Source organism: Eptesicus fuscus, chromosome 20 (assembly GCF_027574615.1).
Source record: "Eptesicus fuscus isolate TK198812 chromosome 20, DD_ASM_mEF_20220401, whole genome shotgun sequence".
Classification (NCBI taxonomy): domain Eukaryota; kingdom Metazoa; phylum Chordata; class Mammalia; order Chiroptera; family Vespertilionidae; genus Eptesicus; species Eptesicus fuscus.
This window is the reverse complement of record NC_072492.1, coordinates 36642796-36913359: the sequence shown is the minus strand read 5'-3', so window position 1 is coordinate 36913359 and position 270564 is coordinate 36642796. Positions and strand designations below refer to the sequence as shown.

General features: G+C 52.2%; 14 protein-coding genes and 1 pseudogene across 26 annotated transcripts; 8 read left to right on the top strand and 7 right to left on the bottom strand.

Annotated features, from left to right (window-relative positions):
• Window positions 1-1315: 1315 nt before the first annotated feature.
• On the bottom strand, window positions 1316-6277 carry G6PC3 (glucose-6-phosphatase catalytic subunit 3). 2 transcript variants are annotated; one of them, XM_008149281.3, is made up of 6 exons: window positions 5934-6277; window positions 3528-3634; window positions 3048-3138; window positions 2470-2588; window positions 2190-2331; window positions 1316-1961 (listed from the first exon to the last, which is right to left on the bottom strand). In XM_008149281.3, the coding sequence occupies exons 1-6, from the start codon at window positions 6149-6151 to the stop codon at window positions 1598-1600; spliced, it is 1041 nt and encodes a 346-aa protein (XP_008147503.2). In that variant the 5' UTR covers window positions 6152-6277; the 3' UTR covers window positions 1316-1597. The 2 variants fall into 2 exon arrangements, with proteins under 2 accessions (XP_008147503.2, XP_028012951.2); XM_028157150.2 differs by lacking the exon at window positions 2470-2588 and having other exon boundaries at window positions 1932-1961.
• Window positions 6278-7937: 1660 nt separating this feature from the next.
• LSM12 (LSM12 homolog) lies at window positions 7938-28427 on the top strand. 3 transcript variants are annotated; one of them, XM_054708957.1, is made up of 5 exons: window positions 7938-8136; window positions 10176-10300; window positions 24390-24499; window positions 25873-25999; window positions 26773-28427. In XM_054708957.1, the coding sequence occupies exons 1-5, from the start codon at window positions 8013-8015 to the stop codon at window positions 26863-26865; spliced, it is 579 nt and encodes a 192-aa protein (XP_054564932.1). In that variant the 5' UTR covers window positions 7938-8012; the 3' UTR covers window positions 26866-28427. The 3 variants fall into 3 exon arrangements, with proteins under 3 accessions (XP_054564932.1, XP_008147504.2, XP_054564933.1); XM_008149282.3 differs by having other exon boundaries at window positions 10176-10309; XM_054708958.1 differs by lacking the exon at window positions 10176-10300 and having other exon boundaries at window positions 7938-8096.
• On the top strand, window positions 10249-44127 carry TMEM101 (transmembrane protein 101). Of its 5 annotated transcripts, none has more exons than XM_054708954.1 (5): window positions 10249-10309; window positions 40488-40597; window positions 41117-41297; window positions 42025-42171; window positions 43102-44127. In XM_054708954.1, the coding sequence occupies exons 3-5, from the start codon at window positions 41154-41156 to the stop codon at window positions 43408-43410; spliced, it is 600 nt and encodes a 199-aa protein (XP_054564929.1). In that variant the 5' UTR covers window positions 10249-10309; window positions 40488-40597; window positions 41117-41153; the 3' UTR covers window positions 43411-44127. The 5 variants fall into 5 exon arrangements, with proteins under 5 accessions (XP_054564929.1, XP_054564930.1, XP_028012953.1 ...); XM_054708955.1 differs by lacking the exon at window positions 10249-10309 and adding an exon at window positions 28506-29745; XM_028157152.2 differs by lacking the exons at window positions 10249-10309; window positions 40488-40597 and adding an exon at window positions 40604-40706.
• A 1167-nt stretch (window positions 44128-45294) lies between these two features.
• NAGS (N-acetylglutamate synthase) lies at window positions 45295-49374 on the bottom strand. Its single transcript, XM_008149285.3, has 7 exons — window positions 48949-49374; window positions 48140-48414; window positions 47814-48027; window positions 47406-47586; window positions 46678-46849; window positions 46400-46582; window positions 45295-45689 (listed from the first exon to the last, which is right to left on the bottom strand). The coding sequence occupies exons 1-7, from the start codon at window positions 49372-49374 to the stop codon at window positions 45536-45538; spliced, it is 1605 nt and encodes a 534-aa protein (XP_008147507.1). The 3' UTR covers window positions 45295-45535.
• Window positions 49375-66376: 17002 nt separating this feature from the next.
• On the top strand, window positions 66377-69758 carry PPY (pancreatic polypeptide). The gene is made up of 4 exons (XM_008149542.3): window positions 66377-66391; window positions 69000-69190; window positions 69382-69456; window positions 69621-69758. Exons 2-4 carry the CDS (start codon window positions 69000-69002, stop codon window positions 69643-69645), a joined length of 291 nt encoding a protein of 96 aa, XP_008147764.1. The 5' UTR covers window positions 66377-66391; the 3' UTR covers window positions 69646-69758.
• Window positions 69759-72556: 2798 nt separating this feature from the next.
• LOC114234372 (circumsporozoite protein-like) lies at window positions 72557-75080 on the bottom strand. The gene is made up of 3 exons (XM_028157157.2): window positions 75061-75080; window positions 73119-73297; window positions 72557-72999 (listed from the first exon to the last, which is right to left on the bottom strand). The coding sequence occupies exons 1-3, from the start codon at window positions 75061-75063 to the stop codon at window positions 72780-72782; spliced, it is 402 nt and encodes a 133-aa protein (XP_028012958.2). The 5' UTR covers window positions 75064-75080; the 3' UTR covers window positions 72557-72779.
• An 11604-nt stretch (window positions 75081-86684) lies between these two features.
• MPP2 (MAGUK p55 scaffold protein 2) lies at window positions 86685-102399 on the top strand. 3 transcript variants are annotated; one of them, XM_008149287.3, is made up of 12 exons: window positions 86685-86716; window positions 92177-92295; window positions 96598-96750; window positions 96880-97029; window positions 97439-97666; window positions 98507-98638; window positions 98746-98851; window positions 98944-99012; window positions 99223-99384; window positions 100040-100242; window positions 100553-100681; window positions 101862-102399. In XM_008149287.3, the coding sequence occupies exons 1-12, from the start codon at window positions 86686-86688 to the stop codon at window positions 102036-102038; spliced, it is 1659 nt and encodes a 552-aa protein (XP_008147509.1). In that variant the 5' UTR covers window position 86685; the 3' UTR covers window positions 102039-102399. The 3 variants fall into 3 exon arrangements, with proteins under 3 accessions (XP_008147509.1, XP_028012960.2, XP_008147508.1); XM_008149286.3 differs by lacking the exon at window positions 86685-86716 and adding an exon at window positions 90162-90243; XM_028157159.2 differs by having other exon boundaries at window positions 96598-97029.
• A 4347-nt stretch (window positions 102400-106746) lies between these two features.
• LOC103293226 (60S ribosomal protein L36-like) lies at window positions 106747-107194 on the bottom strand (annotated as a pseudogene).
• Window positions 107195-108919: 1725 nt separating this feature from the next.
• On the bottom strand, window positions 108920-122394 carry CD300LG (CD300 molecule like family member g). Its single transcript, XM_028157162.2, has 8 exons — window positions 122339-122394; window positions 119625-119960; window positions 116873-116971; window positions 115873-116113; window positions 114732-114844; window positions 112672-112724; window positions 110141-110260; window positions 108920-109589 (listed from the first exon to the last, which is right to left on the bottom strand). The coding sequence occupies exons 1-8, from the start codon at window positions 122379-122381 to the stop codon at window positions 109476-109478; spliced, it is 1119 nt and encodes a 372-aa protein (XP_028012963.2). The 5' UTR covers window positions 122382-122394; the 3' UTR covers window positions 108920-109475.
• Window positions 122395-134826: 12432 nt separating this feature from the next.
• MPP3 (MAGUK p55 scaffold protein 3) lies at window positions 134827-160509 on the top strand. Its single transcript, XM_008149291.3, has 18 exons — window positions 134827-134866; window positions 135103-135221; window positions 135476-135553; window positions 136767-136847; window positions 137072-137209; window positions 140596-140677; window positions 141764-141849; window positions 143960-144034; window positions 147032-147228; window positions 149340-149404; window positions 150826-150846; window positions 151434-151475; window positions 152596-152760; window positions 152863-152943; window positions 155595-155688; window positions 155882-155990; window positions 157629-157751; window positions 160213-160509. Exons 1-18 carry the CDS (start codon window positions 134842-134844, stop codon window positions 160387-160389), a joined length of 1758 nt encoding a protein of 585 aa, XP_008147513.3. The 5' UTR covers window positions 134827-134841; the 3' UTR covers window positions 160390-160509.
• CFAP97D1 (CFAP97 domain containing 1) lies at window positions 158270-171289 on the bottom strand. 3 transcript variants are annotated; one of them, XR_008554732.1, is made up of 7 exons: window positions 171135-171289; window positions 170305-170375; window positions 169900-170018; window positions 168305-168428; window positions 167708-167764; window positions 167086-167215; window positions 158270-158459 (listed from the first exon to the last, which is right to left on the bottom strand). XR_008554732.1 is itself a non-coding variant. In XM_028157166.2 (6 exons), exons 1-5 carry the CDS (start codon window positions 171256-171258, stop codon window positions 167708-167710), a joined length of 495 nt encoding a protein of 164 aa, XP_028012967.1. In that variant the 5' UTR covers window positions 171259-171289; the 3' UTR covers window positions 158270-158459. The 3 variants fall into 3 exon arrangements, 2 of the variants coding, with proteins under 2 accessions (XP_028012967.1, XP_028012968.1); XM_028157166.2 differs by lacking the exon at window positions 167086-167215; XM_028157167.2 differs by lacking the exons at window positions 158270-158459; window positions 168305-168428 and having other exon boundaries at window positions 166670-167215.
• Window positions 171290-171384: 95 nt separating this feature from the next.
• Window positions 171385-181301, top strand: DUSP3 (dual specificity phosphatase 3). Its single transcript, XM_008149294.3, has 4 exons — window positions 171385-171510; window positions 172834-172973; window positions 176219-176445; window positions 180904-181301. Exons 1-4 carry the CDS (start codon window positions 171454-171456, stop codon window positions 181107-181109), a joined length of 630 nt encoding a protein of 209 aa, XP_008147516.2. The 5' UTR covers window positions 171385-171453; the 3' UTR covers window positions 181110-181301.
• A 6879-nt stretch (window positions 181302-188180) lies between these two features.
• SOST (sclerostin) lies at window positions 188181-191455 on the top strand. The gene is made up of 2 exons (XM_008149295.3): window positions 188181-188400; window positions 191034-191455. The coding sequence occupies exons 1-2, from the start codon at window positions 188181-188183 to the stop codon at window positions 191453-191455; spliced, it is 642 nt and encodes a 213-aa protein (XP_008147517.1).
• A 59904-nt stretch (window positions 191456-251359) lies between these two features.
• Window positions 251360-269175, top strand: MEOX1 (mesenchyme homeobox 1). Of its 2 annotated transcripts, XM_008149296.3 has the most exons (3): window positions 251360-251828; window positions 267556-267728; window positions 268869-269037. In XM_008149296.3, exons 1-3 carry the CDS (start codon window positions 251360-251362, stop codon window positions 268989-268991), a joined length of 765 nt encoding a protein of 254 aa, XP_008147518.2. In that variant the 3' UTR covers window positions 268992-269037. The 2 variants fall into 2 exon arrangements, with proteins under 2 accessions (XP_008147518.2, XP_028012970.2); XM_028157169.2 differs by lacking the exon at window positions 267556-267728 and having other exon boundaries at window positions 268869-269175.
• LOC103293052 (NADH dehydrogenase [ubiquinone] 1 beta subcomplex subunit 4-like) lies at window positions 256541-256930 on the bottom strand. Its single transcript, XM_054709459.1, has one exon. The coding sequence runs from the start codon at window positions 256928-256930 to the stop codon at window positions 256541-256543; it is 390 nt and encodes a 129-aa protein (XP_054565434.1).
• Window positions 269176-270564: the final 1389 nt, after the last annotated feature.

Sequence of the window (270564 nt, the reverse complement as noted above, 5' to 3'; positions counted from 1 at the left end):
GAGGGATGGGGCTGGACTCCTGGGTTATGAGGGGCCTGGGGGAGCCTCAGCTCCAGGCCTGCTTTCCAACTTACTCTGTTGGCCTTCCTGCCTCTCTGCTGACACAGACTGGGGAGGGGAAGGAGAAGATGGTCCCTGCAGGGGCGCTGTAAGCTGGTGAGAGTGCCCTTGAGTTCAGGACCAGATTTCCCGTCATCCAGCATGCTGCAAGCAGAGTGGCCCACCTCTCTCCTGGGACCTTTTGCTTTGAAGCCTGGGGATGGTGAGAATGGGGGCTCTAGAAGGGTCGAGGCCAGAACCCAGAAACATAGAAGTCTGCCCTCAGCTGGAGCTTCCATTCCTCCTGGGCTTCCTTTGCTGGCCACCAGCCCAAGGAAGCTAAGATCAGGATGGGGTGCCGCCCTCTCTCTTTCCCAGAAGCCCAGCCTAGTCCCATTTCTGGGGCTGGGGGCCCACAAGGCTTCTCGGGAATGCTGTCCAGCCTGTAGGAAACCAAAGATGGGAAGTGGCTCCCAGGGGGCTGAGTCTTCCTCTCTCCTTCCCAATACCACACACACTTTTTTCTTCCCATCCTTGGGCCCCACCAATCTGTTTACATATTCCCCTGATGGGGCCTGAGCAGGGTGAGGGAGCCAGGGGAGGGGCAGGAGTCCCACCACCATCAGTTCATTGTGCACTTGTCTTACGTGTTGTTAGTGTGTCCTAGATCCTCCTGGGGGCTGGGCTGGGCTCAGTGTGTCAGGCCTCCCCGTGCTGAGCCCCAGCTCTGGACCCCTTACCTCCCATCTTCCAGTGGCTGGTCTGGTTCTCATGTAAACCCACTCCTTGCTTTGTCTCCTGGATATGGTTTTCAGTTAAGTATTTTGTAACCCATAACATTGTGTGTCCTTGTATAAATAAATTGGTTTCTGGCAGTGCCTTCTGGAGCCAGTGTCTCTGTCCTCCGGGCTCCCAAATGGAGTAGAGGTTCTTATTTCCCCTCTTGGCCAAAAAAACTGCTCTTCTCTCCAGCTCCTGGACTAACCAGTTTAGGGAACAGGAGGCTGGGTGCATCTCTGTCCAGTAGGTTAAAGACAAGGTTTCACTGAAGGTAGCCACAGCGCCACAGAAGACCTCTCGGATGGCCGAGGTGGGGATGGTGCCCAGGGCCGAAGGTCTCAACTGAATATTTACAGCCCTCCCCTCTCCTTTTGACTCTCTGCCTCTGTGGAAACAGGGTTGGAGGCGGGTGGAGAACAGGCGGCCCAGGCAGGATCCCACTCGTGTGCACACGGACAAGTGTAGTGGATATGCACACATAGGTAAGAGAGTCCAGAAGTGTTTAAGGGCTTTATTGGGGCCACTCTGAGCCCCTCACAGTGCTGCAGGAACCCACTGGTCTTGCTGTTGCCTTTGCTGTTTGGGGACTTGGAAAGAGGGCAGGAGGGCCAGCCTTTCTGGGAAAGGGAAGGCCTTCTTTGGAGCTAAGCCCGGTGGTGGGAGAAGTGGGAAATTCCAGATGAGTAGGGCCTTTTGGGGGGCTGGAAGAGGATGGGGCTGCCTCCTGGAGTGTGGAGGTCACGGAGTGTTGGCTTTGTAGGAGTGGAGGCACCTGAAGTCAGGAAGAGTGGATGGGTGGTGCTTCCTGGGCACTGAATGTGAGCACCACCCAGGGCACAAGGGCCAGGACCAAGCATGGCCAGAGGGTATATTTGAGGAAATTGAAGATGTAGAAAAGGCTGATCTGAGGTGGGTAGCCCAGCCAATTCAGGGGGCCCAGCAGCCCCATGGCCAACACAAGGCAGGCTATCTTCTGTCCATTTCCCAGGTATGCTCGCCGTACTGGGGCATAGCAGGGGGAGTGGAGGGCGATGCCCAGACCCAGGGCGGCCCCTGAATCGCGGCTCAGAGAGGCAAAGGGCCGGCTGTCCAAGTGCACCCACTCAGGCCGCTCACACCACTTGGAGGCCAGGCTGATGGACCTGTTGGGAAGAAAAGTCTTTGCCAGGAGAGAGATCCCCTAGAACCTAGAGAGCCAATGGCTCTCATCCCCATTGGGGCCTACCCCTATGTTCTTCTGAGACCCCAGGACAGACTATGTTTGTGAACAGGTAGTGTGTCCTTCAGTATAGTGAACCAGAGACCCACCAGGCTGGGTACAGGTAAGGCAGGACAGGCCCAGCCTGCCCAAGCTTTAAAGCAGGACTTACCATGAAAGATCCAGGCCCAGTGTAAAGAGGATCCAATAGATGAGGCTGGCACCCAGCAAGAGGGCCAGAGAGGTCAACCCGTAGAAGCTTAGCTCCCGCTGTGCGGGCACCCGGGGGGTCATCAGCCAGCCCAGGGCAGCACCTGAAGGAGTGGGGTGACAGCAGCTTCAAGGAGTTTGGGGACATGACCCACCCTGAGCTACAATGCAGTTTGGCAAAATAGACTGGTCTTCCCACTGCCGACAACACCCTCTGGGCCCATCCTGTTCTAGTTGCTCACCAGTTATCAGGCCAGCCAACACCTGGTGAGGGAAATGTGCTAAGAGGAAGATTCGGGACAGACCGACAGCCAGTAGGAAGGTGCAGTAAGCCAGGATCGGCATCACCCTCACCCAGCGGCTAGAAAAAAGAGAGGCAAATGGTCTAGGGCAACGGTCGCCAATCGGCGGTCCGCGGACCACTGGTGGTCTGTGAGGTGTGAAAGGTTGGTCTAGGGCAGTGGTCGGCAAACTCATTAGTCAACAGAGCCAAATATCAACAGTACAACGATTGAAACTTCTTTTGAGAGCCAAATTTTTTAAATGTAAACTTCTAACGCCACTTCTTCAAAATAGACTCGCCCAGGCCGTGGTATTTTGTGAAAGAGCCACACTCAAGGGGCCAAAGAGCCGCACGTGGCTCGCGAGCCGCAGTTTGCCGACCACGGGTCTAGGGGATGTCTAGACACAGTTCAGTTTTCCACAGCACAAATGCCCAGGGTCCCCAGAACTCCAGCTCCCAAGCTGCCCTATTGCTGGGCCTTCTGGGTCCAGGGTACCATTGCCTCTGACCCCACTGGTGGGCAATGCCCAGGTGTACCTGTGTGCCCGAGTGGCCACCTGGGAAGAGATGGCTGTCATTATGGGCCAGAGGGCTGCTCCTGTGGTCATGCAGTGTCCAGAAGGGCTGCCTGTGGGGGAAACAGAAGCTTGTGATGAGAGGATGGGGGTGGAACCCAGGTGCCCCTGGTGATGGTTCAACAGAGCTACCTCCCTGTGGCTGAGAAGAGAACCTTTCCCCAGCACAGCCCATAGCTCCCTCCACCCTGAAGCTTTCTTCACCCCTCCCTGAGGCCACTGCTCTCAGGTTTGGCTCTACTCTAAACAAGGTGGGCAGCTGGCGCACTGGCATAGGTGCTCTCCTCCTAGAATTCACCGTGGTCCTCCTAGAGCTTCTTTATTCTCCGGCCCAGTAATTGTGAGGTGGGCCTGTTGGTTGGGCCACCCTGGCTGAAAAGGACTCTGAAACACTCCCCCACATCCAAACGACACAGGAAAAGGGAGGTTTGAGGCTTCTTACCTGGACCAGTTTCACAAGTAGAGGGGAACTGGTGAACCTGGGCTGGGGCCTGGCTGTAGTACCCAGACTCATGGACCCACCAAAATGGCCTGTCTCCAAAGAGGAGCCTAGAAGAGAACAGATGCAAGATGATACTGTGCTCACACAGAGCCAGGGGGACAAGAGAGGGGCAGAACACCTGGGAGTACTCTAGAGGTAGAGTCAGAACGAGAGTCCAGGCCTAGCTGGTTTGCTCAGTGGATAGAGTGTCAGCCTGCGGCCTGAAGGGTCCCGGGTTTGATTCCGGCAAAGGGCACATGCCTGCTTTGTGGGCTTGATCCCCAGTGTGGGGCGTGCAGGAGGCAGCTGATCAATGATTCTCTTTCATCATTGATGTTTCTATCTTGCTCTTTCTCTTCCTTCCTCTCTGAAATCAATAAAATATATATATTTTAAAAAGGAAAAAAAAGAAAAGGATTCCTATTCTGTGCTGTTACATTGCCATGGATTTTTACCTTGGAACAAGAGAAAGCACGCTATTTTTAAAAAAGTGATAAGGAGCCTGGCTGGCATGGCTCAGTGGTTGAGCATCAACCTATGAACCAGGAGATCACGGTTCGATTCCTGGTCAGGGCACATGCCTGGGTGTGGGCTCAATCCCCAGTGTGGGGCCTGCAGGAGGCAGCCAATCAGTGATTCTCTCTCAGCATTGATGTTTCTATCTCCCTCTCCCTCTAACACCATTAAAACATGTATATTTTTTTATGTGATAAGGAGGTAAGAGATTGTGAGGGGCGGGTGTATGCTCTGAGATGCTCAGAAGTCCTACTTTTACCCCTCCCACTACAGGACCAGCCCTGCTCTTCTAATCCATAGTGAGCCCAGGACCTCTCACTGGGCTCCTCCCAGAGCCTCCTGCTTCTCCCTCTCTCTCCATTTCCCAAATTCCAACCTGAATTACCTCCGCCTGAATTACTTAGGTAAGTTTCTGATGTCTGGAAATGGGAGTGGGGAATGGGCAGAGGAGACAGAATAAGGAAGACAAAATATTCACAATCCCCTGGCTTAGGAGATGCTTGGCCGGAGCCTGTGAAATCACACAGTGAGAAGGCTGCTGTGGCCGGAAAGAGAAGAGGTGGGAGAGCAGGAGAGAGGCCGGCGGAAAATCAAGAGCTGGGGAGGGACGTACAGGAGGGACTGCTGCTCTCCACCAAAAACAGCCTTGTTCTCACACCAACCAGGTGCTCAGTACATACTTAGCAAGTGAATGGGGGTTTTGTCAAGTGGGGAGGGGGGGCTTACGAGTGTCTACCTAAGGAGGTGGTCTGATTCTTAGGGGAACAGGACTAGAGGGGGATGCTTATACAGACTCTGAAGAGGAGAAAACACAAAGCAAAGGGCAATTAGGTTAGAAGAGAAGTATCAGACACGGCTTTTCCGTTTCCAGTAGGGGTGAGAGCCTTGCAGAGCAGAGTACAAGGGAAGGTAACTCCAATTCCGTTATTTAGCAAGACATTCCAGCCCAGTCACGTGTCTCCTATGAGCCTCCCTTCCCTCTGCCAGGCTGGGGATCTGGCATCAGGGGCTGAGGTGAAGGGAGGTGCAGCTACACGCCCAGTAAGAGAAGTATAACTACCTTCGACACCCAAGATAGAACAGGTGGCACAGAGGTAAGCCCCCAAAGCCCCACCCGCTTGCCTGGGATTCCTGGCATATAAGTCTGTGTGAAGAGCCTCCTAGTGAACGAACGGAAAAAGAAGAGAAAGTGCTCCCTGGATGGCAGTGCTTGAGTTCAGGGCTTTTCAGACTTGACTGTCCACAGGAGTCAACGGGGGTCCTTGTGAAAATGCAGATTCTGATACAGCAGCTCTGGCCCCAGGCCCGAGGTTCTACATTTCTATCACGTTTCCAAGTGCTCCCTATGCTGCTGGTCCTGTTCTGGGGACTACACCTCAACTGGCAAGCCCTCCCTGACCTCAGCAGTTACTGCGCAGCCTGTCACAAAGCATTGCTTCTTAAAAACGATGGCAAACGAATGAGTGACTAGATGAATGAAAGGGAGTTGAGAAGCAGGGCTACAGGCGACTTAAGGCACCATAGATATTTGTTAAAATACAGACTCCCGGCCCTTGCGCTGGAGTTTCCGAATCAGTGCGTCTTAGGTGGGATGCGGTATTTGCATTTTTAAACATTGCCTTCAGAGGGTTTCTGATAAGGGCCTTTTGAGAAACACTGGTCTACTCTAAAGAGGATGTTGGGGATTCGGAGGTCTGAGTCCAAGATGGGAGGTTTTTAAGGCCACGGAGTTCACTGGTGAGGGTGGGAGGTGGGGACCTTTGAGGCACCTGCTGAATGATCGGGGCTAGCGCAGGACTCGGGGCCCCTGGGGATGGGAGAGCAGGTCGCCGGAGGGCTTCGCTCGCTCACCACTTGAAGACGAGGTTGAGCCACTCGGTGATGAGGCTGATCCAGAGCACTGCGATGCCCACGCGGCGAGAGGCATAGTAGGCCGCGGGGAAGTAGAACAGGAAGAGGCTCTTGGGATCGCCCAGAAAGGTAACCCACAGCCACACTTTCTCCAGCCAGGGCAGCTGGTTCTGCAGCGCCTCCGCCATCGCGATGCCAGCGGTCAGCATGGACTCCATGGCGGCCTAAGGAGCCGGCCGGGCTGGGGTTCGCTCTGGCGCAGAAGCTGAGGAATCCTCCCGGCGGCAGGGAAGTGCCTACCAACCGCCGTCCAAAGCCCACCCTGGGAGGCCCAGGCCCCGCCTTTTTCGCCGGTGGCCGGCACAAGCCCCGCCCCCGCCCCGCCCCGCCTTCGGCCGTCCCCGGCTCCCGCGAGCCCGGCCCTTGCCTGGAGCGTTTCCTCCTGCCGTCTTCTTGGGCTTTCCTTTCTACCGGGCAGCGCAGAGGACAAATCTCTGCGAAGGCGTTTCCGCAGAGCCCCACGTGGCCGCTGCTGCCCGCACGTGGGTTTCGGGAGCAGAGGTGGCTATCGCTGCTGTTCTGGGTGGAGGGATGGGCTAACCGGCGTGCTCAGGGTTTTGCTTTGCTGCTGCGAAGATGGATGTGTAATCTCCAGGGCCGGATTCCTTCCAGATCGGACCTCCCTTCTCCAGTACCGCTACCCCCCAAAGATATTCTGAGATCTCTTGAAGAGAGTGCTACGAGCACCCTCTCCTCCGGGGAGCCAGGCATATTCCCTAGGCGCTGAAGTGGGACCTCAAATTTACATACACCGCTATTCAGTCCGTGACTTCCTCCGCAAGCTTGATACGCTCGGGTCCGAATTAACTCACTGCTGATTTGGTGGCTGACAGATGAGCCTTCTGATTTTGCGGAGTCTTTCCTAAAGACTTGTGAATTCTTACACACAGTACTGTCTAAGTCATAATTCCAGTTCTAAGTTTGTCTTGCCCCCCCTCCTTGCATCCTCTTGCTTTCCAAAACCATGTTGGAAGAAGAGGGGACACACACCCTCGACAAAATTTGGAATAATCTTTTGGAGGAACACATACAGAAAATTAGAAATCTCCGCTATTGTAGGTAATGCCCTGCATATAGAGGCACAAGGGGGTGAGGGAGGAGGCTGTTGAAGTGACTCCTCCGTTCCTTCCTACCTCAAGCAACTTTGTTCTTGGAGAGTTTTCTAATGAGTGGGTGAAAACGAGAGTGCAAATCTGGGTTCGTCTTGGAAAGACATTAATTTCATGAATTAAAAAGTTGTGGGAGCCCTGGCCGGTGTGTTCGTTCAGTGGTTAGAGCATCAGCTCACACACCTGAATGGTCTCAGGTTCCATTCCGGATCAAGGGCACGTACCCGGTCGGGCGTATGAGGGAGGCAACCAATCCATGTCTCTCTCACATTGATGTTTCTCTCTGTTCCTGTCTCTCTCTTCCTCTCCCTTCTCCCCGCTTTGTCCCTTCCTTCTTTCCACTCTCTCTAAAAAGCAATGGGAAAAATATCCTCCAGTGAGGATTTAAAAAGTAGCATCAGTAATTTGCTCAAGGTCATGTAATTTAGCAAGTGAAAGACCTAGGATTTTGATTCCGGTTTAGCTAATTCTATAGCGAATATTCTTGACACTACCACTTTGTAACTAGGTATATTCTAATCATTTGGGCAAGTTTCCTGTTACGTCGTTGGGGCCTCGGATTCCTCACGTGTAAAATACGGAGTTCATTCATCAAACTCTTGCGTCGAGGTGTACATATAATGAAGACTGCAGCTCCCTCCTCCTTCCCCTTTTCATTCCACATAGGTCATTTATCTTTAACTCCTAAAACGGACCCTGCAACCATTGCACCACGGCTGTACAAAATTACTCAGTCTCTTTTATTGCTCCCTTCCTCTTCCACCTAGGCTCCCGCCCCACCCAGCACCAGGCCACGCCCCGGCGTGTGATGTCAGCACGTCCCGTGCGTCGCGTCGCGGCGCTCACTGGGCGCCCGGCTTTCGCCGCTGCTGCCGCCGCCGCCGCCGCCGGCCGCGGCTGCTCTCCCAAGATGGCGGCTCCTCCGGGCGAGTACTTCAGTGTTGGGAGCCAGGTGTCGTGCCGGACGTGCCAGGAGCAGCGGCTGCAGGGCGAGGTGGTAGCTTTCGACTACCAGTCCAAAATGCTGGCTTTAAGTATCCTTCCCTGCGCGGAGCCCGAGGCCGGGCCGGCGTGTATGTGTGGTGGTGGTGGGGGTGGGGGACGACGGCGGAGGCTGGGGCCCTCTCCGGGCCTAGGGGCGACCGGCCACGGCGGAGCCCGTAGCGCATGCGCACGGCCCTGAGCTCCCCTCCCCCTCTCGGGGCTCCCTCGGTCCTCTTTGGGGACTCTGTCTCCCACCCCGTGTGGGAACTGGGCCCCGTGCGAGGGTCGGTGGGTGGAGGGGGGGCTTGACACGCGGATGGCTTTTCGGTGGGAGCGCTCTGAGAAGGGGACACAGTGATCAGGAAGAGGAGGTGGTCGTGGGAGGGGGTTGTCGTGGGAGGGGGTTCCCGGATGGAAGGAGGGCTGATAAAATCAAGTGGGGAGGCGGGGTGTAGAGTAAGGAACTGCTTAGGACAAGGGAAGAATATGGAGTTTAGGAGGGGGTGTCTACTGATGGGTTTGGTCCAAGGAAAGGCGGTGGGGTGTTGACTAAATGGGCCTCACCTGTTTGGAGGTAAAGTGACCTTAAGGCAGAGTTGGTATCTAAATTGGGGATAGGGGCTTGCTTTGCTGGTTTGTGTGTGTATGCGTGGTGTCCTGGTCGGGGGAGGGAGTGCTGAACTTTAGGTTTCTCAGTCATTTGGAAATGGCTGTTTGGGGGATGTTTGCATTGGAAAACTGGTCCAGATAGAGGAACACGTTTTTCAGGGACTTATGTAGGGATGTGTGGGTTACAGGTGAAAGAGTAAGTTGTGTTCTCTTGCTCAGCCGAGCACACATGGAGTCCTGGCTTTTCCATAGAAATCGCCTCCCCTTTTGAAAGGAGCAGTAGTTTTAAACAGAATGGAGAAGGTGGCCTGCTTTCTTGGGGTGGAAATGATTTCTGAATTACTCCAGGAAATGCAGTCTTGGAAACAAAATGCTTCCTGGTTGTAATAAATGTGCCACCCTTTTGTCTTTTATTTGAGCCACAGGTGGGTTTATTTGGATTTTTTTATTTTATTTTTTTAGGAGCAATCCTTTATACTAGCATCTTTCAAAAGGAAGTTTTCTACTGAGTCTGCTACATTTGAGTGGCAAGTATTTTAATTAGTTTACCACTAGTCGTAGATTTCTAGCTTAGGAAGATGGCCTCTGACACTAATACAGCAAAAATAGTTGCATTTAAAAAAAATTTGTTACCGATTTTAGAGGGAGAGAGGAGGGGTGAGGGAGAGAGAAACATCGATTTGTTGTTCCACTTATTTATGCATTCATTGGCTGATTCTTATATGTGTCCTGATTGGGGATTGAACCAGCAACTTTGGTGTATCCAGTTGAGGCTCTAACCAAATGAGCTATCTGGCCAGGACGTTTTTTGTTTGTTTGTTTTGTTTGTTTAAATACAAGAATTCATACCTGGAACAGATAAAACCTTTTTACTTTTTACATTAGTGGTTTAGTTGGAAGGGTTTGGGAATGAGGAATTACTCTGCTTTTAATTGGCATACAGTGTGCCAATACATGGTTGGAGAACGAATGAATGAATGAATGAATGAATGGTTTAACTTGCTGGGTCACCTTGAGTCAGCTTCTTTTCTAATGCTATCGTTTTCTCCTCAGCAAAATGGGAAATGTCAAATCTGAAAAGTGATGAGTAGTGTACAGATAAAAGCAGTATTACACCAAGAGCAGAAAGCACTGCCTCTTCTGGTTCATTCGGTTCAAAACAAACAGTATTCATGGGCATTAAAACTGCATTACACGTCTCCATAAAACTGGTAGCCAGAAGGTGACAGCAATCCTTTTGAGGCTTCCAGTTTTGAATTGTATATGGCTTCGAAAAGCTTGTGATCTTATGAGGTAGAACAGGAGGAAGGGGGCAGGCAGATTTCCTGAGCAGAGTTGTGATTCTTGTAAGGCTCCCCCCTCTTGCTTGAGGCGCACCTTTTACACAGGCCTTGTGAGAATTGTGTTTTTTTATGCTCCTTGTGGTATGTTGTCAGTGCTCTGCTTGCCCCTGTTTTCCTTAACTTTGTTTTTTCACCAGAATGTCCCTCTTCCAGTGGAAAGCCCAACCATGCAGACATCTTGCTCATAAACTTACAGTATGTTTCAGAAGTGGAAATAATTAATGACCGAACAGAAACCCCACCTCCCCTAGCTTCACTCAATGTTAGTAAGGTAAGGACTTGAGGGTAGTTCTGGTTCTCCAAAACGGTGGGAAAATTGGGTCTCATTGACTCTTGGAAATACATACATTGTCCATTGTTTTTTATTTTGTCATTGACTTACAATTGCATGTTCTGATACCCTTTTAAAAAAATACGTTCAGTTTTATTCCTGGATGTCTTCAGAAGACTTTAAAAAACATATTAATGCCCAAATAGAGAAATAGAGTTGAGAGCTTGCTTTAGTCTTTTGTGGAAGAGGGCTTTTAAAAAAACCCTGGAGTCTATGAGTGAACTTCTGGAATTGGTGGGGTTGGGTAGGGGTGTGGCCTGTGCAACCTGAAATTGCATATGTGTGCACACATGAATATGTATATGTTTGTCCTGGGTGAAGATATGAATATTCTTCAGATTCTCAGGGATTCATGATCTATAAAAATTTGAAAACCACTGCTTTAGAGCTTCATTTTGGTCTTTATGTTTGAATTTTGAGGTCTAAACAAAACAAAATTAGAGGTTTAGGATATTTTAATTTTAGATGTACAAATTGATCTCTGGGAACCCCAAATTACTTTTTTTTTTTTTTAAAATATATTTTATTGATTTTCTACAGAGAGGAAGGGAGAGGGATAGAGAGCCAGAAACATCGATGAGAGAGAAACATCGATCAGCTGCCCCTGCACACCCCCTACTGGGGATGTGCCCACAACCAAGGTACATGCCCTTGACCGGAATCGAACCTGGGACCTTTCAGTCCGAAGGCCGACGCTCTATCCACTGAGCCAAACCGGTTTCGGCCAAATTACTTTTTTGACTCTTCAATTCTATCAGTCAAAGTTCATGTTGATTAATAATATTATCCCAAGACTTGTTGTAGCCTTTGCTGTCCCCTATACTTGGAACACTCCTTCCAAAGCGTCTGGAGCCTTATCCATCAGGACTTAAATGGCACCTCTTCTAGGAAGTCTTTGGTTACCCAGGCTAAAGTAATTTGCTCCCATTATTCTCTCTTAGAGTACCTTATCCTTCAAGCTAAGGTGACATATATTTAGAGTCCAACCTGTGGCATTTCTTAGAGTAAAGGGGATTGCTTTTGTTTCACACTGGGACAAGTATAGATAGTGTGCCCTGAGCACACTGGGACTGATGTAGCCTATTCATAGCCTTTTTGTAATTATAATTGTATACCATTTGTTTACTTTTCTATCTCACCAAACTTTCTTTTGTCAGGATGGGAACTATACCTGTTTTGTTCATCACTGAATATACAGAGCCTTGCACAGAGTAGGTGTTTAATAAATATTTGTTGAATGAATAAGTTAGGCTTTTGATTTTAGTAGCAGCTGCCTTAAGTCTCTTGAATTAGTGTGGTGGAAGTTTTTCCCTCTAGAGGAGTCTTGTAATAATGTATGTTCTCTTGCCTGTCTTGGGAATATGGTGTGTTTGCTAAGAATTGAACAAAGCAAGGGAATACTCGGGCAGTTGAAACAATAGAGGGTAACTGAGGCTAGCAGAATGTAGTTACCGCAGATACAGAGCTCCCTTTCCAAATTCCAGGGAAGTACCACATGTTTTTTAGTGATGGCTGAGGACAGATTCGAAAGGGTCTTAGGTTTCATATTAAAGGTTGTTGTATATGTAACATCCCATTCTTAGAAATAGAACGATTTTTGAAACCCTGGCTTAGTCAGGTACCTCCTACTAGAGTATAGGAACTCTTTGGGTGTTTTTCTATTAGCTGAAGAGATTTTAAAAGATTCAAGTGAAATAGTTTATTCCTAGTATGTTGAGAGAAATAGGCTCTAAGTTATTCTTTAGTATTTATTTATATGGTATATGAAGACTGTCACTAAATAAATGGACCTTTAGTGAGTAGTAGAGGAAAGATTACCTGAGAGATGATTTTTTCCCATTTACAAGATACTATTTTCTGCTCTGTGACCTGTAAGTGCCACCAATTATCTGAGAGGGCTTGGAGTGGTATGGGTAGGATTGTTAAGAAGTTCTCGTATATTTTACCTCAAATATCAATACAGGGTGGAGCAGAAGTAGTTTTACAGTTGTTCTTATGGAAAATAATACAGTAGTTAATAAATAATAATATGCCTGGTTGGCATGGCTCAGTGGTTGAGCATTGAACTATGAACCAGGAGGCCACAGTTTTGATTCCTGGTCAGGGCACATGCCCGGGTTGCTGGCTCCATCCCCAATGTGGGGTGTGCAGGAGGCAGCAGATCAATATTTCTCTCTCATCATTGATGTTTCAATCTCTCCCTCTCCCTTCATCTCTGAAATCAATCTTAAAAAATATTTATTTACTTATTTGTTTATAAGTAAATAAATAAACTGTCCAATCTCCCGATTAAAAAAATAATAATAATACAAGAATAAACGCTGTTTCGCATACTTATAACTGTAAACTTACTTTTGCCCCACTCGATAGTTTGTGGTTATTGAGTTTGTGGATTATCTTTGCTTTTATGATTTTGCTTTCTGCTGGTCAGTTTTAGTTGTTTGCTATCGTTGTAAACTAAAAGTTTAGCTACTCATTCAAGAAAGAAATAGGAAGTAATAGATTAGGAATACCATAAATCTTTACTTTCCTTACATTGTAGCCTGCTTGTCAAGTCTTGAGAATAGTTTGCTGGGAAGAAAAGTCAGAAACTAAAAACTAAAATTAGGTTGGAGGGTTGTCTTTGGATTTCTTTCTAATTCTTCCATTTGTAGAAATGTTTATGAGTAAGCTATATTGGCTTTCCCTTGAAACCAACCTTTGAAGCTGTTTTGTGATTCCTTCTTGAATTTAGTTAGGGTTAGAAGAGCCTGCTGGGCTGTTACTGAAAACAGCTAATCTGGGCAGCTGTTAACATGTTGCTTAGATGACATGAAAAGTCCATCTCATTTAAGAGCATGGACTTTGGGTTTTTTAAAATGGAGGATTGTTTAAGCCTGTTAGACGAGAACTAAAGTGCCCTGAGACCCCCTGAAAGAAAACTGTTGATGCTCATAGTCTAGGGGAGCACTACCTGTGACTTCCACTTCCAGTGGAAGATCCATCACATGTTGGCTCATCTTGCTGACGTAGTAATTGCTCTGTTTAATTAAACCTGTTGATATAAACTGTATATTTGTTTACTCCGACCCAGCAGGAAATGGAAGAGAAGGCCTTTTAAAGGAAATACTAAATTCCAGCCCAACTAGAGAAGGTATGAACTAGCAATTGGAGATGAGCCTGTTTTGCTTTCTGTTGGCAGTTCACTGCAGGCTAAGAAGTCCTATGTCTATCCACAACAGTGGGATGTAAGAGGAAGCTTGGAAGAGGACAGTGGAGTTGCAGAAGGTGGAAGTTTTGAATATCATTTTCTCCACAGTAACGGAAGTTTTGAATATCACTTTTATCTTCTCCACAGTAACATTGTACCTCTTAAAATGTTCCAAATTTTCTGACTATAAGACAAAAGCATTTAAATAAAAGTACAAAAGCACACCAAAGCCAATCATAAGTGAGGTTCAGTTTATTTGCCATATAGCTTATTAGTTTACTCTGTCATGAGGAAAGCTTAAATATTGCTTGAGGATGAGAGCCCTAGGGTCCTCATGGTTGGGTGAATTAAGGTGATTCTTAAGGTCTTTTGAATTGACTTTGCTTCTTGTTCTCTGGGGATAGATTGCGCATGGGTTGATAGTGCTCTCAAAAGATGATTTAGGGGCATGCCAACATGAACAGAGTTCTCTTTCATGTAGCATTTATCAAATATTTACTGCAATCTCTTATGCAAGGCATTGTGGTAAGCTCTGCTGAGGACCATACCTTATGTTTTTCAGTGCTAAAGTTTACAGAGAACTTTGACATCTCATTTCTTTCCATATTTATTTCTTTTATTAAAATTTTTTTTTATGATATTTCATCCTCACAACCACACTGTGCGAGCTTTAGAGTGTGTTTTCCTTTTAACAGATGAAAAAATAGTCTTACCCATTTAAGTGACTTGTTCGAAGTGATATGGGTAATAAGTAGTATTTTCACATGCCACCCTCTGAACTAGCAATCTTTAGACATCTCATTTAATCCTAACAACAGAGGATGAGTTACTGGCTTAAGGGAATACAACTAGTAAGTAATAGAGCTGGGATTTGAACTCTGGTTTGATATTTTAATGGCAAAGTCCCATTGTTTTTTCTACTTACGTGGTTTTAGCCTAGGGAGCTTATAGAGTAGTTTAGTAAAATGAAATGAGTAACTAAATATCTGTAATCCTAAATAATGTTTCTGAGTAAAGAGAAACATCTGTGTTGTGTGGTCAGGAGTAGTGTGGTCTAGTAGAAGGAACGTTGGGACCAAGCAGAGTTTTTAAAGTCACTTCTCTGCCATTTAATCTTAGCATAAGTTTGCCCACTGTAAAAATGGGATGTTAGAACCTATCTCATAGAGTTGTTTTGAGGATTAGGTCAAGTTGACTAGCCTTGACAGATGTTAGTTTTATTCTCCCTCATCTGCTCTGTGTATCCAGCTGATGTTCCTTTAATTATGGGAAAAGGGGCGAGATGGGGGAGGGGAGCAGAGCGGTATGTTAAAGGGAAGACAGCCAAGAACATTGGTGCTATTACCATGTCAGTCTTTCCTGGCATTGGATATACATTTGTTCAGATATTGGAACTTGCCAACCCCAAATTGGGAAAAGTCAAAGTTGTATTAGATACCATTAATATGTAATATCTAATAATTAAAAGATGTTTTTAAGAGACCTCTTGGTGGTGTCCAGAATTAACTTGAATTTCCAGTGCAATGTTATGAGGTGGCATAGTTAAGTGAACACTTGCCTGAGTACTGGAGGTTAGAGTGAGCAGTCATAGAACCTAGGAGGCTATGCTTTCAACCTCTGAGACTCGTAGGAAGGAACTCATTGACACAGCCACGACAAGTGGATGAATTCATTTGTTTTGATAAATGGGTCCAGTGCATTGAACGAGGTGTAAGTCTTCTTATCACTCTGCTGAGTTGGAGAAGACTTTGTGGAGGAGATATTAGTGTGTTGGGAGAGGCAGGAAAAGGGACAAAGCATAGAAAATTGAAATCCACAGATAAACTGTCAGCCTCTTACAAACATAAAGTGAATGATCAATTGGAACCAGGAAGAGATTCAAAGAGCTTATCGTGAGTTCCTGGTAATGAAGAATGAGTTGGCTACTTTTGGCTAAAAATGTATTTGGAGATTGGTCAGTGAGTGGAGGGATTTGGTAAGGCTGAGAAAGTGGAAGAGACAGAGTTCACTTTTAAAAGAAATGGACACCCTGGACAGTGTGCCTCAGTGGTTGAACATCAACCCATGAATCAGAAGGTTATGATTCGATTCCCCTTCAGGGCACATGCCTGGGTTGTGGGCTCAATCCCCGGTAGGGGGCATTCAGGAGGCAGCTGATGGATCTCCCTTCTTCCCTCTGAAATCAATAAAAACATTTAAAAAAGAAAGACGATACACGAAGTTCATTTTGAAAAGAAATGATGCCCTGGCCAGTGTGGCCCAATGGTTTAGAGCATTAGCCTGTGCACTGAAGTTTGATTCCTGGTCAAGGGTGTGTACCTGGGTTGCAGGTTCAATCCCTGCCCTGGTTGGGCCCATGTGGGAGGCAGCCAATCCATGTGTGTCGCTCACAATGTTTCTTTCTTTCCTCCCTCCCTTCCACTCTCTAAAAAGCAGTGGAAAAAATATCCTCAGGTGAGGATTAACAGCAACAGCAAAATAATAAAAGAAATGGACATGAGTGCCTTACCTTTAGGTAAGATGTCACACTGAGGGAAGTATGAGTTCCACCATTTTCAAAGCTAAGATTTAGCATAATCTTCTGACTTTCTGGTTATTTGAGGATTAATCCTCAAGCATGAGTAAATTCCTGGGGTAGTTGATAAACACTGCATTGTGGCCTATATTCATGGATCTGTATATCTTGACCCTTATGTGTTGAGATATGGAATTATCCCCAAGGAAAATCAGATGACTTAGCCACCTTATGTTTAGGTATGTGTATATTGGTAGGAGGTAGAAGGTGTTTATATTATGTGTAAATGTGGGAAGGGAAATAACTACTGTCTAACGAAAGCAAGACTTTTTTTTAGATAAAATGTTTCTGGCTTCTAGAAGCTATACTATATAACCTTTTGGTTCACTTAATTAGAATATGTTGTCAGGGCCACAGTTCCAGGTTAGAGTCCACCAGTAAGTTTTGCACCAGGCTTTGAGCAGACGGCTCTTTCCTTAACAGAAGTATTATGAATATACAAGTCAGGGGTGAAGAGGAAGAGTTCATCGCTGCTGAGTGATGGGGCATGATAAGTAGTGTTTGTGTCAGATGAAGTCAGAGAGGTAGAATGGTTGCCATTTAAAAAAAGCATTAGCCTTTTGAAGCAGGTCACACTCGGTGGCATTCCAACTTTGGGGTCAACCTGACAGCCATAGTTGGGGGTACAGTGCTTTAGGACTCATGACTAAGTTCAGGCTATAGTGCATGGCAGCCAGCTGACTCAGTACTAGGGCTCTCCCTCATTAGGTCAAGGATTTGGTTCTGAAGGGAGCTTTCTTGATATTATGGGGATCTGGGAAGAGCAACTGTCTGCCTGAAAAGACAAATTGCTGAGTCCAAGTACACTGGGTGCCGTAGGTGTGCTGTTGCAGCCACCTCTGCACTCTACCTCTTTGACCACAGAGATGAATCAAAATAAGGACTTTACTGTTGGGTCAGTAGTGGCGTCTCTTCCAGTGTTAAGAAGGGGGCATTTAACTGGTTTAATTTCCCTGGCAGAGAATAGGCATGGAGGTTGGAATTTTGAGACTAACTTAGGTAAGTACCAGAAACTATCCTGGAGAGCGAACAAATTTCACTTCAACTAAAAAATTAAAGGACCTACCTAGTACGCCAGGAGCTAACAGTGGTGTGATAGAATGTGGGGAGTATGAAGAACTGGGTTCTTTTTACAACTGGGCTGCTAATGAATTGTGTGACCTGTGTTAGTCACTTAACTTCTGAGAACTCTTCTATGAATCACTAACAGTCAAGGTTTCTCTACCTTTTATCCACCTTCCCTCTCGCTTCCCCTCCCTTCCAGGTGCTAGGAATATAGAATGAATAAGTCACTGCCTTTGCCCTTAAGAATCTCATGTTGGGAGTAGTGAGGGACAGCAACACTTATCTTAATGGTAACAATATGGCAGTGTTAGTGGAGGTGTGAGCAAGGTGTTATGATAAGGGAAGCAAACTTTTTCTATAAAGATCCTGATAGTAAATATTTTAGGCTTTGTGGACTACACATTATCTGTCAAACTACTCAACTTTGCTTTTGTAGCAAAAGCAGCCATAGATAATCTATATATATATATAAAAGCCTAAGTGACTGTTACTACCAGTCATCCACTCGACTGGTCGCTATGACGTGCACTGACCACCAGGGGCAGACACTCAATGCAGGCGCTGCCCCTTGGTGGTCAGTGCGCGCCCACAGCCAACCTCTAGCGGTCCCTCCTCCTCCCTTCTCTTCCCCCCCTCCCCCGCCGACCCTGATCAGATTGGGACTGGGTGAGAGGGCCCCGATCTGCCCTAATGCCGGCCTGGCTGAGGGACCCCACAAATGCATGAATTTGTGCACCGGGCCTCTAGTATGTAAATAAATAGGCATGCCATTCCAATAAAATTTAACTAAAACAGGTGGTTGGCTCAAGATGACTCACAGGCTGTGGGCAAACTACCTGAAAGTTAAAACTGCCTATAGCATATGCAGACTGACTAGAGGCTGGTCGGTATTGTACAGCAGCAATATGCTGGTTTGACAAGTATCGTGTTAAAGTCTGGAGATTGAGGTGGTGCTGTAGCCCCTGGATTTGAGCTATTCATCATACCTCAAAGCACTCAACATATCTTAACATTCTAGTTTAGGAGAGTTGTTTGACTTCTCTTCTCTAGTCTTGGCACATCAGAAAATGATGGATCCAATAATTTAGGCTTGTTTAGGGAATGCCTATCAGTATTGACTAAAAATGCGTTCTTACACAGGATCTGTTCTTGAAAGCATTCCTGTGAATTAACCTTTAACAAAATAAATAAAGGATGTCCTTGAGGTTTAGGGTGAGATTGGGGCCGTTTTCAGAAAAGAGAGGCCCTTCACTGAGAGGCAGACAATTGTGTTCTGTACTGGGGACATTGATGGAAATGCCAGAATTCACTGATAAAAAAAGATGATGGCAGCTGAGTCTTAAGATATTTATTCTCGCTGAAACCAGTTTGGCTCAGTGGATAGAGCGTCGGCCTGCGGACTCAAGGGTCCCAGGTTCGATTCCGGTCAAGGGCATGTACCTTGGTTGCGGGCACATCCCCAGTAGGGGGTGTGCAAGAGGCAGCTGATCGATGTTTCTCTCTCATTGATGTTTCTAACTCTATCCCTCTCTCTCCCTCTCTGTAAAAAATCAATAAAATATATTTTTAAAAAAAGATATTTATTCTCGCCCTAGCCGGTTTGGCTCAATGGATAGAGTGTCAGCCTGTGGACAGAAGGGTCCCAGGTTTGATTCCAGTCAAGGGCACATACTTCGGTTGCAGGCTTGATCCCTGGCCCTGGTTGGGGCGCATACAGGAAGCAACCAATCGATGTGTCTCTCTCACATCGATGTTTCTGTCTTTCCTCCTCCCTTCCACTCTCTCTAAAAGTCAATGGAAGAGTATCCTCGGGTGAGGATTAACAACAACAACAAAAAGATATTTATTCTCTTAAAAATATTTTCTTTTGATTCAAATTTATAACTGTTTTCAACAATAATTTAGGCTTGTTTCTCTTAGGTGGAACTGTTTGAGTATAGTGCAGGGTTAAGAACACAGCCTCCAGAATCAGACTGGGTTCAAATCCATTCTCCCACTGGTAGCTTGGTAAACTTGGGCAAGTTCTTAACAGCTGTGCCTACTTTCTCCATCTATTTGGTAGGAGAAATTTTAGTCCATATTTCATAGGATTGTTGTGCAGATAAAACGCTTACTACATGCCAAGTGTGTAGCTTGGTGCCTACCATGGAGTAAACTCTTGTTCAACAAGTTGAGCTCTTAGAATTTTAGTGTTCACTACCAGGCCTTTTTTGCTCCACCATTCCAGTGTTTGATTCAATGTTTTGATTAATTTTTATGTGTTCTAGAACTTAAGGTGGGGTACTCGATCTTTTAGTTCCCAGCTATCCGAGGTTGTAAAGAATAGTTTTATTAGAAACTTTCAGACAGGAGCTTTCAGTTAGGGAATAAGAAGACTTGGAGATATTGGTAGTTGGAAGAAATACATTTTAAAAAAAATGTTTACCTGAGGATATGTTTATTGATTTTGAGAGAGAAGCAAACAAACATGGATCCATTGCCTCCCATTCACACCCTGACCAGGGATGGAAACCACAACCTAGATGAGGGCACTCTAACCAACTGAACCACCCAGCTGGGTTGGAAGAAATACTTTGTAAGAGACTGCTTGTTGCTAAGAATGAGGGCTTTCCAGGAGTGCACCTCAGAATTGAAACAGTAGGAGCAGGCATGGGCCCTTAGGATGACAGTTGTTGTTGGCTGCTCTGGGCCGCCGTCCTTCAGCCTCCACCAGCCTTGCAGGCAGCACCGGCAGTTCCAGGGCAGCAGCTGCAGTGCTTCCTAACCCTTCTGTGAGGGCAGCTGGTCGGAAGGCCTGGATGCACATAGAAGACAAACTGAGTGGCTCATTGGAGTCAGTAGGTCACATCGGGCAGGTTCCTCTCTGGGCTCTCCTTCCCATGTTGTATCAGCTGTCACAGCCTGCTAAATATTTGCAGGAAGAATCCCTCTGGATTTCCCACAGCACCTGTGCTCTCCTGGACTGGGTGTGTGGAAACAAAATGGCCTGGCTGGTTACTAAGTAACAAGATGGAGTGTATATTGTTTGGATTTTGTTGTGTCTGCTTCTCTTCATGTCACTGAGTGCAGGAAGAGATGTGTTCCGTTGGTGTTCATTAATTCATTGACTCAAGGGGTAGCCAACAGCAGGCATCACTAGAAGCCTTTTAATATTAATGTGCTTTGATATCAAGTTCATGCACTTATCTCCATTGCCCACATGAAGGTGCTATATGTAAAGTGGCCACAGGAAGAAGCACAGGTTAGTAGACTAGGAATAACTGTTTTTACTGGGAAACACAACATAAAAAGAGAGGCAGGTAAGTACAAGCTGTCTTGTGCAGTCGTTTCAGTTAATCTACATGCACATTAGTAACAGATATTGGTAGGTTTGTGTTTCTCGGTTGCCTGAACCCAGTGTACTCTTAAAGTTGGTGCTTTAATACTCTTTGAGATTCTAACCACATAGTGCTTCAGTTTTGGGAGATGCCAGCAGCCTACATATTCGCATTGAAACTGAATGTAGTGTGGTGCTAGCCACTGAATTTAAAAATTGTCATCTTGCCCTGTCTAGTGTGTCTCGGTTGGAACGTCGTCCCGTACGCCAAACTGTGATGGGTTCAATTCCCAGTCAGGGCACATATCCAGGTTTGGGGGGTGGTTGACCCCCTCCCCGGGGCATGTACCAGAAGCAACCAATCAATGTTTTCTCTCTCTCTCTCTCCCTCCCTCCCTCCCTCTCTCCCACTCCCTTCCTTCCTCCCTCCCTTTATAAGTAATAAAACATATCCTCGGGTGAGGGGGGAAAATTGTACTCCTCATGATTGACCCACCCTTCCAAGCTAAGGTGGGTCCTGATGACCCTTCCACCTTCTCTACTAAGTGCAGCTTATTGGTTCCCTCTAGCAGTTTGACAATGACCATAAACTTATTAACTTAGAATAAGTGAACCATATAAGATATGTGTTAATTTACAAAAATATGATGTGGGGGAAATTTAGATCTGTATAACAGCTAATGAGTGTAGAGTGATAGCCACTTGCTTTACCAAAGGAAGCTTATCCACACTTTTCATCAGTTTTTAGGAACATGTTATAAAAGAACAAAGTAATGTCCCTCTTACTCCCAATTTTGAGAAGAAAGAAACACTTTAGATTCTTTTTGTGAGGATAATTTTCCTTGTGCCTAGCCGATGGGGTCCTCTGTGGAAGAAATTTACCCCGTACAACTTCCTGGTGAAAGCTGATGTGTTGAATCTCAGATACAAGCATTTTTCAGATTGCCATGAAAATATAGTCTGTAAACTGACAACTGGAGTTTTCAGGGTTTGCTGTGAGTCCAGTCCGCCCAGAGCACAAATGTAGGTACAGGTAGAGGATATTGGAGCAAATTTAAATACAGTCAACTTACACTGATTTCTGCTGACTTTTCCAAGGCTCTCCCTTATATCATTTAACATTTGGGATCTGTTTGCACTATGAGTTGACATGGAGAATCATCTATTCTCCTTTGCTTTCAGAGCCTTTAGAAGAGATTGTGCAACTGGTATTTGGTGGAGGGGGGAGTGGTGTGTTTTGAAATAATGGTTCTGTAACCATTGTGTTGCTGCTATTCAGGCTGTCCAAACTAATCATTTCTGGCTGAAATTTATATCCATTTTATTCTGCCTCTACCAAAAAATGGCTCCCCTCCCTGAAATTCTTTTGGCTTGATTTATGAGTTCTATTCTTTTATATATATATATATTTATATATATTATTTTATTGATTTTTAGAGTAGAAGGGAGAGGGAGAGAGAGAGATAGAAACATCAGTTATGAGAGAGAATCATTGATCTGCTGCCTCCTGCACATCCCTTACTGGGGATGGAGCCTGCAACACAGGCATGTGCCCTTGACCAGAATCGAACCTGGGACCCTTCAGTCCGCAGGCCGACGCTCTATCCACTGAGCCAAACCAGCTAGGGCTATGAATTCTATTCTGAAACATTCTGCATAAATGCCTGGTTTCTCTGAGCCAACTCTTCTCTCTTACTGAATGGGTGATGTTATGTTTTTAACCTACTATGGAGGTGGCAAGGATATTTTACTTTGAGTACCCAGACTATGTAATTATCACAAGCTTTATAGGAGCGGCTTTGTCTGACCCAACATTGGGAGATGCTTTGGTTTTCAGGGATAAACATTTTTAAAAAGACCTCAAAGTGAGATCCTCCTGCATGCTCATGGGGTAAACATCTGCCTGACCACCAAGCGCTTCCCAGGAGCTCTGCAGGAGCTTGGTTAATCCAGGGAAGCTCTGCTGCCCTTCTGATTTTCCTTCTTTCCTTGGAGACTTCAGATTTTCTGGGAAAGTGAGGCTCAAGAAAACCGTTACCAGGGTTTTCTTGGTGACTGAGTAAGCTTTGCTTGTTGTCACTTAAAATATACCACCAACAGTTCTTTTCCATAGAAACTGGGTGCTTTCTTGCTATAGGTGGGATTGTCACTACTCAGAGAATTGCTGTCAGCCTGTGCATTTACTTCTTTGTGAAGTTGTAGCTTGGTGGGGCCAAATGGCAGGACTGGGCTTGAAAGATTATTTACTGCTGCTCGCTCCCTCTCCATGTCCTGGGACCATGTGAAATGGCGCTCTGGCTTCAAATCACTGCAGCGTCTTGGCTTTTCTTCCCTCTTTCACTTAGGGAGACGGACATGATAGTGTTTGAGTTCGCTCTTCTGTGCTCACTTCCCTCCTTCCTCAGCCAGTCTCTGAAACTCAGGTGCAGGGATGAGGCTCCCCAGTTCCTCATAATCCAGTTGAAGGCCTCCTTTTCTCACCCTCCGTCAAACCCATGCCTCAATAAAGTGCTTCATTTGACCAGCAAACAGATACTTTGCTTACTTTTCCGCCAGGAGAACAATATTTGGTTTATGGTTTGAAGGGTCACTGTTAAAACAGAATACAGATGTTTAAGAATTCCAAGCATCTAGGTACTTTGCGAATGTGCTGGAGGTATGATTACCTCTCTTTGTATTTAAGGAGCTAGTGTTTCAGGACAAATTGTGTGTTTGCACATGTCTTTTTTTTTTTTTAATTTCTTTATTGATTAAGGTGTCACATATCTGTCCTCATCCCCCCATTCCCATCCCACACCCCTCCCCACAGATGCCCCCACCCCCCTGTTGTCCTTAACTATTGGTTAGGCTCGTATGTGCACATGTCTTTAATGTGCTGCAGCATCAATATACTAAGCTGTTCATGTGTCTGAAAATCTCAATCATTTGACTTTCTGATGCATTATCTGTCTTTTGTTTGTTTTAACCATCTTGTCCAGCCTATTTGTTTTGTCTTATGCTCAAACAGATTTGTACTCCAAGTCTCTAACAACCAATAGTGGTGGGGTGGGGGTAAAAATGTATTAGAGGACCACCAGGATCAATGGGCGTCCCACCCCTGTTCGGAGGGATTTCCTATATTTTAGTAGAATTTTGTTTGATCAGTTTGTGATTGTTTCACTAGATGGCAGGTAAGGAACTGACATGAAGTAAAATGCTGGCCCTTTTTCTAAAGAACAGGACCGCTCTTCAGCTCAAGCTGAAGATGGACAATATCCAGGTTTAGGTTTATTTGAGTCTTGGTTCCCTGTATGAGCACAGATAATGGTGCTGGGAAGGTAGAGTCTTTTGTGCTCAGTTCCCCTCCTCCCTCAGAGAGTCTCTGAAACTCAGAGGCAGGGCTGAGACATTAATTTCTAAACCCGACACTCTAGCTCAGTAGCTGGTAAATATTCTAAATTCTCTCCTTTCATAAAAATGTTTGTATTACCTTTTAACTCTGACTACCACTTTCCCATCAGGTAGCTCCACAATCATCTATCACATTACCCTGCTCTGTTTCCTTCCAGCACTTAGCACTGTGTAAAGTTAACCTTGTTTATATTTTTGTTTATAGTCCTATCTCCACTCCCTCCCTTCAGTGCTGTATCTCTAGCTTAACATAGTAAATGTCTGGCACATGGTAGACATTCAAAACGTTGGGGAAGGAATATTTGCCAGGAAAAGCAGTAATTATTCAGGTGTATTGTGTGTATTTGTTTCACTTTTGATCTCTGAGAAAACTGAATCTACCCAAACCTGTCTTTTCCGGCCTCCTTTCCTCAATTTTGGCTTGACTGTTGGGAAGAATGGAGGTGAATGCTTTTCTGAGTCTCTTTCCTCTCCCCCACTTTAGCTTGCCAGCAAAGCACGGACAGAGAAGGAGGAGAAGCTGAGCCAGGCCTATGCAATCAGCGCTGGTGTCTCCCTAGAGGGCCAGCAGCTCTTCCAGACCATTCACAAGACGTGAGTTGGGGGAGCATAGAGATCCCTTATCCCGGGGGGTGATGCTGCCTGGTTGTGCTGTCTGGTGGCTGACTTTCGCGTAGTTGTGTTCCTGAAAGTCACCAGGGAAGCTGGGTAGTGGTTAGCAATACCTCGACATCCAGGGATATGAGTACTTGTGCCTTTCCATACAGAAAAGTGGGGTAATTGTGGACAAATTGTCTTCTCTGGGCTTCAGTTTCTTCATCTGCAAGACTTAGTTTTCAATTAGGTTATCCCTAAGGGTCCCTTCCATACCTAGTATTCCATAATTTAGAACTAGTGATCTATTTGTCTTTTATTATTTTATCTTGTACCTTTCTCTAAAAGCTTATGCAGTTTTATTAAGGAAAAATTATATCTCTTTTGCTCGTCCCAATGGTACATTGGGGTGAATATAGGGAATTAGGGAGAGCAGAAGGCCACTTTATTACCACCTTCTAAAAGACATTTTGTCACAGCAGAAGTCATTTGAATCCACTAGCTTCCCTAGTTGCTGAAAAACTGAACATTTGACACTCCTCCTCCCCCCTGCTGCCTTCTGTTACCCTATTTAACCACCTGGGTCTGGTGCACAGATGGCAGCTGGCATCAGAGCTGTTTGAGTCCATGGTGTGAGTCTCTGAACATTTACAGGTATGTGAAGGAATTCTCTTAGTAGTATCAGCTGTCCTGCGTTTCCCAAAGTGTGAACTGGAATGGATTTTCCCAGGCTAGCAAGTGCCCTGCTGTCTGATAATTGAGAGGGACCATTTTGAGGAGCAGCTTCCATTTTAGGTGGCGGGCAGAATACAGATCACAATAAGACGGGGCATTTGTTCTTTCTTTCTAAAGGTGCCATTTCCCCGTAGGCCAAAGGTTGTCAAACTACAGCCAGCAGGCCACATCTGCTTATTTGTTTATATGTCATTTGTGGCTGCTTTTATGGTACAGTGACAGAGTTTAGAAGTTGTGACAGAGATTGTGTGGCCTGCAAAGCTTAGAAATTTGCTATCTGACCTTTTATATAAAAAATTTACCAATCCCTGCTCTGGCTGCTACTCAGGTTGAATCTAGTGGCCTGAGCCTCGCTGAACTCAATTTTGTTTGGACTTCTGGAGCTGCCACTAAGTCTTCTATGTGTTTCCAGGTCCCTAATGCTTCAGAGCAACTTTTCTGGGTCCTCCTCAGAGTAAAAGGGCATCAGTTTCATTGCTTTTCCTAGCCAGCGATACCCAGAAATGTTTCTTGGCTCCTCCTCCTCATGGGCTGCTGGCAGCTAGTGTTGCCTGAGTGGTGAGCTGGGAACTTGGGGTCAGCAGGAGGTGCGGGATGCCTGCAAGAGGTAACTTTCACCTGTTCTCTTCTCCTTCCAGCATTAAAGATTGTAAATGGCAAGAAAAAAACATCATAGTCATGGAAGAAGTTGTTATTACACCCCCATATCAAGTGGAAAACTGTAAAGGCAAAGAGGGCAGTGCACTGAGCCATGTACGCAAAATAGTAAGTATAAAGGAGCCATGAAACTTTAAGTAGAGAATGATTCCTTGGCCTTCACCCTCCAGCATCAGGGCGGGACAGTGTGCTGCAATTCCTGCCTCCTCTGATACAGCCACCTTGTGAATAGCCCTGCTTTGCCACCTTGCCTCCACGCAGTGTGCTGCCTGCAGCTGTGGCTTAGACACTCCTGCAGGGGTGGAACCACTGGGTAGTGTGGAATAACTCGAGTGGTCATTTGCATTATGGTCCTTTGTAATGTGTGGCTTTTTGAAATTGCATGATATTGGCCTGAGCAGTTCCTCTCATCTCAGGCAGGGTTCTTCTCAGGAAGGGCTGGTTGGTATAAATCAGTTGCCATTGGCGTCTCTGACCCTGCATATGTCACCTGACTTTTTAGATTGAGTTGTAGCATTTATAAAAACAAACAGCATTGGAAGACCAACATCGTGAATGTGAAAAGTTTAAGACTAATTCCCCACCAGCTTTCTGTTCTGTACTTGTCTGAAGAGAGGAGAGGGATTTTTGGATCATGATAATCTCTTTTCAGTTTCCATTTTAGTTTATAGATTCATCTTATTTTAGCCAATCTTAGCTGAAGCTGCAAAAATTGTGGCTGAAACAAGTGAACTCCCCCCAACAGACAGCAAAAGCAAAGGTGCCTGAATAATCTGTGGGCTGGTCAGCCAGGAGGGGGCTGTCGAAACCTGGCGTGGACTGTTTGAGAGGCCTTGTGTGCCTAACTCCTTTTCTGACCTAGGCTGACTGGTCTCTTTCAGGTTGAAAAACATTTTAGAGATGTGGAAAGCCAAAAGATACTGCAGCGTTCACAAGCCCAACAACCACAGAAGGAGGCTGCCCTGTCATCCTGAGTCCACATACATGGAGGACTCTTCCAGCATCCAGCCAAGGAGGCGATGGTGGTGGCTTCGGCGGAGGCAGGCCGGGGGAGGGAAGGGATCCTATATTTCCTGTTGGCTCTTGTTAACAAAGGGTCAGCGTTTCTAAATCTTAGACTTGAACAAACAAAACACCCAACAAAAAGAACAAGAGAATAATTTAAAAGTTGAATCATTACTTGACTAACAGACTTTGGTCCACCATGTCCTTTTCACAGCTCCCTTCTGGAACAGTCACCTTGTTAATTTTATTTTTGAAAATTTCTTTCTGGCTCTACCCTTTCACCTCTGACTTTTCATTTCCTAGTCTGTCCATGTCATTCTGTTGTTACAAGTGGCTACACTTACCTTGTGAATGATTGAAAGAAACTTTTACATCTTCCAAAATAAAAGTAACAAGCTGACTGTGATACTTAAGTTGAGAACAGCAGACAGAGGTCTCACTTTAAATTCCGCGCCCCCCCCCCCCTTTTTTTTTCTTTTTCTTTTTTTGCACAGGGCATGGCTTGAATTAGTTTTATTTTTCTTAACTTTAAATATATATATGAAAATATATATTAAAATGTTCTCTAAATATTTTCTGCTTCTTGCAGGTCTCTTTTTACTAGATCATGGCCACTCTTCCCACCTCATCCCTCTGAAAATAAAAATGTATTGCCCTCCCCACCACCCATAGCCAGGCAACTAACTTGACTTAGTTCACAGCAAGAATCTCCGGCAGCGCTTTGTAGAGCCAGTGTGTGCAGGTGGGAGTTGGCTTTGAGGGTTCCTGATGGCTTTTAGTCTTTGTGTGTGTACCAGTCTCACATTTGGCTGAAACCTCAGGATTCTCCTTCTGCCTTTTGTCTTACTTCACGGTACTAGAAGAACCTCCTCACTACTCTCCTGTCTCCTACATGAGAGCGTCAGCTGCCCTTTTCTCCAGTGTCCTCTGCAGAACTGTTTTGCATGGCACATTCGGCTCCTCCTTGAGGGATGATATTCTTTTATCAGAAACCTGGAGTCCACCGATCTCCACCTCTCTTTCAGTGTGTATCCAGAGTCAACAGCCCAGGAGAAAGCTTGGGTTGCCTATAGTTTCTCTTCTGACAACCTCCTACTCTTATGCCCATGCCCACTCCCTTTAAATTTTACAAGCTTATGACAGTTTGTATGTGCTCAGCCATTGGGCAAAAAACCTGAAAAGAATTCTGGACTTTAGCCCACCAGTTTGTCTGGTTTGATAACCTGCTGAGAGCCAAAACTGGCACCTGTTGTCCCATGCCTTTAGGCCCGTCCAGTGGGGCAGAGTGTGCCATCATCTGAGTATCGGGCACTGAGTGGGATGTGGGTGATGCTCATGTGACTGGCTAGAGCTTTGGGGGTGGGGTGGGGGTTAACTACTATTTTTTTGGCCATGATCTTTTTCCCCTTCCTTTTTTTTTAATTAAATAAATGGATCAAAATTAAATAATTCAAGCCCTGCCTTCAAAATGAAATTTTTTTTAGTATTGTTTAGCAAAAAACAATAAAAACCCAAATTTTTTTAACCATCACTCACGTCTCGGGTTTGTGTATCTTCAGAGGCCCCAGAGGAAGAGGATATGAGAGTATGTGTGTTTGGTTTGACTTTTCCATTTAGTTTCTTTGCTTTCTACTCTTAACCCTTTCTCCTCCACTCCTTGAGAATTCATCCAAAAATATGGTACAAAGTGTGTAATTTAAGAAGGGCATCCAGGGTTGAGAGTTGTGGGTAAATGGAGTAGCAGAATAAAGAGGCTGGGTACATGCATAAAACCATTTGAAGTACCATGCCTTTGATTTAGAATGCACAGAAATGTAGACTTCTGGAAAAGGGAAAAGAGAAGAGACCTTGCAAGATCTAGAGAACCTAAGAGGTATGATTAAAGGAGTGAAAGTGCTGAGGGAGAAATAGCAAGCCCAGAGGGACGCTCTCTGTCTCATGCCTGTGTTATCATTTCCTCCCTATTAGTCTCTAGGTCTGTGAGTGGGAGACAGTACTGTTACTCTTGTGTTAGTTTGTGAAGTCGTGTGTGGGGACTTGAAGCAGTTCAAGCGATAGAGTTAGTATGGTGGGAAAAACAGGCAGTGAGGTGTAGGAGAACAAGGGCTTTGGAGACAAATAGTTTGGTTCACATCCTTACATCTTTTAAAAAAAAAAACACATTAAAATAGATTTTTAGAGAGAAGAAAGGAGAGAAAGAAACATTGACGTGAGAAACATAAGCCGGCTGCCTCTCACATGTACCCAGATCAGAAATAGATCCCACAACCTTTTGATGACAGGATGACACCCCATTCAACTGAGCCACACTGGCCAGGGCTTACATCTTTATTTCCTCACTTTGACTGTAGATAAGTCATTTCACCTGTCTGAACCTTAAATATGGAACTAATACCCATCTCCTAGAATTGGTGTTCAGGGTTAAATAAGATATTTAAAATGCCTAATTCTTAGAAGATTTTGTGTAAATATTAATATAAATGTTAGGTTGGTCCTGGGATAGTTAAATCTGGAGATGAGATTGGATTAGATGATTTCCAGAGGCTTCAACTTTGTTTTAGAAGTCTGTTTAGATGGCATTTTAAGTAAGGCTAATATGTAAAAACACAACATTTGGGCAGGGGTAGGGGCATCAGAGCCCTACCCTCTCGTTTCTCACAGATCTCATCCCTACCTCTTCCCTGAGTCCGTGAGGAATTTCTTCGATTATAATTTGAAAACCACTCATTTTATAGGAAGAGTTCCACCTGGTGAGGGACCTCTCGAGAGTACCACTGCTCCCTGTGGTGGCAGAGCTGGAACAAAATCCGTGGGCTCTTACTATTGCTTTGGGAGTTTCCAAACTATTGGTATGTGTACTGCTCACATTTGTTTGCCAGGTTCAGGGTAGAACACAGAGGGGAGAGGAGAGTGGCAGAAATTGCCCCCTAGTTGGAAAGAACATTGGGCTGTTGAAGAGTGTGGTGCCAGAAGTCTTCCATTTATGAGGAAACACACAGGCAGTTTTGCACTGTCTTCTTGGCTTTGAGACATTCTCCCTCCAAATACACACACAGCTCTATACCCCAGCACCCAATCACCTCCTCATTGCCACAAAAGCCTTTACTGCTGTTAGAGCATCCAATTCGTTTGGTATAAACAGCCTTACCACACTGAGTTGATACAGAATCTGCCAAGTAAGTTGAGTAGCTCATTACTGATTAGTGTTGAAAATATGAAGATTGTTCAAGCACTTCAATATTAGTTCAGGGGCTCTAGCCTGGGAACCACTGATAAAAGGTAAAGGTTCCTTGACATTTTTGAAGCTAAGAATGTGTGTGTCAAAATACGTTCTTCTACCTGGCCTGTGTGCTTAGTGGTTAGAGCACCGATTCACACAGCCAGGGTCTCGAGTTTGATTCCTGGTCAAGGGCACATACCTGAGTTGCAGGTTTGATCCTTGGCCCCCGCCCCGGCCCCAGTTGAGGCGTGTGTGGAAGGCAACCAATCAATGTGTCTGTCAAATCCATGTTTCTCTCCCCCTCCCCTTCCCTTCCATTATTCTCTTCCACTCTCTCTAAAAAAATTCAATGGAAAAAATATTGGGTGAGGATTAACCAAAAAAAAAAAAAATAAATCTGTTCTTCCTTAAGATGTGCTGGTTAAGGAAGGAGTATAGAGAGTTTTCAGTCATATACATAAATAGAATCTACTGTCCTGTTGACAGGATACTGTGGTGAGAATGTGTTAGAAGCTACAATGTACAAGATGAGGGTTGGGACAAGGTCAGCTCCTTTGGAAGATGATCATTGTTTACGTGGTGGATTTGTTTTCCCATCATTGCTGCAGTCTGTGGGTGCCAGAGAATTCCCTTTTAAGAAACTTGAAATCATCGGCCCGTACCACCTAAACTTCAGGGGTTTACACCATGAAGTACCTTACAGTGAAAAAGGGGTGCTATTGGGCTGCTATCCACTGGTGGTGGACTGCTGCTGGGTTATAAAGTTTCAAAACAAGTTCTTATGTGGCTTATTACAGGAAAATTAGAAAATAAGGCAAAAAGTTTCATCTATCACCTAAGACATGGTTAACATCTTTCATATCGTCTAAGTTCTAAGATGCTTCTTCCTATCTCTTGCATTGCTGAAAATGCAGTGCACTTCACAATGTCAGGAGAAACTTGTCAACTCATTCCTTAATTTCTAGCCCACAAGGTGCACTCTATAATGTGTTGGCATGTCAGATGTTATAAATAAAAGGTATAAGGCTGGGTGATCTCTGAGATTACTTCCAACCTCAATAATCACTTCTGTCTTCTTTGTCTTAACTTGTAATGCCTTGGTCCAGAGTCACCTCTGAAGTCATCTTTTGACAATTAAAATGGAAAGTGATTCCTGTAATTTGATATCATACTAGAGGCCTGATGCATGAAATTCGTGCAAGAGTAGGCTTTCCTTACCCTGGCTGCTGGCACTGGCACCCGGAACCCAGGCTTCCCTCGCAGCCCCGGCTTCATCCAGAAGGTCGTCCGGAAGGACATCTGGTCTAATTAACATATTACACTTTTATTATTATATAGTGACATGTATGACTTGTAATATAGTTACTTGTTTAGGTTTATCTTTAGTGGCCTAATGGGGATTTTGAGACTCTTAAGACAAGGATTATGGCTTACACATTTTTGTATTATTTCCTACTAGTAGCCCTGCGTACAAATCCATGCACCAGTAGCTCTCTGCAGGCCCCAGAGGCCCATCTGTGCCCTGGCCTGGCCAGCGGCCCATCTGCGGCTGGGCGCAGGACACTTGCCTCGTCGCCGTGGCAACGAAGCAAGCATTCCACCAGGCTACTCATGCTGCCCGCTCTCAGTGGCCGCCTCCCTGGGACTGGGGGACTCTGGCTGGGCTGAGAGGACTGGGAGCTGCCATCTTGTGGCTATGGGTGCTGCCATCTTTGTGATGAAGTGACGATTAATTTGTATATTACCCTTTTATTAGATAGGATAACCCAGCCATGGAGATAAGACTGAAGGTAGAATTTTGAAAGTCATCAGTTTAATAACTTGAGTTGCCTGAGCCACAGTAAAAGGTGGTCCAGGACTGACTGGGTTTTGAAGAAAGCTTGCAATCAGGTTTGGGAAGAGAACAGGAGACCAGTCAAAGACATGGGAGGGGATGGGAAGGAAAGCATCTCATTCCAGCTTGAGAAGCAGGGGGGCTTTCCCCAGGTTTCTCCAGAGCAGATTTGGGCAACTGGGACCAAGGCTGGTCAGACTGTAGACTCTCTCCCAATTTTTATTGATTTCAGAGAGGGAGGGAGGGAGAGAAACATCAATGATGAGAGAGAATCATGGATGGGCTGCCTCCTGCATGCCCCTACTGGGGATCGAGTCCACAACCTGGGCATATGTCCTTGACCAGAATCGAACCTGGGACCCTTTAGTCCACAGGCCTACACTCTATCCACTGAGCCAAACTGGCGAGGGCTCTCTTTTTTATTTTTATTTTTATAAATATTGAATATTACATATGTTCCCCCTTTTCTTCCCCCATTGACCCCCTCCAGTTCACCCTTGACCCCGTTCCTTTAATTTTCAATTTTGTTGAAAAGTCTAAAGTGGAACAAAGTTTCTTTCTGAACTGGTGAGATGAAGGTAAGGCATATTTCTAGTGACTTAAGTAACCTCTTCTCCCTTTTCCCCAACTAATCATTCTGATGCTAATTCCAGCAAGTAGTCTTCAGTGGAGGGACTAACAAGTGGTTTCTTTTTCTAATCTGGTCCCCTTTATTCTGATCTCTGGCTTGAAGTAGTTGCTTATGCTTTAAGAAAGTGTGTGTACTGCTTTAAATAATATTCTGGGATGGCCTCTTAAGATGTGATTTAAGCTGAAATTTGAAGAACAGGTGCCTGCAAAGTGCTCGAAGTTGAGGTTGGCAAGAGCTTCGGATGTTTGGGAACTGCTAGAAGGAAGGTGGCTAAAGCATAGTCAGCAGGACGGAGCAGTGGGCAGGAGCCACTTCATGCAGGGCCTTGTGGCCATTGTAGGGCCTGGAATCTGCTCTTGGCACAGTGGGGAAGCTGTTGGAGGGTGTTAAGCTGTGAAGGGATTTAATCTGATGTTAGGCAGCAACAGTGGAAGCAGGAAGACGGTTGTGTTAGATGGTTGCAAATCTAGGCAGGAGATGGTAGTGACTAGTGATTTCAGGACTGAAAGATCTTGCTGATGTATTGGATGTGAAGGAAAGAGAAACTAAGAATGACTTCTAGGTGGATGATGACAAACAATGGGAGAGGAATAGCTTTGTGGGAAAACCAAGAGTTCTGTTTTGTTATTTTGTCTAGCTAATGAAACACGGAAGAGCAGATGGCAGCTGGGCAGCTGGATAATGAGCCTGGAATTCAGAGGAGAGGACTGGGCTAGAGCTAGACATTTAGTTGTTACCTTGTTATGAACTCCACAAAGGTGGGGGATGAGATCTATGGCCACAGTAGATATTTTGGCCTCTGATACAGGAGGCCCTTCATTGTAAATAGGAAGGAAAAAGATAGTAGTACAGTTGAAGGTGAGTTTGCACATTTAGCAGGGAAGTGAGGTTGAGGGAGGATGTGTCCTAGACACACAAGGAAGTACGTAAAATTGCTGAGTTCCCTTTAGAGGTTTGTGCTCATGCATGTAAGGTGCAGCCAGCCAGGTGCCCATTGTGTCTTGTGTCCAGTGACTTGGCTGAAGACACAGAAGGTGGATTGTTGGGTACAACCAGGGTGTTAATCAGATCTATATAGAGGGAGAAGGGATTTCAGCTGATGGTATTTGCAAGGGCGTTACAGTGATAGACCCTTTATCCCTACAGATGGATACTGTTGTCAAACACTTCGTTTTTGTTCAGATTAGCCATTCTGAAAGTGTCTTGCTGTCATCCCCCCTGTACTGGCTACAGGAAAGATATGCAGCCATGTAAATCCAAGAGTCAGTATGTGAAAGTGTGCAAAAATAGAGGATGCTTCTAGTGCCAGGGCTGGTGCAGGTGTGGTATGGGAAGCTCAGCACAAACATCCCAGCACTTAGAGATGCCCGGGATCTTGGAGCTCATGTGAAACAGTCCAGCCTCCCAGTTCAGGTATCTCTGTAGCTTCAGCCACAGACTGCCCCTGCTTGAGCACTTTGGTTGAGGAGGAGCTTACTGTTTTGAGAAACAGCATATGATGGCTGTATTGTGCCCATTTGTCCTCCAAGCAGCTGCTCATTTCTAGAACTGCATGCAAGTACTTGCCCTTTAGGATGATTCCTTTTGCCTCGCAGCTCTTGGGTGAGGGTCAGAGGAATTGCTACACTGGCAGATATGACTGGGAACTGTCTTGTCTTCAGTTAAATGGCTTATTTTTAGCCAACTATCCCAACATATTAAGAGCTTTTTACAAATCTTGATCTGTAATATACTAGTTATCCTTCCCAATGTTGTGTTAGTTCGAATTTTTATAAACTGTCTTCCAAAGGGGTATCATGAAAGACTTTAATAAGATCCAGATGTTTGTCTATGATAACCATCCAGTAATCCTGTTAAAAAAGGAAATCAAGTTGTTTGAGAATCACTTATTTTTAATGAAGGCATGTGGCACCTAGTGGTCATCATGTTTAGCTCACTAGTCAACATGTTTAGTGAGCCCTTTTTGAATTTTGTTAATTGTTACACTTACTTGTCTGACTTGAAAATTGGAATTTTGGCTGAGCTCAAGTCTGGCAACCTTCTGTTTGTAATGTTTTCTCAAAGAATATTGGCAGTGATTCCTCAAGCTTTTTCCAGTATAATTTGCTGAACCAGATTACTTGAATTAATTCAGAGCAGCTCAGTTTGATCAACCAAAGGCTCAGATTCATATCCTAGGTTGGTGGTGGCTCAGCTGCTCTTGCCATTCAGGGGACAATCTGTGGACACTAGAGGGCCAATGCACGAAATTCATGCAAGGGCCTTGGCCCTGGCCCCAACTGCCGCCCTGCAGCTGGGGGTCCTCTGCTGCCTCTGCCTCAGCCCCCGCCTGCTGCAGCTTTGTCCAGAAGGAAGGACGTCTGGTCTGATGAGCATATTACGCTTTTATTACAGACCAGAGACCCAGTGCATGAAATTTGCGTGGGGGGAGAGAGTGGGATACGGGTCCCTCAGCCTGGCCTGCACCCTCTCACAATCCAGGATCCCTCGGGGGATGTCCAACTCACAATCTGGGACCACTGGCTCCTAACCGCTGGCCTGCCTGCCTGCCTGATCATCCCTAACTGCACGCCTGCCTGCCTCATCGCCCCTAACCACTCTGCCTGCCTCATCGCCCCAACCACTACTTGCCTGCCTAATCACCCCTAACTGCTCGCCTGCCTGCCTGATCGATCACCCCTAACCACTCTGCCTGCCTTTCTGATTGCCACTAATCACTCGCCTGCCTTTCTGATTGCCCCTAACCACTCGCCTGCCTGCCTGATCCACCCTAACGGCCTCTGCCTCGGCCCCTGCCACCTCGGCTTCGTCCGGAGGTCATCCGGAAGGACGTCTGGAATGATGTCCAGAAGGTTGTTTGGCTGCCGGTCTAATTAGCATATTATACTTTTATTATTATAGATGGTTTCTTAGAGGGGTGTTTGGCTGGCATGAGGGACATTGGCCCTATCTTTGGAGCACTGTAGCTTAGTGGTTAGGAGCATGGCTGGATTCAGATAGGTCTGAGTTGTGTCAGATTTCATCTCTGCCACTAATTAGCAGTATGACTTTGCATCTTAGCTAACTGCCTAGCATCAGTTTCCTCATCTGTAAAATGAGCGTCTCAGTTGAGGATTAAATGAAGCCTTTAATGAGATGCTTGGCTTTGAGTAACCATCTCCAAATGTTATTCTTTGAAGAATTTGCTGGATGGAGCTAATGAGCACACAGGGGAACATAGAAAGTAATTTGTGTGGTCTCCTGGGCCCAGGCAGAAGCACTGGGTACAGACCTGGCCCCAGAGCTCTCTTTGTTTCAGAAGGAGATGATGGGCTCTTTGAAAACCAGAGTATTTTGACCTTTGAACTAGTGAGAACAAGAGAGCATGCCCTTCCTTAGTGTCTAGACAAGACTTAGGTGAATTTTATAGATGATGGCAGATTTATGAGAGAGGCAATATAGAATGAAAGACACCTGGCTCCTTCCTGATTTGAGAATGGGCTCCAAGGAGCCTCAAGTTGCTACTCTGATATGAAATAGAGCAGGGTGTAGGGTTCCAGAAGGGAAAAAGGGGCGGGGGGTGGATCTGTTCTTAGAACAACAGGGCAGGATATAAGAACACCAGGCCTTGCGATTTCTTCAACCTGTATTTCATCCCCACTCTCAGGGCTATGGCTCCCTGAAAGCTGACCTCTCTACTGCTTTTGGGGGTGAGGCTCCGGCCTGAGGCCAAGAGGGCAGGTAACTAGAGCTGAGATTCTTTCCATTGCAATTCTTGGGCTGGGACTGCATTCAGCAGGTGGTGGCAGGAATACAGGTGAATGCACTGGGTTTCTGAGGCCTGACGCCTTGACCTCAGTGGCTAGATTAGGCCAGGATCTAGCCAGGGCTCTATCCTGCAGGCAGGAGAAGGCATTTCTACTGGGACTATATGAGAAATAAGTGAGGTGAAGTGTGAAATTGGAGTGAAAAAGGGATCCAAAGCATTAAAAAATCCATCTTTCCTGATCGCTTTTCATTCTAGTAGGAATAAGGGAATGAGAAGTGGCTGGGAGTGGGGTATCAGGATGCTGGGGTTTCCAGCTGAGATGACTCTTGCCAGAACCTAGGTAGGAGGTAAAATCAGAGGGGATGGAAGGAAGATTCCTCCGGTGGTGGTGGTGGTGGGGGGGGGGGGCGGAAAGTGAAAAGACACCTAATGGTGTCTGCTTTTATTTTTCTCTCCTAGCTTCCATGCTTGCCCAGGGTTCTGGGTGGAGGAGTGAAGCATAAAGGTCTCAGCATCCATGAGCACCTGAGGCCATTCTCACCCCAGCCCCTCATGGGGCAAGGACAGGGCAGGTGTGGGCATTCCTTCCATGGCTACAATAGTAGCATCAGCCTTGCTTGGGAATCTGGTGGCAGCATACCCAGTACCATGCACCTGGCTAGCCACTGAGTGGTGGACTGTGGAGGCCTCCACCTGCTCAGTCTCCCTCCCAGGCATCCTGACAGTCTGGCTTTTGGAATTGAGCCAGAGTAATCCTGCCACCTGCCAGGTGGCTCCTTCCAGGGTCGGTGGGGACTGCAAGTGCTGCTGCTTTCTCACAAGGTCCTATGGGATCTGGCTGGTAGAGCACTGGGTGGCCTGGGTTTTTTCTGGAGCAGCTGGATGTCAGCTACAACCAGCTGGTGCACCTGTCCATGGACTTCTCAGCCACCCTGGGCTCTGCTCCGCCTACACCTCTCACAACCTGCTTGCCAACCTGAACTCCTGCAGCCTGTGGGGCCTGGGAAACCTGGAACAGCTTGATCTGAGCCACAGCCTGGCCACAGTTTGGGGGCCACTTCTGCCTACACTGACTCTTGCTTGCTGGGAACCAGCTGCAGCAAATTGGGGATGTAGCCCTGGCCATCACGCCAGGCCTGGAGGTCCTCGCTGGGAATGACATCAGCTGAAGCCTTTGCAGCTCTGTGGGTGCTGGGCCTCCTCTCTAGTAGGCAACAGCACCTCGAATTTAAGGTGATGGCGGGCATCCAGACAGCATACACACAGCTGCTGCTGGCCAGTAATCTCTGCAGCAGGCCTTCCGGAAGCTGGACCATCTGTGGCACTTGTATGTGGCCAGCCTGGGCAGTCTGACTTGTGCTGGACCTGGGAGGCTGGTAGGGGGCATAGCTGAGCAGTGTGGAGGAGGCCTGGCTTTGCTTGTCTGAGACAGCTACTGTGCTGGGTATCATGGGCACCATGCTAGTTCCCATGGTGCTGTGGTCATGGCCGAGGGCAAGTGCAGGTGGGGGTGCCTCAGAAGAACAGGGAAGCCCTCTGGAGAGGTAGGGTGTGCTGTAGAGAAGCTGAGGCAGTTGGATTGGGGAGGGCAGATGGAACAAGGAAAAGGAATGTTCCTCAGAAATCTTATGGGCTGTTGTCTGTCCAGGCAGGGGTGGAGGGAGGAGGGACAAATAGCTATGTTCATCTCAGGTCTCAGAACCCCACTACTCACTTATTTACCACTTGTGATCTAGCACAATGCCAGCATCTTTCCTAGCCCTATAAAGAGGGATTTGGCCCCTAGTCCTCAGTACCCCTCTGGGGAGAAAGCAATAAAAGATAAGAGACAACACCAGAGGGAATTGGGATGGGATGGGATGGAATGGATACCAAGGGAAAAAAATTCATTAATCCTATTCTCCTTCATACATGTCCCTGTCGTCTGTTTTGGGGGACTTAATCGGAAGGTGTGGTCTGGGGTAAGGGTTTGTTCCAGGTGCAGGCTCCTAAAACTATTTTATGGACATGTATGATCCCATTTCCAGTCCTCAATACCTTAGCTCCTTCCCAAGGTTGTGTATCTTGTCCCATTTGAATCAGGGATGGGTGAGGAGATTAGGAAAATAAAGTCAATTGGAAAGTTTGTACTATGTGCTTGTGTTATGGTGATGAAAACTTACCTCATGTAGTTGTCACTGGTGGGCAGGGAAGGTAGGCAAAATGACTTTTTTGTTGTTAATTCTCACCTGAGGATATTTTTTCCATTGATTTTTAGACAGAGTGAAAGCGGGGTGGAGACAGAGAGAGAGAGACACCCATTGGCTGCCTCCCGCTCTTGCCCCAAATAAAGTTTGCAACTGAAGTACATGTCCTTGACCAGAATCTAACCTGCTGCCACTCTAACCACTGAGCAAAACCAGCTAGAGCCAAAATGACCTTTAATCCAGACTTTTTCTCATTCCTCTTACCTGGAGACCCTACCTTCCCACCCTGTGTCCCACCATACACCTATATGATTCCATTCCCTAGGGTTTCTTGTTTTTGTTTTTGTTTGTTTGTTTTTTTTGCATGGATATATCCCTCTCTCACATTCTTTCTAACATACCTAGACTTGATCCTAGTGACTTTGTAAAAAGTTAAGTATGAAAAAGTGTTTTGTAGTCTAGCTTTTACTGGCTGATCAGAAGTTTTTATTTTTTTAATAGAATTTTATTGATTTCAGAGAGGAAGGGAGAGGGAGAGAGAGATAGAAACATCAATGATGAGAGAATAATTGATCGGCGACCTCCTGCACGCCCTGCACTGGGAAAAAACTGAGCCCACAACTTGGGCATGTGCCCTGATCAGAACCGAACTGTGACCTCCTGGTTCATAGGTTGACCCTCAACCACTGAGCCATGCCTGCCGGGCTGATGGGAAATTTTTAATTCACATGGTCAGAATGCTGTTTGGACATGAGGCCCCTTTTCCCCCAAGGGAACTAGAAACACCTGAATTAAATGGCCTAGTGGGAGTGCTTATAGAATCTTAACTTCAGTATTAAAAGATAAATTTGTATTGTAGGATGGTGGGATGGGTGCAGGAAGATATGTGTGTGGGGGGGGGGAAGCTTTGTGGTGGCAATCCCAAAATGCTCAGAACGTTTGTGTATTTATTCAACAAATAATTACTAAGTACCTACGATGAATAAGATAGTGGCAACATCTTTTGTTCACTTTATTCAGCACATATGTCCTGAATGCATCTTGTATACTAGGGCCTGAGAATATAGTAATAAACAGAAACCAGACACTGTCCTTGGCCTGGGCCTCACAAACTACTATTAATATAATCATTAACAGAAGAATTACAAATATATAATTGCCTGTGTGCCCAGTGATTCAAAGGAAGGCTACCTGATGGTTATGAAAATAAAATAGGGCCAAAACCGGTTTGGCTCAGTGGCTAGAGCGTCGGTCTGCGGACTGAGGGGTCCCAGGTTCAATTCTGGTCAAGGGCATGTACATTGGTTGCGGGCACATCCCCAGTAAGGGGTGTGCAGGAGGCGGCTGGTCGATGTTTCTCTCTCATCGATGTTTCTAGCTCTCTATCCCTCTCCCTTCCTCTCTGTAAAAAAAAGAAGAAAAAAAGAAAAAACAAAATAAAATAGGAAGCTGAGAACAAATGAGACCAAAGGAGAAGTGGGAGAGACCAGTTGGAAACCTGCTGCAGTTAAACCTACAAGAGATGGTAGTTTGGGCTAGATTGGGAGTATGGCAACTGAAGAAAATGGACTGATTTGAGATGTCCCATGTATACACCTCAGATCTCTCTCTTAGGGGACATAGGAAAGGCAGACCAAGACCATACTTCTCTACAGGTGACTTAGGAGAACCCATTACTTTGAATTTAAACCAAAGCAGAGGATTTCCTCAGGCTTGAGTATGTACACCATTTACTGAACCCCTACTATGTGCTAGCACCAGCATTGTCACATTTAAACCTCACAGCAACCCTAAAGTAGAAGTCATTTCTATTTCACAGATGAATCTTGGAAGGTATAGCCAATATGCCCAAAGTAACAGGGTTGGAGTTAGGATCTAGCTGCATTCCAAGACTAGTTCGCTTCATTAAGTTATGACTCAAGGCTTCCCACTGTGCCTTCCTTTAGTCTAGTTTTCAATTTTGCATCTACAGAGAGGGGGCCGTAAGCCTCCATGGGCAGAGGGAAAGGCTGAACTCTGTTGCTAGAACATCTCCTTCGGTCCAGAACTACAGGACGTGAGCCTTGTTTCCCAACGGAAGAGGTAAAAACAAACCCCGCGAGACCGGAAGTTGCGTGTCGCACCTCCGCGCCGGCCTCCCAGACCCGGTTGAGGCCGTGGCGGACTGCCCTTCCCCAAGATGGCGTCGAAGGTGGGTTCGCGACGGTGGCTACTGCAGCTGCTCATGCAGTTGGGCTCGGTGTTGCTCACACGCTGCCCTTTCTGGGGCTGCTTCAGCCAGCTCATGCTGTACGCCGAGAGGGCCGAGGCGCGCCGGTGAGCGGGCCCCCGCGGTGGGAGGCGGTACAGCGCATCCCAGGAACGGGGATGCGGTGAGGTGGGGAAAAAGTTGGGCCCTTGGGCTGGGAGGACCTGGGATCTCAGACTTGTTAGGGGCTCCGGTCCCGAGCACGGTGGACATGGAGCATAGTGCGGGGGTCATGGCCAGGAGAGGGGGCTCCGGTTTGGAGGAGCAGTGGGGCTGGCGGGAAGTCAAGGGGTCTCAAGGCTCTTCTCCCCTCTTCATTCTGACCTCTTTGCTTACCCCCTCCCGGCTCGCAGGAAGCCCGACATACCAGTGCCCTACCTGTACTTCGACATGGGGGCGGCCGTGCTGTGCGCGAGCTTCATGTCCTTCGGAGTGAAGCGGCGCTGGTTTGCACTGGGGGCCGCACTCCAGCTGGCCATTAGCACCTATGCCGCCTACATCGGGGGCTACGTCCATTACGGGGACTGGCTGAAGGTGAGCAACCCGGCCCCGAGGAGGACTTTGCTAGAGTGATGGGGAGCCTTGGGCGTGTGGAGATTTTACAGACTGCAAGAATGGAAGGACCTTAGAGACCACACAAATCTTCCTTTCAGAGTGTGGAAACTGAGGTCCACAGATGGGAAACAGACTTACCCTAAGTCACGCCACAGTTATCATCACAGGTGGAGGAGCAAGGATCTAGGTCACCTGGTTTCCAGAACCCTTAAAACTGTTAGTTTAGTAATCTCAGACTCATAGGGCTAAAGGAACCTTGGAGGTGTCTGGCCCAAAGATCTAATTTTGTGAAATTTAAGTAATCCTAGTGCAGCACATAGCCTGTAAATGACAGACCCCTGCCAGCAGAGGCCCGCCAAGATGTGTGAACAGCTACAGGAAAGTGAGATCAATGGGTTTTACGGAACAGACTATACTCTATAGCAGAAAGAACATTGGGATTCTAGTCTGCAGGCCTGGGGGTGGGAAGGAGACACTTGGTAACTGGGTTCTGCCACTTTCTGTAGGATCTTGAACAATTTAATTAACCCCTTTGGGCCACTTCTGATAAAAAGAATTCTCTATTTCTGCTGTACCTGTCCACCACACTTGGAAATGGTAAGAGGGTTCATCAAATGGACGGGAATGTATAGAGAGGAAGTTCTGTGCAGTCAGGAAATATGTGGCAATTGCAGTTCCTGACGGGGGTCCCCTTGCCTTGGCCTAGGTCCGTATGTACTCACGCACAGTTGCCATCATTGGTGGATTTCTTGTGCTGGCCAGCGGTGCTGGGGAGCTCTACCGTCGGAAACCCCGCAGCCGTTCCCTCCAGTCCACGGGCCAGGTCTTCCTGGGCATCTACCTCATCTGTGTGGTAGGTTGAGGGACTGTTGGCTGGGGGTGCTTGACTGGGAGTAAAATGTGAGCCCATGCTTGGCAGAACTCAGGGAGGTGGGCATGTAGATCCTGATGGCCATGCTCTGGGAATTGCCCCTGCCAGTTTCTGGGCCTCAGAGGCCCGCCAAGAGCCTGAGACCTGGCCAATATTCTTCCAACATTATTGCCACCAGGGGGAGAAAAGGTTGAATTGGCCATTTACTCCCAAGCCTGAGAGGCAGGAGAACAAGATGGATTGTTCCTCTCATAGCTCCAGCTCCTAGAGGACTGGGAGAGGAGACAAAGGAGAGGTTTGGTGGGTTTAGGCAGCAGCTGGGACTCTGCCACTTAGAACTGATGGGGATGGGGAAAAAAAAGCCTGGGCCAGTTGGCTCGGTTGGAGTGCTGTCCTGTGCACCAAAAAGGTGCGGGTTCAATTCCCAGTCAGGGCACTTACTTAGGTTGTGGGTTTGATCCCCTGTCGAGGCACGTACGGGAGGCAACCGATTGACTTTTTTCTCTCATATCAATGTTTCTCTCCCTCCCTTCCTCTCTCTCAAATCAGTAAATATATCCTCAGGTGAGGATTTAAAAAAGAACTGATGGGGGATGCCTAGTTAGCCAATTGTGGTCGTCCCTAGGACCCTTAGTTACTGGGCACCATATTCCATGTGCAGAGCTCTGGATTCAGCGGTGAGAGCCCCCGTCTATCTTCTGAGCTCCCAGAGAGAGGAAAGACATAGACCTTAATTTCATGTAGCTCCCTAGTCTGACGGGGAGATGTATATAGGTCCTACTTTCAGAGAGCCCCGGTCTGAGAGAGGAGTCAGAAGCCCACCTTGCGGAGGCTGACTTGCAGGTGCCATCTCGGGTGGGCTTCCGACAGGCTCCGCAGCTTGGACAGTCTTAAGAGATGGTTTGTCTCTAGGCCTACTCACTGCAGCACAGCAAGGAGGACCGGCTGGCATATCTGAACCATCTACCAGGAGGGGAGCTCATGATCCAGCTCTTCTTTCTACTGTATGGCATCCTGGCCCTCGCCTTCCTGTCTGGCTACTACGTGACCCTGGCTGCCCAGATCCTGGCTGTACTGCTACCCCCGGTCATGCTGCTCATAGACGGCAATGTTGCCTACTGGCACGACACACGACGTGTTGAGTTCTGGAACCAGATGAAGCTCCTTGGAGAGAGTGTGGGCATCTTTGGGGCCGCTGTCATCCTAGCCACCGATGGCTGAGTTGCATTGGGAGAAGCTGAAATGGGTGCAGGGAGCCACTGAGTGCCACCCTACCTTTCTTGCTGGCCCAGTTACGTTTATTTATGCTTTTTTGGTCTGTTTGTTGGATCCTTTGCTCTGTGTGTATGTGTGTGTGTGTTGGTAAGAGACAGGTCTGTTCCCCAATTCCTGGGCTCAGCCCTTGATGGGGAAGCCCTGATGATGATGCCTTACAGGGTTTTTCCCCCTGGTTGTTAGGAGGAGAGCTGAGGCCAGCTGCTCCCCTGGGTCTTATGTCCCAGAGAAGAGAGTAAGGCGGCACTAGGGTAGGGGTACTGAGAGTGGGAGACAGAGAAAGGAAGACCTAAGAACTGGAAGTGAGCAGAAGTGAAAAATTGCTTTTGAACTGGCAGATGCAGCTAGGCTCTGCAGTGCTCTTGGACACTGAGAATGAGTATGCGTGCTGATCGGTGGATCAGGCCCTGGAGGAGCAGAGGGGCTGGTCTCCACAGAAGTCACAGGGTTCTCAGGATATGCCAGGGGCAGAAATAACACTAGTTGTCTACCTTGAGAGCAGAGCAGGCCACAGCCTACTCGGGTGTGAAGGGGTGGGGCAGGCAGCGGCCAGCTTTCGGCTTCCTGCCTTCCGTTTCCAGCTCTGGATAGCCTGGTGGGGGTGAGTACCCTCCCAAACACCAGACCACACAGTCCTCCAAAAATAAACATTTTATATAGACATTTGGCTTTGCTTCTCTGTTCTCCCCATGGGACACTTTGCCATTGGCTGGGATTGATCTGGGGTTTCTTGAAAGAACGTATCTGGTTAAGCTCCATCAAGGCCCTCCCGTAATCTTTCCCCTATTCCGAGAGTTCCCACAGTCCTTGGGCTCTTTTCAAGGATCTCCTTATCCTCCCTGTAGTATATTCTTCTGACCTCTCACCTCATTCCATCTTGTAGCTTATTTTTCCTCCCCATTTGATGTCAGCTGTTTTTGAATAAATCCTTGGTGAGAGCAACCTTGAGGGAGAGAACTAACATTAAGTGTCCACTATGAGGCCAAGGGGTTTACATTTTACAGATAAGAAAATGGAGACTCAGAAAAGGTAAGCAGCTTGCCTCAAGTCACAGGGCACACCCAGCCACAGAGCTGGATTGCAGGCCAGGCTGTGTAATGCCATCGCCCAGATGGATACTGAACATCACCCTCTGAGGGAAGACAGGCTGCTCTTGGGGTTGGGTTCTCACGTCCCTGCTGTGCTATGGTGGCCTCTTAATGGACCCTCTTCCTACTCACCCATGCACCTGGCAGAAGGTAGTCCCAGCAACCAGTGTGGTACCTGGAACATCATGGGCTCAAAAATATTCAGTGAAACCTCCGGCTTTGGGCTACTGCCTGTCTGCTCCCACAAAGATGGGGACACAACCTGTAGGGGGAATGTGGGGGGCAGCGGGGGGGGGGGGGCTGTGCCCTGCCTGAAAGGGAGCTGGGACTGCTGGCGGTCTGGTCTGTGGAATGGAGGGAGCCCCTCTGGGGGTTGCATTGAGGGACATGGTGGCAGCATTCATCGTGGGGGCCCTCCATCTCATTTAGCTCCTCTGGTCTCTCTAGAAGTCCCCTGGGTCCCCAGCCCACAAGACTTGCTCCCAGAGAGCCACTGCTCCTTTCAAGTGTGAGCTGACTCTCAGACAAGTATTTTCATTTTAATCAAGGCCTCCTGAAAAGTTGCAACACCCAAAGGAATGAAAATGAGTGGTAGAAGATCAGGCAGATAGGGCCTCTGTGCTGTGTTTTGGACAAGGGAGCCTCAAAACAGCACAGAAGCCACAGAAACTGACCTACCCTAAGTTTAGCCCTGAGTAGAGCCTGGGAAGGCAAGCCCTCCCCTCCCCCCCAGATCCCTAGACTGAAAACCGAAGGCCATCTGGTGGTGGCTTTGGAGCAAGTGGAGGTCTTGGATGGACTCTGCCTGTGCTTGTCCCACTTCGCCTCCCACCTCAGGCAGAGTAGAGTAGGAGCTGCTTCCTCCTCCAGATCCTTCCGCCAACAAACCTGGTCCAGCCTGTAGCTGCCTGGAGTCACCTCCAGCAGACGTGGCTTTTGGTCCACCCTGGCCGTCCCAGGGCTTGCAGGGCTGGTGGTGAGGGTCAGCTGCCTGGGTCAGACGCTGGCTTGCAAAAGGAGTCCGGCAGCCCCTTGGCGTGGTTGACCAGCTCATAGGAGTCTCGGATATCAGCCAGGCCAAACCAGAAGAAGATCCACTGCTTGTTGGAAAAGCTGCCATCACTGTGCTTGAAGTACCTGGTGGTGGTGGGAGCTTTTAGTGCAAGGCCAGAGCTCATTTCTCACTGGTTCATTCATTGAGGACCTGCTACATACCAGACCCCTGCTAGGACTTGCTGTCTGTTACCTGATTTTATCCTCAGCAGCGAAGAGCCTGGCGCTGGCATGCTTTCACAGGGAAGCAGCCAAGGCTCAGAGAAGTGAGGTAGCTTGCCCGTCCCACAGCTCGGGTGGGAGGGAGGACATCCCCTGCTCCCGCCACACTGCCTTGGCTGTGCAGCCAGGGAAGAGGTCCTTGTTCACCACTGGGTGCCCACGGAGCAGAGGAATGGGGAGAGAGGGGTAGTTGCTGAAGGAAAGAGAGGAGTGGGGGTTCTGCTGGGCCTGAGGTCCGAGTGGGCAATTGGGCCTGGAATAGAGCCTGAATGATCAGAATTTCTTAGGACCCTGGGAGAGATGGGGTGGGGGAGGGGCTGTCACGTGCTTCCAGGAATCCACTGTTGCAGGGCGGGGGTGGGAGGGGGTCGTTCTGTGTAGTCTGCCTGTGAGGAAATCTCAGGCTCCCTGTGTGGTCCTGGGAAATGGGCCACAGTGGGCGGGGCCTTTCCCGGGGAAGGACAGCCGGTGCAGGAAGGGGACGCCTAGCCTTCCCGGCTGGTGGGCCCGAGGTGTGGCTGGTGAGAGAGGGGTCTGGTGCCCAGCTCAGGGCTGGGCGGGGCAGAACCTACCAGGGATTGATGGGGTTAGTGACTCTGGAGCGCCAGAAAAGCGTCTGCAGGTCCCGCCGCAGGCACTCCCACAGCATCTGGCCGGAGCCTTGGCCCTGGCGGCTGGAGTTCACCACAAACTTGTCCAGATACGGGGTGCCCCCCAGTACGGGCTCCGTGGTCAGAATGGCGGCAGCGTTGTACCTGGCGCAGCGGGGCAAGTCAGGCTGGGGCTTCTCCTTGGTCCGAAGGGCCGGGCTCTGTCCCCGGCCTCTGCCCTCTGGGGCCCGCAGGCTCACCCCTCAGAGACGTAGACGGAGTGCAGCCGCGGGCGCAGCGAGGCCAAGTAGTCCTCGCGGAGCTTCTTGCCGAAGCTGGTGTTGACCAGGTTCACCAGGCGGCGCTGGTCCAGGCTGTCCAGGCTGCGCACTCGCAGCATCCGCTCCACATTCTTGAAGAGGGTCCCGGACCCTGGGGTGGGGCGAAGGAGGCGGGGTTAGTTCAGCCTGAGAGCGAGGTCTCCTCCACTCCTCCGTTTGGGCAGCCTGGTGTGTGGGGGGGGGGGTTCCAGATAGGGCGGGGCTGATGGAACAATCACCCTCTCGGGGAGATCTCCCCAGGGAAATGCTGTCAGTGGTCTGCATAGGTTTGAAGGTGATTTTCACTCAGGGAAATGCATTTCCCAGGCAGATTGTCCCTGAAGTTCAGCCCACCGCCTGGAGTCCCCCCTTCTTCACCCAGTCCGCCCCCACCTCTCCTAGTTCGGTCCATTCCACCCGGGGTTGCCCGCCAAGCTCCGCCCTCCGCGGTGCTGCCACACACGCCCAAGCCACGCCCAGCTCTCCAGTTCCACTCAACTTCCAGCTCAGGCTGGTGCACGCGGCTGACCTCCACCAGGTCCCGCAAGAGCTGAGAGCCGGTGCTGTGGAGGCCCCCTGCCCTGCTTCCCCCACCCCAGGGCCCGGTACTCACTCCCTGGACCCAGCCCTCTCTTGCCCCCCCCCCCCCCCCTTGCCGCTGCCTTCACCCTTGTTGCTGAAGAGCTCGGTGAGCAGCGTGCTGGCGGCAGTGATGGCGGCCGAGGAGTGGTGGGGCAGGCGGCTGAGCACTTCCACGATGAGCCGAATCTGCTGCCGCTCCTTGGTGCTCACCCACTCCGCGCTGGTCACCAGGTCCAGATCAGCGGGCAGATTCACGTTACTCAGGACCTGCGTCGGGGCTGGGAGTTGAGCCTCCGACCCGCAGCCGGCCGTGGGTCCCCCTGCCCCGGGGACCTCTGCTTGCTGACCCCTTGACCCTCACCACCTCCCAGAACCCTTGGCCAGAGAGGGCGCCCATCTGGGCACCGCGACGGGCCGAGCCCCTCCCCGACCCTCCATTCTCAGCTCCCTCGGCTCGAGGGGGCTCCGCGAGGCCAGCAGCGGCGGTGACGCACCTTGTGACTGCGGTCGCGCAGGCCGCCCGTGGTGTTGAGGAAGATGATCTTGGTGGGCTGCAGCTCCTTGGCCAGCGCGGCTGTCACCTCCAGCGAGTCCAGGAGCACGGAGCGGCGCGCCGCCGTCTCCCCGATGGGGCACAGGATGGGGATGCTGCCCGACTCCAGGCACCACTGCAGCAGGTCCGTCTCCACCGAGATGGTGCCCCCGTAGCTGTGGGCCAGACGTGGGGTTCAAGAGGGCCTCCTCCAGGCCCGCCGGGCGGGGGCAGCGCCGCCGGGTCATGCGATCTGCGTACCGAGGGGCAGGCAGGGCTGGCACTGACCTAGCGTGAGGGGCCGGCTCGGCGGCGCTCAGCACCGACCCGCCGCCGAAGAAAGGCACGGCCGCCGCGGCGTTCTGCCGGAGCGCGTCCACCAGCACCTTGCAGCTCTGAGCAAGCTGTGCCTTGGCCTCCCAGAAGGACAGACAGCCAGAGGGCGCCGTGGGCGCCGGCAGCCCCAGCACCACCAGCGGCTTCATGTCCATGCGCTGCAGGAAGGCCAGTGCGAAGGCCAGGCTGGACACGCCCTCCGGACACTTGAGCACCTCCTCGTCCACCTGCGGAGGGGGGGGCGGTCAGAGAGCGCGGCCCTGGCCCAGGCTCCTGCTGCACCCGCCGGCTCCTGCAGCCTGGCCTGCAGGGCCCCCCGGGTGTCCCCACCCTGCCCGGGAGCTGCCAGGCCCCACGGCTGGCTACCGGGGCCCACCTGCTCCGCCCTTTGCCCCGTCGGGTCTCGCCATCCCCTTATCTCACATTAGTGTTCCTCTCTCGCTCCTCCCTGCGACCTTGGACTCTGGGACACTGGGGGGAGGGGTGACGGAAGTGACTCCTGCCCAGGTTCCCCACTTGCCATCTGAACCCCTAACGGTGCCCATGGTGGGGGGCCTTCTCCAGCGCATCCCACTTGGCGGTTCCGCACTCGGACTGGGCGACAGACTTTGGGAAGAGCTCAAAGCCTCGCCCAGTCCTGGGACCCCCGTCCCGGTTCCGCTGTGCAGAGTCTGCTGCCGGTCCTGCCTGCCCGGCGGCGACACGTCGCCACACAACCCCATGCCCTGGCGGTGGCTCGGCCCGCGGCCGGCGCCTCTCACCTCGATGACGGCAAAGGGCTTGTCGGCGGAGTGGTGGCAGGTCTGGAACTGAGAGAGCCAGTGGCGCGCCTCGCCGGGGCTGGCCCCGCACTGGTTCAGGAAGGCGTGGATGTCCCGCTGCACCAGGGAGCGGCCACCTGGGGGCCCGGGGGGTTCCGGGGGCTCCGGGGGTGCTGGCGGTGGCCTCCACGACGGCTCTTCGGCTGCGGGGGATTGCGCATCGTCCTCGGCGCCCACGGCCTCCTCTAGAGCTGGCTGGGCGGGTGCCCAGGCGGTGCTGAGCAGGCGCCCCGGGCTGGCGCCCCTCGCCGCCCCCCGCCGCGTGCTGCCGCTCAGCCTTCGGGCTCCCCCAGGGCCGCGGGGACTGCGCAGCCTCCCGGCCGCGGCGGTGGCCCGCACGGCCCAAGCCCACCGCATCATCGCCATGGCATCCAGGCCAGCTCGCCCCCCCGCGAGTGGCCGTCTGCCCCGAGCTTTGTGCTAACCCGCTGCGGGGCGGGACGGGGCGGGACGGGGCGGGACGGGACTGGACCGGACCGGCCCCGGCGGCTGGCGGCAGTGGGCTCGGTGTCGCCTCTGGGTGCGTTTGAAGAGGGTCAGACCTGGGGTCAGGGGGCGGGCCCACAGGATCCCCCGCCCCTGGGGGGGGGAGGGCTGATGGAACCCATTGGCAAGGGTCACGTGACCGAGATACAGGGTGGCGGCGTCTTTAATCTGCGGCCAAGGCGGGTTTCAAGAAGGGCTCAGCGGACCCAGGGGTGACTTGGGGGGCCTGCGGGGTCTTGGATGATGAAAGGGGAGTCTGGCCCTAACCGGTTCGGCTCAGTGGATAGAGCCTCGGCCTGCGGACTCAAGGGTCCCGGGTTCGATTCCGGTCAAGGGCATGTACCTTGGTTGCGGGCACATCCCCAGTAGGGGGGTGTGCAGGAGGCAGCTGATCCATGTTTCTCTCATGGATGTTTCTAACTCTCTATCCCTCTCCCTTCCTCTCTGTAAAAAAATCAATAAAATGTATTTAAAAAATAAATAAATAAGGGGGAGTCTGACTGAGGCAAGAGGGGAGAGCAGGTGGCAGTTACTCCTCCCCCCGCCTGAGGGAGGGGACTGAGGTGGGGGAGAGCCGGTGCTGCTGGGGGTCGGAGGCTCCGTCCTGTTGTCTCAGCTCAAAGAAGTCTGGAATCATGACGTTACCAGGGTTATTCCACACCAGCCGCTGAGCACTGCCTTGAATCTTTTTGTCATATCCTCAAATGACTCCTTAAAAGCATGAAATCTTTTCTTTAAACTTTAAACTTTATTCATATCAAAACTGTAACTAAAAGGCCAGAATCACTGACCATATACAGAATAGTCTTTTTAAAATATATATTTTTTATTGACTTTAGAGAGAAGAGAGAGGTGGAAACATCTCAAACCCTGACCTCCCGCTTCACAGGTCGATGCTCAACCACTGAGCCACACCTGCCGGGCCAGAAGAAAGTCTTTAGAATAAGAACAAAACAATGTTATTAAATTCCAGCTCGAACGTGTTACCTACTCTCTTGGTAACACAGGGCGGGTATTATTATCCTCATCCCCGTTTTACAGATGAGGGATCTGAGGCACAGAAGTATGTGAGGGCCAAGGTCACTCCGCTCATAAGCGGTGGAGCTGGTCTTTGCAGCAATCAGTTCTGCTCCCGATCCACGCTCTGAGCGAGAGTTAAAGAGGATTTACAGACTCTCACAGGACGTGATCCATGGTTACCTATTACTGTCTCCTTGTGCCGCTCAGAGCCCCTGGTGTACTTCCCGTTGTGCACATCCTGCGCTAGGTACACTCTGATCCATGAGACCCACCCTCTGTGTTATAGAGGAGGAAAAGCTCCTGTAGAGGGTGCTGCTTGGCCAAGGTCACCCAGCTGGAGTGCCACGGCCAGATCCTAGGCATCCTCCGTTCCCACCCCCGGCTCGCCCCTTCCCTGGGCCAGGACCCAGGCCTCCTGCGGCTCTGCCTGAATGGGGAGCGATAGCCTGGGCTGTTGTCTCTCCTGAGTATCCCAGAGGATGCTGGGAGAGTACACCGACCCCTTCTGGGGATTCCCCACCCACACGCACGTGCATGCATGCGTGCACATGCACTCACAGGCAGACCTTTGGCGGGGGGCTGACCTTTGCCGCCTCCTCCATTAATTTCTTTATTTTTTAAATACATATTTTATTGATTTTTACAGAGAGGAAGGGAGAGGGATAGAGAGCTAGAAACATCAATGAGAGAGAAACATTGATCATCTGCCTCTTGCACATCCCCTGCTGGGGATGTGCCCGCAACCAAGGTACATGCCCTTGACCGGAATCGAACCTGGGACCCTTGAGTCCGCAGACCGACGCTCTATCCACTGAGCCATTAATTTCTTTATTTTCCTACTTAGAAATCCTCGGTCCCATAAGGAATGAGGCAATGGTATGGAGGGTCTGTACCCTTACCCTGTGGGGTCACCTCCAGGGCCTTCTTCTTCTTCCCACTTCACTGCTGCTCCCCACTCCACCCCACCCCACACACACACACACACACACACACACACACACTTCCCAGAATCCACCAGATGAGGTGGTCCTAGCCCCGGGGACACAATCATTTTCCTCCCTGCTGCCCTCGGAGCCTCCAACCTCAGATGTGCCCCCTCCTGGGCTTTCTATTAGAGCCCCCAACCAGAATGCCCATCCTTCCAGCCCCCGCCCCGCCCCCTAGATTCCTCCTCAGTCCCTCCCCTTTGCTTCTCTGGCTCTCTTGCCCTGCATGGCTTTTCTCTGCTCCTTCCCACCTAAAAGTACGCCCCTTCCAGTCCTTCTCCCCAGCTGTGGCTGAGTCCTGCCTCCTGCCAACTCGGGGGTCCCAGTGAGGGCAAGGATGGTCTCTCCCTTCAACCTGGGGCTCCCTGAGGGCAGGGTTGATGTCGCCCTTCTCAGACTGGGGGCTTCCCGAAGGCCCACCCATTTCACTAGCCCAGTGGTCAGCAAACTGCGGCTCGCGAGCCACATGCGGCTCTTTGGCCCCTTGAGTGTGGCTCTTCCACAAAATACCATGTGCGGGCACGCACGTACAGTGCGATTGAAACTTTGTGGCCCATGCGCAGAAGTTGGTTTTCGGCTCTCAAAAGAAATTTCAATCGTTGTACTGTTGATATTTGGCTCTGCTGACTAATGAGTTTGCTGACCACTGCCCTAGCCAGGACATGGGGCGGACCCTGGCTGGAGAGCTCCTTCCCACTCTGGGCTTCAGCCAGAGGGCTGTGGCCCTCGGCAGCCAATGGGGCACAGGGATCCCCCAAGTAGATGATTAACTGAGGCCCAGCAGTGACCCTGGGTCCACTGTGTCCCCACTGCCTCTCCCTGGAGAAGCCAGGACCCTGGCTGGGGTCCCGGCCCGCTTTCTGGAGGAGATGAGCGTAGGTATATGAGGTCAACACCCAGCCCTGACCACGCCCCTCTGAACTGACGGCCTGGAGGATCCTTGTTGGGCTGTAGTTCCCTCTAATTGTTTCCCTCTCTGATGCTGGCGGTGGTTCTGTTTTTCAGAGCAAAGCCTGTTGTCAATGTGCCCCACATCGGGTTTCTGGCTTTTCACCAGGCTGCCCCCAGGCCGTGGGCTTTGGAGATGCTGGGAGCAGACACGGCCTTCCAACGCCTCCGGACACCTCCCCTCAGAGGGACCTCGGCCCTGGCACAGGAGCTGCTGGCAGGGCCCGGGCTCCCCTTTATTAGAGCCTCCTTGCTGCCACGCAGTCCAGGTGGGCATGGAGGTGACAGCATCTGGGCGGGTGAGGGGCCAGGTTGACCACTGAGAGTCCCGATCACAGCACCTGAGGGGAGGCACAGCCACAGGTACAGAGCACACAAGCGTAGAGACCCACACCAACTACTGAGACGCACACAGCTACACAGGTGTGTGGACACACAGGTGTACAGAGACACACAGACTGCATACCATCTACAGTCACACAGACACTCGTCACATAGAGATGTGTGCGTACAGGCACAAGTTCTCTCAGACACAAGTGTGCATACAGACTTGTGCACGTCTACAGAGGCTTTCTCAGCCACTGTGTCATACGTAGGAACACACACACATACATGGAAAGATACTGAGAACACACACATGTACACCCAGCTATAGTCATTGACAGCTACAGGAACACTTAGATCTGGGGACATGAATGTATACTTTGTAAACACACACACACACACACACACACACACACACTCACACACCATACAGCGTTAGAAGCAAACACATCCCCCCTGAGACCATACCCATCTGTCCACGTACAGAGGTACTCAGCCACACGCATGCACATGCCAGATACTCTCTGGCATGTGAGCGGCGTTCAGTAAATACTATTGAATGAATGAATGAATGAATGAATGAGGAGAGGACAGAGAAAGACGTGGAGCCTGTGGGCAGGGGAGCTTGGCTCTGGTTTGCAGGGTCTGAGAATCTGTGTTTGTGGGGTTGGCCCTGGGACTGGCCAGGCAGCCCTTCCCAACTGTGTCAGAGCTGCACCTGGACGGTGTGAGAGGGGCGTGTACGAAGGTCTTTTCGCTCAGCCACAGCTGTTTGAGCACACGCCGTGTGCCGGTGAGTGCCGGGTGCTCTGAGGATGCAGCCTATTTTTCCTGGCGGGAAGTCAGAAGCCTGGGTGCTGCCACTTCCCAGGCTGCCACGGTTTGGGCAAGGCACTTGGCTTCTCTGAGCATTTAACTCCTCAGTTTTCTCACCTGTGAAATGGGGGAAAGAGAATAAAACTTACTCTCGTTGCATTGCGGTGGGAAGGAGAAGTTCTCCGTGGGCATGCAGTCAGCAAGTCCGGACTGTGGGAAATTTATAGGACAAATGATCTGGTTTCTTCAACAAACATATTACAAAAAAAATAATAGGAGTGGGAAAGATGAATATGTATATATTTAAAAATGTGTTTTTAGTGTGGCTCAGTGGTTGAGCATCGACCTGTGAACCAGGAGGTCAGGGTTCAATTCCTGGTCAGGGCACATGCCCGGGTTGTGGGCTCAATCCCCTGTGTGGGGCAGGAGGCAGCCGATCAATGATCCTCTCTCATCATTGATGTTTCTATCTCTCTTTTCCTTTCCCTTCCTCTCTAAAAATCAATAATAAAAATAGATTTTTAAAAAATCCTCACTGGAGAATATTTTTCCATTGGTTTTTAGAGAGAGTGGAAGAGAGAGGGAAAGTCGGAGAAACACATTGATTGATTGCCTCCTACACGAGCCCTGACCAGGGCCTGGCCAGGGAGGAGCCTGCAACCAAGGTATGTACCCTTAACCAGAATCAAACCCAGAACCCTTCAGTCCCCAGGTCCACGCTCCATCCACTGAGCCAAACTGGCTAGGGCCCTCTGCACTTGTATATATGCTTCAACATCTCCAAAATAAAAATGATTCAGCCCTAGCCGGTTTGGCTCAGTGGATAGAGCGTCGGCCTGCAGACTGAAGGATTCCAGGTTCGATTTCGGCCAAGGGCACATGCCCTGGTTGTGGGCTCGATCCCCAATAGGTGGTGTGCAGGAGGCAGCTGATCAATGATTCTCTCTCATCATTGATGTTTCTCTCTCTCTATCCTTCTCCCTTCCTCTCTGAAATCAATAAAGAAATATAAAAATAAAAATGATTCAAAGAATTGCTGTGTGTGGAAGTTCCCAGTCTGACATAATGCAAAGTTAGCTTGCTTCTTCGAGGTATAGTTTTCCCCCGAGTCATAAACCTGTGAAATACTAGATACTGCACAAATACAGAGTGCAAGGTAGAGGAGGGAGCCCGCTGATTCACCGATTTAAGATGTTCAGTTCCAAGTGTGCTATGAGCCTCTTGTCCAGCAGGCGGCTCCCTACTCTCTGCTCCTCTACCTGGCTACTGCCCTGGGGGTTGTTAAAAGGAAGAGATTTTCAGAAGTGTAAGAGAGCCCTAGCCGGTTTGGCTCAGTGGATAAAGTCAATGGGCCCCAGGTTTGATTCCCATCAAGGGCACATGCCTGGGATGCGGGCTTAATCCCCAACAGGAGGTGTGCACGAGGCAGCTGATCAATGATTCTCTCTCATCGTTGATGTTTCTATCTCTCTCTCCCTCACCCTTCCTCTCTGAAATAAATTAAAAAATATATTTAAAAAAAAGAAGTGTAAGAGAGATATTGCGGACAGATTAGCATCTCAATAGAGACCTCTCAGAGATATTTAGGAGAAAAGAGACATAAATAGGTAGGTAGGTAGGTAGGTAGGTAGGTAAAAGAATTTGTCCAGCCCTGGCCAGTGGCTCAGTTGGTTGGAGCCTCATCCCATACACCAAAAGGTTGTGGGTTTGATCCCCGGTCAGAGTGCATACCTAAGTTTTGAGATCAACCCCCAGGCGGGGCAGGTATGAGAGGCAACCGACCAATGTGTCTATCACATCGATATTTCTCTCTCTCCCTTCCTCTCTCTTTAAAAACCAATAAACATATCTTTGGGTGAGGATTAAAAAAAAAAAAAATAAGAATTTGTCCACAACCCTAGGGTAGGAAGGTCTTCCTTCAGGTCACAATCTCTGGAGATTTGGGGTACTTAGCAAAGGCTACTATCTTGAAGATAAGAATAGCAAACTCTTCCTCGAGGACTGTTCCAAGCACATGTGAGATGTATTAACTTATTTAATCCTCTCAATCATGCCATGGAATAGGCGTTGCCATTATTACAGCGATCCTAGGAGGCTGGTCTTAGACAAGTGGAGGTAAGGAGCTGTTAGGGCACAGGCCGAGCTTCCTAGCAGGCCCTGCGTGTGGGCCTGAGCTGCCACAGAGCCCACAATGGGCGTCAGAGGGATGCAGAAAAGGAGGCCCACCCGGAATCACCCAGAATCTGCAGGTGGAGATGTTTCAGGCAGGAAGGGGCAGCCCAAATGTAGACACCTCAAAGCCTGAGGAGAGGCCACTGGCTTCACGCATCAGTGACTCTTTTGACAGATTAGCATCTCAATAGAGACCTCTCAGAGACATTTAGGAGAAAAGAGACACAAATAGGTAGGTAGGTAGGTAGGTAGGTAGGTAGGTAAAAGAATTTGTCCAGCCCTGGCCCAGTGACTCAGTTGGTTGGAGCCTCATCCAGTGGGCTGGTGGGGCGCTGGGGTGGGGAAGCCAGGTGGCAGAGGGTGGGGAGGGGCCTGGGATGAGACCATCGCATGGAACTCCTGGGGGAACTGTGGCCAGAGAAAGAAGCAAAGCCTGGTGACTCAGCGTGTGGTCCATGGCACCACCTAAGACCTGCTTAGAAATTCAGAATCTGGGGCCCACTCTCGGCCTACTGAATGAGAACCTGCATTTTAACTAGACCCCGGGGGGTTCTATGTGTATTAAGTACAAAAAACAGTGAAGCAGAGATGTGGGCTGGTCCCTAGAGATTAAAGAGGCGGTGTTCAATATGGGGATGTCCCTAGTGAGTGTGAGGCCACGGAGGAGGTGGAAGGGGAGAGGTGAAGGTGCTGCAGTGGAGCTGGACGGAGGGGTGCTGAGTGTGGATGAGGTGGTGGTGAGGGAGTGTAGAGCTAGGTGGTAGTTCCTGTCCCATGGCTGAGAGCTCTCTGAGGGCTATCCATCTGTGTGCTCCCCAGAGGGGAGGAGTGTGCTGAGGTGCTGCGTGTCTGTGTAGGTATCAGGGTGAGGTCTGAGGCAATGTTTGTGTGTGTCTCTTGTATGTTTTTACATGTTAAAAACGAACGGTCAGCTACTGGAAAGTTCATGTGGTTAATCCTATTATGTGCATATCCCAAGGTCAGGTTAATGTGTAGGTAGGGGGTTGTGGGGTATCAGGGCTCAGGAAACTGTCATAGTTTGATGAACAGCCTCTTGGACGAAGGGAACTCAGGTCCAGATCCTAAACTACCTGTTCTGTCTTCAGTGGGTAGAAGACGGAGATTCCATCCGGCATCCGGCAGGTTGTAGTTTCACACTATGGCCACAAGGGGGCAATGTCGGCCTGGCCACGCGGTACCAGGCCCGGGTGAGTCCCCAGCGCAGGAGTGGTCAGTCAGCAGTGCTGAGATCCACACCAGCCCGGCTCTTTATCTTTTTATCTTTACAATCTTACCAGGTAAAACATGGTAATATGTTTTGTCCTTTTTGATTACATGTGATGCTGACTATTTGTTCTTATGCTGTTTTTTCTCTTTTGTAGTTGTCTGTTCATGTCCATTTATCTTTTGGGGATCCTAATGTTTTACTTAGAGATTTGTGTAATCATTTTATATCTAAAAGATATTAACCCTTCATCATTGCTGCCATATGGATTTTTTTTTTTTTTTTTTTTTTTTTTTTAGCCTGCTGACTCTTTCATTAAAAAACAACAACCAATCTGGCTGGTGTGGCTCAGTGGTTGAGCGTCGACCTATGAACCAAGGTCACGGTTTGATTCCCATCAGGGCACATGCCCAGGTTGTGGGCTCCATCCCCAGTGTGGGTCGTGCAGGAGGTAGCCAATCAATGATTCTCTCTCATCATTGATGTTTCTATCTCTCCCTCTCCCTTCCTCTCTGAAATCAATAAAAATATATTAAAAATACTTATTGGGAAATGCAAATCAAAACAACAGTGAAACGCCACCTCACACTCATTAGGATGGCTACTATCAAAAACCCCAGAAAATAACAAGTGTCGGTAAGGATGAGGAGAAACTGGGACCCTTGTGCACTGTTGGTGGGGATGTAAACTGGTAGCGCTATGAAAACAATATGGCAGTTCCTCAAAAAATGAAGATGGTGAATTTTATGTGATGTGTATTTTAACTACAATTTTTACCAAAAGCTATGTAATTGGAAAACATACCAGATATACACACACACACACACACACACAACACACACACACAAAGTGACTGAGTTCCACTCTGTATGAAGTACCTCTGTGCTGGGCATGGAGAACATAAAAATGATAAGATGTCAAGGTGCCCGTGGACCATGAAGATCGAAGTAGAAACCAACATTCACAGCACAGTTTCATCTTTGTTTTGTTGGGGATGCGAGCAGCAGTGCAGGGAGCCCTCAGGGGCAGCAGACAACTCAGAGTCTTGAGGCAAAGGGGTGGGGGTCGTCATGGGGAGTTCCTTGTGGATCTGCATCTCAGACAGATCAGGAGAGGTGGGTCAGCTCCTAACTGCAGTTTTGTGCTTGTGCCCAGCACACACCTTTAACGCTTACGCAGGAAGGCGGTTGACTTTTCTCTTTGTGATTGCCTTCAGTGTTTGTACATTCACAAAGGTGCCTGATCATTTTTACAGAGAGGAAGGGAGAGGGAGAGAGAGTTAGAAGCATCAATGATAGAGAAACATCGATCAGCTGCCTCTTGCACATCTTCTACTGGGGATGTGCCTGCAACCAAGGTACATGCCCTTGACTGGAATTGAACCTGGGACCCTTGAGTCCGAAGGCCAACACTCTATCCACTGAGCCAAACCGGTTAGGGCAAGGTGCCTGATCATTTTATTTCTTCTTGGTTTTTGATGAGTCCGTTTTTATTTTTACATGTAACTCTTTGATCTGCCCAGAAATTATTCTGGTGATTGGTAGGGGGTAAGGGACGCTGGTGGAGAAGCATAAAGGGAGGGCTGGGCCCAGCTGGTGTGGCTCAGTGGTTGAGTGTCAACCTATGAACCAGGAGGTCAAGGTTCGATTCCTGGTCAGGGCATCTACCTGGGTTGTGGGCTTGGTCCCCAGTGTGGGGCGTGCAGGAGGCAGCCGATCAATGATTCTCTCTCATCATTGATGTTTCTATCTTTCTCTCCCTTTCTCTCTGAAATCAATGAAAAAAATTTTTTAAAAATATATTTTATTGATTTTTTACAGAGAGGAAGAGAGAGAGGGATAAAGAGTTAGAAACATCCATGAGAGAGAAACATCGATCAGCTGCCTCTTGCACACCCCCTACTGGGGATGTGCCCGCAACCAAGGTACATGCCCTTGACCGGAATCGAACCTGGGACCCTTGAGTCCGCAGGCCAACGCTCTATCCACTGAGCCAAACCGGTTTTGGCTGAAAAAATTTTTTAAAAGAATTCCTCTTTAAAAGAAAGAAAAAAAAAATAGAAAGGGAGGATTGGGCAGCTGCCCTCCTTCTCGACTTGATGGCTCTGGGGCTCCCACGTTCACCCTCTGTCCTCCCTATGGTTGTGTTAGGTGACAGGCTGAGCTGGGTCTGTGGCTGAAACCTGGGTGATTGGAGGCGATGATCCAGTGAGACCATGTTGGCCTTGAAGAGTGGGGGATGCAGACTGCGGTGAGGACTTTCCACATAGGAACTGAACAGGGTGGGATGGAGGCATATGAGCCCTCTTTCCCTGCTCATCCCTGCTACCCACGCTCTCTCTCTATCCGTGCCCTCGCTTTCCCCTCGGGTGAAAATCTTATTTATTGTTTGCTCACTTGTTTGGGGCTGTGCTCCTGCTAGACCATAAGCTCCTAGCGTGCAAACACCTTGTCTGTCTGTCTCCCTGTCGTGGCCCCAGAGCCTGAAGCAGGGGCTGGCACCCAGTAGGTGCTCAAGGAATACTGGGCTGAGGGAATGAAAGGAAAGAGCGGCCTCTTCGCGCGGGCCCTGTGGGATGTGCGCACGTAGGAAGCTAGGAGGAGCTGCTGCTCGGAGCTGACTGCTCCAAGGCCTGTGGGCAGATTGCTGGATGAGGGCTGGGGATCTGGACCCCCAATCCAGAGCAGACCCTTCATAGGCTGATCTTATGGTCTGCATTCCATCCGGGCAGGGAGGTTGAGGGGCTGGGAGTCTCTCACACACAGATGCCCTCTGTGGCTGAAGCTGGGGCTGGGCCTGCGTCTGGGTTCAAAGGACAGGGCTGGGGGAGGTGGGGCTGAGCCACGGAGGCACTGCTCCTGCTGACGTTTCCTGTCTCAGTGGCTCAGAGACTTTCATTACAGCCAGGAGGAGAAGTAATTAAGCCAGAGAGAGCGGGGAGGGGCGGGGGGGACGGGGGACTGATTTTCTCAGGAGGCTCCTGGTGCAGTGAATCCGGGCAGGGGAGGGGAGAGCTCTGGCCAGCCTGGGGATGTCGGTAATGGAGACAAGGCTCAGGGCCACCGTCGCCCACCTCTGTGCTGACCACGGAGGAGGAGCGGACACAGGGGCCGGAGGAATGTGCTGGCAACGGGCGCCAGGAGGCAGCCTGAGCTAGAGGAAGGCGCTCCGGCCGGAGCCAGATGCCCGCGCTTGAGCCCTGGTGTTGCCATGCCGCTGCTATGGAACCTGGGGCCGGCTGCTCTCTGAGCCTCAGTTTCCTTATCCCTAGAATGGAGCTAATAACTCGGACCTCGTAGGATGGCTCTGGAGATGACAGGTGAAACGCTTGGCAATGTGCCTGCCGTGAAGCAAACCCATGTGGAGCTGGCATTCAAAAGGCAGTTGGTGCCGCTGGGCACGAGACCCACATGTGAGTGGGCGACGGGGCAGAGGGGCAGGAGCATGGGGGATCCCCTGACAGTGGCCCAGGGTGCTGAGCCCAGGGGCAGTGCCATGGCCAGGACCACCACCTCCTGCAAACAGGCTGGAGTTCATCGGGAGCAAAATCCAGGTGTGCGGATCCCACCGGGCGCTGGTCCAGACCTGAGACAACCCATTGCAGTGGCCTCCGGGTGCCACTCAGATGCAGCGGGCAGGGCACGGAGGGGGCCTCACAGAGGCCTGCCCACCGCTGCGCCTCAGTTTCCTCCTCAGTGAACTGGTGAGCCTGGTGTCCTAGGAGGAGGTCCGTGCAGGCTCTGGGCTCAGGCCGCCCCAGGTTCACGGCCAAGTGCTCAGGTTTCAGCCTCTCCAAGGAAGCGTGTCTGGCGCTGCACTGCCCCTCGGAGTGGCTGGGAAATTGTTGGGAAATGAAATCCAATGACAGCCGTGCTTCTCAGGCTGCCCTGAGCCCCAGAGAAGCCTCGCCAAGGTGGATGCTTTCGGGGGTAGCAGGGGGGTGGCGTTTAGGAACCCGGGGAGCCTCCTGCTCCCACCCGCTGGAATCCAGGTCCACACGTGGGTCCCGGCCTGACCGGCGTGGCTCCGTGGTGGAGCGTGGACCTTCGAACCCGGAGGTCACGGCTTGGTCCCCAGAGGGGGGCGTGCAGGAGGCGGCCGATCAGTGATTCTCGTCATTGATGTTTCTCTCTCCGCCTCTCTCTTCCTCTCTGAAATCAATCAAAATATATTAAACCACAAAAAGACGTGGGTCCCTGACTGTGTGGACGGCCACGGCGTGGGGGTGGGGGTGGGGGTGGGGTGGGGGTGAGGGTGCAGGCAGGACGGGTAGGTGTGCGCGGGACCACCGGGGCGTATGGACCGGGCCGTATGGACCGGGGGAGGCCGGAGAGGCCGGCTGAGCGGGCCTGGCCGCAGCGGGGAGGCGCTGGGAAGGGCCCCGGTCTCCCCTGGGGGGGCGGGGGGCCCCTCACAGCGACCCCGTCATTTCTCCGGATCTGCAGGGCGATCGGAGGGGTAGGGGCCGGGGAGTGGGGTCCCCTCCGCCCCCTCCGGGCCTTATCAGCGCGGCCGGATCGGCGGGCGGGGCGGGCTTCCGGCGGCGGCGCTAATGGAGCTGCGGGCGGCGCGGGCGCTGGGTGCGGAGATAAGCGCGCGCCGCCGGCCGCTCGGTACACAGACGGCACTTAGCTGCGCAAACACCCGCTCCGCTCCTCCCGGCCCCGCTGCCCCGGTGGTGGAGGCCCCGGGGGGCGGGGGGGAGGGGGGCAGGCGACGGGGACGGTCCCGGCCAGAGCGGAGCATGTGGCTGCGGGGTGGGAGGGATGGAGTGGGCGGGGGGCGGGGGTGAGTGAGCCGCGGGTGTCAGGTCCGGAGCCTGTGGCCATGCCTGCGCGTGGAGCCGAGTGGAGGCTTGGGTCACGGGCAGCCTCCGGGTCCCTGAGGGTGAGGGTTAGGTGTGGAGGGAGGGGGGCAGCGCGGGCACTAGTGGGATCCGAGGGACTGTTCCTGTGCGGGGGGGCCCCCTGGGCACAGCCCTCCCGGTGCCCCCTGCAGTGCCCCCTGCAGCCAGGCCCTGCTCCTAACGGGACCTCACCCTCTTCCCACTGGGGACCGGCGCTCGGCCTCTGGATTCCCGGAGGGGGCGCTCAGGCGCCTGTGTCAGTGGGACAGGAGCAGGCCCCAGAGCTGGGGGCTCCATCAGGCAGGGCCCCTGGCCGGAGAGCCCCTGGAAGGGGACCCCCTCACTGCCTCCTTCATCCAGGGCTGTCAGTTCTGCCCCCCAATTCCTCCTTTGCTGCCAGCTGCCTTCTGTGCTGCGATGTGAGCAGTGACCCTGAGACCCCACGCTCTTGTGCAGGACACAAACTGAATGCGGGTACTCGGGGGCTTCCCTTTCAAGCAGGCATCAGGGCAAAGCCTGAGAAAGTGTAGCCAAGGTCGTGGCAGAAGCAGGAGGACGGGGAGGGAGCAGACTTGGGCCTGTGACGGACAGGCAGGACCTGACCGGACCGATCTGGGGAGTCTGTCAAGCGAACGAGATGTCACGAAGGTTCACAGGCCCCCGAAGCCCACGGGAGGGCCCCATTTAAGAGCTCTTGTCATAGAGAAAACCTCCATCTTGGCCCGTGGTGGTTTTTAGGAGCCCCGGGTTGTGGGACAGCAGTTTCAAGAGGTTTCCCTGAATAATGTCAGAATTGGAAGCAGCAAAACCCCTGCGGCAGGGGCAGAGATGGCTGAGACTGGGCTGCAGTTTTTCTTTTCCTCTCTCTCTCTCTCTCTCTCTCTCTCTCTCTCTCTCTCAATATATTTTTATTGATTTCAGAGAGGAAGGGAGAGGGAAGGAGACAGAAACATCAATGATGAGAGAGAATCATTGATCGGCTGCCTCCTGCATGCCTCCTACTGGGGACTGAGCCTACAACTCTGTCATGTGCCTTTGACCAGAATCGAACCCAGGACCCTTCAGTCTGCAGGCTGAGGATCTTATCCACTGAGCCAAACCGGCCAGGGCTGGGCTGCAGTTTCAAGGGACCCCAGCGCTGGGCAGAGGAGAAAGAGCAGAGTGGGTGGAGAGGAGGCAAGAGAAAGTGGACAGAGGAAAAGGAGGATGGAGGCCAGGAGGGCCATGAACAAACGCCAAGGATCGGTCAGTGCCTGTAGGGGGTGGGGTGGCCATCAGAACAGGCTGCAGGCCCATGTCCTCCAGGTGGGGGCACCCCACTATGTCCTGTAAGAGATGAAAAGTCGGGGTGCAAGGGGTGTCAAGGTGAGGCCCCAAGACCCTAGTTTCTGTGCATCTGGACAGGGCCTTGGCCTCCCTGGGAGGCACCAGGAGGGCAGGAGTTGGACTGTTTTTTGACCTCTCTCTCCAGTCACCCTCCACCCCCTCTCTGATGGATGACACAGACTGTCACTGCTAATGGCTTTCTGTGGAGTCCTCAGAACTAATGAAGCTGCTAACAATTCAGTAAATGCGTCAACACCACTTTATCACTCTCCCCACCCCACAGCCCCTCCACCAAGGCCATGGAGCAGGCCACAGGCTGCGTGCGCAGGGACTCACGGGCTCTGGGGACACGGAATGGGGTGGGGGATGGAGTCTGTCACTGGAGCTGGGCAGGGGAGGTGTGGCGAGAGACGGGGGAGGTACAGGGTGAAGGGGGAGAGGAAAATATGTAGAAAGGGAGTTGGTGAGAATGGTGGGGAGAGATTGGGTGAGAGGGGAAGGGATATCTGGGGATAGGGGGCGAAGTTAGGGTCCCCCTCTGCACCAGACACTGGAGTGCAAAGACAGGAAGCCCCAGGCTGAGGAGACTACTGTTTGGATGGAGAGGGAGACAGATCTATCCATTATGTTCGTTGTCAAAAGAAGCTTATGACACAAGCTTTATTGTTCCCCTTTTACAGTCAGGCTCAGAGAGGTCAGGCAACTTTCCCAAAGTCACACAGCTGAGAAATGCAAACCCAGAGCAGTCTGACTCCGGAATCCAGGCTCTTTCCCACTATCCCTGGTCCACAGATATGTGGAAAGGGAAGAACAGGTTACTCTGGGTTTATATGATTTGTCCTGTTCACGGAATTACTTGGTTGGGGGTAGAGGGGCCACAGCCTCCTTGTGTCTGGACTCTGGACTTCAAGAAGGCCTTTGGCAAAATCTCCCCTGACGTCCTGTGGACACAAGGTGATGTGTGGGGAAATGGCTCAATGGCTGGAAGAATTCCTAATTAGATGGGGCAGATTCTAAAGCCAGTCCATGGCAGAACCGAGGGAGGCAGTGACTTAGGACTGTGGGGCTGGCTGTCTTTGGTTCTGTTCTGGTTAACATTTTCTTAATTACCCAAAGAAAGGGAAGAACAGGTTACTCTGGGTTTATGAGCAATAATGCAGGTTACTCTATCCACTGAGCCAAACTGGCGAGGGCTGCACACTTGTCTTTATCCTGTGACCCCCAGGGGTCTCGGGTGTTCCTTTCCTAGTCTCAGCCCTCACTCCATCCTCAGCACTGCCCAGTGGCCATCACCCCGTCCTGAAGGGCATGGGTTTGGGCAGGGGGAGAGGGGCCACTGTCACTTCCCTTTAGCCCACCTGCAGGTAAGTACTTGGTACTTCGCTAAGCTGGGCTCCAGGGCAAGCCCTGGGAACTTATGAAGATGAGCGAGAGCCAACCATCACTGTTCCGGACACGGCCACACTGTTTAGAAATCACGTCCGATTGTCGCAGCATCCGGAGAGGACCCAGAAGATGAATCTGTTGTTTGCAAAGGGGGAAAAAGGAAAGCTCTAGGTTCCGTTGACATTGTGAAGTGCCTGTCACTTCTTCGGCAGTGACAAAGCTGTTTACAAAACGACAAATGGCCTCAGCACTGGAGTCAATCCCCAGATCCACCATCTGTCTGTGGGGGCTGGGGCCTGACGAGGACAGTGGCCAGAACACGTCCCACCCGGCTACAGTCCTGGGGGAGCTCAGACCCTTCCAGCGACGGTTGGAGCCTAGCGCCCCCTGGTGGCACGCTGGCCTCATTCGAGGCCCCACCTGGGACCCACGACTAATTCAGCTTCCTTCATTTGGGAAGTCAGAGCCCAGGACCAGAGAAAGGCAGGGGCGTGTGGAGACAGAACCACCTCCAGATCTGCTGTGTGGAAAGGAAGTGGTCGGGGGAAGCATTCTTGTTCTTGTTGCCGGAAATCAGAATGGAGAGGAACAAGCAGAACCGATGCTTCCTCACTGCCTTGAGCAAAACCAAACCTCAGATTCCTGTGGCATCGCCTCCCGTCCTCACGCCTCCTGCCCCAAACTCCTAACACACACTTTCCGGGTCTCGATCTGGGACAGCAGGACTTCAGGGGCGACAGGTCCTTTGCGTCCTTCTCAGGTTTCTGTATGTCGTTCAGGCACAGCCCGCTGCTGTTCCTTGGCCTGGGGCGGGGAAGGGACACAGAGCAGGGGAGACTTGGAGGCCCCTGGGGCTGGGAATCCAGGCCGGAGCTCAAGTCCTAGACAGCTGTGTGATCTTGGGCAAGTGTCTTCGCCTCGGTGAGCCTCATGTTTCTCAGCCAAAAAGGGGGGAATCATAGCAAAACTTTGACAGCCCCACTTAGAAAAAGAGAGTCCAGATTTTGGAGTTAGACTTTACTTCAAACCCGGAATCTACCACTGACCAGTTATGTCAGACTTAATGGCTCTGAGCCTTAGTTTCTGAATCTGTAAAATGGGTTGTTGAGAGCGTTCTGGAAAATCCAAGGCTTTACAAATGATGCTGATTTTTATCACTCAGCCCCCTGGGGCTCTGAGGTGGCTACCAGAAATTGACACCCCCAGTTCTCCAGAGCCCAGGCCCATCAGTTCTAATTTGCATCCTATACACCAGCCAGACAGTGGGTTTCTCCTTCCCCGGGGCCCCACTCCTTTTCATATTTCCTAGTTTCCTGAGGCCCCTCCCCGCTTCCCACCTTGCTCTAAGAACAGACTGGAAAGGGAGTCGGAGTCTCATCCCTCACCCCTGGTCTCAGAACCCCAGCCTCAATCTTCTCCCCTGGAAGAATTCGTTGGATGCTTTGGGTTAATCCTTGGGAGGGGGTGCTGTTCCAAGGCTTGCGACCAGGACCTTTCACTCATCCTGAGGTCCCGGAACCCCATCCTCCTTGGACCAAGCCTGCTCTTGGTGCCCAATGGCAGATGGGGGCCCACAGGAGACTGACTGTAGTTCACTGCTGAGTGTGGCACTCACAACACTGCCCTGTCCCACCCTTCCCTGGCCCCAGTGAGCTGGCTGGCGTTGCAGGTACCCGGGAGACCGCCTGTGGGAGGAGGGTGTGAGGGCTGGGGAGTGAGAGAGGTTGACAGAAGGCCAGAAGGCGGGGACTCTGGGGGGCTGAGGACTATAAAGGGGCAAGGCGGAGAGCAAGGGCCGCATCCAGCCTGAGGCAGGTACCTGCTTGGCCGGCTTGCTCAGGACTCAGGGTGAGTGGGCTCAGCCTTCCCCAAGGTCTGGGGGATGCCCTGGGTCTAGGGCCTGGGATGGGGGGGGGAGAGAATTGATGGTTTGCAGGACTGGGGGCCTCTGGAGACCTGAGGTGCTGTGTGGGTCTGGCTCTACATCTGGACAAATCTCACACCCTGGAAGAGCAGTCTGTGACTAGAAGATTGCAAATGTGCGTGGGGAGTGGTTGGTGGTGGCTGTGAGCACAAATGTGTGAGTGACTTTGACCTTGTGAGTGATTGGGACCCGTGTGTGTGTGTGTGTGTGTGTGTGTGTGTGTGTCCGTGACTGTTGGAGACCGGGTGTAAGCTGACATGGTCCTTGCACCCGAAGGGACCGACAAGGCTTGGTCCCCTACCCATGCAGTGATCTGACTTGTTTTGATGGCACTTTCCTATTGCCAGCAGAATGAGAATGAGAGTGACCTTTCACAGCTTATCAGAAGTCTGTAACTATTTAGTGAGAATTTGGCTTTCTGCTTTATCTTAGAGATTAAGAGGAACAGAGAGTACATTCCTCTGGACTGACCTCCCATTCAGTATTTGTGTATAAAAGGCATTACGCAGTTAATAAAGTGGCTGCAGTCCGTCGATGACCTGCAGTCCTCCGGACCCCGCTTTTCTGCCTAAATTTTCTCAATTCCCACCTCCCTACCTCAGCCTGGTTTATCCGTCAGGCTGGCCCTGACAATTGGCACCCAAAACCAGGGACCTGAGGACTTGGGAAGCACAGTGAGGAACTCCTCAAGGTAAAGAGTGCACTCGATAAGAAGTGAGGAGAAATGTTTGGATAGTCGGGAGTAAAGCAGGGGACAATGAGAGTCTAGAGAAAGTGCCCTTTAGAGGCAAATGTTAAAGTCTATGTGATCACAAAATCATGTTGTTTCTTGTTCAAATTAGAATCTTAGTTTGTATTTGAAATTTAAAATCTGTAATAAATGAAACTCCACTGCTGAAACCGTCTCTGGTGCAGAGAAATTCAAAGGTGGCAGGAGAGGGCAAGGCTATCTGCTCTCCCACAATAAGATTACTTGCAAAAAGATTACTTAAGGTTACATTTAAAAATGATAAGAGAACTCGAAGAGAAATTCAAATCTTGGCCAAATTGGGTGCTAGTTATTACTTCAGAAAGCGAAAAAGAAAGAAAAAATTTGAGATCTGTCTATCTTTTAAGCATGAAAAGAAATTCAGCCAGATCTGTTGCTAATGCTTCCCCCGAAGTAAGCAGGATGTGGGGGAAGGGAGAGACACGTAGAGCTCCAATATAGAAGCCCACTCTCCCAGTATGCTAAAGAATGTGGTAATTTACATTCAAACAAACCAAACCTAGTTTTCCAGAGCCACTGGCAAATAAAAAATAAAGTTTAAATTTGCCTCATAAAAAACCTAGAGGACAGAATTGAAGCTATTAATTGATTATGTCTTATAAAGTATAAGAACTTATTTTTGAAAAAATAAAATATTGTTTTATATCTTAAGATAATTATAAAATATTATAATATTTGAATCATATATATATATATATATATATATTTGATGGTTTTTTTTCCATGTTAAAATTTCAAGGCCTTAACAGAGATGATTTTTGGAAAGCTCCAAGGGCCCAGAGTAATACAAGAAATGTATTCTCTCTTCTTAAAGGAAATCTTTTAAAACAGATCTAATATACTTGAAGTTACATGGAAAGCCTTGTTAAATAAGAATTAATAGATATTTTTAAAAAATATTGTAAAGGTTTTAGCCTCTAAGAGGTACAAAAATATGGCTAGGACCTTATCTATACAAAAAGAAATTAACAGCCAGTTTGAGATTGAATTGCCATGGCCTAGAGCAAAGAATATCCTTACATGATATTATTCTACAATGTCATTATAATTTTTGATATTTTACAACAGCATATTGTACAATTATCCCAAACAAACTTACAAACTAATTCTTTGAATGTTTGACAGCAATTTTAAAAAGGAGTTGAGGCCTCTTGGGAAGGCACTTGAGCATTCTATATTGGCCTCTCTTGCCCTTTTTGTTTTAGTAAATGATTTTAAGAGTACAATAGGCTCTTTCTATAATTGAGTGACATTTATTTTGCCAGATTCGATTAGGTTTAAGTCCTCGGGGCGTGACCATCTATATCTGCATGTCTCTCCCTGGCCCGGGGGGAGGGGGGGGGTAGCGAACCTCAGGCTATTGATGTCTGTCCTTTGGCTCATAAATTCATTCTGTGTGTCCTGCCCTGTAGGTGAGCAGGAGCACACTTCTCACCAACCCCTTCCCTCCAACCCCTACCCCACACCTGCCTGCTCAGAGCCATCAGGCCCTGGGCCTCATGCGTCCTGTGCCTCGTGCCTCCTGCCCATGTCCCCCTTCTCTGCTACCTTTTCTCCTTTGCGGAGGTCCGGGCTGAGCTCTGGCTGCTGCTGCTACGGAAGGAGCTGTCTCTACTTTCTGAGGCAGTGTCTAGGCGGTGGGGTGGCCAGGTCCCGGCGGCTCTTTGCTTCGCCCTCTGGTCCCCAGGCTTGGAGAAGTAGGTGATGGGCGAGGGGGCTGGGTGGGTTCTGCCTCCAATGCCCTCCCACTCCTTGCTCCTCAGATGGCTGCTGCACGCCACTGCCTCTCCCTGCTGTTCCTGTCCACGTGTGTGGCTTTGTTGCTGCAGTCACAGCTGGGTGCCTCGGGGACCCCGCTGGAGCCAGTGTACCCAGGGGACAACGCCACCCCAGAGCAGTTGGCCCAGTATGCAGCTGAGCTCCGCAGATACATCAACATGCTGACCAGGCCCAGGTGTGTACCAGAGGGAGGGGGAGGGGTCCCAGCTCCTGCCCCTTCCACATTCTTGGGAAAGCAGAACCTCTCTACTGACCAGGCCTGGGCCCGTGTGCCCCTGGAGGATGGTACCCAAGGGCAGGCAGGAGGCAGGTGGGCTGGCACCTGGGCGCAGTGCTTGCCTGCCCCAGCTGCCTCTCCCCTCCCAGATATGGGAAAAGAGACAAGGAAGAAACGCCGCTGAACTTCTTGGAGTGGGGAGCCCCCAACAAGGTTGCCCCCAGGTAGGTTTGATTCCCCGCCCTGTGTGCCAGCTCCCTGGGGCTGAAATGGGGGTGGAGGTGAGTTGGGGGGATGGGGGGAGAACAGGGGCCCAGGGCTTGCCTGAGGTCTCCTGAGGGCATGAGGACTGCCCACTCCCACTGCCATGTCTGCCCTCTCCCCACAGGGAGCTCAGCCAGATGGACGAGTAAGCCACCTCCTGCCTCCTCTGACTCCAAGGGCAGTGCCGGCCCAGATCTCCCCTCCACACCCTTGGCTCTGGCCAAAGCTTGCTCCCCACTCCCACACAGGCTAAATAAAGCAAATCAAAGACATTGCCTCTCTCTGTGTGTCTCTGTGGACCCCTGGTGTGATCAGGAGCAGCCAAAGGCAGGAGAGAAAGGGGGAGGGGCGGAGGGGCAGGGAAAGAAGGGTGTTAGGAATGACCAGAACATCTATGGGGTCATCAGAGCCATTCAGCTCAGCTCCACTTCACAGAGGGGCAACTTGTGGCCCAGAGGGAGGCAGCGGCTCCCCCAAAGTCATTCAGCCAGTGACGTGGCACGCGAGCTTGAATCTTCCATTTCAGCACCTTCAGACTCTCCTGATCATTGGCCCAATAACAGCCCTGTGCCCAAATGTACCCCCACCAACTCTTTCCTATAGTTTAGTGTCCTTGGCATGGGGGCAGGGGTGACAGCCCAGCCCAGAGGAAGGACTGGAGCAAAGACAGTCAGTGGCTGCATGATGGCACCAGAGCTGCCCTCCTCTGGGCAGGTCACTGTGCATGTCCAGTTGGAGCATGTAAGGGGATTCTAGGCTCAGCAGAAGCCTGGCCCAGGAGGGGGACTGTGAAGGGGAGGGGTCTGGAGATGGTGTCATGTGTAGATTGTTGGGAAAAGGAGCCTACTGTGTGCCAGGGTTATTTAACCCTCACAACAACCCTGTGAGGATGATAACTGTTATCCTCACCCTACAGAGGAGGAAACCAAGGCTGAGAGAAGTACTGCAGTTTGTCCGAGGTCCTGCCGCAGACGGCATTCTAATAGAGGGATCTAGCATCAGCGGCAGAGTCTGCAGGAAGCCACCACTTGCCAATACTGTCAGTGCACCAAGGAACTCGGAAGGCCGATGGACCTTGTGCGTTAGCAGGGCTGATGCTAAGCATCAAGTGATGAGATAGTGGTGGCTCAAGGCAATTCTCTAACCTGATAATCTTTTTTACTGTGTACCAAACTTTACCTTTGATATGCCTGCATGCATTGCTAGAGGGCAAGATGTGTATCTAAAAAGGAATAAAAAGCAGACGGGACCCAGTCTTGGGGTGTCTCTTCAAGAAAGAGGTCTCCACCTGGCCCCCCATGCCTTCTAAATTCGTATTTCTTGTATAGCATTTTCATTTGTGCATCGGCCCCTCCTTCAGATCCTGAACCCCGCTGCAAAGGTTGTGGCAAGAGTCAGATGAGCCTGTGTACAAATAGGAATCTGCCACTTCCTGTCTGTGTGTGTGCTTTTGGGCAGGGATATAACCTCTCTGAGCCTCAGATTCTGCATCTGTAAAATGGACAGAACGACAGGGTTGTAGTGAGCATGACATGGAATAATGCATGTGAAACATTTAGCATGGCCCTTGACCCAGGTAAATGCTCAGTAAATGGGGGCTTGCAAGGGGCAGACTTGCAATGTAGCCATCGGCCAACGAATATGTGGAAAGACTGCAGCGAGATAACATGCTCTTCAAACGTGGAAGGAGTTGGGAGAGGCCCATGGGAGGGGCTCTGGAAGGCAGGCTTTGGGGGACTCTAGGGAATATCCTTGAAGAACCAGAAATTTGGAAAGAACTTGTCCTGAGAAGTTGTGAACTCCTGGGCGTAGGAGCCATTCAGGAGGGGAGGGGAGGGGAGGGGAGGCCGTGGGGAATTCAGGTTCCAGGGAGTGGGCTAATCTGTGGATTCCACATTGCAGCTCTGGGAGGGCTCAGAAGGGATCCTGCACCTGGTGTGTGTGTGTGTGTGTGTGTGTGTGTGTGTGTGTGTGTCTGAGAGGGAAGGGCTTGTCTCTCCCCCTTTCCTGGGCTAGGAGCACCTGTGGGTAAGGGAGAGTCACGGGGGTAGAGGTGAGAGGGAGAAGTGAGAGAATTAGAACTTTCCTGGTTGCTGGAATGGCTTCTCCTGCCCCTCCCCCCCACATGCTCAGCCTGCAGAGATGGGGGCCTGTGGGTTTGGTGGATGAGGGGACCCACCTTCCTGGGCTCAGCACCTCACACTGACCCCACAGCCATGACACCACATCATGTTTCCCCTCCCGTCTGGCTGTGTCTGGGGCAGGCAAATGACCCGAAAGTGGAACCAGGCCCTAAAAGGCCAAGGGCTGGAGAGGAGGCAGCTGCCAGGCAAAGGCATGGCTCAGGCTGATTGTTAAGTCCAAGGGCGTGTCTGGGAGGGGGGCTGGTTTCGGCAGATCAGAATTTGGGTCTGGATGATGGAGCCTGAAGTCCTGCCCCGGAATTTTCTCTGGCAGCTACGAGGATGGGTTCTGAGTAGGGAGAGGTGTAGACACTTCCCAGTATCAAGAATTAGGACCCTGCCCAGGACACACCTGTGAGTTGGATCTGCCCCTGCCCAGGCCTCTCTGATGGCCACCAGCTTCCGGAGGAGAGTGCCACCCTCTCACCAGCTTCCCGGGAAGAGACCTGGCTGGGCTCCCACCCCTTCCGCTGCTCTGCTTGCTGCCAGTGGGGTGGAGAGGGTCCCGGAGGCCAAGGCAGGACCTGATGCTCTACACACTAAGGGGCTGCCGCTTGTCCCTGTACCAACCCCGATGTCCTGGGCGGTCATGGAGACAGGGCCGCCCTGCTCTGTGTAGAAACTTGGGGTGGGGGTTTGGCTGAAGCCCCTCCTTGGAGGTTGCTGGAATGGGCTTCTCTCACTCTGTTCTGCCTCCCCTGGCAGTGGGGTATGTGTGAGAGGTGGATGGGCTGCAGGGAGCCGCAGGGAAGCCCCTAAAGCTGAGGTCTTTTTCTCAGCAGGAGCCCCAGGGTCCCCTCTCCCTTGAAGGACAGTAGATTTCTTCCTGTCCAGGGCCCACAGTAGTCGCGGAAGCAACAGACATTCTATTTCTCTTTATTGTTCTCATTGGGGGGGTGGGGGGGGATGGGAGGAGTTAGGGCCCCTCTCATAAAAAATATAAAGGAGACCGGTGGGCGCGGAGACTTGAGTCGGGCATCTGGAGGTGAAAGCCCAGCCTGGGGACGGAAGTCCCTGTGGCCCAGGTCTTCCTCCCGGTCCCGCCCAATCTGCCCCCAGTTCCGAGGCTCCTGCCTGGTGCCAGCTGTGCCCAGGCTCTCCTACCTGGGACCGTAGGAGGAGGTCGGAGGGCAGGGTTGCGTGGCGTTCCGCGGTGGGGGGTTAGTGGGATTCAGCGGTTTCGCGGGGTTCGGTGGAGGGAGGTTTGTGGCGTTGGCTGGTGGGGGTCTCCTGGCATTCAGTGGTGGGGCTTTTGTGCTGTTGTCGGTTTTCTTGGGGTTTTTAACGTCTTTAGATTTCTTGGCGTCCTTAGATTTCACGCTGGAAAACACGTCTTTGCAGAAGTCTGGGGCTGCGATGCGCAGGGTGGGAGGGGTGCGGGCAGGTGGCGTCCGTTTCCTCCGCTCTCCCTCCCTCCCTCCCGCTCTCTGCCCGCTCACCTGCTGCTGAAGAGCTTCTCTAAGTACTTGCCGACTTGGCCGAAGGTGCTCAGCCAATAGGCCGCCCGGGGCCCGCGGGGCCGCTGCGGCTGCAGCTCCTCCCCCAGCGCCCGCTCCGGCAGCTGCAGCCCCGCCAGGTACAGCAGGGCCAGTGCGCACGCGCAGCGCAGAGCCGGCGTCTGGAGGGGGCGGGGCAGACAGAGCCGCGGCGGTCACGTGAGGCCCACCGCTCCGACCCTTACGGGGTAGGTGAGCTGGGCGCTGAGATCCAGGGACGGGTCTGCCTTGGGGGCGGGGGAGGGCGGCGGGGGGGGGGGGTACACACGTTCACGAGCGTCGTTGGGGACATCCAGATGCCCCGGCCCAATGGTGACCCCTAGACTTACACAGTGACGCCCACAGAGTACCAGGGAAACCGGGACCAGGAGGATGGACTGTGAGGCACGCCCTGAGATGGACACACACACACACACACACACACACACACACACACACACACACACACACTCACTCACACACACACACACACACTCACTCACACACACACACACACACACACTCACTCACACACACACTCACTCACACACACACACACACAGATGGACACACACACACACACACTCAAACACACACACTCACTCACACACACACTCACTCACACACACACACACACACTCACTCACACTCACACACTCACTACACACACTCACACACTCACACACTCACTCACACACACACTCACTCACACACACACACACACACTCAATCACACACACACTCACACCCACACACACTCACTCACACACACACTCACACGAGGATGGCACAGAGCCGTTGGTCAGCGCCCTAACCTCACTGACCTCTCTCATAAGTCCTTGCTCACCCTACTTCAGCCTCTCCTGCCTCCTGGCTGTTCCTTTAAAATGCCAGACCGGCCGTTCTCTTCCTGGAAAACTCTCCAGATATCCTCATGACCAACTTCCTTGCCTCCTTCAGGCATCAGCTCAAAATTCAGCTTCCGGTGAGCCCTACTCTGACACCCTTATTTTTTTTTTTTAAGTTTTTATTGATTTAGAAAGAGAGAGAGGAAGGGAGAGGGATATATAGAGAAACATTGGAAAAAATAAATAAATAAATCCTTTAAAAAATAAAATAAAAAAAAAGAATAATTTGGAATGAAAAAAAAAAAAAAAAGAGAAACATTGATGAGAGAGGAACATCATCCATGGGGATGGAGCCTGCAACCCAGGCTTGTGCCCTGACTGGGAATCAGCGACCTCTTGGTTCCTGGGTGGATGCTCAACCACTGAGCCACATCAGACGGGTGGGCCTGAACCCCTATTTAAAAAATTGCAACCTATCCATTCATCTTGCTCTACTCCCCCCGCCCCTACCCCGCTCCGTTGCACCTTCTAACTTACTATATTCTGTGCTTTAAATTGTCTTTGTCCCGCCAAAGTGCCCCCCAACCCCATCCATGTAAGCACCATTATAGCTGGGCTCTTTGCCCCTTTTATTCACTGATGTATCACAAGAACCTAGAACAGTGCCTGACACTTAGTAGTGCTAAATAACACATGTTAAATGAATAATTACTAACACAGTTACATACACCTACGTGCGCACCCCCAGCCAAGCACAGAGAGTTTTGTGCCGGCACACACAGCAGCTCACATATTATGATGCCCATAAACATGATACGACCTTCCCTCCCCTTCCCTGAGCCCCTGAGACAATTCTCTCTTGACCAGAAAACCCCCTCACCCCACCACCCAAAGCAGGGACAGAAAACCCGGCAGCTGTCCTGGCCGTGGGACTGGCAGAGGGGGCTGCCCTGGCCTCAATCCTTCATGCCTTTAATGCCCTGGGGAGGGGCATCTGGTGCCAGCATCCATCCCCACGATCGCGGAGAAGACAGCGGACAGGGCCCACCAGACATTACCATGGTGCTGAGCAGGTGCCGAGCAGCACAGCAAAGGGTCTCTGGCCAGGACCTCCGAGGCCCTTTATATTCCTTCAGTTCTATGTCCCTTTCCCTTTAAGGTCCCACCCCCAGCTTTGACCTCCTTCTCCTGCCCTTATGTTATAACCTGGGAGTTGGGAACAGGGAGAGGGTGGGGGTGGAAGCACATGGACTGCTAGCTGTCCTGACCTGGGCACAGTCCCTGCCAGGGGTCCAGAGGCGTGGGTGGCAGAGGTGGAGGCACTGGGGAGTAGGGTAACTTTTTGCTTCAAGTCTGCAGATACTAAGGAGGAACCGACACTGGGGTTAAGAGGGGGCTATGCTTTTCCCAGGGGCCTTCTCTCAGCATTGGGAGGGGGGCTCTGCTGAGAGACCAGACCTTCCCATCCAGCTGGATCCAGGGTGCCTTCTTTCCCCGTTGAGCTGTGGTGAGGCCTCAGCACCCTTATTCCTCGCCTCTAGGCCCGCTAGTATGGGGAGGGGGTGAAGATTTTCTTGGCCTGCCTCGCATGGTAGAGCCCCTGATGGTTGAGCTGCAGAGCTTCAAAAGGTGGTGGGTCCTGCTGCTTTTCTGGGGCAAGGTTATGAAATGGGGGCTGATACTTTTTCTTGCCCATCCCACCCTCAGAAGGGGCTCAGTAGGAAAAGTAGGGTCTTCTGGGAAGGAATCCTGACTTCACCATTTTCTGACTGTGTGACCTTGAGTAAGGGACATTGTATCCCTGAGCCTGTGTCCTCAGCTGTGAAATGGAGCCGATTGCGCCTATAGCACGAGCGGTTGTGAGGACGGAGTCGGATGCTGTAGCTGAAGCCCTTGGGCAGCTCCTGGCACCTACTAGGTGGTTAACATGTGTGAGCCCCTCCACTACCGGGTGCACTCTTTCCCCCCACCTTTAGGGAAAGGAGTGCGAAACTCAATGTCAGTGCCACTGAAGTGAGACCATTACTGCATTTCCATGGAGCCAAGAATCTCCAGAGAAAGAAATGAGATTTTTATGATAAAATTCCACAGTATAAGGTGGAAGGAGAGATCTAGGGGCCAGTGCACCCCAAATCCCAACAAACAGGCTATACTTTTATTCCAGTTAGGCATGAGTCCAATGCTGATGCCTGCGTCCCGGAAAGAGTTCAGATGATGTGCTCCTCTTGCCGCTTTGGCCGTGAGAACCCCAACTTCGTAGCTTGACATTTAAAGTCCTTAACAATTTGTCCTCAGCCACGAAAAAACACCCCAGAAACCTCTTAAGTCAACTTCATAGAAGTACAATTTACACACAATAAAAGCTGCCCATTTTAAGTATACAGTTGGGTAACTTTGACAAATTAGTACCCACCACGCAGTCAAGGTACGGAACAGATCGCCCCAGCAAGTTCCCTCCTGCCCCTTTCCAGTTCACCTGGCCCCAGGCGACCGCTGATCTGATCTCTATGGATTCCTTTGGCCGGGTTTAGAACTTCTTATAAATAGCATCAAACGGTCTGTTCTTTTTCTGCCTGACTTCTTTCACTCAGCACAATGCTTTTGCCGTTTCTCTGTGTTCTTAGACGTGTGGGCCATTGTGCCCTTTCATTGCTGAGTTGTAGTGTTCCTTCGTGAGGACAGACACCATTTGTTTGTCACGCCCCTGTTCTCCATGTTTGTTTCCACCCATTCTCTTTAGCTACACTTCCTGCTGTTGTTCCTCCCTCATTGTACCTGTCCAGCCTCCACCTGTGTCACTCAGTGGTCTCCTGAGTAGTCCTGCACTTTCACCGCCCCCGGCCTGTGCTCGTGCTGCCGCTTCTATGTCGGATGGGCTGCTTCTACTCCTCTGCCCGGCAAAATCCCACAGTTCTGGCAATTCCCCTTCTGTGAAGCCTCCCTGGCCCCCTTCCTGCCTGGCCCTGGGCTCCTGGGTCTCTTGTCAACTGCACCGTACTTGATAACCAAGTCTCGGGAAATGGAACCTGCAATGTTTCTTAGAGCCCATACCCTTGTGGCTGGCTCACGGATGTGAGCGTGGGGACATGCCAACAGAGAAAGGCATGCTGGGAGAGCACCTCCATCTACAGCTTTGGTCTGTTCTGATGTCCCAGAAGCAATGTTAGTGAGGGCCCAAGCAGATTCAAACTGAGTGGGACTGCAACCAATTCTGTCCATGAAGGACACGACTTTTGTAATCAAGCTAGTTCACGCTTTGCTGTCTGTGAGTGGCTGTTTTCCCATAGAAAGCAGTTTCCTAGTGGTTTGAGTAGTTTGCAGCTGGCTTTCCAAATTGTTGCTACTTATGCCTTTGAAAGTGTCCTCGACAGACCAATTTCCAGTGCCCCGAGTGCCGTGGCTTGTCTGCAGTGGAGAAGTAGCATCATCAGGAAATGAGCTCCCATTTCTCCCTTTCAGCTTCTGGTCATCCTTCTTAGCTTTCCTCAGCTCCACATTAACCTCTACGTGGTGATACCTCATTTCTGTACTCGTTCTCCTTGTTCTTGAATCTGTTAAGGCGGGCAGCTGGTGAGTTAGCATTGTCATTGGTGGACATGGCTGTGAGACACAGGGAGGAAGCTACACAGCGGGCTCCGGCGTCCTCAGGAGACAGTGCAGGACACACGGGCTGTAGTTAGGCTGCTCTGAAAACGTCCACCATGGATGACCCCGAAGACGGTGTTAAGACCACCCTCAGTTTTGACATCAATTGCAAGTTCGGGGGTTCCTAAGACTACCATTAGAGCTGATAATTTGCTAGAAGGACTCACAGAACACACTGCAAGCTGTTATGCTTATGATTATTGTTTATTACAGCTAAACGATACAGCTTAAAGTCAGCCAGAGGAACAGGCACATGTGGCAGAATCTTGGAAAGTTTCCAGCACGAAGCTTCCAGTTGCCCTCTGCCATGGATTATGGATAGCATTGCTTTCCCAGCAACGATATGTAACAATATGCATGAGTATTGCTGCCCAGGGAAGCCCACCTGAACACTGGTGTTCAGAGTGTTCACTGGGGCTCCTCACGTAGACATGGTTGACTGCCCGTATGGCTGATCTGTCTCCATCCAGCCCCTCCAGAGGTTGAGATGATACCATGTGACCCCCCCACTCCAAATCACATTGTTAGACTACCTGGGGTGACCCAAGGTCCCCTAGCAAACAAAAACACTCCTGTGAGCTTTGACATTCCACAGGCTTAGGGATTCTCAGAAGATAAGGGACATCTCTCGGGACAAGGTTAATTTCTTTACTCCACACATTCCTTTATAGCTGAATAATATTCCAGTGTATGGATATACACTGAGTGGCCAGATTATTATGACCACCTGCCATTTGTAAGCAAATTAGCCGTACACTGCATTGTATGGGATATGGAAGCCGAAGGCCTGTTCGAACACCTTTGCTGTCTGCAGTTACCAAGGTAAAACGTCTCCAATTCACACAGGAACACAAGGATTGGACAGTCGAGCATTGGAAAAAAGTCATGTGGTCCGATGAATCACGTTTCCAGTTGCATCATGCAGATGGCAGAGTGAGAATTTTGCGGAAAAAACATGAAAGCATGCACTCCACATGCATGAGTACAACCCTTCAAGCTGGTGGGGGCAGTGTTATGGTTTGGGGCATGTTTTCCTGGCATGATTTGGGCCCTTTAATTCGTGTGGAACAACGTCTGAATAGCACAACATCCCTAAGTATCATTGCTGATCAAGTTCATCCTATCACATTGATGGCGTATCCCAGTGGAGATGGCTTCTTCCAACAAGACAATGCGCCATGCCACGGTGCTCGTATTGTGCAGGAGTGGTTTCAAGAACATGAGGGAGACTTTACCTTGCTTAGGTGGCCCCCACAATCACCAGATCTCAATCCAGTTGAGCATTTGTGGGACGAAGTTAAAAGAGCCATCAGGCAGCTGGTTCCACAACCATCAAATCTCACAGAACCGGACAGTGCTATTCATCAGGCATGGTGTCAGATTCCTCACATCACATTTCAACATCTCGTGGAGTCAATGCCAAGAAGAATCGCCGCAGTATTGAAGGCAAAAGGTGGCCCAACGAAGTACTGATGGGGTGGTCATAATAATCTGACCACTCAGTGTATATACCACATTTTTATTCATTCATTCTTTAGTTGTAGACATTTGGATTATTTCCACTTTTTGGCTATTATGATGAATACTGCTGTGATCATTTGTGTACAAGTCTTTGTGTGGACATGCTTTCGTTTCTCTAGGAGTGGGATTTCTCGGGTCATATGAAAACTCTCTGTTTAACCTTTGAGGACCTGCCAGACTGTTTCCCACAGGGGCTACTCCATCTGCTCCCTGCACTCTTACTGAGCGAGGCCTCTCTCAGCAGGACCAGAGCGAGAACCAGTTAGCTGACCCTCGCTTTCTCTGAAAAACAAAATGCCAATAATTCCCAGACCATCATTTCTTTCCCCATCCTCAATTGAAGATGATTTTTTTGCATTCTTATTTTTAAAAAATATGTTTTTATTGATTTCAGAGAGGAAGGGAGAGGGAGAGGGAGAGAGAGATAGAAACATCAATGTTGAGAGAGAATCATTAACTGGCTACCTCTTGCACACGCACACCCCCTACTGGGGATCAAGCCCACAACCCTGACTGGGAATTGAACCATGACCTCCTAGTTCACAGGTCAACACTCAACCACTGAGCCACACTGGTCAGGCTGGGCCACCATTCCTGGAGGCCTATTCTTTTCCCTTGTTCTGAGGGGCACATTCATCTCCCTCTGCTCTGGGTTCCCTCAGCTCTACCTGCTGCCCGAGTGCCTTCCACATTCACAGACAACTACCTCAGGGGTCCTCTCAGCAGTCCTCACCTGTGCAACACACCTGCCCCAGTCTAATACCCGAGGGCCATGGGCCACATCTCTGCTGATGATCCCTTACACACACCTTTTTCCAGCCCTGGCTGTACATTGGCATCACTGGAAGCTTCCCAAGCTACTGTCATGTGGCCCCGCCCCCAGAGTCTGCACCACGCATTAACTGAGCACCCACTGGATGGCAGGCGCTGCGCCAGGTGCTGGAGTTACAGTGGTGGTGAGATACAGCCACTGTCCTCAACTCCACAGTAGTGGGAATGGGTATTTATTGGGTGGAATAATCAATATTTTAGGAAATACCTACCAAGAGGCCACCTCTTGTAAATTCCTGTTGGGAAGAAGAGATTTTATCTCCTATATCAGCAGAGTGGGAAGTTGTTACCTTGATGGAGCTGGAAGGGAATTTAGTAACTGAGTTTCTATGCCCCAACCTCCCATCTTACGGAGGAGAAAACCAAGGACAAATGAGCAAAGTTTTCTGCACTGGAGGAGGAAGGTGGTGTCTGAGAGCCAGAGGCTCTTGTATTAGGGCATCCCTGCCAGCTGCTCTTGGGATGGCGGAAGAGGGCAAGGAGGCTGCTTTTGGGACAGTTTTTCAGTCTTTATCCTCCAGATCAGCAATCTGATGTGGTACAAGGCAGGCTGGTGTGTGACTGGCTGGTGGTGATGATGGTGGTGGTGGTGATGGGTGGTGGTGGTGGTGATGGTGGTGGTGATGATGGTGGTGGTGGAGCGGGTGGAGGGGTTTCAGGCTGTCAGGAGGTTGTGAGGGGAGCAATCATGGCCAGGATAATTGATTCTCCAGAGAGGGTTTGATTTGGTCCTGGGGGGTAGGCAGAGCTCCCTGTTGAGGCTGGGATTAAGCGGGGGAGGTGCATCTTTTCCTTTAGAAAAGTGGTTTCCAAAGTGGGATGCACCTAGATAATCCTTTGGAGTGTAGTAAGAAAATATTGCCAAAACCGGTTTGGCTCAGTGGATAGAGCGTCGGCCTGTGGACTGAAGGGTCCCAGGTTCGATTCCAGTCAAGGGCATGTACCTTGGTTGCGGGCACATCCCTAGTAGGAGATGTGCAGGAGGCAGCTGATCGATGTTTCTCTCTCATCAATGTTTCTAACTCACTATCCCTCTCTCTTCCTCTCTGTAAAAAATCAATAAAATATATTTTTAAAAAAAAGAAAATATTGGAACTTCTATTTATAGTTTTAAATAATCAATTTAAAATTCTTTTTTGGTGTGTGAATTTTTAAAATACACACATTAGTTCAACAGCACAGATATAATAATACTAGAGGCCCAGTGCACGAAATTAGTGCGGGGGGGGGGGGTGGTGTCCCTCAGCCCGACCTCCGCCCTCTCGCAGTCCGGGAGCCCTCAGGGGATGTCCAACTGATGGCTTAGGCCCGTTTCCAGTGGGGAGAGGGCCTAAGCTGGCAGTCAGACATCCTTAGTGCTGCTGTGTAGGCGGGAGAGGCTCCCACCACCTCTGCTGAGCTTGCCAGCTGAGCCGGGCTTCTAGCTGAGCAGCGCTCCCCCTGGGAGCGCACTGATCACCAGAGGGGAGCTCCTGCATTTAGCGTCTTCTCCCTAGTGGTCAGTGCGTGTCATAGCAACCGGTCATTCCACCGTTTGGTTGATTTGCATGTAAGCCTTTTATTATATAGGATATAAACATAAAAATATATAGGCATCAAGGGTTCCAAACTTCAAAAAAATTTTTTAAATTTTTTACTGAGAAGTGCAGCCAATAGAAAAGGTTACCAGAATAAGACTGCAGGGGTAGGGGAGAGGAGTCGGAGGGGGTGGGTGTAGAAAAGAGAGACGCAGGATAGCTGTTGGCGGCCCCTGCTGGCTGTTACCAAAAGTGCAACATTAATACAGCTCCGGATCTACTGACATTCAGAATACCCACCCTGAGTTTTATTTCTCTCTGTGCCCTGACTCCCAAAGCTCTGGAGAAGCAGAGACACTGCCTTCATCCTTGTAACCTCTGGGACGAGGCAGGGAGGAAGACAGAGCTAATTACAGACCCCAGAGGGGGAGGACTCATCCCTCCACTTCCTTATCCCCACCCCACCCCACCCCCACAGGAATGGCAGCCCCTAACTGCCATGCATTGTGGACCCCTCAAACCGGCTTCACTTCCCAGATACTCTCTTCCCCACCAGTAGCACCCTCATTCCTTTGGGCCCAGCTTAGAACACTTACTGCACCTTTGTTATATCATTCAATTACACCACCAGAAAGTGTTTGCTGTCTGACACCCTCCCCCGGACTGTGAGCTCCAAGAAATTAGGAGTCACTGAAACTGAAGCTGCTATCTGACTCAGTATCACTGAAGCTGGCACTTTGTCTGGAACAGAATAGGAGCATCTTACTCTGCATCCAGAAATGCCACCCTCCCTTCACCCCAAGAAGGCACGTTCCTTCTTCCTCCTCCCAGGCTGTTGGGAGAATCAAACAACTTATAAGGTCCTGAACAGATGGGAGGGGCCAGCCTTTTATAAAGTCCGCAACAGAGAGATACTGTTGCCTGGCTAGTGGGGGAAGTGGCTAGTAAGAATAATGCGTTGGGCTCCACCTCCCTAGTGGGCCAGAATCTGGGATCTCGGCTTGGACTTAGGGACCCTGAATGGAATTGAAGCTGTGGGTTGCTGCGTAGTAATAGTTACTTGATTGAGAAGTAATGAATGTTTTGGAGGGATTCAGGATCCTTCCGCTTCCCAACCAAATGCAAACGGCAGAGCGATTTCTTGCCCAGAGATTGTCAGGTGAGAGTGGAGGGTAGCCTTCGTAACCGGAAGGGAACTTCTTCTTGAGTTGAATCAGGAGGATCTTCTGGCTTGAAGGCAGGGGAGAGAGTTGGGAGCAGTGTCTCAGGAAGCCTCTCTGGTTTGGGACAGAAGCCTGCAGCCACTCACTCTTTCTCCTCCCTCAGTAAAGGCAGAGGGCTTGCAGTACAGTGTGGCCGGGTTCTGCGGCTTTTGCCTGTACACCTATGCACGTGTGCCCTCTGGAGCTCAGGGCAAGCAGAGATTCCAGGGACCCAGGGACCCCAGTCTTCTCCTTCTGGGATGAATTCCCAAGTCAAACCCATTTCTAAGCAAGTTTTCAGGATAAATTCCTTAGCAGCGCGGGAAGTGGCTGGTCCCAGAGGCTGGATGCACTGAGCGAAGGGTGGTCAATGGGAGCTTCTAGCATGCGCAGGCCTCACAGTGTCTTTCACTCGAAGGTCTGGGGCGGAGCCAGAGGCTGGCGAAGGCGGGCAACCAGGTTTAACCCTTTATTGACTTCTTGAGATGGGTCTCTGTCGAAGGGTAGCGAGTTGCTTATTTCTGTATTCCGTAGACAGGGGTACGGACCAGCTCTCTGGTCCAGGCTTAAAATAGGGTCTCGAATCCCTTCGCGAGGACGCCCCCCGCCCTTCTTTTTTGCAAATTGTTCCAGAGAGTCCGGGGTCCAGGTATCCATCATTCGAGTCTTTAAAAATTGCCCCTGAGCCCGAGGCCCTGGCGGTGGGGGGGGGTGGATCTCTTGCTCTTTGGAGGCCTCCCTAAACTCCCCCTGTTCCCTTTCCCAACTGGAATGGAGGATAACGAGGAAAAGTGAGGCGCGCTCGGAACTGGAACACGGATCTAAACGGAGGGAAAGGGGCGGAGTGATCGTTCCCTCATCGTCGCCCCTTTAAGGGATCTCTGGGCGACGGGGGACACCAGTGGTACAGATCCCAGCTCGTGCTTCCCTGAGTGGGCAGGATGCAGGGGGTCGTGGGCTGTGCGATGTCTCTCCTACCGCCACCTCCCGGCCTACCCACTAGCTGCTCGGAAAGACTCCTTTCCCCGGGTTGTCCCGCGCCCCCTCCTTGCCCCTCCCGGTCTCCGCCCCCTCACGCAGAGGAGGCCTTGCCGCTTTAAGAGCCGGGGTAGCGACTGACAGCAATAAACGCGTAGTGCCGGGCTGCGCTGGAGCCGCCCGAGCCAGGGGCTCCCCCGCGCGCAGGTAGGCGACCCCCGGGCCAGCACCCACCTCTGTGTCCTCTGCATCCAGGCACGGCACTTGGGGTCCTATTCTCTGGGTCCAGTCTCCCCGGGCCCCGTCCCCCAGGCTCGCCTCCTCCCTCTCCACCCCCTGTCCCCCCTTCCTTCTCGGGTGCCCCTAGAGAGAGACCAAACCCCACTGCCCATTGTCACTGGTCCCGGCCCCTGCGGTAAAGGCTCCAAAGTGACCTCGGGCACAGAGGTGGTGAGCTGTGCGGGGACCGGGGGCTGCGCGGATTCGGGGGACCTCGGAGCCTGGCATTACGTAAGAACTGCGCTGCTAGCGCTTCCGGGGGTGGGGGCGCGAGACAGAGGTTGCGTGGGTTTCCGTGGCTCCCCGGTCCCCCTTGGGAGGCTAACACCTCAGTCTTCTCTGGGAGTAGGGTCCAGGGAAGGGGCGCGTTCCTTCTTCCTCCTCCCAGATTTTAGCGGGGGTGGGGGGGTGGGGGGGTGGGGGGTCGGGGTCAGGGGCCAGGGTTAGAGCTTGGAGATTTGGGAGGGGATCGGTGTTAGGAACCAGGAGCCAGGGTCAGAAAGTTAGGTCAACTAAGGCGGGGGGGGGGGGGGGGCGAATGAGGACCGGGGCTGGGGACAGCCATTCAATGACCTCATCCCTAGGTCTCCCGCGGGCGCGCGAGCAAAGAGCCTTCTTTGATGGCTCGAAACACGCCCCCCTACCCCCAGGTCCTAGCGCCCTGCGGGTTAGGGCTGGGCCCGTGGGGCGGGGGCGCTCTGGCTGTGGCTGCGCGCAGCCCGCCCGGCCTCTAGCACCCCAACCCTCAGGCTGTCTACGCCCCGCGACCTGTCGGTCTTCAAAGCGCCTTTGTCAGACCCTCCTCTCCCACGTCTCTTTGTGCGCGTGTTGATGGAGGGGTGGGTGTGAGGTTGGAGAAGACCTCTCCCTCTCACCGCTGGCCCGCATCGCCAGCCGACTGCGGGTCAAGCGGGTAGCCTGGAGGGAGGGGTGAGAGGGCACCGGGTCCTGGCCTTGGGGAGCCGCGGTGCGAGTTCCCAGATGCCCGGGCTCCGGTCCTTGGCCCGGAGCCAGGCCGGCTTGCCTGGCACCGCTGTTCTCCTGTGGGCACAGCCGGACCCCGCCCTCCCCGGGACTGGGGTGGGGGTGGGGCAAAGCGAGCCGCTGCCGTGGGAACCGACTCCTCGGGGAGAAAACCCAGGCAGGCTGGGCAAGACTTCTGGGGCCAGAATCTCCCCTGCCTCTTCCCACCCTCCACCCTCCACCGGCGGCGGACGGCTGAGTCCTCCGTTAGGACCTCTGTCAGGGAGAGCAGCGCCAGCCGCGAGGAGGTTCCAGGTTCCAGGTGGTTAGGACCTGGGATGGGGAAGGAAGAGATCCCTTCTTGCTGCTCTCTAGGAATAGGGACAGGGGGCTGGGCACTGGCTGGCACAGCGGATCCTGAGCATTGCCCCCAGCCTGATGCCAGCCTGACAGGAGGTGTCCTTCCTCTCCCCGGAAGCTGCGCTCTTCCACAGCTTCATGGGCAGGTCCGGGAGGAAGGGGAGCCGTCCTGCCATCTTTGTAATGTCTGTTATCTGAGCTCAGGTGACCAGCTCAGGCTTGGGAGGGGAATGGGAGAGGATATTATTAGAATCGATAGTGGTCTCTCTGGGAAGAATCCTTTCTTTGGGAGGGAGGTGAAGCTGTGGCTCCCCTGCTCCCTGGGCACTGCCATTCAGTCCTAAAGTGGGCCCTGCCAGCTACTTCCTCCGCTCCCCGACTCCTGCTGTGAGCCACTGCCTTTTGTTGTCATGGCAACTGGGAATTAGAGTTTTCTTCAGCAGCACAGACCCAGGAAGGCAAAGGGAGGGAGGGTGGTGGGTTACCCCCCATCCCTCCCACCCCTTTCCCTGAAAAAGGGAGGAGCCAACCTCACCTTGGGGAGGTTCTGGAAGGGGAACTAGGGCTGTCAACTCTACACCTGGTTCTGCCCAAAGCCCCCTGCTCTCCTGGTCCCCACGCTGGGCCAGGAAGGGGAGAAAGCGGGGAGGAGGAACCCAGAGAGGCCTTAGGGAGTACGACATCGTTTCTATCAGACAGACTGACAAACGTCTGTGGAGCATCTATCTACGCTGGGCTAGGCCTAAGGTCCAGAGGCAAAATAAAACGGATGCGGTTTTGGACTTCATGGAGCTTACTGTCTGGACACCCATCTTTCCTGCCTTTGACTCAAATTCTGTGTTCTTACCCAACCCCTCTAAAAAAAAAAAAAAAAAAATCTAGGACAGCCTCCTGACTTGTGTCTCCTTGGAGACCTAGGGATGAGGCTTCAGCTGGTTGGAGCATGGTCCTGTATATCTAAAGGTTGCAGGTTCAATTCCAGTCAGGGCACATACCTAGGTTTCGCGCTCTCTCTCTCCTGCTCTCCTTTCCCCTCTCTCCAAAATCAATAAATATGTCCTTGGGTGAGGATTTGAAAAAATAGAAAGGACAGGTGGTGGGCAGAAACGCTTAATTTTTTGTTGAGTCATAAAACCTGGATTTTCATTGTAGCTCTCTTTATTAGCTTTGTGACCCTGGGCAAATCAATTAATCTCTCTGATCCTCTGTCACCTCCTCTTTGAAGAACTGGGCATGAAATATCTGCTCCTCCTGCCTCCCAGGACTCTGGGACCATTCAGTTTGCCTTGTTGGCTGATCTTGAGTGGGAGGTCCTTCCTGATTCCTTTCTCATCCTCCTTTTTCCCCCATCTAGGAGAGACGTTTTGGAACCTTTGCCGACCTCACCATGCCGGTTGCCGCCACCAACTCTGAGACTGGTAAGAAAGGGAGAGGAAGTCAGTTAATATTAGTGGTTCAGAGGGTGCCAGGCAGGGTGGGGAGCAGCTATCAGGCACTCCCACAGGTCCCTGTAGGAACACCACTCTCCACCCAGCCACTCAGCCAGTCATTCAGGCAACTCGAGGGCCCTCCCACACCTGCCCCAGGGTAGCCCTGGAGACAGAGCTTAACACACTTCCTGGGAGGGCAGGGGTATGGATGCTCCAAAGATAATGCACCCTCACTACTGCTGGAGGACTACGGGCATGGGGCCTGGCTGGTGAGAAAGTGACGCCCTGGGAGCTGGGCCTTGGAGGGTGGCTGAGGTAGAGGGACAACAGCAGCCCAGCCTGGGGATGAGAAGTCCATGATGCGGTGCCCACCAGATAGGTGGAGTAGACCAGCTAGAGATGGGTGTGCGCATGTGTGCAGGGCAAAGGAAGCTGTGCATGGAGAATGCCGGATCAGGAAGCCTCAACTTGGTTCCGTAGGAGGTTTTAGGGCAAGGAAATGGGCCACCCGGACAAGCTAGGAAGCCTCAGGAGCAAGCTGCTTAACCTCTCAGAGCCTGTTCCGTAAAGAGGTTGATGGGAGCCCCCAAGGCTGTGTCAGAGAATGAGAGTTACTGTTAGGAACAGTCACAATCATTATGCTGTGCTCCAAATTATTACCGCATTTCCCGGCGTATAAGACGACTGGGCGTATAAGATTTTCCTGGGTTAAAAAGTCGTTTTATATGCCGGAAAATACGGTATATTGGACTATATTGATGGGATTAGATATAATGGATTAGATATATTGGACTACCATATTTTCCGGTGTATAAAATGACTTTTTAACCCAGGAAAATCTTATCCGCCCAGTCGTCTTATACGCCTGAAAATACGGTACCTCATTAACCTGTAACCTTGAGTCAATCCCTCCCTTTTGGGACCTAGGTTTCCCATCTGTAAGATGAGGTGATGGGACAAGATCATTGGGTCCTGGATCCCTTTGAGAACCTGATGACAGCCATGGCCTTCATTATAGACAAATGCTTCTCTGCACAAAATCTGCATTCCACTCTGGGGTTCATGGCCCCTGAAGTGCATTTAGGGACCCCCAGGCGAAGTTCCCTGTGCTAGAGCAGAACAACTCTACACTACTCTGATTTGTCTGTCTTCCTCATGGCCTAGTGCCTCCCTCCCATGTAGCCCTTGCTGGAGGCCTTGCAGCTGCCTCTGCAAGATGTCCCAGGCTCCGAATTGCGTTAAAATGACTGTTGCTCTCCTCTGAGAAACTGAACCAGGAAAGTAAAGACTGCTGGGAGTGGGCCAGAACCTAAACGGTGACACCATTGTCCCCCGGGAAAGGCCTCTTCTTCCTGCAGTGGAGGGGCTGTACCCATGTCCCCAGCCTTTGCAGGCGTGGAGGGCTCAGTGCCTCTTCTTCCTGTGCAGCCTGCTGGGTGCCCTGGCCCCGCCCCTCCCTGCTCTGGCATGCTTGGGCCCCACTGTAAGCTGCTTATGGGTTAATTAAGCCCATCCCTGAGCCTGTGATTAAAGGCCTCTCAATCTGGGGCTGCCCAGTAAACCCATTAATAGTGCCTGGCAGGGCTGTAGAGGGAGGAAAAGGCCCACCAATTTAGCTTCCTTGCTGCAGGCCAGTTGGTGGGGGCATGGTTGGGGTGAGTGGGGGACAGGGCAGGGAGTGGAGCTCAGGGGTGTGGCTATGGGGCTTATTTCCTCTGAGGACTCCTGGCCTCCCTCCCTCCCCCCCCCCCCCACTTCCCTGGGCTGCTCCTGCCTTCCCAAAACCTAAAGAAGAACAGGAGTAAGCTGCTTAACCTCTCGAAGCCCACGTTTCATCCTCTGTAAAGAGGTGATGTGGGACTTAAAGGCTATGAGTCTCTTAGCCCTTCCTGCAGGTAGCCCTCTGCGCCCAGGATTAGCTTCTGCCCTAAAAAATCTAATGGTGGGTCCTGCCCCTCCTCTCTTGGCGGCCATTACACTTCCCACAGGCCTGACAGACAACTGTGCCCCTGCCTCCGAGGTCAGGTTTACCCTCCCACTTGCCTCTTCCTTTCGGGAGAGATCCCAGCCTTGGGCTCTGCAGAGGGTGAAGCTAGCGAGGTCCTTCTCCCACCCCTCCCGTTGGGTCAAGAGGGTCATTGTCATTGTGGAGGGGGCATGGTATGGGTGTATTCCTCTTGCAGAGAGACCCCCAACTCTACTTCTCGGAAGGTGGAGCGGCCCTTCCCCTGAGGGTTAGGGGTGGGCTGAGAGATATGGAGGTGATAGCATGGGCTGAGAGAGAACTTGCCCCTGGAGTCTCCAGACGGGCAGCCTTGTCCTTTCCTTTCCCTTTACCCGATTCCTTTTTTTCTTTGACTCCAGAGGGGATGTAGGCTGAATTCAGATGGAGCTGTCCCTTTAAATCTGTCTTGCATCCCAGGGTTAACCTCCTGGTGTGTAAGCCCTCCTGTTGCCATGGCAACCAGGGGTGCAATGCAAGCTGGTGCCACTCCTCAGGGAATGGAGATCTGGTGGCAGGAGCAGCACCTGGTGGTGGCCTCACGGGTACAGGGTTTGAGAGTAATGGAGGCGCTGGGCTGGGGTAAATGCCAACTCTCTCCCTTCTACCGCCCGTGTCCCTGCTGCAAGAATGCTCCCTCACCTTTTCCCTTCCACAATTCCCAGATGCCTGACTTGCCCACCAGGTAGTCACCTCTTACCCAAGGGGAGGAATTAATGGGAGATGGGGGACCCGGAGAAGCTACAGCTGAGATGTGGGGTCAGAAGGGCTGAAGGTACCCTTCCCAGCCACAGTGGTGCCACCTCTCATCCCCCTCCTTTTTCTCCCTGTCACCTCCTCACCCCCAATGGCTGAGTAAAGCGGAGGACTGAGTCGTTGGGGGCGGGGGGGGGTGGGGGGGTGGGGAGAAGAGGCGCTTCCTTTGATTCTGAAGGGGTTATTGTAAAGGAAGCTGGGCCTGCAGAGGGGACACAGAGTAGAGGTCGGAGGGCAGGGGGAGGAGGTGGCGTGGGTGTGTATTGGAGGGCAGATCTTCAGAAGCGAGGGCGGGAACAAGGTGGGGCCAAGTCCCCACCCGCCTCGGGTTTCCTGCAGCTGGGCAGTGAGGGGAGGGTCTCTGAGCGCCGCCCCAGGTCTGAAGGGGCAGCACCCCCCGCCCCCCTCTCTCAGCCACGGCCTCCCGCTCCCACTGGCTGGTGCTGAACCGAGGGGGGTCTAGCCGGCGGCAGGACTGGGACTCTCTTTCCCACCGCCCCCGCCTTTGACCAATCAGTAAGGCGGTCAGGGCGGCTGAACCTTTCTATTGGCTGATCCTGCAGAAGGCGCTCCCTGAGTCCCGCCTCCTCCAGCGCTGCCAGCCTCAGCCTGGGAAGGCGGCCGAAGCCGGAGTGCAGGCTGCTCTTGGAGTCGGGGCTGGGGTGGGGGGCCGCTATGGCGGGCAGCCCAGGCAGCGGGGCCTCCTTGGAGGTTCTATCCCTGGGACCCTCTGAGGAAGCCGACTTCCGAAGGAAAGGTAGGAAGGAGGGTCCGGAGGCCGAGGGGAAAGCTGGCCCTACAGGGTTTGCGGGCATCTGGAGAGGGTGTCCCAGGTACGGGCTTCCTGGAGCCTAAGGGTCTGGTGGAACGGCCCCTCCGGAGAGCTGGCCTAGGCAGAGGGCGCCAACTCCCCTGGCTCAGTCCTTCCTCGGGGTTGGCGGGCTGAGTCAGTGTGTGAGTGAGGATAGCTGTGGCGGGTGGGCCCCGGGGTACCCTGCAGAGTGGGGAGGGTCCATGCCCTGGCATCTTTCTGAGCCCACTAGGGGTCTTACAGGTCCCTGACCAATGGCAAGCCCAGGCGTGGGCAGGAACGGTCTGAAGGACAGGCTAGGATGTTGTATCTGGAAAAGGTGGGGTGAAGGAGGGGGAAGAGGGTGGGAGTCCAGGAGCCCCTGAACCAGGTCTGCCGGCTCCAGTTTCAGTGCCTCCTCCTCCCCATCCCCATCCCCATTCCTTCCTGGAGGAGGAGGCATGGACCAGAGCAGTAAGAGGTGCCAGGGACTGTATCCACCCTTCCTCCTCCATGGCTTGGGAGCTGTTATGCAGATGTAGGTGTGGGTGGCAGGGTGGCAGATTAATGATACCCCCTGCCCATCTCTGGCCCCCAGCTGGGCACACTCTGCTTCTCCTTTCCTCCCCCAGGACCTGTCACAGCTGGCAGCTCCCTCCTCTGCTGGTGGGTGACGGCAACACCTACCTCAGATCTCACGACTGCTGGGGCCCAGCATCAGGTGTTCTCATGTCCTTGGTTATGTCCTTTCACAGGCTGAGGGTTTGCTGATCCCTGGGATGACTTAGTCTGACTTCTGCCCTTGGGTGCCCACAGCCATCCCAGGCCTTTTTTCCCAGCTCCTGCCAATGTTCTGGGCCTCAGCTTTGGCTTCCTATGATCTATATTAATTTCTGGATGATTATAGATCACTAGAGGCCCAGTGCACGAAATTTGTGCACAGGTAGGGTCCCTAGAGCAGTGGTCGGCAAACTGCGGCTTGCGAGCCACATGCAGCTCTTTGGCTCCTTGAGTGTGGCTCTTCCACAAAATACCACGGCCTGGGCAAGTCTATTTTGAAGAAGTGGCGTTAGAAGAAGTTTAAGTTTAAAAAATTTGGCTCTCAAAAGAAATTTCAATCGTTGTACTGTTGATATTTGGCTCTGTTGACTAATGAGTTTGCTGACCACTGCCCTAGAGGCAGCCGGCTAGGGCCTTCCTTCATTCCGTGCCACTCCCCGGTGGTCAGCGCATGTCATAGCGAGTGATCGAACGCCCGGTCGGTTGAACTCCTGAGGGGACACTTGGCATATTAGGCTTTTATATATATAGATGATCAAAGCTGAAGGGCTTATAGACACCATCTAATCCAACCCACCCATTATAGAGGAGGGAAAGACTGAGACCAGTGAGAAGCAGTGAGTTATGCAAAATCACACTGAATTAGTGGCACGGCTTGCACTAGATAGCATGTGGGCCCTGGCTTCCTGCATGGCTGCCTGTTCTCAGAAACATGATCCAAGCACTGTCTCTCACTCCCGAGCCCTTCAGGGGCCGGTGGCTGAGTCCTGGGGCTTCAGCCCATTCGGAGTTTGAGTTCGGAGCCTGTGATTCTCTGGTGCAGGGCAGAACCTGGAACCTGACGCCTGCTGCCCTTTCCCCTCTCCTCCCACATCAGTCTACTTCCTCCTGCCTGGGGCCTCCCACTTGCCCAGGCTGGCATTACCTAGGACCTGCAGAACAGGCCAAGGCCACTCCCACTAGGGCCCCACCCCAGGCATTCCCATGCCTGGCAGGGAGGGAAGTGCTGCTGGGGAGGGGCTGTCTTCTGTGGGGCGTGAGGTGGGGTTGTTGCGGTGTGTTTTGGTCTCTTGTGCCTCGCTGGCACCCGTGTGTCTCACTGCCTACCCCTTCCCCCCAGCCATGCAGCAGGTCCTGGACAACTTGGGCTCCCTCCCCAATGCCACGGGGGCTGCAGAACTGGACCTGATCTTCCTTCGCGGCATTATGGAAAGTCCCATAGTAAGATCCCTGGCCAAGGTATAGTGCTCCAGGAGGCAGGTACAAGGGCACTGGGTCTGGGGAGGTACAGCGGGGGGTGGGATGTTAGACATACAGGGCCCTGGGAATGGGGCATGTGTCACAAGAGACCCCTGGAGGTGGGTGTACATGACCATCCATGCCCAGATGATATCTGAGTGACTGTAGGTAGGGGAGCTGTGCCAGGCCTGGCTGGTGAGCGTGGGGCATGCCCATGTGGAAGCTTGTTTGGTGTCTGCCAGCTTGTGGAACTATGGTGGCGGCAGTGGGGAGGGTAGCAAGGCACCCCGGATTCTGCAGAGGGCAAGTGTGGGGCTGGTGCTGCCTTCGACGGAGAGAAGCAGCATGGATGAGGGGAGGGGCAGGAAGAAGGAGCCCCCTCTCCTGAGGAGGAGGAGGGAAGGCGAGAATGGTGCCAATGCTGTGTTGGAGGCAAAGCTGGGAGTTGCATGGAGTCATGGGTAATTGCTCAGATTTTCCAGCGGAGGTGGGGCAGTCGTCTGCTGGGGATTCGGGATCAGGGGTTGAGCAGGAAAATAGGAGGAATTTGGAAGTAAAGGTTCAACTAATCACTACAGGGAGGGAGAGTGGGAACTCATCAAAGCCAGGGGGCAGGACTGACTCGAGGTTGATGATGTCATAATCCTGAATTGCATAGCTTGCCTATATATGTATTTACATGTAAATGCCCCTTTATATGTGTTTTTATTTTATTTTTTAACGTTTTTGTGTGCTTTTTTTTCTTAATCCTCACTCGAGGATACTTTCTCCATCGCTTTTTAAAGAGAATGGAAGGCAGGGAGAGAAGGGTAGGGGAAGAGAGAGGGTGAGAGAGACTCATTAAATGGTAGCCTCCTGCATGTGCCCTGACCAGTGTGTTTGTTCATTGGTTTCCACACTGAAGGGCAGGTGCGTTGCAGCCTATTTGCCTCTGTTAAGGACAATAGGATGTGAAGGGCCTCGCATCCACCTGCTTCTGCGCATGAGAGTTCCTCCAGGGCGGACCCTTGACAATGGAATTGCTGATGTGCACATTAGGAACCTCAACATCTGTAACCTCCCAACGCTGATTTCAGAATTGGATTTATTGGACCACATCATCTCTGGGTCACTTCAGCTATAGCTTTGACAGTGAGACTGCCAATGAAATAAGGAGAGTCCCTCAGGATGACAGAATCTCAGGGTTAGAAGGCCCTCTAGCCAGTCCCCTCCAAAGCATGACCCCCCTCAGTCGCATTCTTCTCTGGGGCTTTGTCTAATCTGTTTGACAGCTCTCCAATGATGGGCTTGCTGGCTGTCTGGCCCTGTCATCCACTTAGTCATTCAGTCACTCAGCCGTCCATCATCATCTATTCAACAAATACGATTGTGTGCTCACCATGCACCAGGGCGATGGCAATGAACTGTCAGCGTGTTCTTCTCCTGATGGAGCCCAAGTCTGTCACCTCCTCCTGGGACCTCACAGTGTAGCCTGACAGAGAGGTTGCCGATGTGCCGTATCAGGCTGTAAATAACCTCCCTTCTCCTGCCTGAGCTCAGGAAAATCCTCCCCATCTCCTGCGGTGTGGCCCCGTGCAATGCAACTTTCCCACTTCTCACATCAAAGGGCTGTCTCTGCTCTTCAATCTGGGCTTGACCATGTGACTCGCTTTGGATAACGGGACCTACTTCTTACTCCTTGTTACCGATTGTAATTATTCTGTATGTAGCAGTACATTTCTAATCTAATAGACAAAGTACTTTTATCAAAGATCCAGCTGTAAAAGCTTGGTTCTCCTGGCAAAGTAGCCCAGAAACCCTTTGGAATGGAGTTGAGTGGAATTGCATGTGGTGGCTATTAACCCTTTTATCTTACCCTTATGGAGTTGGGCTTGACTCTTCTCTCTGGGGATGCAGACAGTGTGGGAGAGGCCAGGCTGGTTAGAGCTGGGACCAGGGAGGGGCAGGGCCTCAGGGACAAACCCAGAGAAGTAAAGGCTCTGGGGGGAAGTCAAACCTGGCAGAAAGGTGACAAATCGAGGGGTTTGGCTGCAGACAGCAGGTGGCTGGCAGGTGGCTGGCATCTGGGAGGGCTGACATGGGTCCAGCAGCAGGTGTTTCAACAGCAGGCAAGGCTAAGGTGAAGAGTCCAATGTAGGCGACACTCAGAAGTTCAGTCACACTGTTACCAGGAGGGGCACCTGCCAGCTGGGAGGCCTCCCCATGAGGTGAAGGAAAAAGAACAGAGTTTGGAGTCGGAAGATTCGCTGGTTGGCTGTGACTTTAGTACACGGGACAACATCTCTGAGGACGTGAACATCCTCACATCCACCTGCTTCTGCACACGTGAGAGTTCCTCCAGGGCGGACCCTTGGCAATGGAATTGCTGATATGCACATTATGAACCTCAACATCTGTAACTTTCAGTTATTTGTTCTGAGAAGTGAGGATAATGATGCTGATCTGTCAGAGGCATGGTGGGGTTCGGTGGGGGAGGTCATGGATGTGGAGGTGCTTTTTAAATCATAAAGGGTTATAATGTAGTCTTAGCTGGAGTTCATAGGGAGGACCCTACTCCTGTGGTCAGGCCAGGGTGAGAGAGATGGCAAAGCAAGACATGGCCCTAGAAGAATGAGGGTCCACGGGGGTCACTGACCAGCAGACATGACAAGCAGAGGCTACCGTGGCGAGGAGCCTAGTGTATCAGTTAACCTTTGCCGTGTAACAAACAACCCCAATGCATAGTGTCCTATTTCTCATGCTTTTGTGCCAGGTGGCTGGGTGGCTTTTCTGGTATGGGCTTGCTGAGTTGGGGCTGGGTGCGCTAGGATGGCCTCACATGCCTGCTGAGTCAGCTGGGAAGGCTGTGGCATCTAGGATGGCAAGGTCTCTCATCCTCTGGGAGGGTGGCCCCGGTTTCCTCACATGGTGGTCTCGGCAGCAAAGGCAGCAAATGAGGACAAGCTCCAAATCCCAAGCACTTTGCAAGCTTCTGCTCGTATCACATTTGCTAACGTCCCATTGGCCAAAGCAAATCACATGGTCACATCCAGCTTGAAGAGTGAGTGATGTTTCCTCCTGGCACACCAGTCTCTGGGACTTCTTTCAGTTATTCAGCTACTTAATTATGACCCTAAGCGTCTTCTGCCAACATCAGAGAGGCTGGAGTGGGAGAGAGGACGGAATGACTTTCAAAGAATTGGCAGGGTGGCCTTTGCAGTTGGCTTATGGTTCTGGAGCAGGAGCTGGCATCTCTGGGTTCAAGTACAGGCTCTATCGTTAGCACTCTGGTGGCAATCTTCGGAAAGTCTCTCATCCAGTGCCAGTGGGAGGGCAAAGCAGCCCAAGCCCCATAAAGGGGAGTTTGTCAGAACCACGTATGTATTTACTGCTTGACCCAGCAAGGCTTCTAGGTATGGACATGGAAGAGCTTCTCCACAGAGTTAGAACAGCTATGCCAGCGTTATTCACTGCAGCTTTATTTGTTACTAGAGGCCTGGTGCATGGCATTCATGCACTGGGAGGAGGGGGGGAGGGTTCCCTTAGCCTGGCCTGCGCCCTCTCGCAGTCCGGGACCCCTTGGAGGATGTCTGACTGCCCTCTTAGGCCCGCTCCCCCTGTGGGAGTGCCGCTCAGCCAGAAGCTGGGCTCGCTGCTCCTTAGTGCTGCCTCGGAGGCAGGAGAGGCTCCCGCCACCGCCGCTGCACTCGCCAGCCATGAGCCCTGCTTCTGGCTGAGCAGAGCTCCCCCTGTGGGAGTGCACTGACCACCAGGGGCCAGCTCCTGCGTTGAGCGTCTGCCCCCCTGGTGGTCAGTGTGTGTCATAGTGACTGGTCGTTCCGCCATTCTGTCGATTTGCATATTAGCCTTTTATTATATAGCAGCAGTCGCCAACCTTTGGACCTCACAGACCACTGGTGGTTCGTGGACCACCGGTTGGTGACTGCTGTTATATAGAATAGTAAAACATTGGAACAACCTAAATACCTGGGGGACTGATTGAATAAATTACGATACTCCAAACATACAATAAGTCAAGTGTAGCAATTAAAAAAAAAATAATAATAATAATGGAAAATCTCCGCATTGTAGCATAGAGTGATTTCCAGGGCATATTAAGTTAAAAACCAAAACACAAACCAAACCAATTAAACAAAAAAACCCAAGGGATCAAAGAGTGTATATAGTGTTCTACCTTTTATGGAAGGGTCTAAAATCAGGATTTGGGGATGGGGAGATGCCTGGAGGGTAATGGGGGGCAGTGTTTGGTACCAGGGTTCCTGGGGAAGCATCAGGTCTCACCTGTTCCACCTTCACCCCCAGGCCCATGAGAGGCTGGAGGAGACGAAGCTGGAGGCCGTTCGGGACAACAACCTGGAGCTGGTGCAGGAGATCCTGCGGGACCTGGCGCAGCTGGCCGAGCAGAGCAGCACAGCCGCTGAGCTGGCCCGCATCCTCCAGGAGCCTCACTTTCAGGTTTCCTCCAGGCTGGGGTGCAGCTGGGGCAGGCCATTGGGGGAGGCGCCGGCAGGAAGGGGGAGGTGGAGTGGAAAGGAACTGCAGGGCACTGGCCCATGGTCCCTTCTCTTCCCACCACCTCCCCAGTCCCTCCTGGAGACCCACGACTCTGTGGCCTCAAAGACCTATGAGACACCCCCACCCAGCCCCGGCCTGGACCCCACGTTCAGCAACCAGCCGGTGCCTCCTGACGCTGTGCGCATGGTGGGCATCCGCAAGACCGCTGGCGAACATCTGGTGAGGGTGCTGGGCAGGGCCAGATGTGGGGTCCGGGTGGGGGGACTGAGAGTAACTAGCAGGGGTCAAATCCAGTCTGGAGAGGGCTGAAAATGAAGGTAGCATCAGCTCTGCCCAGGGATCTGCCCATGCAGACCCAGGGGATCACAGACTGTGCATACGGGCTGCATGCATACACGTGCCAGAACCCTCTTCGTTCTGCCCACTCGCCCTCCTTTAGTGCTCCTGTAAGGGAAGAATTTGGGCAGAGGATGGAAGAGGAGAAGTCTGGGAGGGCGACGTGGGAGGGTGGGGATGGAAACAGGGGGTCCTGGGGATCTAAACGGGGGTACTGGAATCTTCTAATCTCCATTAGAAGATTCTGACGTGGAGCCGTTGGGGCTCATCTTACCCACTCTCCATCCCCCAGGGCGTGACATTCCGCGTGGAGGGTGGCGAGTTGGTGATCGCACGCATTCTGCACGGGGGAATGGTGGCTCAGCAAGGCCTGCTGCATGTGGGTGACATCATCAAAGAGGTGAACGGGCAGCCCGTGGGCAGCGACCCCCGGGCGCTGCAGGAGCTCCTGCGCAGCGCCAGCGGCAGTGTCATCCTCAAGATCCTGCCCAGCTACCAGGAGCCCCATCTGCCCCGCCAGGTGAGTCCCTCCACCAAGTGCCCATCCAGCACAAGGCCCAAGGGGCAGCTGAACCTCCCTATCAGGGTCACAGGCCTGGGGTGGGAGCAGCTCTCCAACCAGCGTTGGAAAGCAAGCTAGGGGGCATGATCTGCGGCTGGGGAGGCAAGTGACCCGGACACCTACGGGCATCTGCGTGTAGTGCGCGCACTCGCATTTGCCCTCGTCTTGGGCGCTCAAGTGCACGTGCAAGGGATGTGCGTGCATTCAAGGCCTGTGGTGCCCAAGTGTACAAGTGCGTGCCTGGTGTGCAGCTGTCTGGGTGCCTGTGTGTCGGTGTGGGTGCGCAGAGTCGGATTGCCAGGCGTCCTATTCCGCTGCCTCTCTGTGGGTGGATTGTGGAGGTCTGGCTGCTTTGCCCACTTCTCCTATTGGCTCTCTAGCGGTCTGCCAGAGCCCCTACCTCCAAGGGGAAGCGGTGAGTGGATGGAGGGATCCTGCATTAGGTGTTAGGGTCTCTATCCTTTACCCGGTGATCCTGCCTCCTCGGTAGGTGGGGCCAGGGCCCCAGGCCTGAGCAGATCTCCCATCCTTCTGATTGAGTCCTTTTGTTCTAGATGCAAAGGAAGGCTGGTACCAGGGAGGTGGGCCAGGCAGGCCTGGGGGCATCATGCCTTTATTAAAGGGGCAGTACCAGGGCCTCTCTCATCTTTGTGAGGGAAGGGGGAAGAGGGTGGGCTGTATGACACACACACCCCCCCCACGAGGTGTTGGGGATGGTGGGGTGGGGGATGGGAGAGGGCCCATCCCCTCCAGCCTTCCCTGCTTCTTCCCTTGACCCTTCCCTGATCCCTGGTCCAGGTATTTGTGAAATGCCACTTTGACTATGACCCAGCCCGAGACAGCCTCATCCCCTGCAAGGAAGCGGGCCTGCGCTTCAACGCTGGGGACTTACTCCAGATTGTAAACCAGGATGATGCTAACTGGTGGCAGGTGAGCCTTGGGTGCCCATGTCGCCTCTCTAGGTGTGGTGTGGGGGTAGGTGAGGGTTTGGGAGGAATCCCCTCACTCAGGCAGAGCTTTGCCCACGTCTGTTTCAGGCATGCCACGTAGAAGGAGGCAGTGCTGGGCTCATCCCCAGCCAGCTGCTGGAGGAGAAGCGCAAAGCCTTCGTTAAACGGGATCTGGAGCTGACACCCAACTCAGGTATAGCCCCTAGTCCTCCTCTGGGACCTGCCTGCATCCCAGCCTGTGCGTGCATTCAAGGCCTCACCACTCACCCCTCTCTCTACGGCCAGGGACCCTCTGCGGCAGCCTTTCAGGGAAAAAAAAGAAACGAATGATGTATTTGACCACCAAGAATGCAGGTGGGTATTGTAGGCGCCCTCCCCTGTCCTCCTCTAACATGGCACATCCCCTCGCTGCCCCCACCAATGCCTTGTGCACATGCTCCCCTGGTTCTGATGCTGCCAGTCTTGTCCCTCGACCCTGCCCAGTTTCTTCCTGCTGCCCCTGGCCCCTGAGAGCCCAGCCCCACCCTCTTCGCCTGATGAGCAGCGCCATCTCCCTGTGTCCAGAGTTTGACCGCCACGAGCTGCTCATTTACGAGGAGGTGGCCCGCATGCCTCCTTTCCGCCGGAAAACCCTGGTGCTGATCGGGGCTCAGGGTGTGGGTCGGCGCAGCCTGAAGAACAAGCTCATCATGTGGGATCCGGACCGCTACGGCACCACGGTGCCCTGTGAGTGGGAGCTGGGCCTGCTGGGTGGGGATCAGGAAGTGGGAATGCCCTGGAGGCCAGGACTGGGTCCACTGAATGGGCATATGCATGGGCACCACGTTAAGTAGCACTTTGGGTGTGAGGTGTGGGGCGCGCGCCCTCTATGGGCTGGTGGGGGAACTGCAGGCTGGGATGTTTTGGGGAGCCGTCCCTTGAGCCTGTTTGTGGCCAGATGGGCTGAACTAGCCTTGCCTTGCCTTTTCTCACGTTTCACTTGCTAAACGCCCAGCTGGGCACTGATGTGAAACAGGGACATGAGCTGTGTGTGGCCTCATGGAAGACAGGGCTTCTCGGTGACAGAGCCAGTTGGGGTGAAAGCTCCTGCTTTCTGGGGGCAAGAACCAGGTCAGCCTGGCCTTGCTTTACGGCTCCACATTGTCCTCTCGGGGCCTCAGCTCCCCCTCTGTGAGCACCGGGCTGGCTTCTCTCAATATGGATGTCTAAAGTCTCTGTGTGTGTGTGCCACTGGTGAGGGCGAGGGCATGGTGTGTGGGAGGCAGCAGAACTGAGCATGTGGAGGGCAGAACCACCCTCCCCCCCCCGGGCTGTGTGATGCAAGCAGAACACGTGCGTGTGTGTCTGAGGCAGTGCCCATTCGGTCCCGCCTCCCTCGTAGACACATCCAGGCGGCCCAAAGACTCAGAGCGGGAAGGCCAGGGCTACAGCTTTGTGTCCCGAGCGGAGATGGAGGCTGACATCCGTGCTGGGCGCTACCTGGAACATGGCGAATACGAGGGCAACCTGTATGGCACACGTATCGACTCCATCCGGGGTGTGGTTGCTGCCGGCAAGGTGTGCGTGCTGGATGTCAACCCCCAGGTACTGCTGGCCCGCTTTTCCCCAGTCTGCCCAGTATCCCCACTGGGTACTCTGATTCCCCCGCACCCCCCCCCTATATTCCCAGGCTCTTATCTCCCAAGCCCCCCTCAACTACTGCTAGGGACCAAGCCCCCTTACACCCTCTTCCTCAGCCTCCAAGATCCCCTACTCCTCTAGTCTCCTCAGTTACCCCATCCCCAGCTCCTTGCCAGCTGTTCCTCTAACATTCTTCTCCAGGACCGATGTCTCATGCATTCCCAGGTACCCGCCTTCACCCCCATCACCCCACATGTACCCTTCTCTCCTGCAGGCGGTGAAGGTGCTGAGAACAGCTGAGTTTGTCCCTTACGTGGTGTTCATTGAGGCTCCTGACTATGAGACCCTTCGGGCCATGAACCGGGCTGCACTGGAAAGTGGGGTGTCTACTAAGCAGCTCACGGTGAGCGGCTCTGAGGTGCAGTGGGAGGGGGCGGGTCAGAGTTCATGAGGAGAAAGGGTGTTGAGGAAGGAGAGAGGCACCCACCCCAGGTATCAGTGAAGGAGGACTCGACGTCCCCACCTTAGAGTGTGGGAAGGGAAGTCTGAGCAAGGAAGTGAAGTGCCTGGATTCCCATAGAGTCAGGCGCACAGCTAGCCAGAGGTGCAGGAGCTTCTGCCAGGCTCACTGCCCCATCCACTCTGTGGGGACAGCGCTGACCAAAGGGAGCCCAGAGGGCCCGTGGGATTCTGTGGGCAGAGGCAGGGGGACTCTGGGCTCCTTACAACCTGGGGAAAGGCTGGAGGGAGGGAGGGAAACAGAGGCTGGAGGGCTGCTAGAGGGATGAGTTAGCCTTAGGGAGGCGGCAGTGCTGGGAGGAGAGGCTTCCAATCAGGTATTGCAGGACTCCGGGGCACCCCCCCACACACCCACCTTGGAGCAGCCTGTTCCAAGAGGGATAGGGTTTGCAGAGCTCCTTGCGCAGGTGTCCCTCTGCTGGCCATACCTGGTACTGCCGCTCTCGGGGCCCTCATCACAGTATTGCTCAGGCCTTGGAGAGGCTGTTTGGCCTGGGCTCCCGTCTGCTGCATGCCACCCTGGCCACAAACACCGAAGCCTGGTGCTGCTGGGACATGCCGGGCCAGCCCCAGCGCTCCCATCTCCGCTTATTTAAGTCAGCGTTCAAGTCCCCCCTCACCCCTGCCTGACCAGCTTGGACTGGGTCTGGGGTGGGGGTTGCCTCGACTGTAGGGAGCCCTGGCTTTGGAGTCAGGCAGGCTCCGTGCAGCCACTGGCTGACTGTGAACTCTTGGTGCCTCCGTTTTCTCTGTTGTAAATGGGGATAATGAGTCCCGCCTCGCAGAGCTGGAGTGGAAATTCTGCGAGTTGTAAAGTTGTTAGTGCCATGTTTGGCTCTTACTAAGGGCTATTTCCTTCCTTCCTTTTACCTGTCTGTCTGTCCATGGTTGCAGGAGAGCACCTTGGGACATGTAGGGAGGGGCTCCTAGCCAGGGAGTCTGTACCCACCATGGTTGGCCTCTGGGGAGGGATCTACGTGGGGCAGGCAGGCTGTAGATCCCTCTGACGATGGGGGTGCGTGGGGGGGGACACTGACCGGCGGGAGGTCCCCTTGTGTTGGCAGGAGGCGGACCTGAGACGGACCGTGGAGGAGAGCAGCCGCATCCAGAGGGGCTACGGGCACTACTTTGACCTCAGCCTGGTCAACTGCAACCTGGAGAGGACCTTCCGCGAGCTGCAGGCCGCCATGGAGAAGCTTCGGACGGAGCCCCAGTGGGTGCCTGTCAGCTGGGTGTACTGAGCCTGCTCGACTGGACCTTGTCCCCTCTGGGTTGTGACCCAGAGACCCGGATCCATCCCTTTCCCAACCTTGACCCTCAGCCACGGTCCTTCGTTCCAGTCCCTGGGGCTCTGGCTCCCTGGGAAGCAGCTCCTCGAGCAGGCCCCAAGTCTGGCTTCGGCGCAGAGGCATGCACTGCCAGGGAGGTGGGTGTTCGTGGGGTACCTCTGTGCCCAGGTGCTGCCCCCTCCTGATGCCCACTGGCCACCAGATGTTCCTCTCTGAGGGCCACGCTGTGCCCGGACTGTGTCAGAGTCACCTCCCGGGACTCAGACCAGAGACGAGGAGGGCTGCTTTGGGACCACGTGGTCAGGAGGTGCACGGCCCCTGCCACCTCTCTGCAGTCAGCTTCTCTCCTCTGGACTGGCCACCCCACCCTGTTCCCGAGCTCCTCCCACTCACCCCTCTGTCCTAGGAGCAGGCCTTAGGCTTTTCCCGTGTGGCCAGGGGAGGGAGGGGAACCTGGTGCCATCCTGAAGGCTGCAGGAGCCAAAGCATGAGCCAGGTGTCACCGCCGGGAGCAGTGCGGCTCTCCGCTCCCTGGAATGAGGCAGAGGCCCACGAATGGACACTGCCCTGTAGTTCCCTCGTCCACAGCTTTTCACTGCCGAAGTCTCTCCGCAGACTTCCCCCATGTGCCCGGCAGGGCCAGGCCGGCAGGGGGCAGCAGGCTCAGCCCAGGTCAGGGGGCGTTGGAGGCTGAGCCCTGTCCCTGGGCGCCTGCTACTTCTGACCGAAGAGCTCCACGCTCTCCGTGGCCCATGGTGAGGACACACCTGGGCTCCCTGTTCACGACCCTTGTCCACTGGGGTCTTCGCTCCGGCCAGGTCCACGTGTGAGGACCGATGGGGGGGCTCAGGAAGGATGCGGAGGGGAGCTGTGAGCACTGGGCCGTGAGTGTTGTGTTCTGACCGGCTCCTCACTGCCCAGCGCCAGGGGGTGGCGTCCAGACTGTTTCTGTGCAGTGTACGCCCACCTGCGACACACCTGTCCTGGGTTTCTGCATGTGTGTGTCGGGCTTGGCTTTTGGAGAGGAGACGCTTTGGAGGTCACTCTTTGGGTCCCCTTTTCAGGGTTTCCCGTCAGCTCCCATGTCTTAGGAGACACTTACCCTAGATTCTAGAGCCTTGACCTGCCCGGATGTCTTCCTCCAGCTCTTTTACTGTCCCCTGACCCTAAATGCCACTCTCCTGTCCTTGGCGAGGGCAATTGTGTAAAATAGGAGACTCCCCCTTTTTTTTTAGAGAAAGGAAGGGAGAGAGAGAGAGAGAGAAACATTGATTGGTCGTCTTCCCTTGTGCCCCAACTGGTGAGTGAACCTGCAACCTGGGTGTGTGCCCTGACCGGGAATCGAACCCACAACCTTTTGGTGTACGGGTCGATGCTCCAGCCAGCTGAGTCATACTAGCCAGGGTGAGAATCCCTTTTGAGAAAAGAATGCTGTCCTCAACTTCCCCAGGCATCTCATCCCTCATCCTTCTCTGTGATCCTTCCTGGGGTGAGCCTGTCCTTGCTAGGGGACCCCCCCCCCCCAGCCCCTGTGCTCCCCGGTCCTTCTGAATGTCAGTCAGTGTTCGCTGCAGCGTCAGCCCAAGCTGGCCCCTGAACCACTGTGTGCCCATTTCGTAGGGAAGGGGAGGGAGAAGAAACAGAATATTTATTACAAAGTTAGAAATATATTTATTATATTAGGGATCTCATTGCATTTGCATAAGACATGCAAATGAGATGTCAAGGTCAAGCCTGCTCCCATCTCATTTGCATAGCTCCGCATCCACTATGCAGTCATCTTTATACTCCTCTTTTCCCTTTAGTCAGCCTTCTTTTTATCCTTAATTCAACTCTGACATCGCCCTCCCCCTCAGCCCAAGGAGACTGGGAGTGGGAGGGGAATGGGGTGTCCTCTGCCAGATCCCACCTCACCTGGTTAACCTCTGACCAAAAGAGGGGGCCCGGGGAGCTGGGCGCGTTGCTGGGGAGTTGGCAGGTGGCGCTTCAGGGCGACTCTCCAGTGTGGATGCTCTCTGGCACCTTCACCTCTAGTGATTCCCAGGGGGCAGGGCTGGGCCCCTCTCCTGTCTCCATCCCTCTCTGAACAGCGTGCTACCTCCCCTGCATAAGCCCCACTCCATGGAGCAGGTGTGTGCGCCCACCGAGTTAGCCCTGACTCTGTCCTCCCTCCTCCCACTGTGGACGCTTGTATTTGAGGGACCGAAGGACAATGAGGCCCCTTCCCCCCACAGTCCACACTCAGTCTGAGCCCATCTGCCCTTCTCCCTCCCCTCCCTCAGCCACCCAGTTCCTGAGCTTTCTTTCTGACTGGTTTTCTTTCTTTTCTGTTGATTAAATGTGAAAGCAAAGGCATCTGGGCTGTTTGTCTTTTTTATTTATTTTTTTAATTTTTTATTGATTCCAGAGAGGAAGGGAGAGGGAGAGAGAGATAGAAACATCAACGATGAGAGAGAATCATTGATCGGCTGCCTCCTGCATACTCCACACTGGGGATCGAGCCCACAACCCGGGCATGTGCCCTTGGCCAGAATAGAACCTGAGGTCCTTCAGCCCACAGGCTGATGCTCTACGCACTGAGCCAAACCGGCTAGGGCAAGGGCTGTTTGTCTTTGGTTGGGGTCGGCGGATGGCTTCTGGAGAGGGTGAAAGCAGGGAACAGGGCACAGATGGTTCTGGAATGGATTCTGAGTGACATGTCTTGTGTTCTGTGATGTCTTCTGAAATTTCCAGTCCCGCCATTCCACACTCCACATCCCCCAGGATGCTCTTTCTAAATGATTGTATCCAGTAGCCTGGGAGCATTCTCCCGGCCAGGGGACTGGGACTCCATGGCTAATCCACTCAGCATCCCCTAGAACGTGCTGTGTGGTCTTCAGCGGGTCCCTCTGCTTCCCTGGGCCTCAGCAGGCTTTTTTTTTTGGGGGGGGGGGGTGCTTATAGATTGGTAAACCCACGTGGTCCCATCAAGATGGGCAGATCTGCTGCTTTTGCGCCAGGCTTACGGGCCCCCCTCGGATCACCGTGGCACCCCTCCCCGCGGCAGTGCTGGTGCCTGTCACATTTTCAAGGTGTTGTAGGTGGAGAGCACCTCACTCTTACTTCACGGGCGCCCCGAAGCACCTCTGGGGTGTAATGAGGGTACAGCGAGGAAAGTGCATGAGGAGGCCACTAGGGTCCTTCCAGCTGCTTCAGCGGGTTCACCCCCTGGCCCTGCAGAACATCCTGGGCTTGGTCCTGACCAACAGTGCTGGCTGTCAGGTAGACATGAGCAGAGCAAGGACGGTGGGCCAGGTACAGAGACTCTGGGCGCCTGACAAGGGGCAACAGTGGAAACACAAGAACCTTGTCCCAGGGTGACCTATCCCCCCCCCAGCACATCGCTAGTCTTGTGGTTTAGACCCCCTGACCTCGTCCTCCCGGAAGATAACGTCTAGGCCTCGGTTGTATTTCGGCTCCAGGCCCAGAAAAGCAGCAAAGCTAGACACGTGACACCTTGGCTGCCTCAGGACCAGCTGCATTGAGTAATGATCCCCTGCCCTGACACCGACCAATCAGTGGAGGCCATGACCCTGAAAGAGCCCAGCTGGAAGGCTGATGAATATTCTTTGGAGACCCTCCCCTGAGACCTGCCCTAAGATTTCCAGCAGAGAGAGAGAGAGAGAGAGAGGAGAGGAGAGGAGAGGAGAGGAGAGGAGAGGAGAGGAGAGGAGAGGAGAGGAGAGGAGAGGAGAGGAGAGGAGAGGAGAGGAGAGAAATACGCTCAGGACAAAGGACCCAAGTTGCATACCCATGCCATTCCCTCCCTCCTCTCCTTCCCGGCAGGGACATACCTCCTAACCTCTAAGGCAGCAGTCGCCAACCTGTCGGACTTCATGGACCACCAGTGGTCTGCGGACCACCGGTTGGCGACCGCTGCTCTAAGGGACCCCATGACACTTACAACCGGGGGAGCAATGGGCGGTGGCAGCTCATCCTGGGCTCACCCCCTGAACCTGTCTCCAAGGCCCCCTTTTCTCTGACTTCTCCGTGAGCCAGAGCAGCCCAGCCTAGGCTTTCCGGTTGCTTCTTCTGTGCCCTTCCTTGTTTCATCATGGACCCAATACCTTTGGCTCAGTGCCGCGTAGCCCTTCTCTTTGGATGTCTCCATCCCCCGTCCTCTTTTCCTGAAATAAATTCATTTTTTCTTTATCCACCATCTGAGAGGGCTTAGTTAGCCTGCCCGGGCCTCACCAACTTTAACCTTTCACTGGCAGTCATCAGCAGTGATTATGGTTGTTATGGAGGAATTTTAGCTGATGACGGCTTGGTCTTTTTGGGAAACTTTGAGCAAATGACAAGAGACACATTACACAAACCTTATAAATTCTAGGGCTGCATAGAGCCAAAGTTATAAACGACGTAAAAGATTACTCTAGGCTCGACGACCTGCGAGGCTCCATATGCAGGCTAGCTTAGGGACAGTTCCTCCGGCCACACCCACAGGGATGAGGGCAGAGGCTTTGAGAAATGCCGATGGTGAGGCCCCGGTGGGAGTGAAATTGGTTCTGCCATTTCAGAAAGCTGTGTTAGACCACCACAAAGAAAACCTCACTTCCGCGGCTGGATGCCTTTTATTTCTTTTTCCTGAACAGGTTTTATTACACGCAGGGGATGGGGCTCAGTCCTTCTTGGCTACTGTCTTCCTCGTGGCTGCAAGGACATTGCTCAGCACCTCTCTCTTCCTCTTGGCATGGATGTGTGCCCCACCCTTTTCTGGATAAATTGCAGGGCCCTCTTGCCCTTAGAGACCGTGAGCAGCTCTCTGTGCGCCGCTCACAGGGGGCAGAGCCACCCGCCTCTTAGACCGTGGCCTGCAAGAACGCGGGTGCGTGGTGAGGCGCCTGCGGCGGCCGCTCCCATTCTTGGTCGCCTTGTGGCCCTTGTTGAGACCCACGCCATGGGGGAGCGCAGAGCCATGGCAGAGGCCCTGGGGTCAATGGCGGTGGGTCCCACCCGGACCAACGAACCTGCTGAACGCCTTTTTGAAAAGAAAGGGTTTGTTGGGCCATATTGCTGGCCAGAGGAGGACCAGGCCCCGAGCATGAGGTCTGAGCCACCAACAGCATGATTCGGTGGGGAAGGCCACGTGTCCCCCCTCCTGGAGTCCACGAGCATTTTTCTATATTTTGTTTTTGGGAAGAAAGATGCCATTTGTTTTTATGTCTTTTTACATATATTTTTATTTTATTGATTTTTTACAGAGAGGAAGGGAGAGGGATAGAGAGTTAGAAACATCAATGAGAGAGAAACATCGATCAGCTGCCTCCTGCACACACCCCACTGGGGATGTGCCCGCAACCAAGGTACATGCCCTTGACCGGAATCGAACCTGGGACCTTTCAGTCTGCAGGCCGACGCTCTATCCACTGAGCCAAACAGGTTTCGGCAAGATGCCATTTGTTTGGACAGAATTTACATTGGCTGCAGAAGGGGGCTGAGATCAGGTGAAGCCGGGACAGTTCTGTGTTAGGAGCACATTCTGGGGAAGGAAGAAATATTCACTGCTTTTGATTGGTTTCAGGCAACAGTCCAGAAAGTTCATCCGTGTGCAGGATGCAGCGATGTCTGGGGTCAGCTGGTCGGTGCCCGGAGGTGGATTCAGAGCTCCAGAAACACTCAGGAATGTCAGCAGTCTTTTGTCAGTTGGCCCACAGCTGTTAATTGGTTAATTAATTCACCACTATAATAACTCATTGGTTAATTATTCCTGTCTCTTTTGCTCACTCTCTTGCCTGCTGTAATTTAATTTAGAACATCTCAGAATTGTTCTTTTGTCAGCTGTTTAGCAATAGGTATTAGCAACTTCAAAAATATTTATACCCTATGACCCGGCACTTTCACATACGCAAATCCTCCTGAAAGAAATCTCCACGTGCAGATAAAGCCTTGTGCAGAGCAAACGTGGGAAATAGTTATCTAGTGAAAGAGAACAATGAAAGTAAAGCACACTGATAGGACAAAATATGACACAGCTGATAAACAGTTTATTTATAAAAGGTTTGTAAAATCATAGAGAAATGCTTAACTATATGCTCTAATAGTTAAGTGGGAAAAGCAGGATATGAAGTTGTATATGCAAAATAATTTGCAAAAGAACACCAGCCAATGATGCGGAGAAAAAGGACTGAAAGCAAATAGAACGAAATGCAGTAATGAGGGTCTCTGGGTAGCGGTGAGAAGATGAGTGACTTATTTTCTTCTTTTCCCTCCAAGTTTTGTATACCGGGCAAGCTATCCCCTCTCCACCCCTCACCCCGCCCCCAATTTCACTGTGAAAAAAAGAAGAAAGAAAAATAATAGTAGCTCTGGGGCCAGACTCAGGGTCACCTTGAGGTTCCCCGTAGGTTCCTGCCCTAAACCCTTCCTTCTCCATTTTAGAGACCCACCTGCACCAGTGGCTTCCTACCCTTCACCCCAGCCCCTCACCAGCACCCACAGGCAATTAACCCTTTCTCGACGAGGAAGGGGCCAAGCGTTTCTCCATCCTTCTTCCAAAGCCTGGAGTGCATGGCTGGCTGGGTGGGGAGATCCGAAAGGCGACTCCCTGCCTCCCTGCCTCCCAGCGTGTACCTGCCCTGGGCTGACCTCAGGCAGGCCCAGGAAAGCCTCCAGCTGGGTCACGGTTTCCTGGGCAGAGCATCCCTATGGGGCAGGCGGAAGACCCCACATTCCAAATAAAGTACTAAGCTGGAAGGACCCGAGAGTTCAGGGTGCCCAGGGGTTCTCCACCTTAAATCGCCAGGTACTTGTTAGAAATCGCTGCCCCCCCCCCCCCCCCCCCCCGCCCGCAGGGCCGGTTTGGAAGGAGGTGGTGGAGCCCAGGAATCACTTTGTTAAGCAGCTTCCTGATTGCCTGGGATGCAGTGGTTCCCAGCTGCACTTGGAGAAGTCAGAACTGGTCTAACCCAGCCACAGGCTCCCCCCTCCCCTCCAGCTTCTGCAGGAGAAAGTGGTGCTGCGTCTGAGGATGGAAGGAAGGGAGGAGCCGGTGGGGCGGGCCTGGAGGGGGCGGAGGGAAGCCGGCTGCGGGGTCCAGGCCCAGGGGATTGCCTGCAGCAGGTACACCCAGACCAGGTCTTCTGAGCCCTGCCTGGGCCTGGCGAGGGCCCAGGGATGTGAACGTGCTGGGGAGGTCCCGGGCTCCGCTGGAACCGTGAGGCCACCGGGCAGGCTGACACAGGCCTCCAGGTCCGGCAGGGGCAGGCAGGAGAGCCGGGGAGCCTGCAGAGGCCCGGCGCCTGGCGGGTGGACTCTGAGGCCACGGCCCAAAGCTCATTGGAAGGAGCGTACATCCAGCCACTCCGGGTCACGGTTGGCGGCAGGCCTGGCCCGGAGGGCGCTCGGTGGCTAGACTGGGATGAACACGGAGGATCTGAGCTCCTCCTCAGACACGTGAAAGGGAGGCCCTGGGTTCGCCTCACCCGCCGGGTCCTGGAGAGAGGCCTCCTCTTCCTCCAAAGTCTGGAAAGATAGCAGTGGGGTTGGAAGTAGAGCCCAGGTGGGGGAATCCACCCCAGAGCCTCTCCCCCAGTTCCAGGCCCTCTGTCCATGTGAGGGGGCACAGGAACGAACAACTCCCCAGAATCCCCAGGCTTAGACTCACCGCCCCTCCCCCCTAGCCCTCCCTCCACCCCCTCCCCTCCCCAGGGAGCCCAGGCCGGGCTCTGCCTTTAGATGTTGGAATCCTGCCTGCCCCGAGCTCTTTAAGCCAGCGGTCCCCAACCGCCAACCGGTGGTCCGTGAGGTCTGAAAGGTTGGCGGCCGCTGGTTTAAGCTGTGATTCCCAACAAGCCAGTCAAGAATGTTCTGGATGGGAAAGGAAGAAAGGTCAAGAGCTCTGGCTCCGAGTGGAACGGCCCGAGGCCTGTGGTTATGACGGGGTAGGTGGGTGCATGGGTGGGGAGCAGAGTTGGGGGAGCAGTGCTAAGGAAAGAGCCTTCCCCCACTTCCCCGCACTGACAGAGCGGGGCCAGGCTCGGTGGCTTTAGACGCCGAGGGCCCTGTGTCCAAACCTGGCGTGGGCGCCGGATCTCCTGGATCTCCGTGTAGGGGCCGGCGGAGGGCAGGGGGCCGGCTCGAGGCCCAGCGGGTGCTGCGAGGTTGACCACCGCGTACTCCGGGACCAGGCGGTTCTGAAACAGAGACTCGGTCAGAACAGCCCGTTCTTGGCAGCAGGGATGGTCCGTGAAGGGAAATGCAGGAGGGGTGGGCGAGCGGGAGGACATGGGCTGTGAAGTCACAGTCCCGACGGCCCATTTCCTCCGTCTCAGCGGGACCGTGGGCAGGCCACCGGACCTCCCCAAGACCCCGTGTCCTAAGCTGTAAGGTGGGGATACGCATTTTCCCCTCAGGGCTGTAATGACTCTTCGTGACAATGTTTTATCACTCCACAACGGGGACTCCTGCAATGATGAGCTTGTTTTCGTTATTGTTATTTCCAGCTCTGGCTGCAGGTTCTTTGTAATAGGCTCAGAGAGGGCAGAATTGGACATCTCAAAGATTCACCCAATAACAAACAGCACGAGAAGAATTCTCCAGAGATCATACGTCTGAGGAACCCCTCCTGGATCAGATGGGGAAACCGGGGCCTGGGGAAGAGAGGTGGGTGGTCCAGCGGAGACTGGGACCTCCCCAACACGTTCACATTCACGGGGAGATGGGCAAGTTACATAACCTCCTAAGCCCCAGTTTTCCCCTCTGACAGGGTTGCAGCTGGGTAAGTGTGAGATGAGACCATCCATCAGGCCAGGAGGCTCCTGGCCAGGCACCTCAGGACAGCTGTGCCCTGAGAGTCTGGGCCAGGGGCCTCGGCCAACCCCAGCCGGTGCTCTGCCCCGCTGCTGGGACCCGGGAGCAGGAAGTGGAGGGGCCTGGCATCCCAACCTGAGGACCCAAGGATGTTTTTTCCATTGATTCTCCGAGAGAGAGAGAGTGGAACGTAGGGGGAGAGACAGGGAAAGAGAGAAACGTGAATGTGAGAGAGACTCGTTGACGGCAAAACTGAGACCCTTCAGCCGTCTGGCTGACGCTCTGAGCACTGAGGAAAACTGCCAGGGCAAACCTCCAGTGCTTCACCTCCACCTCCCGACTCCGCTCAGAACGACAGAAGCCAAAGAAAAGCAGAAGTTTTCAGTTGGTCCCACTCACAGGATCTGGCCTCCGACCCTCCTGGGAGACCTGTTCATCCTTCTCCTAACAAAGCCCCCCACCCCAGCTCCTCTGCTCAGGGGCCCAGTGCCCTCCCACAGGTGCAGGGGCAGGAAGCAGAGCGAGGCAGCCCGCCCCGTGTGGGCTGGACAGCCGCAGAGCAGGGCACAGGCCTGGGGCAGGCACGCCCCGCAGCAGCCGGAGGTCCTCGCTCCTGCCCCAGCTCCTCTCGGGGCAATGGGGAGGGGTGAGCCCCAGGAGGAACAGCCTGGAGGCCAGGCTCCGAAAGTGGCCGGTGGCAGCCCCTGTCCCTCTCCCTGACCTTTCCCTCACTCCGGTCCACCACCTTTCGCCTTGTAGAGTTTCCTGAGACAACAACAGCTGCTTCCTAAGCCACGCCCAGGACCCCATTCCCGCCCTGGCCCCTCCCAAGAGGGATCAGGCCTGAGGCTTTTGTCTTTGCTGGCGCCAGGAAAGAAGTCAGAGTAGCCCCTTTCCTGCCTCCCGAGTTTAGGAAATCCGAGTGGAAGCATCTCGGTAAACAGCGGAGGGAGGTGGGTGGGGGGCAGGGGTGAGGCAGGTGGGGCTTTGGGTTCCTGAACCCGTGACGCGGCAGCCCTCTCCCTACGTGGAAAGGGACGTTTCTCTTTGCAGGGGTCAGGGAAGGGCCAGGGCAGGCCCCCCTCTCCAGGAAGATGGGCGAGTTACCCCCATTCCTTCTTCCCCTGGGTTCCCAGAGCGCCACCTTCAGGCTGTGTCTCAGAGCCAAGGAAATGCTCAGGGAACACATGAGGGCGCTCTGAAGAGAGGAGAGATGGGAGATGAGAAATCGGGGTCCAGTTCTCTAGTTGGGCCACCACTTGCTGTGTGACCTTGGGCAAGATTTTTACCCTCTCTGGGCCTCCGTTTCCTCTTCTGCACAAGCAGACCAGCCTGTAGTTGTCAAACTCCGGTGGGCGTTAGAATCCACAGGGGCCCCGCCCCTAGAGGTTTCAGTTGGGAGAGGGTATTTCTGACACCACCTGCTCCCCCCCCCCTGCCCCGCCCAGGGGTTCTGAAAAGGGGTGCACACCCAGCTTAGAGGAAGGCTGGACAAGAAGATCTCAAAGGCCCACTCTGGATCCAGCGCTGATCTCCTCTGATTAGAAAAGAGGGTTGAGAGGAGGGCGCTGGGCCTGGCCCTCGGTGAGGAGGAAGGCTGTCAGCTCACAGCCTGAAGGGCTGGTCTTGGGGCTCAGAGACTCCCTGGTGGTGGGAAGCTATCCCTGCCTTGAGGTCAGCCATGGAGGAATGGAGGACCAGGTAGGGAGACGCGGAGGCAGAGCCTGGAGCCCTAACTTCCAGCCCTGCGGCGTCTGAGGGTCCGAGCGTGGCCTTTGCCTGCTTCCTGACTTACCAAGTGTGAGAGATGGACCTTCTCATTCTTCTGTGTCTCCGTGGCCATTTGAACTGAAAGAGATGAGAAGGAGCACCTTGAGGCCAGGAGTAGCCAGGAGTAGCCTGCAGCTGCTCCCACAGAGGGGAGGGGCTTCCTAGAGGGAGGTGGCATGCAGGTTGGGCAGAAATGCCCCTTCTAGCTCAGCCCCTTGGCAGTGATTGGGCCTTTTGAGATCAGTACATGGACACCTCCTCATGTGGGCCAGAACCAGGCTGGGGAAGTAAAATTCTGTGTGCTAAAGTCATTGCTTCTTTTTTTAATCCTCACCCAAAGAGTGAGAACACTTTTTCCATTGATTTTTAGAGAGAGTGGAAAGAATGGAGGAGGGGAAGAGAGAGAAACATCAGTGTGTTAGAGACCATCGGTTGGTTGCCTCCTGCCCGCACCCCAACCGGGGGTGGGGTGGGGTAGGAGTGGGGATTGAACTTGCAACCGAGGTACGTGCCCTTGAACAGGAATCGAACCAGAGACCCTTCGGTCCATGGGCCGACACTCTAACCACTGAACAAACCAGCCAGGGCTAAAGTCATTGCTTCTTAAACCTCAGTGTGCATACAGGGCCCCAGGACATGTTATTAAATGCAGAATCTAATTCAGTAGACTGGCCTTGGGGCCTAAGAGTCTGCACTGCTACCAGGCTACCAGGAGGGGTCACTGCTGCTAGCTGGGGACCACAATTTGAGAGGCAAAAGGCTAAGAGGTTCTGAGGTTGTGGCCAGGAATAGCTCCCACCTGCACGCTCCTCCCTGACTCCTCTGTGGGGATTTGGGGACGTGGGCAAAGCTGACATTTCTTCCTGGGGCCGCACAGGATGTCCCCTTGGCCCATGGCCATCTGCACAGGGATAACATTGCCAGTTTGCAAAGTGCTTTCCCAAGCATCTTCCTGTCTCCACTACTTCCTAGCGATGCGAGCACAGGGCCTCAGTCTCTTTCCCTGTATAATGGGAGTGCTTGTGATAAGTAGTTCCTAACGCCACAGTATTGAGGAGATCAAAGGAGATAACGGCAACATAAGCTACACAGCAATGCCCGGCACCTGGTAGTCTCTGTTACTGCTATTTCCGGTAGTATCTGTGCTGTCCAACACAGGAGCCACGAGCCACACATGGTCACTGCGCCCTGGAATTGTGACTCCGAATTACACCGGGTTTCCAAGACTCAGTAGGAAAAAACGAATGTGGAATGTGTATCACTAATATTTGTATCTTGTTTCCACGCTGAAATGATCGTGTTTTCGTTATATCGTGTTAAATAAAGTATATGATTAAAATCAACTCCACTAGTTCATTTTTTTATTTTTTTCATGTGACTATTAGAGGATTGTAAATTATATATGTGGCTCGTATTCTATTTCTTTCTGGACATAGATCTGTGATCTGAAGAAGCCGCGGCTCAGGAAAGTTAGACGAGTCCCCCAAGGTCTCACAGCTAAAAAGGTAGGAGCCCTGGCATTTGAAGCCAGGCCTCCAAAGACTCTGAGCACCTCCAGAGACCCAGCGGCCACCATGTACGTGACCAGTTCAAGTGCTGGGTCCAGCCTTCCCCCCTGTAGTCAGGACTCACACAGGAGCTGGACCTGCAGAGACCGAACATGGCTTCTCTGGGAAGAAATGTCTGGCACCAGGGACCAAGCATCTCGTCAGTCCCAAAGGACCCCCATCTCCACTGCCAACCCCGGGGACACGTTCGGCTGGGTCTGCACTGGCCAGCGCTTACCCGGATGTCAGTAACTGCGTGCAATTACGTACGAACCCCCAAGAACAATAGGGAGGGAAGTGACTGATGGCTCTGGGTGGACGTGAGCAAGGCGAGAGCCCCCGCTCTCACTCCCCCATTTGAATTACTTTTTCCCGAATGCCGATGGCCCTGTGGCTCCCTCAGAAGGGACTCGTGATGCCGTGTCTCAGACAGACACACTGAGCCACAGGGCTTCTCAGGGGTGATGGCGGGAACTGTGGTCTCAGGGAGGTCCCCGGCTGAAAAGCCTCCCACCCGCTCCCATCTACCTGTGCTCACCTTCCTTCCTGCACCGGAGCAAGCACCTGCCGACGACAGCCAGGCCTGCGGCCAGCAGAAGGATCAGCAGCACCAGGACCGGCGCCAGGATGCGGGCCTTTGAGTCGGACACCCTGCAGAAGGCGCCCGGGGGCGGTCACCAGAGAGCAGCAGCATGCTGTGCGCCCCGACATCCCTATTCTGGGTCCCAGCCACGTCCCTTGTCTTTCCCAAGGAGATCAGAGGGCACCAGGGACCAGACATCTAGTCCAGTGGTTCTCAGCCTTTCTAACGCCGCGACCCTTTAATACAGTTCCTCATGTCGTGGTGACCCCCAACCATAAAATTATTTTCGTTGCTACTTCATAACTGTAATCTTGCTACTGTCAATGAATCGTAATGTAAATATCTGTGTTTTCCGATGGTCTTAGGCTCTACAGCAGCGGTTCTCAACCTGTGGGTCGCGAGCCTAAGACCATCGGAAAACACAGATATTTACATTACGACTCATAACAGTAGCAAAATGACAGTTATGAAGTAGCAAGGAAAATAATTTTATGGTTGGGGGTCACCACGGCATGAGGAACTGTATTAAAGGGTCGCGGCGTTAGGAAGGTTGAGAACCACTGATCTAGTCAGTCCCAAAGGACTCCAATCTCCACTGCCAACCCCAGGCGACACGGTCAGCTGGGTCTGCACTGGCCAGCCGTTACCCGGATGTCAGTAACTGCGTGCAACTATGCATGAACCCCCCCAAGAACCATCCTTCAGGTTTGGACTCCAGTTGGGTGGGAAAACATGTTTTTGTTCCACATTTTCATGCCTGGCACAGGGCCCAAGGCCAAGCATACAGACAAAAGCCACTGAACTGGGGTGGCTGTCCCTGAGGCTGGGGCAGGGAGAGGGGTGGGCCCTTCGCCTTGGGCGGGGCTGCGTGTCCAGGGCGACAGGGCTGCTGGCCCCTGCAGGGCAGGTGGCTCCCTGCCCGAGGGCCCTGCTGAGGGGGGGGACGAGGGCTGAATCTGCCCTCACTGCCTCCGGCTGTGGCCGCGGCCAGAGGCTGTCTTCACCTGGAGGAAGGAATGTGAGGTTCTCATTTGCTCAAAGGCTCCTTCCGGTTTGGGGATGGCCTGAAAGGTGACCTTGGTCACCTGGAGCTCACCTGGACTTGCTGTCTTTCGCAGAGGGGGAGTCCGGGTACGTGGGAGGCTGAGAGGTCCCTGCATGAGGAGAGGTGGCTCTGTGAGGCGGGGGCTCTTCGTTCGGGGAGGTCCCTGCATACGGAGAGGTTCCTGTGTATAGAGGGGTTCCTGCGGGCTCGGACGGGGTCGGCCCTGTGAATGGAGAGGCCGAGGCCTCTGTCTTCCCCTGCTTGGTGACTGTCGGGTGGACACCGGGAGACGCTACAAGTCCAAAAGCAATGCCTCAGCACCTTCCCTGGCCCCTGCATCCCATCCCCAGACCTCTGAGCCTTGACCCCTGACCCCTGACCCCTAACCCCTCCCATCCCTTCCCCTCCCCAGGACCAGTTTCTCAGAACACCCCCAGGTAAAGGGCACCCCAGGAAGCAAACAGAGGCCTAGATAATGCCGTGTTGAGCAAGCCATAGCTCAGGCAAGCCCCACACCTGTGCACAGTCTCCAGCCTTTTTGTGCCCACAGCCTGTTCTCCGTGGGGAGGCGCACACCCCACCCCCACCTCCAAGACCCAGTCCAGTGACCACTCGGTAGATGCCTTCCTGCCCTCCCCCTACGGTCCTGGCCAATGGTCACCTCTGCTCTCCCCTGAAAGTCCTCATGTCACCATCACATGCCCACCCCCACCCACCTAGGTCTCAATAGTCCTTGATCTCCTTCAACAGCCTCGGGGTCGACAGGGCAGGGTGGTAGGGACAGGCCCAGAGGTCAGGCAAAGGGCCCAGACCGTCCTGCTCGCCCCTCAGACCCCCGCCTGAACACACGGAAGCTCTGCCCGCAGGCTGTGTCTGCTTCCTGGGTGACCTTGAGCCAATGACCTAACCCTGCTGAGCCTCCCATTGCCCGGCTGACAACCCAGCTCCCAGGATGTGGGGGCCACATAGCGCAGCGTCCGACACCAGGCCGGCACCCACTGGCTGTTTCTCTACAAAGGGGCCGAGGAGGGGCAGGAAAACCACGACTCACTCAATGCTGGGGGCTGAGTTTGCCAAGCTTTGGCCTTGGGCTGGAGGCTTGTGGCAAGAGGCTGGAAGGAGGGGGTGGGGGAGGGAGGACAGCAGGGACCTAGAGGAAAGGAAAGGCTGTCTCAGGGAGGCAGGGATCACTGCTCTGAGCCAGATTTCCTGCCTTGGGAGCAGCCAGCAGCTCCCCCGCCCCCCATCTCCGCTCAGAGCATGGCCACCTTTCCCCCTTCCTCAGCCACTCAGGAGGCACGGATGGTAGATTCCAGCAGATTGCTGGCCTTCCGCTCCTGCAGACCCTCGACCTCCCACTAAGCGCAGACCTTCAGCTTCCCTTGTCCCCCACTGCCCACCGGCCTTTTCCATGCCGCCCTTCACCCCGATGCCAGTTTTGTCTCTAAAATATCTATTGGGCCCCATCACTTTCTACTTTAGAACAGTCAGTGACTCCCCATTGCCCATAAGCTGAAATCCAAACTTTTTCTCGTGCCGTTCAAGGCCTTTTAAACTCAGGCTTCAACCCACTTTGCCAACTTCACCTCTTCCCCATCCCGTGCGCCGACCAGACGGCTACCCTCTAGTCCATCTAAGCTAGCCTCCTGCCTCTTCCATACCTTTGACTTGCTGTTCCTTTGTGTGCCATGCCTTTCCTTCCCATCTCGACTGAACTCACCAAGCACCGGCTCAAAAGTCAACTCCACACCTTCCCTGGGAGGAGCCAATCCTCTATTCTTCATGTACCCACAGCACCCTGTGTGTGGCGCCAGTGGAACTAATACTCCATTTGTGGCAATAACTTGTTTATGGGGTCTCCCCACTAGGCTGGGACTCCCCACTAGGCTGGGACTCCCCACTAGGCTGGGACTTTCCAAGGGCAAAACGCCTAGCCTCCTTGCCTAGCACAGTAGGCAGGTGCCTAGCTCCCAGAAGCCAGTGGGGCCAAGCTCCCAGCAGCCACTGCGCTCCCCGCCTCCCCACGTCTATCAGTCGCCTCCTTTCTGACTTACATGCCATCCTGGACTCTCTTCCTTTCCCACCATTTTCTATTGTGATCTAGGTCAGTTTTTCTCCAAATTTTCTGAGTAAATGATCAAATCTGCAGATAAAGAATATTTTTCTTTTCCTTTCCAATATGTGTACTTCTTAATCTCATCCTATTTCATTGCCTAGGGCCTCCAGGTAATGATGAAGAGTAGTAATGGTAGTGGGCATCTTGCCTTGCTCTGACCTTCCTAGAAGTTCTTCGAATGCTTTGCCACACTCTGTGGTGTGCAGACACGCACACTGGCTCGTGAGAGCTAAGACTTAGCTTTTCGGGAATTTTGTGAGCTGGTTGTTAAACTGCTGGTGGCTGGAAATTGGCCACGGCAGGGGCATTTACACCACAGAAATGGGCAAACACTACAAGTCGGAGTTTCCCCAGCCGTTTGTTATTCACCAGCCCACCACTGCCGTTAGCTTTCTTTATTTTCAATATCCCAACCGTCATCAGAGAGAGGCCAACAGGGTCTGATACAGGAGGATAATATAATGAAAACAGTAGAGCCTCAAATACAGGATTAAAATAAAGACCCATGGATGATGGGGATCTGGCAGTGGGGATGGACCTGGGGTGGGATGGGTCCCAGCTCTGGGGCCAGGAGAGGGAAAGAGCAGATTCCAAAGCCAGAAATGACCTGCTTTTGACTCCTGGCCCCACCACTTCCTGCTGTGAGACCCTGGGCAAATCATTTCATCTCTCGGAGCCTCAGTCCCCATCTGTGAAACTCGATACAAAGACCTGCCTCACCCTTACTGACATGCAGCCGGGGGCTGCCCACTCCCCTGGGCCTTTCTGGTTCTCCTCCTCCTTGGCTCAGCAGGTCCAGGTGGGATTCTGGGCACTCAGAGAGGTACTCATCCCCAGCCCCAGCCCCAGGCCCCAGCCCCAGCCCCAGCCGCAGCCCCAGCCCCAGCCCCAGCCCAGCCACTAATGTTTCCGAGCTCTACAAGCCCCTCTGAGGCTGGTTGCCAGGCACGCCTCACACCTGTCCATGGGACTTCAAGATCTGAGAAGAGCAGGCGAGAAGGAAGAGCCGAGGGAGCTACAAGCAGGTGAGGCCAGCGTGGCCATGGCTTATCCGTGGTCGGCAAACTGCGGCTCGCAAGCCACATGCGGCTCTTTGGCCCCTTGAGTGTGGCTCTTCCACAAAATACCACAGCCTGGGCGAGTCTATTTTGAAGAAGTGGCGTTAGAAGAAGTTTAAGTTAAAAAAATTTGGCTCTCAAAAGAAATTTCAGTCGTTGTACTGTTGATAGTTGGCTCTGTTGACTAATGAGTGTGCTGACCACTGGCTTAGGTGATGCTGTGGGGAGGGCCCAGCCTGAGGAATCCTCTGGACTCTCTCTGACTCCAGGGAGGGAGGGAATCTTTTCTGTTGCCCCAGCCGTGGCAATGTCTCCCACAGCTGGGCAGAGAGGAAGGGCACTGAGCCGGGCATTGGACAGACCTGGGTTTGAGGCTGCTCTGCCACCTACTAGTGGGGTGACCTTGGGCAGCGAGAGGGAAGGAACAGCGGAGGCTCCTGCGGCAACCTCTGTGCCCCACACGCTGACGCACTTTTGACCTGTGTGGTTTCACTGCGTCCCTGAGACACACCCCCATGAGGCATTGCGCCCTTCGTGTTGGGGGAACTGGGTCCACTACCGACCCACCCCACCCCCCTTCCCCTCGGCATCTCCCGTCCTCCAGCCAGGGCAGGAGAGACCTCAGTTACCTGGAAGGACTAGCAGAGAGACCAGGAACGTCTCATCGATGCCCAGGATGGTGATGCCACACCAGTAGTCTCCCGAGTCCTGCAGGGTGAGCTTCCTCAGGGTCACGTTGAGCGTGAGCTTCTGGGGATTGTCTTGGATGGACACCCTGCCCTCTGTCCTCTCCTGGCCGTCTTCTCTCGCGTAGATAATGCCCGAGCAGCGGGAGAGGAAGACCCCGCTTTTCCTGCACCAGTATTTCTTGTGCTCCCGCAGCTTCTCCGCGTAGGTGCACTGCAGGGACACAGTGCCACCTTCGAATCCTCTGATCTTCTTCGGCCCCGTCAGCGCTTCATAACCTGCAACCACAGCAGGGACAGGGGTCAGAATTCCCTGGATTCAAGCACCGCGGTCAAGACCAGAGGATTTTCTCCGTCACCCCTTTCTGGGGGCAGCTCTGTCAGAGCTGGTACTCCCCACCCATCAGGGGACCTTGGGACAGGGCTGTTGAAATAGATCTATTTCTATATAATTGTTTCCCTAAACCTGACACTTTAAAAGGATTATGGGGAGGGAAGCTCTCGCTTCAGACAGCCTGGAGTGTGAGTCCCGGCACTGCCACTTAGGAGCTGTGTGATCTTGGGGAAGTTGCTTGACCTCTCTGGGCTTCTGAGTGTTCTCATCTATAGGTAAGGATAATATCTTTTTGTTGTTGTTGTTGTTGAAAAGAATTATTTTTATTGATAGACATAATAACCCAAGGGCAAACATTAATCGACAAAATCCCCTGTTTGTAGAGGTCCGTGGAAAACCAGCCTCATGGCCTGTGACCGTGAGCTGCTCCAGGTGGAGTCTGGAGAGGTGCGACCGCAGCCCAAACCCAGGGAATTCTGCAGCCTCTGGAGAGGCCCCCGCAACACTGGGCGGTGCCAAGTGAGAACCTGGTCATGGGGGTCACTGACCTCCTGCTCAAACAGGGTAAGGTAGTTGGGTGGCTCCTGGCCTCATACAGACTTTTGGAGTCTGCCTGGGGGTCTAACAAGCAGTCATGTTCATAACTGGAGACTCAGATTTAAAGGTGGGGCTAAGCCGAAACCGATTTGGCTCAGTGGATAGAGCGTCGGCCTGCGGACTGAAGGGTCCCGGGTTCGATTCCGGTCAAGGGCATGTACCTTGGTTGCGGGCACATCCCCAGTAGGGGTTGTGCAGGAGGCAGCTGATCGATGTTCCTCTATCATCGATGTTTCTAACTCTCTATCCCTCTCTCTTCCTCTCTGTAAAAAATCAATAAAATATAATTTAAAAAAAAGGTGGGGCTAAAAATAATAATAAATGAGAAGGCAGGATACAAAAGTGTAGATCCTGAATTATCTGGGTTTTTTTGGTTTTTTAAAGAAAAATTACTTTTGCCCTAGCTGGTTTGGCTCAGTGGATAGAGCATCAGCCTGCGGAGTGGGGGGTCCTGGGTTTGATTCCGGTCAAGGGCACATGCCTGGGTTTCGGGCTCGATCCCCAGTAGGGGGCGTGCAGGAGGCAGCTGATAGATGATTCTCTCTCATCATTGATGTTTCTATCTCTCTATCCCTTCCTCTCTGAAATCAAAAAAAATATATATATAAAAAAGAAAAAATACTTTTAATACACACACAGTCAGCCAATTAACATTGGTTATCTCCGTCGGTGACATTTTCTTCTCCACAATGCGCAGTTGTAATTTGTTCTTTTAAAATATTAGCTTATTTTTCAATTACAGTTTACATTCCATACTATTTTGTATTAGTTTCATGTGTACAGCATGGCGGTGGGACAGCCATATACTTTACAAAGTGTTCCTCCTGCTATTTCCAGTACCCACCTGGCCCCATACATAGTTAGTACAATATTACTGGCTATATTCTCTGTGCTGTACTGTACATCCCCGTGACTGTTCTGTTACCACCAATCTGTATTTCTGAATCCCTTCACCCTTTCCACCCGGTCCTCCCTCCCTCCTCCCTTTGGCAACCACCAGTCTGTTCTCTGTATCTATGAGTCTGTTTCAATTTTGTTTCTTTGTTTATTTTGTTCTTTAGCTTCCACATATAAGTGAAATCATATGGTGTTTGTCTTCCTCTGACTGACTTACTTCGCTTAGCATAAGACCCTCTAGGTCCATCCATGCTGTTCCAAATGGTCGGACTTCATTCTCGTGTAATGTAAGATGTTATCATATGTAAGGCACACTATCATTTTACATACTGCTAAGAAGAACATTGTCAATGGAACAACTGGCATGACTTACAAAATGCACCCTGATGTTTGATGTTAAAAGGTTAACAATAGAGCAGGTCTGTGAACGGATGAAACGTGCAGATGGCCTCTCAGGGTTGCTGTGAGTTTAGCAGCCGTTCAAGAAATGTTTGCTGAGTTTCACGCGGCAACTGTATGGGGGATGTCTGCTCTGCCTCCGAGTAGGAAAGTGATGAGAGAGGAAAGCGTCTCTCACAGCCACACAGACACCAAGAAGCTGGAACCCCCCGTCGGGGACAACCCCTGGCTCTGGGTTCCAGAACCAGCAAGTGCCGGCCCTCTGAGGGCTGCGGAGGCCTGGGGTGGGGTGAAGCCTGGAAGGACCAGGCAGGGCTGGGTCACAGCCACACGCACAGCAGGAAAGGAAATGTCGGTTCAGGGGGTCCTCTCTCGGCAGACTCACAGGCTCAGCCCTACACCCCTCCGCTACTCCCTCTGCCCGTCTCACCTGGGAGCAGGAGGCAGCCCCACAGCAGCACCAGGGGCCTCATGGTGGGCACAGGACACGCAGGAGCACACGCAGCGAACTGGGAGTGCCTCTTGGGAGCACACGAGCTTTAACTTCCTCCCGACCAGTGGGATCCAAACGAGGAAGGGAGGGGAGGGGCCCTGTGGGTCACCTCTGGGCACCCAGCCCAGGGATCTGCCTTTGCCATTCAATCTAATTACCTCCCTCCCCGCTTAACCTCCTCCCCCCCCCCAAAATATTCCACGAGAGAACTTCTCCCAAACCTCTGCCCCTTCCAAGGAGTCTTAACCATGCCCACAGCCATGCACCTAAGGGGGTCGATGTGTAAAATGCAGGGAGTCCATGAACTGGGATGAGAAAAAAAAATTACAAAATGACTTTCTCTAAGCCTTAAGTAATATCTTTTCCTTCTATTATGAGTGTTAGCAGGACCTGTGACTTTGCCACCAAGACAAATCACAGACACTGGCACGTCAAGTTGTCACCGATAACCCAAAATATGGTGGCTGCTCCTCATTGCATGGAAGATCCTTAGTGATTAAATTTGCCTCTAGAGCTGGTTTTTAAAGCGCTAATAGAGAAGCACATTTACTCCTATATTACACACGTACATATTTTGATAACCACTTCAATGCTATTGGTTTTCTTCTAAGCATGTGTATTTTATATATTTAAAAGACCATGATTCTGCTCGACCGGGGTGGCTCAGTGGTTGAGCATCGACCTATGAAACAGGAGGTCTCGGTTCAATTCCCAGTGAGGGCACATGCCCTGGTTGCGGGCTGGATCCCCAGTGTGGGGCATGCAGGAGGCAGCCCTATCAATGATTCTCTCTTTATCATTGATGTTTCTATCTCTCTCTCCCTCTCCTTTCCTCTCTGGGAAAAAAAAAAAAGACCATTATTCTGAGAGGGGGCCGGTAAGCTTCACCAGATTGCCAAGAGGTCAATGATAGAGGTCAGAGCCCCTGAGGCAGTGCCCACTGCCCCTCCTGCACCGCCGGCCGGAGGGCGCAGTACGGTCCTTGGCCACCGGGCGGCGGTGCAGGCAGGGGTCAGAAGCCGCAGGGCTGGCCTGAGAGGGAGCCATCTGCAGGCCGTGCTGCAAGGCAGAGCCGTCTTGGCAGCAAAAAAAAATTAATTAGCAGTTTCCCGCCGCCGTAGATTTGAATCCCTCTTGAAAGGAACAAAATGAACACGGACCCTAGAGGGAGCCCTGACACATCGTTTTTCAAAATAGATCTGTCGGTGTGTGTTTTTGGATTGCAAAGTCCATGCAGGTTGTAAGCAAAATTTTACACAATACAGAAATGGTGGGGGAAAAAAAAAAAGAACAATGGGAATGTTTCCTGTAACCCCCCTTCTCTGTCAGAAAACCGCTGTTTACATTTGGGCATGTGTACGTCCATAGAGACAGCCAGAATTTTATCCACTTGTTGGGCTAATATTTGAAGTAACAATTCAGTGGTTCTGGGAGGGGTGTGTGTGTGTGTGTGTGTGTGTGTGTGTGTGTGTGATATTCTGGGGGTGTGGGAGACAGGTTTTAATGTCACTGTGATTGGGGGCACTGCTGGGCAGGACAGAGGTTCGCATCAGTGAAAACCCGGTAAGGATGACCCCAGCCCAGGACCCCACTCCCATTACATGTATAGGCTGCAAAAGGTAACCGGTTTTTGCAGTTTTAAAAACACGGATGAAAATAATATTTATTCTAGCATTTGATAGTCTATCTCTCTTCTTTCATTTCTGCCTTGTCCTGTACAGAATAATTTCTGACCTTCCTGCTTATCTTTTCTTAAAAATATATTTTTATTGATTTCAGAGAGGAAGGGAGAGGGAGAGAGAGAGAGAGACATCAATGATGAGAGAGAATCACTGATCGGCTGCCTCCTGCACATCCCCCTACTGGGGATCGTGCTGGAACCCAAGCATGTGCCCTTGAGCGGAATTGAACCTGGAACCCTTCAGTCCTCAGGCCGAGGCTCAATCCACTGAGCCAAACCAGCTAGTGCCTTCCTGCTTATCTTAAAGCCTAACTTATTTATTATAGGCAGGGACAAGCATCTGACACTGTCACGGTTTCCGGTGTCCCAGGGCCTGTGCGTTGACACTTTGAAATATGTTTTATTTGGTGACAAGTTGTTTTCCTTTTTTCCCTCTGTTACAGCTCAGGCACTGTATGGTGATTTTTAAAAAGTAAGTGTGAGAAGACATATTATTTATGATTGCATTTCCGGAGAGGAAAAGAAGTGTTACCACATTTTAATTTTTATGTAGAAGGGGGTTGGGTCTAATATGCATCATCCTTGCTCCCTTTGTGTGTCTGGTGAGGTCCTTCCCTCCGCAGCCCCACACCTAACCAGGAGCCAGGTTTGAGGACTCCGTTAGAAACAGATGCTCCAGGCCTAAAAGTTTTTTTTTTTTTAATTTCTTTATTGAAAAATGTGACATATTTGTCCTCATCCCCCCAATCCCATCCCACACCCCTCCCCACGGATGCCCCAACCCCCTGTTGAACTTAACCGTTGGATAGGCTCATATGCATGCACACCAGTCCTTTGGTTGATCTCTCCCCCCTCCCCCCAACCTCCCCTATCCTCCCTCTGAGGCCCGATAGTCCGATCGATGCCTCCTTGTTTCTGGTTCTGTTCTTGTTCATCAGTCTATGTTGTTCATCATTTCACCTAGATGAGCGAGATCATGTGTCCCTAGAGATATACTTATAAGAACTGAATGTGAGATGAGCAATAATAGTTATGCTGACAGGCAAATGAATCAGTCTGTAGTGAGTTTCTTTCTGGACTAACAGTTCTTTAGAGACCCAATTTCAATGTCCACCAGTTCCTTATGTGTACATGTCAGCACTGACCCCTCAGCTCTGGATGGTGGACAAATGGTGGTAACGGAGGTCCGACTCCCTCTGGTTTGGTCTCGGCCGGACCCAGGGGCACAGCTTCACCCGGACTTAGGGGCACGTGGCCTCACCCACACCCAGGGGCACGTGGCCTCTCCCAGACCCAGGGGCGCGTGGCCTCACCCGGACCTAGGTGCGCGAGGCCTCACCAGGATCCAGGGACACATGGCCTCACCTGGACCCGGGGGCGCGTGGCCTCACCCGGACCTGAGACCCAGCCTCACCCGGGTCCAGGGACACATGGCCTTACCTGGACCCAGGGGCACGTGGCCTCACCCGGACCTAGGCGCGCGAGGCCTCACCCGGATCCAGGGACACATGGCCTCACCCGGACCCGGGGGCGCGTGGCCTCACCCGGACCTAGGTGCGCGAGGCCTCACCCGGATCCAGGGACACATGGCCTCACCCGGACCCGGGGGCGCGTGGCCTCTCCCAGACCCAGGGGCGCGTGGCCTCACCCGGACCTAGGCGCACGAGGCCTCACCCGGATCCAGGGACACATGGCCTCACCCAGACCCAGGGGCGCGTGGTCTCTCCCAGACCCAGGGGCACGTGGCCTCACCTGGGCCTAGGCGCGCGAGGCCTCACCCGGATACAGGGACACATGGCCTCACCCGGACCTGGGGGCGCGTGGCCTCTCCCAGACCCAGGGGCGCGTGGCCTCACCCGGACCTAGGTGCGCGAGGCCTCACCCAGATACAGGGACACATGGCCTCACCCGGAGCTAGGTGCGCTCGGCCTCACCTGACCAGGCCTAAAAGTATTGCAGGAGCTGGGGAGAAGGGCCTAGAGGGAGGGATTAGTATGGGCCCTGCACCGGGTCCTACCCCATGGGGTGGATGGGGGCGGGGGAGGGAGAGCAATAGGGTGGGCAAGATGTGTCCCCTGGTGGGTTTGGGGATCTGAGAGGAGAGGACACATGTGTCCTGCTTCTTACCCAGAATTCTGGGAGGTGCCCTACCATCAAAGGATATCAGTGGAAAAACTAGTCAAATACTAATAAAGTCAGGAGTTTAGTTACTAGTAATGTGCCAAAGTGAATTTCTTGGTTGTGACAAATGTATCACGATTATGTAAGATGTTAATGTTAGGTGGAGCAGACAGAATGAAGGACATTCAGGGGGGTTCTGTAAGTATAAAATTATTCCACAATGTAAAGTTTATTTTATTTTATTTTATTTTTTTTTAAATTGATTTTTCACAGAGAGAAAGGGAGAGGGATAGAGAGCTAGAAACATCTATGAGAGAGATAAATCGACCAGCTGCCTCCTGCACAGCCCCCACTGGGGATGTGCCCGCAACCAATGTACATGCCCTTGACCGGAATCGAACCTGGGACCTTTCAGTCCACAGACCGACGCTCTATCCACTGAGCCAAACCGGTTTCGGCAAGTTTATTTTTTTATTTTAAAAAATATATTTTTTTAATTGATTTCAGAGAGGGAGAGGGAGAGAGATAGAAACATCAATAATGAGAGAATCATTGATCGCCTGCCTCCTGCACGCCCCCTATTGGGGACTGAGACTGCAACCTGGGCATTTGCCCTTGACCAGAATTGAACCTGGAACCCTTGAGTCTGCAGGCAGGCTGAAGCTCTATCCACTGAGCCAACAAAAACATGAGTGGTTACCTGGCTGAGGTCTGCAAGTAGAAACCCAGAAGGATGAGCTGAGCACGCAAGGTGCTTTTTTTTTTTTTTTATATATATTTTATTGATTTTTTTAACAGAGAGGAAGGGAGAGAGATAGAGTTAGAAACATCGATGAGAGAAACATTGATCAGCTGCCTCCTGCACGCCCCCTACTGGGGTTGTGCCCGCAACCAACGTACGTGCCCTTGACCGGAATCGAACCTGGGACCTTTCAGTCCGCAGGCTGACGCTCTATCCACTGAGCCAAACCGGTTTCGGCACGCAAGGTGCTTTTGACCTGGGGAGCACCTGCTGATTCCAGGAGGAGCCACTCAGGGGATGTTGGAGTCGAGGGCTATCCTTACCTGTATTCAATCTCCTTAGACTAGGACCAAGGGGCTGCACTTGGAAGAAGGGTGAATGCAGTAAACCAGGCCACCGTGGGTGCTCACTCAGCTCTGTCATCAGGTGTCCCAGGAAACTTCAAGCTTTGAACTCGAATTTAAAAAACTGGTCCTGGTCTGGTAATGCCCTCTCTTCCCCTACCCCCAGGTACCTTAAAGATACCAATGAAAATCCTTTCTGGAAGAAGATAGCATCAGCCTATGCCTCAAATATTTGAAAACCATTTTTCCCTCCAAATACAACCCAATCCTATATAATAAAAGGCTAATATGCAAATCGACCAAACGGCAGAATGACTGGTCGCTATGATGTGCACTGGCCACCGGGAGGCAGATGCTCAATGCGGGAGCTGCCCCCTGGTGGTCAGTGCGCTCCCACAGGGGGAGTGCCACTCAGCCAGAAGCTGGGCTCACAGCTGGTGAGTGCAGTGGCGGTGGTGGGAGCCTCTCCCGCCTCTGTGGCAGCGCTAAGGATGTCCAGGGAGTGGGCCTAAGCTGTCAGTCGGACATCCCCCAAGGGCTTCCGGACTGCGAGAGGGCGCAAGCTGGGCTGAGGGACCCCCACTGAGTGCATGAATTTCATGCACCGGGCCTCTAGTATACAATGAAAGAGAACCAGATATAGTCTGAGGAGACAAGACTCATAAGCGAGAATGTACAAGAGAAGCAGACCCGTGGAGACTACAGAGATTGAAAGCAGCAGGAGTCGCCTTAACACAACCATTCTCACTGTGTTCAAGGAGGTAAAAGTCAAGCTTGAAATTGTTGACAGGGAATTGGAAAGTATGAAAAATGAGCCAGCGGTTTTGAAAAAGAACAACATCAAATTCTAGGACTGAAAAATATAATCCTTAGACTTAACAATTCAATAAATGAGTTTCAGGTGAGACACAGTTGAAATGATAATAGTGAGTCAAAGAAATCATCCAGAATGAAGCAGAGAGAAATAAATGGAAGGAAAATAAAGAAGGGAGGGTAAGAGAAATGGGGAATAACATTAGAATGCCCAACATACATTTTATTGGAGACGAAAATGAAAGAAGGTAGAGGATGTGACACAAGCAGTAATCAAATAAGTAATTGCGAGAATGTTCCAAATGTGAAGAAACACACCATGGGCCCTGGCCGGGTTGCGAGGTTGATTAGTGTCTAAGGTTGCGGGTTTGATCTCTGGTCAGGGCACCCAATGAATGCATAAATAAGTGGAACAACAAATGGATGTTTCTCTCTCTCTCTTTCTCTCTCTCTAAAATAAAATTTTTTTAAAAGAAACACACCATGTGTTTTTTAATATGCATATGATTGTAATATTCGGGGTGCTATGCCCAGGGCCTGGGCCTCTCTTGCCTGGGTACAGTGTGGACACTTGCTCTGTGACAAAGGTGGCACAGTTGAGTGTGTGTGTGTGGGGGGGGAGGATGGCTTTTCAGTACGTGTGTTGGAACACGTGGAAAAAATGCGAGATGTGACCCCTGCCTCCCACAAAAATCAATTCGAAGTGGATCCCAGCACTAAATGAAAAAGGCAACATGACAAAGCTTTTTGAAGATAATGTGGCATATGTTCATGGCCTCTGGGGTGGGGAAGGAGTCCTTAAACCAGACACCAAAAGCACAGACCACAGAGGAAAAGACTGATACATTCGACTGTGTTAAAATTAAAAACAGTTCATCAAAAGACGCCATGAAGAGTGAAAAGACATACCCACAGAGTGGGAGGAGAAAAAATCACAGACAACATGAATAAATCGTAAAAAAAAAAAAAAAAAGGCTAATACTGAGGGAAAGAAGCCATGTGTACAAGAGACATCTTGTAAGATTCCATTTAGCTGTCGGGAAGCAAACCAGACGGAACCACGCAATGGTATTGGATGGTGACATGTAGGTGGCAAAACCAGGAAGCAGAAGTGATCACCAGGGGAGTCGGGGCGGCGGTCTCTGTGGGGAGATGTATCTGTGAGGGGCCTCTGGGCTGGCAGCGTTTATTTCTTCACAGGCACGGTGGCTACACGGGTGTTCGTTAATTCGTGAAGTTGTCTTGTTGGTGCACGCTCCTGTGTGTCTAGTATTCTAGTTCATAAATCTAAATAAAATCCTTCGGTTTTTGAGATAGAATAACAAAAACAACAAATAGGAAACGTTACCAGAAATCGACTCCCCTGCGTCCCCCCCCCCCCCCCCCACCCCCCAAAATAGTTACAGTCTCCCTGGTTCTCACTGAGATGTAAATGGACTGAGCTGCCCTTTTTCCGGACCCTCCTGACTCACCCTCTTGAGGTGTGTCTGGGAGCGAGCCCATTTCTCACCTTGGAATTACTCCCTGCTCCCTCCGCGCCTGGGCTGAATGCCAGACCTACAGATGCAGACCTGTAGCCTGAAGCAGATTCCTTCTGTCACCTCTTGGGGAGATCATGACGTTCTATCTTTTCCAGAGCCTGCCTCCTACACGCTCCCCTCCCTGTAGAGATGGACTCCAAGTCCTTCATTCGTCTGGCGTTGAGTTCATCTTCCTGTTCCATCGGTGGCTGCCCTGGCCTGCCTGGGTGAGGGGACCCCTGCCTAGGCTTCTAGCCATCTTGGCCAACTCTGCCCTGAGTCACTTCCTCTGCCTTGGGGTGAAGCTTTCTCCCCAGAACCCCAGTTCCAAACCCTCATTCACCCAAACATCTCTCTCTGTGTGTGCTTACTTTTCATTCTAACCTCCCTGCCCAAATGTCCCCTGGCTAAGGACACGTACACATGAGCATTACAATAAATAATGACAAATCATCTTCCAGCAAGTTTAATACCAATTATCACTCTTTCCACCTGTGGAAACTGGCTTATTGCTTTACATCCCTGATGGCACTCATCATTTCTATTTCTATTTTTAGTCAATACTTTTGAGTTTCTAGGTATACCATGTATCACCCGAGCCGCCGCCTTCTAGTATTTATGCCTGTTATTTGTTTTTCTCGTCTGTTCATATTGGCCAACACGCCCGGAGCCATGTTAAATGACGCTGGCGATGGTAGGCACCTGGAGGTTTAATTATTGTATTCATACACATTTAGGCTTGAAATGTCTTCTTGATCAACTGATCCTTCATCATTATGGAATATCCCCCCTTATCCCTGGAAATATTTCTTGTGGGTTATTTTTTTCCCCCTCCAGTTTCTTTAATAGATACATGACCATTCAGGTTATCTATTTCTTCTTGAATAGCTTTGATAATTCTTGTTTTGTGGATCTGACCAAAAAAAAAAAAAAAGTATAATTTTGATTCATTCACACTGGACGGCTATCGTTGTGTTGGCTGTTGTAATTTTTTTTTTTAATTTGAAAATCTAAGGGAAAAGTGGTCAGTGCCCCTGACTAGTCAGGTATTGCATGTTGTAAAAATTCCTGTGGCACACTGGTTGAAAATCGCTGTTCTAGAAGAGTTAAAGATATCTGTTCTTTAAATGTTTGGTAGAATTCTCCTGCAGAACTACCTGATGTTTTTTGAGGGAGCAATTCTTTGACAACTCTATTGAAATTGGCCTGTTAATATTTCTGTCTCTTCTGGAGTCCTTTTGCTAATTTGTGTGAAGAATAAACCGGGTCTCTGGAACAGCCACATCAAGGTCTGTGAGTGTAGGGACAGCATCAAGATCGCAACCCCCCAGGAATCCTACACTATGTATTTTTCATGTCTGCCTTCTATCATGCAGTATACTAGTAACACACCTGTCATTCGACCATGTTGTAACATGGTAGAAATAATCTTTAAATAGTAGTTTGGTTTTTTTCCTCCCCCCCATTGATGAGTGAATATACATATCAGTGTACAGATATACTACAATTTATTTATCCACTCACTTGTTGATGGACATCTGAATTGTTTTCTGGTTTTGGCTATCCTATATAATCAAAGGCTAATATGCAAATTGTCCCTTCAGGAGTTCAACCAACTGGGAGTTTGACCGCTCACTATGACGTGCGCTGACCACCAGGGGGCGGCACGGAACAGAGGAAGGCCCCTGCTGACAGCTGGAAGGCCCCAATCAGCCCTGATCGCTGGCCAGGCCTAGGGACCCTACCCGTGCATGAATTTCATGCACTGGGCCTCTAGTTATGAATAAAGATGCATTGATATTCTTGTATAGGTATTGTGGACAGATGGTTTTATTTCTCTTGGATAACTACCTAGGAGTGGATTTGTTGGATCATAGGGTAGATGTATGGTGATACCTGCTTATGGTTTTAATGTGCAATTTCCTAATGACAAATTATATTGGGTAAGCATTTTCTCATATGCTTATTGGCTATTTATACATCATCTTTTGTGAGGTGTGTTCACATCTTTTGCCCATTATTTTGGTTATTATTATTATTGAGTTACAGGAGTTCTTTACTGAGTTGCAAAGTCCTTTGTCAGATATATCTGTTATGAATATTTCCTCTCAGTCTGTGGCTCACTTATTTATTTTCTTGATAGTGTTTTTTTGATAAACAAAAGTTTTAAATTTTGACGAAGTTCATTTCTCAACTTTTTTAGGGTCTGTTTTTTTATGTCCTTTCTAAGACATCTCTGACTACTGAAAAATTGAGAAAATAATCATCTATGTTTTTCTGGAAGGTTTACCCATTTAGTTTATGTTTAGACCTTCTTAAATGGAATTTTGTATATGGTATGAAACAGGGCTCCCACCCCCAACACCAAACACACCTGAATGTCTAGCTGTCCCAGCATCATTTGCTGCTGCTCTTGTCAAAAATCATTTGACCCTATAGCAGGTGGCTTTTTTTTTTTTTGATATTTCTTTAGAGAGGAAGAGAGAGGGAGAGAGAGATAGAAAACATCAATGATGAGAGAGAATCATTGATTGGCTGCCTCTTGCACGCCCCCTACTTGGGATCGAGCCCACAACCCAGGCATGTGCCCTTGGCTGGAATCAAACCTGGGACCTTTCAGTCCACAGGCTGATACTCTGTCCACTGAGCCAAACCAGCTAGGGTTATCAGGTGGCTCTTGACATCTAACACTAAGCACCACAGGTAAACCTGTCTCCTATAGGCTTCCTTTATCCAAAGTGAAGTCCTAAGACAGGGAACATCACATCCCCTGGGAGCTAGTTAGACATGCAGACTCTGGCAGGGCTCCGGCCCTACACAACCTCTGACTATAGGCGCCTTATATTCGGGGAAACCCTGGTGTAGATGTCTGAGGGCGGAGGGAAAATGTCTTCATGACCTACCTACTCTGCCACTGACAACACTGACCACCGACCCAAGCACTGCAGGCTCCTGGGGGGGTGGGGGTGGGGAATGGGGACCCGTTTCCTCTCCTCTTTCTTTGCTGCTGGGGGAGGGGGCGGGTTCTCACCCACTCCTTACCCTCTGATACCCCCAACCACCTGCTCACTCCCTGGGCAGCTCCTGCCCTCTCCTCCACCCCCAGCCGTCCACCCCTGGGCCTCAGGTTCCTGTTACAGAGCAGAGATAAGGATGGTTAGCGTGATGCGAGGGGCTGAGGAGTGCCGGGCCGGAGGGACAGCACCATGAAAGTCCGTGATCGCCAAGGCCGCTCTGAGCCTGTCCTCACGCGAAGCGCCTGCACACAAGCCTCCCCTTTCCCCGCGCCCCTTCCGCCCGCTCCCGAGCAGGACTGAGCCTTGCGGGTCTCCCAGCCCAACTTCTCCCCCAGGACTTCTCCGCGCCCCGGGCCGCGCGCGCCGATCCGGCTCTCCCAGCGCGTGGCATTGTTACCGGGTTGTCCTCGCGTCCGCCCCGCCCCCGCCCCCGCCCCTGCCCCGCCTGGGAGTCCCTCAAATCCAGGACCTCCGTCTCGGTTGTCTTTGAGCCCCAGCCCCTGGCACAGTGCCTGGCACTCGGAGGGTGCTCCATAAATGTTTGCAAAATCGAATGATGCGTTCAGCAAGCGTCCACCCCGCAATACGCTGGGTGTGTGTGTGGGCGGTGGGGGGCAGAGGAACGGCTGGCTGTGTGCCCGGGTTGTGGGGGGGGGGGGCACAGGCGGGGGGAGGGGGGACCTCGGCAGAGGGCCCCTCGGGGCTCGGGTGGGAGGACAGTGGGGAGGGGTTAGGACGCAGGAGGCGAAGCTTGGGCCAGCAGAGGGCTGGCAGCGGCGGACGCGGCGCAGCCTCGCTCCTCCCCCGCCTCCTCCTCGGCGGCCTCTCCTCCTTCCTCCTTCCTCCTCCTCCTCCTCCTCCTCCTCCTCCTCCCCGCGCCTCGCCTTCTCTGGCTCCGCCACCCCGCCGCGCGCGGTCCTGGCAGGGAGGGGCCGGGAAGGCGGAGCCAGCGGCGGCCCAGGCTCCCGGCCCCCGCGTGGCTCCGGGGCTGGAGCGGAGACTCGGCGCCCAGGTAAGAACCCGCGCCGGGAGCAGACGGGGGACCGGGGGCCGCGGCGGGAGGGGCCGGGCGGGGGCGCGGAGGGTGGGCCGAGACCCGCCCCAGTGCCCACCGCAGCCTCGCGGCCCGCAGAGCCCCCAGCTCGGGGTAGGGGGAGCGCAGTCCCCGCCCCACGGCTCCCGGGCCCCCCTCCCGCACTCCCCCATCCCCCTGGCGCCCCGCTCCTTCCCAGCCGCCGGGCATCCTGCCAGGCCGCCCCCCAGGGCCCCCCAGGTTTCGCCTCTCCTTCGCTCAGCCTCGCTCCTTGTTTGTCCCGCAGGTTCCCTCTGAAGGCGAGCTGGAGTCTGAGCCTGCCCGCCTCGGGGAGAGGGGGGGTGCTCGGCTAGAAGGAGCCAGAGGGCAAGTCCGGCGTAGGGGGCGGGGGGTTGGGGGGGCGCTGTGGCTGGAGGGCCGGGTCCCATTCTTAGGCATCTTAGTGTCACCCGTGCAGTCGCAGCGGGGCTGCCCCGTGTTTCCGGAATGAATGAATCATTCCTCTCCTAGCCCCCTTCTGAAGGAGGACTTTTTGAGGTCCACGTGCTGCAGAGCAGTTGGGGGGCCTTCTGAGGCAGGACCCCCCTGCGCTCTCCTTTCTCCTCCTCCGTGCGCTCTGTTCTCGGGGGAGGCTTCCTTCCGGTTGGGGCTTGGGGGGATGGAGGGAAAGGAGGGAGCTTGTAGGCCCAGCCAGATACTTGTTGAAGGTGTGACAGGCCAGGGACCGGAGTGAGCCTCATAGAAGGTCACAGGAGAAGGGGGTGCGGTGGAGGAGAGCACCCACAGTCAGCCAGGGCCACGCATGGATGCCGACCCGCGAGTTACTGAATTCCTCTCAGCCTCTGTTTTCCCATCCGTAAAATAATAATATTAGTAGTCATTCCTCGGCGCCTTGTGCAGATGAAGAAAAATGTCACAGGAAACCCCCCCAGCACAGGGCTTGGCACGTTGCAGGCACTCGGCAAGTCTCAGTGCTCTCCCCGTTCTGCAGACAGTGAGCAGAGAGTTATGTGTTCCCGTCCCCTCTGTCCCCATATTGGCCGCGGACAGACGCAGGAGATGTGTCATCGCTGTTTGTTGAATGAATATGCTTCATGGAGCTTCTCCCCTTCCCCTCCCCCTCTTTCCTGCAGGATCCAGGCAGCGCTGGGGGTCTGACCAGCACAGACATGCCGGTGCTGTCGGAGGACTCCGGTGAGTGCGGCCCCAGGGCTTGGTCTCCGTGCCCTGAAGGGAAGCAGCTGCCCAGCCGCCGGGCTGGAGAGAAAGCAGGTTGCGGTCAGCGCCGGCTCTCGGGAATGTGAGCCTGTGGAGGGAATGCTCACAGGACAGCGCTGTGTTGTTTGGGGGTCCACTGGGGGTTTCCCTTGGGCGTCTCCACGGAGGTACCCTTGTGTCGGCTGTACTGTGTTTTCCTACACTCTCGGCAGGCTTGCATGAGACCCTGGCGCTGCTGACCTCTCAACTCAGACCGGACTCCAACCACAAGGAAGAGATGGGCTTCCTGAAGGATGTGTTCAGTGAAAAAAGCCTCAGTTACTTAATGAAGGTACAGCCCCATTTCATCCTGCCTTGTGAGGGCTTCTCGAGGGCTTCCTAGCTGGCTGAGGCCCCTGGAGGTCACCCTAGCCACCCCCCTGCCCCAGGAAGGCCTTCAGGGGCCCACTTGCCGGGCTTTCTCTTCCGCTGCCCTGTGGATGACCCAGTTTGCAGCCCTGCAGCCGTGGGCGGGCTGAGTGGTGTCCAGGGTAAACCTAGGCAGCTGGCTTGGGAGGCCCCAGCCGGAAATCGCTGTCTTTGCAGATTCACGAGAAGCTTCGCTATTACGAGAGGCAAAGTCCAACCCCTGTTCTGCACAGCGCCGTGGCCCTCGCCGAGGATGTAAGCCCCAAGCTTTTCCTTCTGGTGTCAGCCTTCTCCCCACCCGTAGTGCTCTGTCATCTTGCCTCATCACCATTGCTTAGCCAGGCGACTTGGGACTTGGGAGCCCCAAGGTGAAGAGTGTCTCTCCTCCTCCTCCTCCTCCTCCTCCTCCTCCTCCTCCTCCTCCTCCTCCTCCTCCTCCTCCTCCTCTTCCTCCTCCCTGGGCCTCCTAACAGGCCGGGAGGAACTCGTGAGCCTTGGACTGGGCTTGGGAGCGTGGTGACATGACGACGCCCACTTACTGTGTGTTCCCGAGAAAGTCTGCTTCCCCAGCTGTGAAATGAGAGCATTTGGATCAGATCTGCAGTTCCCAAGCTGTTGAGGACTGGCAATAGGAACGGGTCAAACCGGACGCGTGTCTGGAGAGGCCCAGTGTGAAGTCCTGGGGGCAAGGGACTTGCAGCCCATCCCGCCTCCTGGCTCAGGCTCCTGGTTTAAAGGAATGCTTCCTAATTTCCTGCGGGCCTGTCCTCTGTGTTGCATGATTTGGGGAAAGCTGTCCCTGTTGATGGATAAGCTCACCTCGCCCCAGGAGGTGGCCTGCTGAGGGGAGGGCGCAGCCTGTGGGCGCACTTCCCTCTCCTTTCTGCTCCGCGGGATGCGGCGATGAGGAGCACGTGAGGTTGCTAGGCTCCCAGGCACAGCACTGCCTTCACTACTAGCTCTGCAACCTTACACAAGTCACTCAGCCTCTCTGAGCCCCAATTTCCTCATTTATAAAAGAAGGTAGTGATGAGGGCACAGATAATGGAGCCAGGTAAGCCCAGGTTCAAGTCCTGGCTGTGCCACTTCCGAGCTTTCTGACCTTGGGCAAGATAGCTAATCTTTCATTTAATTCTCATCTGTAAAATGACAAAACAGTAGTGCCGGCTACCTCTAGTTCATCGTGAGCGCTAGGTGAGAAGGTCCACGCAGAGCCAGTGACACCCGGGAAGGACTTCCTAAGTCAGTGTCCGTTAGGTGTGCCCTGTGGAGCTGCTCAGGCTCTTCTGATCCCCGGTGTGAGTTCCCGGGGCGCATCCGTCCTGGGTGGCTGAGGGTCCATGTGCCCTGGGTGCTGTAGCCGTGGCTGGGAGGGCTCCTGGGTCTGGGTCCAGGGAGCCGGGTTTTCCCTGGGGACTCCCAGCAGGCGTGAAGCACCCACAGCCACCGTCTCATTGCCCTGTTACAGGTGATGGAGGAGCTGCAGGCCACCTCCGTGCACAGCGACGAGAGGGAGCTGCTCCGGCTGCTGTCCACCCCCCACCTCAGGGTAGTCATGTTGCGGTCCCTGCCCACCCACACAGCCTGGGTCTCCTGAGCACTCAGTCGTGAAACTGAGGAAGGGGGCTCCTCCGTGAGCCATCCTAAGTACCCGTGTCTGGGGTGGTTGCCTGGCATGAAATCGAGATCCCCAGACCACTGCCCAGCCAGGGCCCTCCGCCTGACCCCGGTGAGCTCTGGGCCAGCCTTTCACTCCTCTTGCTTTCCTGACAGGCCATGCTCATGGTGCACGATACGGTTGCTCAGAAGAATTTCGACCCTGTTCTCCCCCCTCTGCCTGACAATATTGATGAGGACTTTGATGAAGAATCAGTGAAGATTGTCCGCCTGGTAAAGAACAAGGAACCCCTGGTAGGTGGCACCCCACCCCCACCCCCACCCCCTTTCCCTGTTCCATCCAGAAACCTGGGAAGGGACCCTCCTGGAGTCTTTGGAGGGAGTGACAGGAGCTTTGTCAGGCCTGTCCCTGGTCCCTGTCCCACTTTTGTGCGCAGGGTCCCCCTTTCCCTGGGTAGATACAGCCTCCCTCCGCCGCGGCCGCGCTTTGTGCAGTAAATAACCTGCACGACTGGACGGGGCAGCTCTGATCATCATGCTCTGAACTGGCAAACCACGGTCCAAGGGCCAAAGCCAGCCCACTGCCAGAGTTTGTAAATAAAGTTTTATTGGCACACGGCCATCCTGTTCCTTTCCATATTGTCTATAGCTGCCTTTACATCGCAACGGCGGAGTTAAGTGGTTTCACCGGAGGCTATGCGGCCCCCGTAGCCTAAAATACGTACACTTGGCTCTTTACAAAACGTTTGCCAGGCCCTGGATCCCGAGGAAGCCCAGGGCAGCAGCCATTCTTCTCCCCGGCAGACAGATGGTTATCATGCTGGTCCTGGTTCAGCATTGATTTACCGAGCAAAGGGACAGGGTTGTTTATGAGATGGAGGGAAGTAGGGGAAGTCCAGAGAATTGAGTGCTTGCCCCGAAGAACGCCGCAGCTGGCACTCTCGATCGTCAGCTTTCACCAGATGACCTCAGAGGACCCCCTTCTGCGGACAGAGCGGGCTCTCTCCCCTGCCCCTGTTTCCTTCCTTTCCAAACGGCAGTCATCCATCGGCTGGGCAGACACATCGTGCACCCTTCTGTGTGCCGGGCGCCCTGTGGGGTGCAGGCAGTTCAGGGATGATTCAGACCTCGTCCTTGCCCTCTGGGAGTTCACAGGAGGTGGTGACTGGGGGTTTCCTGGAAGGGGTGATGCCTGTGCTGAATTCCAAAAAATATGAACAGGGATTTTTCTAGAAGGAAAAGGGAGAAGGGCAATTTCACAAAGTAGACTACAAAGCCATGGGAAGGTAAATGGCATGGAATATTCAGGCAATCGGACCTGCCTGGTATGGGCATAGAATGCCAAGGTTTTTTTTGGTTTTGTTTTTTAAATGTTTTTATTGACTTTTAGAGAGAGAGAGGGAGGGATAGAGAGATAGAAACATCAGTGATGAAATAGAATCATCAATCGGCTGCCTCCTGCAGTCCCCCCACTGGGGATGGGGATTCGAGCCCGCAACCCGGGCATGTGCCCTGACCGGGAATCGAACCCGCGACCTCTTGGTTCCTGGGTGGATGCTCAGCCACTGAGCTATACCAGCCGGGCTGAATGCCAGGTTTGAGGTAGGGAGCGACAGGGGTGAGGCCAGATCAGTGGCAGATCATAAAAGAACCTGCTTGTCCACGCACAGTTGCTTAGCTTGACCTCGAAGGCAGGGGGAGCCATGGAAAGGTTTTAAGCGAGAAATAGCATGGCCGGATTTGCAGTGTAGAAAGCTCACACTGGCTACCCAGTAGAAAGTAATCTGGAGAGTGAGGCCCGACGCAGAAAGCCAATTTGCAGGTGGGGGCCAGATACAGGAGGTTCAGAAACGGGGCTTGACCTAGACCCGTGGGAATAGGGAAGAGAAATCCAAGAAATATTTCAGAAACAAAATTATTGTCACTTTGTGACTGCCACGGTTTGGGCAGGCGTCTGTGGAGGCACCTGGAATAATGCCCAGGGGTCCTGCTTGGACGACTGTGTGGGTGTTGGGGCCATAATTCTGGGGAGCAAATAAGAAGGAGCTTAGGCCCCACTGAGTTCAAGAGGCCTGTGTGACTCGAAAGTGGGGATGTCCAGGAGGTGGAAGGATGATGTGTCCAGAGATACAAACGTGGCATCCCCAGCATCCAGGAGGGCTTAACGTCACACCTGAGAGGTGGAGACCTCCGGGTAAAGAGTTTACAAAGTGAGACATGAAGGGGGCCAGGGCCAGGTCCTAGCCCTGTAGTCAGCATTTCAAAGGCAGATAGAGGAGGACTCGGCCAAGGAGATGGTTTGTCACTGAGAAGCACTGGGGGAGAGGTGTCCCCAGGGCCCAGAGGGAGGGTGAGCACCAGAGTCAGGCAGGAGGCTGATCCGAGGAGAGCAGACTGCGGGCTGCAGCTGGCGGGCCATCAGGTGCTTTCGCTGTTGCATCTGAGGTTGCAGGGCTGTGACGCTGAGGGCAGGAAGCAGAGAGAGCAGATGCACCCTGTTTCTTTAAGAAGCTTGTTGGAGAGGAGTGGAGACTGGCTTCTGCTGGATGGGGCTGCAGGCCTTTTGTGATGGGAGAGACATGATAATATTTTTAGGTCCAGGAGAGAAGGGGCACTGGGGATGTAGGAGAGAGAGGGAGGGCAGCGGGACCGGCTGAGACAGCAGGAGCCCCTCCGCTAAGATGGGGGAAGGAGGAAAGAGCGGACACACGATGGGAAGCATGAAGGTCTAGGGGGCAGGAAGCCACAGGGTTCTCAGCTAATGGCCTCTCTTTCCAGCAACATTTACCTCACGTACCTCCAATAGATGGCACAAACGAAGTTAATAACAAGTGTACCCAGGTGTTTGCCGTTACAGCCAATGGTAAATGGCTAGCATGTATTGAGCACTTACCGTGTGCTAAGTGCCTTGCATGTTTTGCCTAACGTAATCCTTGCACAACCCCGTGAGTTAAATGTTACCCCCCACCCCAGAGGGAACAGAATCAGAGAGGATAGGGGGCTTTCTTGCTGAGGCCGCTGCTTTTAGTAAATGCCAGCGTGGATTCAGACCCAGGGCTGCCCAACTCCGACACTTAGCTCTTGACCTGACTGCCACCCTGCCGTGCCACTCACTGTCCAGCCTGTGTGATGCACGAAATGGAGGGCCTGTTAGACCTTTCTCCTCCTAGATAACCTCTCCTCTGTGCTTCACGGACCAAGTTTTGGTCCCGAAGCCCTGGTTGGGGCATAATTGATTCCCTTCGCCAACAGAAGGCCCTGTGATTGGTTAGAGGCAGGGAGGAGAATTTGCTGGCACATCCTCTCCTCGTTATTAAATGTCTTTGCAAGAGGCAGTGGCTGGGATATGACAGGGAAAGCTCTGGATTCAGCATCACAGAAAGCTTTCCTCCTCCTCAGCTGGGTGACCTTGAGGAGGCTTCCCTTCTCTGAGCCCCAGTTCCTCAAGTCCAAAATGAGATCGGCATTGTGTTACCGTGCTTTGCTTACACGGTAACGTGCTGTGCTGCACTAATGAGAGATGTCAGTGTTATTGCATCCTCAGCATCGGAAAGGTCCCCTCTCACCTGCTGTCTGAGATGACAGAGGGAGGGATGGGGAGGCTCTGCGGGGTCCAGAGTGTTGGAACCTGAGGTTTGTGGGTGCTTCTGAGGAGCCTGCCTGCCCTGTCTCTGATGCAGGGCGCCACCATCCGACGGGATGAGCACTCGGGGGCTGTCGTGGTGGCCAGGATCATGCGAGGGGGCGCAGCCGACCGGAGTGGTGAGTGGCCTCAATGCCCACCTGGCCAAGGTGGTGGCCTTTATCCCCCGGCCTTCCCCCTTTGGCCACGGGTCTCGTTTCCCCCTCCTCTGTGGTCACCTGTTTGGGGTGCACTGAGGGTGGGGGAGTGGGGCTGGAATTCTCTTTCACCAGCCTGGTAGAAAGTGGAATTGTTTGAAAATCTCTCAGACATGGAGAGATTGGGGAGGGATCAGGACTCATGCACGCAGCATGGGCTTGGTGGGTAATTCCTAACCGGGGGGCAGGGACACCCTTCCCCACCGCCGAGTTGCACTATTACGGAAAGGGGAGTGTTCATGTCCCAGATTTGTTTGGGTAGAAAAGAAGTTGCAAATCACTGTGTGAGGAGGAACTCCTGAGTCGGAGGCAAACCTCCTAGTGTGGGGAGCATTATCCCCAAATCTGGGGATCATTGTGTGGAGACTCCTAGACTAGAGCTTCTCAAACATGAGCAAGCACATGACCCCCCCACTCCCACTGGCCCCAGCATCTTGTTAAAAGGCGACTCTGATTCAGCAGGTCGTAGGTGGGCTCAGATTCTGCACCCTTAACCGCCTCCTGGGTGGTGCTAGCCCTGCTGGGCCAGTGTCCGAATTCAGTAGGAAATAGGGCCCAGGACCCAGAGACGCTTGTCATGGACGCGGAGGCCAGCAGGCAGGTGTGTTTAACACTCCTGATGACATCGTCCCGGTGCTTTTATGTTTTCTTGTTAAGATTTGAGAGGGACATTCTTGGAGTGTGTCTGTAACCCCAGGAAGGTGAAGAGTTAATGCAATTTTTAAAGAAGCAGAGGTTACAGCGGAAAGAACACAGTCTTTCTACATCACAATGACTGTGTTCGAACACGGGCTCCATTACTCAGCAGTGTGGCCTTAGGCAAGCTGCGTACTTTTTCTGGATCTCAGCTGCCAACTTGTAAACTGGAGGTTCCACCGGGTGGTGGTGAGGCTGTGATGCCGAGTGAGGGGCCCAGCACGCAGGAGCGGCTCCGTTTATCCGGGTCCCAGCCGTGCCCAGAGCTTCGAGCCCCTTTCCTGTGCTAACGGTCGCTCCGGTGTCTCCTAGGCCTGGTCCACGTTGGGGACGAGCTCCGGGAAGTGAACGGGATCACAGTCCTGCACAAGCGGCCCGACGAGATCAGCCAGATCCTGGTCTGTGCGGCACGTGTGCTGGGGGTTTGGTGGTGCTTCGGGGACCCACGCCGGGTGCTTCCAGAGCCAGGGTGGATCTGGCTCGGCCTCCCTGTTTTCATGGGAGGGCCGCAGGCCAAGTGGCCTTACAGTGTGCCCGGGGTGCGGGGTCGGGGACAGGAGGAGTTGAACTTCTAGTCCACCTGCCTCTCGCAGACCCTCTCTCTTCAGTCATTCCCCTGACCTCTAGCTCCCTTTCCTGGGGACCCTTCTGGGAGACCCGGACTAAGAGGTTGAAGCACAGGGAGGACCCAGGCAAGGGATTTGGGATCAGACAGTCCTGGGTTTGAATCCTGCCTCCGCCACTTTCTGGTGGCGCAGCCTTGGGCAAGTCATCGAATTATTCTGAGTTTCGATTTCCTGTCCTGGAAAGCAAGGACAGGGGTGGTTTCTCATCCCATGTGTGGTGATCATTAGGATGTAAACATCTGGAAAAGGATACAGCATTTCACATCTGTGCTGGGATGTAAACAGCCTCCAGAGTCCATTCTGGGAGTTCAACTCAAAACTGAAATTGTAAAGAGCCCCAGTCACAGTTCTGTCCTCTGTATCCTCAGCATCCTCCCCTCACATGACACTCCTTGCTAACTTTTTAAAAAAATAATTGATGTTTTTTTAAAATATATTTTTATTGATTTCAGGAAGGCAGGGAGAGGGAAAGAGAGATAGAAACATCAATGATGAGAGAGAATCATTGATCGGCTGCCTCCTGCACACCCCACACTGGAGACTGAGCCTGCAACCCAAGCATGGGCCCTGACCGGGAATTGAACCCTGACCTCCTGGTTCATAGGTTGACGCTCAACCACTGTGTCAGCCCGGGTGGGCAGCTAACTTCTTATGGTTTGGGGGCAGAAGCAGGATGAGATGTGAAGAGAGAAGGCTGGCTCTTTAAGGCTGCCCGGCTGCAGGCAGCCCCTTCAAGTCTTCCTGTCTCACTGCCCTTTCCCTGGTTCTGGGCACCGACCTTCTTTGTGTTCCAGGGCAATGCAGGGCCAGGGAGACCAGTGGGAGGTGCTCTCATGGGCTGACAGCTTCTTCCTCAGAGGCCCCCCACGTGGGGGTGCAAGGTCTCTGTCAGGCAGAGGGAAGAGGAACCCCTGGGAAGACAGGAGTGGCCTGGGATTGGAGACCCCACTGAGGGAGATGGAAGCAAAGAGAAAGTACTGATTGGGAACCAGCCCCAAATCAGGCAGGAAAGAGGAAAAGGAAACTGGGCCAGGTTATTAAAAATAACCCAAGAGGAAGGAGAGAGGGCAGCCCTGTGGGGCACGAGAGGTCAGGAGGGATGCAGAGCTGGATTCAGTGTATGCATTGTCCTCGGGGTCTCATTTAAAATCTTATGTCCCGCCCTAACTGGTTTGGCTCAGTGGATAGAGCGTCGTCAGCCTGCGGACTGAAGGGTCCCAGGTTCGACTCCAGTCAAGGGCATGTACCTTGGTTTCGGGTACATCCCCAGTAGGGGGTGTACAAGAGGCTGCTGATCGATGTTTCTCTCTCATCATGTTTTTCTCTCATCGATGTTTCTTTCTTTTATTTTATTTTATATTTTATTGATTTTTTACAGAGAGGAAGAGAGAGAGATAGAGAGTTAGAAACATCGATGAGAGAGAAACACCGATCAGCTGCCTCCTGCACACCTCCTGCTGGGGATGTGCCTGCAACCAAGGTACATGCCCTTGACCGGAATCGAACCTGAGACCTTTCAGTTCACAGGCCGACGCTCTATCCACTGAGCCAAACCGGTTAGGGCACTCATCGATGTTTCTAACTCTCTATCCCACTCCCTTCCTCTCTGTAAAAAATAAAAATTTTATATATATATATATATATATATATATATATATATATATATATATATAATCTTATGTCCCTTTGACTGAAATGCAGGTATTGGCTTTGGGTTTTGCTTTGTTAATTCAACCGGTGCCCCCATGGAAAGGTAGGTCCCAGGGGAGGCAGTGAGTCTGACTTTCCTCCCAACGTGGGTTTTCAGACCTGGGAAGTGAGATGTGAACTCCTGGAGGGCTAGACCTGGGGGATGATGAGCCTGCGCTCTCTCTCCTTTCAGGCTCAGTCCCAGGGATCCATCACCCTGAAAATCATCCCAGCCACCCAGGAGGAGGACCGTTTAAAGGAGAGCAAGGTATGGGGGGAGCTGGAGGTACGGGGAGGGCTCAGCCCAGCCTTTGAAATGGCCATCTGGGAGGAGATGGTACATCTGGTCCTCGGAACATGTGCTCCGTAGATTGCGATCCTGTCACAAAGTGATTCATTTATTTGTACCCTGCCTCTTGGTGGACCAGATTCGACCTAGCTTACTAATACATTTTAATTGAAATAGAAAATTGGGGCCCTAAGGAGGAGGAGGAGGTACCGAATGTGCTGGCGTTGGGACCAATTAAGTAGCTGCCATTGATTTCGTTGTGTAGCCTAGCTTTGTGGGGCAGCTCCTCTGTGCCGGGTGCCCTGCCAGATGCTGGCGACAGGGTTGATGAGGAGCTTTGAGGCTTCCTAGTTCAGGGGGAGGCCGGGGAGCAAGTCTTTTATTGCCACGTGACAAGTGCCACGGAAAGATTCTCTACGGGGTTACAGGTGCCATGGCAGGTGTTGCCCGGGAGGCACGAGGGAGTGAGCCTTGAAGAGGGTGAGATGAGCGGGTCCCTGGTGAGAAGAGGTGGAGGGAAGTTCAGGCAGAGGGGTCTGCATTTACGGAAGCTCCCAGTAATGGAGAGGAGTATATACGGGGGTGGGGTCTGGGAGTGGGGGAGGTGGGTTAGGGCTGTCTTCTGAATTATTGTTTTGTGGTTTTTAAAAAATATTTTTATTGATTTCAGAGAGGAAGGGAGAGGGAGAGAGATAGAAACATCAATGTTGAGAGAGAATCATTGATCGGCTGCCTCCTGCACACACCCCCTACTGGGGATTGAGCCCGAAACCCAGGCATGTGCCCTGACCGGGAATCGAACCATGACCTCCTGGTTCACAGGTTGGCGCTCAACCGTCTGAACCATACCGGTGGGCTGTGTTTTTTTAAGGGGAGTGATGCAACCATGTTTGTGTTTTAGAAAGCTCCCCGAGGTAGGCACGTGGAGCAGGTGGAGATTGGAGGCAGGGAAACCTGGTTGGAGGCTGTTGTCAAAGCCCAGCTGAGCCGTGGCTGAGACCTGAGCTTAGGGTGGGGGCAGAGAGGACAGATGAGGGCATTATTTTATTTCAAAAACATTTGGATCTGAACTACCCTCGCAGCCAAGGCAGAAAGGAGAACATAATGAATTGCATGCTTTTCTTTTCTTTTTAAAAAATATATTTTTGATTTCAGAAAGAATGGGAGAGGGAAAGAGAGATAGAAACATCAATGATGAGAGAGAATCATTGATTGGCTGCCTCTTACACACCCCCTACTGGGGATCAAGCCCCCAACCCAGGCATGTGCCCTTGACCAGAATCGAACCCGGGACCCTTCAGTCCACAGGCCGACACTCTATCCACTGAGCCAAACCAGCTAGGGCAATTGCATGCTTTTCATCAGTGGAAGGCAGGGTGCATGCCAATGTTTCAAGAAAGCTGATTCCCAGCCCCCGCCCCCCAGTACTAAGTGCAAGAAAGAGAGTTATTCCAGCACCTGGCACAGAATAGATGTCAATAAATATCTTGATGAATGGGATTAACAATGGACATTGTGTTTGCTGTCAGGTGTTTTTTAAAACAAATGAAGAAATAAGGTTTTTGCACTCTCCCATTGCATCCCAGGGCATCCATAATATGGACTCTTACCTGATGGAAGGTGGTTCTTCCTGGGACGAGTTAATGTGGCCCCACATGCAGCTGCTGAAGGTTTTCACTGGATACAGGGAGAGAACTTGGTTTTCCAGTCCCTTAGCTCATCCTTCCTAAGTATTTCTTCTTGAGCCGGAAGCTTGATCTGGGCTGGCCATCGAGGATTATACTCTCTTCTGAGTGTTTGAGACCCTGGGGACATCTGTGGCTTGATGAGGGTATCTGTCCTTGCAATACCTGGCCAGAAAGTTCTTCCTGGAGTCTAGCTGAATCTTTTCTGGAGGGCATAAAAGAATACGGTTTGAATCTGCCTAAGGCAGCGATTCTCAACCAGTGTGCTGCCAGATATTTTTATTTATTTTCTTTTTTGCTGACAGAATTTTTTAAACATGCAATACCTGACTATTTAGTCAGGGGCACTGACCTCTTTTCCCTTAGATTGTCAAATAAAAAATATGACAACAGCCAACACAACAATAGCCATCCGGTGTGAATGAATCAAAATTATACCTATTTTGTTTTTCATATTGGCAAAAAAATATATTTTGTGTGTGTGTGTCACAGAATTTCAGTACTTAGTTTATGTGTGCCGTGAGATGGAAAAGGTTGAAAATCAGTGCCCTAAGGAAGCCCTCTGGTTTTTTTTTTTTTTTTGTCTATTTGCTGTTAAGTAATTGGGCCCAAATAGAAATAAATAAACCCATGCCACTGAATTATAGAAGAGAACCAGGAAGTGTGACAAAATGCTGTGTCTTCCCACCATCTTCTCTGGAGAGGGTGACTTCAGGGTAAAGGGGAGAGTTGGGGGTTAGCCAGACGTGTGACAGATGAGTCCGGGTTGAACTGTAAAAAATGTGGGCGTCAAGTACCCACTGAAAAATGATGGTGAGGAGTCAGTAACAGTAGTTTTATTGGCATTTGTGTTCTTACCAAAACATCCAGATTACTTATTTAACAGATGGCTGCTGCCTTCATTAGGGGCAGTTAGCATGTCAAAAATCACATTTGAATTACGGATTGTGCTTGCCTTTACTTTTTGTCCCCAGGCCTAATGGTTGCCTTGTGTATGCTAAGCGCAGCAGAGCAGGTAATTAAGGAAATGTTTAGGTTGGAGAAAGATATTCAGACAAGGGGCCCATCTGTTAGTTTTCTGGTTCTTGTGGGATTTCCTGACTCTAATATCCAAAATGGTTGAAGAACAATAAGAAAATATGTGCAGTATGTTTCTGATTAGCTGTCTATCCTCAAGGCTGCTTATGCTTCCTAATTGTGAACGATAGTTGTCATTTGACTTTCCATGTGGCGTGGACATGTCTGTGTCTCCACGATGAAGGGTCGCCTCACCGGAGCCCGTCCTCTGCAGGTGTTCATGCGGGCCCTCTTCCACTACAACCCGCGGGAGGACCGGGCCATCCCCTGCCAGGAGGCAGGCCTGCCCTTCCAGCGCAGGCAGGTCCTGGAGGTGGTGAGCCAGGATGACCCTACGTGGTGGCAGGCCAAGCGAGTGGGGGACACCAACCTTCGAGCTGGCCTTATCCCCTCCAAGCAGTTCCAGGAAAGGTGGGTCTGGGGGTGTTGCCAGCGGGTGGTTCTAGAGTGGCAGAGGAATGGGTGCCTGGCAGACCCACGAATCTCTGCCACCACAGCCAGAGAGACACACTGTGTTGTTCCCTGAGGTAAGTTCCAATTGTACTTGTGTTTGTTCTTCTTCTTCTTCTTTTTTTTTTTTTTTTTAAATGTTTTTATTGATTTAATAGAGGAAGGGAGAGGGAGAGAGAAATTGGAACATCAATGATGAGAGAGAGAATCATTGATAGGCTGCCTCCCACATGCTCCCTACTGGAGATGGAGCCTGAAATCCAGGCATGTGCCCTTGGCCGGAATCGAACCTGGGACCTTTCAGTCCACAGGCCCATGCTCTGTCCACTGAGCCAAACCAGCTAGGGCTGTTTGTTCTTGACCCATAACCAGTGGTGATGACTTTTTTTTTTTTTTTAATTTTTTTTTTAATTGATTTTCCACAGAGAGGAAGGGAGAGGGATAGAGAGTTAGAAACACCGATGAGAGAGAAACATCGATCAGCCGCCTCCTGCACATCCCCTACTGGGGATGTGCCTGCAACCAAGGTACATGCCCTCGACCGGAATTGAACCTGGGACCCTTCAGTCCGCAGGCCGACGCTCTATCCACTGAGCCAAACCGGTTTCGGCGGTGATGACTTTTTGAGATTTAAAGAAATATATGGACATCTCTGTTATTAATGTATGTTGCATAATACATACTTAGAGAAAGTTGACAAATAAAAATATAAAAATATGGAAGAAGAGGACAAGGAAAAGAAAATGACCCAAAGTCTCGCCACCATCTAAACTGCATAATTATTTCCTTCCCGTGATTTTTACATGAGTGTTTTGAGATCTTGCTTTTTTTTTTTTTAACTATACATTTTGACGCCAGTATTTTCCACATATTGCCTATTAGTTATTGTGTGATTTTAATGGCTACATACTAGTTCACCCGGAGCTACACCATTCATGCATGCACAGGCAGCATGAGCGGATTTATTGTGACTGGAGCTGGCCTGTGCCAGGCATCCTGTGGGCTGCTGTGAACCCCTGGTTTCTGCCGTGGAGGAGCTTACAGTTCAGCTGGAACGCTACCCCTTCCCCACCTTCCAGTCTTCTCCAGTGTTTCACAGCCACAAGGCCGCAATTGTTACCTGGCACGTAGACTGTCCCTCATATTTCACATTATTTCCCCAGGGTAGATTTCCAGAAGTGTAAATTCCGGGACAGAGGGGCAGGCAGTTAAGACGGCATCGGCCTCCCCTGGGGTTTGAAGTCCTACAGACCTCGTTCATCCGTTTCGGGGGTCCCCGGGCGGGGGCGGCAGCATCCCCTGAGAACCTGTGAGAAGTGCAGATTCCTGGGCCCTGCCCCAGACCTGCTGGATCGGGAAGTCCAGGGGTGGGCTCTGCGCTCTGTTCTCACAGAGGTTCCAGGCGATTCTGAGGTGCTGCAGCTTGAGAACCTGCTCTCTTTCCCCAGGGGAGCCTCAGACCCGTCAGCATCTTTGGCTTCACAGGTCTTGGGGGCTGGGGAGGTGGTGGGGGTAGGCTCTTTAGCTGCATTCAAATGTGGAAAACGAAACACCTCCGAGAGCCCCGGCATTTTCTCAGTCAGAGGTGAGACCTTGGCAGCGGCCTCTCCACTAACAGCCCTATTGGATGATGTGTCTGGCTGAGGTCTCCGCTGGGAGAAGGGCGTTAAATCAGGGTCACGGTCACCCTCCGCCTCTCCCGAGAGTCCTGCTATGTTCCAGCTTCCTCGGGAACGGGAAGGCCAGGGGAGAGGAGAGGGGTCCTCCCTTCCTTGGGAATCGGCCGGAGGACAGTAACAACCCACTGCTGACCCTGGGCCCCGGGCTGGACCCCTGGGTGGGACCGTTTGGGCTGGGCAAGCGTCTTCCGGAGCAGGAGACTCAGTTTCTTTCCCCTGTGAACCAGTGCGTGTCCCTCTTCCCTGGAACTCGGTGTTGATGCAGGAGGCCCTCAGACGGCCAGGCTGTGCCCACCTGTGGGATCCAGCACCAGTTTCTCCGCGTTTTCTGTAAGACCCCCCTGACTGGTTCCGTGGCCCAGCTCATGGGCCTGTCCATCTCCTTGTCCACAGGCGCCTAAGCTACCGGAGAGCCACGGGCACCCTGCCGAGCCCCCAGAGCCTCAAGAAGCCCCCCTGTGAGTAGATTGGCAGGGAGGTACTTAGGGGAGGGGCCGGGGTTAGGACTCTTTGTGCCAGGAAGAAGCCGGTGCTGGGCAGGAGGAAGCACCAAGGGCCTTCTCTGATCTCCCAGCCTCCAGAGGAAGGAGGGGGTGGGCAGAGGGGTGAGGAGAGGAAATGGGGGTTATGTTGGGGGGGGAGCTATTCCCTGGAGAGGAGCTCATGGATGACATTGGGGGCAAATTAACGCCTCTCCCAAAATTGTGTGCAAATGTGTGTGTGTGTGTGTGTGTGTGTGTGTGTGTGTGTTTGCGCGTGTGTGTCTGGCTGTTTGTCTGTGTCTGGGAGAAGGTCCCCAGCTTTCATTACATTCCCAGGGGGCACTCTGGTCCTGTCAATTTAGGGGCCTCGGATTTTGGGAGACAGCTCTGGAGATCCTGCGCTTCCGTGTTAGGGATCAAATTTGGCAAATAAAAACCAAGATGTTCGATTAAATTTGAATTTCATATAAACAACAAGTAATTTCTTTGCATAACTACATTTGTCCCAAATATTGCACGGGCTATACTTACACCAAATGCCGATTCCTTGGTTTTCTGAAATTCAAATTTAGCCCAGTGTTTTGTGTTTTTTCTGCCAACTCTACTCCGTGTAGCACTTTCCCTGTTAGAAAACACATCCACCTGCCTTCTTCCTTGTAATCGTCACAACCTGAGAAGCAGTGGGGTCAGGGCACCTCCTTTTCCAAGATGGGGAAACAGAGGCTCGTGAGGCCAAGGGGGTGGGACCAGGGCTGAGGCCGTGTCGTCAGAGGGCCTGTGATCAGGGCGCCCAGGTAGGGCCTGGAGAGGAAGCTTGCCCACTGCAGGCATCCTAGACCAGTGATGGCGAACCTATGACACGCATGTCAGCACTGACACGCGTAGCCATTTCTGATGACACGTGGCCGCATGCCGAGGATGAAACATTTGCTGCTCCTGAGGATGAAACATTTGCGAAAATAATGTTTTTTCCTCAAAGTGACACACTACCCGAGTTATGCTCAGTTTTTTGGCGAAGTTTGACACATCAAGCTCAAAAGGTTGCCCATCACTGGCCTAGACTAAGCTGCTCCCCTGGCGTGGTGGCTGCTGCCCACGCCCACTCTTCTACACGTGCCCTCAATCAAAGGGCTGCTGAATAAATTGGCCTTGAGGCTGCTTACGCCAGTGATGAGCTGGCTTTCTTTGAGCTGCTAATGAGACACACACAGGAAGACTAATTAGAGCAAGTCCTGGTTTAATAATGCACCCCAGCCCGGATCACAGGTTTGCCGGAGGAGAGAGAGGGGACAGATGGAGGGCTCCTCAGGCACGCGAGGCCGTGGCCGTCTCTCGGCCGCAGGGCCTCCTGTTCCCTCCGCTAACGCTGTTCCATCTGTCTTTTGTGCAAACCGCAGATGATCAGCCTTGTGACAAAGGTAGGCCTGGTATTTGTCCCCTGTGTGCATGGACTAGGCCCCTTTTCTGTGGAATGTCTGGGGCCGGAGGGGCTTGTCTCCCCGCTTCCCCCCCAGCCCCCCGACTCTGGGGTGGCTGTGCCCTCCTGCTCTTTGCCCGCCTCTCCCTACTCTGCCAGCTGGTCCAGCCTGCTCCTTGAGGCTGCAGAGCTGGTGGGGACAGGGCTCAGCCTCCCCAGGCCTCTGGCTGGGCTGATTGTAACCGGCTGGGTAGGAGGCACGAGACAGGAGGGGGGCAGGGCTAGTGAATCTTCCCTCCTTATTCACAGGGACCCTGACTCAGAGGGACTGGGATGGGGTCTGCTGGCCCAGAACCCTGCTAGGGCCTGGACAAGTTATTTGAGGAGTAAGCATGGAGAACTGAGCTAAACAGAAGAACTTGTTTTTTTTTGGCGGGGGGGGGGGGCCCAGGACATGGGATTTCTCCTGAGCGCCTCCTGAGACACGATCCCAGAGGCCTCTTCCTGGCCATCCAGGGGCGGGGCACCTCTGGGCTTGGGTCTGTGCCCAGAGTGGCTCACTGGACTCCCTCTCTGTCTGATTCGCAGAGACCTGTGACTGTGAGGGGTACCTCAAAGGGCATTATGTGGGTAAGTAGCAGAGAGATCCTGGGACAAATGCGTTCCCCCAACTTCCTCTTCCACGCCATGCACCGCCCACCACAGGGTCCTGGGGCAGAGAGAGACAGAGCAGAGTGATCCTAGCGCCCAGGTAGGGCCTGTGGGACCCACATTCCCCTCCGTCTCTGTCAGCAGAGGAGGGACTGGCCTGCCCAGGCCTTGTCCGCCACCTCAGCGTTCACCAGCGGCTGAGAGCAGAGCCCTGACACGGTCCCCTCCGTTAATACTGAGTGAATTATTCCTGTGATCTCAGCTGTAGTTTATTCAGTGGTTACACCACCACCGTACCGTAATGGAGCCTTTTACTAGTTTCCCAAGTGCCTTCGCTTCTTTCATTTTGGTCAATCTTTTCAGATACCTGAGAGACAGGCAAAGAGCTTTTCTAGCTTTTGATTGGGAAGTAACTTCAAACCTACTGACAAATTGTAAGAATTGTATGAACGACTTCCATAAACTCTGCACCCAGATTCACCAGTTGGTGTTTGCCCCGTTTGCTGCATCGTTTCCTTTTTCTGCATATATGCATTCTTCTCCCGAGTCATGGGAGAGTTTGCTACAGACATCTTGTCCCTTCACCCTTAAATACCTCAGCATGTGGTCCCGAAGGACAGTGACATTCTCTTATATAACCCAGGGCAGTGACCACACTCTGGGAACTTAACAGGCATGCAGTTCTATTATATGCATGTTTATATACGTGTGATACCATTTATATTAAAATGTTGCCAATTGTCCCAACAATACCCTTTAGAGCATCTTCCCCTGACCCAGGACCCAGTGCACACGTTGCATTTGTAGATTTATATTTCCATTTCACACATAAGGAAATTGAGGTTCAGAGAGGTGATGACCTGTTCAAGGTCAGTCACGTGCCAAGTAAAACAGGGACCCGGGACCCTACTTTTGGATGCCGGGTGGTCCCCCTTTCATCATATTACTGTGTGTCTTGATCAACCCCTTTCTGTATCAGGAGGAGGTTGGGAGAGGCCGGTGGGACTCAGACCCACCTCCAGGTTAGGCCAGGTGGAAAGAGTCTTTAGTGGGAGGTCCTGGGACAAATGTCATGGTGTCCCCTGCCCTTCCCCCAAAGCTGGTCTTCGAAGGAGCTTCCGGCTGGGCCGCAGGGAGAGACTGGGAAGCCCGCAGGAAGGAAAGATGTCTGCGGCGACGGAGCCTCTGGAGCTGCTGACCTATGAGGAGGTGACCAGGTACCAGCACCACCCCAGTAAGCGGCCCCGCCTGGTGGTGCTGATCGGTAGGTGACACTGCCTCTCCAGGGAGTGGGCTGGTTTCCTCCCTGGAGGGGTGGGCAGGGAGCTCAGCAGGGTCTCTGGTCAGCCTTCCCTTCACTTCCCAGGGTCTCTGGGAGCCCGACTGCACGAGCTGAAGCAGAAGGTGGTGGCGGAGAACCCACAGCACTTTGGTGTTGCTGTTCCACGTAAGAGGGCGTGTGTGCATGTGTGTGTGTGTGTGTGTGTGTGTGTGTGTAGCGGGGGGTGTGAGGGGGGTTAACGTGAATATTTCATGGGGCCTTGACTCCCTGTATCCATCCTCATCCTCATTTGGGGTCTGAGGGACTGCCAAGCACTGCCTGCTCTAAGCAGATCGTGGGACCCAAGCGCGATGGGAATGACCCACTCAGTGGTCCCCTAGGACCCTCTGAGGAGAGGCAGGAGGACAGTAGAACTGTGTGCATGTCAATCCCCAGAATTGGCTTGGTTCCTGCCTGGGATGGGAGGTAAGTCCAGAGCACATTGCAGGCAAAGTAGCAGCCTCAAGCTAACACCAGGGGCCTCCAGCCTCCTTTTCCAAATGGCTCTGACTGCGGCGGCCCCTGCTGTCTGCTTGGGTAAGAGCAGGGCAGGGAAGCCAGAGAGCCCAGTGAGCAGTATTGCCTGGGCACCCTTGTAGCTGGATCTGGCCCCTCACGGTGGCTCCGGAGTCTAGAGGCAGGCAGGGATGCTGAAATCCAATAGGCGGGCTGGATGTGATGAGGAAGAGGAGAATGAGGAGTGCTAGGAACTATACCAGGAGCTCTTCTGTGACTACTAGTAACTTGGTCAGCCTTCCTAGTGCCCCTGAGATGAGGGATTATCATCATCCCATTCTACAGAGGAAGGCACTGAGCCTCAGAGATGTTAAGTAACTTGCCCAGCATCACACCGTTGGTAAATGGTGGAGCCAAGATTCAAACCCAGCAGCCTGCTCCAGTCACATTCTTTTTTTCTTTAAAAAAAAAATATTTTATTGATTTTTTACAGAGAGGAAGGGAGAGGGATAGAGAGTCAGAAACAACGATGAGAGAGAAACATCGATCAGCCGCCTCCTGCACACCCCTCACTGGGGACGTGCCCGCAACCAAGGTACATGCCCTTGGCCGGAATCGAACCTGGGACCCTTCAGTCCGCAGGCCGATGCTCTATCCACTGAGCCAAACCGGTCAGGGGCTCCCGTCACATTCTTAGCCAGGCTGCATGACAGCCTGCCTCTTCCTGCCCTTTCCTTTCTGTGGGACTCTGTCCATCCCGTGGCCTCCGCAGGATACAGTGTTGGCACCTGGTGGCCACCAAGGGGGGGTGCTGTGGTGGTGGTGATGGGTCTTTTTCAGAATGTTCTGAGGAAGGGCAGCTACAAAGCCCATAGCCCAGTCTGTGGGTTGTCAGAATTGTCTTACAATTCTGGCAGGGATGGGGATGGGGATGGGAATGGGGATGGGGATGGGGATGGGGATGGGGATGGGGATGGGGATGGGGATGGGGATGGGGAGGCCATTCTGGCAATACATTGGTAATGGACCTGGTAGGTTTCAGGGAGCCACGGCCTTCCAGACTGAGAGGATGGACTGAAACAGGACATGTGGAGTTTGCTCACACATAGGTCCTTTGAAACCCTCAGCCCCACCCCTTGGGGGAAGGGTACCCGGATGGTCAGGCCCACCTGCTTCCAGGTACCACAGAGAGAGGTGACTTTCCCCCTGGCATTTAGGAGCTGGGGAGTTAGCAAAGGCTTCCTAGAGGCAGTGCCCTTTATGCCGGGTTTTGAAGAATAAATAGGAGTTTTCCAGGCAGAGAAGAAAGGAAGAATTCTCTCTGCAGAGGGAACAACATGTACAAAGGACGGAGGTGTGACCTGGCGGAGCAGTGTCAGGGGCTGGGGAAGTTGGTGTGGATGATATCGGGGAGATGAAGCTGAGTTGGAGGCTGGGCGGATCGGGAGGGTCTCATATACTCATCTAAGGTCTTTGGGATGCAATCAGTGGGTGAATAAAAATTTTAGAGCAAGGGAATGACATGGTCAGAAAAGTGACCCGCGCGGCTCTGCCACAGGCTGGCCAAAGGCCCCACATCTAGAAGATAGAGCATCTCCCTGGTGGGTCCCCTCCCCCCTTCCTTTTGGAATGCTCGGGAGAAGCTGTGTGTTGCTTCGTGTGTGCTCTTGTTCTGTGGCGGACCTGTTTTCCCCCTGGAGTGTGCGTCTCAATTCTGTTATGGAAAACTGTGTGTGCTATGAAATTGTGTGAGAAGCTCCATCTCATCCATAAAGGGTCTGTCTGCATGTCTCCTGTCTCTCAAAATGGGAAATAATTGAATCAAGAATTAAAAGCATACAGTAAGGTTACCTATGTGTGTGCCTCCTCTGCTCTCAAAAAGCAGTTAGGACGAGGGACTAATGAACGTGTAGGACGGGGGGGGGGTCTTCTCAGTGATTCCTTAAAAGCCGCAGCATCAAGGAGGCAGTTTGGCAGAGTGCTCAGGGCACCTACTTGGCATGAGACAGAGTGTTCGGACCTTGGCTCTGTTGCCTGCCGGCTCTGGGTCATTGACACGGTGCCTCACCTCTCTGCACCGTCTCGGTGTCCTTTCCTGCAAAACGGGAGGCCTCCTTTTGCCCACATCCAAGAGGTGTGCGAACCAGTGATGCGCCTGGAAAGGGCCCTGTGCCTGACACAGAGACACGGGATGGATGGAAGACGTTGGCTTATAGACAAAGCATCAGTGACCTCTGAATAAGGGCACAGGCTCCCTGCTGTTCTCACTCACTGTCATGTGACATCTCTTCGCCCAGCTTTCCTTGTTCTTTCTTTAAAAGATACCACCAGACCCCGGAAGAGCCACGAGAAGGAGGGGGTGGAGTATCACTTTGTCTCTAAGCAAGCCTTTGAGGCCGGCATACATCACAACAGGTACGTTTGCCTGATGGGCCAGCTGGCCCTCTGTGCCGGTGTGGTCTCTGCCTCTGTCCAGTGTTCCACCTGACCTCCAGGAGGGTTTGCAGGAAAGATGGGGGAGGTGGGAGAGAATCATGGTGGAAGTCCATTCTTGTGCTACTTTAGGCAAGCTCGGGAACTAAGGGACTTTCCCCCTTTGGTGTTTTAGGTTCCTGGAGCATGGGGAATATAAGGAAAACCTCTATGGGACCAGCCTGGATGCCATTCACGCGGTGATGGCCAAAAACAAAGTTTGCTTGGTGGATGTAGAGCCAGACGTGAGTTCCTGGGCCAGCTGGGCATGTTTTATTCATGAATTTATAAACTGGAGGATTGTACATTGTACAGCATATTTGACCTCAGTTTAAGGGAGTTTTAGTCTAGAGCACTGGATGTTAAAATTTCTTGGGGTCTCCCTTTGAGAAGCTAATGAAAGCTTTGAACCCCCAAATATGCACCTCTATACACAAAAACTGCATTAAAATTGTAGGGAGTCATGGACCCCCTTGGCAGCCAGAGACCCAGGATCGGAATCTCTGCATGGAGTAAGTCATGCAGTCGAGGGTGGCGCTGACTGGCCAGTTGCGATGGGACAGGAAGTTAGATGTCAGTGCCCAGCTGGAGGCTGGGACTCGGCTCTTCGCGCCTCCTCCTTGAACAGGACGAGTGAAGTCAGTGGCGTGGGAACCACTGAGGGAGGAGGTCAGGAGAACAGTTTGAAAGGGGAAAGGGGGAGACATGTCCCTGTGAAGCGCTTCAGAAACACTTTCAGTCTTGCACACCCTGCCTGCTGTGTACTCGACAGGGGCTTACCCATCTTTTTCACCTTGTCTTTGAGAAACACTTCTAAGCTTTGACCTCAACCTGGAGATTTTTTTTATTCCTCTATAGAAATAGCACTCTGGTTTTGATATAAGCGATAGGCTTTATTTTATAGAAGTTTTCTTGAAACAAGTTCCAAAAAGCACATTATATATAAGGGAAACCCTCCCTACCTTGGAGTTACTGGGAATTGGCAGTCAAAATGAAAAGTCTCAATTTCAGGATTTTATCTGGGAAGTGGTTTTTATTGTTTTGGCTGCAAATTGTACATGTATAGCAGTTTAATACCAGTGTTTCCAAATAGAGGCCCTTAAGGTACCATGCACGAATAGGACCTTAGCCTATTGAAAACCTTCTACAGTCTTCACAATTTTTTAAAATATATTTTATTGATTTTTTACAGAGAGGAAGAGAGAGGGATAGAGAGTTAGAAACATCTATGAGAGAGAAACATCGATCAGCTGCCTCTTGCACACCCCCTACTGGGGATGTGCCCGCAACCAAGGTACATGCCCCCGACCGGAATCGAACCCGGGACCCTTGAGTCCGCAGGCCGCTCTATCCACTGAGCCAAACCGGTTTCGGCTACAGTCTTCACAATGTGTTTCAAGTTCTTAGTCTCTTCATTTGCTTAGCAAACCTTTTTTTTTTTTTAAATATCAGTAGGAGGTTTGGGCGATAGCACGCATTCCGAATTAGTGTAGCCCACGTTGATGACTAAATAGATACACACTGAGTTCTCCTGGCTCACCCATCAGGGCTGGGCAGGTAGAGAAGGGCATAAGGAGGTTCATCAGAGCTTGCGGGGTCAGAGCCAGGAGAGATGACAACTCTGGGAGCAGAGGCTTTGGAACCTCCCTTCTCAGCAAGTCGGCCTCCAGACCTCCAGGCCTCCAGTTGAGTCCACAGCCAACGTGGAGAGAGAAAAGGAGCAGTGATCTGCCCAGTGGGAGTTCCTTGTCATGTGACCATATAATTGGAACCTTTACCCTTGAGGTCATGTGGGGACGCACACCATTATTGAGCATTTGAAAATTATGTTTCACAATAAAGTATTTTCAAAGTATGTAATACTCCTGAACTTGTCTTCTCAGGCACTGAGACAACTGAGGACCTCAGAGTTCAAGCCCTATATTGTATTCGTAAAGCCTGCAATTCAGGAAAAAAGGAGGATGCCACCCATGTCCCCAGCTTGTGAGGACATAGCAGCCCCACTTGTAAGTTTAAAATTGGTCATTTCTCTTTTTTTTTAATTTTTAAAAAATATTTTTTTATTGATTTCAGAGAGGAAGGGGGAGAGAGAGAGAGATAAAACATCAGTGATGAGAGAATAATTGATTGGTTGCCTCCTGCACACCCCCTACTGGGGATTGAGTCCACAACTCATGCAAACCCAGGACCCTTCGGTCCGCACCCTACACTCTTATCCACTGAGCCAAGCCAACAAAGGCTAAAATTGGTCATTTCTTTTCTAAAGGCCTACCAGGGCCTGTTACCATTATATAAGGGTGCTTGTCCCTCCTGCAAAAGGCCATCGTTCCATTTTGCCTATTGGTCAGAGTTCCTTGGTCAAGTGACCAGAAGGCCCAAGGTAGGGCAGCCGGAAATGCCTCCCTATTTAGATAGGGGTGGCTTTGTCTGGGTTCCTCACCCACCCTCCCGTCCCTCACTTAAGCACCCTTCCTGAGAATGGGTACCTGAATGTCACAAATCTGTTGAACTAAGCCAAACCCAAGTCGTTTTTAATCGACACTTTCATTGAAACCAAGTCCAGATCTAGTCAGCTAATCCAACATGGGGCAGCAGGCAGCGTGAGGGGAGTCTTTCCCGCCTGCTTGCTGTCAGGTCGGTGCGTCTTGCTGAAGCTGCAGGTGGTTGAACGGTCCACCTTTACAGGCCAGGACGAGGATGCAGGGGATTTGTGGCTGCAAAACAAATATCACACATTTCACTCCATTAGAGATTTGGGTTCTTTCAAGATGCTAATATTTCTTAGGAAGATCGAGGTACTCATGGCAAAAATGTTCCTTCTGTCATTTCTCAAATAGCTAGATGCTTCCAGGGTGAACAGCGAGGGGCCTGGAGGAGGGGAAACTCCAGCAGCGACAGACAGACAGGGCTGCAGGATGTGTGTGTAGAGGGAGGGAGAGGTGGGGTTGAAGATCCAGGGACGGCATTGGGTGACTGTGGCGCGCTTTTGAGTACCAGAGGGGCCCTGCAAGATCCAATATAGAAGCTTCTCCACATTTCATCTAGCTTTTCCCCCTCTGGGGGAAAGGAGGAGGAGGAATAATCTGAGCCTTCTCTTAGGTCTCAGCCATCTTAGCAGGTAAAAACGGTTTCCTAGCCCTTTAGAACACATCTTCTGAAACCAGGTGCTCTCCCCGAAGTAGGAATCAGGTTTTGATTGGTGACAGAGAGAAGAGGAGGAGGGACTTTTTTGGAAGGTGGGTCTCTTTGGGGGAGGACAGCTCACCCCGCTTTATGGCAGCATTCAAACGCATTGAGCCCCTAAAAGCAGAGGACAGAAGGCAACACAGGACTGGAAAGAGATAGGATGTGGGTGAATGCCAATGACAAATTTTGTTTTGCAGTTTGACTTAGAGTGGATCTGCCACGTTCTTCCCCACCCAAACTCAGTTAGTCAACTCTCTGCTTTAAATTCTATTTATTAGAGGATTTTTGAATGCTGAAGCAAACATTGTGTGAGTTTGGTAAGACAGGATCATTGGCTATCTATAACTTGGTGTTAGGTGCCAGGAAAATAATCTGATTAAAGAAGGCAGGTACCCTAAGGAAATGGGGTATTTGACCAGTGTTGTCCCAGCACTTTCTTAACTCTACTTTGTGTCTTGTGTTTGGCCCTGGTATAAGGAAATGAAAAGAAAAATTGGGTTCTACAGCATGAACTTAGGAGTCTTCAGAGGGCATTAGAGTTCCTTATTCGACTTCTTTCCCCTCCCATCCCCATTGATTTCAGAATTGCTTAAAAAATATATATATAAAAATAAAAATATATATATATATATATCGACTTCAGAGTGGGAGGGAGAGGGAGAGAGAGATGGAAACATCAGTGATGAGAGGGAATCGTTGATAGGCTGCCTCCTGCATGTCCCACACTGGGATCGAGCCCACAACCCCGGGCATATGCCCTGACCTGGAGTCAAACCGCAACCCCCTGGTTCATAGGTTGATGCTCAACCACTGAGCCACGCCGGCGGGGCCAGAAATGCTTTTGTATTGTTATTATTTATAGGTCGTTCCTGTAATTATTTAACCAAATTGCCATGCAACACAATAGTAGCACTTCTTTGGAAATACCTTTGGACAGGAAGTGTGATATTGACACAGATACAGAATCAGCATCCCCCCCCCCCCCCAAAGCACTTCATATCATGGCTTTCGGTTAACGGGTCCTGAGTAGATATTTTGTGAATGACTGACTGACTCAACAACGAATGATTTTTGTCTACTGCCCGTTCACTTTCTTGGAAGTTTGATAGGATATTTCCACTCCACTCTGCTCTTTGTGTACACAGCTGGTTATTCATGGACCATAGTCATCATTCAGCACGTCAAAACTAGAGCTTGGGACGTTGCCCAAGACACAAGGTGCCGGTTTCCGTGTGAGGCGGGAACCACCCTGTTGCTCCACAACCGCCCCTTTCCTTGCAGGATGAGGAGCAGCGAGAGATGTCCGCCTCGGCCGCCTCCATAGACCAGCACTACGGGCACCTGGTGGACGCGGTGCTGGTGAGGGAGGAGCTCCAGAGCGCGTGCAGCCAGCTCAGAGCTCTCTTGGAGAACCTGGGCAAGGACGCTCACTGGGTTCCCGTTAGTTGGGTCAGGTAACTGCATCCTGGGACATCCACCTTGGAGGGGGCCTGGAAGACCACCTCGTCCGGCCACGTTGCCATCAAGGAATCCCAAGTGTGGAGAGGGGCAGAATTTTCCACGAACTCCCTCCTCCAGAAGAGCGTATGTGGGAAGCTCCGTTTATTGGTGTTTATCTGTTGTTTCCCACTCTACCCCTCCGGAGCAGAAAACATGCGTCAGAAGGGGGCATATCACAAACGGACACATTTCCTTCATTAAAGTGTCACAGGCAAGTGGACCCTGATTCTTTGGACCAGGGTTAAGGAGCCACTGTGTTTTGGGGATGGGGGGGGGGGCGGACTTCTACAGTGCCGGTCTGCAGGGATGAAAGCTTTAGAAATAGGGTGGCACCTCAGGTATCCAGTTCTGTTGGAGGTTGAGTTGCTTTACCCGGGGGGATTTTTCCGTGCAACTGGAGTTCCCCCGTCTTCAAGCGTCACAGTGTTGATTTTCACCGTGTTGAAGGCAAGTGCTCGCCTGGCCCTGGGAAACTTGCTCGTCTGCCTTCCTAAATAGTGGGCGCGCATGAACTTCCATGGAGGACCGAGGCACCCTTTGCTGTCGGTGCGTTACTGTACGTGCTGACAGAGAGGTGTTTTCAGGGACTGTGGAGGAAGGTACGGCTGCTGTCCCCTTTCTAAATGCGCTGAGACTCCTGCAACGGAGTCCTTGCTTTGTCTGGTGGGTTCTGATCCACCACGTGTCCCTCTCATTACTGACGGCCGTGCTGGTTCTTGCCTGTCCCTACCTTCAGACGATAGGGGTTCCTGTCGTGCGAGATGACGGGAAACCAGATGATCCCTCTTGTCGAAACTGTGTCTGAGTCGGGATAGATCAGTCCTGACTGTGAAAATCAAATTATGTAGACTCTGAGTGAGGGGCTAATGGTCCGTCTCTGCGCAAAACTGTCATACAGGATTTGTGACATGTCTTAGCTGCTCGGAGAATTTTATTTCTTATGAATAGCCAACGTGTGTCTTTATTCTGTGCTGGGAGCTATGCTGAGGCCTTTAGGTACCTTACTTGGACAAATACTCCAAGCCTAGAACGTAAGATTCTAGCATCTCTGTTATACAATAAGAATAATAAGGCTTAGGAAGTTTAAATAACATGTTCAAGCTCACACAGCTTTAAATAAAGGGCAGAGCTGTAGTATTTGAGCCCACGTCTCCCTAATACCGGAGATGGCCATTAATCACTATGCTATACTTTCCTTCTTTTTGTGGTTCCATAATTGAGGCTACCTGTTAAATAACTGACTTATACGTGAGGAATGTCTTCATAGCTAGAATTTACAGTAACGTGCACTGTGGCTGTAGCTTCTAATACTATCAAGAGGCTCTTACACTTGTACATTTTCAAGCTCTTTTCCTCATGAGAAGAAAAGGCGGCCAGGTTAAGGGCGAAGCGCCATGGAGAAGGTTTAGAAATTTCCATTTTGCCTCGTTACACAAGGACACATTTGCAACTTTCTATCTAGCTCACTAACCTGGTAGATTCACCTAACAGGATCACATTATTTATTTTTTTAAAAAATATTTTTATTGATTTCAGAGAGGGAAGGAGAGGGAGCGAGAGATAGAAACATCAATGATGAGAGAATCATTGATCGACTGCCTCTTGCACGCCCCACACTGGGGATCGAGCCTGCATGTGCCCTGACCGGGAATTGAACCATGACCTCCTGATTACTAGGTCGACATTCAACCACTGAACCACGCCAGCCGGGCAGGATCCCATTCTTTAGACCTTTCTAGCAAAGGGATGAGGACCGCTTTGCACTTACCGAATATTGGATGGTTATCAAGTGAGGTTAGTCTGGAGCTGTCTCACATAGAACCAGGACAGGAGCAGCAGCTGCCCCACTAGGAGAATGGCACGTGCAAAGTTGTGTGTATTTCACAGGAGAGCCGTGATCTAAAGTCAGCTCTCGGGCAGAAACCGGGTCAAAATTACTCTGGAAAAATCCCCCAGGGAGGCTTCTTGGTGGAGATCCTCACCATCTCTTAGCAAGTGCCACCTGGAGGCTTTCCCTCCAGAGGAGGAACACGGTGAGCAGCAGGTGACTTTTTTTATTTTATTTCATACTATTGCACAGACATTTTCTTCTTAATATTTTTATATTATTATCAGAGGAAATGGTAATAATTCTCTTTATGTACATTATGAAGCAAAGCATTGAAACACGATGCCTGCTTTATTTCCCTATCAAAGTAGCTTCCCTCCACCCCTAAGACAAGCTATGCCTACAGCTGTCTGCTGTCTGTGGGAATAGAAAGAATAGGGCCCTGGAGGCAGAGGTCCATTTATAAAGTGTTTCTCCCGTTTGTGAAAAGCAAAAGAGTGTTGTTGGAAAAAAAAAAAATGCATCTGTTTACAAATATATATTGGTGGAATGTGTATGAATGCAATTCCAACTCCCATTCGAGCTATTAATTTATACATTCTGAGCTCCTGGGCAAACACTTCACCAAAGTCCATCAGTCTGGGCCTCCACACCAATAAATCTCTTTATTACATACTCCTTGAGATGTACCCTTTCCCCCCCACCTTGGGCTTTCAAACTCAGATAAATTCTCTGCCTGTGTCTACAGCCAGAGAACTTGTGAGCTCTAGAGGATTATTCTAGGTCAGGGATGTTAAATGGGTGGGGCATATGTGCTGCAATCGCCCATTCTTGCACTCATGGCAGACATTACTAATTGATCACAGCACTCTCCTGCTGAATCTAGGCACTGCTTTCCTCTCTTTCAGGACACAATATCCAGTATCAATTGAGCAGAATTAGCCAATGAGTCAACCCTGTTTGCCATCCATGATCTAGTGATTTGTAACCTCCTCTGCCACCCACTCCACTTCCTGCAGGAGGTGGGTTTAGAAAGGTACAACCATTTGTCCGTCACAGGCAGGGCTCAGCTATGTTAAACATTAGTTGATCATGTTTGTATGTACCATTGTAGTTTCAAATAATTACACATGTTTTAAGACATGTGGCCCATCAAAATTTTACACCCACTTATCACATCATTTATGCCTCCAAACACAGGATCATGAATCCAAAAAATGATAGCACTTGTCAATTTATTAACTAAAACCCAGCGTATGTACAAAGCCCATTCTTGAACCATACAGTTTGGAACCGATGGGCATTTTCTATCTGGTAGAGTTAATACGGATCCATTTCTTACTCTACTTTGTCCTGCCCTTTGAGCCTCATTCTAATTTGGGGAAATTTCCTATCTTATGAATTCTGGTGAGAAGCAGAACCTGTGTCCAGATGTGGGAAAGGTCAGTTACTCATTTTCTCAGGCTCCCTTGCAGCTAAGGAATGGACATATGATCTGAGTTACACCAATCAGATACACCTTTACTGACTTAGAATTGGGAGCTAGTGACACAAAATGGCAGAGACAATGGAGAAACACAGCAGTTGCAGGTCAGCAAGATCTGGTTTAGTGGAGCAGGGCTGTAGCACCCACAGACCAGTTCTACAGCAACATGTTGGGCGTTGTTCCTTGATGTGCAGCTTGAAGCTTGGCTGCAGTTTTTTATGTTAATTCATCTTCTTTTAATAAATTATTTCACTACCTAAATCAGACAAAGTCAGTTTCTGTTGCTTGAAACTAAGAATTTTAATTGATGGAGGCTTTAAGAGACAGAAGGGACAGGGCCACAGTGGGGGGGCATATTAACATACTTTGCATGCCATGTTTAAAAGTATGGCTCATTCTGGAAGGAATGGCAAGTGACAGAAGGTGTCACATTAGAAAGTGCTAGGGACATATTTTTGCATCACTGATGCAGTTGTAAATCACAAGCTCCTGAATGTGAGCAGTAACCCACACAGAGACGGAGAAGTAGGACTGGTAGCTTGAAAATATGTAGGGAGGGGAAGGGATGAAAGAGGGAGTGACGTGAAGGATGACCACCAGGCTTCTCACCTGGATGTCTAGAGGAATGGTGGTGGGTCCTCCAACGGACGTGAACTGGAACCAGCTCCATAAGGAATTTATATTTGGGTGTATGTTTTCTTTAAACTTCATGTTGAGATAACTGTAGACTTACATGTATGTGATAAGCAATACAGATAGATCCCGGGTACCCCTTACCCAGTTTCCCACATGCAAAAACTATAACACAAACAGGATATTGACAGTGATACGGTCAAGATACAGACTACTTTCACCCTTGATAAATTGGACGTCATCAAAATTAAAATACTTGGCTCTGTGAGAGACAATGTGAAGAAGACAAAAAGACAAATTACAGATGGGGGAGAAGATATTTTGCGAATCACATATCCAAATAAGGGCTTGCAGCTAGAATATAGAAAGAACTTTCAAAATTCACTATTTCAAAAAAGAACAATCCAATTAGAAAATTGGCAAAAGATATGCACAGACATTTCACCAAAGAGGCTAGACAGATGGCAAATAAGCACATGAAAGATGTTTAACTTCATTAATTAGAGTTATGCAAGTTAAAACCACATGAGATGTCACTACAGACATTAGAATGACTAAAATAAAAATGGTGATAATATCAAATGCTGGTGAGGATGTGGAAAAACTGGATCACTCATCCATTGCTGGTGGAAATATAAAATGGTATGCTACTCTGGAAATTGTTTTGTAGTTCTTTTTTATTTACTTATTTTGTTATTTTTTAACCCTCACCTGAGGATATTTTTTCCATTGCTTTTTTTCAGAGAGAGTGGAAGGGAGGGGAGAGAGAGAGAGAGAAACTTTGATGTGAGACACATCAACTGGTTGCCTCCTGCACGCCTGTGCCCTGACCAGGTGGTGGGGTGTGAACCTACAACCCAGGTACATGTCCTTGACTGGGAATCGCACCTGCAACTCTTCAGTGCACAGGACAACATTCTAACCACTTAGCAACACCGGCCAGAGCTGTAGTTTCTTTTTTTCTTTTTTTAAAAATATATTTTATTGATTTTTTTACAGAGAGGAAGAGAGAGGGATAGAGAGTTAGAAACATCGATGATAGAGAAACATCGATCAGCTGCCTCTTGCACAACCCCTACTGGGGATGTGCCCGCAACCAAGGTACATGCCCTTGACCGGAATCGAACCTGGGACCTTTCAGTCCGCAGGCCGACGCTCTATCCACTGAGCCAAACCGGTTTCGGCTGTAGTTCCTTTTTAAATGGATTTTACATGCAACCCAGCAATTGCACTCTTGGATATTTATCCCAGAGATATCAAACTTATTTTCATGCAGAAACATTGTGTACAAATGTTCATAGTAATTTTATTCATAATAGTAAAAAAACTAAATACTACCCAATGTCTTTCAGTGGGTAAATGGTTAAGGTACATCCATATCATGGAATATTAGTCAATAAAAAGGAATGAACTAATGGTATACACAACTTGGATGAACCTCAAGGAAATTACACTGAGTGACCAGATTATTATGATCTCTGAACGCATAAGCTGGCTACTTAGTGTATATCCTATATAATAAAAGGCTAATATGCAAATTGTCCCCTCGACCAGGAGTTTGACCAGCAGGCAGGCCGGCCAACCGCCCATGTCCCCTTCCCCTGGCCAGGCTGGCCGGACCCCACCCACGCACAAATTCATGCACCGGGCCTCTAATACACACACACACACACACACACACACACACACACTGAGTGGCCAGATTATTATGCATTCAGAGATCATAATAATCTGGCCACTCAGTGTATATTGAGTGGAAAAAGCCAATCTCAAAAGAATGGATACACACTGCATGATCCCACTGATGTAACAGTCATGAAATAACATAATGATAGAGATGGAAAACAGATTAGTGATTGCCAGGAGTTAAGAATGGGAGGAAGAGGGTGGCTCTTTTGATAATGGTACAGTTAACTATCTTGAGTGATTGTAGTTACACAAAGGCACACACATGATAAAATTGCATAGAGTTATACACACATAAAATGAGTGCATGTATAACTGGTGAAATGTGTATATGCTGTATGGATTGTACCAATGCCAATTTCCTGGTTTGGTGTTGTACTATAGTTAACACAAGATGCTAACATTGGAGGAAGTTGAGTGAAGGGTGCAGGAGGAGTCCCCCCAACCCTCTCCACTCCTACCCTGTAATTTATCTGCAACTTCCTGTGAATCTAATTATTTTAAAATAAAAAAGTTTATTTGTGGTAAGAATATTGAAGATGTACTGTCTTTCAAAATAAGCCAGGCTCAGAACCAACATGACCAGTCATTGAAGCCACTCGATGTTGTCTTGCCATATGGTTTAATATATTTTTGATATTTTCACTGTTGCTGCTTCTTATAAATGAACACGGTACATGGAAAGTCAACGAAGCATTCTTTCCCAATTCTGCATATCCACAGAGGAACTAATGGCATACGTTCTCTGTGTTGTCTGAACCCTAATTTCCTCGTGTGCTTCTGTTTTCCGTTTTGATAGAGCTGAACTTGTGGCTGGATCATCTCACCCCACCTTTTCTTCCCCCAGAATGGTGATGATGGTTTATGTCTTAAAAAGTTCTCTCTCCTTCTCTCTCATTAAAACTTCTTTTCGTAGCCCCAAATAAAAATGCTTGTTGCCTCTTTTCTTCTGCCTGCCCCATTCTGTCTCCATTTTGGGATGGGGGACTTAAAGCCATTGGGTACCTTAAATGTAACTTACTCATTTTGTGTTTCAAGCTTTATTGTAGCATCCCTAAGATTGAGCATTCAGCCATGTAGGCGTGTCTGGAGACTCTAAGCGGCTAAGAAATCCTAGGGCCTTCTCTTGTCTCTGTTCTGTGGTGAGTAACCTTGTATTCAGGGAGAAGCGAGGGAGAGAAGTAGAGACGCATCAGTTATACAGAATTATTCTCTGGAAAGCCCGAGTGTCCATTTATCTCTCTCCCTGAGGGAGGGGGTGCGGGGGGCAAACTTAGTCGTTACTAACAATGTTCAATCATACAAAATGCCAACACAACAATACTTTTGAATAGTGACAGAGACCTGTTATGTAACTTTGGCACAACATTAAAGCCACGAGACCTCCTGTTTATATCTTCCTGGAACAAATCACTTCCCCTTAGATATGTAAAGCCTCAAAGCTGATGACAAAAGACAGTCATTTCCTACTTAAAGGAAGAGAAAGCAGAGACGGCTCTAAGGGCTCCGAATGGGTAACCAATAGATACTATAGAAGAGTAAATTCACCCTTTAACTGGGCCCCTCACTCTGCAGTTTTCAAGGCTTTGGTATCAAATGTGATCACCATGTTCAATAGTAAAGAGCAGCCGGGTAAGACATACCTATTCATCTTGGGAGAGAAGATACTTTGTTGTATTTCTGATATAACGTCTTGAATTCTTGAAGGAAAAAAAAAAAATCAGAACGGTTTGTGTCAAAGCCCGGGCGCTGGTGCGAAAGTTGAAGTTCTAAATTCTAAGGCTGGCTAGAAAAAGCTTACAGATTAAAGTCAGGGAGTGGGGGTTTGAAAAATACTGCCAATACCAACAACCCGCCCCCCCCCCCCCCCCCCCCCGACTCCTTGAAGGGTTACTCCTAAATGAAGCATGTTAACCACGTGTTGGATTGTATACTCTCCATCCTCTTTGCTTGGGCATTCAGCCTTTCTGAATGAATGGAGGGATGAAGGAAGATGCTACCAGATATCTTTCTGAAACATGCGTGCTGGCTTTGCTACCAAGGAGCTCTCCTTGGCTCCCAGATGGTTTGCTTTGGGTGGCTTTTCTTTGACCGATTATTTCCTTTTACCAACCATTTCTCATGATCTTGCCCTCAGTGGTTTATGGGCCCTCCTGAGACTGACTCTGCTCTGAGACTGGCTCTGCTCTGAGCACAGACAGACTCTGCACCCGCAGGAACATCCCAGAGTCCCCACGTGCCTGCCAGTCCATCTCCGACAACCTGCGGTCATAGTTTGGTTTGCGATCATCGAGCCTCTTCAGAATGCCTTGGTTTTCCATGGTGATTCTCACTAGGTCCCGGTTCCTTGTTTCTCTGTTTAAGCTGAAAACAACAACAACAACAACAACAAAACACAACAAAACAAAACACAAAAAAACACAGAACCTTGGTGAAAAATAAAATTCTCCTCCTGGATGGAATGGGGGCAGTGAAGTCACTGCCGGAAACCCACCATTGTCTCACTAATAGATATAAAAGGTTGGTCAACCTTGAAGCTCTGAAAGGTCAGAGCCAGCCACTCCCTATCTAATTGAGACAATGGTAACTGAGGCAACTTCCCCATCTTGTAATCATGTAAATCCTTACTGATATGATAATCCACTTATGACCTGCCTAAGGGCTATGGGTGTATCCCAAACCTGCTTAAGGGTATTGGGTATATCCCGTAGTCTCAAAAAAAAAAAAAAAGGAAAGCAAGGTCAGAGCCTAGTAGTAGTCCTCCCACTAGAGGTGGGCTCCCGCCTGGCCCCCCATATTGCCAAATTAATATTTTTCTAGTCTCTTTTTAATTTGTGTGCAGCCTTCTCCAGAACCTGAGCTCTGAACCGGAACCCTGAACCCCGAGGAACGTGAAAGGGGCTCCCACAGTCACGATGTCATAACTGCCTGAGCTCGGGGAGCAGCTGTCCCCGCTGAGCCCTGAGGCCCCTCGTGCCTCCGGAACCAGACTGCACCCTGGGAAATGGCATAGCCCGGGCCGGCTTAGATCAGTGGTCCTCAGCCCGCTGCTCCCTAGAAGATTCCAGTCGATTGGTCTCCGGTACAGCTTGTAAAAAGTGGCGTTTTGTAAACGCCCTTAGGGAATCGTGTGAAACACGGATTGAGAATGTCTGATTTCTGTGATGAGGGAAGGTCTTGCCTACAGACAAATCTCAAATGGCCGGTGACAAGTTTTGTTTCATCTCACTTCCCTCAGCTTTCAAGTCAATTTCAGATATACAAGGACCCAGGAAAAGCGCGGGCACGCGCACACACACACACATTCTCTCTCTCTCTCTCTCTCTCTCTCTCTCTCTCTCTCTCTCTCTCTCTCTCTTCTCTCTCTCTCCTTCTCTCTCTCTCCTTTCTCTTACATGCACTTTTGTAGCCCTGACCACATTGCATTATTATTTACATGACTGTATCCCCTATCAGACCCGAGGTCTTTGAGATTAGGAAATATATATCTTTTCTGATCCCTGTGTCCCAGTGCTGAGCACACAGTAGCTCGGGGAATATTTGTGGCACTGATTCTTAAGAAGGCTGTGTCATCGTCCCAGCGACGGTCACCACTTCGCAGAAGCATGTAGCGCTTTCCTGCGACAAACTCTGAACGAGACTCTGAAATCAGTCTCCGAGCTGATACAAACGCTCTTTACTGCCGGGAAAGCTCCCCATGTTTGGTAGTTCTCGTTCTCCTGGACATCATCTCCTTGGTTATTCCTCAAGATAACTTCCCCTCAGCATTCCTCCCGCTCGCTCGGGAGGAACTTGCTCTAAAACTGGACGACGGCAGGAAGAGAAGAAACACTACCTCTTGGAGAAGTACTCGTTCCAGCAATCCACCTTGGCAGGGCCGCGATGGGCGTTTGCGATTTTCTGACACAGTTGCTTGTTTTCATACTCGATTTTATTGATTCTCTTTTGTTCACCCTGGTGAGAAAGCCCAGCCCTCCATGATGCTATCATCGCTACATGCTGCTGCAGCACACGTGGTTTGGCAGTGCGCTCCTCTGGGATTGTGGGAAAGGGCACACCGAGGACCACAGTGGAGACTGGGAGCAGAGCTGGAGAGACTAGGGGCGATGTGTACGGGGAGGAGGAGCATTCACGAATCTTTTGGTTGGGTGGGTTACTTAGAAGCTCCTGGGAAACGGGACCTCTTTAGGACAGAGACAAAACTCAGTAAGGAACATGTGCAGGTGGCTGGAACACATACCTGTAGTTTGCCCAGTTTTAAAATGTGGTTTGTGTGTACCACCGGAGGTTTGGTATCAACAGCAGGTTTCACTGGAGGATAAAAGAGAGCAATTTTATAGCATAGGGACCTCGCAGCAGCCTCAGAAAACCTCACATTCTAGACCATGACCCGGATTCACAAACGTTACCATTTTGAATTCTGACCTTCATCCAGTTCAGGAATTTTAGGTTAATCTCCCAAACTGACCTCTTTGAAGAGATCTGAGCAGGTCGGGATGGTAAGGGCTGGAATAAGTAGACTTTACAGAGATACCTGTCCTTTGAATTCCATGGAAGAGCTTCTCGCCCACGCTTCCCCAATAGGACCAGCTTGCCTATCGAGGGCTGAAGCCCTATCCTCTTTCTCTCTTACTTTGGCTTTAAAGTATTTAAATGAGCCTGGCCAGTGTGGCTCAGTGGATTGGGTGTCGTCCCATGCACCAAGAGGCCACCCGTTTGATTCCTGGTTAGAGCTCATGCCCAGCTTGCGAGCTCAATCCCCAGTGGGGGGTGTGCAGGAGGCAGCCAATCGATGATGTTTCTCTCTCTCCCTCTCCCTTCCTCTCTCTCTAAAAAAATCAATAAAAATATATTTTAAAAAAAGAATTTAAATGAGCATTTCTATCCAATGAACCCTGGTGGGAGAGAGATACATTTTGTCACTGATGCTAATGTCCTTTTGACCCAACTCAGCAGATAAAGCCACATCATCTCAAAGCCATGTGCTGGTCTGGTTTGCTTGTCAGTACCTCTAAGGCGGACCCTTCCTGAACCCCTAACGGCAGTGTCCAACCCAAACTGCCCACATACCTATTTGTATCCTATTCTTGTGAGATATGTAATGGCCAAAGTCCAGTTTCTTCCTGAAGCCTGTGCTCTGCCTGTGATTAGAGACGATTACAGGGTAGGCTAGATACTCCAGGGAATTATTCATCTTCTCTTCCTAGTCTCACTTCAGAAATGAGGCAGCGAGGCTTCTCTGTGAGGTACTTGGCTGTCCCTATGGTGGGTTGTCATAGTTACCCCGTTGTGACATCAGGGACAGGTCCCGGGGAAGGAGGAGCAGCGGCAGAGCAGGCCTAGTTGTCCCTGGCTTCTCTTTTGAAAGCTAACCCAGGCCCAAGTCAAGATGAGGAGTGAGGACCTCAGGAGCATTTTCACCTGCCTTGAGTGCAGATGCTACCAGGTACGCTATGGGGGGAGGGGGGTGCTGGGGTGGGGGTGGGTGGGGGTCCCGGGGCGAGGGGGTGGGGGTGGAAGTGGAGAAAGCCAGCCTTGGTTACATACCTTAGGCTATAAGCTAAGTAGCCTCCACAGCAATGGTTCCCTTGAAAGTGTGAGCCCATAAGCTTTTGGGGGAGATGAATGATTGATTCTCTGACTGATAATCCAATTTCCTCTCTTTGCTCAGTTTCAGAGGAAACTGAAATCCAGAGCAGCAGCCACGTTAGAGGCAGAGCTGGGCTCAGACCTGGGTTTCCTGAATCCCCGGGCCACATCTGCTTTGTGGAGGGAGGGGGGCGGGGATGGATGGGGAGGTGAACCTACCATTTTCCTGGCAGATGGGGAGGACAGAGACTGTGTCTTGCTCCTCGTGAGATCTCAGGATTGTCTGACCTTCTGTGGCTACGGCAGCCCGCAGCTGCTCCATGTGGATTCACCTCCACTAAGGCTCCTCTCCACACCAGCACAGGGCGTGGCACCTAGGGGGGCCTCACACATGTGCTGATGGAGAGGGAGAACCAGCCCCTATTCGGTGCTCAGTGTTAGTGCCGGGCTCTCTCCTTAAGTGCCTTTAATCTTCCAATCAGCCCTAGGAGCTAGGAACCAGTACGATCACCCCCGTTTTTCTTTTTCTCAGCAAACAGGCTCAGAGGGATTAAATGATTGAACAGAACCAGAATGCCCAGGCTGGTTGCGCAGAGCCCACGCCTTTATTTATGCACCAGGCTGACCCTCAATGAATGTAGAAAGAAATGTGCCCCAGAATCGGGCTTCTAACACTGTAAGCTTCGTAGGGCCTGAGCGGGGGCAGACCGTCTGACAGGCTCCCGGGGGTGCCAGGGCTGCTGGTGCGCAGTAGGAAGTCGGAGCGCACAAGCGGAACCCCGGTAATCTGAAAAAAATAAGCGACACTCGGGTGTAGCCGGGTCCATAGGAACGTTTATTGAGCCTCGCATTTGATCTGATGGAGTTACCGCACTTCCCAGTTTGTGATGATACCGGGTGGGATAGGACCGCCCCCCGCCCCCTCCCCGCCCCGCCCCAACGCAGGAGTGCGGGCGTTTCCGCCCCTGGGGACGCGCCCCGAGGGCTTCCTGAGGTTCGCTGGGTGCTGGGCGGCGCGCGTCCTTCCCGGCGGCGGATCGCGTGTGGCCGCCGGTGATCCGCGGCTTCCAGGGCGCGGCGGACCCGCCTCCGGGGCGGGGAGGGGCGGGCCCGGGCTCGGGAGCTCCCGCCCCGCTGACCAGGCCGCTCTTCCCTTGCTGGTTGCCGCCCCGGCGTGCAGGGCCCGGACGCCGCCATGTCGGGCCCGTTCGAGCTCTCCGTGCAAGATCTCAACGACCTGCTCTCGGACGGCAGCGGCTGCTACAGCCTCCCGAGCCAGCCCTGCAACGAGGTCACCCCCAGGGTCTACGTCGGCAACGCGTGAGTCGCCGCTCCGAGTCCCAGCCCCGCTGGGCCCTCCCCGGAGCGCATCGCCCACCCGGGAGCTGGGGAGGGGGCGTCGGCGACTGCGGGTTGGGGGAGACGGGGCGGGGTCGCCCCTTCCGAGCTGCAGCCGGGACTGAGCCGGGGCTCGGCGTGGGCTGAGCGTGGGTTGGAGTCGCCGCCCACCCCACGCGGGGGGCGGAGGGGCTGGTCCCCGCCCCGGCCCCGCGTGGTCCTTCCCTTCCGGGCGCGCGCAGAGCCTGGGGGCGCCGCTCGGCCAGCGCCACGTGCGGCCCGCAGCCGCCACCCGCTGGGCACTCGGCCTCGGGTGGGGTCGGGCTACCGTGTTCACTAACAGGTGGTCTCGGTCGCCCGGCCGGACTCGGGCCGGCGCGTCATGTGACTGCTGCCTGGTTCTGCAGTGAGGTCACCGCGGAATGTCTGCCTTCGCTGCCATGGCAACGGGCTGACGTCACAATTCGGGCGTGGAATATTTCCCGGCTGGGCAAGTCCAGATCTGGGAATCGAAATACCCCAAATGAGGGGGCATCCAGAGAGCTGGGCCAGGGTTTCCTCGCTCCTTCTCCCACCTTCCAGATAGGGTTTGATGTACATGGATTCTGGAATGATCCAAGGATAAACCCCATAAGGACCTGAGCCATCCCTTAGAAAAGGCTTTCCACCTTCTCACGACCAGGAAATGCATTATTTATCACTTACGAGTTCTTAAATTGGTTTTCTCATTTCCTGCTAGCCAGATTCCTAGTAAGAAATTCTCAGCAGCGGGATAGACCCGTGTTAACCATTCTGAGAGGGGCTGAAATACCAGCCCGAGGCAAAGACCAGATTGCCAAGTCTGTACAGCGTTGGGAGGCTCAGGCTGGCCTTTCAGAAGACCCTGAGGACCCAGTTACCAACGCCCTGAGAACCATGGGCCTGGGGACTGCATTTTATTTTTTAAAAAATATTTTATTGATTTTTTCACAGAGTGGAAGGGAGAGGGATAGAGTTAGAAACATCGATGAGAGAGAAACATCTATCAGCTGCCTCCTGCACACCCCCTACTGGGGATGTGCCCAGCAACCAAGGTACATGCCCTTGACCAGAATCGAACCTGGGACCCTTGAGTCTGCGGGCCGACGCTCTATCCACTGAGCCAAACCAGTTAGGGCGGGACTGCATTTTAGAAACCCAGAACTACTCCCCTTCTCTTGTTTTACACACACACACACACACACACACACACACACACACACAGTGGCAACCAAGCAAGTGGTTGAGGGAGTGTGAGGACAGGGTCAGTGTCTTTCTCGTGTCAATATTCTCTGGGGCCTGGACTGAGACTTGATGCCAAGAACTGCCACAGAAATGGGGGTCATCTTGGAGCTTGAAGGGGTGCATAAGGCAGGTCCCAGCCTCATTCATGGCATCGTTCACTCACTATATTGAGTACCCATGTGTCAGGCAGTGTACAGTGCTCGCTCATAGTAGTGACTGGAATGATAATGGTCAATTTATTGAATGTTGAATGAATTAGTATTAGGGGAAGGAGATGAATGATAGTGACTCTTCAAAGTTATTCTATTGTTTGTTTGTAATGAGCCACTAGTGCCATGAGTAGGGATAGATCAAACAGAGCCCTCGGGTCACAGCCAAAGGCTGTAGTGATCGCAGAGTTCTGAGGGTGACCGCCTCTCAGCCACCCAAGCGGCCCTGGCACCCTCGGAGACCTTGATCTCTTGGGCAGCCTGGCACGTTCAGTTGTCACCACTTCCCAACTGGAAACTGAGACTGTGACCGCCTAGCGGTAGCCGGAGTGGCTAGTGCTGGCGGCCGCTGTAGAAAACACTCTCCTTGCCCTCTAAGCAGATCTGACCTTGACTTAGCCAGGGGCGTGTCTGGCGCCCGGCAGAGAGGATTGACTGAGTACCTAGTGTTCCCCCACCCATCGGGACCCCCTTAACAAAACCAGGGCTCCTGATCAGGGCTCAGCGGGCAGAGAGGAGCCTGGGTGAGCCACGTTTTCCGGGTGTCGGGATTTGCAATGACGTGGGCGTGAGAGGCAGAGTGAGGGGGAAGACAGAGCAGCTGGTGTCAGGGGAAAGGAGGTCTCCTCCCCGCTCCGCCGCTCAGCAGCCCACGGGAGCACATGCACCCCCTTCTGCTGTCCTGTCAGGCCGGAGTTGACGCTCTGTCCTGCCTTCCTCACAGGCTGTGACAGGCAAACCGGATCCTGTAGGACAAGGCGTTCGGTAACATGTAAGAGGCTGTTTGAATGGGGATGTTGTTGTGAGATGAAATAAAGGAGCCCTTTGACTATTCAGATCACATGTGTTGTAACCTCCGTAAGTCCTGTTGGGGCCGTGGCTCCCCGTGTTGACTCACCCAAGAAAGCATCAGCAACGTGGCTAGTGGACCGTGGCAGGAAGGGTCCCTCCGGGGGATGGGAGGAGGCTGCCATCCAAGGAAGGAGGCAGCCCGGGATATGCCGAGTTCGTTCTTCTTCGCTGATGTACCACATGTTCATTCAGCAGCTACTCGGTGCCAGGTGCCATCGCAGGTGCTGGGCATACAGACCTGAAGCAGATATGGTTCTTCCGTCACAGAGCTCACTGCCTGGACATGAAACAAATGAGCACAGTCAAGTGTTAGAATAGGAGCGCTGATTCAGTGTCTGGCTCTGTCTATAGGATAGAATAGGCCTCGTTTAGCATTCACAAATCCCAGGGGTCAGGTGCTGTTATCATCCCCATTTTACAGACAGGGAAACCGAGTCACAGAAAGGTTAAGTGACGTGCTCAATGTTGCCTGGCTGGTAAGTGGCAGGGCTGGATTCAGACTCAGGCAGTCTGGCTCCAGAGCCCATTCTTAGCCATTTGGCTATACCACCACCACCGTATGGGGAGCATGATGCCGAATGGAAGGGAGGAAATCAAGAAACACTGGTACTGCAGAGAGTGGCGAAAAACGAGAGGGTGCATGTCCATGGAGAAGGGCATTCTAGGCGGAGCAGCTCAGGCATGAAACCAGTCTATTTGGGGCAGCTCCTGGTAATTAGATATAGCTGGGGTGAGGGACAGCTGGGGTGAGGCACGAGGGGCACCAGATGAGGAGAAGCTCTGGCAGCACCAGAGCATGGAGGGTTTCTTGTTTGCCAAGAGGCTTAGCATCTTCTCCATCTTCCTCCCCCTGGGATTGCCAGTTGGTCCGTTAAGCATCCCCTGTTGATGTCCCCTGTCTAGGTCTGTGGCTCAAGACATCCCAAAGCTGCAGAAACTGGGCATCACCCACGTCCTGAATGCTGCTGAGGGCAGGTCCTTCATGCACGTCAACACCAATGCCAACTTCTACAAGGACTCTGGCATCACCTACCTGGGCATCAAGGCCAACGACACGCAGGAGTTCAACCTTAGCGTCTACTTTGAAAGGGCTGCAGACTTCATTGACCAGGCCTTGGCTCAAAACAATGGTAAGGAACCTGCCCCCCACCCCCACCCCGGAAACAATGGGAGGCAGCTTTTTTTTAAAATTTATCTTTATTGTTTGAAAGTATTTTCCCTCCAAAGGGAGGCGGCTTTGAGTGCACTTTTTCTTGGCAAACCTCTTGCTTCCTGTCTCCTGTGATGAATGACTGAGAGCTTTAAGTCTGTCAAGTGGCCCCACGTGACACAAGATGTACAAACCTTGCACACCGTGGCAGCCTCGGGGTCCTTGTGTTTGATTTGACTTGGACAGGGCTCATTTCCAGCACTGCGCGCCCCCTCCCCCGCCCCCAATTCAAAGAGCTTCAGTAACGAAGATTTCCTTCCCATGATAAGAAGTGCTGAGCACTCCCCTGAGGGTCTCAAGATGCTGCAGCATTCTGGTTACCGCTTCCCAACAGGACAAAACGCAGCAAAAGATGCAGCAGCCACCCCTTCCTCATGTTTCTCTCATTAAAAAATATATATATATATTTTTAAATTGATTTCAGAGAGGAAGGGAGAGGGAGAGAGAGATGGAAACATCAACAATGAGAGAGAATTATTGATCGGCTACCTCCTGCACGCCCCCCACTGGGGATCGAGTCCACCAACCTGGCCAGGTGCCCTGACCGGGGGATTGAACCATGACCTCCTGGTTCATAGGTCGATGCTCAGCCACTGAGCCACACCAGCCAGGTTCTCTCATTTTTTAAGAGCAAATAAAACATCCCCCAGAAATCCTCCAGTGCGATTTCCCTCGCATCTCACTGGCTAGAGTTGGGTGATGTGAGTGAGTGCCTGCCGAGGGGAATGGGCGGCCATGATTGGCTTAGGCTGGGGGTCAGCACACTGCAGCCCACACGCCAGGTCTTCAAGTCAGGTTTTAAATGCGTCCTGCAGCTCCCAAACGTAAGGTAAGACTGAAGCAGACCTGCTGAGGCGCGGGCAGCGGGGCAGGGCATGCCCGAGAGAAACCCTAGAAGGCCAGGGCAGCTATCTGCTGAGTGGGCTGGGCCACTCGCCCTTTCTGCTTTCAGCTGTTCCTCTCAGCAGCTGTCTTTACCTTCATGCTGCCTCCAGCCTCGTCCTTCCTCCCCACCCCAAAACTACCCAGGGGAAGTGACCCCCATTGAGGTGTGATCGACCCCGTCCCCCTGATGCTAGCCTGCCTCTGCTACACGGATCCTTCCTGTGCCAGCGGCTTCCCCACTGAGATGATCGTCAGGGAACCGAGTTCACTAGACGCGGCTGGTTAGGTCATGGTCGGGGCCCAGGAGGGACGTTTGAGCTCCCGGGGAATCTGCAGACTTGACCATCAGGCCTTTCGTGGTCGTCATGGTCCGGCCTGTGTCACCCCCTCCACTCCACTGTCCGAGCTCCTGTGCGGATGAGAACAAGGGTCCCAGTGAAGGGGATGGATGTTGCTCTTGTGCATTGGTTGGGCACCCATTCAGGGAACTTAGAGTTCTGACTTTGTTTCCTCTTTTCACACAACTAGGAACATACCCTGCCTTTTGGTGATCACCTGCCTTAGCTCACGTGGCCTAGGCCGGTGGTCGGCAAACTTGTTAGTCAACAGAGCCAAATACCAACAGTACAACGATTGAAATTTCTTTTTTGAGAGCCAAATTTTTTAAAATTAAACTATATAGGTAGGTACATTGTTATTAACTTAATTAGGGTACTCCTAAGCTGGCCTTTGCTAAAAACTCAAGGGGCCAAAGAGCCGCATGTGGCTCGAGAGCCGCAGTTTGCCGACCACTGGCCTAGGTCATCAGTCTGGAAAGTTCTCCCTGCCTCTCCTGACGCTGTCCTCTGGCAAACCCTACTGTGAGGGTTAGCCCTGGGCCTGTGTCCTCTCCTCCATGACACCTGCCCTCAGGCTGGGTCCACTGTGTCTCTCGTGTCTATCTCCATGTGGGAGCCCCTTTCACGTCCCGCGTGGTTCAGGGTTCGGGTTCTGGAGAATGGCCGCACACAAATGAAAGAGACTAGAAGAAATTTAATTTGGCGATATTGGGGGGCCAGGCGGGAGCCCACCTCTAGTGGGAGGACTACCACTAGGCTCTGGCCTTGCTATCCCTTTTATTGAGACTATGGGATACACCCATAGCCCTTAGGCAGGTAATAAGCGGATTATCATATCAGTAAGGATTTACATGATTATTTGATGGGGAAGTTGCCTCAGTTACCATTGTCAATTAGATAGGGAGTGGCTGGCTCTGACCTTTCAGAGCTTCAAGGTTGACCAGCCTTCCACATCTTTCTATTAGTGAGACAATGGTCGGTTTCCGGCATCTCCGCAGCACCTGATGTAGCGCTGGGCACAGAGCAGGGACACTTCAAGCGATTCCTGAATAAGGGACCAAAATGAATTCCATGGGCTCTAATGCCAAGTGTCAATGCTTCTGAGATTGGCCATGGCCAAGTGAGTCCACAGAAACTCGCTGTCCTCCCACAGTGTTCAGGGCTCGGGGGAGTCGGGGGCCATCATTTTGGAGAGTTAGGGAGACGGCCAGGGGTGTTCAGGAGGGAACAGTCACTTGCAGCCCCGATATCGAGGGAGGCTTCCCTGAGGAGGCGGCGTTTGGGTGGGGCCTGGAAGGGTGGGCTTTGAACTCTCCTCTTCCACATTGGCCTGGGAGCCCTGGCTGTGCTGAGCGTTCCCGGCGGTGAGGCAGCCGTTCTGCAACTGGTCCCGTGAGCAGGGCCGGGCAGGGAAAGCCCCACTCTGGGGACTTAGGGTACGCTGGCCAGAGAGAGAATGGGCAGGAAAGCGGAGGACTCCCCCTCCTGCTTTGGGAGGCATTGGGAAAATAGAGCTGTGCTTTGGGGGACAGGGTGCTAGGAATAGAAGAGGGAGAGGAGGAGATAACCATGCCAGGTGGGGGCCAGATGCTGCAAGGCGTTGCGGGCCATTTGGGGCGCCATGAAATGGTGTGTTTGATTTTTTTTGTCTTGGTTTGTTTTTGCATTTGAGAGTTGGGTTCCTTTTATTTTTTAACTGCTTTGTTGAGATATAACTGACATTGAATAAACTACACACAGTGTGATTTGGCAAGTTTTGACATATGTATACACTGTGGAACCGGCACCACAACCAAGATAGTGAGCATATCCATCACCCCCCACATTTTCTCTGTCTCTTCGTGACCGCTCCCTTCCGCCCTCTGTCCCCTCCATTCCTAAGCAACCACTGATCTGCTTTCTATCACTGGACACCAGTACATCCAGTAGATTTTTATATAAATGGAATTACACAGCATGCACGCCTTTTTGGTCTGGCCTCCTTCACTCGGCATAAGTACTTCGTGTTTCATCCATGTTGTTGCATGGATAATAGTCCATCCTTTTTATTTAAAAAAAATATATATTTTGTTGATTTTTAAATTTTTTACAGAGAAGAAGGGAGAGGGATAGAGAGTTAGAAACATCGATCAGCTGCCTCCTGCACACCCCCTACTGGGGATGTGCCCACAACCGAGGTACATGCCCTTGGCGGGAATCAAACCTGGGACCTTTCAGTCCGCAGGCTGACGCTCTATCCACTGAGCCAAACCGGTTAGGGCAATAGTCCATCCTTTTTAATGCCGAGTAGTATTTGGTCATATAGCTGTACCACAATTTGTTTACCCATTCACCTGTTGATGGACATTCAGGTTGTTTCCATGTTTTGCTTTGCACTGAAATACAAGATTCATAATGGAGAAGTGGCCATGTCACAAGTATGTAAATCAGTGCACTGCACACACCCATGTACCAACCCCCAGATCAAGAGATAATAACACAACCAGCACCCCAGGAAGTCTACCACGTGTCCAGTATTAAATCCCTCTGCTCCTAACTCTTTACCACTATCCAGACTTCTAACGGCATACATCAGCCAGGGTGTTCTCCTAATCTGTGGCATCATACACATCCTATTGGTGTGTCTCATCCATGTGGTTTCTGATAACTTCATCAAGCATGTCAAACATGCGGCCCGCCGGCTGCGAGTTTGACATGCGTGGGGGATTGTACATTCTTGTTCTTTATCCATCCTGCCATTGATGAGCCTTGGGGAGTCTCCACACGGGGACTGTTGTGAATAGTGCTGTCTCTGAGCGTTCGGGTGCATGTCTTTTGGTGAACGCGGGTGCGCATTCCTGCTGGGCATGGATCTGGGGCGGAATTGCTGGGCCATAGGGGATGCATGGGTCCAGCTTGAGTAGTAGATACTGCTTCTCAGTTTCCCAAAGTGATGTGCCAACTTGCACCCCCTCCCCAGCTACACGTCAGCGTCCTGGCTGCTCTGCATCCTCCCTGATGCTTTGTGTTTTCTGTCTTTCTCATTTGAGCTGTTCTGGTGGGTACAGAAGGGCCTCGCCTTGTACTTGTCATTTGCATCTGCTGGAAGAATTTTGACTAGAAGTCATGGTGCGATCGGATGGCCCCAGCTCACCGTGTCACCCCATTTCTTACAGGCCGTGTGCTGGTCCACTGCCGTGAGGGGTATAGCCGCTCCCCAACTCTCGTTATCGCATACCTCATGATGCGTCAGAAGATGGATGTCAAGTCTGCCCTGAGCATCGTGAGACAGAACCGTGAGATCGGCCCCAATGACGGTTTCCTGGCCCAGCTCTGCCAGCTCAATGACAGACTAGTCAAGGAGGGGAAGCTGAAACTCTAGGGCACCCCAGCGGCCTCTTCTCTAGAGGCCGGACACGGGGAGCCCTGGCTGGGGTGTCCCTAGCTGCCACGTTTAGGAAACACAATGTACCCTGCTCCCAGCATCACCAGGCACTTGCCCACAAATCTGTTCCAACACGGCCCTGGGCCTCTCTCCCCCTGGGGAACACATAAAGAAGCTTGCTAAGGGACAGTCTTGCTCCCTGGTGTGTCCTGTGCCTGCAATTTATGGTGTCCTCTCCCTGAGGTGGGGTCGCAGAGGGGGAAGACCTGTGACGTGCATGCTTCTGGGTGAGCCAGGGCAGGTCTGTGGACGTGCGGGGCCTGAGACGCTCACAGGGGCCCTCCTGACCGCCCCGACTCCTTACCCCTGGGTCCTGTCCTGAGTGGGGACTGTAGCACCTCGAGCCTTGTAAAGGAACTATGCAAACTCGGGCCCCCCCTCCCCCCCAGGTGTCTCCCCCTGGCTCCTTGCAGCCGCCCATCCCCTGCTTGTAGGCAGAGGCACTCGGTGAAGTGTGAGGCTGGCGTGGGGGAGCCGTCCGTTGTGAGTGGGTGGAATTCACACGGAGAGACCACATTTGAACTGTCCCCTTAGGATTAAAGATGCCGAGACAGACGAAGAGGCCCTCGGGCAGGCAAACCGTTTCCCCTGGAGGTCTCTCCTGAATCGGCAGTTTCTAAAATGTGAACCCTTGGGAGGCTCGAGGTCCGAATCCCCGGGGATATTGCCCTGGGACTGCTCTCAGTTTCCTGGTTTGTGCACCGTTTATTTTTCTTTTTTAGAAAACAGGGTGTTGAAGTCCAGCCTATTTAAAAACCCCACCATTTGGAGAATTACAAGGGTTTTGTCCTGAATTATAGTGTTGGCGAGCCCAAGCCACTCGTGCTAGCTGCTTTTTGTCTCGGTTGCTATTCCAAGAACAGGAGGAGGAAGTTGGCCAATTACAGTGTGTGCGTGTGCGCGTGTGCGTGTGTGTGTGTGTGTATGGGGGTGTGTGTCTCAGAAACACAGCCAAAGGATGGACGAGCACGGAGATGAACGGTCCCAGGCGCTCACCCTGCCCACGGTCAGGTCATTCTTACGGCTCTCTGGTGCCAGAAAAGATCCCGGGCCCTTCGGAGCAAAAATGACTCAGCCAGGCAGAAATGAAGCATGACGGAGCGTCCAAATGGAGCCTTTATTGGTGGTAGAGCAAGCCAGCCAGCAAACAAACAAAAAGAAACAACTTTTTTCTAGGAATGCACTAGCTCACACGTGTGTGCGCCCATTTGTCAGAATATAGGGTTTTCTTTTCAGCAGTCTTGTTAGAACTTTGCATGATTGTCGTCATGGAAAGTGATACCGTCCTGTATACAGGTTCCCTAACAGCCATGCCCGCAACACCCAGCACATAGGTGTCTATTAGAAGTCTGTGGAATTAAACTTTTTTTTTTTTTTTTTTTTTTGAGCACCAAATATATGTAGGGCATTGTTCTGGTGGGTGTATCAGGCTCCCAGAATCCTGAACTTGTGGTAGGATCACTTGCAAAGATTTGCAAGGGAGTCTTGCCTGAAATGGAATATCAGGGACTTTTGTGGAATATTTAAAGTTGTTTTAAGTTTAAATCCAGGCAGTGTTAGCACGTGGAGGTGTGGAATGTGCCTTTCTCAGTCGACCAGGAGCTCTCTGCCAGGACAAGGAGAAGCAGGCGTGCCTTTGGAACTCACTCGCAGGCGTCGAGGTCTCTATCGCAGCAGGGGCAGCACTGTGCAGCCTGGACTGCGCTTTTCTCTGTGACCACAGCAGCCCTGAACACACCAGGATCTTTTTCAGATGCCGGCTGCCCAGATAGAGCCACCCCAGTGAAATGGCCATCATCGAAACTCTGTACCTCGGTTTTCAGATAACCCTCCCACTTAATCTAACTTGATCCTCCCAATAACCCTAGTTGGTGGATACTCGTGTATTGTTACCTTACAAGAAAAAGGAGCCGGGGTTCAGGGTGATTAAGGACATGACCCCCTACATTGCCCAGTTTAAGGCAGAATTGATGCCATATTTCAGGTTTGCTGCTTCCTGAAGCTGAATTCTTTCTCTCATACGACACTCCTCCTCAAGAAATGAGCCCTCTCCTCCTCCCCGCCCCCCACAGGCCGTGTCCAGGTGTGCTGCACCTGCCCTTGACCCAGCCCATGTGTGCAAGGGCCAGCTAGCTTTGTGGACAGTACAACGATTCAAGCTGTGGTGCCAAGGGAGGTACAGAGGAGGGTGAGAAAGTTGGCACAAAGCCATCCGTGCTCCAGGAGCAGGAAGTGAAAGATTGGGTTCGAATGTGTGACTCTTCTTCCAGGACACATGTAGCATCCCTAAGTCAGAGCTTTCTGCTCCACTTCTGGCAGAGGCTCAGGATATGGGGCCCAGGCTCCCCTCACACCCAGGCCGTGGTCACCCCACAGGACAGCCACAGCTACTCGGGAGCTCTTGAAGGCCTGTCCGTGGGGCCCTGAGGGGAAACAGTCCGTGGGAGAATTACTGCCTTTACGTTGGGACTACTTTTATGCTGGCAACTTGGATTTCTTGATAGTCTGTAGTCTCAGAATCCCCATAGTTACTTCACAAGATTTAGCTCCTAGTTCTTTGAGTAAGTAAGAGTCAACACGTGCTCAGTGCCGAGGGGAAGCTGTTTCTGGACAGCTTCACCCCCGGGAAGTGATGGAATAGGAACTCAGGGTGCCCTCCCTCCCTCCCCTGACCTGATCCCTTTCTTCCACTAGCAGACCCCCAAATTAGAGCACCAAGCGTCTCCTCCATCTAAAGCAGTGCACGTGCCTCCGGCGGGTCTGTTTCCCTGCCACTCTGACTTACCTGGAGAGCATAAATCAGCATCTACAAAACAAGGGGACTCATCTAGAAGGCCTCTAAGGTCCCTTTGGCTCTGACACTAGGGTTTCCTAAGAATCCCCACTTGGAATGGACCACCACCAGGAAGTTAGAGGGTATGTCAATACGGTGACCGGCAGGTGGCGCTGCGTTCCACCCGGGGTGACGGATGGTTCGAAAATGAACGTTGGTGCCTTCTGTGTCACAAGTTAATGTTAAGATGCTAATGTTTTAATCAGAATAAGCACTGATCATATCATAAAGATATAAGCTTTTCTCGCAGGAGATTTCCAGTCATAAAACCGGTGGCAAGTATCGCTCAAGAGCCAACAGTGATGTCCTTCCGCGTCAAGATGTTAACTCTGGGTTAGAGGCCGTCTCCGGCGGGGAGAGCCGATTGGCTGGAAGCTTACCTTCCCTCCTGTCAGCTCTCAGGGTAATTTGTGAAAGTGCGAATTTTCTGGACAGAAAAGGGGAAGGTATTAAATTGTTTTTTAAAAGAAGTTTAATGTCTGTTATATCACAAATCAGTGTTAAAATACTAATACTGTAACCAAAATAAATGTCTTATATTACCAAGAAATGGTCTCTTTTTGGTCCTTATCACAGTTAGGTGCTTTTATGTTTGCTTTTTCTAACTTTTAAAAAGAATCATCTAAACATTGGCCCTCCTGAGCGAGTTATAGGTTCCACGCTGATCACGTTTAGACAGTAGGTATTTGCTGAGCATCCTTCCAGTACCAGAAATGTCCTGTGTTAGCAAGTATTTTTTATTTATTTCATTTAAAAAATTCAGATTTATTGAGGTATAATAGAGTGGAATATTCTTGAGTGCAAGGGCCCACCCCTAATGAGGGAGGTAAGATGTATGGTTCTAAGAAAGTAGGGGGTTGGGGTGACAGTCTCAAGGTGGCCTCACGTGAAGATGACTGGGTGGCATTTTAGGATTTGTTATCCTGCAAAGGGACAGTCCCAAGACATATCCCTGACCCCAGATCCTTTAAATCCCACCATTAGCATGATCCCCCCCTACCATAAGCACTGCCTTTTCCCCTCTGAATAAACGACTCAGAGTTGGGTGCCTTTATTCCCAAAGTCTGGACCGCAAAAGAGCCTCTCTGGCCTTCACGTAGAGGCACGTAGACTAACTCATTTGTCAGACCGCTGTGGCAACATAATCTTTATATTTTTACACAAAATCTTGAGGCAGGGCACTAAGATATAACACTGGTAAAGGTGTTTTTTTAAGTCTAATTGTTAAAACATTTTAAGTAATACATAGTAATAAACTCAAACAATACAAAAGGCTTATAAATGAAAAGTAAATCTCCTACCCCAAACCTTCAATCCTCCTCAGAGGAAGCCACTATTAAGTATATCCTAGAAAAATGATTCCTTACAAGTACATGTAAGTTTACAACGATCTCCAAATTAAAAGTTTAATTTGAAAAATTACTTTGTACAGGATGTTCATAGCAACTGTACTGAGGATAGGGGAACGTTGGATGTAACTTAAACTACCCACAACGGAAGTCGGCTAAAACCCAGAGGTCTGCCTTCTGCAGTGTTGCCTAGCTCCGAACGACAAGCTTGTGGACTGGGTAAATATAAAGGTGAATTGACGTTAAGTAAAAAAGCAGATGGTGCCCTGGCCCATGTGGCTCAGTGGATAGAGCGTCGGCCTGCAGACTGAAGGGTCCCAGGTTCGATTCCGGTCAAGGGCATGTACCTTGGTTGCGGGCACATCCCCAGTGGGGGGTGTGCAGGAGGCAGCTGATCGATGTTTCTCTCTCATCGATGTTTCGAACTCTCTATCCCTCTCCCTTCCACTCTGTAAAAAAATCAATAAAATATATATTTTTTAAAAAGCAGATGGTGTCCTGGCCAGTGTGGCTCAGTTGGCTGGAGCATTGTCCCATATACTGAAAAGTTGCAGGTTCGATCCCCAGCAGGGCACATCTGGAAGGCAACCAATTGACCTTCTCTCTCACATTGATGTTCCTCTCTCTCTCCTCCGACCCTCCCTCTCTCCCTTCCAATCTCTATAAAAATAAATGGAAAGAATATCCTCGGTGAGAACTAAGAGAAACAAAAACCAAAAAAGGAAGCCTATCCTCGGGTGAGGATTTAAAACCAACAGCAGATGGCATCATAGCCGGGTTGTCTCGGAGCCATTCTGCGGAAAGCATGGCTCTACATTGGCAGAGAATACATCAAAAGTTTGGAGATAATTTAGAGATTCAAGTCCACTGGCTTCTTCAATCTCTCTCTCTCTCTCTTTTAAACATTAGTTTCAAACAAAATAATGAAATAAATAAAACCCTGACCTTCGCCATCCTCCGGGAGCCGGCTTCTCCTTTTACGTCCAGCAGGTGGCAGAAGCGTCCCAAGGATGGTCCCCACGTCTCCGGTTCATGCGATGGGCCTGCATCTTCCAACAGCAGGTGGGGCTCCAGCATCCATCCCGGCCAGCCCGGGGCCTCCGGGCATCAGCACGGCCCTCTCCGAAGTCCAGGACAAGAAGGCAGTTGTCCGGCCACAATAGGGTTAACGGTTCACATTCCAGAGCCAGGGGAAAGGAGGCTGGAGGGTCACAGACAGGGGAGGGGGCACGAAGGACCAGCTTCTCACAACACACAGGCTCTGTTGGGAGAGATAGATCACCCCCAACAATGGCCACAGCTGTTTTCGTCTGCCCCGAAGGAAAGACGAAGGAAGCAGGTATCAGAGAGGCTTCCTGCAGGGGCTTCTGTCTGGCTTGTAAAACTGTCAGAGCAGCTGCATTCATGTGTTGAGTGATGGATGGTGGAAAGGAGGAGGGACCGATGGCCGCAGATGGACACCACAGACTCACAAGTCGAGGCAGGTGGCAGAGGCCGTGCGGATGCTCTGCAGGTGGGGCATGCTGACTCTGCCCGGTGGAAATACCAAGGGGCCTGCGCCACAGCCCTCTTCCCAGTGTCCTCCAGGGCCCGGAGCGGCTGCCTCCTCAATCCATCTGCAATGAAAGCTTCCGCCGCCTCTCCTTTCTTTTCCTGCACCTCAGGTGTGAACCTCCTCCCCGCCTCTGCCCCTCCCAGGCCCCTCATTCTGCTCCAGGGCTGCAGGGAGCAATTCCTGTGGGTTTCTCGGGGGGCTGGCCGGACCTGGGAGGGCTTCCGGGAAGGCGCCCCGTGGTAGGCAGGCACCAGTAAGATTCCCCAGAGAGGACTCAAAGCTGGTTTTGAAACATGTAATGGGCTGGGAGACAAGGAAGAAAAAAAAAATGTCAGCACGAAAAACGCCGGCCTTGGCTTTTGCTAAGAACAGGGGCTTTGTGCTCGCCACGCCTGCCCACAGCCTGGCTCGGGAAATGACTGCCTTTGGGACGCCAGCCTGCAAGCCACAGCGAGTGTCCTGGCCAAAAAGGGCCTGTCACCGTGCGCAGGATCTCTGCGGAGCATGAGCCGGGGTTTCCTCCTGGAGCTCCATGGCCAGCGCCTGTGAGCCTGCCTGGTAACCAGATCCCCGCCCCCTCGCCAAGCGGGTGGCCCTCAGTTCTCGCTCTCTCTCGCCTTCTTCCAAAAGACGCCAGGAGGGGCTTTCTTGGCCAGCTGAATCGATGCTGAGCCTCGTGGAACTGAAACCAATGAGATTTCTTTAAAAGCGCCCTTCTGCCTCTGCCTGGGTCTGTGGGGGCCAGATGGACACCGTAGGGCCATTTGTTGGGGTTACAAATGAACTTGGCCTGAGAAATGGGATCGGCGGGGCTCAGCCCTGTGGAGGACTCAGAACGGCAGCTTCCTTTGTTAAGCTGGTGCCAAGTTTGTTTTGAGAAAGCCCGAGGGGCCCAGGGAAGTGGAGATTAAGAGCTGGGGCTCGTTGTGATATCTGAAAACCACAGCCGCCTGCACAGAGGAGGTGCTGGAGAGCAGGCTCACGCCACCACCGCCCCCCCCCCCCCCGCTCCCCCCTCCCTTTCTGGGTCACCGGGAGCACCGGCAGCAATTTGGGAGTTTGCTGCACTTGAGGAGAAGTCTTTGGAGAGGGCTCGCTCTGAGCACACCCTGTTCCCTCCCCCTGGGCTGAGGGAAGCATGGGGCCAGCCCTGCCCCAGCCTGTCATTGGCTGGCACGAGGCAGAGGGGGCTTTAAAAAGGCAAACGTGCCTGGGCTGGGGACTGGAGCCTGTGCTACTGGAAGGCCAGGTGCCCTCCTCCAGCTGGCACCATGCAGCTCTCTCTTGCCCTGTGTCTCGTCTGCCTGCTGGTGCACGCAGCCTTCCGTGCGGTGGAGGCCCAGGGGTGGCAGGCCTTCAAGAATGACGCCACGGAAATCATCCCGGAGCTGGGCGAGTACCCTGAGCCCCCGCCAGAGCTGGAGAACAACAAGACCATGAACCGGGCAGAGAATGGAGGGAGGCCTCCCCACCACCCCTTTGAGACCAAAGGTATGGGGTGGAAGAGAGCACCTGTAGCACAGGCCTCCTCTGAGGGGAGGGCTCTCTCTGGGACGTCTTGAAGGCTGGGGTAGACCCGCAGGTGCTGCTGGCAATGGGTGGAGGGACAGTCTTGCCTAGAGGCAAGGGAAGGAGAGCATCCCAATGGAGCCCTGGAATGGAGTGCAGGGACTTGAGGCTGGCAGGGGGCTGGCAGAGAGCCTGGGCAGGATGGAGGTGGGCAGGCTGGGAAAGGAGAAGGTGTCAAGGAACCCTTTCCTGAGATTCAGGAGTCAGTGCAGCTGCCAGCATCACTGGGGACAGGACAAGGCAAGGGAGCCTCACAGCTATAAGCTCTTGCTGGAGGCCAGATGCTCTATGTGGGCTGTGCATGTGCTACACCCCAGGACTGTCCATGTGGGAGCCCCATGAGGTGAACTCCCAGCTTGAAGGTGAAGAAATAGAGGTTCCAGAAGTTAAGTAGTCTGGCAGTGATTAGAAGGGCTGAGATTTGGACCCAGTCTGATCCAATTCCAAGACAGCCCTGGTGGGGGATGATGGGTGGGGTCTTGGGGGTCAAAAACCAGAGCAAATCCCCCCAAAGCAGTGGGGAAGGGATGACAGAGAGACGCCTCATCAGCTCCCCCTGCGCATGGTCTGCCTCGTGAGCTGGCCCTCGAATGGGAGTGTAGGCACCGTTTTAGCCTCTAAGGTGGGTGGCTGCTGGGCCCAGGCCCTGGAGGGGAGGCAGCATCAGCCTCCTCCGTGCAGGGAGCAGACACAGGTGTCTACTGAGCCCAGCATCCGTCCTGTGTCCCCACCTTAGATCGGGCCTTGCCCATTCCTGGGGAGGGAGCCTGACCCCAGCGAAAAGTCAATGGCCCCCGTGGAGGGTACACCTGGGTTCCTGGTCAGGTCTGCACAGAGAAGCCGGGGGGGGGGGGTGGGGGGGGCCACTGTGCACAGCTGGCTTTGCAGCTGGCAGGAATGGCTGGGGGCGGGGGCGGGCTGAGACTTCAGAGTGAGGGCCTCAGTGCCCTCAGGCCATGGCCCAGGTGGGAGAGGAGCCCACTTCCCAGGCTCCTGCATCCCGACCCTCCCTGCCTCACACCCACGGGGCTGCAGGGGACCCAGGTAGGAGGTGTCCACTTCCCTGGGCTCCCATGAGAGGCCACCAGCCCCCCCAAGGGAGCCACTTGTTCAAAACAAAGGCACCCTCTGCAGAGGAAGTGCCTGGCCTTGGGGCACTATTCTTGGAAAGCCCCAAAGCCTCCTTCCCTGGGCAAATAAGCCACCCCCACACACCACCCCGGCAGCCCGGGGGCAGGACGAGGAAGCCAAGCCAATCCTGAAACCAGAAGGCCAGCCACCAGAGGAAGGGAGGAAGGCAGGCCCCACCGCGGTGCTCTCCGTGCCTGGGGGCGGCTGCCTGGCCTTCTCTGCCCCCGTCTCTGTTTGTGGTCTTAGGACTATTTTCATCCCTTTGTGTCACATGGGAATGGTCCCCCTGGAGACCCTTGGGGTGGGCAGGGGCTCACAGGAGGACCAGCTATTGAAAAAGCTCCGATAGGAGGCATCCTCAGGGTGACTTCAGGGGACCAAGTCAGGCCTCAGAGAACAATCACCCCCCACCCAGAAAGCAGGCCTGTGCCACCGTCAGGTGTCCATTCAAATGGCACCAACGAGAGATGTGCCCTGCAGAGTACCTGGTGCCCAACAGGTACTTACATGTTTGTGGCAGCTGAACCTGTAGGTTTTGTCAGAGCTGGGTCCCTCTCTGGTAGGGGAGTAACTATAGTAAAAAGCACACACACCCCCTCCCGCCCCAGCGCAGCCTGTGCACACAGCTTCCACCCATGTGGGAGCCAAGTGGTGCTGGGCCCCAGGGAAGTGGAGTCTGGAGACCCAGCTCTGCCTTTTGGGCAAGTGCTTTTCCCTCTCTGGGCTTCAGTGCTCTCGGTGCAAAGGAGGGGGCTGGGCATGCTGCCTTTGGCTCCTTTCAAGTCTAATGACGTCTCCTCCTCTCTCCCTCCCTTCCATCCCTCTCCTCCGCAGCAGCTGCCCTGATTTATTACCTCCAATTAACCCCTACTCCTCTCTCCAGCACCTCACGGCCCCTCCCAAGTGTCTGGAAAAGGAATTCGGGAGAAGCCAGAGGCATGCAAATTGTGCGGCTAGTATCAACCTTGCCACGGTCAGGGGCCCTGCGGCACAGGTGTGACTTAAGTATAGCAAAGAGGTCCTCCTTGGAGCGCAATAATAACTCATAACAGCCAACACTTCCAGCTCTTACTGCGTGCTTGGTGGTGTCCCCTGCATTATACCGTGTATGTAACGGATTAACCCACGGAATCCTCAGGACAATCCATTTTACAGATAGCAAGCACAGAGAGGTTAAGTCGTTTCCCCAAGATCACACAGTAATGGACCCGGTATTTGAACCGCAGGGGGAAAAAAAGAAAGAACTCCCAAGTTTTAGGGGAAATCTTTCCACCAGCTGGGCCCTTCCCATAATAGATGTCCAGGGGCAAAAGCGCCTGGAGAGAGGCGGGTTTGGGGAAGGCGAGGTGGTGTGGAGGGAGCTGGCCAGACCGGGAGGAGTGGTTGGGCCGGGCCTCTGCCCTCACTCGCGCCTCTCTCCGCAGACGTGTCCGAGTACAGCTGCCGCGAGCTGCACTTCACCCGCTACGTGACCGACGGGTCCTGCCGCAGCGCCAAGCCGGTCACCGAGCTGGTGTGCTCCGGCCAGTGCGGCCCGGCGCGCCTGCTGCCCAACGCGATCGGCCGGGGCAAGTGGTGGCGCCCGAACGGGCCCGACTTCCGCTGCATCCCCGACCGCTACCGCGCGCAGCGGGTGCAGCTGCTGTGTCCCGGCGGCGCGGCGCCCCGCGCGCGCAAGGTGCGCCTGGTGGCCTCGTGCAAGTGCAAGCGCCTCACCCGCTCCCACAACCAGTCGGAGCTCAAGGACTTCGGGCCGGAGGCCGCGCGGCCGCAGAAGGGCCGGAAGCTGCGGCCCCGCGCCCGGGGCGCCAAAGCCAACCAGGCGGAGCTGGAGAACGCCTATTAGAGCCCGCCGCCAGCCGCGCCTCCCCAGCCGGCGCCCCGGAACCAGGCGCCCCCGGTTTCTGCCCTCTGCGCGCGCGGTCCGATTGTTTGTATTTCATTTTAAATGCCTGCCACCCAGGGCAGGGGCTCAGACCTGTCTGGCTTCGCAGCAGGTAGCTAGGCCCGGTGGATCCCGGCTGCCAGCAAAGCCCCACATTCCCCACCCGCCGAGGGGGTCCCTCAGGGCAGGCGAGGGAGCTGAGAGTCACAGACACTGAGCCATGCAGCCCCGCCCAGCAGGGCCACCTACCTTTGGGGTTTAGGGAGCGGTGGGGAGTGAGAGAAGTCTGGGGACTGGCGATGAAAGGTCAATAAGATCCCCCACCTCTGCCCATCACACAGTGCCATGCTGTGCCAAGACCACAGGACTTGGGTTCTCAGATAGGGGTTCTAGTCCTGGTTCTGCCACTCACTCTCTGGGTGACCGTGGGCTACACTCTTCTTTTTCTGAACCTTGACTTCCTACTTGTGAAATGCAGGTGGGGATGGGATTAGGATCTCAAGGAATCGACTGCCATGTGATTCCAGGGACGTGGGTGGCTTTCCACATGAGCAGGAAGAGAGAGGTTGGATCGAATCACTGCCTGGTCATGTCCAGAACCCCGACTTGTAATTTTCCCATCTGACAGCCAAAGATGAAAAACTAGCCGGGAAAAGGAGGGTCCGTTTCTGGCCGCCAAACTCCTCCAAGATGCTGAGCTGTCTCCCAGCCCTGCTGCCCCAGGTGGTTGGCTGCCTGCGCCCCTCCATCCCAAAGGGTGCAGAAGCGCCATCAACTGGGGTGGAGGAGTAGGTCCCCAGGGTGATGGGAGGGACAGAAATCACCCTCCTGTTCCCAAAGAGCAGCGCCCTCCCCCGATGGCTGTATGTTAAAGTCACCTTCTGTAAAGAAGCTCAAGGTCCCAGGACACTGGGCTTGCAGGCCCAAAGGATGAACCCCCTTTCAAAGACCAGCAGATCCCTTCTGAGTCACCTCCTCCCGCCTACCACACACGGACACATTTTTGTCTAGAACATCGCTTTTTACTGCTGTTTCATGGGATGGCATATCTGACATTAAAATAATATTATTGGGGGGAAAATGACACGTGCTGTACATAAGCTGAGAAATCACTAAGCCAATAGCTGCCATCCAAAAATCTTTTTGAAAATCGTTTTCAGACACCTCTTTCTTTCTGTGTAGTTTGTAATTGTTAATTTTTTTTTTTTAAACAGAAGCACATGCCATGTGAAAGCCTGCTGGGCCGGTCATTTTTTTGCAATCTTTCATGTGGGGTTTGTCCACAGGAATGAAAGTTGTGGTTTTTAAAAAAGAGTTAAGTTACATATTTATTTTCTCACTTAAGTTATTTATGCAAAAGTTTTTCTTGTAGAGAATGACAATGTTAATATTGCTTTATGAAATACCAGTCTGTTCTTTCGGAGTCCAGAGGCATTGTTAATAAAGACAATGAGTCTGTTACGGAGCGGATGTGGTCTCAGTCTGTCAACCACACACAGTCATTTCTGTCCGAGTTAACATCCTCCTCTCGGGCACTGTGACACCTCTGGCTGCGCGATGGTGGCCCTGGAGGCAATTACCTTCCTTTGAAAAGCCATGTTCGGCCCTTCCTTTCCAAACCCAGACCTCATTCCTTCACTCGGCCATTGTAATAACCTCAGCCCCGTCTCCCTCCAGCAGCCTGCCCTTCACATGGTTTCAGAAACACTGTTCTGATCCTGCCACAGCCTTGCTCAAAATTCCTTAACAGCTGCTCCTTCCCAGGATCAAGTGCAGGCTTCTCAGTCTGGCGTATAAGGCTTTGCCTGCTCGGTTCCCATCCCCCACTCCCCCAAGCTTCCTTAATGACTCCAAGTGCCACATGCTGTATTGATGATCCCTACCTCCTTAGCTTGCCACCTGCCCGCACCCCCAACAACTCCTGCTTTTTCTATTGGGTTCATGTTCCTTGTCATCTCTTCCCTGAACCTCCCAGAGATGTTTCCATCCCCACGGATCCTTCTCTCCTCAGATGTCCAGCCCCTTTTGTCCACGCCTCTGATTCTATGTCTTTCATTTGACCTTCATTCATGGACCACCTGCCTCATCTGGCCACGCCCTGCTTAGTCCTGGGATGGACACAAAGCCACGTCCCATTCAGGACCAGCTCACGGGGAACTCAGCCAAGCTTGTCCCCAGACAGGAATTTTATGCCTCTCTAGTGAAGATATAAGCAGGGACAACGCCTTGCACTGCTCTCCTGGTGCCGGATGCTAGCTGACACTCGGGAAGTTGCCATAAGGAGGGTCAAGCAATTGCAAAGCTTTAAATCAAGTCCAGCCCATCTTGGGGGAACCCCACCCTAAGAGCCCACCTTACCCCCCAAAGTAAGCTGAGGTCTGCCCTGGTGACTTACCACTTTAACTCCCAATGAACCCTCCCAAGTCCATGATCCTCATCAACAAATCTATGGCGGGCATCATTGTGTGTTTCTGCCTCCAGGCCGCAGGAGGCCTCAGTGAGACCCTGCAGGCAATCTATGCTTTGCGAGGGGTGCCCCAGAGCCCAGAACACAAGAGCAGGTAGGAAATGGACATATTACCCAGCTCAAAGAGGCAGTGCGGTCCAGTGGCTGAAACACGGGCTCTGGAGCCATGTGTGTGTTTGAATCTGAGGAAACGGAGGCACCAAAGGGTTACATGTTTTGCTGGATATGAACTCAATTCCCTGCCCAGACACTCATTCAAGCTGCTCAGCGCCTGGTGGGCATGTGGGCAAATGATCAGGTCACACTGTTCTGTACTAAGTGTTATGGTACCAAAGGCAGGAGTCATTGGCTCTGTGGTGGGGACAAGGGATCAAGTTTAGGGAAAGGTTCACAGAGGTGGGTGCTGCTTAGAGGCTCGCCAGGTGGAGAAGGGAGCACAGGCCTTCTAGGCGAAGACACAGCCCAAGCAAAGGCCCGGGGGCTGAAGATGTGTGGCTGCTTATGGCGGACAAGACGCCATCCACCATTTCTCAACCTGTACTGATCCTCCCTGCGCGCCCGGCCGTGCGGGGGACCAGGAATGCCAAGCAGTGCCTCACACCAGGTACACCTAGGGTCTGCTTTCTGGGACCTGGAGACCCAGGAGGGATCAGCCCAGGCTACCATCCCATGACCACGAGGGGAAAAAAACCTCAACGGCTAAATTGTAGGTCAGGCTGAGGGTTATTTATGGAAAGTTATATTCTACCTACATGGGGTCTGCGAGCCTGGCGCCTTTCAGAAACGGAGCAGATGTTGACAGGCTCAGCTGGAAGGGGCGGGGCTCTGGAAAGCAGGGACGCTGGGTCTGTCGCTGCCCACCAATACCCGGTCTACGGCAGGCGCCTCCCATGCGCTGTGGTTGCAAAGTTGTTGTTCAATCCATCTAGGATCTCTTCTCTCTCGAGACTAGGTAGATGGGATGGAATAGGATGTGTGGATGGAGGTGGGAGTGGGGGGTGGGAGGCGATCGGACCTCTGTGAAAGGAAGCTGTTTGCCTGGATCAGCTTCTACTGGGTCTCTGAGGATAAGACACAGCTCCCACGCTCAAGCAACTTATAATCCTGCTGGGAGACAAGTGGGGAAGGAGGGCACCAGGTGCCCCTGTGGATTATCTGATCATGTGCCACGGGAGTGCTGGAGATCCGAGGGGGTGAGGGAAGGGGCAGCGAAGAAAAGGAGCAAGGGGATCCCACACCTGGGGTGGGGCAATGCCGGCATGGGACCTGGCACGCAGCGGGCGCTCTCTATCCGATTTATTGCACAAGGAAGCAGCAGAAGCCAGGAAGGAGAGGACGTGGGTTGGGGGTAGAGTTGGATACTGTCAGTCAGGGCTGAGGAGAGGAAGCCTAGAGTGAAAAGGAGGGAGGGGCTGAGCCCCATAATGGTGGCATCGACTCCCATGGGAAAGACGAGAAGCTGGGTCGTGGGTGCTGAAAGGTGCCTCGAATGACGGGCTGCTTTGGAGACGGAACCCTGCCTTCCTTACACCCTTACTCCCCCGGAATCCCCAATTTCCCCACAATCATCTGGGGTGCCTGAACCTGGGTGCTGTGCACCAAGAGCTGGCAGAGGGCAGCTGCAGGTGGGAGAGGGGTACCCGTGAGGGAGAGCAGGAATGGGAGACGGAGGAGAGCGGGCAGGCGACAGCCCTCATTTTCCTGACAACTTCCTGCTGAAGGTGGAGGCAGGAAAGATGGGGCAGGAGAGGAAGTAGGAGGAAGGAGAGGATGGACATGGGGAGGAAGAGAAGGGTAAGCAGTCATCATTTCACTAATACTGACTGAGTGCCAGCTGCGTGCCAGGCTCCAAGAGTGTGGTTGTGGTTACGGAGCCTCGTGCCGCTCACGGTCTGGGCCAGCAGGGAGAAGGATGTCAGACAGATCAAGAAACGCAGAGCATCATGCCCTGGAATGCAAAGCCGTGTAGAGCAAGACAAAGCTGGTGAGCTGATAGAGGGCCAGGCCAGGCCCCGCTGAGGAGGTGGCATGTAAGCTGAGACCTGCATGGAGTGAGGGAGGGAGCCACTCAGGACTTGGGGGGGCGCATATGCCAGGAGGTGGAACAGCAAGTGCAAAGGCCCTGAAAGTGTGTGGGGGCTGGTGGTGAAGGGACACCACTAATTGCCTTGGGTGTCTTCCAGGCGTCTTCACGCCAAGGCTGCTAACCCCTAATCTGGAAGCCAGCACGGTAATTATAATTATAGTGGGGAGGTGTGTGTGGGGTGTGTGTGTGGGTGTGTGTGCGTGTGTAAGAGAGAGAGTGTCTTTTTGTTCTCCTGGCTCTATATGTTAAAGACCATGTGGCCCCCAGAGAATAATAATTTACATTTAATTAATAAGTAGCTATGCACACCTTGATCCTTTTTAAAAATATTTTTTTTATTGATTTTTAGAGAGAGAGAGAAACATCACATCGGCTGCCTCCTGCACACCCCCTGCTCGGGATCGAGCCCGCAACCTGGGTTCCTGGGTCGATGCTTAACCTCTGATCCACACTGGCCGGGCCACACCTTTATTCTTTTTTAAAAAATATATATTTTATTGATTTTTTTACAGAGAGGAAGGAGAAGGATAGAGAGTTCTAAACATCGATGAGAGAGAAACATCGATCAGCTGCCTCCTGCACACCCCCTCCTGGGAATGTGCCTGCAACCAAGGTACATGCCCTTGACTGGAATCAAACCTGGGACCTTTCAATGGGCAGGCCGACTGAGCCAAACCAGTTAAGGCCACACTTTTCTTCTTAAAGTGCATGATTGGTTTGCTTGCGTAGGGCTGTGTGCCTTGGACAGATACATTTCTCCTAGGACACACATACATGGTGAAATTTGTATATAATTGCAGAAAAGCCCGCAGCTTTCCTTGGCTGGATGCCCACAGAATCCAAGCCGGGGTGGGAGCAAGCATGAGCCCAGCCAGGAGCGTGCAGACACGAATGTGCTGGTGTTCTTCCCGGCAGTGGCTCTAGCCCAGCCACAGAAACACGTGTCGAGGAATACATGTTTACTCTGTGGGAGAGGGGATTGGGAGCCGCAGGAGAAGGAGAGTAGAAATGGATTCCTTCTGAAAAGATTCATCTGTACTTCTGTGAAGGGTGTAAGAACGTTCCTTTCCGTAAGCATGCTCCACTCGCGGCATCTACTGCAAACGCCCTTCTCAAAGACTTGCGTTCACTCTGTCCTTTGGCTTTGCACACGTAGTCACACGTGTGTGCCTGCGTGTGTGTGCACACACACCATCTTTCCTCTGAACATACAATGTCAAACATCCCCCAGCGTTCTGGCCCTTGGTTAGCAGGTGTCTAAGAATGGTACTGGCATCCAGGGATGTGAACAGTGCTGAGATCTAGAAGTCAAGCCAGATCAAAACGGTGGCCAGTTCTGGGCCAGACGGAGCTCCAGGTCCTCCAGGGACACGAGACAGGAGGTCAGGACTGCACCTCAGGCGGGGCGTCTTCTGTCTGTTTTACCCTCTGCGTCCCGCTCTGCTCCACCCAGGAGGAGCTGCACAGGTTCCTTCTCACAGTCTCCCCCTCCCGTCCTCTCCAGCACTACCAGATGGGCCTTTCTCTCTTTAAAAAAATTTTTTTAATGCAGGAAATGGAATGTTCTAGCATTTTTGCTTAATTATTTCTTTTCTATATGAAACATTATAGATAAAATCCTCTTTGCATTTCTTCCCTTCCCCATGCCTTTCCCTCCCTATTCAGAAGCAACCACTCATGTTTCTATGCTTTTCTACGTATGTATTTATTTATAACCAATATACAAACATGTGTGATTTTAAATGTACATACACTCTCTCATACTATACATATTCTGATACTTACCTTTTCTTACTCAAAATTATGCCTCTAAGAGCTAGCGAGGCTGGGTTATTTTTAACTATTGAATCCTATTATGTTTTAACTCCTTGCTTATATATCCATTTTTCTACTGGTAGATATTTAGTTTGTTTCCAATGTTTTCACTATCACAAGCAATGCTATAAGGAAGTTGCCTGTATTAGCCTCTTAATATGACATATGGTAGAGTCTCTTCAAGACAGAAAGGAGTGAATGTTCTAATACAGATCTGATCATGTCACTTCCCTGCTCAAAATTCTTCCATGGCTCCCTATTACCTAAAGGATAAACTCTAAACTCTTTTGTTTATAAGGATACTAGAGGCCCGGTGCATGAAATGTGTGCAGGGGGGGTTGAGGGGGTGTCCCTCAGCCTAGTCTGCACCCTCTCCAATCTAGGGATCCCTCTCACAATCCAGGACTGCTGGCTCCCAAACGCTCACCTGCCTGCCTGCCTGATTGCCCCCTAACCACTCCCCTGCCAGCCTGATCAACATCTAACTGCTCCCTTGCCAGCCCGATTGCCCCTAACTGCCCTCCCCTGCCGGCCCAATTGCCCCCAACTGCCCTCCCCTGCAGGCCTAGTTGCCCCCAACTGCCTTCCCTGCAGGCCTGGTTGCCCCCAACTGCCCTCCCCTGCAGGCCTGGTCCCCCCTAACTGCCCTCCCCTGCAGGCCTGAGTTCCCCCCCCCCAACTGCCCTCCCCTGCCGGCCATCTTGTGGTGGCCATCTTGTGTCTACATGGGGGTGGCCATCTTTGACCACATGGGGGCAGCCATCTTGTGTGTTGGAGTGATGGTCAATTTGCATATTACCTCTTTATTATATAGGACAATCTGGTCTCTGCCAACCTGTTCAGGCATACATCAGTGGCCTCTTTAGCATTTTTTTCTTTATAATATTGTATTTCTTTTAATCTCCAAAGGGTCCAGATAGTTCCAAGTCTCGGTGCTTTTGTGCATTCTATTTCATCTGCCTAGAATGCCCTCCTCCTACTTCCCTGCTCTGGAAAGTCCTCTTCATCTTCAAGTCTCACCTCAAACACTGCCCCTTCCGTGGGAGCAGACCACTGTGCCATGTGCATACTGTATTACAGGAGCTGCCAACTTGCCTCCATTCCCTCTGGACTGTGAGTCTATTGAGGGCAAGGCCAGCCTTTGCACATTTGTAATCCCAGTGCCTTTGCACAGCCTTAGCCAGAGCCAGGGCTCAAAAACTATTGGCTCTATTAGTGGATGCCTGGCCAGTGGGGAGCGATTTGAGCTTCAGGAATGAGAAGTCCAGCTTCTCTCTAGCTGGGCAGCAGGCATTTTCAGCTGAGACATTTTCAAAAGCATTTCTTTCATTCAAGTCCCTCCGTAGCTTTGCAACGGTGTTGCAGGGGGAAAGGGCCCCTCCCACGAAACCAAGTCCACGGTTGTTTACCCAGAACATTGTCAAGCGCCCAAATTACAGATACCTCTGTCACTTGGCCACCAATTTGGTGTTGCGGTGTTAGGTTATTTCTATGTCTGAAGAAAACAGCTCAGCTCTGACTAAAGAAATAAATGATATCATTTTTCATTCAGGCAACCAGATTCCTCGGTACAAAGGGCTCCCTGGGGAGGAACGCGGGACAGCGTGGCTCCTCTGAGGCTATTTACATCTGTCAGCTTCTCTAATCTCGTGCCTTCCTTCCTCTCTGCCCGCTTCCTTCCCCTGCTCAGAGGCCCTCTGGAGCCCCATTCTCGCAGGGAGGGTGGTGGGGCCACGGGCCTCACGTATGCGCTGGAGGTATGTGGGGGTGAGGTTTTGGCCCAGCGCATGTTTTTTTTTCTTTCTTCTTTTTTTCCTTTTTCTTAGAAACCAGCCTCAATTTAAGATAATGACTCTCCTCGTTCGCCAATGATCCCTATTTGTAGGGACTTGTTTTTCCCTGGATAATTTGCCCAAGAGAAGTTGAATCTAAAAGGGAACATTTTCTAAAAATGCTGCTGGGCAGTTTGCAGGGCACCAAGAGGCATCTTCTGGGTGACCTGTTCCATGAGAGCCTGGCTGCCCTCTTCTCAAAGCAGAGCCGGAGATGGAAACAGACGCCGACCAGCCTTTTATGCACAGACGCAGTCAGGACGGCTCTTCACGGCGTCATAGAAACCTGGGGTAACAGGGACCCTGAGGAACCATTTGGTCTGGACTTGGCCAAAATATCTCAGTTTCTGCACAGGCCAGCCCTCACCTCCTCTCCAGCCTGGTCTCCCATCCGCATCCCCCACCCCCACCCTGGCTCTGGCTCCCCGCTTCACCCACGCTGCCTCCCTTTTAGTTCCTCGAAAGCACGGGCTCCTCATTCGTGACAATGCTGTTCCCTCTGCCTGAGATGCTCTTCCAGTCTCAGCTCAAATGTCCCGTCTTCAGAGGCTTTCCACTCCCGCCCCATCTGAAACAGGATCCTGCTGTTCTCCTCCCCAACCCTTGTCAGGATTTGTCACTTTGTATTGGGGTCGTGTCATAAGTTCTATCAGTCAGGGACTGAGCGGGCCCGCCCTGCCCCCCACACCATGAGCCCAGTGGGGAGACCCTGGTGTGTGGCACACAGCAGGTGCTCGGCAAATGTTTGCTGAGCGAGTGCACCCACAAGGGCACCCGACCGCTCCCTCGTCTGCCGCCGTTAACACACCCCTTGTAGGTGTCCCTTAAGTACCAGATGCCAAACACTTCAGAGTTTAGGTCGCCCCGCAGCCCTCCTCCTGGAGAGAGACCTGGAAAAACGTTTTGAGCTCTGACTCCTTGTTCCTTGCTTCTGCTTTCCTTCCCTCAGTCACTTTATGTGCCTCTTTCCCAGCAGCCACACCTTCATTAGAGACTTCATTTTAGAAGCAATACTGGTCACAGAATCCATTCCAGGTCCTGCTCCGTTTGGCTGTCTGTGGAGACCAAGCAGACACTTTGAAGTCAGTAGGGGGGGTCCATTCACACCGCTGCTTCTGCTCAATGGCCGGCTGGGTGCCTCCAACTCCCACAGGGGCTCCAGCCAGAAACCGGGAATCCCCCATGATTTGTCCTGCTCCCCATCCCCTGCATCCAACCTGCCAAACATCACCTGAGTGGTGTCTACCTTCTGTAACCTGCCGAATGTCTCTTGAGTCCATTCATTTCTCCCCAGTGCTCGCCCCAGGTTCAGCCACTCTCTCCCCTGTCCTGGCCTTGGAGGTTCTTCGGGCCTCTGGCCTCACCTCCAACATTTGAGTGTGCGAGGGCCTCTCCCTTCTCCAGTCCTCCTGGCTATTAAGACGTTTACCCCTAGTGAGTCGTGTGTGTGTGTGTGTGTGTGTGTGTGTGTGTGTGAGAGAGAGAGAGAGAGAGAGAGAGAGAGAGAGAGAGAGTTGGGGAAGGTGCTCATGGAGATTTTTCCTGCTCTTCAAAATGGACTCAGATAACGACCATATTGATCAGGGTTTAGCCAGGGAAGCAGTGTGTATGGGAATAAGGGTATATTATAGGATTACATATAGCCAGATGTGGGAGGAGCTGGGGAAATGACATTCTAAAAGAGGATTTGATGATCAGAGGAAGGGTCATTAGCCAGTCTTGCCATGGGTGGCAAGTTGGAACTTGTAGAGACATTTGAGATACCACGTGTGTCCAGCTGCCCAAAGGGCCACGAGGGAGCCCTTGGAGTGGTCCGTGGGGAACCCTGCTCAGCAAGGCCAGCAGTGAAACCTCTGCCTTTGCCCATCTCAGTATCTGACAGCGACGACCCCCTTGAGAGTCATGGTGTTGCTTCACTTCCATTTTCCAAGTCTCCTGTAAATCTCTCTTTTGACCAACTCTACCCCAAACCCATATGGAAAAGGGGGTCTGGAAAGCTGTTATTCCCAGATTAACCAAGCTGACATACACACACCAGCATGGGGACCTGCCCCACTCGTTTCTCCAGCCTCCTCCTCTCCCCCCTACCTAAGGTCCATAAAGTTATATCTTCTATATGATAACATAGCATTTTCCATGCTGCTGCAGAGTCTTCATAACCATTATTCCTCACTAGAGGCCCCGAGCACAGATTCGTGCACTGGTGAGGTCCCTCTGCCTGGCTTATGGGGATCGGGCCGAAATCAGCTCTCCAACATCCCCCGAGGGGTCCCAGATTGAGAGGGCACAGGCCAGGCCTAGGGACCCCACCGGTGCATGATCAGGGCTGGGGAGGGACCACAGGAGGGCTCCAGGGTGTGTCTAGCCCTTCTTGCCCAGTCCCAATTGGCCAGACCCCAGCAGCAAGCTAACTTACCCGTCGAAGTGTTTGCCCCCTGGTGGTCAGTACACATCATAGTGGCTGGTCGAATCGTCGAATGGTCAATCAGACACTTAGCATATTAGGCTTTTATATATACTGTATAGTTGGCTGCCTGGGCCATGGAGATGATGGGTCATAGTTTCCTTAAGGGTTGTCTGTTGTCTTCTGACACACTCTTAGAGTGCTATGTCCTATCACGGGCCAGGCTCCTGCTCCATGAGCCCAGCCCTGTCAGCCCCTTTCTCCTGCCTGTCCTCATCCCCACTGGAGATGGCATCTTTATCCATCACAAACCACTAGGTGATACCCTGAGAGCCCACCCTAACAGAGAGGATTATGTCAAGGGTCCTGGGGGGCAATGCAGGGCAGGTAGTTGTACCCACTTTGGGCACAAGGGTCACAAGGAACAACTCAGATTGAAGCTGGGTTTCTAAGAGAAGAATGTTAGAAAAGGAAGAAGGAGGAGAGGGAGACCAAGGCACATGGAGGTGGTAGGCACCATGAAACTGAAAGCGTGGGGATCCCCTGCATCCTGAGTGGTGCTCGATGGTGGTGGACGGAGCCTGTACCCGCTTTTGGACATTGAACTTCTTTGCCCAAATAGATTTAGAATTCTTTTTTTAGGATTATTATTTTTTTTAGGATTATTCTCCCCCCTCCCCCCCAGAAGGGGGCCGTTTCTGTATATTGCTTGATTGTCTTCCAGAAGGTAAGTACCACTTGACAATCCCTTGGCCCAAACAGGCTGAGAGAAGGTCCTGTTTCTGGTGCCTATTAATATGCAATGGATGCATGATTAATAGCAAGCAGACCAGGAAATCTGTGGGGCCGCGGTACCGTTGCTGGAGAGACATCCAGATTTTTAATCCCTGGGGGTCACTTCAGATACATTTGCACAGGATTGAAGGGTCATTACTAGATGTTGCCAAACTGAATCAATACATGGAAATGGCAAAGGCTGTCTTTGGATCTTAGAGCAGGGCAGATGGAGGTGATTCTCGAAAATCCCGCAAGGCCGGGATAGACATCGCGGGGTTTAACCCACCCCCGCCATCAGAAGGCTTCTGCAGCCCCTGCTCTCTCACCCTCCCCCCCCCCCCGCCCATGGCCCGGGTGGGAGGAACTGATAGCCCATCAGGACGGGATGAAACAAGAGAGAGGTAATGGATCCAAGAAACTAAGGCAGAGGCAACAGCAGCAGCTTGCTACCGGCCGTGCGGCCGTGCGGCTAGAACATTGGAGGTTGCCAGGTGCCTGGATGGGGTTGCCAGAGTTTGGCCTGAGGCAAATCCAGCCCTCTGCCTTTAAACAAACAAACACACAAACAAACCAAAAAAAAAACAAAAACAAAACAGCCTGTGAGCTAAGAAAGGTTTTACAGATGAACATTTGCAATCAATCTGATGAATCCAATGACGTGACGTGTTATCCAAAAATTCCATTCTCCTTAGTAAACCTGTATAACAAAAAACCATCCCAAATATTGCGATTATATTGGACATTTTGTCAGTAACCACTTTGTGAAAATTCATTTACTCTTTTGCTACCTAAGTACCTACCTACCATTCTCAAATTTGCTTCTTGGCCCCTAAAGCCCCAAATATTTACCACGTGACTCCATCCTTTATCTGCCTCTTCCCAGGAGGAGTCACTGCCCCAGCTCCAGGGCAGTGCTTCTCAAACTTTGCTGATCTTAGACCGTCCCCGGGAGAGCTGTTAAAACGCAGATTCCTGGACCCCCACCCCACAGAGTCTGACTCAGTAGGTCAAGGGTAAAGCCAAAGATTTTTTTTAACAAACTCCCTGGTGAGAAGAGTGCGGCCCATCTGGAAGCCACACTTGAAGCAACGAGGCTCCAGCAGAAATGCCTTGGGGAAGCAGACAAGAATGCAACCCTGAAAGGGAAGCTCTAGCAAGTACCATCACAGCTCTGCCACTTCACTTAGAGACGGGTTCTTGTGACGTGTTTTGCCCGCAACCAATGTACATGCCCTTGACCAGAATCGAACCCGGGACCCTTGAGTCCACAGACCGACGCTCTATCCACTGAGCCAAACCGGTCTCGGCGACAGCATATTCTTTGTGCATCTCAAAGAGTGTTGAAAATCAGTCTTTAAAAGCCTCTACAAACCCATCCATGTCTGGTCAATCGGTTTAATTTTTTTTTTAATTTTAGTAAAATTAAAATAATAATAATGGTAAATTATAATTTACCACATAATGGTAAATTATAATTACCACAAAAAATAATAATAATGGTAAATTATTAAATGTACCATCTTAATAATTTTTAAATGTAGTGTTCAGTGGCAATAAGTACATTCACACTGCTGTGCAGCCACAATTGCCATCCATCTCCAAAACTCCTTTTATCTTGCAAAACTGAAACTCTACACCTATTTAAAAAAAAATAACTCCCCATTTCTCTAAGCCCCTGGCAACCACCATCCTAAAACAAGAAAGAGGACTGCTGCTTCCTTGAGTGCAATTTAACTTTTCCACTAGTATCTCTCACCTTTTTTCTCACCAAAGTTAAGAGTTCATGAGAAAAACCAGCTGCAAACAATTAAGACCTGACACTTTACTAACTCAAGATGGCTCGTGGGATCAGCGACAGCCCTGGCCTGGCTATTTGGACTGGTTGACTTATCAAGAAATAAATGACGCCAGAAACAATCAAATACCGCGTGGACAAAAATTCATAGCACCTTTTGTGTTTGTGGTCAGAATGAGCGCGGATGTGGTGAAGTCAGAATGTGTATCGGCAGCCACAAAATAGATTTGGGTTTTTGTCTTGCAAAATCCATCTGAACTTCATGGCTCCCCTCACTGGACCCAGAGATGAAGTCATCACCCAGGGTAGGGTTTCGGTTAAGGCTGAAGGAGACCCGGTGAGAGGGAGCACGCAGCACAGTGCCTAGCTTACACGGATGCTTAAGAAATGTTGAAATACCACCTGCCAGTGTTGAGCTGTTGCTGGGAAGAAGCAAGCTGGAGAGCCCAGGAAGGCTAAGGAAAGGGAATCCGGGCTCCCCAAGGGGCAGCTGTGCCCTGATCTAGCTGCCACACCCCTTGGGCTGTAAAGAGAAGGCTTGGGCTAGGTGTGCATCCGGGCCTCTTACATGAATTTCAGCGTCTGCAGCGGGTGGACCCGGGAGAAACAACGGACCTGCTGCTCCCAGGAGTGAGCATCTTCTGCAGCTCCTTGGCGGGCCTACCTTGGGAGGGCTCCACCCCCACCAATACACAGGGTGGGGCAAAAGTGGTTGTACAGGTGGTCGTTTGAAAAGGTAATACAATAATTAATACCTAATAATACAAGCATGAGCTCTGCGTTTCGCACACACCTTCGACTGTCAATCTATTCCATCGGCTTTATCGCTGCTCTTTTTTGAAAGGAAACATCGTTGGTGACCAGCATTACACGTCAAAATGGAGATTGTGTGACCAAGGGGGCCTGGGACTCGGGGAGAATGCTGGCCAACATCAGTCTCTGCCAGATTATTTTTCCAGAATCCCAGTTACTATCCTGTCAGTCATCTTCTCATAAACTTTCTATGACCTCCAGCCACCAACCAAATAAAGTGCAACTCAGGCACTCACAGGTCTTAGCACTACAATCTGACCCCAGTGCAGTTTGACACGACCTGGAATTAGTGCAGACTCTACAGGGTAAGATCCCTGTCCCGAGCAAGACTGCCCTCACTTCAGACACCAGCCACAATTTTTTAAAAATATTTTCTTTATTGATTTCAGAGAAGAAGGGAAAGGGAGAGAGAAATAGAAATATCAGTGATGAGAAAGAATCACTGATTGCACCAGCCACATTTTTGAGGGGTCCTCAGGTCACCTGAACTTCTGACCAAAGGGCTATAATTTGGGGGGTTCCCATGACCCTGAGGCCTTGATATCCCCTCTGATTGGTCACTATTCCCCAAACTGGTTACTACAGTAACTCCTAGGCTCAAAGGTCAAATCTCACATGGAGCATGTGAGGTTCTCCCCCCTCCTTCCTTACTGTTTTCCTATTCCCTTTGGGCTTTCTTCTGGATGAAGGGCTTCCTTCTCTTTATTTTGTAAATATAGACCTTTTGCTGTTCCCAGCTCCCTCAGTCTATGGAAATGTACCTGTTGCAGCTTTTCAGCTTCCCTGTTCTATGGAAATATACCTTCTGCTGCTCTGCAGCCCTGTGCTTCCTCCATGGTCCCCTTAATTTCCAAAATTTCTAAAATTTCCTAAACCTGTCCTATTTACCCCCCAAATTCCTGTTTCATCAAGAAGGTGGCCATCTGCAAGCCAGGAAGAGGGATCCGCATTATTTTTTTTAAATATATTTTATTGATTTTTTACAGAGAGGAAGAGAGAGAGGGATAGAGAGTTAGAAACATCGATGAGAGAGAAACATCGATCAGCTGCCTCTTGCACACCCCCTACTGGGGATGTGCCCGCAACCAAGGTACATGCCCTTGACCAGAATCGAACCTGGGACCTTTCAGTCTGCAGGCCGACGCTCTATCCACTGAGCCAAACCGGTTTCGGCGGGATCCGCATTATTAAATATTTATTTTAAAATCCGCACTATTAACCGGTAAATATTATTTTAAAAATCTGCACTACTAACCAGAAAATATTATTTTTAAAATCCACACTATTAACCGGTAAATGTTTATTTTAAAAATCTGCATTACTAACTGGTAAATATGTATTTTAAAATCCTCATTATTAAATGGTAAATATTTATGAAAAAATCCGCATTATTAGCTGGTACGACTATTAGCAGATGCACTGGTTAATAATGTGGATTTTTCAATGAAATATTTACCAGGTGCACACGTTAATAATACGGATTTTTTCATAATATGTGCCAGTTAATAATGTGGATTTTTTCAATGAAATATATACTGGTATATATAAAAAGATTCACTTTAATCCTTCCCTAACAAATCTCTTGCATAAAGACACAGCCCAGAGACTGATTTATTTCTACTCCATGTTGAAAAACATCCTGACACACGCTCCCGGGAGCTGGGTGGAAGCCCCATGCTTTTCATCCTGGGAGAAGACGGTTTCTCCCCCTTTCCTCTGAGGCATCTTCTCCCCGTTTCCTCGTCTATTTCCAGCCACTGTTCAATGCCAAGTGCAAAATCTTAACAGTTCCTTCTCGTCCGGCCGGTTTGGCTTGGTGGTTGAGCATCGACCCATGAAGCAGGAGGTCACGGTTAGATTCCCGGTCAGGGCACATGCCTGGGTTGCAGCCTCATCCCCAGTTTGAGGCAGCCAATCAATGATTTTCTCTCATCATTGATGTTTCTCTTTCTCCCCCTTCCTTCCTCTCCCTCAAATCAATAATATATATATATATATATATATATATATATATATATATATATATATATACACACACATATATATATTTTAAAGTTCCTTTTCTTCCTTTTATTAGTTCCTGTAACAAATTATGATAAACTTGGCTGGCTTAAAAACACACAAATCTATTCCCTTACAAGGATGGGGTTCTCCATCCTGTGAGCCTAATAAAATGGCTACATGCCACCAAGTTTGGGTTGCCCTGAGGAGGGCATAAGACAGTAGCCATTTTATTAGGCTCACAGGGTGGAGAACCCCGGCATGCTGCCCACCCACCCTCCACTGCAAGGACAGCACTCGCCCGGGGCCCGGAGCGAAGGGGAGAGTGTCCTGCGAGGCTGAGGCCCTCAGGGACCCGCCATGGAGTGTCAGGATCAGGTCCCAAGAACAGGGCTTAGGGCAGGAAGTGGATGGGAGGCTGTAGACGGCGACCGTCTTCTATCTGGCCGAGGGTGTTGATCCTTCTGGAGGCCCCTGATTCTCCTGAGAACCTGATGGAAGTCTCTGATCTTTTCTCACAGGCAGCTGGGCCCTACGACCATCTCCAGAAAGAAGGGAGGAAGCTGGAGCCCCCAGAGGGCCTAAGGTCCAGCATGTCCTTCTCATTGGCAAAAAAAAAAAAAAAAGGAAAAACCAGAAAGAAGCCCAACTGTCCATGCTCCAGGCCATGAAAAGGAGAGCTTGGTATGAGCACAGCCCCGGTGCTGGGGCCCCTGGGCTGGTGTCCGCGAACTTCCGGGCCCTAGAATGTGCAAAGTCCCTGAGCCTGCTATGGAATGAATGGGAAGATTCTCCTCCCTCCCTCTGAGCTATTCCAGGCCTTTCCAGAGCCCACTCCGAGCGTCAGTAAGCACCCCATGGGGATGGTGCGTCTCCAGAACTAAAATAAACGTAAATAATATCCCAGAAAATAGTAAATTGTGTACTGAGGCATTGGAATGTATGAGGAAGGGCTTTCCCTTCCTCGATTACAGCTTTCACGAACGGGAAACAAATAATGAAGCCTCCCCAGGCTAAAGTTAGAGTCGACATATAGTTTACACCAGAAAATATACAGTTCGGTCTCCGTTTGGAACGCATGTACTTCCAGTGTGAAATCCTCTCAGAGACCACAAGCTCCTTAAAGCCAAAGCCAAGAGCAGGGGACATCTCTGTGTGGTCCGAGGGCTCGGGAAGGGAGGGAAGGAGAATTTATTGAATGTTTACTATCTACCTGGCACGAAGCCCACCCCGGCTTACAATGTTCTGACAACACTGTGAAATAGATTTTATTAGCCTCGTTTTGGGGGGTGGGGAGGTGGGGGGATGGACTGAAGTTTGAAATGGACAAGTAACTTATCTAATATCATGGATGGAGCGGGAACCATTAGCTTGATGCCAACGTAAGCAATGGTGTCTTTGCCTAATCACATGTTTGCGTCTCTCAGTGTACTATTTGTCCCTCTTCTTTTGAGTACTCTAAGGCAGTGGTCGGCAAACTCATTAGTCAACAGAGCCAAATATCAACAGTACAACGATTGACATTTCTTTTGAGAGCCAAATTTTTTAAACTTAAACTTCTTCTAACGCCACTTCTTCAAAATAGACTCGCCCAGGTCATGGTAAGAGCCGCATGTGGCTCGAGAGCCGCAGTTTGCCGACCACGGCTCTAAGGCGTTCATCCAAGTTCATTTTTTGAAATGGTTTACTGGTTATTAAAGTTGCTGGGTGTGGCTGCTACCGAATGGCAGAGCCGGCGCTCACAGCCAGCCCATCTGAATCCCCTGCCCATGACCTTGAGCTCCATGGGAGGAGGAAGACAGGCCTGCCCCTGGCATCTGAAAAGGCTAGAGTTGGGGGTCTGAGGCGGAGGCTGGAGGGCCACACTGGACCCTTCCATCTGCCCTGTCAAGGGGAGGGAAGCTTTGAGCCTGTGCTGACAGAGGTGAGGGGCACCTCACATCCCTTCTCTGGCTTCCGTTTTCTCTTCTGTCTGCCGAGGGCACGAGCGAGGATGCTTTCAGGCAGTGGTCCCCAAACACTGGGGTCCACTAGATCCTTCTGGGGGCCCCTGATCCTTAGGTGTGCACGGCCTCACCCGGACCCGGGACCCAGATGCGGTGCGTCAGAATCCCAGGAGGAACTTAAATAGAGTTGCCTGAGCTTCACTGTGGACGGATTACATCCAAATCCCTCAGGGCAGGAGCCAAGCATTTGACCTGTTCCCTGACAACACTGCTTCTTCCATCCCCCAAGGTCTGGAACCCACTCCTCTATGGCATCTCAGGGGAGTCTGGGTGTGGTATCCCTTGTCACGTCCCGCGTGTTTCAGAGATCCCGTCCAGGTCCGGTTTCTGGAGAAGGAAGGCCGCACTCAAAATGAAAAGAGACTGGAAAAGAGTTAATTTGGGAAAGTGGGGGGCCCGGCGGGAGCCCACCTCTAGGGGGAGGACTGCCGCTGCTCTGGCCTTTGCCATCCCTTTTATTGGGGTCCTGAGATACACCCCCATTGCCCTTAGGCAGGCAATGCCAGTAACAGACAGATGATCTTATCAATAAGGATTTACAGGATTATTTGGTGGGGAAGTTGCCTCCGTTACCATTGTTCTCAATTAGATAGGGAGTGGTTGGCTCTGACCTTTAGCTTCAAGGTTGACCAGCCTTCCTTTTAACTACCAAGTGACAATTTTCGGGTTTCCGGCATCTGGGTGGTCCTGTCTCCTGCCGTTCCCCCTGCCCTTGAGGCTCGGAATCAAGGCAGGAGTTAAAGGTCCCAGCTGTTGCCTCTGGGTGGTAATACCTCAGCCAGCTGTTCCTACCCCCATTTAACCGGTGCCAAGTGTGCAGCCCACGGACTTGTGGATGATTAGAAACCTCATCATCCCTTCCCAGTAGAGGAACGTCTCCTCTTGGGAAGATGGGGGTGGCCCTGCTTGACTAACAAGCACCCCTGGCTCCCCGGGGTTCATGCTGTTCCTTCGGAGGTTGCCAATCTGAGGGCAATGGCCCAGCTGTCCCCACTGAGCCATCTGAGTTGGTCCTTGGTGCCTGTGCTTATCTGCGTGCACTTGAGGGTCCGGCTCAGGCTTCTCTTCAGTCTGACGTCTCCTCTGCTCGGTGACCTTGGGAAGACTTAGAAATCACCTGATGTCATTTCTCTTTCTCTTTTTTAAAATATATTTTATTGATTTTTTTACAGAGAGGAAGGGAGAGGGACAGAGAGTTAGAAACATCGATGAGAGAGAAACATCGATCAGCTGCCTCCTGCACCCCTCCTACTGGGGATGTGCCCACAACCAAGGTACATGCCCTTGACCGGAATCGAACCCGGGACCTTTCAGTTCTCAGGCCGACACTCTGTCCACTGAGCCAAACCGGTCAGGGCGATGTCATTTCTCTTGATTGAAGCAGTTGCAAGCCTGCCAATATTCAAGGAAGGAAGACATAAACCACATCTCAAGAGGAAGAGTCAAAGAATGTGTGACCATGTTTTAAAACTCACACAGACTGGTACCGTATTGGTCACAGTTGCATGTGCTAGAACCCGGGACAGGGGCTAGTTCAGGAGGAGGACGCCAGTAATTTGTAAGTCTCAGGCTCTTGGCCGGATGCCGCCAGTTACACCTGCTCTGTGGGACTGAGTGGTCCTTTCTGCTTTCTTGACCTCCATCCCCATGTGACGTTCAGAGCATAAACTGCTGCAAGATCAACAGGGTTCCCGCCCCTGCGTCTCCTAGTTGCTGGTGACCGTCTATGTGGTTTGGAGGATCCGTGGCTCACAACAGAGTCAATGGTCAAAAGCGGGTGAGGTTACCTGCAGAGTCCGCCCAACCCGGACGGAGGGACTGTGCCCCCACTGACCCTCAGGAGCCCTGAGTGGGTGGTAACTCTGCTGGGTCTTGGCATCCAGGGGCAATGAGGGCCTCCCTGGGCCCTGGGTAATGAGGATCAGCTGGTTTTCCCACACGCCCAAGGAGGCTCTGGACGTGCTGGGCACGGGTGGGGGTAACGTCACCCTGGAGGCCCCGTGTTCAGGGTGAGGAGAAGGCGGAGTGTGCCGATTGACGGCCACAGAGAAGAAGGACAGAGGTGTAGCAGATACCAGTGAGATGGGGTGACCAAAAGGCGGGTGAAGACAGATACCCATGGCTTAGCGCCCCTGTCCTCCAGCTCCCCCTCCCATGCCCCGGAAGGAACTACGGAGCTGCCCTGAGGAGGGAGATGAGAACATCGAGAAGATTGGATTTAAATCTGACCTTTTTCAGTTCATCTGAAACGGATTACGCTTTCTGTTGGCAGGTAGAATGGGGGTCCCAAGGAGAGAGCTAGGGAAACGAAGTCGCATTTTGTTCAGAAACCCCACATTGTAACTAACCCATTGCTGCTTTCGGTCCAGGCAGGGGCTGGCTGCGGTATCAGCCCTTTCCAGCTGTGACATCCCGCTGTGGGCTGTCCCTGAGCTTCTTGACCCCGTCGCTGCCACTGCTGCTGCTACAACTCAAGGGACTGCCTGGATGTACACACAGATCACCTCCCAGCGGGGCTCTGCTGGGCCCGGCCACGCGCTGTGGTTTGCCCCTGAATCTTTATGTCAACAGATACTATTTGCTGACATGTACACATAAGGAACTGGTGGACATTGAAATTGGGTCTCTAAAGAACTGTTGGTCCAGAAAGAAACTCACTACAGACTGATTCATTTGCCTGTCAGCATAACTATTATTGCTCGTCTCACATTCAGTTCTTATAAGTATATCTCTAGTGACACATGATCTCGCTCATCTAGGGGAAATGATGAACAACATAGACTGATGAACAAGAACAGAACCAGAAACAAGGAGGCATCGATCGGACTATCGGGCCTCAGAGGGAGGATAGGGGAGGGTGGGGGGAGGGGGGAGAGATCAACCAAAGGACTTGTGTGCATGCATACGAGCCTATCCAATGGCTAAGTTCAACAGGGGGTTGGGGCATCCGTGGGGAGGGGTGTGGGATGGGAATGGGGGGATGAGGACAAATATGTGACACCTTAATCAATAAAGAAATTAAAAAAAAAAAAAAACCCCCCAAAAAAGCCCCCAACAGATACTATTAAGAAACCACTGTGTGCAGGCGCTGGGCTGGGCACTGTGCCTGGTTCTAGGGACAGCCAGTTGAGTAAGACACTGGCCTCCTCCTCAGCACACGTGCAGTCTGGTGGCAACAAACAATTAGAAGCCACTGGTTCTAGAACTTCGGTTGGGAATTGCTCCTGATTGCTGCTTTTAAGAATTGGCATCAACACGTCTCCTGCTGATCAATGAACACCTACTATATGCCAGGCCCTGTTTAGGTGCTTGGGATAAATCTGTGAACAAACAATATAAGTATAAATAAAGGGGCCTTGAAGGTCTGTTTTTATCCCTCTGCCCATCTTGATCGCGGGGAAGTGGTTACTGGTGCTTCAAGCTGAACAGGCCAAATGGTAAATTTAATTATAAGGCATTTCCCACCGCTGTAGGCACCCCCTGAATTCCCATCCCCTTTTGATCCCCAGTCAAGGCCAACTTCAAAAATCCCTTGGTAATCAGCTGGGAGCTTGCAGGCCCCAGACAGCCCTTCAGCGGCCTGTGGGAATGTCCCAAGAGGAACATTTTTTTTTGTGTGTCAAAAGAATGACAGGAGTTTAATTACTGTGTGGCCCATATTGGCGATTTCCATTTGACAGAGCGCAGCCCAGACGGTTCCTAGGAAGCCCCGTTGTGTGAGGTTGTGGCCACCGGGCCCTGCACCGGCCAGGGCCAGAGAGAGCCTGGGGCCTGCACCTTGGCTGGGGGCAGCAGAAATGCTTTGAACGTCTCGTCCGCATGTGGCCGTGGGTCTTGCCACTGGCTACCGGGGGCCGTTTAATTAATAACGTCCACTGCTTGTCATTTATCATTAGCAAAACAGGAGGGGCCAGGGGAAGGGCAGCCAAGAGGGCAGGGCGGCGCTCTCAAAGCGAGGTACATCGATAAATTAAAGTTTTACCCCTCCGTCTCCTGGGGTGGCCGCTGTGGGGCAGCCCCACGTTGTTTTCCTCCTGTTCGGAGGCCAGCCTCGTCCTTCTGCCAGGCTTTGCAGCAGCTTGTCAAAGGTTTCACCGATGATGGCGTTTTTCCCTGTCAAGTGTGAGCGAAGGGCTGGGTTGGGAGGTACAAATGGGAAGAAGAGGGAGTGGAATGTGTCCTGGGGATTGGTTCCCGTAGGGGCTGAAACGAGAACTCTAGGGTGGATCCTTCTGAGGTTGGATATTGCTTGGCCTCAAACGCATCTGACAAATTGGAAATTTTCACATTAAAATCTGGGTGTCTGGCTTTTCTTCAAAAAGCAAGATGTGGCAAAAGCCAAGTCCTCTTTTCCAGCTCGGCAACATGCAGCTGATGGCAGGCGTAGGCAGGAGGGCAGCCACGTGAGGCTGTGGAGGTTGTGCCCTGCACAGACACCTGGCAGATGGGGCAAATGGAGGCTGAACCCGGCCCTGGCGGTCTGCCCTGCAGATGCCCCGTGGGCAGGATGTGGGCCTTCTAGTGCATCATTTCCAACAGTCCCCGCTGCCTTACTCCCACCTGCCCCATTCACTTATGTGACCTGCCTGAGCTTTGACTCCCAGCATATGCAGGGCACTGCTCCATGTCCTCTGTGTGAGAACTCATCCTGCAAGGCTGAGCTCAACTCAAACACTCACTCAACTCCAACGCCCTCCAGGCACCTTCCTGGGCTTCCCATGAGAGCCGGGGCGGGGAGGGGGGGGGGGGGCGGGGGAGAGGGAGCGTTTCTCTCCTTTGAGTTTTCTCAACAGTCCATGCACACATGGCTCTTAATGGCGCTTGGCACACACCATTGTGCTCTAATTTGTTAGCGGGTCCTTGCTCCCCATAGACACCGATCCCCTTAAAGACACCCGACTCACTTCTGCTTTCCCTTACCTGACACATAGCACTTAACCACTCAAAGCTGAATGGATGGCTTTTGACCAAGGTTACATCAGGAAAGGGAGGCCCTCAAGAAGCTGCCAAAATTCCCAAGCCACGAAGGTCAAGAACAGGTAAAAGATTTTAGCTTTGGGGTTTTGAAATGACAGTGGACTCCCAGTTCCCTCTCTTGGATGCTCTATAGGGCACTTGAAATACATATATATATATATATATATATATATTCCTTTCCCCCAAGGTTATTGAGGTATGATTGACATAGAACATGTGTAAGTTTAAGGTATACAATGTGATGATTCGATACCTCATATAATTACTGTTTGTGTGTGTGTGGTGAGAACACTTAAGACTATTCTCTGAGCAACTTTCAAGTATACAATGCAGTGTTGTTAGCTATTGTCCTCATGCTGCACATTAAACCCCCAGAACTTATCTATCTTATAACTGAAAGTTTGTAGCCTTTGACCAACATCTCTCTCTCCGTTCTCCCCAACTCCTTGCCCCAGGAAACCACCATTCTACCCTCTATTTCTATGAGTTTGACTTTTTTTAGATTCCATATATAAGAGATCATACAGTAGTTGTCTTTGTCTGGCTTATTTCCCTTAGCATAATGCTCTCGAGGGCCATCCATGTTGTTGCAACTGGCAGGGTTTCTTTCCTTTTCGTTGCTGTATAACATTCCATTGTGTATACATACACCACATTTTCTTTATCCATTCATCTGGCAATGGACATTTGTTTCCATGAGTTGGCTAGAGTGAGTAGTTCTGCAATGAAGAAAGGATATCCTTCGGATATATATCCAAAAGTGGGGTTGCTGAATTATAAGGTAGTTCTATTTTTAAAATTTTTTGAGGACCCTCCATACTGTTGTCCATAGTAGCTGTACCAACGTACAATCCCTCCAACAGTGCTCAAGGCTTCCCTTCTCTCTCCCTCCTTGCCAACACTTGTTCTCTCTTGCCTTTTTAAAAAAATATATATTTCATTGATTTTTTACAGAGAGGAAGGGAGAGGGATAGAGAGCTAGAAACATCAATGAGAGAGAAACATCGACCAGCTGCCTCCTGCACACCCCCTACTGGGGATGTGCCCACAACCAATGTACATGCCCTTGACCGGAATCAAACCTGGGACCTTTCAGTCCACAGACCATCGCTCTATCCACTGAGCCAAACCGGTTTCGGCCTCTCTTGCCTTTTTTTGAAAGGCACTTTGACCTGGCGGTTTCCTCTGACCAGACAGCTGAGTGTCTGGGATTTTTCACATTTTGCTTGTAAGGAGGGGAAAGAAAGCTTCTGCTCTCCACGGACTCCTGCCCCACTTCGTTGGCCAGAGCCAGACACACGGCCAAGCCTGAGGGAGGCCAGTGGGTGAGGAAAGTCGCATCCTTTTCCAGAGAGACCTGTGTAGCACTGGCATTCAAGCAAGTTAATTCCAGGATGGGAGGAGTACCACAGACTTCTGCACAGTGCTCGGGAGGGAAAGGGGCTGACCCTGCCTGGAAGGCAGGGAGAGCTTCCCGGAGGAGGTGGCATATGAGCTGGGTCTTGAAGAAGGTGTAAGAGTTCACCAGGCAGGGAAAACGGGAAACATTTAGGCGGAGTGAAAAGGTAAATGGCAAGGCATACAATTGTGAAAAGGCCTGATGTGCTCTCAGCGGAGTGAGGTGTGGGGAGGAGGAAGAGGGAGGAAGAGGAAGGTGAGAGGAGGGAGGGGCTAACTCGGGACCAGGACTTGGGACGCTTTGGACATCAGGCTAGGGATTCAGGGCTTTTCTCTAAGAGTGAGGGGGAGGGTTAGAAGCACAGAGTCTTCTGAGCAAAGAGGTACCATTTTGAACCCTGGAGGTGGCTGGGTGTTGGTAGGTTTTCATCCTAAGTGCAGAGAAGCAGCCAAATAAAAAGGGGTCCTGCGGAAACCGTTTTGGCTCAGTGGATAGAGCCTCCGCCTGCGGACTGAAAGGTCTCAGGTTTGATTCCGGTCAAGGGCATGTACCTTGGTTGCGGGCACATCCCCAGTAGGTGTGCAGGAGGCAGCTGATCGATGTTTCTAACTCTCTATCCCTCTCCCTTCCTCTCTGTAAAAAAATCAATAAAATATATTAAAAAAAGGGGGGGGGCTCTTATATCAGGGTTCTCCCTGGAAGAGGCAAGGTTTTCTGCCCTGGAACCCATATAGGAACGATCTCCCCGAGGCGGGTGGGGGCGGGGGGTGGGGGCCGCATTCGTGATGCTCCGAGCAGGCGCAGCTCGCAGGCCCCTGCGGACAGCGGAGCAGCAGAGACGGCGGTCCTGGCGGGGCTCAGCCCCTCGGACCCGCCTGACCCTGCCACCCCCTTCGCAGGGAGAGAGGCCCCCCCCCCCCCCAGCCTCCGGAGGCCTGGCGTGGCGGATATTTGTCTGTGATACGATTGTAATTTGGGCCCCTTCTGGCCGCAGCCAATTGTCCTGTTTGCACAGCGCCAGGCTGAAATAGCCCGGCGCGCGCCCCGGGAAATGAGCTCACGGCCGGCCTGGCCGCCGCGGGGAGCGCACGGCAGCCGCCCCGGCGCTGCGGCGCCCCCGCCGGCCCCGTGCGGGCGGAGCTGCTATTTTTTCATTTGACCGACTTAAACAGGTAATTTGAATTAGGATCATGAAAAAGTGCCCCGAGGTGCTCTGTCTGCCGCCGAAAGCTCACAGCAGAGTGGCCGGCGCCGCCCTGGGGGGTTTGGGGAGGGGGGGCGCTGCGGCATCTTCTTCTGGAGGCCACGGCTCGGTCCGAGGTGCGCTGCTGGGGCCACCTCCCAAGAGGCAATCCAGACGGCGGAACCCGCGGTGACAAATGAGGGTTTCACAAAAATGATTTCTCGATAGGACCCTCCAGCCAGGGGCGAGAACGTGTGAAGCGGGGTTCCACCCACCTTCCCAGCCCCTGCGTGCGGCTCAGCATCTATTTTCATTTCCCCGGCGCTGGCGGCTCTTCGCCCGCCACAGACACAGACTTGTCCGCCTTGTCATAATCGCGGCATGTGTACAATTCTGTGCTCCCTGTTTTTTTCCACGGGCTTGTCATTTCTAAATACTGTCTCTTGTTACACCGTTCCCAGCGGACCGTTTTCCCAGAGGCAGAGGACTCCCTCGGATGTATGCGCCCTCATTTCTAGCACCATCCCCCGGTGCTGGCCCGAGAAGCCGTCTCCAGTTTTCCCCTCTCATAAATAACACCGCAGTAAATGTCTCTGCAGATATGGAATTGTTCTCTTTTCCTGATGAATTAGTTCCTTGCGATGAATTCCCAGGAGGAAGATTATTGGGCCAAAGGCTATGCACATTTTTATGTCACTTGGCATTACTGCCAAATTGCTTTCCAAAAAGGTTGTGCCTGATAATTTACAGTTTTCAAAGGAAGAGCTAACCCAGTGTGTACACTGCGCCTTCCTATCCACACACAAAAACCATGACCTTGGGGATCAGAACAGCAGGTGCCCATGGGCAGGCCAGGGGTGTGTGTGGAGGTCCGGGTGAAAAGTGACTGGGAGGGGTGGGTGCTGGGGGAGACACCCCCCCCCCCGGGTCAGTACTTTCTGGAAGGTCGGGCTTCCTCGGTTTTGGACTCCTTCTCCCGCCCTTTCTGTCCTCTCTGTCAGGTGTTCAGACCTGTCACTCCCAAGCCCCCACTGTACTGTCCACCCCTCAGAGTCCCTTCTGCCAGGGCCACCTTCTGTCCACTTCTCCATGGCACAGCCGTGGGAGCAAGACTTGGGAGCATAAATGAAAAAGGACTCCTGGGTGCCCGGACAGCACCGATGTGGCCGATCTACCCAGAACTTCATCTCAGACAAAGTTGGGCCCACGTTCCCCGAGGGGCTACCGAGGAGGAGAAGTCAAGTCTGTCTTCCCTTAGCCCAGTCGTTCCCTTCAAGTGCTTTCTTCCTACGGAGTCGCCAGGGAAATGACACACGGCCCATGACGTCAGCTGGTGATGCCACAGCACGTGTGGGAGAAAAGACATCGGCACACGGAATGGCTGGGGTGTGGACCGCCGGGGTTTTGTCTTGAGTTGCGTCTCCCCTGGATCCGACACGGAGCTATGGGCTGAGGTAGTGAGACCTCTCGGAATGGCTGCCAGGGTGGCAGGTGTGAAAACAAGCTTCGGCCCCGCACAGCATGGCCGGGGCAATGGGAGCAAACCCCGTAAGGGCCAGAGCAAGGAGCCGTTTGCCCTGCCTGGGGAGTTGGAAAGCTGCTTCGAGACAGGGAATTTGGGTCGAGCTTTCAAGAACGTGTAGGATTGTAAAACCTTGATGGGGAGGCGTCATTCCAGGTGAAGCAACAGCAGAAGCCAAGGGAGGGAGGGAGGTAAGGGATGGGGGAAGGGCTCCCACACATCAAAACAGCCTCTGACCATCGGACAGCCTCTAACACCCTTCAGTGTCCTGACAAGTCTCCCCGCCCCCCCCGCAGCTCATCCTGACAGCCCAGGGGAAGGTCAGAGAGAAGCTCTCCACGGCTGATCAGCTGGGTGAGGGTAGCTGCCCCTCCATCCTGAGGCTTTCCCGCCCCAGCTGGCCCCCCAGAGCCAGACACCTGCACAAGACCCACAGCAGAGCCTGGGTGCTGGTGTCTGGCCCTGCCCTGGGAAAGTCCAGCTTGGGGCTGGAGGAAGGGAGCTGTTTTCTAGGAGAGGCGTGGATTTAAGTCCCAACTCTGCTCCCTACTGGTTGTTTGCACTTAGGCAAAGGGCGAGCAGCTCTGACCTTGGTCTCCTGGCCTATATAATGGGAATAGTAATGACTGTGCCCAGTATCCATTCCCCCGAGTGGCCCTCACCACTATTGGACTGTCTTGAACAGGAAATCCAGGTGCCTGCCCTTTGGGAAGTTCCTCTTGCTGCCCCCCCCCCCCCCATTGTAGAGCCGGGTGAGGGGGTGGGGGGGCGCTAGAGCACAACCAGGGTCTTGAGGGGCAGGGATGGGCGAGGCGATCAGAGCTTGTTCGTTTCACTGGGGCATGTAGGAGAACATGATGAGCCGTCCAATTTCCTGAGTTGTTCCAAGCCTCTTCCCCAGCCTTCCTCTCCATTCTGAGTGCCCCCTCGCCCTGCCAATAAATTCCCAGCTTGCTTAAGTTAGCCGGAGTCGAGGTTTAAGGCTTGCTGTCAAACCATCCTCCCAGTTCTGTGGGATCCCCTTTCCACGTCCCGCGTGGTTCAGGGTTCCGGTTCAGGGTTAGAGTTCTGGAGAAGGGCCGCACACAAATGAAAGGAGACTTGAAGAAATTTAATTTGGCGATATGGGGGGCCAGGCGGTAGTCCAACTCTAGCGGGAGAACTACTCCCTACTCTGGCCCTGCCATCCCTTTTATTGAGGCTTTGGGGAAAACACCCATAGCGCTTAGGCAGGAAATAACAGAAATTTACATAGGACAAACAGAGGTGGAGGCTGCTTCAGCTAACAATGTCTCCACTAAAGGGTGAGTGGTTAGAGCAATTAATGTTGTTGACAGCCTTCCTGGCTTCCTGTCCACATCTCTCTATTAGTGAAACAGTAATTGGTTTCCGGCACAATTCAGCTCTTCTATCCAATTCACAGGGTTGTCCTGGAGATTAAAGATGAGTGCACGGATGGGCACACTGCAAGGGAGGCAGAGACGGTGTGGACACCATTATTATTCTCAGTTCATCTTCACAACAGCCCGTGCATGAGGCAGGTGGCATGCCCACTTGTAAAAGGAGGAAGCAGAGGCTCAGAGAAGTCAAGGGACCCTCCTGAGTTTCTTTTCTAAATGGCAGAGCAGGGACTCAATCCCAGGCACGTGTGATCGCCATGTCCCCGAGCCATACCCTGCCCAGGGCTCCTTCTGTGCTAGGGCACCTCGCCAAAGCATCGCCCTTCAGCAGGAACCACACTGCCTTCCAGAATGCCTTCTGCAGCTCAGCTATTGGCCCAGCAAAGCGGGGCCGGATCCAAGAACAGTGTTCGGGAGTGTGTGTGCGTGAGGGGGAGGGGCGCACCCAGGCTCTCCACGTGAGCACCCTGCAGCCCAGGGCTTGTCCCTGCTTCTCAGGTAAAACTTTGGAAACCTCAACCCCTCATTACCGCCTGGCACAGGGCACCCAGTGGTTTCCGGGTGGCTTGTATTGACTCGCGCAGTCTTCCTAGGACATGGGTCTGGGCTAAATTTAAGCACCGTCACAGACAATTTAACAGTTTTCTGTGGGGGGGTAATTTAATGGTAAACCATAATTACCGATACAACTGATACCTTAATTCCCAAAACAATCTGTGGAGGTGTGTGGAATTCAAATCAGTCCAATTAGAATTCCATCTTCTCATAATAAAATACAGCATAATTGCTAATTGCCCCCCTGGCTCACAATATTTTAAGGCAGAAAGTTGAGTTTGTTTTTTAATATGGCTTTTATTTTAACGTGTTTGTCTTCAGTGCTGGACCATTGCCCGTGAGAGGGGGAAGGTCCAGGTCTCTGCGCTCAGGGCTCCCGTGGGTCCTCAGAGCTTCTCCCCTTCGCAAGAGCAGAGGCCGAGGAGAGGCCAGCTGTGCCCGGGGCCCCACGCACGTCTGCGGTCCAGCTCAGCAGACCAGGAGAAGCTCTGAGGACATAAGTCACTTGAGTTTTAGGACACTTGGCAGTTGACAAAGCCTTCTTTTTGTTTGTTTGTTTGTTTGTTTTTGTTAATCCTCACCAGAGGATGTTTTTCCATTGATTTTTAGGGAGAGTGGAAGAGAGAGGGAAAGACAGAGAGAAACATCAGTGTGAGAGAGACACATCAATCGGCTGCCTCCCCCATGTGCCCAGACCAGGGCCCAGCCAGGGAGGAGCCTGCAACCATGGTACGTGCCCCCGACCGGAATCGAACCCAGGACCCTTGGTTCCACCGTCTGAAGCTCTGTCTGCTGAGCCAAACCGGCCAGGGCTTAACAAAGCATTCTGACGAGCACCAGAGTCAGACATGCAGAGGCTGAAAGCCAAACCATAGGATGTGGGGCAAGTTCTTTAACTGCCATCTGACTCAGTAGTCTAATCTGCAAAATGGGTATAATAATTGACCTTCCGCGTGGCGTTATGAAGATTGGTGCAGTGCCTGGCACATGTGAACACTCCAGAAATGGTAGCTGTGTCGTATTATAAATTAATTCATTTGTACTTCACAACATACTGAGTATGTTCAGTATGAGACACACACACTGAACACTGGATGTGCCAGGCATGGTTTTAGGGGCTGGTTCACGGTGCTGGGGCTAAAACAGCATATCAGACCAAGACCCTGCCTTTGTGTGACTTCCAGTCTAATGGGGGGAACAGCTGATGCCAAACAAGTGAAGATGTAAAATAATCTCACCCTTCGAGAGTGATGGGCTGTGGTCCACGTGGTGTGGTCAGGGAAGAGCTCCCCGAGGAGAGGCACTAGATGGCCAGGCAGCGAATGCCACGCAGAGGACACGAGGACCCAAGGGGCTGTGATCGCCGCTCTCCCCAGGGAAGCTTCGCTCAGGATCACCGGGAGGCCGCAGGGGAGGAGAGAGTGCTCGGGCAGTGGCGTCGGAGAGACCTGGCCTCAGATCTGGCCCTGGGCCGCCTTGCTCTGAGGCCTGGGCCAGCTGCTTCCTGCCGCTCAGGCCGCATCCCCTGTAAAATGAGAACAAGAGCGTGTGTCACAGGGTCCTTGGCAAGGGTTGTACGGGATCGTGCGTCTCAAGAACTGGGCCCTCAAGCAGTCCCAGGTCTGTCCCCCTACTGAAACCGAGGCCCAGAGAGGGGGTTGACTTGCCCAAGGTCACACAGCAAGCTGTGGCAGAGAGGAGGCAGGTTTTGGTCCAGTGTCCTTCTCACCCTTCCTGAGAGCCAGGAGGCAGCCTCTCCAGGGCCAGGCAGAGGGTCTCTGCAGGACAGTGGCTGACAGGCCGCAGGCCAGAGAGGAAGTTGCAAGGAAGCGAGGATGTGTCAAACAGAGGCACCCCAAGTTGATGAGCCATCTTGATTTCGAATTCAGGTTGTCAATTATTTTTAGCTGTTGGGCGTGTTGGAGACACGGGGAAGGGGAGAACTGTTTCAGGGCCTGGGGGAGGCTGGAGGGATGGCAGGGACGGGTCTGGGATGGAGACCTATTGCCCCAGGACAACCCCCTTCGGCTGAGAAGCCCTCTGGCATTCCCAGACAGCTCTCCCCTCCCCGTCTGACAAATCCCACTTCCCAGCTGAGATCCAAGGGGCCTCCGAGATTAAAAACCTGGTCACCCACTGGTTATGGGGCAAATGGCTCCTATTACAAGAGGGCTCCAGGGGCCTGGGAACGCAGCAAGGGGTGGGCAGGCGCCTGCTGACACCATCTTATCCAAGTCCAGGGCCATGCCCTGCCCACATGGAGGTGGGGGTCTGGGGCCCACCTGCACGCCCCGCACCTCACAGTAATTACCACTCCTTGGCTGGCCACTGTCCAGACCACCCCACGGGTGGGAACCTGGGTCCCAGGCCGCACAGAGCTCGGCTTGCTGCTCAGAAGTGCCCCTTCCCACGGCTGGGGCCTGGGGGAGGGGGTTTGGGGGATGGATTCAGACTTCCAGCAGCCTGTGGGAGAAGCAGCGAAATTCAAAGACAGAGTCCCTAGAAACGGGGCAAGTCCCAAGTCCCTAGACTGGGAAGGCTGTTGGGGTTTCATTCACATTTTTAGCCGACGGACCCCTTCTGCTCCCAGGCCCTCAGAGGCCTTCTGGATATAATGTGTGACTCCTGGGTTCCCTAACGCATGACTTCGGCGATGGCAGATGCAACTGGTACACCGAACAGGCACAACTCCCGGTATCATCAAAACGGAACTTTATTTTTGTCTCCCACCTTCCTTTAAATATTCTTCGGTGAAAGTAATCTCCCCTGTTTCTGAAGGAAAGCTCCCACAGGCCCATGACGTTCTGCGCACTCTTCCGTGCAAGAGAGTCCTGACGGACGTCACTTTAAGTCACAAACACCATCCGTTCGGACACTGAGGTTTCTGGAATCTGTGCAATACCAATGTGGTAAGAATGGTCCCTTCGAGTAACAATAAGTAAAATAAGACAGGTGTATCCTGACACAATTCTCATTGACTCACTCATTGTGCAGACTCTGGCGGAGGGTCCGCCTGTGGCTGATGCTGGCTGGGAGAGCTCCGTGGTCTTTTCTGGAAGTGCGCAGACCCGCGCTCAGCCATGGATCTCACAAGGAACAGAACCTCCATGGCACCCTGGGTAAGAAGAAATCCATCTCTGTTTAGGCAACAATCAGAAAGCATGGTGCTCTGCAGCCTAGAGAACACTTCTAAAGACCGTATCTCATTTAACCTTCAGCTGTACCCATTTTACTGATGGGGAAACTGAGCCCAAGGGAGGTTAACTCGTGTGCCGGACGACGCTCAGTGAATGGCAAAGTTTAGGATCTAATCAACGTCGTCTAGCCCCGACTTTGGAGATCTCCCTGTTTCACCACCAGCCGCCTGTGCACGTAGGGCCACGATGTGACTCTTCTGCTGTCTTTGTGTGAGAAGAGCGAAGCAGGGAACCTGTACTCTGAGAAATAACCGGGGAGGAAGGGCAGGCGGGCTAAATCCGTCACCACTGTCAGCTTTAGAAACCTGCCAGGCTCAGACCAGGGAAGCTGCAAAGCAAACGGCAGCCTTTAACTCCAAAAATCTGAGAAACTAGGTAAGTCCTCAAGTGCTGGGATATTATTGGTGAGAGGAAGAAGTTCAGGAAAAATTAAGGTTTGGCATTACCAGGAGTAAAAACACTACTGGGACGTTTTAATGGATAGCACAATGGCTGCCCGCAGCTCCTGGCTCACATTCATTCTCCCAACTACCCCAGCATTAGAGATTTTCTTTTCCCAAGAATTCAGGGAAAAAGTCCCAGAATAGATCCTCATTGGCTCTGGTGGGTCCTGCTTGTCGTCCCTGAACCAATCACGATAGCTGGAGCATTCAGTGACCTGATTGGCCAGTTGTAGGTCACATGATTGGTCTTATGTAAGGCAAACTGGAGTCAGCACCTCCTGAACCACATGTATTGCATTTAGGGAAAGGGCTATTACCAGAAGGGGGGACGGGGAAACGGTAAATAAGAGCGGCACGCAGGCTTTGTACACACGAAGGGCTTCTACTTTATAAATGGGCAATAGGAGCTAATGGATGCTTTTATCCCGGGAAAAATGATCCAAATGGGGTTCCAGGAGGTGAATCAGGCAGCAGTGAACTTGCTGCTTTTTGGGACTTTTAATCATTAGATGTCAATGAAACATACATTAAATGTATTAATATAAGTTACTTAGCAATATGGCATCATGATTAAGAGTAAAACCTGGTTTTGTTTTACTTACCAGTGATTTTGAGGAAGTTGCTTACCTTCTCCATGACTCTGTTTCCTCATCTGCAAAATGGGTATAATAATAATAATAATAATAATAATAATAGTAACTGTTCCCCGTTTTTTATGTGCAGATGAAATGAATTTATACACACAAGGCACTTCAAGCAGGGGTCGCCCAAGTATTTGCTTCAGCTCCCAGGACTCGGGACACCTCCGGCCCTGGGGGAGCCTCCAGCTCTGGCTGCACAGCCTGACCAGCTGGCCGGGCAGTGGCCTGAGCAGTGACCCAGTTGCCCGCTGTCCTCTGCAGCCTCTCTTGGCTGACAAACAGGAAGGTGGCAGGGCTGCCTGGGTGCCCATGCCACCCCCACAGCCCGTGTCTGGCCCCGGCCCTCGTCGCTGCTTGAGGCTGCGGTGAACCTGGATGGCGCTGCGCTCAGAGCAAGCCACAGCCCGTCACACAGGGCCCCGTGGCGAGTGGCGAGCACGTTTATAATGGATGAAATCGGGGCCAGAGCTCCTGGCTGAGGTGTTAGCAAACACAACGCTGGCTCTGGAGAGGGGCAGGGATGCTTGAGAGAAGACACAGGGACAGCGGTGGGGGCAGCTGCCCCTCAGAGTGCTTAAAAGGCCCACCTCTCAGCGTTGGCTGGGATGAGTAACCTATGAACATTTTCAGTCCAACAGAAACTTGCAAGATTATTAACTGCCATATAGCTATCACCTAGCCACCCAGTCTTCACATTTTGCCACATTTGCTTTAGTTCTTCCTCGCTATACATACGGACATCTAATATAATAACATACACACTCTGGTTTTCACTTCTCCTTCCTGCCCCTCCCTCCAGGCTGGGCCACTCAGGGCCTCAGTGACCAATGCCCCTCCCACCACTGGGCTGTCAGTCACCTAAGTATATCTTGCCTTGTGTCTGATTATTCTTTTAGATATTTTCCTTTTTAAAATTTTATTTATTTTTTAAAAATATATTTTATTGATTTTTTTTACAGAGAGGAAGGGAGAGGGATAGAGAGTTAGAAACATCGATGAGAGAGAAACATCGATCAGCTGCCTCCCGCACCCCCCCCCCCCACACCCACACTGGGGATGTGCCCGCAACCAAGGTACATGCCCTTGACCAGAATCGAACCCGGGACCCTTCGGTCCCCAGGCTGACGCTCTATCCACAGAGCCAAACCAGTCAGGGCTTTTCTTCTTTTTTTTAATTGTTAAACTAATGTGAGCATCCTTTCCTTTTTTTAAAAAAAGTGTCTTCAGCTGCTGGCCTTCACGCCCCCTTCCTAGCAGAGGACAGCCTTGATCCCCCAGGCTGCCCTTCTCTGGCAGATGGGCCAGCTCCGGGGACCCCGCGGCATGTGGCTGTGAGCTGTGCTGCACACAACGGAATCAGAGCCTTCTGTGAGAGCGGGAAGTTTTCCAGGGGTGGGGCAGAGAGAAGCGGGAACACAGAGAACTGAGTTCTTGCTGGAAATGGGGGGCCCCACGAAGGGAGCCTCCGAGTCTGGGAAGCCCAAGAGAGCACGTTAAAATGCAAGCCCCGAAAAGCCAGCAGGAAACCATGCTGACGGACTGCCTGACCTCAGCCCCTCGGAGATGCTATTTCCCCAGGGGAACAGACATCACCACGCTTTGTAGGGAACAGCAAGTGCCACCAAAACCCCTTGTAGACAGTGACATTGGCACAGAGGTGAGGGCACGCTGCTTTCCTGGGCGAGGGCCTGGTCTGCGTGCCATATTCCTTGAGGCCCGGTGCTACTCGAGGACAAGGGTCACATTTATCCATATTCCTTTTCCATGGGCAAGCAGGAACACAGCGCATTTATTATGCACCTGCTGTGGGTCCCCCGCATATGGCTAAAAGGCACCTCAGAGCTCAGGCATACCCTCTATACGGATGGGAAAATCAAGGCTTGTAAAAGTGACTTGACTCCCTCAGGTAGTGACGGGGCCAGCACTCAGACCCGAGGAGTGTGTGTGGGGGGAAGGGAATGGATGAAGTGGAATGGGGCGGCGGTCATTGTGAACAAGAGCTGAACTCTGACGAGTCTTAACCTTGACTCTGCCCGTTGGCCAGGTCAGTACTGCTGTCTCTCCTGATGTGCAGGGCCTGGAGGGCAGACCCCAGGGCCCAGGTGTGGGCATGTGCCGGCAGCCTGTGCCCGTGGGCTACCCGGCTTTGCCACCCTGCTCCAGGGAGCGCCAGCTTCTCCCCAGAGCACAGGGCACCACTCCCGGCTACTCTGGCCCAGTTTCTTACCGGGGCAGCGTCCCAGCGCCGCTATAAATAGCGCCTCTCCTGGGCTCCAGACGGCCAGTTGGCAAACACTGTAATTTGCTGAAAAGTTTGGAATGTGTCTAAAAATGAAGAAGGCAAATGAGACCAGCCTTGAGGGGGTGCGACCAGCGTATCCATTTCAGAGGGGGCCCAAGCCACTGCCCCGCTCCTCGCCAATGTCTTTACGAGGGCACTGCAGGCCAGGGAGAGGGGAGAGGGGACAAATGTGGGTCTAGGAAGTAAATGTTATCATTTCCACCGACAGAGGCCACCTCCTCTATTGGCCTCACCCCTGACCTCCTGACCCAAGAGGAAGAGGGGCGGCCACTGCTTACCCCTTCCTTGGACTATGCTAGCTCATCGAAGAGGACCTGGTGAGCACATAAGGATTCTAAGAGCCAGAAGGAAGCCCCCCCAAATAATTTCATCCAACCCTCCCACCCCAGTTTGCAAACGAGGAAGTGATTAGACAAAAGCCAAACAGGACGTTGCTTCAGAACTAGATTTAGGTCAAGGGGCTTGGGCTCCCAGTTTGGTGCCACCCAAGTCTTGGGCTCACAGCCTCCTGTGAGGGGTCACAGCCTCCTGGGAGGGGTCACCTCTCAGAGGGATGGGGGCAGGGTCCCGTGCTGGCATCGGAGAAGCCGCTGGGTCTTTCTGATGTTCTGGTCTGATGGGTCCCACACTCCTGGGAGGCACAGCCATCCTCCTCCTCTCCTTGTGGCCCCAGGGGGTGGATTCATCCTCGCCCTTGAGCCCGGGAAAGGCTCCAGTGGAACTCACTGCTCTGCCCCAAGCAGGACCGGGCCGTGCCCAGCCTCAGGCAGAGCTCACCGATTAAAAAGACATCTCCTTATTCTCGGTGCTGTCTTCAGGGGGTTGGTTTTCTCTAAAGCAAGAATCGGAGCATTGGAAATAGTGGTGGACGGGGGGTCAGGAATTTTGAGATGGACCCCCAGACCCAGCACTGTCTCACTACATGACCTTGAGCAAGTCATTTCCCTTCAAAGAGCCTCAGTTCATCCGTTTAGAAAACTATTATGACAACAAAAGCTTCCATTTACAGAGGACACAACCTTGAGGTCCCCCGTCAAGCCCCGCTGGGTGGGGAGCACAGCCTGAGGTCTCAGGGCCAGGTGCTGGGGCAGGGGGTGTGGCCTGAGGTCCCCCAGCCTGACCCCAGGGCGGGGGACACGGCCTGAGGTCCCCTGTCAAGCCCCACGGAGGCGGGAGAGGGCGTAGCCTCAGGTCCCTGCTGATTGCTCATTAAGGCTCCTTAAGGGAACTTGGCCTCAGCTGTGGGTGCAGCCATCTTTGTGATTGAGTGATGGCAATTAGCATATTCCCTCTTTATTAGATAGGAGATATATATAATCTCGTTGTCCTCATAGATCATAGGAGATATATATATATATCGTCCTCATAACAACCATATGTGCAAGATGTATTCTTATCCTGTTTTACAGATGAAGAAATTGAGGCAGAGAGAGTAGATAAGTTGTCCAAGACCACATCGTATTTTTTTTTAAGAAGCTTGAAAGCCATTGCATTCGATGCTCTGAAGTTTCTCCAGCCTTCGTAATCCTGCTTTGGGTGGCTCCAGACACAATAGGAACTAGGTAGCTCCTCGCTCTTGTCTGCCGAGCGGCGTTGTTTGAGGCGGGGGTCGGCAGGGAGCAGGGACAGTGCACATCCACGGAGAGGCTGTCCTCTAGGAAGGAGCCAGGATGCCCTGGTCTTGGCCCATCAGCTGTGGCCATCTTTCTCTCTGCGGAAGGCATCTGCCTCCCTATGGGTTCACCGGCCGAGAATTGTGGCTGAAAAGCGACATCTCGTGGCCAATTGTAGAACTGAACCTCATCAGAATTTTCATTTTCTCTGCAGCTCTAGGATCATGAAGAATGGGTCAAGATATTATGTTATAAATATTATAGATTTGGATGTCCATTAAATTATTTGCAGAGTTTTTTTTAAAACTCAGAGGCACCGGGGCCTCACCCTAAACCCAGAAAACCAGAACTCAAGGAGAAGGAAGGAGAATCTGATTTTTTAGGCCCAGGCGATTCTGTTGCAGCCTACCTGAGAACCCCAAGTAGAGACGGCTTTTAGGGGTACCTGTGCTGGTCAGAAGAACTCAGTTGTAGCACCTCCAACTGGTCTTTCACTTCTGTCTGAGCTACTGGAACTTTTTAGGCAGCCGACAAAACGAAATCCATTAGGCATTATTTACAAAAAAAAAAAAATCTAGCTGCACTTTAAATTTTATTTGTGCTTTATTTGGAAATAAAATGGCAGCTGGTAGAAAAAATCTTTATATGGAAATGGAATCGGTCATTTTATTTATTTATTTATTTATCTTTTAATATATTTTATTGATTTTTTAACAGAGAGAAAGGGAGAGGTTTACAGAGTTAGAAACATCGATGGGAGAGACACATCGATCAGCTGCTTCTTGCACACCTCCCACTGGGGATGTGCCTGCAACCAAGGTACATGCCCTTGACTGGAATCGAACCCGGGACCTTGCAGCCTGCAGGCCGACGCTCTATTCACTGAGCCAAACCAGTTAGGGCATGGAATCGGTCATTTTAGATCAATGTCAATGAAATTTAGTCCATGGGTAGAGGATACAGAAGTCTTCTCTCTCTCTCTCTCTCTCTCTCTCTCTCTCTCTCTCCCTCCCTCCCTCCCTCTCTTTAATGCAGTGGTTCTCAAGTGGGGTGATTTTGCCTCCCAGGGGGCACTCGGCAATGTCTGAAGACATTTTTGGTTGTCATGCCAGGGGGGTGCTGGCATGTAGCGAGCAGAGGCCAGGGATGCTGTTGAACATCCTCCAATGCACAGGGCAGACCCCCAGAAAAAGGATGATTCGGTCCAAAATGTCAGTGTGGCTGCGGCTCGGAGCCCTGCTTTGATGCGCACGGGGGCTCCTAACTTCGACCCGGGGATGGGGACTCGCCTCCTTCATCCGCCCCACCAGGACCAGCAGGGGCAGGGCCTCAGTCCACGCTGAGTGAGGAGAGTGCAGGGAGAGGTACTTGGAGGGGAAATACTTCAGGTGCACCCATTTGAAAACCTCCTTCACCTGCACACGGTTCTGGGTGCACGTCTACAGGACACGGACTTCCGGCAGCTGAAAAACCTCACTCTCCAGGTGGGCGGGGCCCCACTAGATCAAATACAGCTGGGGGATGGAATAGAGCGGAGTGACAGGAGGGTTCGGACCCAGGACACATGGATTAAATCTCAGGTCTTCCAAGCTGTGTAACCCTGGGCAAGTCACGCAGCCTCTCTGGGCCTTAGTCTTCCTCTGTAAAGTGAGGCTGACACACCTCCTCCCAGGCTGTTGTGAGGGTTCAATGGCATCGTGAGCATAAATCGCTGAGCCTCGAGCCCGGCCCTGTATGTGCTCGTTACGTGTTAGCTGTTATTGGTGTTACTGCTCCTCATGCCTGGACTTGGTTGTGTGTGGCTGCTGCACTGCCAGAGACGGGCTCCCAGCCACGTTGTATTTGAACATGAGCAGCAAGGAAGCATAACCAAGGAATCAGCAGACAGAGGGGCAGAGGCTGCGAGGCCCCCGGACTCAGAACCTCTGAGGGAGGGGCCTGGGAAGGAATCCTATCTAATAAAGAGGGAATATGCTAATTGACCCTCACACTGTCACAAATATGGCAGCGCCCACAGCCAATAAGGAGGTGATATGCTAATTGACTGCCCCGCCCTCAAAGATGGTGGTGCCCACAGCCACAAGATGGCGGCGCCCAGTCCCCCAGCCACCCAGGGCCAGCCCAAGTCATAGGCAAGCTTCATATGGTGGCTGCCCAGCTGCCCAGGGCCACCCGAGGCTCAGGTAACCAGGGCCGGCCAAGGCTTGTGCTGCCGGCCATGGCAGCAGCAGAGGTGTGATGGGGGCGATGCCTTCCCCTGATCACCGGGTCGCCTCCTGCCCCTGAGGGCTCCTGGACTGTGAGAGGGGGCAGGCTGGGCTGAGCGACCCCCCTCCAGTGCATGAATTTTCATGCACCGGACTTCTAGTATTTGTCATAAACTCCCAGGTAAGTCTGGGCAATCTGGCTTTAATAGGAAGACTTGGAAGTTACGCTGCCTGCGTTCAATTCCAGGTTCTGCCACTTCCTGATTAGGCATTCTGAGGCAAGTTACTTCCCCTCTCTGTGCTTTGGTTTCCTCACCTGCTCAGAACCTGCCCAGCACTATTCTGGCACTCAGTGGGAGTCAGCAAAGGGCAGCTCGGCCCTTCTTTTCTCTAGCACTACACTGAGTGGCCAGATTATTATGATCTCTGAACACATAATAATCTGGCCACTCAGTGTATATCCTATATAATAAAAGGCTAATATGCAAATTGTCCCCTCGACCAGGAGTTCGACCAGCAGGCAGGCCGACCAACCGCCCATGTCCCCTCCCCCTGGCCAGGCTGGCCGGACCCAACCCATGCACAAATTCATGCACCAGGCCTCTAATATATATATATATATACATACACACATACACACACACACACACACACACACAAACACACACACACACAAACACACACACACACACACACACACACACACACACACACACTGAGTGGCCAGATTATTATGCGTTCAGAGATCATAATAATCTGGCCACTCCGTGTATAATTGGGTGATTTTTTACCTTCATCTTCCATACAAGGCCTGTCTCCTGGTCCCAGCATTTCCCTCTGATTCATCTTTTATCCTCAGCCCCTGCTGTTCTGAAGTGGGGGTATTTGTCACCCACTGGCCACCCCACAGACTTCTCCATCTCTCCTACCCACCGCCTCGGCGAGTCCTTCAAACAGTAGCAACAACAGAACCCACACGGTGGTTGACAGTTTTGAAAGCATTTTTCCTAATCGACTCTTCCCAATCATCCTGAAGCAGCAGCAGGATGTCCCTTACACGAATCTGCCTCGGGGACATGATCCTGGCCTCACTGCTGTTGCCATGTGGCGGTCCACAGCCTCTGAATCTGAACCGCTCCTCTTCTGAGCTGCTCGCACACCTCAGGCCACCCGAGGTCAAGCTCAACGTTCCTTCCCATCGGAAACACGCCTCTGTGCCCCACTCCTCGGGCTTCCCCCTTCTGCCAGCCCCTGCCCCCCCGCTACACACACACACACACACACACACACACACACACACACACACACGGTGCCCAGGCGCCAGCAGGGGGAAGTGGCAAAGTTTCAAGATTTCATTTGTAATTCTTTGCAGATGAAATGTCAGAAATATTGGAAAGACAGAGTCATAAATCTGATCCTAATATAGCATCGAGCTTATTAATGAAGAATAAATCACCGGGGCGAACCTCCCTGGAGTGCTCCGCCGGGGCCCGCCGAGAGGATGGCATATTTACGTGCGAGCGGATCGTGTCTTTTACTTTCTCAGATATATGGCCAAGGCGGATTTGTTAGGGCAGTAGCCTTAACATCGACAATTATGTTTTTTTTTCTAGTGAAAATTAATCTATTCTATAGAAATCTCCTAAGCATTTATTGGATTAGGACCACATCCAAATGTAGAAAATTACACACACACCCACACACTCTCTCCCTCTCCCTCTCCCTCTTTCTCTCTCTCTGTAGGACTCTGAAATAGAACAGCTATACACCCTCCCCCCAGGGTGCTCCCTGCCTAAAATATTCAGCGTGAAGGGGCTGGACGGGCCCACCCTCACTGCACAGGTGGGGAAACCAAGGCCCAGAAAGGGGACAGCCTTACAGTCACCGGAATTGCTATGGCTGATGTGAGACAAGAACCCCCAAAAGATGCCCTAACCGGTGTGGCTCAGTGGATAGAGCGTCGGCCTGCAGACTGAGGGGTCCCAGGTTCGATTCCGGTCAAGGGCATGTACCTTGGTTGCAGGCACATCCCCAGTAGGGGGCATGCGGGAGGCAGCTGATCGATGTTTCTCTCTCATCGATGTTTCTAACTCTCTATCCCTCTCCCTTCCTCTCTGAAATCAATAAAATATGTTTTAAAAAAAGAACCCCCAAAAGAGGTCCACATCCTCACCCCCTGCTTGCCCCAGTGTGAACACGGTACCTTCCACGGCAAAGGGGCTTTCCAGGGGGGACCACGTGAGGGGGATGATCCTGGCTGGGCCGTATGATCCAAGGGTCCTGAAAGGAGAGAGGGAGGGAGGCAGGAGAGTCGGGGAAGGAGAAGTGAGGGTAGAACAGAGGCCAGAATGAGGGGGCCACGAGCCAAGGCCGGGCGGCCTCCAGAAGCTGGGAAAATCGGGGAGACACGCCCTGCCTTCGAGCTGCAGCAGGAAGGCGCCGGCTGACGCCTGGGTGGGGACTGCTTCCCTGCAGAACGGCAAGATGCTTGTGCTCTGAAGACACTGAACTTGTGGTCTGTTCCAGCAGCGAGAGGCAACTCACATGGTTAGAGCGGAGCTTTGTCCCGGCAAACTGTGCTGGCAGTGCCTGCAAACAGTGCCAGAGAGGGACCCCACCCCCCAGGGTTAACCCAGTCACCCCTGGCATCTAGGGTCGCCTCCTGTCCAGAGACCACGGCCCCGTCCCCTCTGCCTGCTCCTCCCTTGTTGGTGACCCCCCTTTCGTGCTGGCTGCAGTGGGGTCCTCTCCCGTTTCCTTGGTCCCTCCTCTGCAGCCTGACCCACCTCGGTCTGGGGAGACGGGGACTCCGCTGCAGGGTTAGCTAGCACCACCCTGCCCCTCTCCCATCGCTCCTCTCAAGGACCTTTCTTACCTCCAAGAAGCTAAGGAAACAGTGACCTTGGCCGAGGCGTTTTCCCTGCCGCCATCCCCAACAGCCTCCGGAGCCAAAGAGCGAGCCTGCCCTGCTCTGTGCCCCTTTGGGGGTCTGCTCCGGTCTAGGGACCCCTCCCTCCATCCCGGGCCCTCGGGACAGAGATGTGGCTCAGAAGCTCCCAGGGACGCAGCTGGGGGAGGCAGGTGGAGACCTGTGGGAAAGAGGCCGCAGTGGCTGCCGTTCTCGCAGCCTGGCCAGGGGCCCGCCTCGCCCGGCTGGTGGCTTATTAAAGCGCACACTCCTGGCACCCCACAAATGCTCCCTTGCCAGGGCAGAGTCTAGAGGGTGGGCCCAGGAACCTGCAGCTTGATATGCTCCTGGGGTGTATCTTACTCACGGAAACTAGAGAACGAACAGGGCTGTGGTGCCAGCAACCCTGGCTGAGCCCTCCTGGCTCAACTGGGAGAGTCACTTAACCTCTCCAACCCCCAGTGCCTCCTCCATAAAGTGGGGGCTCGGATATGCACGTGATGGGAAGTATGAGGACTGACATACATACACAGAGCGCAGAGGCAGAGGCTGTGGGTGCCCTGACCATATCCCCTGGGGCCCCATCCTCCTGGGGCCCAGCGGACCTGTGTGTGACTGTCCGAGGGCCAGAGAATGAATGCCCCACCCCCACCCCGCAACCCACCAGTGACGGAGTGGAGGTGGCGTGTCAGTCCCCAGCTCCCCCCTCCTGCAGGAAGGATCACTCCGAGGTGTGGCTCCCACACGGGACCCCCGAGTCCCCGAGTCCCCCAGGGAGATTAAGCCCCAGTCACCCACAGGGTAACTTGCCTAATAGCAGCGCCCTTTGCAAACCGCCTTCCCGCCTTCCTGCCCCCCTCTCCTGGAGTTCGCGGTGAGCACCTCTCAGGTAAGCAACTTGCCCTTGAATCCTTGTGCCAGGTCGGCTAAGATGAGCCCAGCACAGGGTCTGGCAGCCAGGAAGCGAGTCCTCTTTGGCTCAAGTGTGGAGATGGGTTAGGCCAGGCCAGGCGCAGTCACCACAGGGCCCCGCGGAGTGCCGTGGCCTGGAGGGGAGTGTGCCATCACTGCGGCCCGGGACGGCCAGAGGGGCCCACCGGCTGGAAGAAGGCCGTGGTGGCCCGGGAAGCCAGCTCACCCTTTCCTTCCCTACGTCCCCAACTCCAACGATCCATCTCCTCTGATGCCAAATCCCTCACATCTATCGTCTCCAACCCCATCTCCTTTCCCTAGTTCCCCCAACAAAGCAGACACCCCTAGAGACACCGCTCACCTAAATCTTGAAGCTGCCACGCCAAGGCCCCCCCCCCCCCCCCCCCCCCCGCCTGGGCTCCTGCCACATGAATTCTAGCCCCCAGGGGCACTGAAGTCACCTCCCAGAGAAACCCCTATGATTTCATCTTCTATTTAATCTTTATTTCTCCTCATACTTTTTAGAACTTCAAATAATTCCTCATTTGTAGTAACTAGGAAGCCATAAATCGCCCCTTTATGTCTGAGGAAAATCAATTGTTATTTGACACTTTACCTTAATATTCCTGACTTCCTTCAACTGTAATAAAGCTTCCATCTGCCTTTTATTTTACAGGCAATTAGTAAGTCACCTTTTAAAAATTTCCCCACATTTTCTATCAGATGAATGCCAGGATCGAAAGGGGAGAGCTGTTTTATGGGATTGAACTCACTGAGTAGAGGGGGTTTATCTGTAGCCTTCGAGGTACCAATACTCATTACTGGGTTTTATTGATTCGAGGGCTTTTTAACCCTTAGCCATAATACAGGTGTCACCTGCCTGCGGCACTTGGGAGGGGGTGGGGATGCTGGGAGGGGCCCGGAGAGGCCTTCTCAGTTCTGAGCTCTGGGCCCAAGCCGGGAAGGTCCAGAAAAGAGCTGGAACCCTTTGAAATGTGATCACTCCAGGCCCAACCCCACTCTCGGGGCTAAATCACAGCCCAGACTTTCCTAGAGAGAAAGTTTGGGGTTCCCCCCCCCCCCTCGAATTACCTAGGGCCGTGGTCGGCAAACTCATTAGTCAACAGAGCCAAATATCAACAGTACAACGATTGAAATTTCTTTTGAGAGCCAAATTTTTTAAACTTAAACTTCTTCTAACGCCACTTCTTCAAAATAGACTCGCCCAGGCCGTGGTATTTTGTGGAAGAGCCACACTCAAGGGGCCAAAGAGCCGCATGTGGCTCGAGAGCCGCAGTGTGCCGACCGCGGACCTAGGGGAATGGGACACCGTTGCCCCTCCCCAACAGGATCAAAAGGAAGAGGACTGTCCTTGGGGTCCCAGACCTGGGCATGGTGCCCGGGTCTGCCTCTTGGAGCCCGGGACCTTGGGCAGGCAAGTGAAGGAACCGCTGAGGCTCAGTTTCCCCAGCTGCAAAGTGGGGAGAGGAACCTCCTCCCTGTCCCCCTCACAGGGCTGCTGGGCTGCCCACTGGACCCCCTTTGTGAGAAATGCTTGGAAGACCATCTTAAGAAAATCGTTGGGGAGCTTACAGGAACTATGGGGCAGGAATCTTAGTCCACAAACTCCAGAATGACACTTTCCTTGGCTTTCTAGAATGCATCCTCATCTGTCCTGCACCTCCATTCCACAGCTAGCGGAACTTTGGCCCCAGCCTGCCCCCAGCAAGTTCTCCAGCATCTTCCCCCCCGCCCCCCCGCATCCACAGCGCCCCCGCCTACAGGCCACCGGCTGACTCCAAAGCCCCGGACGCCTTTCTTGGTCCAGAGAGCAGGGCTGGACACTTCAGAGGTGTGAGCAAGAGACGAGCGTCCAGTAGCTGAGGACAGAGCCCTCGGTGAGTGTAGATTCGGTGGCAAGAACCTCCCAGTCGATACTCGAAGAGGCAAATACAGTAAATGTTCTTGGCAGGATCTGGGCGGCAGGTGTGCGGTGTTCACTCTAAAATTCTTTCAACATTGCTGTGTGCTTGAACTTTTTCATTAAAATGTTGGAGGGGGAGCCCAGCCAGCGTGGCTCAGTGGTTGAGGGTCGACCTGTGAACTAAGGAGGTCATGGTTCAATTCCAGGTCAGAGCACATGCCCAGGTGGTGGGCTCGATCCCCAACATGGGGCGTGCAGGAGGCAGCCGATCAATGATTCTCTCTCGTCATTGATGTTTCTCTCTCTCCCTCTCCCTTCCTCTCTGAAATCAATACAAATATATTTTTAAATAAATAAATGAAATAAAATGTTGGATGGGGGCAAATCTCCTAGGTGGAGGGCCTGCCTGTGATGGGAGAAGGAAGGCAGAGGGATCTGCGTGTAGGCACCGCTGTACTATTTGAGGGCTCAGTGCAAAATGAAAATGCAGGGCTCCTTCTTCATACATCATTAAGAATAGCAAGACGGCCAAAACCGGTTTGGCTCAGTGGATAGAGCGTCGGCCTGTGGACTGAAAGGTCCCGGGTTCGATTCCGGTCAAGGGCATGTACATTGGTTGTGGGCACATCACCGGTGGCGGGTGTGCAGGAGGCAGCTGGTCGATGTTTCTCTCTCATCGATGTTTCTGGCTTTCTATCCCTCTCCTTTCTCTCTGAAAAAAATCAATAAAATATAAAAAAAAAAGAAAAAAAGAGAAAAGAATAGCAAGACGGCAGCAGCAGACAGCAGAGCGTTACACTAAGCGCAGGCCTTCTAAGTCAGAGCCCCTTATGCCTACACAGGGTGCCCACGCACGAAGCAGGCCGTCCGCTTGGATGAGAGGTTTGTTTGGACCAGCCCCTTCCCACCCACGTCTTCATGTCTGATCTTTAAAAAACCACAAACCAATACTCTGCCCTGGTCCGGTGGCTCCGTTGGTTGAAGCACCATCCCATACACCGAAAGGATGCAGATTCGATTCCCAGTCAGGGCACATACCTAGGCTGCAGGTTCCATCCCTGGTCGGGGCGCATACGGGAAGCAACCAATCCATGTTTCTATCGCACATTGATGTCTTTCTCTCTCTAAAAATCCATGGGGGGGAAAAACACACATATCCTCCAGTGAGGATTCGAAAAGAAAAGCAATCCTCTGAACCTGGCATCTGATACAAGTGAACAATAACTGGTAGGCGGGGAGGTTGGGGCCCTTTCTAATAATAACGAGCTAATTAATGCTCGGGTAGCCCTCGCCATGTGCTAGGGACTGACTCGGCACTTGGCATTGCATTAGCTCATTTAACCCTCCCAACAATCCTATGAGGTAGGACGATCATTACTCCCACTTCAGAGATGAGAAAACGAAGGCCAAGGCCAGGTAAGTCTTGACTAAGTTCTCAAGCTGGTAAGCGGTAGAGACAGGCTTGGTCCCAGGCAGTCTGGACCCAGAGTCGGGCTTTTAATCACTGCACACCGCTGCCTCTCTGAAAAGATGGCCAGGAAAAGCCTGCCAGGGACAGCCACTGGCTGGAATTTTTGCTTGTCCCTGGAGGGCAATCTGCTCAGCATTTCTAGCTCAGAGCTTTCCAACTATTATGTCAACACACATCATCTTGAAGTATGTCATAGTTATCATGTTACTAGTTTTAAAGTAGCAGGAGCTGCGGATAATTGAACTTGAAAAAAAATTAGGGCAGATTTAAGTAGTGTCACTCCCACTCATTTGCCTTGCGATGGGCTTTCCTGGCTGCAGGAGAAAGGGCCGTAGGAACAGCCAGGGCCAGAGCCCTGCTCGGTCCCAAAGTAGATTCTTGGGGGAGTGGGACAGCAATGAACATCACCACAAGGTGTGGCCGGGCAGGAGAAGCAAGAACCTGCAGCTCTAAGGTCATTAATTTTTTTAAAAAGCAATGCTTTCTGTTTCATGGGCTCCCTCCAGCAATACAGCTGCCCCCCCCAAGGACACCACTGACACCTGCTGGCCAGCAGTGGAATTGCAGGCCCAGTGTCTGAGGGACCAGATAGGCTCATTCCCCTATCTGCTGGCCTGGGAGAGGAGCTACATTCCCAACTCCAATAATCCCATTTTCCCTAATTCCAAATCCCTCAGTCCCCCAGCCACTACCTTTTTAAACCCCATCTCCCTTTCCTAGGTCCTCAAACACAAAGCTGTTTCCACTCTTCAGGCATCTGGCCTCTAAATCTTGAAGCCACCTTGCCGAAGGGTCCTGCGTACAGTCAGAGCAGGAAGCAGGAGATCAGCTGTGTTTGGGGCAAGTCAGGAAGAGCCCCGGGGAGGAGGCCCTTGAGGATGGGTAGGAATTGCCCAACGAGACAGAAGAGGAAAGACACCGGAGGCAGAGGGGACAGAACGCACACCACGCTTCATAAGAAAAGGGCACACACCAGGCATGTTGTCCCAGGAGGCCCCCTGTACGCACTCTCTCACGTCACCCTCACCAACAACTTGTCAGGGAGCTATCACGGCTCACGTTTGAAGATACGGAAATTACGATTCAGGAAAATGAACGTGTCTGCCCAAACTGGCCAGACATGTCCGTGGCAGGGCCAGTGTGTCCGATGTGGAGGATTTGAGCTGATACAGATCAGGAAGAGCTCGAGATCAATGGAAGTGCAGGGTAGCTTTCACGTGCCCTCACCGTGCTTGGCACTAAAAGCCTGCCCCGTCCTCAGAGGCACTGCCAGGACGGATGAGGGTCCCACCGAGGCAGGCAGCCGGCACTGGCTGGACTCTGCTTCCACAGGAGACAGGGAGGGCCGCAGAGACGGAGATTTACGATGGCCGTGGCCTTCATGACTTAATGGTCAGGAGGTGAGCTATTTCATCTCATCATACAGCTTTGTCTAGAAATAGCTGCAGCCCTTCACTCCACGATGGCTTTCAGTCATGAGAGGCTGACCTGTGCCTCTCCTAAATCATATTAATACGCAGGCAGCGGGCCTGTGCTTCCTTCCTTCCTTCCCTCTGCGGCGCCGTTCGCCATCCGCCACCCGCGTTCTTCTCTAACGCGGAGGAACGCAGGGGAGGGGGGACAGGAAGGCCACTTGGGTGCGGCCCCATCGGCCCACCCAGACAGCTAGGCAGTGTCAAGGAGCAGCAAATTGGCTTGGCCTACCCCCCCCCAGGATTAACGTACCTTCCCTCCCTCTCTCCCCCTCTCCCCCTCCTTTCATGTCTTCTTCCCCCCCCCCCCCTCTCTCAGCTGTCCCTCCTCACCCTCCAGGACTTCCCTGGGATGGGACTCCTTGCTGAGCAGTTCAGATGAAGGCATGACCCCTTCCTCCCAGGGGACTTAGTCCTTGAACAAGACCCTCCAGGACACCTGTGCTCCCTCAGCCCTCCTCCCAGCACAGCTGTGGGAACGCCTCTCCACACCTGCCTGGGTGTCCAGGGCTTGCTTTGGGGCTCTGGGAGTCCAGGTAACAGACGCAGACAGAGCCAATGTGCCATTTTGGGCGCAGGCCGGGTGGTCCAAGGGCAGGCAGTGTTTGAGCACAGACTGTGGGATCGTCTCAGCCGGGGACACGGGCTGGCGATGGCTCGCTCCGGCAGTGTCCTCACTGGTTCTTCTCACCAGCCACGCGCCATCTCTTCCTGACTCGCCGAGGGGCCCTGAGGACCCCTTCCCCAGCTCTGCCCTTAAACCCAGGACCCCACCAGCACCCCCTTTGCTTACTCCTCCCCTCGTTCTCCCCTGGGGTCCCACCCCACACCCTCTTGGCCATCCACGAAAAGTGCCTTCAGTTTTCTTTCACAGTATAGCTTGCTGGTCTGTGAAAGGCTCAGGCCAGGTCATTGGTGACAGACAGCTGCCCTCCTCTAAGCGCTGGGGGGCGGTCTTCAAACCCTCCCCCAGAGGTGAGAGGCGGCTGCATCCTGCCCTCCTAGGGTCATGCCCTCGCCTCCTCCTCCACCCCCGGAAGAAGCAGGAAATAGAAGAGAGAAATGGAAAACAGGCCAATGTGCACACTAGTCAGAGGGCTCCTGACATCCCCAGAGGGCCCGCCGCCTTGGGTGTATTATTAACACGCCAGCCGCCTTGCACCGACATTGGGCTGTCACTGTGCCTGTATCCGGAGCCTCCTCAGACCTCGTCTCTCTCACAGCCAACATGGGCGATGGGCGTTATGAATAGCAGCTACTGCGTGCTGGGTGCTTCCCCTAGGTTCTCCTGCACTCCTCACACCGGCCCTGCAAGGTGAGCACCATTATTCTCACTGCAAAGGCGGGGCTCTGAGATCTTGCAGCTAAAAAGCACCGAGGTGGGGCTAGAGTCCCGGTGGGTCGTCCCTCCGGTGGGGTGGGTAGGGGCTTCCCTCTGACTTCTGGGGTGTTTGTGCACAGACACGACGGGGCTGTCGTGCAGGACTCTGCCAGCAGAGGGCGCTCCGAGGCCGCGGGGCCCGGGAGTCGATGGACTCAGCTTTCAGGAAAGGCTTTCAGGGCCCATAGCCTGGACCATCCTTTCTCAGAGGCTGCCCTGGAGCCAAAATCTGTGGGCAGGTGGGGCCAAACAGTGCTAGGCCGCTGCAGACAGCCGGAGGTGCTTTTCTGGTGCCTACGTATTGGGTTCTGGTCCCATTGGGTCGCCGAAGGGCTGTTTCTCAGTGCCTCCATTTCCCCATCTGTGAAATTGCAGGGTTAGTATGCCCTGACCCCTGAACCCTTGAAGGGAGGGGGAGGTCAAGGGGGGGGGTCATCCTCTGTCATTTCAAGGAACCCAACGGAAGGGGCCTATCCCCTCTCTAGAAAGCTGCCCAGAGTAACTGAAGTGCCGAGGGCTGACCGCCCTGCAGACACGGGGTCTCGGATCCAAAGCTGAGAAATGTCCCCGAGGATCAATATGAGAGAAGAAATTAAATGCAAGAAAACGAAGCTTCTTTGGTAAGTAAGAACATCAAATCACAGAATTCGGGGTTGGGGTTGGTGGTCAGCAGAGGTGGGGGTTCCTTCCAGCTCTCCCAACCCTGCCTGTCTTTCACCCCCTCTTTCTTGTCTCTCCCCTAAGGAGAAATGGTCACGCGTCTCCTCAGCCTGGCTGTCCTGTGTCCTCCCGCTGCCAACGCCATCAAACCCAGTGACCAGAAACAGGCTTTGCTCGAAGAGGAATTAAACGGAGCTGGAGGGTGGGGTCCCAGAGGCCCCGCCTCCCACAGCCTGGACCCTGGCCCAGACTGTCCCCACTTCGGATTGCCCCGTCCCCTGTCCTCCATGCAGCCATGCCAGGCTCACCACACGTCCAAGTCCTCCGAGATGACTTCTGTGACCACTCCCGCCCCAACTGACCTTCCAGGCTGCAAATGCCTGTGGGGGCCACACTGTGCAGCACTAACATCTTGTGCTGTCTTATAGGCTTTTCTGTTGTTTTATATGAATATGTCTCGTCTCTGAAGACAGACAGAGAGAGGCACCAGCGTTTACCATTGTGTGTTGCCAGGGGTTCGGGGTGGTGCTGAGTCCATGGCAGTTTCTCCATGGAGAACACCCAGAGCTGCCTCAACGTCCGCTTTGGAACAAGATGGGGTAACAATGCACAGTGGCCTGCCCTGTGTACCCCTCCTCCCACCCCGCTACATTTCTGAGCACTCTCCACCTCATCCACTCTGTTCCAGCCTCTTCGCATTCCTTGAGCTCTCCAAGCACGTCTCTGACTCTGGGCATTTGCACATGCTGCTGTTCTCTCGGCCTGGACTGTACTCCTGGATTTCAACCCATTCACCCCCTCCCTCCTTGTCCATTAGGTCCCTGCTCTCCCACCTTATCGGAGTGGCCATCCCTGCTAACCCTACATAAGACAACCCAAGCCCACCCACACTGCCTCTGCTTGTTTCATCTTGGCACTTAGCCCCCTGACACGTTCTTGTTGGTGTGTGTATTGCTCCTCTGCCCTCCCTAGGAGGTAAGTTCCATGAGGGCGGGAGCTTGGTCTATTTTGTTCACTCCAGAACTTAGGGCAGCAGGGACTCAATCAGTATTGTTGGCTATTGTCAACAGCAGATGGCGGGGACGGTACCCAGTCTGCTGGCTTTCACACATCTTCCATCTAAAGTCCAGAAAATAGAAGCTGAGGCAGACGTAAGCCTGGAGCTGTGTTGGAGGGGAAGCGTTCAGTAACTTGAAGATAGCTCTCCTTCCAGCCTCCATGTCTGCACGCAGCTGTTGGGGCCACAGGAGTCATGGGGTTTTGCTACCCCATCCCGCCCCCTGCCCCTTCTAGGGTCAGAAGTGAATCCTCCCATTCTGGAACAGGGAGAAGCTTAGGCCTGGGCTCACTGTAGAACTGCTGCAGTTCTGGTATTAGCCACCAGATGGCGCCCCAGATGCCCGGCGTCTCCTTCCTCTGAGTGCTAAAAGGTTTCCGCTTTAAACCCTTGGACCAGTTTTTCTTACTCTTCCTCTCCGTGTAGGTGAAAGCTCCTCCAGGGATTATGAGGCAGGACCCGTTGGCCAGGGTGTGACATGCTTGAAGGTCCAAGACCTGGGACATTAACTGAGGGTCCAAACTGGGAGTTGTGGCGTGGGTCAAGCCGACAGAGATGAATGCAGTTGCTGTTTGAAAACATAACCCCACATTCAGCTCTCAAAACTAACCGGAGGCTGAGGACATACCTCAGAGTGTGTGTGTGTGTGTGTGTGTGTGTGTGTGTGAGTGTGAGAGAGAGAGAGAGAGAGAGAAGAGAGAGAGAGAGAGAGACCAGATAGCCCGCACATCAGGGTTTCAGAGCCCATCTCTCTGTCCCACCACCTGAGAGTTTGGACTGATAAAACGGCACTCACACCACCTGGTGAGGGAGAACAGAGGAATGTGGGGACACCTCTGTTCTGATGAGCCTCCTAGCGTGTAGGGGAGTACCTGGATGGACCCTTGGTGGCTGTGCTGTGTGTGTGTGTGTGTGTGTGTGCCTGCCCCGCTCTGGTACTTCTGCCCAGACGGCAGGGGCTCTGCCATAGGGTGAGCAGGCACACACAGCAGCGTCTCTGAGAGCATCTGTCATGGACACACACGTGGTGCTGGTGTGCTGAGCCACTATCTGATTTTGTGTGACGTGTGGCCTGCGTGTACGGGCTCTACCTAGGGACGCTCAGGGCCCAGACAGGAGGCGTGCATATGTGTACGAGTGCTTGTGTGTGTGGCGAACCTCTTGTGATCTCCCTCTCCCGGGGCTCAGACAAGGCCAGCTTGCTCTCTACTTCCCGGATATTTCACTTCTCCATCAACCAGAGTCCTTCCTGGCGGCTGCTCTCTCGTTTTACATTGCACCTGCCTTCCTCCCGGGCCTAGCACGCCTTAGGGGAGGTTGTTTATTTCTTCAATTAAAAGAAGGAAGGCCCTGGGAGCCTGAGCACTCGAAATTACCACGTAGTAAAATGCTCCAGCATTCATGAAACCATAAACCTCACCGTGGTGTCCCAGCGACCCCCAGCCCAGATTCCGAAGGGGCCACGTGACCCCTCTCCTGAGGCGGGGCGGGATCTGTGGCCAGAGAGACCCTGTGTATCTGTTTGCACGCGTGAGCTTGTATTAAGCGTTCACTTTCCAAAGGTATTTTCTGCCTCAGTGTGGTGGACAGGAAAGTCTGGAAATCGGGAAACCCGGATCCCAGCACCCTCTCCCTGGCTGTGTGACCTTGGACAAGGCCCCTCACCCTGCTGGGCCTCACACGTTCCTCCCCGGAAAAAGGAAGCCGGTGCCCTCTATGACCTGAAGCGCCGCCCTGCTCTGACCTGTGTGATCGGAGGCCCCGTGTTAAGGAGAACCTTGTACAGTGAGTCTAGGAGTCGGTGTTAGCCCACGTGGCAGGAGAAGGTGACGGCTGGCGGGGTCCCTCCGAGGACACTGCTTTCTCCGCAGCACCGCCCTGACGTGGACAAAGGCGGGGAGGGCTGTTCTGAACACGGACACGTGCTCACCACCGTGTGCGGCGGTCGGCTCCCAGAACACCCCAAACGGCCAGGCAGGAATTGATGAGAGCTTGTCTCGCAGCCCTGCACAGTAATTATTGGTGTTCCTAACGATGCCCCAAGGCATTACATTCCCCTGACATGCCTTCGGAATCATCAAAGAAAGATTAAACCGGGCCTTGTATAATTGCTCTTTGAAATACCTTCTATTTTATTCTCTTGCTTGGAAAATTGATAACCTATGGATTTTCAATTAACTTTAAGTTACGGAGAATATTCAGTTTACCCAAGTATTTTCTGTTCTCGTTCAGGGGCTTATTATCCATCCCAGGCTGTCTCCCTGAGGGTGACAGAATTTGGAGGTGGAAAAATTATGGATCTGTCATTGGAGGGCCAGGCTCCGGCCCTTCCTAAGACTGTTGCTCTGCAAGTCACCCAGCCTCTGTGTCCTCACCTGTAAAAAAAAAAAATGGGTTAATGCCAGCCTCACTCCCTCAGGGCCATTGCCAGGAGCAAGTAGGTTATGGTTGTTGGGGGACATGCAGATGTCATGTCTGTGCAAATGAGACCTGCTTGGGAAACACTTGAGAATAGCCTGGTGAGACCCCGGACTCAGCCAGCAAAGCTGCTAGCTTGGGCAAGGAGCACAGGGCAGGCATCCTGGACCCATGGTTTTCCCAACAGCAACCTGTGCAGCCTTGGGCCAGTCACTAGGCCACTGTGGGCCTCAGTTTTGTCATCTGTAAAATGGGAGCAGGCTGACTTGGAGGAGACCGGAGATTGCAAATTGCCAGTTTGAGAACCAAATTGTGCCCATAGGCAGCTTTTAATTGAGCAGCAGTGTTTTAAGTTCATTACCAACGTTCAAAAACTGAGAGATCACCTATAAAAATCTGGAATCATGGCTCTTGTTTAAAACTAGGAAGATCTGGTAAAACTAGGCCCATATTCTTGCAAGGTGAAATTGGCCAGTGCCAAGTAGCCGTTGGGGCCCCTCTCTCTTTTAGGACACTCCTGTGTCTCCCTCCCAGCTGGCTTCCCTAGCTTGTGTGTGCTGGCCTGGCCCCATGTGGGGTCATGACCCCTAACGGAGTGATCTCTAAGGCTTCAGGCCTTGACCCATCACAGCTCCCCCAGGGACGCTGGCCTACATCCTGAAGGACAGAGAGCCACCACCTAGGACCTGCCCAGGGCCACCCCTCCCACCTGGGCCCTGGCTGGGGAAGGGCAATTCCTTCAGCAGCTTCCAAGCTGCTGCAGAGCCAAGCACAGCCCAGGAGCCCTCCTCCCCCGGACCTTGCAGCCAGAGCCAGTAACTCACAGCTGTGGTTACCCGCGCGCTGATTTCTGTTTTAAAAAATACTGCTGGATAAACAGTGATGGAAACCCGAGCTGTTCCCACACCACATAAATCCCCAGTCTGCTGTCCTATCTGGTTAGCTGGTTTCCCCCCAAAGAATGGCACCGCTGCCTGCGAGCAAGGGCTGCAGAGGTGCGCCCTGGAAAGCGAGGGCCGGGAGTCGCCCGCTCTGGTGGCCTCCCTCCTCCTCTCTTTCAGCGCTTCCTGCCCAGGGGCACTCACCTTTGTTCTCACTTTTTCCACCTGGACGCCCTTCCTCCTTTCTTCCCCCTCCCTTCTGCTTTGTCTCACGCAAAGGCTTCCACGGGAGACCTTTCTGGGGGACCCGGGGCCCCTCCCGCAACCAGCAAGCCCACAGCCAAAGGCAAACCTACCCAACGACCACACCGCCCCTGGAATGCCTCCTCCTTTGGAGTTTCCGTCCAGAGTCCTCCTCAAAGTGCAGATCTGGCTGGAAGGTGAGGCTGAGCCTTCTTCCCCCCAAGATGGCTTTTGCCTTAGGTTGGAGTTTCTAGATCGGGAGGGTGGGGTGGGGGGTGGAAAAGACACCCAGTTAAATTTGAATGTCAGATAAACAACAAGTAACTGGTTAGTGTAAGCATGTCCCAAACATTGCACGGAACATACTTACCCTGCGCGCCCTGTGTTTTGTCCGCTGCCCTAACTCAGAGCCTTTCCTTGAGCTCCACGTGCCTCTCACTGCGCAGGCGCGGGAGCTCCGGGGGCGGTCCCAGAGCACCACCTGACTGTCTTACCCCGTCTGTGCGGCGAGCCTCTACTTCTCAGCGTAGGCAACCGAGGTCACGTGACTTCCAAAGCCAAGGTTCCAACGCAGGCCCCTCTGGGCATTGTGTTTTTAAGTCACCTGCGCACAATCAGATGGCCAGCACTAACGTTTAAAATATATATATATATACATGGGCCCTAGCCGGTTTGGCTCGGTGGATAGAGCGTCAGCCTGCGGACCGAAGTGTCCCAGGTTCGATTTCAGTCAAGGGCACATGCCAGGGTTATGGGCTCGGTCCAACCTGCAGGAGGCAGCCAATCAATGATTCCCTCTCATCATTGATGTTTCTATCTCTCCCTTCCTCTCCCTTCCTCTCTGAAAACAATAAAAAAAATTTTTTAAAAAATATATATATATACACATGGACAAAAGCATTCATCTGAGGAAGCTATTGCTATTAACTCTGTTTTCTGGGGCTCAGCGAAAGACCCCATCACTGGTTCCCTAGGATGGAATGTCTGGCCCCCCTTTGGGGCATCTGGGACAGATGTGAGGACTGTAGTCTGTGGTTTGCTCAACTCTGTCCTGTCATCCTATTATGTGAGCCTCACGAAGTCCATTAGGGCAGTAGTGACCCCGCTTCCTCAAAGCCTTCTGAGAAGCAAAGGACGTACAACATTCCGGATAAATGCCAGGCCCCATGGTAAGCATCCCAGTCCAGGGTGATTTCTACCATATTCAAAGCTTGTCAGTCTCCTGTCCGGTCTTGCTCAGTAACAAGTGTCTTGTCCGGTTCACATATTCAACCATGTGAGTGAATTCTAATGGCTTCATCTCGCCCCTCTTCAGTGGTATGTACATTCTCACAGGGCCTTCTGGAGTTGTCCTTAAGATGAAACTCTCAGGTATCATCATCAGCAGCAGCTAACTAGAATCACTGAAAACTCTATACCAAGCTATGGCAAAAGCTTTTCTAAGGCTCACCTCACTCACCTCTTTCAGCAACCTCACGGGGAAAGAATATCCCCATTTTATAGATGAGAAAACTGAGTCTCGAGTGATAAAGTGACTTGCTGAAAGCCATAAGCTTATTAATGACAGAGCTGGGATTAGAACCTCTGCTCTCCTGGGTCCAAGGCCACGCTATTGACCTGTTATGTTGCCACAGGAGAAGATATTTGGAGTCTAGGAGGAGCCATCCTCATCCTTCACGGAGACGTGCCATGCCCTGTGGTCCAGCAGAGTAAGGAACGAAAAGGCATAATAATCCCCCAGGTGCATCATCCTTCACAACCAGCCAGCTCTGTTCACAGCAACGGTTCATTTAGCCACAGACTAGCCACCCGAGGCTGGTACTCCCATCTCCGTTTTGCCAGTGAGAAAACGGAGGCTCAGAAAACGGGTGTGATTTGCCTGAGACCACACAGCCGATGAAAGGCAAGGCCCTACCTTCAACAGGGGTCTCCAGGCGCAGGCGGGAGGGGTGGCCGCGCATGGGCGTGGGTCTGTGGTGCCAAGGACACGCCTGCTTGTCGTGCACAATGAGGGAAATTCCAAAGGTTCTTTGGGATGATAGCTCAGGTGTGGCCAAGCCAACTGCCCACGTCAGGGCTCCTCGGGGACCCTCCTCCTAACACGCGCTTTTCCTCTTCCTCCCCCCCCTGCCCCCTCCCCCCAACAACGACCAGAAACAGGGGCCCCTCCCTTCCTGAAAACCCCGCTCCTCTTGGCCGCCAGGCCTGGGCCTTTTTTCTCCAAACAGCCACTTCTATTCATCTCTGTCTCTCGACCTGCAGGGCCTTGACGGGGAGATGCTGACTTTGAGGGGGTTAAAGGCGCTGGGGCCCGGCCTTCATCTAACAAATGGGCTGCCGAGAGGGAGGACCTGTTGTTGTTTTTCCCCGGCCTCAGAAGAGGGGCCTGTCAGGAAGATGTAGAGGCCGGTGGGCCCCCAGCTGTGCCCTGTGGGGTGCCTGACAGACGCCAGCAGCTGCTCGGGTCGCAGGGGTGCCAGGGTCCTGCGCAGAGCACCCCTGCCGGGCCCCCTCCCCGCTGACCTCTCCGCCCACCCCACCGTGACCCAGGGCCCACCCCTTCCAGGGGCAAAGGGCCAGGCTGCTGGGCCTCCTGGGCCAGATGAGGAGGCCAGAGCAGGAGTCCAGTTACAGCCTGCGGGGCCAGGCCCCAGGAAGGCTTTCCGAGGGTCGCTGACAGCCAGCTCTTCCTCCGGGCCTCGTGTGGATTCCTTCTAGAGCCTCACAGCCCGGGGCCCCTCGAGGGACCTTACAAGGCTGATTTTGTAGAATTTCCTCAGTGCTCCCCAGTCCCACAGTCTCCGTTCAGACAGGCTGGGAAGGGAGCTGAATTTCTCTCTTACCCACTTCGCAATTCACATAAGTGATTGATTTAAAATTTTCAAATGTCTGTGGGATAGGCATTCTGATGCAGCGGGGCCTGGCTGAATTCTAGGTCCTTCACTTCCCAGCTGTGTGACCTTGTGCAGGTTACACAGTCTCTCTGTGCTTTAGAGTCCTTTTCTGAAAGACGGAGCTGATGAGGAAAGCACTTGCCTCAGAGGGCTTTGGTGGGGATCCATTGTGGGGAATATGTGTGAGGTTCTAAGATCATGGGTGAATGTCAGCCATCAGTGGCTGAATCGACTGTCATCCCAGATGTGGAAACGGAAGCTCCGAGAGGTAAGGCGACGTGTCCCAGTACACACAGCCAGAAAGTGGCCGACTCGGGATTTGAACTCACAGCTGTGTAAGCCCAAAGTCCACACACCTGAGGGCAGCTCTCGGTTCTGCCACCTCCTCGCTGTGGGATTCTGAGCAGCCCCGTTCTCTGTCTGAGCCTCCTCTTCCTCATTTGTGAGATGTAGGACACAATTCTCACTTCACCCATAATAGGAGAGTGGTGAGGTTCGGAGGAGAAATGTGTATGCAGCAGCTGAGTCCTGGACGAAGCGGAGAAGTGAGTCTGGTTGGTGGCCATCCCCCCATCCCCTCTGCTGGCCTCCAACACCCTGGCTGCCCATTCCAGAGGACGCAATGCCTTTTTCATGAAGAGCGTGAGTGCAGCCTCCAGGCCGCAGAGCTAAGACCCCCTCCTCCTTCGGAACCAGCCAGCAGAGACGCCGCTATCGTGGCCCGGGTCGGCCCCGATCCAGCGACTCTGGGCCACGGGAGAGGAGCTCTGTCCTATGGTCTTGGAATGCCATCCTGCAAGAAATTATATTAACCCTCCACAGAGACCAGCAGGCCCCGGTGATGGAGTGGACGCACTGACCGGTTGAAATGGCAATTGGCCCTCCTGGGATTGGCACCAGCCAGGAAGCCCATGTGACAGAGAACGAGACCGCCCCCAATTCCTAGTTCCCTGCCCCAGAGGTCACAGAAGACTCGGCCTCTGGGGTTGGGGCGGGGGAGGCAGGTGGGTGAAGGTTAGGGAGCCAGGAGCAGGTGCGGGAGGCCTTGGAGAAACTTCAAGGACTTTATCTAAGAGCCTCTTTTTTTCTTTTTCTTTTTTTGCCGAGGAGAAAAATGACTTGAAACCCCTCTAGAGAAGAGTGTGGCTAATGGGCATTAAGTTGAGGGTTAAAGAGAGGAAGGAAGAATCTGATTTTTTTTTTTTTTTTAAGTTACTGAGAAAGTGAGAATGTCACTTTGGACAGAGAGAAACCTTTTTTTTTTTTTTTTTTTTTTCCGGGGTATGTCTTTCTTTATACCACAGACCCTAGTGGGCCGCGGAGACTTGCAAAAAAAAAAGATTCCCTTTAATCCACCTCCCTTTTTGCAGGCGGCGGTGGAAGGGCCTTTAAATCACACGCAATCAGCAAACTTGTCTCTTGCGCTTATTCCCTGCTTCCCTCCCTGGAATTTGGCACTTGACGGATTCTGGATCTGACTTAAGGCTTTTTCCAAATCCAAGACGTGGGGAATTTTGTTAACAGTGTAATAAAATAACTTCATAGTGTTACAGGAGGCACATTAAAGAAGTGGTGTGTGTGAGCTGCTCTCTCTCCTTAAAAAAAAAAAAAAAAAAATACAGACAATGTTTCTTTAAAAGTCTCCATCTGCAAATCCCATTAGATGTGCATATAAGGTTTCTGATGATTAATAGTTGCCTGCTCGGGTTTTGGTTGGAGGGGATTGTGTGGGTGCGGGTTAACCCCTCCCTCTCCTCTCTCACATTTCACTTCAGAAATTTGTCACTCTCTCCCCACCGCAGCATTTAAAAGTGTGTCTCCGCGGCCCTGGTCCAGCCCTCTGCAGGCATTTGCCGAGGGCTCCGGGCGAGCGCTCCATCAGCTGGCGCGTCTGGGCTGGGACAGTGAACATGTTTAGTGTCATCGGCGACAAATACACCCACAGGGGATCCCGCTAGGCAGGCTGGCGCGTCCGGGGGCAGGAAGCCAGGAGTGAAGGCGGACACAAGTGTGTGCACACACATACGCACGTGTGTGGACTTTTAAAAGAGACTTTAGTTTTGGGTTTTTGTTTTGGTTCCTGGGGTGAACTTTCTGTTGAACATTTTTCCCTACTCTTTATTTTTTTATTTTTTTTTTTTAAAAAATTTGAATATAAAAAGGGTAAGAATCGAACCTTTGAAAGACTGAGGCGTGCTGCAGACAGCAGATGGATCCCGTGGCCAGCAGCTGCATGAGGAGCCCCCACCCCCCGGCCCCCGTCTGGGGCTGCCTCCGAAATCCCCACTCCGAAGGCAGTGGGGCCTCAGGGCTACCCCACTACCCGCCAACCCCGTTCTCCTTCCACCAGAAACCAGACTTCCCGGCGACGGCGACCGCAGCGTACCCCGACTTCTCGGCCTCCTGCCTGGCGGCCACCCCACACAGCCTGCCCCAGGAGGAGCGGGTCTTCAGCGAGCAGCACCCCGCCTTCCCACAGCCCCCCGACTGGCACTTCCCTGTCTCAGAGGCCCGGCGTAGGCTCAACCCGGGCCCAACTGGGGGCTCCAGGGAGCTGGGGGCCAGCAGCCCAGGCCTGGTGGACGCCACGGGAGGCCCAGGAGAGGACTATGAGGTCCTTGGGAGCACTGCCAATGAGACGGAGAAGAAGTCAACCAGACGGAGGAAGGATAGTGCAGGTAGGTGGCTGCAGAGCAGCTGACCATGCTGTTACTGTGTGACCTTGGGGAGGTTTCTTGCCTTGTCTGAGCCTAACTGCCCGGACCGTGCATTGCAAACAGTTCGATCTAACCTATTCAAAGGCAGGAAGGAGTTACCCTCGGGGTTTCTTCTACTCAGAGCTCTAGGATTCTCTGGTGATGGGGATGTCTGTGACCCCAGCACTCGTGGGCCCCAAGAAGGATGTGCCAGCCAGAGAGTGAAACAGGATCCACAGAGATCTGGAGGACATGTGGGAGGGGGCCTCCGTGGAGGCCGGCAAGGGCTAGAGAGGGGCTTTCCTGACCCCAGGCTGCCTCTGGGTCATGCTTCTTCTCCCTGCCAGGCCCCCACCAGCTCCAAATGGTCCCAGAGCCCCAGGGTGTGCTCACCATGGGAATCAGCTGAGACGGAAGCTGGGGGGTGGGGGCGGGGGTGGGGGCTAGGACCAAGGCCAGAACCCTGGGTGGTCAAGCAGAGCCAGGACCCTGTGTCTCCAGGAGCCTAGAGACAGAGAAGCAGGACTAGGGCTGGGAGGGGAGAGGCAAGGAGTGAGGGGAGACGGAGTGCTGAGAGCTGGAGCAGACAGCCCACAAGGTATCCCCCTGCCTAGGTGGGCCGTGCCCAGGCCAAGGGGGCAGTTCAGCATCCTCAGGTCTGGGTGACCCTCAGGGAAGGCGCTCCTGAGGGATCACCGGCCGTGGGAGAGGCAGGGAGGCAGGCAGCCAAGGGCAAGCACTGGACTTCAGAATGCGGGAAAAGCCCAGCTCGGCGCTGGACTCCAGAGGCCAGAGCATGGAGCTGGTCCTCTTATTAGGACCCCAGCATAATCCCATCTCCTCCCTGTGGTAGGGACTTGTTTCCTCATCTCCCCATGGGCCCTCCTCGCTTCTCTCACTGCCTGTTCACCTTCTGTCTGGGTCCCTCACCCCACCTTGCCCAGGACAAGGCAGTACCCATGCCTCCTGCCCCCGCTGCCCACTATGTCCTCTTGACAGCCACCCTTAAGGCAACGTCTACCTATCTGAGCCTATAGAGGACCTCCCATGGGCTCACCGGGGGCAGGTAGGAAATGTGAGTGCCAGCCAGTCAAGGACAACATTCCGTGCTTTGCTTTACAAAGCACTTTCGATATAGCACAGATTTCCTGAGCATTTCTTTTTGCCAAGCCCCGACCATGGCCCTGGGGATGCAGAGATGAATAAGATGGTCTCAACCTGCCCCCCCCCGCCCACCACACACCCACACAACACACACACGCACACACAAAGCTCCTCAGAGGGAGGAGAGGCCTACAGATGCCTGTCTGACAGCGATGTGCTGCAACCGGGGAAGTTCAAGGTGCAGCAGACAACACACATTAGCTCTTTTGAGTCCCACCAGTTTTCGAGGTAAGTCCAGCAGGTCTTCTCAGTAGGTTCTTTATGTGTGGAAAGGATATGCATAAAGTTTAAGGGGGGGTCTCTGCTAGAATGGAGTCTAAACAGAGTGAGCCACTCATTTCAGTTTGCCCAGGACTTTTCTGATTTTAGCATTCAAAGTCTGTGTCCTAAGAAACCTCTCAAACCGGAGCCATTAGTCACCCTAGAATTCAGCTCAAACCCTGAATGTCAGACCCCAAATCTCACACCCTTCAGTAGATCTCAAGCACAAGCCTCCTTTTGAAATATGAGGATTTTCAAGCATGCTTAAAGAGGTCCCTCAACACGTTCACCGTGGATGATAAGGACCACAGCCTTCCTGGCTGCTCCACAGAAGGGCCCTTTAAATTTCCAACCGGTTCAGTCCTGAGCTATTCCCAGCCCCGGTTGGAGATTTGCCGAGAATGGGACACGTTGTGCTTCTCCTCTCCAAGGGGCTCTCAGAGACTTGGCTCTGAGCCTGATTGAAGAGCTCTCCGCTCCACGGCGCCCTCTCTGCCCACACCTCCCTCCGCTGCATCCCGCCGCTTTCCAGGGAACTGGGAGCCCAGGCATGGGGAAGGCACGGGCACAGCCACGGGCTGGGCCCAGGAAAAATCATTCCGTGTCTCAGCAAGACCCAAATACACGACTTTCCTTTTGGCCAGCGGCCCACGGCACTGCGTTAGGGAGTAAGCTCGTGTGCCAAGCAGCTGACCACCCCAGGAGGACATGGACAGCCTCTGCTGAATTTCCTGCACTCTTCACAGGGTCAGCCTGGGGCGGGGGAGGTTCCCATCCTGGAGGGGCCCTGGGCTCTCCCTGGAGGACCCCTCAGGAGCAGCAGCAACGGCAGCAGTCACATGAGGTCTGCCGAGCACAGCAAGCTGACTTTCATTCATTCTCTGGGGTTCCAGGCCCACTCTCCCTTCAGCGTGGAAATCTTTATCGCCCAAATTAGTTGCTTTAAGTCTCCCTTTAGAGTTTAGCTGGAGGGGAAGGAGACAGGAAAGATCAGCTTTGTAAGGGCATAAAGAAAGGGGGAAGTGTGGGCAAGGCTCACCACTCACTCGAAGAATCTGCTCCCAAGAGACGAGCCCACAAAGTACCCCCTCGCCCTCCCACCAATCCCGAGTCACTGGTTGGATTCTTTCTTATTTAAAAGTTTGATGTTTTATTCAGCATAGATTTTTTTTTTGCATTCATTTTTATTTTTTAAAACATTGCATGAAAATATTATTTCTCTTGATTTATTAAGGTTTTAGGCGCCCCATGCATTTTGTCCTCAAAGGGAGCGCCTTAAACACCTCCCCTTCGCCCCGGCTAAGTCAGCGGTCCGCAAACCACGGCTCGCGAGCCACATGCGGCTCTTTGGCCCCTTGAGTGTGGCTCTTCCACAAAATACCACGTGCGGGCGCGCACGTACAGTGCGATGGAAACTTCGTGGCCCATGCGCAGAAGTAGGTTTTCGGCTCTCAAAAGAAATTTCAGTCGTTGTACTGTTGATATTTGGCTCTGTTGACGAATGAGTTTGCCGACCACGGGGCTAAGCCATCTCTGGGAGGTTAACCAGCGCTGGTCAGAAATGTGTTTTCTGTAGTGCTTCACGGTTTGGCAGACAGAGTCAGTGTCAGCACCACCACTTCTGACGGCATGACTTGGGGAAAGTCCTAACTTCCTGGAGCCTCAGTTTCCCCAGCTGTAAAATGAAACGATAACAATAGCACCTTCCATTGAGAGAGGCTGTGGAGGTTAGATACGATGATCCACGAGATTAACACTGTGCCTGGTCCATGAGTTCGATAAACGGCAGCTATGAAGGGTATGAGGCCCACATCTCCAGAACCAGCCTGCTGTCAAATTCTGTCAAATCTCCCTGTTATTCTCGGGCTCAATGGAATTGAAGGTTTCAAATACACCGACTCAGAAGTTCCTGAGTCTGGGGTATAAGACACGGGAACCTCTTACAATCATTGCTGGTCCTAAGAAACCAGTTGTCATCCATTAGGAGCTTGGAGCTCAGAAATCTGCTGGAGAGGGTGGGGGGCCAAGCGGGGTGTGGGGAGTGGTGGGGAGAGGGTGCCTGGTCAATGCCTCCCCTACTGGCTGGCGGAGAAACCTCCCGGGACAGAAAGTTACAGAAAGCCTGTTTCCAAAGGAATATTCTCCGCTCGCCCTCTCCTTCCTCTGCCAGCCGCAGCTGCTCCCCCTGGGAGTGGGCTGATTTGCTCAAGTAAATGACCATGAAAGCGGGGTCCCTGGCCCCCCACTCTGAGACCTTCGGTTGGTTCACAGCACAAGACTGATTTAGGAGACCACTGTGATGTTATCTCACCCAGCCTCTCCCAGCCCTGGGCCAGTGGGTGTGAAGACCCCTGCTGGCAGGGACAGCTGCGAGGCCGCTGCTGTTTGCCCCCAATCTGTCATTGCTACTGTGGCTGTCTTTCATTTATGGGGATGAGGGATTTCTCGGTGATTTCCTGACGGGGTTCAAGGGAAGGTCGCGCGTGATGGGCCTGGCTGCAGGTGGATCTGATCGCCCGAGAGGAGGCCCCTGTGCTGGCTGGGCTCTCGCGGACTCCTTCTGCCTTCATCAGACTCGCTTTGTCCCCTCCTCCCTCGGCTCCAACACATGTGCCTCCCAGGGACTCGGCCCTCCCCACCTCTCCCCTGCAAGACCTGATCTCTGCCTGCCCCTGCCCCTGCCCAACCACGGGAACTCGCATTTCGCTCGAAGTTGAAAACCCTCCACAAATGGGCTCCTTTTGCCCTTTTCTCCACCTGTTCCCCCTCATAGGCCACCTCCACCTCCACGTACTTGCCTTGCAGATACACTCTGCTTTTTCCCCTCTACCCAACGTGCTGGAGACCTTTCCCTCCCCCACTCTCTGCCCATTGCTGTCCTACTTATTTTAACATCCAGCTTGAAAACCATCCCCTTCAAGAATTCTTTCTTTTTTTAAAATTGATGACTCCACTTGTACACAGCATCATTTCAATGAAAACTATAGTTAAGGAGTTTCAAACTGCAGTATCCACGACAATTTTAACCACATCGGAGCTCTCCTGAGAGTCTTATCATGAGACATCTTGTATTTGAAATCTCCTTGGCTTTGCTTTTATTATGGTCAAAAATGCATAAAATTTACCATCGTAACCATTTTTAAGTATATGGTACAATAGTGTTAACTATAGGTACATTGTTGTGCAAGAATCTCTAGAACTTTTTCATCTTTTTTTTCATGATTAATAGATTTATTAAACAATAATATATATAGTCATCATTGTCAGCCTTAATATGAGATGTTATATTTTCGCTCCCATGTTCCTTCCTGGATAAGATTTTCTTTCCTATCTCTGTCAGCTTTGAAAACGTAATACCAGAAGATGAGGGGCCCAATTCCAATCACAGCTCCCAGGAGCGCGTTCTTGGGAGTGGGTCTGAAATTGGGATAGACGTTTGCTGTTCTTGCGTAGGTCCAACGAGCCAAGGCAGGATCTTCGATGAGCCCGTGGCGGTTGGGGTCGTTGTACTGAAGCAGGTACTCCCTTTTAAGCCGGGATCTTATGGCCAACCGCTCGGCTTGCGCCTTCCGGGTTTCCGGAGATATGTCATGTTCAGCTGGGTCAAGGGTAGGGGGCAAAGTGGCCAGGCGCGCCGGCTTGTACTGAGGGTTCGACATCTTGGGAACCTGGCCTAGAACTTTTTCATCTTGTAAAACTGAAACTCTATGTCCATTGAATGACAACTTCCTTTCCCCTTGCCCCAGGCCTGGCAACCAGCATTCTACTTTCTGCTTCTAAGCGTTTGACTACTTTAGATGCCTCACATAAGTGGAATCATGCTGTATTTGTCTTTTTGTGACTGGTTTATTTTATTTAGCATAACGTCCTAGGGATCATTCATATTGTAGCATTTTAACAGGATTTCCTTCTTTTTAAAGGCTGAATAATATTTCATTGTGTGTATATACTTTTTTTTTTTTTTTTTTTTTTACCCATCCATCTGTTGATGGACAGACACTTGAGTCACTTCCACCTCTTGGTGCCTCTGTTGAAGATCACTTGATCATATATGTGAGGGTTTACGTCTGGGCATCTATTCTGTTCTATTGGCCTTATATGGCTGTCTTTATTCTAGTACCATGCTGTTTTGATTACTGTAGCTTTGCAATGTATTTTTAAATCATAAATTGTGAGACCTCCAGCTTTTCTTTCTCAAGATTGTTTTGTCTACTCGAGGTCCTTTGAGATTCCATATGAATTTTAGGATGATTTTTTCTATTTTTGCCACACACCAAAAAAAAAGCCATTTGGATTTTTTATAAGGATTGCATTGAATCTATAAATCACTTTGGATTATATGGACATTTTTATAATATTAAGTCTCCCAATCTATACACATAGGATATCTTTCCATTTAGTTGTCTTTTTAAATTTCTTTCAGCAATGATTTATGGTTTTAGATGTACAAATATTTTGCCTCCTCAGTCAAGTTTATTCCTAAGTATATTATTCTATTGGATGCTTTTGTAAATGTAAATTGTTTTCTTAATTTTCTTTTCAGATTGTTCATTGCTAGTGTATATAAATGCAACTGATTTCTGGTGTTGATTTTGTATCCTACAACTTTGTTGAATTGGTTTATTCGTTTTAAGAGATTTTTTTTGGTGTGGAATCTTTAGGACTTTCCACAAGATTATGTCATCTGCAAACAGAGATTATTTTACTTCTTCCTTTTCTATTTGGATGCCTTTTATTTCTTTTTCTTACCTGATTGCTCTGGCTAGGACTTCCAATATTATGTTGAATTGACGTGGTGATATTGGGCATCTTTGTCTTATTCCTGGTCTTAAAGAAAAAGCTTTCCGTTTTTCACCATTGAGTATGATGTTCGTTATAAAGTTTTCATATAAGGCCTTTATTGTGTTGAGACAATTTCCTTCTATTTCTAGTTTGTTGAGCATTCTTTCTTGACCTCCCTCCCCACATACACAGAGCAAGCCTTGCTTATGCCTCCATTTTAGCATCAAACCACAGTTGGCCTTGCATATGAGTGACTTTCTCCCTAGAATTGAAGTGTCTGGAGGGCCAGACTGATACCTGAGTCACCTGTGCAGCCTCCCTAGAATCTACTGAGACATTTGTACACAAGAGGAGCTCATCCGACGTCTGGCCAGTAGTCTCTATTGCAGCCTGGCAGTCCTTCATTCATTTTCCCTCCTTCTCTCTGAGCTTGGCTCCGCCACCCGGCCTGAGGGTTTCCACCGTATGTGAGGCGCTTCTGTAAAATGCACCGGAACGTTTACAGTCTCACTCATGAAAACGTGTGCGGAGAGCCACACTTCAATCATACAACTAGCCCAGGGTCAGGGCGAGTGCTGGGGTCAGAAGGACACACAGGCAGCCCCAGGCAGGCTGGGCTGACTCTGCAGGAATCCCCCTCGGGGTCCTGGGGTCAGCTCCCAAGTGCCGGGGCCACCATGGGAAACAAGTGGAACCGCTCTGACTGAGCAATAAAGTGAACCCACCATGGCAGAGCATTAGGGGGGCAGCCACAGCTAGGCTGCCAGAGGGCCCGGACAGTCTAGAGAAAGGGGCACCTTTTTCTGATTTACAGAGAGGGCCCCTACGGGCTGGCATCAGCCTTGCCAAGCACCCCTCATGCCTTTGCTTTCTCTCCTCAGGGGTAAGCACTGGCTGTGGGAATGTAGGGGGTGTCTTAGTCTGCTCAGGTTGTCATCACAAAATACTACAGACTGGGTGGCTTAAACAGAAGACATTTATTTTCTCAGAGTTCTGAAAGCTGGAAGTTATAGGACAAGGTGTCGGCAGGTTTGATTTCTCCTGACGCTTCTTGCCTTGGCTTGCAAATGGCCACCTTCTTGCCATGTCCTCCCACGGTGTTTCCTCTGTACATGGGCATCCCTGGTGTCTGTCTATGTTTCTTCACCAACAACTACTCTTACAAAGACACCAGTCAGATTGCCCAGGGCCCACCCTATCGGCCTCATTTTAACTGAATCACCCCTTTAAAGGCCCTACCTCTCAATACAGTCACATGCTGAGGTACGGGGGATTAGGACTTCAAAAACAGGAGTTGGAGAGGAGGGTCACCATGCAGCCCATAAACAGGGGGTACAGGGACAAGGACAGGGTTCTAAGCAGTGGCACAAACGTTCCTGTTAAAACCCTTTTCGTGAAAGCAGCCTCTCAGAGGTGGGCACGACCTCAGAGCTTTCCTGGCCCAGCATCCCAACTGCTTTTCCACTCGGAGCAGAGCCCTGCTTTCTTGTCTGACACCAACAAAGGGAGATTTTTTAGAAGCAGAGACAGCTCTGGCCAGGTGGCTCAGTTGGTGGGAGCACTGTCCTGTGCACCAAAAAGATTGCAGGTTTGATTCCTGGATTGTGCACATATGTAGCTTGCAGGTTCCATCGCCGGTTGGGGCGCATAAGAGAGGCAACTGATCAATGTTTCACTCTCATCTCTCTCAAATCAATAAACATATCCTTGGGTGAAGATTTAAAAAAAAAAGTGGAGACAGTTTTAGGAATGAGTCTCTAAAGAAGTGGCTGTTTGACGGAGGAATAAGGAAAGGAGATGACGACCAAATAAATGGACTTCAGTGAGTGTCACCTGGGTCCCTGGAGCACTGCTGAGTAGCACACTGGCTGCAGCACTAACAGGGGAGACCTGGTTCAAGCCCTGGACCCACAATGATCTGGCTGTGTGAACTCAGGCAAGTCCTAACCCTCCCGGAGACCCAGTTTCCTCCTCCGAAAATTGAGGACAATGGTATCTCATAGGGTTGCTGTGGGGCTAGATGAGATTATAGCTAGAAAGACCAGAGCCGGCACTTTGTAAGCCCTCGCCGCATTTTTCCTAAGCCTACAAATGAGCGCCCTCCTCTTTTCAAAGTCTTCCCTGATCCTGGCTGCACCCCAGGCTGCCCATGCTCACATCCCAGCTAGGCAGTGACCCAGGCTCAGACAGAGCTTTTGCAGCCTGCCACCAGCCGGGCCTACCTGTCTCTGTAGGTTCACAGTGCTGGGCAAGGTGTGGTTTCAGGGGGGCACAGCAGCTACACCCCTCTCATCCCACCTCCAACCCTAGAACCCCCAGCGAGGAAGAAATCTTAGGCCCCAGAGTGGCCAGCCTGGGAGGAGAGACAGAAACTCCACACTCCACCCTTCTGGGCATCCCCTGGCTCCTGGTGAGAGCCCCTGCTTCTCCTCTTCTGACAGGCCCAAAGCAGGACCCCAGCCAGGAACTCAGAGGCGTCAGCACAAACCCTGGGCCTGGGCCTGCTCAGGCCCCGCCCAGATACATTCTGGAAGTTCTGGAAAAAGTCCATTTCCACCGAGGCAGCAGGATTCTGACCCGCTTCCAAGGTGTAAGGGTCCAAAAAGCCCATGGGCCATAGGAAGGTCAATTGAGGGACCACCTCAGCCCTGCCTTCTGGCCTGCCAGGCTGGGGGCTCAGGATCCATCCCACCCACCTATCTCTGTGGCTTGAAGAAATCAGGGACCTGGACCCAGGAAGGTGAGGATGATCCCAGAGGCAGAGCAGTCCTTTCTTTTTTCTTTTTTTTAATCCTCACCAAGAATATGGTTGTTGTTGTCATTGATGAGAGAGAGAGAGAGAGAGAGAGAGAGAGAGAGAGAGAGAGAGAGAGACATTGATTCATATGCTCCCCGGCCAGGGTTGCAAACCAGTAACCCGGGTATGTGCCCTGACTGGGAATTGAATCCGAGGCCCTTCGGTGCACGGGATGGTGCTCTAACCACTGAACACATAGGCGAGGTCCAGAGCAGCCCTTTCTTTCTGGGGGGCAGGACCCCTGCAGACCCCCAGAGCCAGCCCCTTTCCCCAAGCCCTATCTACACACTGAATCAGGCTTCCCTGGCCTCTAGCCAGCATTCCTCCCCCACCCCCCCACCCTAGCCTTTTATAAATTTCATGTTTTTCCCTGTTTTCCTTAAACACCGTGGTGGAGGTACAGTGTGAGCCGTGGGGCCTGGGGCCTGAAGCCCACACTTCCTTTGGTGACAGCTAAGGACGACATCTGGAACTTATAAACACCAACAAAGCCCAGTGCTGCCCATGCCTCCCCCAACCCATCCTGGAGGCTTGCGGCTGCTCCCACCTCTCCTTTCCACCGCCTCCCTTCCTTCTCACGTCTCTGCTCCCCTCTTCCTGGGCCCCACACCCCATCTCATCACCCCACTCATTTCGCTCTCCATCACCATCGTCCACCCTCACTGCCCATCCCACCTGGGACTCTCAGCAAAGACTACTGAGCGCCAGGCATGTTCATTCCAGAACAATCTGCTTCTCTCCCAGAAAACATGCCCCGAATTCCCCAGACCCACTGGGCACCTACGGGAGAGGGAAGGGGCCCCCACATTAAGTTCGGGTGGGGCCCAGGGAGAAAGGCAGGCCAGTCCCAGGAAGCCAGGGAGGTCCTCGAAGCCAACACTCCACGGGCCTTGGGGGGCTCCATCCAGGTCTTGTCTATTTTGATGGGCTTTGACTCCTCCTTCTGAAGGTGAAAGTATCAGAACTAACAAGGATGTCAACGGTGTGCTTTGTGAAGGAAGCCAGACACCGTTTGCAGAGGGTTTGCCGAGGTCTCACCTGCTGACATCATGCCCCAAATATCCCCTCCCCAAGGAGTCCCAGGGAGACAGACCTGGACCCAGGCCCAGACACGGTCCCTGGAGTGAGTACAGTCTCATGCTCATCCTCCTCCCCAGGGCAGTGTGACATAGTGGCTACGGCCCTGGACTGGTCCCAGGGGCTTTGGGCAAGCCATTTCGTCTCTGGGTTTTACCTTCCTCATCTCTTCAATGGATAGTATGCACCTTGCCTATCTCACAGAATAATTAAGAGGATTCAACCGGAAGCAACCTAATATGCGGAAATAGCTTCCTATCAAGAAATTATGGGTCGTAGGTCCAATTCTGCCACTAACTTGCTGTGTGTCTTTAGGAAAGTCTCTGACCCACTCTGAGCTCAGCTATAAAATGAAAAGGCAACATTAGATCATCACTCAGTCCCCTTCCAGCTCTATTATTCTATGATTCCGTAGTATATACGAAAGCCCAAAAGAAGTTTATCTCTGGCCAGGGTTGTCCAGTCTGCCAGCTCACATGCACAGGCCAATGGCACATCACCCCCAGGACGGTTTGATCACAGGAGTACACTGTTGTTGGGGGAAATACATTGTTGTCAACTGCAAATTGTTATTCGAATCCATGGCATATGGCTTTCTCTCTGGTCTTGGGTAGAAATTTATGTAAAATGGCTGTGAGAGTTGGAGATACAGAACTCCAAAAAGGCATGTTCCCCAGAGTCTGTCTGAACTTCCTTGTAGCTCCGATAAAGCTGTCTGCTGACTTTAGGAACGTCTGCCAAAAGTGACAGCTATTTATGAAATAATTTCGTTTGGGTGGTGTTAAAGCTCATGGTGGAAACCGCAATCGCACACACATCCTGTTTGCATTTCTCTGGGCACTGCCGACTGTTCCATCATGGCCCTGCTCGCTCAGAGGGTTGTGCAGGGGCCGGAGCAGCCGGCTGAGCACCAGCCTCCCCCCTCTGCAGTCCTGGAAGAGGCGCCGCTGCCCCTGAGAGAGAAGCAGGACCCAGGGGACCGATGTATGATTCTGATCAATGCTAGTTACTGTGCCTGGATCCATGGCCCCCTGGAAGACTGACACATTAGTGGCTAATAGTGGCCAGAGACACAGATCCAAGCAGAGACATAGGAAAGTAGTAGAGAAGGGAAAATAGTTAAAGGGACAGACATTGAAAAGGCATCCCCTTCACACAGCCCTGGAGCAGCATCTTCTCTCACCCCCACCTTGAATCATCACTCCAACAGCATCTCCAATAGAACCTCCTCTGATGGTTCTTTCAGAGACTCAGCAGTGTGCCCAGTACAGTGCCAAGGGTTAGACACACCTTGCCCATCTCCTTTGACCTTCTCAGCAGCCTTCTGATCACAGTGGATGTAGGTAGCCATTCTCACTTTGCAAATGAGGAAACTGAAGCTCAGAGAACTTAAGTGACTTGCCCAAGGTCAAAGAGCTCCTTCTTGGGCCCAAAGAAGGCCCAGGCTCTCCAAGGGGTCAGCAGACACCTCTGCAAACACTCAGCTTGGGGTGATGAGCTTTACATGTTGGGGAGGGGGGAGGGGATAAATAGCCCTGGGCTGAGGAACTTGGGAAGTCTGGGGTGGGAGTGGGGGTGGGAGTGCGGGGGTGGACCTGGGACAGAACGTTCAGCAAGAACCCAGATCTGACTGAAGGAAGGAACTAGAGGCCAAGATAAGAATATTTGAAACTGGAAGGGGCTCAAGTTCAAGGCCAGGGGGTCTCAACAGAAGAGGGAGTAGGGAGAGGAGAAGAGGATGTTGGGCTGCGTGTTGAGCAAGGACACTGACACCAGCTCCCCAAGGGAAGAAGACCCAGCCCGACTCAATCCTTCCACACATGGGGAAACTGAGGCAATAGAGGGAGGGAGGCTTCCCAACAACAGTGTACTCCTGTGATCAAACCGTCCTGAGGGTGATGTGCCATTGGCCTGTGCATGTGAGCTGGCAGACTGGACAACCCTGGCCAGAAATGGCATGAAAGTGCTCATAGTTTTTCTTTGTCTCTTCTTCTTCTTCTTCTTCTTCTTCTTCTTCTTCTTCTTCTTCTTCTTCTTCTTCTTCTCCTCCTTCTCCTCCTCCTCCTCCTCGTCCTCCTCCTCCTCCTCCCCTCTCCTCCTCCTCCTCTTCTTCCTCCTCCTCTTCCTCCTCCTTCTTCTCCTCCTCCTCCTCCTCCTCCTCCTCCTCCTCCTCCTCCTCCTCCTTCTTCTTCTTCTTCTTCTTCTTCTTCTTCTTCTTCTTCTTCTTCTCCTTCTCCTTCTCTCTATCTTGTTGAAATGTTGGAGAACAAAGAGAGCCATAATTCCCACTTCAGTTTTCATAGCTAGTTTCCCATGCTTCTGGCCCGTTTGTCATTTCTACCAGTGAGCAAAGTTCCTCCCACTCACGGAAGCTGATGAGGGACAAGTGTCCTCCCGGCACCAGCTCCCCACCCGCTCTAGTAGCGGTTGCCCAGGCTTCCCACAGTGGCTCAGACACTAAGTTCCCAGGCTTCTTGGTCCCATTTCCTCTTCTTTCCTATCCTGAGGCCCCAGCACCTAAATCGGGGTAACAGAGACGGGGGAGGAGAGTGAGTAGGGAGTGGCGTGGCTTGGCTGGCAGTGGTCAGCCGCCCACATAACCAGTCTAAGACCAACTCACAGGGGCCCTCTTCTTACCTCCCCTTGTCTCTGTCAGGAGGATTACGGACAGGACTGTGTGGGTAGGTTAGGGGGTTGTTTTCTGAGATCCCGTAGGGCACCTGTGTCCACACAAGCAGGCCTGGGAGGAGGGGAAATGGGGTGTGGGCATCAACCCAGGATGAGCCCCCTGGGAGCCCTGGAGGCGGAGACGAGCAGAGGAAAGACAAAGAACCTGATGCCAGGATTGGGGACCTCAGCACCAGTCAGGTGGATCTGGGTTCGAATCTCCGTTCTGCCACCTAAAAGCTGCCCAGAACACGGGGCAAGGTCTGGGGCCTCCTGGAGGCTGCTTCCTCCTCTCTATACTGAGACCTGCCTCCTCTGTGCCAGGGACAGTAGCGAGAGAGAAAAGACAGTTCCCTCCCTGGGGAGCCAGAGAGCTATTAATCAAATTATCACAGGTCCACGTGGCTGGGAGAGGGGATCATAATAGGATTTCCTCCTAAGGGCGATGTGTGGAGTTGAAAAATTGGAAGTAAACTTTATATTTTTCCGGTGCTTTTAAGTTTCAAAAGCATTTTCCACGCATTAGCCCGTCCGATCTTCCCAGTAACCCTGGCAGGTGGGGGCTTTGTTTTCCCCGATTTCTGGATGAGGTGACTGAAGCTCAGGGGGGTTGAGTGACTCCCTCAGAGGCTCCGGCAAGGAGATCCAGGGCTCTGCACCACCCGGTTGCTCAAGGGCAGGGCTGAGAACGCTGAGCCTGGGACCGGAGCGGGTGGGAAGTGAGCCTCTCCGCGGGCCGGCCGCATGCGCTCCGGGGGCCGTCCCTCCGCTGCGTGACCGCCCGCCCTCCCCGGCCAAGGCCGAGGGCTCCCGGGGGACCGGCCGGGGCTGCGCGTCCTTCCCCTCCAGCCCACGCTCCGGCTTCCGGAGGGGTCTGGGCCGGCCTTCTCCGCCCGGAGCCAGAGGCCGCCAGGCGGACATCCCGGGCGGAGAACGCGCCCCCTGCCTGCTCCCCCGCGCGCGCCGCAGGCCGCCCACCCGTATCCCTCGCCAAGATCCCCAGCGCGTGGGCATCGGGACATCGGGGAACCCCTAGGGTGGCCCCTCCTCCGCCTTCTCAGGACGCCGGCAGCGCCCACTCGTCTTCCTGCCCCAGGGCGCAGGGTGAGGGGTGGCGGCGCCCAAATCGCTTTGCCCGGCACCTCGCCGCGCCCCGGGGCCGCCACACCCGGCTCCCCGCCGAGTAACGAGGGGGCGGAGGACCAGGATCCTGACACACAAGGGGACTGAATGGAAAGCAGAGAAGGGAACTAGCAAGCGGGGTTGACAGGGGTCTCTAGGGCCCCACCCCTGCTGGGGGCCAGGGGGTGCTGCTTGGCCCAGAGGCTGGGCGGCCTCCACCGTCGGCCAGTTTAGACTCAGCCTCTGAGAGCAGATCATCCCCCACAACACTCACAGCCAGGTGGGGATGGGGCCTGGAAGGGGCAGGGGGTTGGGGTGCAGCTTTCAGTAAAGCACCCGACTGTGAGGCACGGCCTGTCTGTACAGCCAGGACAAGGAAGTGAGACTTCCCCCACTTTCGGAGCCCGCAGGAAGAGGGGTTCCTGCGCCCCGCACCAGCCACGCGGCTCCCATTGTCAGCTCAGGGTGCAGGTGTGGGTCTCCTTCCTGCCCCTCCACCCACCCCCACTAAAGGCGAAGGGAGAGCCCCTCTTACCCTGCTCGGAGGGAGCATACCGTCCCTTTCATTCGTTCAGGACTCTGCAGTTCGTAAACCCTTCCTACATAGATTTCATTTGCACAGTATGGGAGTCAGACTGCCTGGGCCTGATGGCTGCCTCCGCCCTTCACTGTGATTGTACTTGGATGAACTCGGGTCAACTGGCTTCACTTCTTTCTTTATTTCTTTCTTTCTTTTCTTTCTTTTTTTTTTTTTTATAGTTTTCTGGTCTATAAAACAGGGCTAATACTTGAACTCCTCTAGTGGGGTTATTGTGAGGATGAAGTGACTGATGCATGTCCTGTGCTTGGTCCCTGCGCCCTGTTAACAGTTATGATTGAGTGAGCCCCTGCTGTGGCTAACGGGAGCCTCCTTCATAGATGAACTTTCCAGACTCCTCCTGGTGTCCAAGCGGAAAGAAGCTTAAAGCAACACTTTTTGACTGACAGGTGCACACAGCCCTCCCTCCTAGAGATCTTGCTAAAATGCAGATCCCGATTCAGTACATGGGGCTGGGCGCTGTCTGAGATCCTGGCCAGCCCCTTGCTGAAGCTGCCACCACAACACCCTTTTAGCAAGGTCTCAGAGCCAGGGCAGTGGTTTGTCAACTTGACCGTGAGTCAGAGTCACCGGGAGGGCTTGTTAAAACGGATCACCGGGCTCCACTCCCAGAGCCTCTCCTTCAGTAGGTCTGGGGGGAGTGAGGCCCCGGGACCTGCATTTCTAACAGTTGATGTTGCTGAGGACAGAGAACCTGTTTTAGAGAATCTTTTTTTTTTTTTTAATATATTTTATTGATTCTTTTTTTACAGAGAGGAAGAGAGAGGGACAGAGAGCCAGAAACATCGATGAGAGAGAAACATCGATCAGCTGCCTCCTGCACATTCCCCACCGGGGATGTGCCCGCAACCAAGGTACATGCTTTGACCGGAATCGAACCCGGGACCCTTGAGTCCGCAGGCCGACGCTCTATCCACTGAGCCAAACCGGTTTCGGCGAGAATCTTGCCCACTACTGATGTCAAGCTGGGGGGTGAGCTGGGTGGCAGCGGTCATTGAACAGCCAAAGGCAGCTTCCTGTGCTGTGGGAAGAAAACCGTGGGGGTGAGGGAGCCAGAAAACTTCCCATTTCTCAGGGGGGTAAGACACCAGAAGGAAAGGTAAAGGGACAATGTGGGTTCTTTCTCAGCATCCTTTACAAATAAGAGACAGGGAAAGGCTGCTCGGCTGCTTCATGACCACAGACAGGGAACCGGGGCCCTTGAGGTTTACGTCTTCCTGTTCGGGGCCCTCTCTCGCCAGACAACCAGGAGAACCGCGGAAAAGCGGAGGGCGGCGGCAAGGCCCGCAAGGAGAGGACGGCATTCACCAAGGAGCAGCTGCGGGAGCTGGAGGCCGAGTTTGCTCACCACAACTACCTGACCCGGCTCCGGAGATACGAGATCGCGGTGAACCTGGATCTGTCCGAGAGGCAGGTGGGAGCTCTGGGGACGCCGCTCCTCTCCTGGCATCCCTCCTCTCCTTGGCTCTCTCATCCCCCTCCCTTCCCAGCACCCCTCCCTGCATCTTCCCCACGTCTTCTCCCTCTGCCCAGTCCAATGGACCTCAACTGTGGCTGTACCCGAGAATCACCTGGGGAGATTTTAATGACACTGATGGGATGGGATTGGTTTTATGGGACTGGAAGAGAGTTCAGGCATCAGAGTTTTTTTAAAGGTCCCCCAGGGTGATTCTCACCTGCATCCAGCCTTGGAACCCCTGATCTGGTTATTCTCAAGCTTGCGTGTGACTGGAATCACCTAGGTGCTTGTGTAAAGAATGTAGATTTGGGAGCTCCAGAGAGTGACTTTGCAATAATCACGAGGGGGCCTGGGATCTGCATTTCTGATAAGTTCTGCAGGTGGTTCCGGTAGGGGGCTGGTTCCTGGGCACACACGGAGAAGAACTTCCTAGCCCTTTGTTTTGGGCTTTCCCTTAGAGCATTCCACCCACACCCATGCTCTGACGTAGAGCAAAGTATAATAATAATGATGATGGTGGTAACAATAGTATTTGATAGCACTCTGCCAGAGGACTGGATTTAAAATCAGAAGACTTAGATTCAAATCCTGCCTCTACCACGTCCTAGGCCTGTGACCCTTGGGACATGTCTCCCACCCTTTCTGGGTCTCCATCTGTAAAACAGGTCATAACCCCACTCTGGGTGCAGCCCAGGTGAGAAAATGTGCAAAGCAGCGTTACCTAAGCTTTATAAATGTGCCCCAGGATGAGGCTGATCATCCTCTGCTCCCAGACCCTTGGGTAACAGAAGCTAGAGGGAGAGGGTGGTAGCACAGGAGGGGCGGGGCATGTGAAAGGGGGTGGAGCCAATGGCAATTGACTTGTAGAAACTGTTCCCATAGGTGCCTGGGACTTTTTTTTTCTCTGGAGACACAAGACATGCCTCTGAGCAGATGGGTATGTCCTCCCCCTGGTCTCTGTTCTTGAGCCTTTGGGGGAGTGAGGAGGGACAAGCAGTGTTTAGAGCTGGGGTCCCTGGAGCTGCCCCCTGGCTAGCTTGAGCATCAGTTGGGGAGGTGGTTGTCTTGACCCGGCTCCTTTGCTTCCTTTGTCAGGTCAAAGTGTGGTTCCAGAACCGAAGGATGAAGTGGAAGCGTGTGAAGGGGGGTCAGCCCATCTCCCCTCATGGGCAGGACCCCGAGGATGGGGACTCTGCAGCTTCTCCGAGTTCAGAGTGAGATTCTCCATGGACAATAAAAGACTGAGGACTGAGCCCCTACCCAACTCCCCCACCCCAATCCCACTGTCCCCTTCTCCCGCCTGCCCCAGGGCAGCCTTTCCACATCTTGCAGTGACTCTTGGACATGAAGCTGCCTAGTGTTCCTGGGGGCCTTGAAGTTTTCCAGAAAGTTCTGTCCAGCATTGCTGTCTTAGCTACCCCTTTCCCAGGGCCTTTTCTTCCCACAATCCTTGTGAATCATTCAGCGGCCAGATCAGACTTGAGGGAATCCGGAGGGCAACTCCAGGGACACTGCTTCTCAGGGTCTCTTGACTGCTGCCCACACCTTCCCCTACCAGCCTCCTCCTACGTCGGCCAGGCCTCCTCCGGGTCTGAACACCACCTGGCCTGCGGGGAGAGGAGCCTGGGGACCAGCTGGTGACTCATGACAGCTAATGCTTCACAAGAAAGGAAATGACTGAGACAGACACACACACACACAGACCACCTTTCCTTTCTGGGCTCTATATGCGAGCCTTTGGGGGCCCTGAGTTGTCCCAAAACCCCTGGGAAAACCAGAGTGAGGAGGGTTGAGGGCAGAAACTCAGCTGCTGCAAATCAGAAACCATCCCGGTCTCCAAATGTGTTGGCTGTTAGGTGGGCAAGTTTAGTAGCACTGGCTGGAAGAAGACAGCGGGAGAACATGCCGGTGTACATACATCTCTGCGGTCCTGTGCAGGCCCGTTCACACTGGCTTAACTTGAGCGGGGAGGGGTGGGATGAGAATGGACCCAGGACACCACCTGCTTTTTCAAAATTAATTCAGAAATACAGCTGGGACTGTTGGGCAGCGTCCAGAACAATGGAGCAGGTAGACCTTTTAAATCCACAACTTCTGGATTGAAAAACTCTCCAGATGCTCACATTATTGAACTGAGGGCTGGAAAGAGTCCCCTATGTGCTAGGGCTGCTGGGCCAGGGGCTAGAAATGTTGAACCCGGGAGAGCAGGGTCCCCCAGCTGCAGTGTCCTGTGCTTTCACAAGACCAACTGCAAATGAGGACAACAAAGCAACCCCCCTTTCTCCACGGGATGCATTTGAGCCCCTCCGATGTGTTCCACACAAATGCTACTTTTATGGGAGGAGCTGCTAAGTTTATGGGTGTGGACTGCCCATGTCCTCCGGGGTGACAGTCCAGGACTGATGGCCCAACAGCCTGGGACAACTGAAGCCTTGGAGAGAGACCCCCTGCCTGCCCCAGTGCTCCGTCTCCCATACCAGCTGCTGTCGCAGAGGGAGGTCAGCAAGAGTTTGGATCTCTTGTATGTATATTTAATCATTCACTTGTAAAAAGAACCCCACCGCCCCATCCCAAAAGGACGACTGTTGTGGGAAATGATTGCCAAATGAGATGGCTGGTTGGAGCATGCGTAATTTCTTTCTAAATCATACTTCATCTATTTTCTTAAGATTACATCAAGGTAACTGTGCGAGGTCAACTCACTTAGTAAGAAAACTCTTGGAAAAATAAAATCAATAAAAATGCAAAGCTCCCACGCCTTTTTCCTTGCAGAGCTAAGAATCACAGCTCT

Excerpts from the sequence above, each read along its gene's own strand:
- G6PC3 (XM_008149281.3), bottom strand. The coding sequence starts at position 6,151 with ATGGAGTCCATGCTGACCGCTGGCATCGCGATGGCGGAGGCGCTGCAG. Across the intron at positions 2,589-3,047 it reads GTGGCCACTCGGGCACACAG|CCGCTGGGTGAGGGTGATGC; the intron begins GTACACCTGGGC and ends TCTTTTTTCTAG. Across the intron at positions 1,962-2,189 it reads CTGGGCCTGGATCTTTCATG|GTCCATCAGCCTGGCCTCCA; the intron begins GTAAGTCCTGCT and ends TCTTCCCAACAG.
- LOC103293052 (XM_054709459.1), bottom strand. The coding sequence starts at position 256,930 with ATGTCGAACCCTCAGTACAAGCCGGCGCGCCTGGCCACTTTGCCCCCT.
- DUSP3 (XM_008149294.3), top strand. The coding sequence starts at position 171,454 with ATGAGGAGTGAGGACCTCAGGAGCATTTTCACCTGCCTTGAGTGCAGA. Across the intron at positions 172,974-176,218 it reads AGGGTCTACGTCGGCAACGC|GTCTGTGGCTCAAGACATCC; the intron begins GTGAGTCGCCGC and ends TCCCCTGTCTAG. Across the intron at positions 176,446-180,903 it reads GGCCTTGGCTCAAAACAATG|GCCGTGTGCTGGTCCACTGC; the intron begins GTAAGGAACCTG and ends CATTTCTTACAG.
- LSM12 (XM_008149282.3), top strand. The coding sequence starts at position 8,013 with ATGGCGGCTCCTCCGGGCGAGTACTTCAGTGTTGGGAGCCAGGTGTCG. Across the intron at positions 8,137-10,175 it reads GTCCAAAATGCTGGCTTTAA|AATGTCCCTCTTCCAGTGGA; the intron begins GTATCCTTCCCT and ends TTTTTTCACCAG. Across the intron at positions 10,310-24,389 it reads CTTCACTCAATGTTAGTAAG|CTTGCCAGCAAAGCACGGAC; the intron begins GTAAGGACTTGA and ends CCCCCACTTTAG.
- MEOX1 (XM_008149296.3), top strand. The coding sequence starts at position 251,360 with ATGGATCCCGTGGCCAGCAGCTGCATGAGGAGCCCCCACCCCCCGGCC. Across the intron at positions 251,829-267,555 it reads ACGGAGGAAGGATAGTGCAG|ACAACCAGGAGAACCGCGGA; the intron begins GTAGGTGGCTGC and ends CTCTCTCGCCAG. Across the intron at positions 267,729-268,868 it reads TGGATCTGTCCGAGAGGCAG|GTCAAAGTGTGGTTCCAGAA; the intron begins GTGGGAGCTCTG and ends TTCCTTTGTCAG.
- LOC114234372 (XM_028157157.2), bottom strand. Across the intron at positions 73,000-73,118 it reads GAGAAGCTCTTCAGCAGCAG|CGTGAAATCTAAGGACGCCA; the intron begins GTGAGCGGGCAG and ends CGTGTTTTCCAG.
- SOST (XM_008149295.3), top strand. The coding sequence starts at position 188,181 with ATGCAGCTCTCTCTTGCCCTGTGTCTCGTCTGCCTGCTGGTGCACGCA. Across the intron at positions 188,401-191,033 it reads CCACCCCTTTGAGACCAAAG|ACGTGTCCGAGTACAGCTGC; the intron begins GTATGGGGTGGA and ends CTCTCTCCGCAG.
- NAGS (XM_008149285.3), bottom strand. The coding sequence starts at position 49,374 with ATGGCGATGATGCGGTGGGCTTGGGCCGTGCGGGCCACCGCCGCGGCC. Across the intron at positions 46,850-47,405 it reads CGAGCTCTTCAGCAACAAGG|GGTCCGGGACCCTCTTCAAG; the intron begins GTGAAGGCAGCG and ends GCCCCACCCCAG. Across the intron at positions 46,583-46,677 it reads TCCGTCTACGTCTCTGAGGG|GTACAACGCTGCCGCCATTC; the intron begins GTGAGCCTGCGG and ends CCGCTGCGCCAG.
- TMEM101 (XM_008149283.3), top strand. The coding sequence starts at position 40,695 with ATGGCGTCGAAGGTGGGTTCGCGACGGTGGCTACTGCAGCTGCTCATG. Across the intron at positions 40,832-41,116 it reads GAGAGGGCCGAGGCGCGCCG|GAAGCCCGACATACCAGTGC; the intron begins GTGAGCGGGCCC and ends CCCGGCTCGCAG. Across the intron at positions 41,298-42,024 it reads ATTACGGGGACTGGCTGAAG|GTCCGTATGTACTCACGCAC; the intron begins GTGAGCAACCCG and ends GCCTTGGCCTAG.
- MPP2 (XM_028157159.2), top strand. The coding sequence starts at position 86,686 with ATGCCGGTTGCCGCCACCAACTCTGAGACTG. Across the intron at positions 86,717-92,176 it reads CGCCACCAACTCTGAGACTG|CCATGCAGCAGGTCCTGGAC; the intron begins GTAAGAAAGGGA and ends CCTTCCCCCCAG. Across the intron at positions 92,296-96,597 it reads TAGTAAGATCCCTGGCCAAG|GCCCATGAGAGGCTGGAGGA; the intron begins GTATAGTGCTCC and ends CTTCACCCCCAG.
- CD300LG (XM_028157162.2), bottom strand. The coding sequence starts at position 122,381 with ATGAGGCCCCTGGTGCTGCTGTGGGGCTGCCTCCTGCTCCCAG. Across the intron at positions 116,972-119,624 it reads CTCTCTGCTAGTCCTTCCAG|GTCCCTGCTGTCCTCCCTCC; the intron begins GTAACTGAGGTC and ends CCTTTCCTCTAG. Across the intron at positions 109,590-110,140 it reads AGATCCGGCGCCCACGCCAG|ACTTTGGAGGAAGAGGAGGC; the intron begins GTTTGGACACAG and ends CTATCTTTCCAG.
- MPP3 (XM_008149291.3), top strand. The coding sequence starts at position 134,842 with ATGCCGGTGCTGTCGGAGGACTCCG. Across the intron at positions 135,554-136,766 it reads CCGTGGCCCTCGCCGAGGAT|GTGATGGAGGAGCTGCAGGC; the intron begins GTAAGCCCCAAG and ends GCCCTGTTACAG. Across the intron at positions 136,848-137,071 it reads TGTCCACCCCCCACCTCAGG|GCCATGCTCATGGTGCACGA; the intron begins GTAGTCATGTTG and ends CTTTCCTGACAG.
- PPY (XM_008149542.3), top strand. The coding sequence starts at position 69,000 with ATGGCTGCTGCACGCCACTGCCTCTCCCTGCTGTTCCTGTCCACGTGT. Across the intron at positions 69,191-69,381 it reads AACATGCTGACCAGGCCCAG|ATATGGGAAAAGAGACAAGG; the intron begins GTGTGTACCAGA and ends CTCCCCTCCCAG. Across the intron at positions 69,457-69,620 it reads CCCAACAAGGTTGCCCCCAG|GGAGCTCAGCCAGATGGACG; the intron begins GTAGGTTTGATT and ends CTCTCCCCACAG.
- CFAP97D1 (XM_028157166.2), bottom strand. The coding sequence starts at position 171,258 with ATGAATAATTCCCTGGAGTATCTAGCCTACCCTGTAATCGTCTCTAAT. Across the intron at positions 170,019-170,304 it reads TAAAACTGGGCAAACTACAG|GGTGAACAAAAGAGAATCAA; the intron begins GTATGTGTTCCA and ends CTTTCTCACCAG. Across the intron at positions 167,765-168,304 it reads TGTCGGAGATGGACTGGCAG|AATTCAAGACGTTATATCAG; the intron begins GCACGTGGGGAC and ends TTTTCCTTCAAG.